The sequence below is a fragment of the Hesperophylax consimilis genome, chromosome 15, assembly GCF_061612785.1.
Source record: "Hesperophylax consimilis isolate HC1 chromosome 15, BYU_Hcon_1.0, whole genome shotgun sequence".
Taxonomy (NCBI): Eukaryota; Metazoa; Arthropoda; class Insecta; order Trichoptera; family Limnephilidae; genus Hesperophylax; species Hesperophylax consimilis.
Genome location: NC_142850.1, coordinates 5,133,929 through 5,422,286, shown reverse-complemented (window position 1 = coordinate 5,422,286; position 288,358 = coordinate 5,133,929). Strand labels below are relative to the sequence as shown.

The 288,358-nt window shown below is 34.7% G+C and overlaps 13 protein-coding genes and 2 long non-coding RNA genes across 20 annotated transcripts; 8 read left to right on the top strand and 7 right to left on the bottom strand.

Annotated features, from left to right (window-relative positions):
* Positions 1 to 47,766: 47,766 nt before the first annotated feature.
* On the bottom strand, positions 47,767 to 76,247 carry KLHL18 (Kelch like family member 18). Of its 2 annotated transcripts, none has more exons than XM_089640169.1 (13): positions 76,107 to 76,247; positions 72,191 to 72,360; positions 66,937 to 67,067; positions 65,707 to 65,847; positions 62,311 to 62,499; positions 60,748 to 60,918; positions 59,100 to 59,236; positions 58,299 to 58,521; positions 56,998 to 57,077; positions 56,126 to 56,324; positions 53,527 to 53,717; positions 50,600 to 52,513; positions 47,767 to 49,464 (listed from the first exon to the last, which is right to left on the bottom strand). In XM_089640169.1, exons 2-12 carry the CDS (start codon positions 72,332 to 72,334, stop codon positions 52,386 to 52,388), a joined length of 1,734 nt encoding a protein of 577 aa, XP_089496295.1. In that variant the 5' UTR covers positions 72,335 to 72,360; positions 76,107 to 76,247; the 3' UTR covers positions 47,767 to 49,464; positions 50,600 to 52,385. The 2 variants fall into 2 exon arrangements, with proteins under 2 accessions (XP_089496295.1, XP_089496294.1); XM_089640168.1 differs by lacking the exon at positions 76,107 to 76,247 and adding an exon at positions 72,933 to 73,006.
* Positions 76,248 to 80,297: 4,050 nt separating this feature from the next.
* On the bottom strand, positions 80,298 to 85,605 carry LOC149417220 (uncharacterized). Its single transcript, XR_016303241.1, has 3 exons — positions 85,429 to 85,605; positions 83,391 to 83,564; positions 80,298 to 80,474 (listed from the first exon to the last, which is right to left on the bottom strand). It is a non-coding gene; the product is annotated as an uncharacterized LOC149417220 (long non-coding RNA).
* Positions 85,606 to 87,827: 2,222 nt separating this feature from the next.
* Positions 87,828 to 100,185, bottom strand: LOC149417219 (protein phosphatase methylesterase 1). Of its 2 annotated transcripts, XM_089639958.1 has the most exons (10): positions 100,023 to 100,185; positions 99,797 to 99,855; positions 99,352 to 99,553; positions 98,175 to 98,284; positions 97,109 to 97,263; positions 96,459 to 96,549; positions 96,176 to 96,241; positions 91,684 to 91,884; positions 89,740 to 89,897; positions 87,828 to 88,482 (listed from the first exon to the last, which is right to left on the bottom strand). In XM_089639958.1, the coding sequence occupies exons 2-10, from the start codon at positions 99,847 to 99,849 to the stop codon at positions 88,325 to 88,327; spliced, it is 1,194 nt and encodes a 397-aa protein (XP_089496084.1). In that variant the 5' UTR covers positions 99,850 to 99,855; positions 100,023 to 100,185; the 3' UTR covers positions 87,828 to 88,324. The 2 variants fall into 2 exon arrangements, with proteins under 2 accessions (XP_089496084.1, XP_089496083.1); XM_089639957.1 differs by having other exon boundaries at positions 99,797 to 100,185.
* Positions 100,186 to 102,056: 1,871 nt separating this feature from the next.
* On the top strand, positions 102,057 to 119,607 carry Noc3 (Nucleolar complex protein 3). Its single transcript, XM_089639956.1, has 12 exons — positions 102,057 to 102,242; positions 102,455 to 102,735; positions 103,281 to 103,441; positions 103,850 to 104,082; positions 104,418 to 104,583; positions 104,666 to 105,000; positions 105,419 to 105,607; positions 106,800 to 106,981; positions 116,545 to 116,753; positions 116,876 to 117,057; positions 118,221 to 118,450; positions 119,372 to 119,607. The coding sequence occupies exons 1-12, from the start codon at positions 102,237 to 102,239 to the stop codon at positions 119,586 to 119,588; spliced, it is 2,391 nt and encodes a 796-aa protein (XP_089496082.1). The 5' UTR covers positions 102,057 to 102,236; the 3' UTR covers positions 119,589 to 119,607.
* Positions 119,608 to 121,782: 2,175 nt separating this feature from the next.
* LOC149417217 (uncharacterized) lies at positions 121,783 to 123,426 on the bottom strand. Its single transcript, XM_089640147.1, has 4 exons — positions 123,328 to 123,426; positions 122,876 to 123,078; positions 122,599 to 122,797; positions 121,783 to 121,916 (listed from the first exon to the last, which is right to left on the bottom strand). Exons 1-4 carry the CDS (start codon positions 123,341 to 123,343, stop codon positions 121,798 to 121,800), a joined length of 537 nt encoding a protein of 178 aa, XP_089496273.1. The 5' UTR covers positions 123,344 to 123,426; the 3' UTR covers positions 121,783 to 121,797.
* Positions 123,427 to 132,563: 9,137 nt separating this feature from the next.
* On the top strand, positions 132,564 to 144,555 carry Taf7 (TATA-box binding protein associated factor 7). The gene is made up of 8 exons (XM_089639955.1): positions 132,564 to 132,765; positions 136,440 to 136,652; positions 137,280 to 137,480; positions 139,247 to 139,490; positions 140,980 to 141,110; positions 142,232 to 142,430; positions 142,953 to 143,122; positions 144,493 to 144,555. The coding sequence occupies exons 1-8, from the start codon at positions 132,685 to 132,687 to the stop codon at positions 144,529 to 144,531; spliced, it is 1,278 nt and encodes a 425-aa protein (XP_089496081.1). The 5' UTR covers positions 132,564 to 132,684; the 3' UTR covers positions 144,532 to 144,555.
* Positions 144,556 to 145,764: 1,209 nt separating this feature from the next.
* Positions 145,765 to 148,564, bottom strand: Tim9b (Translocase of inner membrane 9b). The gene is made up of 3 exons (XM_089639954.1): positions 148,454 to 148,564; positions 148,270 to 148,365; positions 145,765 to 147,042 (listed from the first exon to the last, which is right to left on the bottom strand). The coding sequence occupies exons 1-3, from the start codon at positions 148,475 to 148,477 to the stop codon at positions 146,866 to 146,868; spliced, it is 297 nt and encodes a 98-aa protein (XP_089496080.1). The 5' UTR covers positions 148,478 to 148,564; the 3' UTR covers positions 145,765 to 146,865.
* A 230-nt stretch (positions 148,565 to 148,794) lies between these two features.
* Positions 148,795 to 150,702, top strand: Dph3 (Diphthamide biosynthesis 3). Its single transcript, XM_089639953.1, has 3 exons — positions 148,795 to 149,017; positions 149,140 to 149,214; positions 150,563 to 150,702. Exons 1-3 carry the CDS (start codon positions 148,910 to 148,912, stop codon positions 150,632 to 150,634), a joined length of 255 nt encoding a protein of 84 aa, XP_089496079.1. The 5' UTR covers positions 148,795 to 148,909; the 3' UTR covers positions 150,635 to 150,702.
* Polr3G (RNA polymerase III subunit G) lies at positions 150,684 to 154,688 on the top strand. Its single transcript, XM_089639952.1, has 4 exons — positions 150,684 to 150,842; positions 151,445 to 151,573; positions 151,789 to 151,934; positions 154,240 to 154,688. Exons 1-4 carry the CDS (start codon positions 150,684 to 150,686, stop codon positions 154,472 to 154,474), a joined length of 669 nt encoding a protein of 222 aa, XP_089496078.1. The 3' UTR covers positions 154,475 to 154,688.
* A 6,354-nt stretch (positions 154,689 to 161,042) lies between these two features.
* On the bottom strand, positions 161,043 to 176,484 carry Arfip (ADP ribosylation factor interacting protein arfaptin). The gene is made up of 7 exons (XM_089639951.1): positions 176,287 to 176,484; positions 175,821 to 176,001; positions 175,256 to 175,414; positions 173,249 to 173,358; positions 169,734 to 169,945; positions 167,461 to 167,641; positions 161,043 to 164,373 (listed from the first exon to the last, which is right to left on the bottom strand). Exons 2-7 carry the CDS (start codon positions 175,975 to 175,977, stop codon positions 164,218 to 164,220), a joined length of 975 nt encoding a protein of 324 aa, XP_089496077.1. The 5' UTR covers positions 175,978 to 176,001; positions 176,287 to 176,484; the 3' UTR covers positions 161,043 to 164,217.
* A 9,589-nt stretch (positions 176,485 to 186,073) lies between these two features.
* Lsm10 (U7 small nuclear RNA associated Lsm10) lies at positions 186,074 to 189,310 on the top strand. Its single transcript, XM_089639950.1, has 3 exons — positions 186,074 to 186,291; positions 186,366 to 186,483; positions 188,805 to 189,310. Exons 1-3 carry the CDS (start codon positions 186,137 to 186,139, stop codon positions 188,973 to 188,975), a joined length of 444 nt encoding a protein of 147 aa, XP_089496076.1. The 5' UTR covers positions 186,074 to 186,136; the 3' UTR covers positions 188,976 to 189,310.
* Positions 186,545 to 188,942, top strand: Nt5a (5' nucleotidase A). Its single transcript, XM_089639949.1, has 2 exons — positions 186,545 to 188,158; positions 188,805 to 188,942. The coding sequence occupies exon 1, from the start codon at positions 186,697 to 186,699 to the stop codon at positions 188,155 to 188,157; it is 1,461 nt and encodes a 486-aa protein (XP_089496075.1). The 5' UTR covers positions 186,545 to 186,696; the 3' UTR covers position 188,158; positions 188,805 to 188,942.
* A 3,174-nt stretch (positions 189,311 to 192,484) lies between the features above and the next one.
* On the top strand, positions 192,485 to 197,199 carry LOC149417209 (zinc finger Y-chromosomal protein 1-like). Of its 4 annotated transcripts, XM_089639946.1 has the most exons (6): positions 192,485 to 192,514; positions 192,611 to 193,467; positions 193,577 to 193,659; positions 194,962 to 195,157; positions 195,848 to 196,090; positions 196,918 to 197,199. In XM_089639946.1, exons 2-6 carry the CDS (start codon positions 192,700 to 192,702, stop codon positions 197,080 to 197,082), a joined length of 1,455 nt encoding a protein of 484 aa, XP_089496072.1. In that variant the 5' UTR covers positions 192,485 to 192,514; positions 192,611 to 192,699; the 3' UTR covers positions 197,083 to 197,199. The 4 variants fall into 4 exon arrangements, with proteins under 4 accessions (XP_089496072.1, XP_089496073.1, XP_089496071.1 ...); XM_089639947.1 differs by lacking the exon at positions 192,611 to 193,467; XM_089639945.1 differs by having other exon boundaries at positions 192,491 to 193,467.
* A 5,483-nt stretch (positions 197,200 to 202,682) lies between these two features.
* Positions 202,683 to 204,758, bottom strand: Trs20 (trafficking protein particle complex subunit 2). Its single transcript, XM_089639944.1, has 2 exons — positions 204,511 to 204,758; positions 202,683 to 203,579 (listed from the first exon to the last, which is right to left on the bottom strand). Exons 1-2 carry the CDS (start codon positions 204,598 to 204,600, stop codon positions 203,250 to 203,252), a joined length of 420 nt encoding a protein of 139 aa, XP_089496070.1. The 5' UTR covers positions 204,601 to 204,758; the 3' UTR covers positions 202,683 to 203,249.
* Positions 204,759 to 235,134: 30,376 nt separating this feature from the next.
* Positions 235,135 to 242,960, top strand: LOC149417207 (uncharacterized). Its single transcript, XR_016303237.1, has 2 exons — positions 235,135 to 235,526; positions 239,826 to 242,960. It is a non-coding gene; the product is annotated as an uncharacterized LOC149417207 (long non-coding RNA).
* Positions 242,961 to 288,358: the final 45,398 nt, after the last annotated feature.

The following is a 288,358-nucleotide window of genomic DNA, read 5'->3' as shown; positions in this document are numbered from 1 at the left end:
TATCCATGACGAAAAAAACTTGTTTTCGAAGCAAGATATGCCGCATAAATAGAGTTGAGGATGACGAAACAAACTCAGGATTTTGAATATTGGTATATAATAATGAGAATAACGTTGTTGAAATTTTCCTGTAAATAATGAAATGCGCTTACGTTTTTATTATTTTTATTAAAATAAATGCATCGCCTCTTTCGGCTTTCGTGTCACTACACCTAACGCATTTTTTTATGTCGAGACTGCACAAAAGCCCTAATTATTCTCAACCGCCGTGAGATTATTGCATTAAAAATTGGGGTATGTTGTGATGCTGAAAGTGGTGAGTAAGGGAACGAGATGGGGATGATGAAGGTGCGGTATAACCTGGATTTTCAGATCTAGTCACTAAACACCACTACAACCATTTCGAGCTATTTTATAATTTTTAATTTTGGTCTTTCACCAGAGGCGATACTGAGAGTATCTTCCACTTTGTAAATTATGTACATTCAAAATTATGTCCTTGCCAAAAAATTACTTTGATTCAACACTATGCCTATTTATTATAATTATCAGGAAGGGTTTTTACAATGGTAACTTACAAAAACATGTTTTGGATGCAAAATCACTATTTTGATTAATCTTTATAACAAATTGGTTTACATTATGAATACCAAAAATATGATTTAGATAAATTGAAGGTTTTCCTATCGTTTCGCTTGAGTAGAATACAAATAAAAAAATAAATTACTCAGTAAAAATATAAATGTAAACTACTAAAAAAATTTTTTTTTCATTAGAAATGTATGAACGCGTAAAGTAAACAACTTTAAAAAAATAAAGTATTATAGCTAAGATTATCTGTGATAGTTTTACTTGACCAACTTTTTTATAAAATTATTTACAAAATAAGTAAAAACTAGTTTTGTACTTGAAATCGAACGTTTCTAGACTCAGTTTGTCAAAGCGATTTTAATGCTTATTACCTACAATATAAGGTATACCAAGAAAATACATATTTTCGGCTTGTAGCTTCCTCTCAAGAAACATTCTAATTTTAAAGAGTTTTTTTATTAAAAAAATTGTATATCAATTATAAAAAAATAAGTTACAAAGTTCTTAAAAAAAGCAGTAGCTAAAAATCTACTGACATAAGAGGGAACAAAAACACATTCCAGACATAGATTATAACACATAAACATTGAATTTGTCACTAACGTGTTATTTTATTATTTTAAAAAATGAACCTCAGTACCAATTTGGGAGGCGGGTATGAGTAGTGCCGCTACATGAGCCATTTATTGAATAACCAACACCTCTGCCATAGATCGCCTCAAGTGGCTTAGAGGGGGGTTCTTAGGTGAGGTTTGCTTAGCTCTTGGCGGCGTATGCATCTTCCCACTTACGGCATCTCGGGCCGGATCAAGCGAGACCATTTGACCTCTCCAGCAGGACTCAGATTCTTACCCACGCCTTTTTTCCTTTCAAGAACCTTTTCTTCTTCTATTCGTAAAAAATACCCTAGATACAGCTTCTTCCAAAGAAAATACAGACCTCGAGGGAAATTATTTTGTTCATTGCCTCTTGTGTAGAGAATGTTTTAAAAATATCACTGGTATTTTCTGTACTGAAGTCGAATCATCATCATCATCACTTTTGGCTCTACAACTCCTGGTGGGTCTTGGCCTCCTCAAGAGTCTTCCTCCACTCATCTCGGTCCCGCGCCAGCTCTCTCCAGTTTCGAAGCTCCAAGGCAGACAAATCTTTGAGGACGTTGTCGCTCCATCTTAACCTTGGCCTTCCCAGGCTCCTTCTCCCTATCGGTCTTGAGCTCAGCAGGGACTTTGGTTCTTGATGCTCGGTCATTCTCTACACAGTCCAGTCAGTGGGGAGTTTTACCTTGCAAAAGGTTAGGTAGTAGCGATTTTGATATATGTTGTTAAGATTGGGACTGTAAGGAAAAAAAAAAGTTTTCGACCTTGGGAGGGTCGAGCTCGACCCGCCATCTTGGATTGAAGGTGCCAAAATTTGTTTTTTTCAAAATAATTGTGAAGTGGTCGTTTTTACAACCAAATTGTTGAGGGCAAACTTAAAGACAACTAAATTACCTACATTTTTTGTAGCAAGTTTTTTTTTGTAAGTCTAATAGGTAACGAATTACAGTGGCGGAAATGTGAATATTTTTCTAAAAAATGATGAAATTCCCAACTTTGTAATTTTTTCGGGATATTCATTACAAAATTATAATAATTTTGTTAACTCATTTCCACACCACCATGAGGTAGAGAACATGGCGCATTTTTTTATTGTGGTATCTTCAGTAGGTCTACTCCACAGATATACCAGCGATGGTAGATTTCGAAATTATGTTACATTACTATGAATTATGTTACTATAAATTATGTTACTTAATAACAGTCTTCGTCATCAATGTCATCATCTAACTCATTGCCTGTGATACTGAGATTCTGGGATTCCATTGACAAAATCTCTTCTTCTTCGTCCTCGACATCGATGTGAACCTCTGGCGAATTTCGGCATGTTTGACCATTACAGCACCCACATACAATAGAACACTTCAATCCAGCTTTCGTGCAGCTACATGCAACGCCGCATCCTTTTTACAATTGCATGAAATAAATTTTAATAAAGTCTCGGGTGCTGGTTTCTTTGCCATTCTTACTGGAACAAGCCCGTTGGTGTCACGTTTCCAGCCCCAGTTTTCTGGATATTTTTGGATTCCATACCATTTTTGGACTTGATGGTACGTTCTAAATGCATGGTACCGTGCAGCGTCGTTCGTTGGTGGCAAAGAGGCAAGATTGAATTTGCTTTTTGTTGTCGACTTTGCGAAACGTTTGTAGCGGATTTCTTCCAAGGTTTCCTTATCCATGTCACCCCCGTACAAACAACAAGAAAACGTGTTCCTGCAACTGCTATGTCTTCTGGTGTTGCATCATATTGTTTGAAGATTCCTATCATGGCATTGAGTCTTGTGTCGTTTTGCACAAGCGAACAAAATTTTGTTTTTCCTTGGTTGAAGAAGGACGATGTTGTATCGCAGCCGATAAAGGCATGAAGAAACAGAATATTCTCAGTCGCCTCTTTGTATTTCACACTAGTCGCGGAAAACAGTCTTTCAAAAGTTTTGCCTCTCCCGGGTTTGCGAAGAGATATACTACTTTTGGGTGGTGCTAATGCTGTCAGCAGAACTAGGAGATCAACGTCTTCGCCAATAATGAAAACAGCGTCATATGATGAACACAAGGAAATCGCAGTATTGACAAGCAACTCATCAGCATCTTCTTCAGCCTGCTTAACTGTAAAATCATCCTGTATAAATTGCTTTGTAAGCATCGAAATCAGACGGACTTTGTTATTTTCATTGGCTAAAAATCGTTCTTGTTAAACTTGAACTGGCATTGTTTCATCGAAAAGAACATCTGCAGACATGTGTTTCTTCGATCGGCGAAGTCTTTCTGCGGTTTTCGTATTTTTTCACCATCATCAAGCGGATATCCATCGAAAACAATGACTGCATGTGATCCATAGTGATTTCTTACATAGTGAACTTATTTCTCGCAAATTGACCCAAAATAATCATTCCGATTCCATACAACTTTATGTAAAAGATATCCTCCATCCAAAACATTAATTTAGTTACCTTCAAGTTGCACGCCTTCTGGAAGTTGTTCGAAAACACCATAAAATGATGATTTCGTACCTTTGCGCATTCCTTCTTCAGTGAAAAGCGACAAAGGAAATGGGGCGAGTTCGAATTTAAGGAAGCTTTAGACTAAGATCCCACTATAACAAATCAACGTCATCGAGCACTCTGATGATTCTATATAAGAATATTGTAACGTAGAAATACGTTAAAATGATATTGTGTAATATGTTCGTACAAAATTTATCAAGAAAACTGGAGTTTTACAATTTTTTGTCAAAATTTTCTTCTTTCAACCGCTGTAACTCATTACCTATTTGACTTACAAAAAAAAGATTTCTGCACAAATGTAGGTAATTTAGTTGTCTTTAAGTTTGCTTTCAACAATTTGGTTGTAAAATCAACCACTTTATAATTATTTTGAAAAAACCAAATTTTGGCACCTTCAATCCAAGATGGCGGGTCGAGCTCGACCCCCCCAAGGTCGAAAACTTTTTTTTTTCTTTAGAGTCCCAATCTTAACAACATATGTGAAAATCGCTACTACCTAACCTTTTGCAAGGTGGAGCCCTTTTTTATCCCCCACTGACTGGACTATGACCTAGCCACCGAAGTCTTCCCAGTTTTATGAACTTTGTGACGTTTAGCTCCTTAAACAGAGTATAGAGCTCATTGTTATAACGTATGCGCTAAAATCCATTTTCTAGAACCGGTCCGAAGATGCGCCTCAAAATTTTCCTTTCAAAAACGTCCAGTGCTCGCTCATTCTTCTTAGTTAGAACTCACGTCTCAGCTGCGTACGTAAGCACTGGTCTAATTGGTGTTTTGTACACTAATACCTTGGTGGAAGTCGAATAACAATTAATATGATGTACGCTAGCACTGCATGTATGTGAATACTGTGTTCGACCCAACTTTGCATATAAATGTTCAAAATCTTATTTAGTAATGCACTATTTTGCTGTACGCCTAAAATGAATTTTGCTGATTTATTAAAATCCGATTAAAAACGGAATTGCAGGCCGTTTCTTAATAAAATTTCATTACATGGATTTAATTTCAGTAACACGTTTTCATGCACCTGCGTTTGCCTCAATAATGATGTCTATGAATTTATATGACCATTATATTTCTTAAAGACGCTGTCAGAGGGTCAGAGAATTGGAGTAAATTTCCGTTTTGCAATTAAATCCAAATAAATGGAATATTTCTGAACGTATCTGAAAACTAAAAAACTGTTTTTGAAAGATGATCAAGTAAGCTAAAAATACTAAAAATAGGCAGAAATAAACATTTAATTTTTAAACATTAAAATTTTGAATGCAAACATGAAAAAGTTTTAAAATGACTCACCTTACATTTTTCGTCTATACACTGAACTCAAAACATTTATTTCAATAGACAAATGTATTATAAATATTATTTCCACCTCACGTTGCTGTCGTTTCATATTGAAATATATTTTTTAAATTTAAACCTTTAAAAATTCAAAAAATTCTTTTTTTTTCAAATTTCGGTTGGAACCTTCGATTTCATAGAGATGCTCATTTTAATAATCCTGCAGTTAATTTTATATTTGAATATAAAGTGTAGTGTTCTCTCTTTCTGACACCGTTTAGATCCTATTTCTCACTATGACAGTAAGGGAGATACAACGATTTCTGTGAGACCACATGAGCTGTTCTGAAAAGCAAACAAATTAACTCTACAAACAAGTTACGTGCTCAATCAATATTAAACTCCAGTAAAAAATACATCCATCAAAAATATCCCAAATACATTAATTTTTATTCGAATGAGAAAGGGTTATAATAATTTATGAATTCTATCATAGAATACCTTTAATCAGGTCAGTACTAACCACCTTTTTAATTAGCAAATTGCAACTGGAAGTGCACATTTCACGTAATAACATTTTATGATTTATTGACTTGATTGAAATTCTCTGTAAAATCACGAATAAAATACCAATTTAAAAGTTGTGCTTAAATATAAAAAAAAATTACCTTAGTTCTCATATTTACAATTTCAAACCATTCATAATCCTGAGTTACGCCGGGTACGCGTCAGCTATTAAATATAATTTCTGTAGATTTGTACATATCACCATTATATACTTTTAACCACTGTTGAATATGGCAGCCACCTCTGGTCTGGAGCCCCAGCACACTTGGAAAAAAAACACTTGACTCATCGCATAAACGGGTGGTCCGTTTGATAGATTCTTTTGTATTAAAATACCGATTGCATTCTTCAGAGCACAGCCGTCATGTAGGAATGCTGTCCTCGTTCTACCGGCATTTCAATTTTAGGTACTAGTATCATATATCCCTTCAGCACCGGTATATGCACAAGGGAAGCATGACAAACGCGGGCTCAACATTTATAATTTATCTCACGAAAATGAGTCGTTCTCGAGTTCAACAGTTCGGCTGTAGAAAGATTTTCGTGTTTCCTCCCTCCTCCAACATGGGTCTCTTCAACTCTCTTCCATTTTCCCAACCTCGTCTTCTCAAAAAGATCATCACTGCGTCCCCAAAGATGACACAAGCCTTGAGTAGTAAATTTGGCTTTTATCATCACTGCGTCCCCAAAGATGACACAAGCCTTGAGTATCTTATTTTCCTCGAGGCCTCCTGTGTGGATGTTAAAATTTGGCTTTTTCGGTATAATTTTATGGTGTTATAAATAAATTGTATTATTTCATTTAGCTGTGATGAAAAGAGTTATTTCGTTTTGGAAGGGGAAGAAAATGGGGAGGAGGAAAATTGGGAAGTACCTGGTCACCAAATAAGCCTAAAGCCATTTCAAGAAACGCTTCGATATCGAATAGTCGTCTTTCACGACTTTCACCAAGGCGATGCTGAGTATTTTTCACCATGTGTGACTCTTTGTATAAATACAATTATTTTCAACACTTTCCCTGTCATATCCCTCTCATGATAGTTTTAAATGAGACTTTCAATTTGAATATCTTCAGAGGCAATTTGTACAATATGTTAATAAGTCGATTCCTCATCATCAATGTATAAGTAACACTGCAATTATTCGTGAGATTTTTACCTTTTACTCAGAAAATTAGTTTTGATATTATAATAATATTAAAACTATTATAAATTGTTATTTTTTTGGTAAACTAATGTTTAAGACAAGATTTTTTATGCATAGCACAAAGGGTAACAATTATTTTTACAAGCAATAATTATTTGCCTGAAACACTCATCCACATTGAAAAATATCCTGATAAAAGATACATGACGCCAACGGGACATGAACCCGTGTCCTTTCGATTTCCGGTCGACAGCTCTGACCACTGAACTATGGCGGCTTATCTCTTATCCGTGAAATAATTCAATATATACTAGTGTTTCATTCAACAATTACCGCTTGTTACATTTTTTCACCTGAAAACAACCCGTTGGCGTCATGTATCTTTTATCAGGAGATTTTTCAATGTGGGTGAGTGTTTCGGGCAAATAATTATTGCTTATAAAAATAATTGTTACCCTTTGTGCTATGCATAAAAAATCTTGTCTTAAACATTAGTTTACCAAAAAAATAATAATTAATATTTGACAAGTTCTAGTATCTTCACCCAAAAATGTAGACAATTTGTCTCGACGCCATCTAGTGAGAGAGTTAGCACTTACAATGCCTTTCTCATTTAAAATAAAGTTGGCTGTTTTCAGGTGAAAAAATGTAACAAGCAGTAATTGTTGAATGAAACACTAGTATATATTGAATTATTAGATAAGAGATAAGCCGCCATAGCTCAGTGGTCAGAGCTGTCAACCGGAAATCGAAAGGACACGGGTTCAAGTCCCGTTGGCGTCATGTATCTTTTATCAGGAGATTTTTCAATGTGGATGAGTGTTTCAGGCTAATAATTATTGCTTATAAAAATAAAACTATTATTGTAAAATTACCAACGCATTATAAATAAATCAATTCAAATCCATTCTGCCACTTGTATTTCAGTAAATTCAAATCTCCCAGTGGAAAATGGGCTTCTATCTACGTCACGATTTTCTAGCCAATCACCGCTCTACGCCCTCGATGAGCTAACCTTGTTAAATATGTTTTCTACGAACCTTGCCCATGGACAGGAATTTAAAAGATCGAACGTTTATTTAGATTTCTATATTTTTATTTACAAAGTTGTAACTTATTTTTTAATACAAAATCATTATTCATCGCTATTTTTTAAGAATAAGGATAAATAAATATATAATATTACAATGTTTTGTTGTAGGACTTAGGACTTAAAAAATAAAAACAAATAAAATGTTTACAGAAGTTGACATAATAAATCACAAATAAGTGCACGCACTTGAAATAAAATGACACTAAACTGCGCTTTATAAATGCCATGTTATTATTATTATATCATAAACAAAACGTACAGGGTGTCCGGGGTAAAGTGGATTAACTTTGGGAGACGATTCTAGATGATAGCACAAGTAAAAAATTACTTTATCCTAAATTAAAAAGTCAAATTGCTCGAACGGAAAAAATCATCTAATGACAAAATATTTTTGTACGCCTTTTAATATATATCCGATACTTTAAAAAATATATAAATATGCTGTGTCTATTATTTGAATCATTAAAAGTAAATAAATTTAAAAAACTTATTATTAAAATTACTTGAGCACGCCGGGATTTTAACCCGCGACCGCCAGATTCGTAGTCAAAGAACTCAACCACGTAGACCGTTAAAATTTTGAGTGTTTTGCCATTTTCTTATTCGATTTCATTGATCTTCTTCTAAACCGCTTGTAATATTACCCCTGAATATGGATTACGACATATTCAATATGCTACTGTGGTTGGTATCTACTCTCGCAAACTTATACAAATTTACTGTAGATACGTTTTCAGGACATGGGAAGATTCGCTCCTGATAGCCGCGTTTATGAAATTATGAAATCAAATACACAATAAAACAAGCAATAAACTATCATGGTAAATTATCTCGTGGGGCAAAAATAATCATAGAGGATATAGCTCCGCAAACATAATAATTATTCGCGCTTCCTCCGCGTATCAACAATAATTATAATAACGAAACATAATTTATATAGCGCGTTTTAGTGATATTTCCACCAAATCTCTTAACCTATCAATATATATAAAGTGTGCGGGGCTAAAGTGCACTTACTTCGGAAGGTGATTCTACATCATGGTAGAAAAACAAACAAGATAAATAACTTACATTCTAAATATTTTTCCATAGAAGAATATTTATTTTCCAATACAAACAATCTAACTTAATTCCTAAAACTACCTCAAAAGGTTGGAATTTCGAACAAAAGTTAATTATCTTTTCTACTTCTAAAATCAAAATTATTGTTTCTTTGTTTATCCCCTATCTCAAAAACTTCTGGAGTGTGGTGTACAGTTGTGAACGATAGATAAAGTCGGAGACGCCTAAGAAAGGCTTAACGCTATATATCTGCATTGTAATGAGATACAGAGTCGAATAAAAGCTTACATAATGTAGTTATTTTATAATTGTGGTGGTGGAAGTCGAGGACGCCCGAGGATGACATGGCACGATCAAGTAAAACAAAAATTTATAAAAAGTTAGTATTTAAATTATTTAGAATAGTTTTATTTCCACCTTAAAAATCGACCCAGTTTTCAGGTACACTCCACGCCGGGTACGCATCAGCTAGTATTCTATAAATAATACTTTCTGTACATATAATTTGATATTCTGTTTGGGCTTTTTTCTCTTAAAATTACGTAGCATTACTAACCTAATGTACCTTTGTGACTAAGCAATAACGTTGATTTAATTTTGATGATAATACTGGTATATACACTATAATATTGACTAAGATTGCTGACTTTGGGTTGCGAATCTTTTAAACCTTCCACTGCCTCATCTCCTTCACCTGACGTTCACGGATTCAAAATAATTTAATTTATTTTACGAACATTCCAGGATTACGAATAACCTTCTTTTATATAATGGAAAAACTTCTTTTAACATTAGTACAGTAAATAAATAAATTAAAATTACATAAGATCCTCTTGGAAGGCCCTGAGGAAAATAATTATCCTCGGACATATATCATCTTTGGGAATGCTGTGTAGAGGGTTATTTAATTAAATGAAGGAGAGGAGGTTCTGGGATGGAAAAGTTACGGGTGGTGGGTAGATATCTAAGGGTTAGTGTGTCCAGGAGTGACAGACATATTAATGCATTCCTCCCACTGTGGTGCAAGAGGATGGATCGAGAGACGCCAGCTGGAGAGGTGAAAGGGCCTCCCTCAACAGGCCTCTTCCAATCCAGCTTGACACAAACAATACCCAACCGAACAAACCTAACCCCACGAACCCGGGCACCCCTGCTAAGTCGCCAAACGTAGCGAACTACTTGGAGTAACGTGTGGCAGAGGTATTGGTTATCCAATAAATGGTTTCCGGGGCGGCGGTACCTTAAACCACTACTTTACTTTATTTGTATTAGTATAAAAGTAGAACCTGAATTATATCAACAATACGTGAGTATCCTTAAACATACATAAATATGTATTTACCTTTTCCTTGTCGTTTGTATAAATTCCACCTTTCCTTCGGTATATTCTATTGTTTATTGCAAAGGGATGCTCGTAACTCCACATCTAAGTCAAAGAAAGTTTAAGGCTATTTAATATATGAGCTGAGATATATTTTAGTACACCTATAAATTATAAAGATGAAATGGATATTATGATGAAGGGTTGAGCTGTTGCAAGCAACGTGTTATTTTTTCATAAATCTGTATGGACGTAAAATTATTTCGTTAACTAATAAATTCTTTCATGAAACAGAAGTTTTCTAATCAAGAAAGCAATGACATCGTATATAATGCTATTATAATATATCGCTTTTTACCCCTAACGCTAGAGCTGGGGAAATCGATCTTTTTAACGCTAATTAAATAGATCTGGGTAAATCGATAGTTTTACACTACCGGGTCGCTCACGACTGTCGTGAGTGGGTCGCGAAAACCCGGTCTTTGAGCTCATCTTTGTAGACCGTGCGTCACATGTGACTGAAGTTTTATTCTCGCAACACAGAAATAGAGATGATTAATTTGAAACCGAAATGAATTATCACTGAGGTTTTCCATTTTCAGTTGCACATAAATTATTATGATTACTATTACTCTCTCCATGGCTATAAATGTATTTTTTGTAAATTTTTCGTTTTATTCAATCTTTTGTTTTGTATAAATTTTTTAATTCATATTCCTTTCTCATAAATTTAATTTACTTATTCCATATTATGCTGTCTCAGTAGAGGTAAAGTCACAAGGAGAAAATCCATAATTGGTTTTATTTTCGCCATACAATACTTTTGTACAAACTGATTAAATGTTAACTGTCGATTTCCCGAAAATTAATAAATAAATTATTTTTGATCCTGGGATGTACAAAATAAATAATGTTTGAATTACTTTCATTTTATTTTACGTCATCATTTTGACTCTTGGTTTACATAACATTTTATGAAGGTACATTTATTTTTGATTGCGTGTCAGTGAAAACATCTTAATCTTATTAAAGAGTGGATCGCGAGAGTAGGTTGCTTTTATTTTTCAACATGTTACAATATTACACAGTTCATAAAAACCACTTCATAGTAGTTTGTCACTAGGTGTTTTTTCGTTAAAAAGAAGAAGAAAAAAACGTATTTTACAGAGATATCAAAATTAAAACATTTTAATAACCCGTTCGCTTATTGTTGGCTCGTGAGCGGGTTTCAAAGAGTGGGTCATTCACCATCGACCCAGGACTACCGGTAACTGGTCCAAACCGTCCGAAGACAGATGTACTGCGGATTCATGGAATCCTCTATTTGGATATGTTGTGACATTGAAAGAAAATGGGAAGGTAATGGGAAGGGTTCTGGGAAGGTTGAGAAGTATCTTGCAATTTAGATCTGATAATCCAAATAATAATTAATATAAGCTATTAAGAGGATGGTGAAATACCCCTGAGTATAATAATTTGTTTTCCCTATTATTTTCGATGATTTTATGATGTTTACCCCCAGCTAACTCGACTATGGCTTCAATGGAGCCCCCGTACCTGAACTCACTTAGAGTTACACTAGGCATATCAATGGAAGGCATGTTGGGAAGATTGCTTCCGTCGAAGGAGACTAGATTTTAATTTCAATCCCTTTTTATTTATTTATTTAATATCAACGGTATAAATATACCATAAACAATGATAACATATCACAGTTAAAATCGTTTTGACGTAATCAGATATGATTGGGTCTTTGAAACATTAAAATCGATGATGCTTTAGTTTTAATCTCGATATTATACGGGATACCAAAATGTGACCTTTCATTTCAGCACAAAAATTTTAAAAAATTATTAAAAACTCGATTAATATTTAATATAGTATTTAGAAGATTTCAATTCCCTTTAAGTTTGGTCGGACCCATGTTTGTCTTCGATAAGTGAGAAGCGTTTTTTACACAAATCTCGCGATAAGGTATTATTTATTAGAAACGTTTTACGGAATGGTTGGTGGCATTGCCGAATGAATATTTCAAATTCCAATCCATCGAGCGATTACTGTTTTTTCAGCAACAAACATTTTTAACTTAGAAGCGTTCCTTTTACGTCAAAATACTTACCTAAGTTTTAGCTCATGATACACGGCAATACCGTCATGTCGTTTTACCTGAAAAATAATACCTTGAAATTACTTTATTTATTTATCTGAAAATTGAACTTTTTTGTAAAAAATAATACTATTGGTTTGTATGATTTGATATAGGATTCAATCAATTCAATCCCTCCGAAAGTATCCGGGAATTGAAGGGACCTTCACTAACATCAAGCTAGTATACAATCAAGACATCCACAACCACAAAACTTAAAATAACAATAAAATCCGCATTCCTCTAAAAAAATGTGGGATGAAATCTCTGAACTGTATTTATTTATTTATTATTCATTAACGCCCTATCGGGCTTTTACAGGGTAAATTGACAGTTTATGTGTGTAAGTGTAACATGGATAGTAGCATAACTAAATACAAAAAAGATAAAAATCAAATGCTAATACTATTAACATAAAATCCAAATAAAATAATATTGTAAATAAAGAAAATTTTCAAGTATAAAGTAATTATGTACATTTTACATTCATATGCATTTAATTATTCATGTTGCAAAACCAGTAAGACTGAAAACAGTAAAATAAATTACTCGTCGGGTAAGTAGAAAATAAATATATGTAATTTACAGTTATGTATTATAAAACAAATATTTTAAAAAAGAAGAAAAATAATGTCTGTTGTATCTATAGAAAAAAAAACTTATAAGTAATGGCAAAATACCAACGCCGTGATTAATGTCGAAATTAAATAATAGTACTTGAAATGGTAAAGTAAATCAAAGTATAATATACATATCAAGTATGACCGTACATGTATACAGTCATTAATATGCGTCAAAAAAAAATAATAAAAAATAAAAATTTGTCTATATGTACTTATTTGTCTATCTATTTTTAAATTCGATAATTTTCATTATCCTGACGAAGAAGCCATTGGCTTTGAAACATGTAGATTATTATTGATTAAAAGTGGTGTAAACAAAGTTTTTTAATTATAAATAATCAAAATGACGCCACAAAGTTATTTTACAGTATTGAAAAAGTAAAAAATACATTTCAAGAATAACAGTTACATCGGGTAAGTTTTTAGATTCTCACGGCCAAAAGCATTTTTGTTGTTTGTTTTTGGGGTGTTATGCCGTGTTGCGCTAACTCCTTCTTTATCCGACGTTTCAGACAGCGTTGCAGTGTCCATCATCAGGGCAGATCCGGCAGATCCGAAGATGTGTAAATTAAGCTTACTGATCAGATCTGTTGAATCCTTAATCGTGGAAAAACCGAATCGTGGATTAAGGATTCAACAGATCTGATCAGTAAGCTTAAGCAGGTTAAGACTGAGGAAGGAGATATTTTGGTCAGCTTTGACGTCGTGTCTCTTTTCACAAATGTGCCTCTAGAAGACTCAATGACAATGCTCAGTGAGATATATGAGGAAGACATCTGCAAACTTTTTGAACACTGCCTCAAAACGGGATACTTTGCGTTTCAGGGTGAACTTTTTGAGCAAGTGGAGGGAGTTGCAATGGGCAGTCCGTTATCGCCAGTAATAGCCAACTTCTTTATGGAGAAGTTTGAGGAAGCGGCACTTGATACAGCTTCAGCTGTCCCTAAAGTATGGTGGCGCTACGTCGACGATGTCTTCGCCATTTGGCCTCATGGAACGGAGAAACTTAACGAATTCCTGGACCATCTTAATTCTCTCCACAGCAAAATTAAGTTCACAATGGAGCTGGAAAACCAAGATAAAATCCTGCCTTTTCTAGATGTGGAGGTGATGCGAAAACACGATGGTAGCCTAGGACATACCGTATATAAGAAACCAACTCATACGAATCGATACTTACACGCTGATTCGCACCACCACCCAGCGCAGAAGAGAGGACTTATCCATACGTTGGTGACCCGAGCGACCAGAATATGTGAAGAAACAAAACTTGGAGCAGAACTTATAAAACTGACCGATGCACTGGAGCGCAACGGTTACCCGGCAAGTCAGACTAGGCAAATTTTAAGAGCCAAATCTACAACAAACGAAGACAGAGCTGAACAAGACTCAAAAAGCTGTGCTTTCCTGCCTTTCGTTCACAATGTGACAGACAGAATTGCCAGGCTGTTGAGAAAAGAAAACATCAAAACTGTCTTCGGAAAAACCACCAAAATCCAAGACCTACTGAGGTCTGCAAAGACTAAGTTTCCTCTGGAAGCAGATGGAGTGTACAAACTCAGCTGCTCTGGTTGTGACAAGGTTTATATAGGCCAGACAGAGCGGACGATTTCCAAAAGGATAGCAGAACATTTTCGTGCTTGTAAACTTGGCCACCCTGATAAATCGGCAATCGCCGAACATTTAATTGAAACCGGCCATTACTTTGGATTTGCTCCCGAGGTCCTGGGAAGACCCAAAACTTATAGATCACGCTTGATTATGGAGGCAATTGAAATCTACAAAAATCCATTTAATATCAATAGAGACGACGGAGCTAAGCTCAACAGCTCTTGGTATCCGGTAATTGACGGCTACACCAAAGCTAAACGCAAATAACATGTCTAAGTATACTCCAATACCATATAATAATACAATATAAAACCATTGCATTTATACCTTGATACTGGGTACATCTACTCTAACTGCTGTCAATCGGTTTTCTAATTCTAGAATTCGCCACAAGATGGCGCCACTTCCGTTGGCATTTCGCACTTGGATGGGCCCCAGGCTAACATAAATACTGTGCTTTCAGAATTCGCCACAAGATGTCGCCACTTCCGTTGGCATTTCGCACTTGGACGGGCCCAGGCCACAAATAAATAAGCACAAACTCGACAACCAAAATTTACACATCTTCGGATCTACCGGATCTGCCCTGATGATGGACACTGCAACGCTGTCCGAAACGTCGGCTAAAGAAGGAGTTAGCGCAACACGGCATAACACCCCAAAAACAAACAACAAAAAAAACAGTTACATCGGTTTACAAAATACAAGGTGGTTTTGGTGACTTTTGTATACAAATCATAGATTTTTTCTTACATATATAGCACATATCCAACGAAAAGTGCCAAGACTTGTGGCTTTCTTTACAGCTTTTGGTAGGTTATTATAAAGTTTTTGACCTTTATAAAACACGTTGTTTTGTGGCATTTAGGGCATGTTTCTCGAAGGTGCTGCGATGCTTGGGTCTGGACTCTGTCGGTATTTCACGATAAGGACATTTTAGGAGTTGCTTGTCCTCTCCATTAAACCTGGTACTTGCCCTTCCGTGAACATGTTGGAAGCACTGCAGTATCTGGGAAGGCCAAACATCATGCGGTAGGCGTTGTTATACTGCACGTGTAGCCTTTCATGATGCTCTTCTTTAAGTTGGCCCAGGGTATCGATTTTCCAATCCAGACCGCTCTCAATCGCCGTCGAAAGTATATTCATTGGTCGACATTCTTATTCTTGAGTTGAATGACTTCGTCGAGAATTGAGGTCCAGAGCTTGCACGTGTAAAAAGACGTACGAAATGTTGAAAATAGCATCCTTTTTATATTCCAATAAGAGGTGTTATTTTGATATTCAATCGTAAAAGATCAATGGTTTCGTTGCTTGTGTGGCACGTAGTGCCGTCTTGTTGAAAGTAAACATTTTCCAGATCAATAGCATCTAATTCCGGCCATAAAAAATCATTAATCATCTCTCGATAGCGCAATCCATTCACCGTAACTGTTGCTCCAACCTCATTTTCGAAAAAGTAAAGTCCAATGACTCCGCCGGACCATAAACCGCACCAAACAGTCCCACGTTGAGGATAAAGAGGCTTTAATTATATAATATAGAGGCAACAATAATTCTTGGGTTTTCCGAGCCTCAGATGCAACAATTTCGCTTGTTGACGAAGCCACCAAGGTGGAAATGGGCCTCATCACTCAAGATGATTTGCATTTGATTCACTCAATTGAATTTTAATAATTTCAATGGGTTGTTGAAGCGTGTATCGTTCCATTTTTATCAATGGCGTAGTTTTTACTTGTCAAATGTTAAAAATGACAGCTTTAAAAGTGACATCTACCGAAATAGCGGGCTATTCAAAATAACACCTCTTATTGGAAAACCCTGTACGTGGGCTGCAAAGCCGGAACTTTCTACTGAGTATATTCGACTTTTTGCTGAGCGCTTGTCTTTGCCGGTCGATGTCATCTTCGTCCGTCAGCTTACTATTGATGATGTGGCCTAGATACTTTGTTTCCTCCACCGCTTTTAGAGGCTTGCCGTTCAGGAAAGCTGGTGGAATGCTTTTCGGACCCTGTCCGTATCTGATGACCAACAGTGCTGTTTTTATATAATTGTACAATAAGTTGGTTTTTAGTGCAAACTCTTCACAGATTTTTAATCGTATTCGTAATCGTGTCCCCTTATCGTTGACGTCATAAACACCATCAAACGAAATTCAAACTTAAACAAGACTGTTTAAAAGTATAATTTTTTTGGTTCCTAGGAAATGATTTTCGTAGTTGGTAAGATGAATTAATGATATTAATGACATGGCTTACATTATAATTATATCCAGCAACGTATAACACAATTATTTCTATCCTGTAACCTACCCCGGGCGAAATATTAAATTTAGATTCGTACCTAATTAATATTTTCTCTGACCTTATTTATATATTGTCGTGAAGATTAGCCCTCATGTTTTCCTTGTGAGGTATGTTCTTTAAAAGTTGCGCCGCTTTTTGCCATTAAAAAATAGCGGTTTTCTTACTGACCTGGGATAAGGTCAAGGGTGAATTCACCGGTAGCAGGAGTTTTGAACGCCCCATTGGTCGAATGTTTAAGATCTTTAATTATAAATCTAGAGGTCACGGCTTCATATCCCGGCGTTCGCAAGTTTAAAAAAAATTATGTGAATACCGCACAAGAGTCCCAATTGCTTCCAACCGTCTGTAACCAGTAAGACTGTAGCTTCTCCGATCGGGGCATGTAGTGGGAGATTTAGATCTGGTCAAGTCAAATTAATCAAATAAAATTTACTTTAAAATAACACAATTCAGAATAGAAACGTTGCTTGAAATGTCTTTAGCCGTGTTTGGTGACCACTTTCCTCTCTCCCATCTCCTTCCCCTCACCGCTGCCTTCAGCTTCACAACATACCAGAAATGAGGATGCCTCAGTCCCACTAGCTACATATGAATGGGAGCACTTGGGACTCCTGTGCAGTATTAACAGAAAAAATATTTCACTTACATACCATAGTGAAAAGCCAAATGATTCATAATAATCAATGAAAAACAAAAATTATTAAATATCTTACCGCTGTCACGGAAATTGTCTTGGTTTATTCATTACGGATTTAGATCAATTAGGTGATGAATAATATAGGTAAAATATGTCATTTTTAAAATTGGTGAAAATCGGTTGATCGGAAAATTTTGATTGATTGCTTTGAGAGAGGAATTGGATTTATGTATTTAAATAACGTATATAAATTAGCCACCGTTGAAAGATCAATCATTTAGTGCTCTTAATAGTAATATCTGGTTCTCGTTATAAGCACATTAATTCAGCATTCAGCCAATGGATAGCTCCAGAATGGGGTTGTTGATGTTTTTTCGGCAGCAATATCATAAAAATATGTCATACTGGAGGTCAAGCACGGTTTTTTTTACATTAACTCCATGTCATCTTTAGGGATGCTGTATCACACATTAACACATCACAGAAGCTGAGCGTAGTGTATAGGGCTCTAAGATACTACAGCCAGTACACTGTACAAATTGCAAGTACGCCCCACTTTTGAATTACAGCCATCTCTGGTCTGGAGCCCCAAAATACCTGGAAAAAACCATTGACTCTGAGCAGAAACGAGCTGCCCATTTGATAAATTATTCTATCTTAACCAATGGATTGCAATCAATGGGAACCTTGTTTTATCGGTATTTCAATGGAAGATGCTCCTAGGAAGTGGCGTCATTGATTCCTTCGGCGTCGGTGCACATTCCGAAAACACGCACCCTAAATTTGTACACAGTTGACATTTGTGACATGAGAACGGGCAATTTCTGTACTCATTATTGAGTTCAACAGCTCGGATGTGAAACGATTTGCCGGTATCTGTGTTTTCTACCTCCTACAATATGGAGATCCTCAAGACTTTGAAGACTTTCATAAAAAAAACCTCCCACAGCCTCCCCAAACATGACAGGTGCTGAGGGAAATTATTTTCCTCGGGATCTACTTCGTGGAGTAAAAAAAGGTATTTTAATGTATGTGATGTATGGTAAAAAGTTGGGTATTCAAGCGATAGATGACACCAGGCAGAAAGCTTACTCCAGAGTCCGACAGATGTCGCTAGAGTGTAGCAATTGCCTGTGGGGTATCATTGTCAGACTTAAAGCTTCTAGAAACAGAGAATTACCAACCCTCGGGTAATGAACAGTGTAGCTAAATTCAGACTTATTTATTGTAACGTAAATACACGAAATTATAGAAAAGAACCTTTACTTCTTCACAAAAGTTCCCAACACAGAAATCTGCTAGTAAGCAGATATATAAGAATATATATCTCCATGTATTCGATATTATGCAGATGAGTGCGTTTCACGTGTTCGAAATAAGGATTATATAGATGGCTTTGAAAATCCAATTAATATAACAGTATCTACCTGGAGTTAAAATGTGAATCTAGGTATGTTTACCCCGATTAAATTAAATTAAATGTCTTAATCAGGGTAAACATACGTATACATTTGCTAACCTAAACGCGAACCGTAACACGAATTGCGGGAAAGGGACGAATCAACTGCAAGCGGCGTTTCGTGCCATTTGCGGTTGCTTCGATTCTTTCCCATAAGTTGAGGTTCAGTTCAACAGTTCGGTTGGCGGGTGTATACGTAGCATAATATGCTCTTCGTGTACATGTATCACCCATAATTTTAGGTACCAACCTACGAATTACATACGTATAATTCTCAAATAAAAAATACATATTAACATCTCGGTATATTTATTCATATTAATAATAAAGTCACGTATTTTACTTCGTCAATGTAGAGCGAGAAAAATATATTATAATATTATAAAAGCTCATGTATTAGTTTCATCTTTCTGTCTCACATCCTAGCTCACATCTAGTAAACACATATATTTGATGGAGTGATGCAGCCTTATCTCTCAGATTGAGGAAGATTGATCAGCATACAATTTATCGCCACAAAGTTATCACCAGCATAATTTCGAAATTTTCGTTGTTGCTGCTTAATAAAAAAAATCCGGGAGTTTTTAAATTTAGAAAACGTTAAAATAAAATAAAAAAATCTTCCGACCGGTGATATTTTCAATGTACATTTTTCCCAATTAACTTTTCCATTAAAAACCGTTTATTTAAATCTCCCTCTAACAGATCCGATACGATAACTTTTTCCTTTGCCCGCTATCCCATTTTGCTATCCCATTTTTCACGATCGAAATCACAGTAATGAAATTTCTTTGCGGGTAGCTGGAAAACAGGAGGCTAGCAAGGTGGGAAGCAGTGGCGCAACTCACCAACCAACCACTTCAGGGCCCGAGGTTAGTAGAAGTAGTTGTAGTACTACAAATAACTCATTCCATTCTTAACTCTTTTAAACAATGTAACGACCGACTTAGGTATATGAAAGAGACAGCATGAGAGAGCAAGAGAAAGGGGCTATAAAAGTGAGTGAACGGTTGTCTTATGTCTCTACTTCATCGCCTGTTACGCGAGATAATACCTGTTTGCCTATTATTCCACCATCCATGTATAAATATAATTAATGTAGTACAACGTCGTGTCTTTGCTGATTGGGTCCTTGAAATGCGTGAAAATGATCCGGAATTCCATCGAAAAATCATCTTGAGTGATGAGGCCCATTTCCACCTCGGTGGCTTCGTCAACAAGCAAAATTGTCGCATCTGGGGCTCGGAAAACCCGAGAGTTATTGTTGAAAAGCCTCTCTTTCCTCAACGTGTGACTGTTTGGTGCGGTTTATGGTCCGGCGGAGTCATTGGACCTTACTTTTCGAAAATGAGGCTGGAGCAACAGTTACGGTGAATAGATTGCACTATCGAGAGATGATTAATATTTTTTTATGGCCGGAATTGGATGGTATTGATATGGACAACGTTTACTTTCAACAAGACGGCGCTACGTGCCACACAAGCAACGAAACCATTGATCTTTTACGATTGAATATCAAAATAACACCTCTTATTGGAAAACCCTGTAGTATTTTTTAAATGTTCTAAAACAAAATTAAGACCCGTCACCTTCAATACCTTCTAAAAATAATGGAATTGGTTCTATTCTTAAGTTTATTTGAATAAATTGCATGACTAGTCCAATCTAGAAATAATGGAATATGTTCTATGTTTTAATGATTCCCAACAAAAGCAGGACTGGTAGGTAGGTACCATTTACAGATTTATTTAATAATTTAATGAGTTTATGTAAAGAAGAACCCAAAACATGTAAATTTTAGATATATTGAAATGTGTTAAACCAAAATTAAAGGAGGTGGTTTGACTGGTGGATTTGAAGGGAACACAGAGTTATGAATAGGAAAAGGGTGTGTGAACAGTTGGGAAAGAAAATAGTTTGAAAACAGATGATTGAAAAAAGTGTTAAATTTTTCACAACATAATAGTTGAGAGGTATTTAAATGTTTTTTTAATCCAATTATATTTTTACACGGTGGCCATTCGCCACGTGAAAACTCGTTCTGGTTTTCAACGGCTCAAGTTTTTCTTCCTCCCTACTATAGCTTAAGACCCAGATTCACTAAGTTCATTCCTCAATAACAGCCCTCACAAGCATCTTCAAAGATGACATGAGATCTGAGTGAAAGGCTTATTTTTTTATCTGAAGAGACAGATTTATCTTCAAAATATTTTCAACTTTGGAATCAATTTTCATACTCCAACACTAATAACCCCGAGACTAAAGATTTCTTAGCATTTTACCCCAAAATCTCTAAAATTATCTTAGAAATTCAAAAACGATAAAAAGAGCAACTACTGTTTTTTTAAGCCCAATTTCATATTTGTATTTGTTCCTTTGGTTGGGAGGGGGGAGGGGGGAGCGAGTTACCCGCCAGCCCAGTTGCCCAGAATACGCTACGCTACTGGTGAGAAGTTTAGCGGGTGCAATCCTTCCCTCAAATCCCCCTGTCTCCCGGAGTTTACAGTTTGAATGTAATTATAAATCTCTTTTGAAGCATCTCCGAGGTATTAAATACAATCAATTGCAATTACTGCATAGAAACTTTGTCTGAAATTCGATTTAATCCGGTTGGTACCGGTGTTTATTTCTGCATAAACCAAAAATCAATCGGTTGTTTTTATTACCTATATTATTTCGATAAGACCAAAAATGTCTGTCTTACTGTAAGAAAAATGAAACTTAAACTCAAAGCTAGAGCCAAACCTCATCGATAAAGTCAACGCACACTGTAATATGAAATGGCGCCAAGCGTGCGTCGGTCGCTTGCGGTTATATTTAGGCAAATAAATTAAGAGTGCTACTACACGTGTGTACGAGGACCATCGGACCACCTCGTCAGAGCTACGTCGTCGGTCGAACGACGGTACGCGTGACATTATTTCTAGCGTATTATGAAGCTCTTGTATACCTTGCCTGTGTGTAAACGTGTGATAACAGTGTCAGCTTTTTTTAATTGGCAATCGAGAAGTAGGTGTATATCACGAAAAATATAATGTATCTTATAAACTTGCGTTTACTCTATAATCTCCACAAAAAACTTCATTTTCAAAATTGGAATTGATGTGTCAAGAATAAGTCAGAGGTAATTTGATAACTTTCATAACTTTTGGGAGGCGGTTATGGGAACCGCCTCCCCGGGAACCATTTATTGGATAACCGTCGCCTCTGCCAAGTGGTTCTCTACGTTTGGTGACTTAGCAGGAGTGCCCGGGTTAATGAGGTGAGGTTTATCCGGGTATGGCAGCGGATGCGTCTGTCCACCAACTGCATGGCAGGCCGTATCGGGAGAGACTGGTTAGGAGAGACCTTTTGACTTCTCCAACAGGACTCTCTCGGAACGTTGCCTTGTAACGCAGTGGGAGGGATGGATTGATACGTCCGTCACACCTGAACTTACGGTCCTTGTTCTTCAAATAAACTTTCCAGTTTCTCAAATCCTACAATTATAATATCCCGTGATTTTCACGGGTCTGCTCTTATAGTAAAAAAAAACTTCAAAAATAATTGTAAAACCAAAAACTTTTCTTTTCATATCAATTAAAATAAGATTCCTTTGCATCCGATTTGTCTGGCCCTGTCTAATTAATTCGTTTATTTTAAATGATTCCTTCTCTGTAAACAGAATGTAGTGATTTTTTATCAAATCCTCCCTGTTTCCACTGAATGCCGAATTTTGGAGTTTAATTACATTTCCACAAAAATGCATTGAGAGCGTTTCTTTTATCCCTGCAAAGCGATGTCCAGCATGTCCAACGTCCGCCGTTCTCCCTATATTGCATTACCGGTTAAACCCATCCCTCCACGATTCTACACTCGTAATTACTGTATACATTTATACACGTATACCGGAAAGCAATTTGTGACAAATGCGAGTCGTCTGCCAAAGATAAAGCCAATAATGATTGCCCATGTATTGAAGTTGGTTGATAAGTTAAGCTGCAATCGCTCTCAAGAGCTTAATGGATCATTTCCCGCAAACTGGAGTGCTTAAATGGACGAATCTGATGAAATATTGAAACAAGGGAGAGCTTTGACACGGCCTGTGTTGTATGCCTACGTTATCTGCGAACAAGATAAAGATGGTTTTAATTCTAATTAACATCATTTTCAGAAACACCATAAAACTAGGGGGCTCAACTAATTCTTGTAATTATATCTAGGTATACACAACACCTGTATTTGAAGGGCAATCAATATCAATAATATTTAAAGAACATGAAACGGAAGAAGACATACAAATTTTAAAAATATTAATTAGATCGAGTCACGAATTCTGGCCCTTCACTCTATCCGAAATTTCGTGCATGGGACATTTTTGTATCAAAGTCGTGAGGTGGTGAGAGATTTTGGTGTACTGGCACTACATTAATACAATTTGAGCATAGGGCATTTTTGTATTAGAACCGTGAGGTGGTGAGGTGGTTGGTGTGTTGGAACTACATCACTCCATTTCGTGCAAGGAACATTTTTGTACCAGAGCCGTGAGATGGTGAGGTGGTTAGTTTGTTGGCAATAGATCACAAAATTTCGTGCATGGGACATTTTTGTACAAGAGCCGTGAGGTGGCCAGGTGGTTGGTGTGTTGGCAATTCATCACTAAATTTCGTGCATGGGACATTTATGTACAAGAGCCGTGAGATGGCCAGGTGGTTTGTGCGTGTTGGCACTATATCACTAAATTTCGTGCATGTGACATTTTTGTACAAGAGCCGTGAGGTGGCTAGGTTGTTTGAGTGTGTTGGCACTACATCACTAAATTTCGTGCATGGGACATGTTTGTACCAGAGCCGTGAGGTGGCGAGGTTGTTGATGTATTGGCACTACATTAATACAATTCGAGCATGGGGCATTTTTGTATTAAAGCCGTGACGTGTGAGGTGTCGAGGTGTTTGTGTATTGGTATTGTGTCATTTCATTTCATTGTCATTGTCATTGAGCCGTAAGGTGGTGAGGTGACCCGTACCGCATGGGACATTTGTAGTGCATCTTGAATGAAGAATGAGGGACCTCAACCTCAAACACCTCGTACAAATGTATAAAGGTGGAAACACATTATTAAAACCCGACGCGACCCGATGAAACGCGATGCGTGTTGAGTCGAATCAAATGTATTGTTTTCTATAGACCAGAATACTGTTGTAGTCCTAAACAACACAAATCCACAGTGGATTAGCTATACGCACAATGCAGAAAAATACTAGCGCCTAATATAGTCACGGCTTTCTAAAGGTTTCAACTTTACATTATTTTTATCATTGTATTCTGTTTTGTATTCAATTCATCTGTTTTTTTTGTTGTTGTTATAATTGTTCTATTTTTTTTTCATCATATTTTTTTATCTCTATATGGAATGTGTGGGACTGCACTAAACTCCCCACATACCGGAATAAACACTTATTATTATTATTATTTAGCTATACCAAAAACATGGGGGTACCCTCCTTGGGGAGTTGAGAAATAGTGAAAGCGGGGGGGGGAGAAGTGGGAGGGGGAGGGTTTTTTTATTTTTTATTATTTCAATACCGCACAAGAGTCCCAACTGCTCCCAAGGTGGGGTGGGTTGAAATGGGGTTAGAGGATACATCACAGTTTTATTTTTTATTATACGAATTGAACACCGTACAAAAGTCCCATCTGCTCCCAAGGGGGTGGGTTTGGGTTGATAGAGAGTTGTAGATAGAAGTAGGAGTTATAAAGAGGCGATGATGGCGACGTCCCATCTCCGGGTGTCAAGTTATTAGTTAAGTTAGAGAGCTCTCACTAGCGGGGACTATTTATGTAAATTTAAAATAAGCTTCTAGTTTTCCACCCTTTAGAAAATGTTCATGTTAATCTGGAACGTGCAAGAAGCAATTATCTGTGCTTTATTCATAGATGTATATTATATTACAATAAAAAATAACCCAATATTTATTAATGTCAATGCCTTCTCTCGGCTGTACTTTACCTATATCATTTATATACTCAAATTATTTTATGTAAACAATACAAATCCGAAATATTCATAATAACACAATAAAATGGATATTAGGCCGTGAGTATTTTGCATATATTTTTAATATTACAAAAAATTCTCATTTTTCAGCACTACTCATACTGCGTATTCCTATGACGTCATGGTATATTATCACTTGCATTTTCTTCATGATAACAATAATAATTCATAATAACCTATAAGCTATACCCTTTGTACTCTGTATTTTTATGCAATAAAAAATTTTTTGAATTTAAATTTAATATATTCATTAAATTTAAATTAAATTTAAAATATTCGGATTTTCATGAACACGATTATATTTTCGTAATTTATTTTAATTTGTCAGTATACCTGTTGATTAATTCGTTTAGGCCTGCAATTCCGATTTTAACCTCTAAGGGAGTGAGTTTCTGAGAGCAAAAAGTGTTCAGTAGAGTGAGTTTTTTTTACCTTCAAAATTTGATTTTTTTATAAATTATATTCATAGCATGTGTTATAAAAATCAAACTTTGCTAAAGAAATACATATAGAAATATCAAAATAACCGAATTAATCCGATAACAAAAAATATGTGATTCATGTTTTGTCAACCATCGGTTCACGTAAAATGTACAACCTAGAACATAAATTTACTTACCAATTTTTATTTCAGTTTTATTTTGTACTTCCATATTTCCTCATCCGAATGTTGTTTTCACTATAGAACTTGTTTTATTTACACTAAAAAAAAAGTTTTATTTACACAATTTTTTTTAAATTTTTATGGGATAAACTTTTTACACCTTACTTTTTTACACAAAAGAAACTAAAAAATGTCATCTAAAACTATTTTTCACATTTTCATTTTACACTGAAGAACTACAATCTAATACTGTTTTTTTGTGTGATATATCTCAAAACAGGGAAATAAGCACAAAGCCACATTACATTGAATACACATGTATCTTGTTTCTGTTCTTTTCCTTGGCTGAACGGCTGTGTGACTACAAACATGGCACTTCCTTCGTGTTTTCCTTCCCTGAGTCTCTGTTTGTGGAAGCGGGTTGATAAAATGTCGTTCAGTTAGACGAGTAGGACAATCTGTTACTCGTCTTCCTCCAGATGCTGGTGGCCTTTCGGTGTGATATTTTTCTACCAACTGACCTACAAGATTCTCACGAAATTCACTAAAACTTAGTTTTTTGTTTGTTCTCTGACGATGTAGAAAGAAGGCGTTTAGGGCATTTATGTCTAAAAGGCGAAAGAAAATTTTCTTATACCACTTGAAAGACTTGCGAGAACTGTCAACAAAACCAAGAATTCGATCAACCTTATCTACAGCCCCCATGTTTTTCGAATAATCTACCACAGCTTCTGGTTTTATTTTGTTTTCCCTGGTAGAATAGTCAATTTTATCGGTGATCGTCATTTTATTTTCATGTATGTTTGTCAACATAATAATTTCTCGTTTATCACGCCACTTTACTGCCAAGAGATCATTTGAATGAAATGCTTTTACATCTCCTCTTTGCATTTTAGCATTTCCGAACTTAGGCATTTCCTTTCGGTTTGCTCTTGCAGTTCCACAAGCGTTTGTTTTGTTTTCAAATAAAACATCAAACAATTTTGGGCTTGTATACCAATTGTCTACAAAGAGTCTGTGGCCTTTTCCAAGATAGTCCTTCATCATAGTTGTTACAACTGACCCAGACACTCCAATATTTGGATCCATGATGATGTCTGAATCTGATCCAGTGTAAACTATGATATCTAAGACGTAACCTGTTTCTACATCACAACAGACAAATAATTTTATTCCAAGACGGTGTCGTTTGGACGGTATATATATTTTGAAGGAAAGTCTTCCCTTCCACAATAAGAGGCTTTCATCTATACATATGTTCTGAAATGGGTAAAAGGTCTGTTTGTAGATTTTCTTCAAAGGATCCAAAAGATTCCTTATTTTATATAATCTATCATTTGTCCGAACATTGTTATCGGCAAAATGCAGAGCCCGCAGTAAAAGTAGAAATCTATCCTGTGAAAATAACACTCTGAAGAATGGCGTTTCTATTATTGGGTTATTTGACCAATATTTCTTCAATGAGTTTTTACCAACAAGACCCATAAGCAAAAGTGTCGCCAAGAATATCTTTATTTCGGACACAGTAGTGTCAACCCATTTATTCATTTTTGATTTTAGACTTACGTTGAGAGCCAGTATTGAAGCGTATTTATTTGTTTCCGTTACAATTGACTGAACTATGGTATTAGTAAAGAACAATTCAAAGAAGTCGAGTTCGCTTGCGTTCTCATCCAAATTTATATTGCCTCTTATACCTGAATGCCTGCTGTCAAAATCATGCAAGGTTGGTACAAAATCAGATTGAACCCATTTTCGACTATCCAATTTTTGCTTTTTCGAAGATGGTGGTTCATCTTCTTCATCATCAGAAATATTTGAGTCATCGGAAGAGCTATCAGAATGAACTGGTAAATCTTGGATATCATTGAAAAAGTCTTCATCATCACTTTCGGCTAATACGGCCGTAATTTCGTCTTCATCCAAAGGTGTTGACATATTCAATGTGAAAAGTTTGAAAAGTATATAAACACACAAAATTATCCAACACTAAAAAAGTCTGTTATAGAATATCACACGAAAAAAAATGTGTCGTCAATGCACGAAAATAGGACCCACAAAACACACAACCTTTCAATGTGAAAAGTATAATATATAAAAACACTCAAAATTATCCAAAACTAAAACAGAATGTTAGAGAATATCTCACGGAAAAGAAACTTGTCGTCAATACACGAAAATAGGACCCACAATACACAAAACCAACTAAAAAATCCACAATTCACAGTAATGTCACAAACGCACAAAATTATTTGTTAATTTCGCGATATAATACGCATATTTAACACGTAATAACAACACAGAAACATTCAAGTGTTTGTGTCACGAAAACAATGCAAATACCTCTAACAAAATCGGTAAAAATGTCGTTTACGCTCGCGAACTGTCAATAAAATGTTTACAATCAACGCAACTGACGCGCCATTACCACGTGTATTTTCAAAACGCTGTAGATCCGTTAAAAATAGACGGAATCTACATATTTCTTCGGCATATTTATGGAATTCGTCAAGAGATGTCACTAGCATGTCCTTTTTATGAATAAATTCGATAGAATGATTTCTACAAGCACCGACACACCATGGGCGTCCATACTCCTTTGAGCAGATTTTATTTCGGACGCCAACGGTGAGGCCATACTCTCTTAGAGGTTAATCGGATTACTTATAATTTGAAAAAAATTTTAATAAATTAGCAATCTAATTTTTCCCCATGTAAGCTCGCGATTCAATTCGATAATGTTATTTTTATGGTTTTTATTTCATTTAAAAAAAAACATTTTATTTGGTATTTTGCCATTACTTATTAGTTTTTTTTCTATAGATAGGTACAACAACATTATTTTTGTTATTTTTTTAAACATCTGTTTTACAATACATATCAGTATATTATTTATAATTTTTTTATATACCTTACGAGTAAATTATTTTCCTGTTTTCAGTCTTACTGGTTTGCAACAAACATGAATAATTGTATGCATATACGAATGTACAATGTAGATACTTACTTTATCCTTGAAACTTTGCTTTATTTACAATATCAGGTGTTATTATTTGTATTTGAAGTTAATCTTAGTATTAGCATTTGATTTTTATTTTTTGTATATATTTATGCTATTATCGATGTATTATGTTACACTTACATACATAAATTGTCAATTTCCTCTGTAAAAGACCGATAGGGCGTTAATGAATAATATATAAATAAATGATTACCAAAAGCGTCGTAGTATCGTCAGATTAAAACGAATATGCCTATAATCAGATGATAATAATAACGTTAGATTATTAACACGAATTTTATTTGTAATACTCACTAAGAAAATAAGCGCCATCTACGTAAATCCCTTATCGGGAATCACTCTCATCACCAATCCGATAATGAAATCGCACTAGAAAGGCGCCATGTGATAGCCCAGTATAGGGTGACCCTCGCAAATTGGCATACCTCCCACCATAATGTTATGGCGTATGTAGGTACCTAGTACCTACATACCTCCAGAATGTTGATTTAATTTCCCGATTCACGTTATGCATAATAAGGTAGGTATCTGCGCCAGTAACGGGCATCGGTCATCATGAATTAGGTACATTTCAAATTGTTCCATGATAACTCATCTTAATGACAATTCAACACGCACCGGTCGTGTGTCGGTGGCCGAGTTGACATAGCGTTTGGATTCCACCCAGGCGTAGTGTATCCAATTCCTCGGCTGGCTAAGTCCTCCATCACAACACAAGCAACATTTTCCGCTTACTGTGGTGGTAGTAGGAGATTTTCAAATATTGTCAGGTTATTCGTAACCCGGGAATGTTTGTCTTTCTTTTTAAAAAAAAAAAAAAAATTAAAAGCGAAAAAAGTTTTTTAAAAAATAGCATATAAACATAACCTATTTAATTTTTTGTTTTTGTTTCATCACTTTTCATGACTTTAAATCACTTTTTAAGGAATGTTGAATTTTAATTTTGATGACTTATCCGGTCACTATTTTAAATAGTAAAAAGATACAAAATCTGTCTGAAGAAGCAAGCAAGGAAACATCAAAAGCTGAACTTATATGATGATTATCATGATTTATTTTTGGGTTATTATTTCATTGGAAAAATTCAATAACATTCCTAGAAAATGTAATATCTCTTTCAGTAATGTAAATTTTGTACATTAACTCGACACGGGATGCTCTGAGGAAAATATTTCATATTTGGGGATGCTGTGAGGAGAGTCTTTTTAAGAAAAGCATGGAGAGGAAGCTCTGGGAAGGAAAAAAGCATGAGGGATTGGTTGGAATCTGGAAGGGGTCGGTGTGGCCAGCGCGTTAATGAAAATGAATCACGCGAGAAAAATTTTGGCGCCCCTTGTCAAAACCAATAGACGCCGAGGTAGATGAATACTGTAATCAATGATGTTTGGATGATTTTTATTTTTGTGTAGCACCATTTTAATGAAAATGGCGCAACACAAAATTGAATTTATGTATAATTGAGTATCTAATTGTACGAATACATTTACGAACCGAAATGCTAACCACGAATTACGGGAAAGACACGAAACAACTGCAAGTGGCGTTTCGCGCCATTTGCAATTGCTGCATTCCTTTCCCATAAGTTGAGTTTCAGCTCGGCAGTTCGGCTCGCGTATGTATACGTAGCATCTGCTCGTTAAAGTCGATCAAGAATAATATTGTTTAGTGATAAACCAATGACAAGGTTTTTATGCATGACACAAGGGATAACAAATTATTATAAGCAATAATTACTCGCCTGAAATATCCATACAAATTGAAAATGTCTCCCGAGTAAAAATAAATGCCGCTGACGGGAATTGAACCCGCACCTTCTGATGTCCGGTCAGATGCTCTGGACCACTGAGCTACGTCGGCATATTCCCAACCCGCCAAATAATTCAATATGTACAAGTACTTCAATCGACAATTACTGCTTGGTCCTGAGCACCTGACCATCACCATAAGAAGGTGCGGGTTCAATTCCTGTCGGCGGCAATTATTTTTACTCTGGAGATATTTTCAATTTGTATGGATATTTCAGGCGAGTAATTAATGCTTATAATAATTTGTTATAAATTTTCTTTATATTATTACACTCATTACGGATACATCCACCCTTTACTACAGAACAAACACTTATTTGCAAAAGCTCACTTAAACCACGAGCTTTTGTGGAGCTTTGGATAATGCACTTGAAAATGCATTATGCACTTTTAGCTTTATTACCCTATATCCCATCTCTAAGGAAACGGTGATAAGCCATTGGGAGGGTTTGTATTACATAATGGATTTCACAAAACAATAATGTTATTTTTATGGGATTGGTTATCTTACAGATTACTAATAATTACGGAAAGGTGGGTACTCGTGACATTATTTTTCACTTAATATTTATTTTTTACTGTAGAATTGGATGGTGATGAAAGTGGTCGGCAAACTGTTGGGCAAAGAGCCAAATAAGTACGTTACAACCATTAAAAAAAATTCTTTCAGCCAAATCTGTTTTTTTAATTTAGTAAACCTTTATTATAATTTTAGACCCTCAATAAATTACGGGTACACCGAATGAAACTTGATTTCACACTAAATAAAGATTTATTCGTTGGTAAACAATAATATGAAAGTAAGTACACAGATATATATATTAAGTATCCATAAATTAAAATATGATAATGACTGACAAACACTTGAAGCGAACAATGTCCTTGCATCTCCTTATAAAGATTCAAATTAGGTTTGTATGTTGTTGTTTTAAATTTTAGGAATGTTTCCAGGTTCTCATCAATAAAACGACTTCTCAGTTTACTCTTTATAAAGTTCATGCTCGAAAAAGATTGTTCGAATGAATATGTAGAACCAAAAAGGGAAAGAACAGCAAACGCGAGTTTTTTCAGCTGATCGTAAGAGTCAGGAATACATTGAACATGATCATGTCTTCCTTCTCCAGGTCTTTCAAAGCAGACCACTTGTGTTGTGAACTAAGATCACATTTGTTCTTCTCTAATATTTCCAAATCAATACAAAGACGTTGAAATTTATAGCTCAATGTTAACTCAATTCAACTTAGTTATCGTATTATTAAGAGGATTTTGACGAATGCTAAGGTCGCTCTCCTGTTTTTAAACTCCTGTGGATATTTGTGCCAGGGCCGCACTTAAGGAGCCAAAGAGCCGTATGCGGCTCCGGAGCCGCACTTTTCCGACCACTGACCTAGACCATCGAATACGGTTTGGTAAAACCTTTTGTTGCGGCGTGAATGGACTGTAATTGTGATATTTTGTGAATTTGTTTGATTTGACTTACCAATATCTCCAAGCTGGTCGGCACCTTCCACTTTGCTCTGCGGTAATTACCGGTAGGGTAATTGTTAGTATTGGAAGAGAGTTCAGGAAAGGGAATGGTGATATTGGGTTTGCGAAATGGTCAATGCGTTAGAGATTGCTATTTTTATGCACTTCGTCACGGCGATCTTTTGCGGTATAACATTTGCTGTTTTTAGTGCGGCGCGGTGGTTTAACACAACTGACTGATGTAGGTAAAAGGCGCGGGACGTGGGCGGGAAAACAACCGAACCAAATACTATATGCAACAATTATAACTGGCCCGAGCACCTTTCATGCCACAAAATGAACCAACTTTACTAACTAGCCATCGTGTACCCGCGGTGTTCGGAGACTTTTCTATAATGTGTGATGCATGTATTATAAATATTAACCTTCCGGAAGAAATTGTCTAAATAATAGTGAAAACCCTATCAGAATCCGTTGAGTAGTTTAGAAGAACGAGGCCCACAAACAGACAGACGCGGATAGCGACTTTATTTTATACTAGCTGACGTATGGCTTTTCTCTACTTTCTATAATGTATAATAAATGTATTATTTATATATATATATATATATATATATATATATATATAAACCTTCCGGAAGAAATTCTCTACCTGATAGTGAAAACTCCATCATTTGAGTGATTTGGAGTAAATTTTCGAGGTTGTGATTCTAAGAAAAATATCGACTCTTCTATACTTTCTATTAATATAATATGCATTTATATATATATAAACCTTAAGGAAGAAATTCTCTAAATTATATTGAAAACCCTATCAAAATCCTTTGTGTAGTTTAGAAGTACTAAGCGGAAATACAATGATACTAGGTCGAGGTTCTTGACACATCAGTTCCAATTTTGAAAATCACACTAAATATTGAGTATTTTCGTATTTATTTGCATCAATGTGATCTAAAGTGGCGGCGAGTGGAAGTCCCAAAAAACTCCCTCTATTCCCTTCCCCCATGCCCCTGGTTGGAACCTCCTCCATGAATGCTATAACTACGCCACCGGACGCATCTCTAATTTTAATACGGAATACTCACACTGGCTCTCATCCACACAATGTCAGAGTTGTAACTTGGGCGGATGTAGCGGCTGTTAACGGTGTCGAAGGTGCGGTCCTCGAACTGGCTGCGGTTGAAGAGCAAGTTGGCCTTTAGGCTGGCATAGTCCTAGATCTCAGGGTGGACGAACTCCAAAGCAGATCCCTTCTCGCCAAGCTGGACAAAATATCACTTATAAACATGAAACCAAACCAAAACCGCTTGCGAAAGCTCGTTTGGTGCGCAGTGTACACAGCGACCTACATACTATGGTAATTTGTTGACAACTTTGCCATTGTTGTTGTTTTTTTTTATTTTACATTAGCTCCACATGGTAGTCTTCATCAAGGCGACACTGAAAGTATATTATTTTGTTACATTAGTTCCACGTTTTTCGGTAGGTATCTGGGGGTCAGTGTGTTCAGAAGCAACGGACGTATAATTCCATCCCTCTCACTGCGGTGCAAAGCGATGGGTTCAGAATAGCCAGCTGGAGATGTCAAAGGATCTCCCGCAACCATCTCCCGATCTAACTCGCTACACAGTAAGATGGCAGACATATCCGCCGCTAAGACCTGTACAAATCTCACCCGATGACCCGGGCACCTCTGATAAGTCAAAACATAGTTTTCCACTTGGCGTGACCTACGGCGAGGTGTTGATTATCCAATAAACAGTTCGCGGTGCGGTGGTACCCCCATACCCGCCTCCGTAATATATAATCCGTATGAATGTGCATAAATGTCACAAATAAAAATCAGTAGGACGATAGGTGAGTGGTTTATTTATAGCCGATGGGTTAAACCGCAGTAAGCAGCTTCATGTTTCCCAACTAATATTTTGAGGAAGGACATGAATTAAATAATTAACCATTCGCTCGAGTGGTTATGTTATCTTGGAATATATTTCGTATTCAGTATTTTTAAAGATGTCTTCAAGTTTTAGATTTGTTATATCTTGGGAAATATTGCTGATAGGAACCTAATCTATATTATTGGAGTAATATAAGTGTGGAGTTTTTTGTCGTTGTTTTTTTACTAACACAATAATATAATAATTATAAATTGGACGTAAATTCGTTAGTAAATAAACAAATAAGTAATTAATATTAAGTAAATATTAATTAAGTACATATGACGTAGGCCTAGACGAAAATCTCAAAGTCTCCTAAGGAGAAGTAATTTAACTAACTAATGCCATTACTCTGCAGCGATAGGAACAGGACGTACTGCCTTAATCCTCAATTTGGGAGGTGGGTACGAGTAAGCATTTATTGGACAACCAACACCCCAACTGGAAAACTACGTTTGGTGACTTAGCAGGGGTGCCCGAGTTCATGGTGTGGGGTTTGTGCAGGACTTGGTGAGGGTGGTCTCGGTGAGCTGTGTGGCAGTGGAAGATCGGAAAAGGCCGGTTGAGGAACACCATTTGACTTCTCCAGCCGGACTCTCTCGACCCATCGCAGTGGTAGAAATGAATCCCTACGTCCGTCACTCATGGACACACTGACTCCTAGATTCCTACCCACCCCTCACACCGCTTTCCTTCCCATAAGTTCCATCTCTATTAAAAAGACCCTCCACATCTCCAAAGATGATGTAATTAAATTGTTATTTTTTTTTAAATCTTTGCTTCAATTAGATTTTTCATTACTCTTTATGTACATGACCCGACTCAAACAATTGATCATTACCATTGACTAAATACATCAATGAGTATAACACAACAATAATCATTACACATTCTATAAATGACCCGACTCAAGCATTTAATGATTACACATTCTGTACATGACCCGACTCAAGCATTTGATCATTACACATTCTGTACATGACCCGACCCAAGCAATTGATCATTACACATTCTGTACATGACCCGACTCAAGCATTTGATTATTACACATTCTGTACATGACCCGACTCAAGCATTTGATTATTACACATTCTGTACATGACCCGACCCAAGCAATTGATCATTACACATTCTGTACATGACCCGACTCAAGCATTTGATTATTACACATTCTGTACATGACCCGACCCAAGCAATTGATCATTACACATTCTGTACATGATCCGACTCAAGCATTTGATTATTACACATTCTGTACATGACCCGACTCAAGCATTTGATTATTACACATTCTGTACATGACCCGACCCAAGCAATTGATCATTACACATTCTGTACATGACCCGACTCAAGCATTTGATTATTACACATTCTGTACATGACCCGACCCAAGCAATTGATCATTACACATTCTGTACATGACCCGACTCAAGCATTTGATTATTACACATTCTGTACATGACCCGACCCAAGCAATTGATCATTACACATTATGTACATGACCCGACTCAATCAATTGATCATTACACATTCTGTACATGACCCGACCCAAGCAATTGATCATTACACATTATGTACATGACCCGACTCAATCAATTGATCATTACACATTCTGTACATGACCCGACCCAAGCAATTGATCATTACACATTATGCACATGACCCGGCTCAATCGATTGATCATTACACATTCTGTACATGACCCGACTCAAGCAATTGATCACTACTCATTCTATACATGACCTGACTCAAGCATTTTATTATTACACATTCTGTACATGACCCGACCCAAGCAATTGATCATTACACATTATGTACATGACCCGACTCAATCAATTGATCATTACACATTATGCACATGACCCGACTCAATCGATTGATCATTACACATTCTGTACATGACCCGACTCAAGCAATTGATCACTACTCATTCTATACATGACCTGACTCAAGCATTTTATTATTACACATTCTGTACATGACCCGACTCAAGCATTTGATCGTGATATTGTTTTTTTCAATTTACTTTCCCGTCATATATTCTTTCAACACTCCTTTTTTTCACCCATCCGCTCTTCATGTCCAAACCAACAAGTTTCCCCTTCTTAATCTAGTTAATTATTATTTTTTAATATCCTTATTCACAATACTGTTGTAGATGTCACAAAAAACAATAACTACTTCAAAATACATCTGTTTTATTTAATTTATATTTTTGTCTTTTAGTAACATAAGACATAAGACCATTAAAAAAAATTTACGATTATTTTTCATTTTTTTTAAATAAACATCGATGTTTTACTCTTTTTCAACCTCATTCTGAATTTCGGTTAAAACGTTTGTAGCAGTAACAACAACGTCCAGATGTTCAAAAACTGTCTTAAAACTATCAATGACAGATTGCGAGACGTCTTTCGTCAATATGGAAATTATTGACTTTTTTACCGTTTCTGTATTACTGCGAATTGTGGATAATGTTGAAATAGACTTAATTAAGTCGTCGTCTGATTTTTTCAGCTTATCTTTGCATTCCAATACATTGTTGACGGGATTTTCCGCTACTTTTGTATTTCCTCCCATCACGGCTTCTTCGTAGAGATGAATTATTTGTTTCGAAGCTTGCTTGATGGCTGATTCCAACGCTTGCTTATTAAAACCTTTAGAATCTTCCTTCCTCGGTGGTGACTTGTCGATTTTATCCAGTTCTTTAAACGACCAGAAGTGTTGTCCGTCTGGGTTTATGTCAGTTACAGACATTATGATATTTCCGCTTCGACGATCCACAGCTAATGCGGTAACGTTGTGACCTAACCCGGTGATTTCAGATAGGGGAGTCATGCCTCCGACTTCGTTCATAGCATCTCTTACGTCGTAGACGTAGACTTTTCCTAAGATCGGCACGTTTAATTTAGCCAGCGGAAAGACGAGGAAAAATAACCGATTTTCTTCAGAATCCACAGCGAGAATGTGAGCGTGATAGTCTACTTTTGTATGTAGACGAACGGTTTTGTCTCTGCTTCCACGAGCAAGTAGGATTTTTCCGTCTTTTATAAACACATCTTCTCCTGAAGGATAGATGTACGACTTCTTCGTCTTCATTGGGACGTGGAATTTTAATTTTTCTTCTTTAGAATTCTTTACAGAGTAGCTATCATTAACGGTGTTATAAAGAATTTCTCCTTCGCTGGTCATAATGGCTTGTGGCGCATCAACGATCTTATCACTAACAAACAGGCTCTTCAAGAGATAAGGTTCCCCCTTTATTTTGATGAGCTGCGGAGTTTGGCAAGTGTCCGCAAAGGCTGTGGCCGTGAGGCAGATGAAGAGAAAAGTGTAGCGAATTGCCCCCATTTTTGAAATCTGGAAAAAAAATAGAAAACTTTTGCTAAAGGCATACCACTTAGAGCTTCATTATAACCTCTCTTTTTGTTAAATGAATTATGATTTATGAGAAAAGGTTTCAATTTGTAAATATTGGCAAAATCTATTATATTTATTTTATTAATAAAACTTTTGTATTTAACATAATAATTAGGTTTTACAATGCATTATTATGTATCTTACAAATTATACTGCTCTTCCATTAAAATCGTTTGCTTGGGGATAAAAGAGGAGTGTATATTTGGAAAAAACATCAGTTTATTGATAAAATATAAAAATAAATAGTATGCATAAAGAATGTATGTGGTTTTGTTTTGTCGTATAGCTAGAACTTCTGATAGTAGCTTATGAACAGCTTAACGCCCGGGCAATGCAGGGAACTTCTGCTAGTAGCTTATAATGAATAGCTTAAAGCTCGTGCAATGTCGGGAACTTCTGCTATTAGTTATAGTGAACAGCTTAAAACCCGGGCAATACCGGGAACTTCTGCTAGTAGTTTACAATGAATAGCTTAAACCCGTGCAATGTCTGGAACTTCTCCTTTTAGTTATAGTGAACAGCTTAACACCCAGCAATGTCGGGAATTTCTGCTAGTAGTTTATAATGAATAGCTTAAAGCCCGGACAATAACGGGAACTTCTGCTAGTAGCTTATAATGAATAGCTTAAAGCCCGGGCAATGTCGGGAACTTTTGCTAGTAGTTTATAATGAATAGCTTAAAGCCCGGACAATGACGGGAACTTCTGCCAGTAGCTTATAATGAATAGCTTAAAGCCCGGGAAATGTCGGGAACTTTTGCTAGTAGCTTATAATGAACAGCTTTACGCCCGGGCAATGTCGGGAACTTCTGTTAGTAGTTTATAATGAACAGCTTATTTCCCGGTTTAACAAAACTCAAATCCACATGCAAATTTTAATACATAGTTTCATTAATTCGAATAAGATGCCTATGTAGATTTGAGTTTAGTTATAGGTTAGAAATCCTAACATGCAACATATGTAATTTGAGTATCATAAATAGGTTAAAAAAAATTAACCTGTAAAAAAAATTTAATATAATACATCTATTTTCAATTTCCAACCAATTTTGCACCATCTCTTGGGCCGGCTAATAGCCAATTTCAAAGAAAAAAACATTTGTTTTGGTTTAACTGAGGAGTGAATCTTCCTTTTTCTTCTTGCTGTAACGTCATCAAATTTCAGAGAAATGCTTATATGTCCGTGTGTGTACGCGTGATTGCCCATTGTCGATGACAATGCATGATAGAATGCATTGTCATCGACAACAAGTCTATCTGCTGAGTTTCCAAACTCGATCGGATGTCGGGAAATGGGTTAATTTTCACTTCCAAGATTTGCATTAATTCATTCACAAAAACAAAATCGAAATTAAAATAGATGTATTTAATGATGGAAAGTGTGCTTTTATTTATTCAGCATAAAAATATGGTACTCACAATATTCCAAAATTTGTTAAAATTCTTCACACCCGTGTCACTAGTTCAATATTATTATGGGAATGATCTTACACAAGCATTTGATATCTTTATTAATCACAAATTATGTCAAAGTTCATACATCTCGTCTCTCTTATCTGCTTTGGGAAAAAACATTTGTCATAAACAGGAAAAAATTAAACAAAAAATCCCACCGTCTGTCTGTCTGTTTGTGAACTTAGTTCTTCTAAACTACGCAACGGACGTTTTCACTAAGTTGAGAAAAGTCGATATTAACATGAAGTCGTAAAAAAATATTTTCGGGCGCTTCCATTGCTAACCCTGGCTAAATCGTAGGTATGTATCTAAAATATATTATAAATTGTATATCTTAAAAAGAACTCACAACCTCAAACTTTACCTCAAACTTTACCTCAAACCAGTTATAAGTCCCCGAGCAAAGCTGGTTACACGTCAGCTAGTTTGATAATAATTAATGAAGTAGGGGAAGGGAGGGTAAGATGGAAGGAGCGGGCAAGATGGAAACTATCAACCTATCGCAAACCGCGCAACAAAGTGACCGTGTCTCTACGCACACAGATATAAGCGCCTATGTTGTATTTATGTCCGGGGACTCGGTTCGGCTCGCGCCACCAAGCGACTTACACGCGTGTTTTGTATTTTCGCGACGAATTATTACAAAATCAGTTGACTTTAAAAGTGTGATTACTCATACAAAGTAAGTAATACTACCATTTTGTTTTTATAAACACTAACTATAAGGGATAGATTGTATGAATTGATATTTAAAGAGGAAAAAAATTAAAGGATTTTCTAAGATATTGATATTATGATTGGCAGTTAGCTTATGGGCAAGATGGAAAATTGCATTTTAGGGCAAGATGGAATAGTTTCCATTTTGCCCGCATACAATTATTTTGATTACTGTTTTAATTTTTTTCAACTAATTGAGAATGATTCTCTTTATAGATGGTGTTCAAGTATATTAGAAAGAGCAACATAGGATCTTGGATCTCGACTTGGCAGATAGCGATGGACGAAGCTGTAACTACTACAATACGCGCAGCTTCATAGAAATATGGAATTGCGATCGGAACTTACACCGCTATATCAAAAAAGGTATCGCGTCCAAAAACCTACGTAGATTTCAAACTGTTTTTTCGAAAGAACTTGGTAGAAAAATTTGTGACCTTGCCATTGAACGGGACACCCTTTTTTACGGCTTAACAAAAGAAAGTCTACAGCAATTTGCTTATGAGGTGGCGGTACAAAACAAATACCGCATCCATTTACATGTGAGAAGGCTGGGGGATCATGGCTTAACGAATTTATGAAAAGGCATCACCAACTAACTTACAGGACACCGGAACCCACAGCTTTAGATCGTTGTTCTGCTTTTAATCGCACGCAGGTGACATCTATAATATGGATGAGACTGGTTTTAAGACTAGTGCCTCTAAACCTCCTCGAGTAATTTCTACAGAAGGGAAAACACAAGTAGGCGTTGTAGCAACAGCAGAAAAAGGGCTACTTACCACAATGAATTGTGCTTTCAGTTCCATTAGTCGCTTCATTCCACCTTTCTTTATATTTGGACACAAGAAGAGAATGAATAAACGTCTTTTGGATGGAGCTCTCAATGGCTCTCAAGCTTGGTGTTCTGATTCGGGCTGGATAACTAATGACACCTTTAACAACTGGCTTCAAATATTTATTGAGAAAACAAGACCAACAGCAGATAGACCTGTTTAATTAATTTCAGATAATCATGTTACTCATCAAAACCAAGAAACTTTAAATTTTGCTCGAGAAAAACATATAATCATGGTCAGTATTCCCCCCCACACAAGCCACAAGCTGCAACCATTGGACGTCTCGGTTTACCGTTCATTCAAAGTGGCTTTTGAACAAGCCCTGACACTTTTCAAAATAATCATCCTGGAAGAAGAGTAAATCAGTTTGATATAGCTAGGCTAGTATGCATCGCCTATGAAAAAAGTGCTACTGTGCAAAATGCCACTAGTGGGTTCAGAAAGGCTGGCATCTTCCCATATAATAGACATTTGTTTACAGATTTAGACTTCGCACCGGCCACTGTTTATGAAAACGCTCCAGTAATTGAAGGCGAACAAAATTCCATTGTGACTGATGAGGGAAACAAAAATACCGACACAAATGATTCAGCAATTGAAAGCCAATCTCACGTCAACGTCAATATTGCAGACAATATTACCAATGAAACATCTACTTTCCATGATGGTTATGAAAAAATACAGGATGAAGAAGTGCAACTTAATTTTGATAATACACAGAATACGATGTCAGAAGAAACGAGTTCAGGTGTTATTGATAAGAGTTTGGAACAACCATCCACCTCGTACTTAGTTTCTCCAATTAAAATACTTCTATCACCAAAAGTTACTCCTACAATAAAGAAACGAAAATTGAGATGTCAAAAATCAGAAATCCTAACTAGTTCTCCATTCAAAGAAACTATTAAAAAAAATACGGAGCTGAAAGCCAAACCAAAATTAGTCCTTAATCCGGTCATCAATGGCAAGAAAAACAAAGGAAAGGGCAAAGGAAAGGGTAAAAGAAAGGAGAAAAGGACAGGGAAAGATGAGAACATACTACAACATCCGGAGCAGTCAACACAAGACGATGTGTTGTGTGTATTATGTGGAGAAGCATATGTGGAACCGCCCACAGAGGACTGGGTACAGTGTCCAGAGTGTTGTGGTTAGGCACATGAACTATGTTCAGACATAGAAAACGGTTGTCTTTTATGTGTCAATTGTAAAATGCAAGGATATCCTATTCATTCCATCTTGCCCTTATAAGCTTTCCATCCTGCCCTCAGGGTTAGGGCAAGATGGAATTATTCCTGTTTTTCTTTTATGAGTCTTAACAGATTTTATAATCAGTTTTAATTATTTTTAATAACGCAATTTTATAAGCATGTAAGATCTCTATGAAGACTTATTAAAATAAAGGATTAATATTATGTTGTTCTAATTTTTTTTACATTTTAAAGTTAAGCCTTCCATCCTGCCCTCCCTTCCCCTAATACATCGTTAACTTTGAAGCATCTGAGGACACCGGGTGACATTGATTTTTATACAAAACGACAGTTTTATTCCGAGATTAATGAAATTTTTCACACTTTACCTTCAAAACAAGATCCGAGGGTCAAGTATAAGGGTCACTGGCTAAATCTGATTTCGAAAAACTCTCCGTAAAGTCCGGCCAACGCTCTAAGTATAAACATAAAGTACACACCACTTTCAAAACATGAGTAACCTCACTCTTCAATTTTCTGCATCTGAGAAAATCGTCTAAAAATTTGTAGTTGTGTTGTACGCCGCCAATCTGAAATTAAACAACAAAACGTATTTCTTATATTATTTTGTTAAAAGTGTGTATAGAACGTTGATAGAAAAAAAATCTCTAAATAGTATAAATCAAAGTCGCAATCCGCGTGTCTGTTTGTACGTTCAGTTCTTCGCAACAGATTTTGATAGAGTTTTCACTATCATTTAGATCAGAGGTTCCCAAAGTGGTCTATATGGACCCCCAGGGTCGAAATCGGCTTGCTGGGGGTCTATGTCAGCGAGAAAAAAATTTGGGGGTCCACGAGATTCAAATGGGGGTACATACGAGCGTACCCCCATTTACCTCAAGTCAATATTTAGGAGTTCCGTAAATGACACAATAGACCTAACACAAATATAATAGACTGAGAAATTACTTATTTGATATTTGTATTTATATATTTCGTAAAGTTGTTTCGTAAATTGAGGTATATAAATAGAGTGTACGTTCCTTTTCTCGTCAGAATTAATATATTTAAGCAAAATATTGCACATTGGAAGCCGCGAATTTTCCTAGTTCCCCAACTTATTTTGAAAAACGTCCAGGGTAATACTTATTACACCAAATTATTATTAACTATTATCCTCCCAGTCTTAAAACTTAAATAAATAAATAATGACGTTCAACATTTAAATGCACTTCACACAGACTTCAAAACTAAGTTTGAGGACATTTTGACTATGGAAATGCAATGTTGAAGAATTAGATATCATTTTACAAGAAGAACTGACCGGAATAAGCACTGACAAAGAACTTAAGGGGCAGTTCTACAGGGCCAGCTACAGAAAGAAATTCCCGTTGCTTATCCTGCTTCATTTTCATTTGGTGTAATACCTCACAAGGGTGCCCCTGTCTGTACAATGTAAAGACAGAGGAACTATATCGCCACCAGGTTGTTGGACAGGCAAGGGAAGGGAATCTGTTTACGAAAAAAAAAAATGATTATCACATGGGAAGTTAATAGTTTTAGGAAAATTCAATATTCGGCAGGCAGGGGGTCTACTGAAAAAAAAATATTTGGAAAGTGGTCTACGGGGCCAAAAAGTTTGGGAACCTCTGATTTAGATAATTTCTTCCGATATTCCGATCCGTTTATATATAATACAATATATATGTAACTTAACCGTAAAATGTATAATATACCTCATATGCATATATGTCAGCAACATGTCATTGGTACCAATTATTGTACTAACTTTTATAATTTTGTAACTATTGTCATCTATGTAATTATGTACTGTTTGTTTCTGCAATAAACAAAATAAATAAATAAATAAAAATAAATAAATAAATAAATACACACATATTTTATATTTAGAAAGTAGAAAAAAGTCGATGTTTTGTAATCAAGTAGTAAAAATATATTTTCGGACACTACATTGCAACGCTGGCTAAACCTTATGAGATACATCAAAATAATTTACTACGGAATAGTATATTTTAAAAAGAAGTACAGAAAAATTCGCGATGGTACATGTTTTATTTGTATTCCACTCAAGCGAAACGATAGGAAAACCTTCAATTTATCGCATATTTTTGATATTCATAATGTACACCAATTCGTTATTAGATTAATCAAAATAGTGTTTTAGCATTAAGCTTCGCCTTAACCTTCCAGCGGGCGCGCTGTCGTAAAATTTACGACAGACGCGCCTTATCGCTTCCCCCACTCTTTCCACTTAGTTGTAAGCATCGAGCTTCGAGCTATGCTAGAGTCAAATCAAATGTCAAACATTTACCGCAAGATATAAATGTTTTTCTCAAAGTGAGTTACGGTAGGGCAATTGAACCGATGACAGAAGAAGAAAACATAAGCTTTCCAAAACTTGGTGTTTGTCGGTTATGTGCACTGGATAAGAAAAGATCCTCAGCATCAATGAAGTGTTGCCGTTGCCAGTCCTTTTACATGCAAGCACCATTCTTCAGTTGAGGTGGTTTGTAACAATTGTAAGGATGGGAATATTTATTCTGACTAAATAGGTCGATAACAAATTTTGTTTTGAAATATTAAAATGTTTATAGTGTTGCTTCATTTTTTTAAGAAATTCAAATTTTTTTTTTTTAAGTACTGCCTATTATCATTCTTTATATCCTTAAAAAAATTCCCTAAAATTTGTATAAAGAAAACACCACTTACATGGAGAAAACTTGATGACGTAAAATTTACGACAAGCGCCCGCTCAAGGGAAATTTCTCAACGCGCCCGCTGGAAGGTTAAGGATAACGCCCAGCTTCGTCGGGTACAGGTCAGCCAGTCTGAAATAAGTTGAGGTTATAAATAACTCGATTCTTCCTTTTTTCATATGACTTTTGAATTTCTGGTTTTCAAATCAATTTTTAACTCCTTGACACTACAACTACCATATTTTAAAAAAAGTCTTTAAAACTTTAAAAATAATATCTTTTAATTGATCGTAAACAAAATTATCATTTTCAAATAAAACGGTATAAAATTGTTTACAAAATTATTGTATACAAAATGATTGTAAAAAAGATTAAATACAAAATTATTGTGTACAAAATTTTTGTATACAAAATTTTTGTATAAAAAATTATTGTGTGCAAAATTACTGTATACAAAATTATTGTGTACAAAATTATTGCATACTAAATGATTGTATATAAAATGATCGTAATCAAATGATCGTAATCAAATGATCGTAATCAAGTGATCGTAATCAAATGATCGTAAACAAATGATCCTAATCAAGTGATCGTAAACAAATTATCGTAATCAAATTATCGTAATCAAATGATCGTCATCAAATGATTGTAATCAAATGATTGTAATCATATGATCGTAATCTAATGGTCGTAATCAAATGATTGTAATTGAATGATCGTAATCAAATTATCTTACTGGCTTAGCAGAAATTCCCTCACGCTTAATGTCAATAAAACAAAATATCTGACATTTTCTATAACAGTCAGAGGATGAATTCATTCTCAAATTACATACATGCCAAAGAATCCTCGGTGCCAAATCCAGTCGAAGGTCTTGGAAATGTAGGGTGCTACCGTTGGTCTCACGTCTTGCCGTAGCATTTTAGCCTCCGCCCCCAAAAACATGTAAGCGAGACGATTACCTTACAAGTGGTTCCGCCGGAATCCTTATTGATATTTAATTGAGACATTGAAAAAATGTAAACCAAAACTAACTACATTTAAATATATTTAAATGCAATTAGTTTTGGTTTACGTCTTTACGGTTTACGTGACGGCTTCATCTCTCCCTCACATTCAATAAATGCTGGTGTCCCACAGGGATCGATTCTGTCCCTTTGGTTTTGCTGCTCATCAATAACCTTTCGTCATGTGCACAAATTCATTGTTACGTAGATGACAGTAGAGTTCATGATAGCTTTTTGTTTGACAAGACCCAAAGGACATACAACGGCTCGGAGGGCTTTGAAGCAGAGAATGGACTGTCATTTTGAGTGAGTTTGCTCTTAGGATAAGAATAAACTTGTTGAATTTATCGTTTCAAAGAGTCAATCATGTCGTTGAATTTGACAGCAGCCTTTGTTAGAGCCACAAAATACCTGAAAAAACCCCCGACTATATAAAAATGGGCGTTCTGTTTCTATCTTTTATGTAGGATTGTATGTAGGATTGCCGTCCTTGTTCTCCAAGGAATTATCGTCACTGATCGCTTTGGCACCGGTGCACAGTCGGAAGACACGCCAAACGCATACCCAACATTTGTATACTGTAGACAGTAAACCTGTCGCATGAGAATGGGTTGCTTATAAAATCCTGATCCTGTTCTTACAAGATGAGTCTATTAAAGACCAAGATTAACCCCTTCCATTCCCCAAAAGGACCCTCCACACAGCAACCCCAGAGTAAAATTCATAGGAAAATGACGACTGAAAAGAGTTTCTAAAACATTTTATTTAGTAAATAACTTATAACACAAAATTTCATTTTCACAAAGATTCTTTATTGTGTAATAAAATTACCAGCTGTCAAAAACATTTATTTGGTTTTGGTATACGGAAAAACGAAGTTAGACAAAAGCAGACAAACAAAACTGTCACAATGGAATAATGTACAAAGAACTGCTATAATTAATTATTATCAACTTCACAGTGTACTCATGATTATTATTGAGAATGACATTCATAATCAAATTTACATGTACATATACTTGTAGCTTTATTAGATTCATTAAATTTACATAAATTAAGTACTAGTATAAAAAGATATTGAAGACTTTAAGTTCAAATATCCTCTCATGGTTATGAAAATTATGAATTGACTATTGAATAAAATAAATTGTAATAAAAAGTTGTACAAGTGGCTTGACTATTTTCAATTTGCATTTAACACAATTTTTACCAAAAACTCTTAATAATAAAAAATAAAATTATATTTGTTCGACAAAAGCATTTTGTTTTCAGAATATTTGGTTTAAAAAATATATATATAATCGATTAATTAAACAGCCCGACAAAAATAATATTTAAAACCGCATCTTGTATTAAAAAACTAGAAGAAAACATTCGCATTTCAACTTACTTAATTTATATTATCACAGTGTAAAAATAATTAAGAAAGATATCAATATAATTTAAGCTGGTTAATATTATAATAATATATATTGTTGAAATAAATAATGTCTTTTCATTTTTCAATACATATAATCCTTGAAATTAATTACTTATTAAGATACAAGCTGACGTGGGTTATCCTTAGGGGATAGACATACACCATCGCAAACTTTTCTAAAAGCCTTTTTAAGATATACAATTCCATTATACAATATTTTGTTGTCTCTCAAAAGGTTTACCTAGCGTTAGCAATGTAAACGCCTGAAAATATTTTTTTTACGACTTGAAAACAAAACATCGACTTTTCTCTACTTTCTATAAACATAATGTTCAAGAAAATTCTATATGATAAAGAAAACCCTATCAAAATCGATTGCGTAGTTTAGAAGAACAAAGCGCACAAACAGACAGACGCGGATAGCGACTTTGTTTAATACTTTTTTGTTGTTTGTTTTTGGGGTGTTATGCCGTGTTGCGCTAACTCCTTCTTTAGCCGACGTTTCGGACAGCGTTGCAGTGTCCATCATCAGGGCAGATCCGGTAGATCCGAAGATGTGTAATTGTTGGTTGTCGAGTTTGTGCTTATTTACTTGGAAGCGATACCGTGCCGCCAGCTTCAATCCACTACGAGCCTGTAGGTAATACAGTACAAGGGAACTGCAATTTAAGTGAAAGCACAGTAAACTCGACAACCAACAATTACACATCTTCGGATCTACCGGATCTGCCCTGATGATGGACACTGCAACGCTGTCCGAAACGTCGGCTAAAGAAGGAGTTAGCGCAACACAGCATAACACCCCAAAAACAAACAACAAAAATGCTTTTGGCCGTGAAAATCTAAAAACTTACCTTGTTTTATACTATTGAGAGATTTTATATATCGCTTAAAACAATGGTAAATACCAGTGGCGTAGCCGGGGACTCACAGCGAGCGATTAATCAGAATCAAATGCTTAGAAATTTAAAAACTCCACTGCGTACACAACTGATAATTCTCCTTACTGGGATAACTCTCCGATCCTTAACACAATTTTTTTTTTTTTTGCCGGTTGACTGAGCAAATAGACTTGCTCTGGGGCTACGAATTTAATGCTAAGCCACTGTGTTACGCCATCGCAGGTTTACTAAACAAATCAATTTTAAATTACTGTCACAACAGCAAAATGCCTAATAAAAATTTACATCAATATTCAAGATGACAAACAAATTATAGCACCTTAGGACATAAAAATATATTTTTTTTAATACAGCACAAAGCAACCAAGCTGAATATTAAGTTTTTTTAAATCTGTGGGGGTGACTTTTGAAACAATTATTGAAGAAGAAGATAATACTAATAAATCTCAGCGAAACATGAAACAGAACAAGACACAGAAAAATATAAAGGTAATGGGAATCGAACCCAGGATATCTGTCTTACTGGGACAACGCCTTTAACCACCCGGTCATTGGGACCTAAATATTTTATTTTAAAGGTTATCATTTTGCAACAAATTTTTCCCATAATTTTGGCAGCTATCTTCTTGAATGATTACAAAGTTCTAAAAAATTGGTTTATAACCTAGATAGTGTCTCGGATAAACATTTCCAATTTTTTTTTTTTTTTAAATTAATATTCATTCTTACAGTTATGTACAGGACTGGACAAAGGTGCTTAAAAATAAACCAACGCTCAAGATTTCTTGAAATTGACCACAAAATAATAAATTATTTTTACCTTCATTAATTCCAAACGAATTCATTGATCGATTCAATTTTATATTTGGCAACATACAGAGTATTAAAATTTATCACAACAGAAAACCTATCTACATATCTAAAAATAAAATCTACTGTCAATAAATGCTATACACGTACACAGAATGTATTTGTGTTTATCAAAAACATCAAAAACTATAAAAACTAAAGCTGTGTTTCATCTTTGATGGTCCAACACTTCTTAAAAATATGATTAGAGGTCAACTCAATTGACTAGTGAAACATAACATAAAATTAACACATTATAATTAACAATGGTGTAAACATTCACATTTACAATATATTTTATGTGAAAGGAATCGCCTTCAGAATCGAAGGAAACTGTAGAACAGTTACGACGGGTTATTTCAAGAAAATTCAAATGTAACATTATCCTCAATTAGCCATTCAGCGCCATTTTGTTTTTATTTACAGTTGAAAAGATCTCCATTGCTCCCACATTCCATATTTCTACCGTTTTATAACATATTTCTCTTGGAGACTTTTAACTTCCTAAAAATATATATGTTATTTTTAAAGGTAATATCTATACATTTGTAGAGTTGAATCAGTAATTATATGAAATCATCAATCAAATTATCCCTCCATAGAAAAAAGATCACAAAATACGCTCTGAAAATTATTAAAAACAAATTTTGTTCTCTTATTTAATGTTTTAAGTATGAAAAATTCATAGTATATCTTTAAATGCAAGTGAGGCATTCGTCTGTTTTATTAAATATTTTCACAATTCGCTCAATTCTTATCGTTTTTTAATAAAGTGCGCTCCCTCTAACATTCGTATTTACATTTCTCCCTTTGAAACTATCTCCTTCTTCTTTATGAACACTTACTACGGAGCCTTAAATGCCGAATCTATGTCGGTTTCACCTTTTGAACAAATCTTGATCAACAGAAGAGGACAACTATCATGCTGTAAGCTTGTCAGCTCATTACAATTTGATAGAATGTTGAAATGCACCTAGAATCGGCATATAACGGGAACCTTTCAAATGTCAAAAAAACAAAATGGCAAAGAATGGCCACATGATGACTTTGTCAAACGTGAATTTCTGTGAAACAACTGGGCCTTACAGTTTGGCAATAATATGTAGAAATTTATTCTATAACTAAAACTACCTTTGCAATGGCCAATGGAGAGGAGAGTTGCCCAGAAACAGTCACACGGAGATAGGAATAAGACTGAGGGCAATTAGTCCGACGGCTGGGATGAAGCAGGACGGCAAACAAGCCGAATACTTCTTCGGACAGCTGTTTAAAGTGACGTACCCCACAAGGGAGGAATGGGACACGGTCCCAGGTCCAAACTCCAAACAGGAACTAATCTGGTTCACAGACGGGTCCAAGATGGAGGAAGGAACAGGGGCCGGGGTCTGTCTACAGGGATCTAAGAGGGAACTCAGTATACCTCTAGGAATGCACTGCACTGTGTTTCAAGCTGAGATGAAAGCCATCTTAGTCTGCGCACAGGAGAATATGAGTATCGGGTACAGAAATAAGAACATAAACATATGTTCTGATAGCCAGGCGGCCTTAATGGCACTGGAAAGTAACCGATGCGACTCCAGACTGGTGATGGAATGCAGGACTATCCTAATAGAACTGGCGACCATCAATAAAGTAACCCTGCTCTGGGTACCAGGACATAAAGGTATTGAGGGCAACGAGCGGGCTGACGAACTAGCAAGGAAAGGGGCGAAAGCACCACTTGTGGGATCTGAGCCGGCCGTAGGAGTAGCAGCTTGCCACACCAAACTACATATCAAGAGGTGGGTCAAATCCCAACACTGGAAGGAATGGAAGAAGGCACCCGGAATGAGGCAATCTAAAGTACTCATAAACGGACCGGACCCTAACCGAACCAGGCAACTACTCGATATGGACAGAAACTCACTGAGGGAACTGGTAGGACTATTAACGGGACACTGCCATCTCAGGAGACACATGCAACTGTTGGGAGTGGAAAACACCAACATCTGTAGGAAATGTGAAGAGGAGGAAGAGACTCCAATTCACCTATGGTGCCAATGCCCCGCTCTGCTGGGAATAAGGCTCAGATACCTGGGAAGACACAGTGTGGAACCAGAAGACATCGCCACATATCCAATGACAGCCCTGGTGAACTTCATAAAAGGGACCGGGTTACTGGCAAGGGAATGAGGTAAAATGGGAGATAGTACAATGGGCCTATGGCCTAAGTGCTCGCGGGGAACGTAAGTAAACCGCCTCCGACTATTAAAAAAAAAAAAACTACCTTTACTTTGGCAACACCAAGCTACTCACTTTGTCTTTGACATTTATTCTTCACATTCAAATCAAGTTTGACATTTACCAAGCTACTCACTTTGTCTTTGACATTTATTCTTCACATTCAAATCAAGTTTGACATTTACCAAGCTACTCACTTTGTCTTTGACATTTATTCTTCACATTCAATTCGAGTTTGACATTTACCAAGCTACTCACTTTGTCTTTCGACATTTATTCTTCTCATTCAATTCGAGTTTGACATTTACCAAGCTACTCACTTTGTCTTTCGACATTTATTCTTCACATTCAATTCGAGTTTGACATTTACCAAGCTTCTCACTTTGTCTTTCGACATTTATTCTTCACATTCAATTCGAGTTTGACATTTACCAAGCTACTCACTTTGTCTTTCGACATTTATTCTTCACATTCAATTCGAGTTTGACATTTACCAAGCTACTCACTTTGTCTTTCGACATTTATTCTTCACATTCAATTCGAGTTTGACATTTACCAAGCTACTCACTTTGTCTTTCGACATTTATTCTTCACATTCAATTCGAGTTTGACATTTACCAAGCTACTCACTTTGTCTTTCGACATTTATTCTTCACATTTAATTCGAGTTTGATATTTACCAAGCTACACACTTTGTCTTTGACATTTATTCTTCACATTCAATTCGAGTTTGACATTTCCTTATAAACAAACATCTGATTCACTTTATTTTGATTTAACATCTAATAAATTACCATTTTGATACATAAATTTCAGAAATACAAAACCATCACCTTTCCATGTAATAAATTATCTTCCTTACAAAGGGCAAAATAAAATAAAAAATAATCTTAGAATATTATGTGTAATCACCTCATTTCAGAAAGTACCACTAATTTCAATAACACCTAGGACCATTGCGCTTTCATTTTCCTATGAGCTATCTTGGTGTTGCCATTTAAAACATTTTAAACAACAGCAGCGCCATCGATTTGTCTACTATTAAATATCAGACTGTACATGCGGCACTAAATCCAGTCTGCCTACTGCCGATACTGCTACGGAGATACTGGGCTTATTGTATAATGCTTCTGATAGAATGTAAAGAAAAAATATTTCAGTGAGGTTAGGTTAGACATACACTGTTAGGTTAGGTGATATTGTTCTAGAATAATAAAGATTAAATCAAGATAGATCGGGTTATGCGAGCTCAACAGAAATGAGACACAATTAAAAACACATATATCATCGAGTTCACGAGTGTTAGGTTAGGTTAGCTTAGGTTAGATTAGGTTAGGTAAGGTTAGATAATGTTAAGTTGGGTTAGATTAATTTACTATGATAGTCAGGTAAGTGTGTATAGAAGCTGTAGATAATAGGAACAAAGGGAGATATGGCATAGAAGCGTGCCGAATGTCGCTGAGCTACTACCAACCAATGAAAGTTATGCATAAGTGAAAATTTTATTTGCGGTAGTATTTGCGCAGTTTTATACTAATATTGATTCATGGCCCATCTCCCTTGTTTCTATTGTCTATGGATGTGTTAGAATGGGTTAGTTTAGGTTAGTTTAGGTTAGTTAAGGTTAGGTTATGTTAGTTTAAATCAATTTACTAAAAATACAGTCAGGTAGTGTGTAAATGCGGTCTCTATATGCAAAGGCAATTCGTATATCCCCGAGGACAGGAGGGTTAGGTTTTATCTAAGATTAGATTAGGTAAGGTTAAGTTGGTTAGATTAATTTGCTATAAATAGTGTCAAGTAAGTGTGCGTGGCCCTAGTAGTCCCTAGTGCTATATGGTGGGCAGCACTCCCACCCCCACTCCCCCCTCGTGGGCCACCATGGAGGACACGAAGGACCAGCTGTCTGCTTGCGGGTCGTACATCTCCACAGTGCTGAGATTTGTCTCCCCGTTGTAACCTGGACAGAAGATTAAAAAATTAAATTAAGGGGTTTGATAGAAAAAAATGCAAATTATAATATTGTGGTCACACTAGGCAACAGCCCGTAGCATGCACGACAGACCTCTATAATCAATAAAAACCTCAAAGGCCGTCATAGGTTCCCACTTCCAAATTCACTGTGTCATGATTATTGAGTGGCAGATTACTGAGAGAGCAAAGATTACAAGCAGAAACATTGGAATGTTTTAAGGGATGTTAGATAATGCGTTTCCACGGGCTCGAACCGTGTGCTATAAATCAAATATACCATATTCACGACCACCAGGCTAGCTCAAGAGGGTTTCCTGTCTTCAGTTCGTTTGAATAAAGAGAGAACAGCCGCCTCCTATAGGTTGATAGAACAAGGAATTTCTTGGAAATAAAATAATCTAGGTATGGTGCTACAAAAATGCCTTCAAGAAGACCTATATTACAGCACTTGAATCTACGTATAGGAAAAGCTTTAAATCTCTGTGTGGACAGTTAAAAGAATGGAAAATGATGTTAAATTTATCGGAAGAAAGCAGATACACGAACAAACAGAATAAAATTGGAACGATACCATAGAGCGAGGCTATTGAGGACGTCCAGGGTGGCAACAGTGGGACCCGGCTGGCGATAGCGGCAAATACTGACTTGAAATATACTAGTACCTAATTTTTTGGTGGCAAACACTTTCAAAACTGAAAGTGGAGAAGCAAAACAACGACCTGTCCTGTCGAAAGCTGGGAACCGAATGAGCTCTGCCTTCCTTCGCCCCTGGGGACCGACGGCCTAGCCCCGCCTCTCCCGGTAATGTAACCATCTACTTTGAACGCAGCCACAGGGTTGCCATATTTAAATATACAAATAACTTAATTTCAAAAAAATATTATGGGGTTGAATGTTTTAATTTTGAGAAAGTTCATTTCATAACAGGTACTATTAATATTTTGGTCTAAAACCACAGATGTATGTGTATTCTATTCAACAAACAATGAAATAACTAACCTCCAATAGCCCACAGCTTCCCCATGTTGGCCACGAGCGCCACCCGAGACCTCATGAGGTTCATGGGCGCCAGGTAGCGCCATTGGTTGTTGACGGGGTCGTACTCCTCCACGGTCTGCAGGAAGGTGGAGCCGTCGTAACCTCCGCAGACGTAAAGCTTGCCGTTCAGGGTCGCAACACCCAGCCGACACCTGGAAGAGAACAGTTTGCTTCAAAAGATGACTCGATGACGATGTTTGTTGAAGTGAGCTTCATTAGCTTCGTCCAGATAGTCTACACAACCCACGACACATTCCCAAACGGCAAATAAATAACTAAGCTGTCAAAAGGGCTAAATGAAATGTATGAAATCATTTGTGACTTTAATAATATATTTGGACATTTTCATTAGTGTTCAAATATTGCCTTATACTTGTTCTCACTGCGTCGCTCGCCTCTCGAGGTCTGGACGAAGCTAATGATGTGTAATAATGTATGTTTGCATATGTTTTGTAAGGTTATAGTGACATTCCTATGGTATGGTTCCAGGCGCATTACAGTCTCACTAAACATGGCTATATAAATACCCATTTCAAGCAACGTTTCGATTCTGAAGATTCACAAGGAAGGTACTGAAAGTTTCTACCATTTTAGAAATATAATGATTTAGTCATGATTAATCCTGTAAGAAGATACAATTAATAAGTAAGTTGGGTTAAATAAGACAATACACCTTTTACAGAGGTGATCTAGAGAGTAACCCACCACAAAAGCAGGATATTAACAACAGAAATTCAGATTTAATTAATCAACCCGTAAAAAACAAAGTGTTTTTACTATAACCTATTTTTGAACTGAAACTTCTTTACGCGCGTCATGCATTTTCGAGGACCGGAGTAAAACCGACTCATGACCGTCATGAAAAACCGTGATCATTTCGCTATAGGAGCCTAGCTAATATTATATACCTAGTTTAGGTCACTCTCCAAACTCAGCATCGCGGTCTAGAGGCAGAGCGCCCGACTGTCGTTGTGAAGAACCGAGGTTCGATCCCCGCTTTAACAAAAAAATTTTTTCTTTTTGTGATTTTTTTAATACGAGGAAAAGTGATAAAATTCTCTCGTGCTGCGATTTTGTCAGGCATACATATAAGAAGATATCTACATGATTTGTAATAATGTAGTAAAAAAATATATAAATTTGGTAATTTTAACCGAGAGTCTCCCGAAATGTCTAAATCCATTTAGTGAGACTCTAGACCGGCAGGTGTTCACTCGAGTAATTGGCTAGAAGTAACGGTCGGTACATATATGATATTTTGGTCGAAATATAGCTTACAAATCGAGCCGGTAGAGTCGCTTGGTATTTTGATTAATTATTTTTATTTTGAATCATTAAAATTACTAATCAAGGCCGATAACGCGACTAATTACCCTCGCAGACGTGCGTGACAAGTTTTTTTAGTAAAAAACACAGCTTTAAGTGAGTTTTTCAAAATTTAGAAATGTTTTTCAAATTCAGATTCCATACGGGTATGAGACTGTTAAAACATGATAGATCTTTTCCAAAACAGACAAATATACGGAAATATGTTGAAAAACGACAGATATGACTTCACACTGCCGATATATCTTCGATTCGACCCTATATAAATCGTTAACGAGACGTTATGTGATATTATTCATTTGCCGTGTTTGAAAACGAAAATTTGCGCGGGACAAGTCAATTGAGGAGTACACGTTGTGTACGCGGTTCTCGTCGCGCGAGATACCTCTCCTCGCGGTCTAGAGGCAGAGCGTTCGACACTCGTTATGCAGGACCCGGGTTCGAATCCCATATTTTTATAACTTTTAATTTTTTTTTATCATCTGCTACTTATAAATATGTCAATAGACAGAAAAAAAGAGAGAATGAAATGAAAAAAGAGAGAGAAGAATACTAAAAGTTTCACTTCCGTCGTGCGTAGGCTTGCCACACACTGTATTTTATTAGTAATAGTTTTTTTATAATTTGGGTTTGACTGAGGATTGAACCTTCCTCTCCATGGACCGGAGTCACCTGCGCTAATAACTGAGCAAAATCCCTATTGGGTAGAACCGACATCTATTTAGTATATTAAGTGATGTAATGTCATCAATTTTGACAAATACGTATATGTCTGCATGTGTATGCATGAATGCCACCGAAAGTATATAGAATGCATTGTTACCGACAACGAGTCTAGCTGCCTGGTTTCAGCTCGATCGAACGTCGGGAAATGGGTTAATTTTCACGTCCAAGACAATGGACCAGAGACCAATTTACATTCATTCAGTGACGAAAACAAAATTGAAATTCAAATAGATGTATTTAAAAATCAACATACACACAGCCAATCATAATAAATTGTATGCGGTAACTGTAAAAAAAATAGAAGTGACAAAAAGACCATGATAATAAAAGAATTTAGGTTAGGTTGGGTTAGGTTAGGTTATGTTAACCGGATATATAAAACAGGACAATGACAAAATAGAACACAGTAAAAATTTAATTTAGTTCGGGTTAGGTTTGCCGTTTTATTTTTGTACATTTTCTTCAACGTTCGATTTTGTTGTGGAACCGCTGTACACAGTACACATACCTCCTTGTGAGCATAGCCTTCTGCTTGACCCAAAAGGGGGCGCGGGGGTCGCAGCGCTCCACCGAGTCGAAGATGGAGAGCCCATCGTGGCCCCCGAGCGCCCACACGCAGCCGTTGAGGGCCGCCACACCCCCCGCCGATCTGAACCGATTCATGGGGGCTGCCACTTCCCACATGTCTGTCGATGGGGAGTAGCGCTCTGCAAACAAAAGATTGATTGATATTTTAACATCTCATACACAGTGAATAAAACGCTCCCAACTGAGAATTTGTCCTATTTAAAGTTTTTTGTTTTATATAACTCCACGCACTTCGGGGGTGCTGTTTAGAGGGGCTCTTTGAAAAAGTGAACATGTTGTAGGAGGGAGATAACACAGAGACCAGCAAATCATTCCAGATCCGAGCTGTTGAACACAAGAATGGGTCATAGAAGAGATCTGTTCACAATTCGTTAACGTTTGACAAATTTCAACCATACATTTGACCGGTCGGTGGCTGAGTTGACATCGCGTTTGGGTCCCACCCAGGCGTAGTGTGTTCAATTACTCGGCTGACTAAGTCCTCCATCACAACACAAGCAAATTTTCCGCTTGCTGTGGTGGTAGTAGTAGGAGATTTTCAAATATTGCCAGGTTATTCATAACCCAGTAATGTTTGTCTTTCTTTAAAAAGAAAGGTAGAACAAGGAAAGCATTCCCACCTGACGCCAATGCTCGAAAGATTGCAATCTGTATGTTAAGATGGGGGAATTTATCAAATGGACGATCCATTTCTGCAGAGTCGAGGCTTTTTTCAGGTATTTCCAGACCAGAGTTGTTGAAGAGTGCTGAAATATGACAGTTAAGTATGTATTGGGAGAATGGTAGACTTACCAACAGTATTTAAGGAAGTGCAGCCATCATATCCGCCGCAAACATACACATGGTTTCCAAGCGAGCAAGCACCCACAGCACTGAAAATACAGTAACACTGTTAACCCCTTGAGTATATTTGTGTCACTGTACTTCGACAGCAATAGAGTATTTTTGTATACTTTACAGCACAAACTGAAATGGAATTCCTTCATTTTGTATTGATGTGCGATATATGATTTAAGCAGTGTTAGACAGTGGCAACACCAAGCTTAGTATAAGCTTAGTAGCTTATAATATACATGTACAAGCTGTTATATATTTTAAAATGGGTATTCCAGCAATTATGTTGAACTACAACACTCTGTTAAATTATATGAATATGCTCAAATTGTCAGACAGAAGAATTTTCACTGTCTTGGTATTTCTATATAAAATTCTAAATGATTTAGTTGATAGTCCGGTATTGATAGAATTGATAAGCTTTCGGATTCCACAACGTAATCCTAGAAGTCAGGATTTATTTCAGTGCAGAAATTCTGGGACTAACTACCATATGTATTCCTCTTTGCCCAGAATACAATGGAGGGAAACAATCAAACCAAGAAAAGGGGCGTTAATAAATAAATAAAGTAATATTAAAATCTAAAAGAGTCTTTCATTTGCTTTCAAAAATACTATTTCATTTTGGGATACATTCAACAAAAGCGAATCTATTGGAAAATTAATGTCAACTGGGACTTCTAAATAAATCAAAAATCTGACAGATTATTTATTTAAAGTAACAGGACAAAATTCCAGAATACCCCAGGGGTTGACTAATATATTTTTTTAAATAATTAATTGTAATAAATATGTAAATAACGGTATATAATAATTTGGTACCAATACCAATTTAAGGCAAATATAATAAAATTAAACATGAATTCCACAATACTTTGTAAAAAAAAGCAAGAAAAGTGAAAATATAAGTATAAAATAATTCATTGATAAGTAATAACTAAAAGTGAGAATTGTCTGTAATAAGAATAAGTGATAAGTATAATATACTATTGCATAGTAGTCCCAGAGAGAGGTTGTACGTGAAGTCATCGTTCTAGTATCTTCTGTCTTTTTCATTTTCATACAAGACATGTGAAAAGGAAGATTTTTGTCGATGACGTACATACGACCTATCTCTGGGACTACCATAAGTCAGAATGGTAACCGGATAAAACAGAACATGATAAAAGATTCGATTATGTCAGGTTTGTTGTTTGTTTGTACTTTTTCTTCAATTTTCTCCAGTGTTCTGTTTTGCCATGGAACCAGTCAGAACATACCTCCTCTTACAGCTCATGGGCGCCACCCTTGCCCACTTGGCCGTCACCGGGTCGTAGGCCTCCACGGTGGACAGGCGCTCGGCCCCGTTGTACCCCCCGAGGGCAAACAGGCGCCCCCGCAGCGAGGCCACGCCCACACGGGACCGCAGCGTGCTCATTGGCTCTGCCGGGTTCCAACGCCCAACCGAGGGGCAGTAGGCCTCCACTGTGGAGAGGGAGTCACCTGGAAGACTTGGACAGTTAAAATGCATAGTGAATATAGTCAATTCTGTTTTTACACCATTTTTAAATAACGCGATCAACAAAGTGTGACGGTAATTAATATCTGTCTAAATCACTTGCATACACTACCCAATAAAAGTGTAGGAATAAAAATATATTTGTTTTTTTTGTTGACATCCTGGACACCTATTCACATTATTTGCAAAACTTAATGATTACAAATGGTACGTGTTAGAATATGGCAATATAAATGCAATTATTTTAGGTTGGCTATAAGGTATCTGTAAACATTTTTTTTGTTGGCAATACTGTCTAACCTTGTCCTATTGTCTATTACTAAGAAGAGACCTATCAATGTGTACATTTGTGAGAAGAAGAATAAAGTTATTACTGCATAAAACTGAACCGTTTTATTGAAATAATCACAGTACGTACTCGTACATACCTCTAACTTCAAAAATAAAAACATTTTTCTCTATAATATCCTACCCACGTTACTTTTTCATAACTCCTTAATCGGTTCTGCCGCACCGTGTATTTGCTCTTTGGTTGGGAATTGAATTAAAAGTATAATTTTACCATTTTTGGTAAGCCCTCCGACTGCATAGATGACTCCCGTGACGCAAGCGCTAGAGCGAGGCTTGGCTCGGTTCCCTTGGATCAGGAACTGTCTCTCGGGCATCAGGTGATAGTCTCTAGCTTCATCCAACAAGTCCCTGGAAATAAAAATAAATAATGTAACACGCTATTTTCCATACTAGGGTAAATACTCTCACCACCATAGACATATGAATATTAGTAGACCTGCCCTAAGTGATTAAAAGCGTATTACTCCCCACTCCCCATACCGGTTCCATTGGAGCCGGCTGTGCTCGCGTATGGCCTCAAGTGAATTTAGAAAACGTGACGTCATCATTCTTGTGCGAACTATGGTCGAGGCATCATCGGTTCATTTTACGAAATAACACGGCAAAATGGTGACTTGTACTATGAAAACTTGTAAAAATAGATGTGAAAAAGAGAATAAACCCAATTGTCGTATTACATTCCATATATAAGCATTATTTTACTTTATTTTAAGCATATTCACATCGTATAATATGGATCAGTAGTAGAAACATATACTATCACATCGAAATACGTCTGGACGTGAAACACAAAGCTGGTTGGTTGCTGGGAAGTAAATTATGAACATTTATAAAAGTGTCTTAACTAAATACATAAACGAAATATTCGACTCTGAAAATAGAAGAAATTTATTTTGCCGAATTTGGACTTCGCAAATTTGTTCATAACGTGGCGAGTAATTTGCGCTCCCATGTAAAAATGTCTATTCATTCAAAAGCAGATTTTACTTTTAAGAACTAAATGGTGATATTATAAGGCGAGATGCCTATATACTATCAGATTGATTTATTGACGAATCACAGTCAGCTTTACCCTCTTCGTTCTTCAACAGTTGATTTTACCCCTCATCCTTAATTTCTAGTCTATTAATATTCATATGTCTGTGCTCACCACCGATATAAATAATGTGTTATGCATTCTCAAAAATGACTAAATTTTGCAATGTAACGTTGAAACGACAAAGTGTAAATAACGCATATTTTAAGATCTGACACACAAAATTGCTGGGATTGGCGATTAGCGAATATGTTCATAAATGCGTGTAGATTTTGTCTGTCTGTACAATGCAATTCGCTTAACACGTCAACGGCCGCTCATTTCAATTACTTTAACACTTTGTCAGCCATCCACCTCACCCGTGACGGCTTTTTCCTAGAAGACGCTGATCATGGGTACCATTCGTGATCAAGTATAGTATTATGAATGTTTAGACTACACACACATAAGGCAATTCATAAACGAGAAGTATGCAAGTGCGAAGGGACGAAGTTTTTTTTTTCAATTAATGTAATTTTTTTGCAGTTTGATTTTTAAATAAGAAATAAACATATTTTTTTATTATTATTATCCTCAAAATATATTAGATCTCTTTAAAATGTTAAATTTGAAGCTCATTTAAGAATTTGTGAAGCATGGAAACTTCTTAAGTTGAATTTCACTGTATTTTACTGTCATATAACCCTCTAATGCAGTGGTTCCCAAAGTGTGGCATTGCAGCGTCTTGGGGAGCTGCGGCTTCTTCTCAGGGGCGCCGTGTCTAATTTTATAATGATGTTTAATTTAAACAAACAAACAAATAAATATATTATATGAGTTTTACCTGCATTGATGCGAAGTTCTCACCAGGTCCTCTGTGGCCACCCTGTCGGCCAAATAGTGCGGGGTCATGAGGGGGAGACGTACCCTGGTCAGCAGCTTGGAGAGGTGGACAGATCTGGTATCGGAATCGTGGCGCACCCATCTCACTACCGCCTCAAACACAGCTTCCTCACTGGAACCAGAAATCAATAACACACTTGAAAATAAAGAAATAAATCACTGAATTATGTAGACACTACTAATTTTGTAACCACCGCACTACTTTCTATGTCGGGCACAATAATTTAGATGTAAGACACTTGTCAGTATGTAGGTACTATGTTGCCAGCTAAGTCACTAGGTATAAATCTTAGTTGTAAGTCACTGGTCTATATAAATAAAAATGTAATTGTTCATACACAAGCAAATGCTTTCAATGGAAGAGTAGTAAAAAAAACCCAAGATGTAAAATGAATTATGTACCATGTAAACTTATTATTAAAAATAAAAAATAATTCCAAAAAAAAAAAAAAAAAAAAATTTGTTCAAAATCTTAAATCTCCGAAAGTTCTTTATCGATTGCTTTGAAATTTTAACACAACGTCGCATTCGAATATGCGTGTTTTTATATACCTATATTCTATAGATGTCACCTGTGACGCTGTGTGCGCTTAATGGCTATTTGATGACTTTGTCACGTGTAAATTTCTGCAAAACAACTGAGCCAAAGTGATAATTTATAGTTTAAATAAAGTTGTAAAGCGTTCTTGAGGTGATTTTCCTACGAAAACGGCGCCACATATACAAATAATCCAATCATCATTATTATTTTATACAGTAGTACCTCGATAATTCGAAATCCTCGGGACATCAAAAATTAAATTTCGAATTAACAAATTCCCACGTAATTCGAAATTTTATTTAAAAAAAAAGACACCGAAAATCGAGTTCCTCGGCCGCCTCTTGAAATTCAGGTAGTATATTTGGAGTAAATTCGTATTAAAACGAATTATTCCCGTGTAAATCAAATTTTCGCAGCCGATTATCGCCGCGGCCGGTCCTTCAAGTTCAGTTATTCTAAGTGAATTCGTAAAAATACCACACAATTCCACGTAAATCAAATTTTTACTGCCGATTACCGTCGCGGCCGGCCCTTTAAATTCGGATATTAGAAATAAATTCGTAAAAATGCGATATATTTACGCGTAAATCGAAATTACGTGGCTAATTTCCATCACGGCCGACCCTTTAAATTCAAATACTTGCTTTAAATTCATAAAAATTATATATTTCCGCGTAAATCTAATTTTCTCGGCAGATTTTAACTATCAAATGAGTGAATTGTTCAGGAAAGCCAATTATTGTTTGTCAGTTTCTTTACATAAAAATGTGGAACATTAATGTCAGCAGTTTTAAAAATTTACATCAACAGTCGAAGGTTAAAAAAGATCCAACATACTAAAAACACGGAGGTTTTTTTTTTATTGATTTACTGGGACAATTTTTGACCTAAGACTATTGATATTGTATATTAAATAAACAATAAAGAAAGACAGAAGGTTTATAATAATATGTACGTACATACCTCGGTACATGAAGTTCGTCTCTTTGTACAATGTCCATCAATTCTTCAAGGTTGATGTTCAGATACTCGTCAGATACGGATATTTCCGCAAAGTTACAGTCAATGAACTTGTCGCACGCCTCCACCAGCGCGGTGCAGCCCAGAGTGTCCGCAAACTGGCGGATGCCAATCACTATATGCGGGTGGAACCTGGCATAAATAAGTGCGTGCAATATTGTCAACCATAATATAGAAATAAGGAAAAGGGAACTTAAACAAAAATATAAAAAAGGAGGAGAAACAATTATGTAGGTTTACTAAGAACGGGTTGTTTCGGAGAATTTGAACAATTCTTCAAATTTCAAACTTGACTTTCAAGTTCTGTGAAAGATTTTTTAAAGTTCTGTTAATATTTCAGTTCTGTCAAGCAACTAGCCTATAATGATATAATAACAGAACTTGAATAGAACTTTCACAGAACCCGAAAATGAATGTTGAAATTTGATGAATTGTTCACATTCTCCGAAACAACCTGTCCTAAGTATATTACCAAAGAGAACTTATTGATGCCGTCAAAATAAAACTAGATAAGTAACCATCACGCCGGTTCTCTGCAGGAATATGCAGAGTGGATGGCCTGCCACACAACTCTGACTTGGCACACACTTCTTGCTTCAATCACATTCAAACATCATCTCATACTTCTGCTATTATGATTCTTGACATGACCCATGATTCACTTGATCGTACCATGTCTTTCTCGGACATCTCCAACTTATTCTACCGTTCACGTTCGCGTCATATATTCCCTTTACAATCATTTCTTCATTCATTCACTTTACATCTCCAAATCATCCGGATGTCGGCGGCGACAGTTTACACGTAGTTCCCATAAGCACTTAGGCCATAGGCCCATTGTGCTATCTCCCATTTTACCTCAATCCTTTAACGACAACTTTAAAATCCCATTTCCTTTAATAAAGTTCACCAGGGTTGTCATTGGGTACGTGGCTATGTCTTCTGGTTCTACTGTATGTCTCTCCAGGTATCTGAGCCTAGTTCCCACCAGGGCAGGACATTGGTACCATAGGTGAATTGGAGTCTCTTCATCCTCTTCACATTTCCTGCATCTATTGGTGTTTTCCACTCCCAATGTCTGAATATGTCTCCTGAGATGGCAGTGTCCCGTTAGTAGTCCTACCAGTTCCCTCAGCGAGTTTCTGTCCATATCGAGTACCTTTCTTAATCTTATTCATTATGCTAACATCAGCCTCGCATTCTTTGCATGATGATTATAATAATATTTGTATGACAAATAAACTTTAAACTAAAACTATCAATCCAAATCCATATCCGTTTTGCTAGGGCCGGGGTCGGTAGACTCTTAAGTGAGAAGAGCTAAATTGCCAAGGAAATAGGAACAAATATATCAGAGAGCCTTGTAATGGGGGGAAAACCTGTTCCTCAGAATATTCCTGGGACGGGGAGGAAATACTAGAGAATTTCTGTGATAAAAATTCATTTTGGCACCCAGCCGAGGCCACTTTACGAGTTACTTTAATTTTGCGAGTCCTGTGTCCTCAGTATGTACCATTTTGGCACCTAGCCAGAGCCCCCTGAAAAGTGGAGGCCCTAGAAATTTTTTTGAAATATTTCTTTCCAAGTCTTCTGTGTCTTCAATTTGTACCATATTGGAACATACCTGGGGCCCCCTCCGAACAGGGTAGGAAATGTGCCGAAATATACTCGACGTTGGGGCCCTAAGACCGTGCCTCACGAGCCTCTAGATAAGATGATGTATTGAAATAATTTTAAACTTTTTTCCAAAATTTTACTATTACCAACTGGTAACGGTAAAAACACAAAAAAAAAATTATTATTTTAATATATCGTAATAATTGAATTCCACAACGAATAATTCGTTGGATGTTAGTTAGTCAGTATCAAATATAGAAATCTTGGGAAAATCATGATTGAAAAATGACTGCAGAACATGTTTGGGTAGCGATGGATTATGACCAGAGGCTCTAAGGATCCAGTCGTGGTAGGTCATTTGAAAAAAATGTGTGACTAATCTTTATTTGATATTGTGAAAAATATCTATATCAATTTGTTATAGTATTTAGAGTCCGTGACTCTAAATACATATTATGTTAATATAGTAAATTGGAAATAAATACACAATCCATGTACTTACGCAAATTATTTTTAAGATATTAAGTTTTAATGTAGTTGTGCACAACATAAAAGTAAATAAAATAAAATTTTGATTCTATTTGACAATGATCTTTTATGTTTTTTGTTTTGTTTCATTCTTCAGCTTCATTCTAAATCGATAACAAAAAAAATAATTATTCCAAACCTTTCCCGAACTATCCAATTGAAAAACAACCATTGCTCCACACTACAAGCGTGTAAAATGAAAAACCGACACTTGTTTATGTCACCATCTCTGTAAAACATATAATATTCATCGTGCTCTCCCCCACGGTCATGACCTAAGTGTCCCTAAGCTTTCTTCGGTACCTAATTTTTACTTCGACGAAAAACATAGTGCCATCTCGTTTTTTCTATGGCGCGCATAGGGACAGATGATGCCAAAGTGGACATTCTTTAAATTGACCCAGCGAATCGTATGGACTTGTGAATGAAAGCTTCTATTAGAGACAACAGATGTCACTGCTCGTTACTCACCGCCGACGTTGTTTCGCGTTACATTTTAAATAAATTAAGAATAAGACCAGTTTTTTTGATGCACATAATTGATTATTATTGTTGTCTTATAATTTTGGGGGGTCAAACACCAATTGACCTAAGGGAAGAACCGCCACTGGTTATGACTAATTTTATTAAGAGCGGTAGCCACGGTACCGGCTTAATATTTTCGTACGACTCAAAGAGTCAACTCAATTGAACGGGAGCCGTGAGCTCAGAGCATATGAGCAATGAGAATATTGCGCTCCCCAGATACGGTTCCCCCGATAAGCGTATGAATGATTATACGACTCTTAGTGCCGGTACGGCACCTCATACTACGAGAAAAATAAGATGCTAGATAGTTAGTAGGTGTAGGTACATTTGAACGAGCCCAGATGTCGGACTGTCAGATACCGTTCACGTTATGAATACGTAATTAAAATTAATACTTGGATAGTTTTAATGGCACTATAATCTCCTGATAAAAAAGAGTAACTGTTTAATTTAGCCGTGGTACAGTTTACGGGAGTCATACGAATACGGCTCATCAAAAAGAGCTAGCTCAATTGTATGGCTCGTTCGTGAACGACTCATCGCTAGATTGGAGGATGAAGTAAATGTTGGGTGAAGAATAAAGAATAAATAAAATAAAGTATGTGAATGTAGAAAATGAACAATATGCATAAATAAAAAAAATATTTATTTTTGGATAATGCTTACCGATGTTTCAAGAAGTCAGCGCATGCATCTCTCACTTGGTTGAGTTGAAGGTAGGCAGATCCCACCATAAGAGACTGCACATTAGAGAAGTTTATTTTAATGCGTCCAGTGTAGGCAAAGTTTATCAGATTTTCAAGTGCCCTGAAAAATACACACCTCTCTGTCATTTTATGTCCATGTAGTTAAACATCTGTCCAAAACATGTTTCTTAAATGAATTTCGTAATACCAGGAAGATAAGAGACAATTTTATTACACAGCAGCTACTAAAATAGGTAATTTACATTCAGAAAAAACAAAAACAGAGAATACTGAATACCGGCAATGATGAAACAACAATGAACATCAAACACTATTTACAGCATCTGTTCTCCGAGAAGAGTAAATATGGTGTTACTACTGTCTGCATCTTGAATATGGATGCCTCTAGCAGTCCAATGTACATATATTATATGTTACTAAGATAAAGGGCTCGCGGCCCACGAGTCTTTTAAATAAAATATTTAAAATATTCTATGGTTTCTGTAGCAGAAAACTTTAGGACCAATTGTTTCACAAAATTTGAACAATTCATTAAATTTCAGAGTTAGTATCCAGTTCCGTTAAAGTTCTATTCATGTTCCGTTATTATTTCATCACGGGCCGGTCGTTTCACAGTACTTCGATAATAAGTTAACTTGAAAAGGACTTTCACAGAATTTGAATATTAACATATGATGAATTGTGGAAGTTGTACGAAACAACCCGTCCTAAGTCTTTCATCAAAGTAAGTGTAAGTGTGTGGCAACGTTTGGTCTATAATACCCTAGTATTTAAATACAAGTTAAAAATAAAATGTTAAAAAGTGTTAGTTTTAAATGGTACAGTCCATAGCTATCCCGCCAACAAATTGAAAATGGTTAAATAGGTCATCTGTTTAAAAAGGTTGATCATCCCTGCTTTAGTAGACTTTTTTATACTAATAATTGTCTTAATAATTGTTATAACTGTCTATCTATATAATATATAATACAGATAGACAGTTAAAATAATATTTTAAGAAATAACAAAGAATAATTACCAACCGTCCAATATATGCATACAAAAACAATATATTTTTTTTAAAAGAAAGACAAACATTCCCGGGTTACGGATAACCTGACAATATTTGAAAATCTCTGAAAAGTAATGCGTCATCTTTATAAATATTCTACAATAATTATGAAGTATTAAATAGATGAATGCTACTTACGACGGATCAATGTCCTTCATCCTTATCTCCTTCATGGTACTCTCAACCATGTCATTGGTGAACATCCCGTGGAAGTATGGGACAGTGGAAGCCAGAACTATTCTATGCGCCGAGATGCTGATATCTGCAACCTTTAAAAGAAAACAACACTTACCATGGGGTCACTTAGCGCTTTGTTTGTCACAAAATATAAAAACACCAGTACATCACACAACTTCATAAAAGTCATTTTCTATTTTGGTAATTACGGTGAGAAATATGATATGTGAAATATGATTATAAAGAGATAACACAAAAAATTTAATGTTTTACCATAGACATTCCCGAAAGTTTTAAATAAATAAAAACCCATCAAACTTTTCAACCGGTCAAGGTATGGCAATTTTATATATAATCGCTAAATTCAAATGTGACCGTAAATAGGTGCATTTCTAGTTAAGTACGTACCATGATTAACCTGTGTTAAAGAACAAAAAAATAATGATATAAAAGAATTGATATGATCTTACTTTCAATATCATCAATAAGTTTATCTTTATTTTTATTTCTTATATGGTTTCTATTATAATATGTATTTTTTAAATTTTTGATTTATCATAACATTTCCTTTTCCCTTGTTTTATTATTTGTTCAACAAAATATAATTTTGTTATTCTTACGTAAATCACGTAAGACTACCATAATACAGGCATGAGCCTAGTATAGGAGTTGAGAAAATCACCAAAATTGTAATCTTTTAAAATTTATAAAATAATATTTTTTTTAAGTATATTTTATTTAGTTATAAAATTTAAATTTTATATCTAGTGTACATCTATATTAAAACTACTATAAAAATATTCTATTACCTACGTACTAATATTTGTACTTCACAACATTGAGACATAACCGACGAAAAATTGATAACATAAAGGGAGTTCATCAAACATTTTGAAACCTTTATAATAAATATTGTTTTGTGTTGCCAATAAATTTGTCTTAGGAAGCCTAAAATCGTTGCAGCTTCTTGTAGGATAGCCATGGACTGTACTATTAATACTAAGACTTTTTAACGTATTATGTGGTAACATTTTATTTTTTTAAATGTATATAAATAGATAGAGAAACAATGAGTGTTGCTTTTACTTCCAACAGATGGCGCAGTTTTTCGAAAAAAGCATGTTTCATACTAATAATGGTTCATGGCCCATCTTCCTTGTTTCTATTATCAGTTAATTCAGGTGTTATGTTTCCTCACATCGTATGCTTACAACCTATAACACTTTCATTACCTTATCAATTTTCCAACACAATGGGCAATGTGGTGTCACAAGCGCTTGAATATCATGTTGCATGTTTTAAAGGCGATAGCATTGGTTTGAACTTTGAGAGAATGCGTCAATGTCACATAACACATGCACATATATAATGTCGTGTGAAAGGGCTGTCCAAAGCTGGGTCCGCGCCCCTATGACCTTCAGAAACCACGTAACAAAAAATGCAGTGCGCACATTAAAATCCATTGCATCTTGCAGTTGTTCTCATTTCCTCTTGAACTATGAAAAATATGCTTGTTAAAATTTAGCCAAGTGTTGAATTTTTGAAAATAAGAAATTTCTAAACTATTGATTATGTTTTTCAATGTTATGTCCCAGATTAAAAATTTTAGTATTTTTTAATCTTAATGGCTGATCAAACAACCCAAATTCAAAATTGGCCAAACACTGACGGGTCGAGAATGGTGAACCATATTTGAAAAACATACTTTAATTGTGCTATGTTCCATTAAATGTAGGTACAGATAAGTTATTCAATAATTAAGATTAAAAGAAAAATGAGAAATTTACTAATTACCAAAAAAGAATAGGTTATAATCAGTGGTGGCTCGTGACTTTTGGGTGTAATAGAGTGCCAATATTAAATAAAATGGCATTATTGATGTTGTTACAGCCTGAAACATTTGGGTTTTTTTTTTTCGCTAATTCAATTTTAAAAAAGTTTCAAAGCAATTGATGAAGAAATTTCGGAGATTTAAGATTTTGAACAAACGAACATTTACATTTTTATTTATATTCAGAATCGGTGTTTTTTGATCTACATGAATATATTTTTTTAAAGTCTAAATATTTTTTACTCAAATTCCTTTACCCTTTTTGAAGTGCCTGGATTTAATTTTAATGGGTTATCTCAAGTTATGACTGCCCTGTCATGCATTAACCGATAGCTATAAAACTGATTTGTCCGATTGCATTATGCAAATAACAGATAGACATTTGTATTGTGGGTATTTCCTTATCAAGCAAGTGCCAATATTTTTTGTCAATGCACCAAGAATTGAAATTTTGTTTTATTTCTAGTTACAAAAATTTCAGTTGAAAATCAGAAATAGAAGAGGTACCTACGTAATGCATGTTCATGTACATGACTGACTGTTATTTGATTTATAAAGTCCAAGGATATTTGATAAAGCGTAAGAAGGTTATTTGATAATCTCCTTGTTCATTATTCATTGGAAAATAATTACATACAAGGAAGGCCAAAATATTAACTAACTAATTAACTAACCATCAGGCCGTTTCAGAGTAGACAGAGAGGACGGATTCCCAAACAACTCGGTCTTAGCACACAATCCATGCCTCATTCACATTCATACATAGTCTCATACGTACTCTTCTATTATTCTGTCGCTGGACATGGCCCGATTCAAGTATCTGATTCACTTGACCATGCCATGTCTTCATCTGGTATCCCCGACTTCTTCTATCATTCACGCTTGCGTTGTATATTCTCCTTACACTCCTTTCTTGGTTCATCCGCTCTACATGTCCAAACCATCTGAGCTTCCCTTTGTTAATCTTACTAATTCAGCTTAGATCAGCCTTACATTCTTTGCAGATCTCCGCATTTATCACATTCTGAAATTTTTTATTTTTTTTTATAGTGAATACCTCACAAGAGTCCCAACTGCTCCCGTCTGGAGCCAGTGAGACTATGGCATCCCCAATTGGGGGATGTTGTGAGGCTGAAGGTAAGTGGGGAAGGGAAAGAGGAAGGTGGGGAAGTACCTGGCTATTCAGATCTAGTCACTAAACACGGCTAAAGCCATTTGGAGCAACGTTTCAATTCTGAATGGTGGTCTTACACCAGGGCGATACTGGTAGTATCTTCCACTCTGGAACGTGCCGCAAATATACTATATATTATTTTAATTAATTAATTGTGAAATAACACAAATCAATCAAATAAAATTTATTTGCGCACGCCGGGTTCGAACATGCGACCTTCGGAATGGCAGTCCAATGCGTTACCACTGGACTATGCCGGCCGTCGAAATGGTTCCAACTGGCTACAACATCATTATGACATAGAAACTGCCACTGGCTGGTAAGACGGCTGTCACCAACGTCACCCGGCGTGACGTCAACGTCAACTTACATCAGCCTTACATTCTTTGCAGATCTCCACATTTCTCTCATGATCATACATAGTTTTACCACATATACACCTCAGGGATCTTGTTTCTACAACATTTAGTCTATATATTATGGTGACCGGATAACTCATTGAAATGAAAATTCAACACACCTTTAAAAAGTGATAATAGTCATGAAAAGTGATGAAAATAAAACTAGATTATATAGATTACGTAGGTTAGATTCATATGTTGATTTTTTTTCATCGTTTTAATGACTTTGTATCACTTTTTAAGGGTGTGTTGAATTGTCACTGTGTTAAGTTATCATGGAAATGGAACCAATGCATGGACTGACAAAGCGACAGAGTAAACTAAAGTTATGCGTTTGGTGTGTAGGTAGAAAAAAGGCGGACGCCGCTGTGTATTAATGTAATTTACAATAGTTATAATTGGCCACACTTTTGAGAGCTCAGTTTCATACTAATAATGGTTCACAGACCGTTTCCCTTTGTTTCTATTATCTACATATTGGATTAATTACCAATAATGTTGTAATCCTTCAATATAATTTTGAATAGACGTGATAACAATTAAGAATTCACTGGGCGGACCCTGAATTTTTATGAGGAAATTATTTTATCTCTTGGTAATGTGCGCCCTATAATATCAGAGACAGCAATAAGCAGAATATAATTTTACATATAAGATAAGTTGTTGACAGAAATACGAAAATTAACATGAAATCTGTTTTGTGATGACCTATCTATGTATGCTATTGGTTCACAATGGGTTTTATTTGTTCTGCACCAATGACAGAGTTAGGATTTGAAATGTTATGTTCAAATCAGAGTGTTTTAGAAGAACGCAGTCGGTTGAGTGGACCCTTTGCTCTGTAACGACCTTGCTTGGTTGTTCAGCTTTATAACTGTCAGTTGTCAATTACCTCTAGCCCAGTGAGTTGTCGTTACTTTTTTGAGGTTGTTCAGTCCAACGTTAATCGCTGTGGATTTCATAGTCATCTCAAGTAGTGTCTTTTGCCTGAAGATGATTAATGTTCAGAAGTGCATGTGGTCTTCTAACAACCGTGTGATGAGTGCAAGTAAACTATCCTAATGTGGGCCCCACTAAACAGCCGGAAGACTTTCTGCCGTAAATACGCTCTATTGTGTAATACTCTCTTTGGGGGGCACAACATCGGAATCGAGGTATTCTAATGGCAGAGAGGAGAACCAAAATCTTTTGTCTGACCAGTTGGGGTGTCGCAAAAGGGGCCGTTCAAGTATTATGTAAGCACTATAGGGGGGCAGGGGGGTCTTTGCTTTGCTTATTTTTGATGACATGGGGGGGTGGGGGGGTCGAGATAGTGATTACGTCAGCACTGCTCAGCAGTAGTTATATTTTTTTTACACATTGGCAACCCACACATTGTCTATGTTTGAAAACCGAATACATATTCGGGGATTCCCACAAATAATTAATACGTTTAGGTACTCACTTAGAAGCGAATGGGGGAATTACCGCGCGCTACTCACTTGTCAAAATTTCTTCCATCAATCTAATGTTTCGTTTCAGTACGATTGACGATTTGACGTGTTGTAAGCAAATCAAAGTAAGTTAATATTTGTGTTACCGTTGATCCTCTTTCGCCAAAGTTGAATTGTTTATAAAACGGAATACATTAACAGAAAAATGCATATAGGTACCAATTTTTACGTAAGCATGGGAGGGGGGGGGGGGGGGGGTAAGAGCTTTGCTTACTTTTGCTGACAAGGGGGAAGAGGGGGTAAATAATTGTAATAAATCTGCTTACGTAATACTTGAACGGCCCCAAACAACTATATCATCTCACAAAATCAGTACCTTCAAGATGACATCGCACAGCTTCCCTTGCTTCCTGATCTCGTCCATGACGGGAAAGCTGCTGGTAAACAGATCCGACTGCTGGAATACGACAATCTCATCCGCTTCGTGGTCCATGTTGAAAGATAAGTTTTTCTCTCCCATTGGATGGTAGTTTCCTAGCTCATATTCTGGAAAATAAAAATATTATATTAGAATTATGAGCTAAATACTAATCATCAAACCTCTATCTACTACTCTTCATAGAAACGTCGGAATCGAGGTGACTTGTCTATATAATATAGGTATATAAAAACATACACGTATTCGAATGCAACGTTGTGTCAAAATTTCAAAAACAATTACGTTTTTATTTATATAGATTCATTTGTCAACATAAAAAAATTTTAAAATACCATCATTATCGTAATGTTTTCGAGATTTAAAAAAAAACATCAAAAATACCCTATTGACAGATTGGCGAAGTACGGTGAATAATGTTATTTAGCAAAACAGTAATAATTATTACCGGTTTGTCTACATTAATTCAAAAACTAAATGTTAACCACCGAATTTTCCAAATGTATTTATTTTATTATGTATTTTTAATGTCTAACCAAGTACACATATTAAATACTTATTGGTATAAACCACCTTGTAAACATAATAATTTTAATTTGGTTTAAAATTCAGATTGCGTACATTACAAGAGCAATAATTAACGTTGAGAACTGAATATAATCTGTAATAATGGACGCTTTACCTGAATCACACATGACAGAATAATATTCATGATAATTTGACATTTTTTAAATGCGTGTAATGTTACGAACTGGTTTAAAGACTCTAAGACAATAAAATGAAAATATTCCAATCGTTTTTTAATCAGTTTATCAAAGATAAAATTGTTTATTGACGGTAAATCCCCTAACTTTAAAACAATTTTTTTGAAAGATTTTATCAGTACTTTGGTTATCACATTTAATGATTTCAAATCTATTACATAAAAGGTAATGTTTGTGCCGTACAGACTCAAAACTACTCGACCAATTTTGCTGAAAATTTCAAAGTATGTTTTTTATTAGCACCAGGAGTGTTTTAAAAGTGTGCTGGGTCCGTTAGTTTTGAATTAAAATGACAACCATCGAAGTTACAAGATTTGCTCACAAAGAAAAAATGCAATATTTATTGTAAATAATTACAGTATTATTGTCAAATAAAAATACATCAAAAATAAAATAAATACGAAATACCGTGAGATGTGTAAAAATATTTACCGAAAATAAAGCCACAGAATTTGCTGCAAAAATGTGTAGGAACCATAGTCTTCATAAATTATGTTCAAATATTTCACTTGTAATAATTTAAGTTTAGAGAAATCATTAGCACATTTTTATCACAAGCTGCTAAAAATGTAGTTTTGCTCTTTGCACAACGAATGTCTAACACTGAATGGTATTTGCAAATTGTAATGTAATTATAATTCTGCTGAAATTAAAATCAGAGGTAAGAAATTAATTGCCAATAATATTATTATAAGGTAGAATGTTTACAGAATATGAAGGTGAACTTTATATGGTTCTTGGAACAATAAACTAGAGTATTAAAAAGGCTGCTTCCTATACTATTAAATGTTCATATAGAATATTTACCAATGAAAATACTTTAACCCTTTAGGTTAATTCTTTCCCTTTTGGGAACAACTCACAGAAAGCGTTGCGTCTTCCTCAATGTTGTGGTGAGAAATATGATCTAAACAATATTAGAAAGAAAAAACACTACGCTTTATAAATGTAAAAGTTAAACAGAGAAGTATTAAATGGTGCACCTTTATGAAACCAAAAAGTTCTGAACGCAATTTGAAAAAAAAACTTTGGGATTGTTTTATTAATTATTTTAATGTAAATGACAAAAAATTGATGGGACATTAAGGTTTGTTATACATTTGTCTAATAAAATAAATATGTTTTCATAATTTTTTTCATTACCAGTAATTTTAGTTACTATAAACATAAAGTGGGCCATTTTATATTTTTTTCATGTTTGCATTAAAAATTTTAATATTTCAAAAAATATATGATTATTTCTAATAATAAAATTTGAAAGCGTATTTCATCACCTTTCAAAAACAGTTTTCAGTTTTCGGATATGTTCAGAAATAGTCCTTTAATTTGCTCTTACCTTCTGACAGAATATACCTTATGTCTGAGGAGTTAAAGGTACATACAATAAGGTAAGAACCTAAACAAAATTGTTGTGTTATAATAGAAAAAAGTGTGCTTAGGAAATTTTCAGTCCCATAATAATAATCAACACAGATAATATTGAGTGAAGAGAAGATAACTATGTAGTTTTGTTGACAATAAAAAATATATTTAATAATTATTACACTACTGTATTTTAATGCGCCTGTTTATGAGCAGGCTTGTTATTTTGTCCTATATCTCTGTGATATGTGCAGCTGATAATAAATTCTAAAAATAAACTAAATTGCATTGATAGTATAAACTAACCTAACGTTCTAGTGTTATTAGAGCACAACCAATAAACAAGAAAACTGTCAATAAGATGTATTCTGTCTTATTTACAGTTCTTTTGTTTTTTCCAACACATTTAAAAAAATATATGGAATAAAATCGATTTGAAAATAATTTACACACTAAAACAAACTTCCAGCTTCAGATGTATGAGAGCCATCAAGAAATGGAGATAATTAAAGAAGTTTGGTAGTTCTTGTAAACAAAGGATATAAACCAATGAAGTTACAACACATCTAGACTTGCTATTGTCACACAAACTCAAGATAAAATGTGGTAAGTAAGAAACACCATTATGTTTTCAGTAAATTCTTAATTCAAACGTTGTTCATGTATATATGGCTATTAGGTTATCACTCTTTCTCATATAGCGCTAAAAATAATTTGTGTGTATTTACAAATGAAATCTTATTTCTTAGCTTTTACACGTGTTTTCCGAGTAATGAAAACATTATCTCGTCACACACGAGGGCATTTTTTTTGCAATTTACCTAGAGGTAACACACAACCTTACGCGACGCCTGGCAGTTTAGTATTAAAACTAAGAAATCGAAAGCAATACAATTGTCTTGCTTTTGGCTTGCCACTTTTAAGATTTCTACAGCACAACTATATATATTGTAACCCCATTGGTCAATAAGATGTATTGTGTCATATTTGTAGTTTTTTGTTTATTTTCCAACACATTTAAAAAAAATTATGAAATAAACAATCACGGAAAATAATTTACAAACTCCATAGCAAATATAAATTAAATGTTTCACACTTGGAAAAGAAACAGAGGACGCTCACAAATGAATTGGGCTGAGGACCTAAAAAGAACTTCCGTCTTCATGTGGGTGAGAGACGTCAAAAAATTGAGAAGAAAAATTTAATGTAAATCATTTTTTGTAGTTTTTTAAGAAAATTACGATTTATACAATATAGGTTAGCAGCACATAGGTAAAAGTAATAACATAATTACCATCCCATGAGATATTTCAAAACGCAACATAATGAATTAAGAAATCACTTCACAAACTCAACATTTGATTCGTCGCTTCCAAAAGAACATAGCACTTGGGCTATTGTAGAGAAACTGAAGCCACCCATTCTTAATTCGAAACAGGTAAACATGCGTTTGTTACACCACAAATTATTAACAAGGTAATTGTAACTATGTTCGTGAAATAATTGCACAAAGTAAAAGTAAGACACAATCGTTTTCAATGTTTTAATTTAATTCTCAAGGTGACCCGATTCTTCGTTATAATTTTGGTTAAGAAATCTTGCAACCTGACACCGGTCGGAGCCGAAATATTGAATCACAAAAATTATGTTAACCGCCTCAAGGTTTGCACAAAAATATGTTTCCCACCAAAGAACTTCAATTTTATGAAATATCGTAACATGACACTTACATCGAGTTAGTTGCAATGGAATATGCGTGAATTCACTCACTTAAACAAAGGAAACTAAGCGAAATATTCTGAATTAGCAATCAGGCGCAATAATAATTTCAATATTATTCGTTCTTCGCTCCTTCGCTGTCAACTGTCATCCGATTCCAAAATACGGAACTTGCGGGAACGTGTAAATAAAACCAGCAAGCCCAGCTGTTTGGTGTTTCTATTTATAAAAAAACGTACCTACCGTATCGTATTTATAAGCTAGGACGCCGACCATAATGTTCTGTTTATACAGATTTGGTTTGCGCCATGGATGACAACCTCGCGAAAATTAATTATAGATGTCGCTGCATTATATAAACATGACAGTAGTTCTACAGATCCTGCACATCTAGGGAAATTTCCCTGTATCAAGGGGAGAACTAAAAATTAGGGATAGGGCAAATCATCACAATATCTAGGGAAATTTTGACCTTTTTTTTTTTACACATCTGCCCTGATGATGAACACTGTAATGCTGTCCGAAACGTTGGCTAAAGAAGGAGGTACCGCAACATGGCATAATACCCCAAAATCACTTTAATTCTTTTGGCCGTGAAAATCTCAAATATGTTAACGGTATATGAAAGGCAAAAAAAAAGTGATTTGATGGAAAACAGCTATCAAACCTGTCTAAAACTATCTTTCGTATGCTATTACAGACTTGAAGTTGTTTATTACCAAAAATTGGAATATTGTTTTTCACTTTCGACCATACGACCGTAATAAATAAAACGCTGATACACAATAAAACCCACATTTACAATATAAATATATTGTTTAAAGCGTTAAATAATGATTTTAGACAATATTTTTTCATTTAAAATGTGTATATAATACACATTCGTGGAACTGCCATCTAATTTTACACTCATGAACTACCAATATTGTTTATAAATAATTATTCATTTGGCATCAAATATTAACACATATCACGGTTTTTTATCTTTCCGAGTGAGAAGCCGTGGAGAAGCCCTCGGTGCTAAAATAATGAAATGGCTGTTTGCCACAATATGTTTACTAAAATTGGTGAGAACTTACCACCAAAATTAAAAACACGTGCATGGCTCCCAATGCATACATTTGCAAAACCGAATTATGGGAAAGGAACCAAGTAACTACAAACGGCGCAAAACGCCACTTAGATTTGCTTCATTCCTTTTCCATATATATTCCGGGTCAACACGCCGAACAGCGAACTGAAAAAACCTAATATCAGCCTTATTTTATTTTTTTTTTTAATATAAACTAATGTTTATAAGACAAGATTTTATGCAAAAGCACAAAGGATAACAAATTATTATAAGTAATAATTAGTCGCCTGAAATATCTATACAAATTGAAAATATCTACAGAGTAAAATTGTATTTTGTATTATTATATTTTAGTAAACATATTGAAAATATCTCCAGAGTAAAATTGTATTTTGTATTATTGTATTTTCAATTTGTATTGATATTTCAGGCGACTAATTATTGCTTATAATAATTTGTTACCCTTTGTGCTATGCATAAATGCTTGTCTTATAAACATTAATTTATCATTAAAAAAAATTATAATATGTATTTGACAAGTCAAAATATTTCACCAACAAATGTAGATATAATATGTCTCAACGCCATCTAGTGGGAAATTCAGCACTAACAAAGCCTTTCCTACAAAAAATAAAGTTGGTTGTTCACTAACTAACTAACCATCACGCCTTTTCACTGCAGGGGTAGGCAGAGAGGACGGACCGCCAAACAACTCGGTCCTGGCACACACTCTTTGCCTCATTCACATTCATACATCGTCTCATACATACTCTTCTATTGTTCTGACTCTTGACATGGCCCGACTCGAGTATCTGATTCACTTGGTCGTGCCATATCTTCCTCGGGCGTCCCCGACTTCTGCTATCATTCACATTTGCATTGTATATTCTCCTTACACTACTTTCTTCGCTCATTCGCTCTACATGCCCAAACCATCTAAGCGTCCCTTTCTTGATCTTACTCATTACGCTTACATCAGCCTTGCACTCTTTGCGGATATCCACATTCCTCACACGATCATACATGGTTTTACCACCCATACGCCTCAGGGATCTCATTTCAACAGCATTCAAACTACTTTCATCCTTTCTTTGCCAGTTCCACGCCTCACTTCCATACATCAGGGTAGGTACCAGCACTCCATTGTGGACTGCTAACTTTGCTTCTTTGGACAATTTTTTGTTAGCGCCAACTGCGTTCAGTCCTCCATTAATGGAGTTACCTGCATTTACCCTTCTTTCAATATCTCTGTCAGCCTTCCCATCTCTCGTAAACATGCTTCCTAAATACACAAATTCATCCACCTGCTCCAAGTATTCCTCATTCACAGCTATATTGCACACTGTTTTCGTAATTTCTCTTTCAAACACCATTACTTTAGACTTACTTACATTCATCATTAACTCATTCTTCACGCATACTTCGTTCATCCTAGACACGAGAGACTGCAGATCATCCATACTATTAGCAATCAGCACCGCATCATCAGCATACAACAGACAACATACTTTCAGATTACTCAAATTCGCACCCAATCCCACCTCTTTCAATTCTTGCATACAATTATCCATGTATAGATTGAATAACCACGGTGACATTACGCAGCCTTGTTTAACACCTTTTGTGATATCAAACCACCCCGTATAACCACCGAATTGACAGGGACATAACAAACAACAAGAAACACCCTTGTCAAACCGATTTTGAACCTGATCCACATTATTCTCGGACTTACGCATTCATACTGCAACATACATTCAATCATTCTGGGAGACAGTAGCGCTGCAACACCCTGACACGCCCTCTCCGTATCTGGTCTCCCAGACCAAATGACGACCCTATCATTATGCTGCATTGTACCGCTCCCTTTTTTCATACTCTCTGTTACACAAAGTATGTCCAAACATTTGCTTACCATTGTGTCACACAATTCATTCATCTTTCTTTCCATACCTCCTCTAATATTCCACGTACCAATTCGACATTGTTCGAGTTCCTTCCTCCTCTTTGCGCCACCGAAGGGTTGGCGATGTGATGGATAGCGAGCCTCATCGACACCTGTGTCGGCCATTCCCTTCTACGAACTGCTTATCTAGTCTAACATACTGATACTTAGGTATAAATCACTAACATACAAAATTAATATAATATTTTACTTAATCCTAACGCCATCAAAACTGTTCCAGATGTCCAAATGAAAAAACTAAATTCTAAAACAAAAAGTATCGTATCACTATAACAATAAACTATTCACTGCATAATTGTTTGTAATAGTTCATATTGGCAGAAGACAAAAGAGGTTGTTCACAGGTGGAAAAAAATATAATAAGCAGTAATTGTTTAACAGTGGTCCAGAGCATCTGACCGGACATCAGAATGTGAAGTTTCAATTCCCGTCAGCGGCATTTATTTTTACTCGGTAGATATTTTCAATTTGTATTGATATTTCAGGCGACTAATTATTGCTTCTAATAATTTGCTAATATCAGCTGTTCAAATCAGATGTGATTTTAGAATGGCAAGCAAATGATGAAACATTTTTAAAAAAGATCATACTAAATACTATATCAAAATCGGTAAACCCTCGTACCGCCATCTATTGATGTAATAATAAAGACATTATGATGGTTAGGGAAATCTTCTGTTCCTTATTCCCTTAATGTTATGAAACATAAACCGTTTATTTTGCCATCACTTTATTTCAAGTCCAACTTGAGTGTGTGATCTGTGACCAAATGTATAACACTTTCACCAGGGTATTTTTATTTAGTTATTGCATACTTACACCCACAAGTCTTCACCCATGTTTCCATGGATAAAGTTAAAGTTATTAAATATTTAGGTGTTTATTGATACAAAACCAAACTGGAAATCGCAAATAAATAAAACCGTCTCAAAATCAAGATAATTTACTTACCCATTTTAAAGACTTAAGGAAGTATTCAATATGGACAAATTGAAAATTATCTTTTTTTCTGTTGTGAAATCTTCAATCATTTACGGTATTATAGGATGGGGTGGTGCGCTTGACGAATTTACTTTACAAATAACTCAAAAGCACAATATTAAAGTTATATATATATATTACTTAATAATTAAGCAGTCAAAAGGGCAAAACAAAATGTATGAAATCAATTGTGACTATAATATTTATTTATTAACTTTGCTAGTTGAGAGTGGCTCAAATGCGTTGTGCTGTCCGTCCATACAAAGCTAGTGATAAGTTTATTTTTATTGTCCTTAACGTTGCTTCATAGTAATTGAAAAGTAACTTCCTTATCACTAGGGTATGAGTTTCTGGATGGATCTGAAAACCAATTGAGTTTTAAATCATTTTTGTCATAGACTTGCTTAACCTTCCAGCAGGCGCGCTGTCGTAAAATTTACGACAGACGCGCCTTATCGCTTCCCCCACTCTTACCACTTATTCGTCAGCATCGAGCTTCGAACTATGCTAGAGTCAAATCAAATGTCAAACATTTACTGCAAGATAAAAATGTTTTTCTCAAAGTGAATTACGGTCGGGCAGTTTAACCGATAACAGAAGAAGAAAACAGAAGCTTTCCAAAACGCGGTGTTTGTCGGTTATGTGCACTGGATAAGAAAAGATCCTCAGCATCAATGAAGTGTTGCCGTTGCCAGTCCTTTACATGCAAGAACCATTCTTCAGTTGAGGTGGTTTGTAACAATTAAAGGATGAGAATATTGATTCTGACTAAATAGGTCGATAAAATATTTTGTTTTGAAATATTAACATGTTTAGAGTGTTGCTTCGTTTTTTTTTTATTTTAAGAAAGTCAAATAATCACTGCCTATTATCATTTTACATATCCTTAAAAAAAATCCCTAACATTTGTGTAAGAAAACAACACTTACATGGAGAAAACTCGATGACGTAAAATTTACGACAAGCGCCCGCTCAAGGTAAATTTCTCAACGCGCCCGCTGGAAGGTTAAGATAGAGTTCCGAGCACAGTGACAGCAGCATTAGTGATGCTGCGTCAGTATCGCCGCAACTAAATGACAGAATTATGAACTACACAAATATATGAGAGCATATTCAATGCATGATACAGCGTCAGTAACGCAGCATCACTAACACGCAGTGGTTGCATCATAAGCCGCTTTTGTGCACAATGCAGTGGTCGATTTATTGTGAATTTTTTTTTTTTTTAAATAGAAGATTTTGACTATACTAAACTATAGTGGTCAAAAACAAATTTATGTGTTTTTATTGTAGAAGATTTGGAAGTTTTTTCCAAGGAAGATGATGAGCTTCATATAATTTTAGTGCTATAACATTCATTACAAAAAGAATTCTGACTGGTCACCCAGGTGGAAAGAGAAAAGTGGGAAGACCCAGACTGAGGTGGGAAGATGAGGTAAGAGGGGATGCAGCACAGCTTCTCCAGGTGACAAACTGGAAGTCAGCCGCTGAGGACAGGAGGAGTTGGAGGCGACTGTTGCAGGAGGCCAAAGCTCGATATGGGCTGTAGCGCCATCGAAGAGAAGAGAATAACATTCATTATTGTTTGACTTAAGTGCAAAAGAATACAAAAACACCAAAGAAAAGAGTTGGAGTGAAATTGCAAATCTTTCGCAAGAGATTGATTCATACCATATTATATCATTGAAGAAGAAGATGATACTAAAAAATCTAAATGAAACATGAAACAGAACAAGACACAGAAAATAAAAAGATAAGTCATAAATAGGAATTGAACCCAGGATCTCATTTTGACGACTCTGTATCTCATCGATAAGTATGACGATTAATAACTAGGCCCCAATGGCAGAGTGGTTAAGACGCTGTCCCAAGACAAGACAAGAGATACTGGGTTCGATTCCTAGTTGTTATCTTTTTATTTTCTGTGTCTTTTTCTGTTTCAAGTTTTGTTTAGATTTGTTAGTATTTTCTTCTTCTTCAATTATATATTACATTGATGGATATAACCTTTTAAAGTTAAAGAAAAGTTGTTGGAATAAAAACTAAACAACTTGTTATTATATATCTATGGTTTAACTAGATAATATTTATGGAAGCAAGACAAGTAGATCGGTGATCATGTAATGATTGAAGTCCGTAGGCGATAGTGTAGCGACCCTCCAAAGTGATTAGCGCTTCAGTGACAACGCGTCAGAGATGTGGCGACCATAATGCAGTGTCACTAACGCTATTGTCGCTGTGCTCAGAACTCAACCTTTATATATAGAATTCTCATTGAACAATTAATACTAGGATTTATTTTTTATTTTATTTGGTACATTATTTTTTATGATTTATGTTTTCCAGTAATGTAGGCCTCACTGGGTGGCTTGCCCGTGCTGAGGCCTTCATTTTATAATAAGAAAATATAATCTACATATTATTTAAAGAGAAAATAATACATTTAAAAAGAAAATAATACATTTAAAATAATACATTTAAAATTAAAAATACGAAATACATAATAATACATTTAAAATTAAAAAATAATACAATGAAAATAATCTTGTGTGTTTGTGAGTGATGTGTGTTTATATTGGTTTTGTGTGTTACGTGTAGGTTTTATTTTTATTTTATGCTATGACATTTTGGTAATATTGTCTTTTTTGTTCGTTAATCCATTTTGTAATTTTGCGTGTGAATTTATTTTTATTTTCCTCAATTTTAATTTCAAGTTTTACACTGTTGAAAGCTTTTATAGCATGGTATTGGTAGTGTCTTTGTCCAAAGCTTGAATTTACTGTCGGAGTTTTTATGTTTTCTTTGTACGCTTGTCTAACTGGTCTGTTAGTGTTATTTTGTGTATGTTGAAATTTATTTTTTTTTGTCAAAAATGTAGTTTAGTAGTGTTTTAATGTATAATTGGCGTATATCTAGTACGTCTCAGCTGTTGAATATTTGGTCTGTATCAGTCAGTCTATGTTTTTTTAGTATTATCTTTAAGATCGTTTTCTGTGCGGTTTCTATGTAATTGATAGCCGAGTTTGTTGCTCCTCCCCAAGCAATAATTCCATATTCTATTATTGATTGGCAAAGTGCAAAATATATTGTTTTCAATTGTTTTATTTTATATATGTTTCTATGTTTAAGAAAATGTGTATTGTTTTGAGAAGTTTATTTGTGATTTGTTTGATGTGAGGTATCCATCTAAGGTTATGGTCAATTACGATTCCAATTTATAAAAACATAGTGTGGAAAAGAAAAGCTGGAAAGTGTGGTGTCCACCTTACCACTTACCACATTGGTCCGTTCTTATGCAAACTCCATTTTTTATGGAGAATCCTGGCTTGCAGAAACAACCCTGCTGACAAATTGCATGGCATAACCTAAATTTTACATTGCAAATGGGCTCACATCCACCGCAAGTTTTATATTCTTCATTTAGTCCAGGGCACGTCTTTCCATTTTTGGCTAAAATTCAATAATATGAAGTCAACAAAATGAATACTGAGATATTATTTAATAAAAGTAAAATATTTGGGAAATTTGTAACTTAGTGATAGAACATTATTAAGGTTAAACGTGACCTTCGTTATAATCCACGTGTTCACGGATGGCGTTAATTTAATAATTTTACTTTAATACACGTTTTACATGTTATGCTAAATATTAAGACAAATTATTTGTTTGCGCCCATCCAAAAGCAATATGAATATGAATAAATAGTTTTGTCCATATAAATTATTCATATTGCTTATGGATGGGCGCAAACAAATAATTCATCTTAATATTTTAAAGCAAAACTTGAAAAATGTGTATTTAAGTGAAATAATCACATGTAGACCGAATGAGCGAAGAAAGGAGTGTAAGGAGAATATACGATGCAAATGTGTATGGTAGCAAAAGTCGGGGACGCCCGAGGAAGACATGGAACGACCAAGTGAATCAGATACTTGAGTCGGGCCATGTCAAGAGTCAGAATAATAGAAGAGTATGTATGAGACGATGTATGAATGTGAATGAGCCAAGGAGTGTGTGCCAAGACCTAGTTGTTTGGCGGTCCGTGCTCTCTGCCTATCCCTTGGGGGAAACAGCGTGATGGTTAGTTAGTTAGTTAGTTAATCAAAATAGCGTCATCTATGAAAGAGCAGATTGTGAATTATTTTAAGTTTACTCTTAAATGAAACATTATAACTTTTTTTAACAACTAGTTTTGGATGACGGTAGCTTTATCTGGTGCCTGAAAACTTCAGTCACGACTTGTTCAAGATACCGCGGCAACACGGCAGAACAGATATTCTAGCACAGCATAGCATGATAAGAGGAATGGTGCTATTGAATGAAATTTCTAAATCAGTAGTTATATTTAATGATTATAGATAAATTCTTCAAAAATCAGTTCTTTGACATCAATTGTTCGAAGGACATATTTCTCGAAAGGCAGTTATTATTATTATTATTATTCGAAGTCTCAATTCTTAGAACAGCAATTTTTCCGCATAAACATTCGGTGATATCCCCAGACATATAAACATGAACAAAATTATTATTTTTTAATGATAAAGTAATGTTTATAAGACAAGGGTTTTATGCATAGCACAAAGGATAACAAATTATTATAAGCATTAATTACTCGCCTGAAATATTCATACAAATCGAAAATATCTCCTTAGTAAAAATAAATGCTGCCGACGGGAATCGAACCCGCACCTTCTGATGTCCGGTCAGGTGCTATGGACCACTGAGCTATGTCGGCTTATTCCCAACCCGCCAAATAATTCAATATGTAGAAGTACTTCAATATGACGTAGCTCAGTGGTCCAAAGCACCGGACCGGAGATCAGAAGGTGCGGGTTCAATTCCCGTCGGCAGCATTAATTTTTACTCAGATATTTTCAATTCGTATGGATATTTCAGGCGAGTAATTAACGCTCATAATAATTTATGAACAAAATTCGAATAATTACATGGTCGAAGAATCAGTAGTTTCGAAGAATTGATTTTCGAAAACATATTTTGTAGGAAACCTTGGATACCATATTTAATTACCCTGTAAATAAACTAAAAACTATTTTGTAAGCCCAATAGGTAAACAAAATATGTAATTTATTTTTAAACAACAAATCTTTTAGGCTGTAAAGGCATAGTTGTGCTTGAAACTTTGTGGCCTGTTATAAAAAATAAGTACGCACAAAGTTAGTTTTTCATTTAAAAGAAAAAAAAATTACCTTCAATAATCATTTTTTTCAAATGCATTTTTTCATGCCCTGAGTACTCATAAATAATAATAAATAGATTAAAATTCTTTTTATTAAACCATGTTTTTTAAACTTACGTAACGAGAAGTCAAAATCTGCAAGACAGGTGCTCCAACAAATCAATAAAAATACAAATGAATTTTTAATCATTTTCAAAAAAAATCTCTTAAAAATTTAAATCCCCCGTTCTGAGGACAGTTGCAAATCACAACATCAGTTGTGTGTTTGAAGTTGCTATGAAATTTATTCAGTAATATTATGTTAATTCAACGCAAGCATAAAAGATAACCCATAGCAATCATTAATTGATAAGTTCAACCTGTGAACTCGGCCTCGTCCCATCACGTTTAAAATATTTGTACAAATATTTATTTTGAGTTAGATACAAAACAAAAGGTCATAAGGAAAGATTAGTTTAACCCCTCAGCTCATATGGTCTCATAGAAATCATTATGTCTCCCTTACTGTCATGATCTAAACTGTATTAGAAAGAGAAAACACCACGCTTTATACTCAGATGTAAAAAAATAAAATGTACACCTCTTTGAAACCAAAGGTTCCGACCGCAATTTGAGAAAAAATTATGCAACTTTGTGAATTTTTTATTAATAATTTTTATATTACTATTATTATTATTTTTTTATTACTCTACTGCAACTCATTCCCTTCAATATCCCCTTCGCACAGACTCAGAAATAATGAACTGCTCTTCCTCAACCATCATTCGACAAATTATGGATATTATTCACCATTTTCCAGAATGTGTAGACTGGTCAACTCAAGTCAAAACCTTAACTTTTTTGGGATAAGTCTGAATGATTTTCGCCGGTCGCTAAACAAGTGACGGAATATTATAAGTGTCCCGTGGTCCTGACCCACGGCGTAGTCTTGACTTGATTCGACTTGTCACTTTATTTTCTTATATTATATCTGCATTATGTCTTTGCTTTCATGTACCTTTGTCTAATCCTGTATTTTTCATTTTACTGTATTCGTGTTATTATTTTGTAATTTGGACGATGTCCGTTAATAAATAAATATTAAATAAAAAAAAATTGAGGTGAAATAATGCTTATTTTTTTTTTTTTTTATAGTGAATACCTCACAAGAGTCCCAACTGCTCCCGTCTGGAGCCAGTGAGACTATGGCATCCCCAATTGGGGGATGTTGTGAGGCTGAAGGTAAGTGGGGAAGGGAAAGAGGAAGGTGGGGAAGTACCTGGCTATTCAGATCTAGTCACTAAACACGGCTAAAGCCATTTGGAGCAACGTTTCAATTCTGAATGGTGGTCTTACACCAGGGCGATACTGGTAGTATCTTCCACTCTGGAACGTGCCGCAAATATACTATATATTATTTTAATTAATTAATTGTGAAATAACACAAATTAATAAAATAAAATTTATTTGTGCACGCCGGGTTCGAACCCGCGACCTTCGGAATGGCAGTCCAATGCGTTACCACTGGACTATGCCGGCCGTCAAAATATATAATACATTTTTCTAATAAAATTTGTGTTTTTAGTTAACAGTAATTTTAGTTCAGTGTTTAGATTCAGAATTAATATGCATTTTAAAAATCATATCTTTATTTGTAATTTTTTTTATTTCATCACTTTTTAAAAACAATTTTTCGTTTTCGGATAAGTTCAGAATTATTTAATTCATTTGGACTTTATTGCAAAATGGAAATATCCGACCTCCTAATAATACGCCAGAGGCTAGAGGGTTAAATAATATTATGATATAATCAATGTTTATGTAAATGAGGAGAAAAAAAACGTTTTTTAGAAGACAAACAAAATGTATATATTTTTCAAATTAATTATCTTACAAACTTGATTTATAAATGTAAATAATAGTGCGTACAAAAATAAATAGAATGAAGATTGTTCAACACTAAATGTATTATTGAACTAAATGAAACTTATAGGAAACGGCCTGCAATATTTGCGAAATGATACTGTGTCAGTAATTGTTATAACAAAACTCCTGCCTAAGTAATACTTTTTTGATCACAAGAATATATTTCATTTTTCTAATTAGTATGCAGTGGTTTTATCATAAAATAACTTGACGAATGACTGATTATTTAACCATTAAAATAATGTTACATTTACTTAGATTTTATGAACTTATAAACTAACAAACAAGTCTCGAATGATTGTATAGAAGCTAAAGCAATTACTGCAATATAATATTTTACTGGATAAATGTGGCGGGCTGCCTCTAGACATTTGTGGCAGGCTGCCTCTACACATTTGTGGCAGGCTGCCTCTAGACATTTGTGGCGGGCTGCCTCTACACATTTGTGGCAGGCTGCCTCTAGACATTTGTGGCGGGCTGCCTCTAGACATATGTGATCATTAATTCGATGATTGTGTCAAGATTCATAAACGAATGTTATACGCAAGGGAAGACATGATGCGTAGAAACTGCCAGGACAAAGGTTTGTGGCTTTGTATGTTTTCTGCCTACCAATAAGAGGACAAGCATTATGGTGAACTAAGTAGTTTACTATAAAAATAACAAGTTTTCCAAAAGAGTCAGCTTTAGTAAAATCAAATATTAGGTGTCGCTATCAACTGAATGGGAAATGTTATATTTTTCCTTTGTGCAGAAACACTCCAATGCCAAAAAACCTATTACCCTATATATATATAAAAAGCCAAAAGATGTGAAATATATCTGAAACATTTACGAGTAAGTAAACATTAAGAATTAAGCGATGTATTGATTATAACAATTTGTACTGTGGGGGTTAAAGACACAATGACAATAATTATTAAAGGGGATTGACAATTCTTATTCTCAAAGTCCATCCGATTCTCAGACATTCAAATCGAGTTTCTTAAACAAACCAATTCTCGGGACAAATTACATTAGTAGATTAATTCATTTGAAAAAGAGAATTCTCGAGAAAATCCATGGACAAACATTCACGACCGCAATCTGTAAATACGTGGTAATTAGTTCAGCAGGCCGGCATAACCCGGAAGCTGGGGTCCAGGGAGGCCGTCTCCGTAAAGTGATGGCGCAGCATGAAGGAGGAGATAACCTGTGCCACCTCTTCTGGGCAGTCCTCGTGCACCGCGTGGCCGCAGCGCGTCAACACTTGCATCTGGAACTTTCCTGGAATGTCCAAATTTGTACACACATTTTAACATCAATTTACAATTTTTAAATGCATATTACGAGGGCAAAATTAAAGCGTGTATGAAGCACTTTGAAGAAAATCATTTTCGAGTTCCGAAACATATTATTAATTAAATACATGCTGTAAGACTCCAATGCGAAACCAATTAGTTTCATAAGTAAGTAATTATATGCTCTCCCAGTTAACTCTTTGGTTACCATGCGCATATATACGTGATTGATGATTCCGAGTCGACGATGCTGCTCGCAATCATAGACAATTTCAATTTCGTCTTACCATATCTCTTCATAAATCTTTGATGGGCGGACATAAAAGTATAACTGCATTTTTGACCATTTAACGATTTATATGAGAAAATGTGTCTTGTGTATGCCGGCATCAATGGTATTAACAGTATAGTTACACCAGTACTCAAAACATAAATAAACAACTTTGTGCCTATTAAACTAACTTAAAATACTTGAGATAATTGGGTTCATAATAATGTTTTTTTACTCTCCTGAAAAGTTACACTTTTGCAGTTATACTCTTATGTCCGCCCATCAAAGAAATATGATGCAAAATTAAAGCTTAAAAATTAATTTGAACCTTTATATAGCAACATCTCTAAACAGATGTAACAAATGATTCTGTTTATGTTATGAAAGACCTCTTCAAAGTGATTACTACCATAATTCACAGCTACTATAATTGTTACCATAGTTCGAAAATTCCGTGCCGTGTTAGTGAACAATTTTACTAAAGTTTGACTCACAACCAAATATACAGATGTCATTTTTAAATCCTGTCATTCTTTGTTGAATGATTTGTTCCTAGATTGATCTGAAGCACACGCATTGTTACAAATGTCTGACACGAGTGACGCCATGTTGAAAGTCTCCACGATGTGAGTAGCAACATCCTCGCCCAGCTGGTCGTGAGAGACTGGAGTCACCGAGGAGTTTACAAATTGTCAACAATGTGTGCCTGTGTACAAATCTCCGCGCAGATGTGTGGCGGTAGTAGCCAAGATACTTGAATCGTCGAGTATCGGATACTTGCATAGCCCAACGGAGAAGGACCTTAGTGTTAAAGAACAACAACAAGTTTGTATATTGAATTTACTTCAAATATGATGTAGTATCATCCTCTTTCAGGTATTACCACTAATTTCAGACCACCGTTCGATGTTGATGTTAAAAATATTAACTTTGACCAAAAAACAATTTCTACTTTATTTTGACAACCTGTACCTTGCATCTGTCCCACTGTCAGTTCCCTGTCCAGACCACTGATGCTGGCCAGGAGCAACATCTTGGGCGGCTCGCAGGCTAGGAAGGCGGCCGACAGTCCGCTGAACCAGCCCGACCAGTGTTTCTCCGTCTTGGACAGATCGATTCGCCATTCGTAGCTGAAAGAAACCACTCAAATATATTATTTATTTAACTTTTATTTAAATTTAAATATTATAATTTTGTCATAGGAAAGTAATACTAAATCATATATAAGTCAAAAAATAAATTTTGCCGTTCATAAACCCACAGAATCCTGAGACAGAGCAAAATATTTTTAATTAATTATTAATTAATTCCTCAGCCATATTCTGTCAGAAGGTCGGATTAATTCCGCTTTACAATTAAATCCAAATTAATGTAATATTTCTGAATGTATCTGAAAACTGTTTTTGAAGGGAGATAAAAAACACTTTCAAATTTTATTATTAGAAATAAACACACATATATTTTTTGAAACAATAAAATGTTTAATTCAAACATAAAAAATAAGGCTCACTATACTTTAAAAAAAAAATACTGATAATGAAAAAACACTTATTTCATAACAAAACTGTATAAAAAAACGTTAATATGAACTCTTTTTGTCATTTCATATTAAAATAATTAATAAAGATTCATAAGTTTTTTCAAATTAACAAATTAGCCTGAGGGGTTTGTTGCGTGTCGTATCTTGTGATTGTCCTGTTTTATTTAACTTCAGTCAAGCCTAAACTCTTTCACTTTTTTCATATTATAATCTCGATGTGTAAAGCCTTTTACATTATCTTTTTCTGTCTGTGCCACCTTTTATGTTAAATATTTTTGTCTATGGCATGTCATAGTGTAATATTGTCATAATTTCGCGTCTATAATTTCTTGTGTCTGTAGTCACGTCAAATCTATGTTTGTTTATAAATAGCTTGTTGTGATCCAGATACGATTCAATTCTACATTAGCATTCAATTCTACATAACCATTATCAACCAACTCTCGCTTTTCTTTCTAAGTTTTAATGTCTACCCTCTTCTTTGTGACATATTAAACGTATCAACAAAAAACACAAGTGTTTTAATGAGAAGCGAATCTCTCAATCTATCTCAACGGCACAACCTGACTGGAGGCTTCTGGAGTCAACACGAGGACGCTGCTCAGGGTTAACCAAAAGAAAATCAATTTGTGTGTGAATTTTCTAGGTTGTCTATTTTCAGCCCAAATTGTAATTCATCATGAGCTAAGGAGCTTTAAAATATCTATTTAACTGTCAATAAATAAGACAAACGTCATATTTGTCAATTGTTCAATAACAAAAAAGAGTGCTGAAACTCAGGGGAAGCCATGTGGTAACTAGTTACGTATGAAAGGTATGTCTGTAGGTAGGTGCAGTAGTATTGGTTCCTCAGGATAAAATGAAAAAACCATTGATGTATTCAATCGAGTCATTTCATCGGAAGCAAGTAATGATGATAGTAAAGTCGTCTTGGCCAGATCAAATTTTTTTTAATGTAAAACTGCACCAGAGTCCCAACCGGCTGGAGCCAGTGAGACTACGGCATTCCCAATTGGGGTATGTTGTGAGGTTGAAGGTAGTGGGGAGAGGAAGGAGATGGGAAAGAGGAAGGTGGGGAAGTACCTGGTCAACAAACATGACCAACGCCATTTCGCCAACAACCTTTCAATTCTGAATGGTGGTCTTGCACCAAGGCGATTCCGAGAGTATCTTCCGTTCCTGAACATGCCGCAAATATACTAATATATATTATTTTAAATGAGTAAATTGTGAATTAACATAAAATTAAATTTGCTTGCGCATGCTAGGATTTGAACCTGCTACCTCCGGCTTGCAAGTCAAGAGCCTTACCCTCGACCAAGGAGGCCGTCTTACAGGATAATATAATAATTAGGTTAATATAATTATTAGGTTACTTCTTGCCCTCCTCCTTGACGTCCATGGGCACCGGCATCTTGAAGGTGTCGTCCGCCATGTCAGTCTCCTCGCCCTCGCTGATGGAGTCACACAACACCACCCCGGCCAGGCGCTTAGCCGGCGGGCCCAGAGAGTGGGGGTCGTCAGAGTCATCAGAATAATTCTCCAGCTCCGAGGATGCGATCGTGCCATTCTTTACACTGCAACGAGGAAATATTTATACTTACATGCTAGTCATGCCTTTCATATACCAATGAGTCTTAGATACTTGTTTGTACCTAGATTGCATGCAGTAGGTAAGAGGTGTGTTCTTGTAGTTACAAGAAGGCTATAATATATCTCTTCAAATATAAATATGAATGTAAAAATAAATATTATCACTCATTCTTACTGTTTCTATGTGATAACCATTGACTCCTGTACCACTATACATAATTTGTTTCCAGATAAAATATGTAAAAGCTGATTAGGGTGTATATTATATTAAATAAGGTATTGTGGATACTTGTGCTGATACTTCCACCATCCAGAAGACCAGAGATGGGGCAAGATGCATTGCGGAGTGACACTTCGTGATGAGCCTTGTACCAGCAACATTAACTCATTATGTGTCGTTGTTTACTCGGTTGATTGTTTTGGAATCAATAAACGCAAGTGAGTACAAAGGATATATATTTCTTTCCAACAGAACCCTACCTTTTCGGGCAAATTGAAGTTTTAGATAATGGAAGTTGGAAATAACTCCCCAAATTGCATTTATTGTAGTTACAAGAAAGCTATAATATATCTCTTCAATGAATATGAACGTCAAAATTAACATTATCACCCATTTACTGTTGTGTGATTTAATCATTTACTCCTGTATCACTATACATAATCAGTATTACTTATAAAGATTCCCTAATATGCCACTGCAGCGTTGGTATAGCTATACGGTGAATTGGGCTGTATACTGGTCGGGTTAAAAATCTTTACTCATAACAATATTCATGCAAGATTTTTTTAGACAGGCACCACTTTCTTCCAATCCTCAAAAACACGGTCAATGTTGCATTTCGTGTTTAGTTGTTAACTTCACATTTCTTCAGATGACATTAGACCCCGTTTATTTTGAATTGCTTCAAAATTTGATTGTGCGTCCTGTATTTGCTTTGGTAAATCGGTATTTCGATTTAAAATATTTCTCTGGTTGTACTGCAAATGGGTTTTAATGTTTTTTTACATTTTCATTGCACGACCGATCTATATTTATCAATTAAGTCCGCGAGCTCCGTTGTAATGTGTGGATTAACTGCACATCCCTACTGATGCTATCCCAACTCTAGCCGGAGTTTGCCGGAGTTTGCCGAAGGCTCCCGAATGTCCAAGCACAATTATAGAAAATATTTTGGTACGAGCTAATCAGGCTCATTCAAGAAGGTTCTTTGTAAGGGGCCCGCCCGGGCTTCATCCCGCGAACGATCTGTTTGAGGCACGAGGACTTCGCTATTTCACACCCCCGGTGCTCGGCTTGACAATGCGAATTTTGGAAATGACGCAGCAAGCTGTGGATGGATTCCTTAACTACAAGAACTGGACCGTTTAGACTCACACAAGAAGAACCTGAGGATTAATTTCGGAGACAACCTGAAGCCAACAGAACGCGATTCAAATTTACCATCACAGTGTCTCCTCCATAAATCGCATACGTTAACATAAATTCATCTGAAATGATTTGCAATCTCTCTCTTGCCTATATTGTAGTGACAAATATTTTAGTTACATTCTTGTACTCCAATCAAATTTAATTTACACATACTTAACATAAGCAAATGCCAAATAATGAGGTTTCATCGAATAAAGAATCCAATATTTTTTGATTAACCTTTCCGGGAGTATGGACGCAAATGAACGACGGTACACACTTTCGCCAAAGGAGTATGGACGTCTATGGACGACAGGGGTCGCATATGCATATTCGATGCATATTCTGTAAATATGCATCGTATTGCCGTCTATGGGCATATTCCTGTGACTTTACACCAATTTTAAACATTTTACATCATTATCGACAGAGATATCGGCTGTTATTTATTTTGCATACTATCATAAAATTTAATCAAAAAATATATATCTTTATTTATGTAAAAAAAACTCACTCCCCAGAGCACAGCCAGAATTACGTAACATACTCCCGGAAAGGTTAATCCATTAACAATATGTCGTTAGTATCTGTCTCGGAAATTAATGACTTAGGCATTTGGTTTGACAGGAAACTTAACTTTATCAAGCATATTGAAATAATAACCAATAAAGCTTTGAAAATGTTGGGATTTATTTTAAGGGTATCTAGTGATTTCAAAAATGTAAATACTGTAAAAACATTATACATGTCACTAGTAAGGAGTCATGTAGAATACAATTCCACGGTTTGGTCCCCAAATTATGAAGTTTATTCACATGCGATTGAAAGAATCCAAAATAAATTTTTAAGATATGTAAATTTTAAAATGGGCATTCCTAGAGAAAACCTAAATTAGGATAACGTACTTTGTTCATTAAATTTAATAAAATTATCTGATCGCAGAATTACTTCCGATTTAACCTGTTTGTATAAAATTATTAATTCAATGTTTGATACCCCTGATTTATTATATGTAATCTCTTTTCATACTCCAAGCAGGTCGGTTATAAGACAGTACCTACTATATTATTGTAGCAATTCTATTTCAACGTCCCAATATCACACTCCTATGCGACGGATTCAACAGCTAGGAAACAAATACTACGATGTTGTTGATATATTTAGTACATCAATTTCAATATATAAGCATACCCTATTGAAGTTATTTCCATCAAGTAGTGGAATATTTTAATAAAGGTATTTAATTTGATTTGACTCATAATAATTTTGTAAACTGAAACAGAAAAAATACTTGGATTTTTTATGTTTTGTGCCTGCATGCTGTGTAGATCAAGTTCAGTGATATTTGGACTTTATAGTTATTTTTCTGCAATTGTTTTAAATAGTCGCCTGCACTATTTTCATGCATAAAATCGTTAATATTTTTTTATATATATGTATGTAAAAGCCTTAACCTTTTGAATGCCAGTAGGTAGAAGTGTAGCTGTGCACAGCAGGCCGTGAATTTTTAATCAAAATAAATCATTTTTAAATCTAATTTTTATAAATTAAAAACATTACACCTTGAAAGGATATTTAAATGACTTACCAAATTTATTCAATATTCGACGTTTTTGCTTCCCTTCACTTAGATAAACATATTTTTTAAAAAAGGGACATTTTTATGATACAGATTTGCAAAGAGCGAGTAAACTCGCTATTTTTCTATGGCTGGCCGCAGGCCCAGCTGGGCACGGACAAGAATGCAAGACATCTCACTCTTGGCACAGAAGCGGTTAATAGGCGTGAAATAAATAAATAAATATTGAATTTTTTTAGAACAAGTAAGTTTTTTTATTTATGAATTCACACCCCACAATCCCTTTGAACAAGATTATCATGCTCTACACCTCACACACCATAAGTTCAAGTGACACCGTCTTAATACTATCGTAATACGTCCCTAGTCTTGGGGGTCGGGCAGTTTAAAAATCTGTCAGCCACTAATACTGCCGTATTACGACCGGTATACACAGTACGCACATGCTTGATTATGAGTAACTTTTTCTACTAAGCCGTTCTTATCCCTCCGTATTATCTATTATGAGTAAGACGGAATTTGTTTCCCAATAAAATATGTAAAAGCCCATTAGGGTGTATATTATAATTAGAGATGGCAAAATTTAGCATTAATTTTCAGATTTTTTAGCATTAACAATTGGAAATTTAGCGTTTTATAGCATTTTGAGGCATAATTTAGCGTTTTGTAGCAAAATAGAAAAAAATGTATTTCAATGTTTTTAGCGCATATCTTAAGTATTTTTGGTAAAATATATGTTTAACCTTCATTTGCAAGTATTTCCATGTGAAAGATTATAAATAATTAATTTTAATATTAAATTAATAAGGAAGGAAACTCTAAGTACGGGTCGAACACAAACACAACAAATGCAGATTGCGATTAACATCAATAGGCGTAATTTATTTCGCACAATTTGTGTAATGTCAAAAAGCAATTTTAGCCTACAGTACAAAAATATTAAATAGTAACAAAATTATAAAAAATCGTAATGTAAATATCTATTTTTTTAAATTCTCACATATTATTTTAATACCCGATATTTTCGGGAAATTCGCGCCTATTTTGCTAAATAGAATAATTTAGCTGAAATACGTCCAAAATCACGTTTTTCGCGTTAATTCGCGAAATAGAAATCACTGGAAACACTTTCAAATGCCTTGAAACGCAAAGAAAACTTATAAATGTTCTATTTTCGAAACATAAATATTTTTTCGCGTTTTTAGTTAAAACGAAATTTTGCCATCTCTAATTATAATGAATAAGGTATTTAACATTATTTACCCCAAAATTAGAGAAAAATACTTACTTCACAATTTGACCCGGCATGGAAACTTTAGCTGATTCAATATTTCTAGTTTGTCCGCTGCGAACACTGCAAAGAAAATCAATAACAATTACAGCTACATATCATAATATGGGAGTGTGCCCTGGTTTGGTGGTTGAACGAATTTTGGATACATTTTTTGAAATTTACAATAAATAATTTATAAGATAATTAAAGAAATTTGGTGTACTTGTCAAAATGGTGGCATCGGCCTTCAATAAATCATTGGAATCAAAGGTCAAAATAATTATTTTAAAATACATACCACCATTCGATGGCGTGCTCGATACTTTTAAAATGATGTGGTCTTCCTCTCAGAAAACTCTGCATACTCGATAATGAATCCATTGCAGTTCCTACAATAATCACAACAATTACATATACATAATACAGATTTTGTTGTAAATCTCTAGGAAACAGATAATGCGCCCATTTAAAAAAGAAAAGACAAGCAAAATAAAATATAATGAACTACACATTTTAATTAACTTTTTGGCTGTAATAAAATCTAAATAAATATGGAAAAGTTCTCTAAATTTTAGCACTCCCTGTTTTCGACGAATTGTAATTAATCACGATTCGTCAAAAACGAATATGATGTTTACACGGTGATTTATTTTAAACAGGATAGTGATTATGAGGCTCTATCAACCAAAAGAGTCCACGAAGAGTCATGAATCATTAAAAAATCTAATAGTGTGAACTAGAATCATTTTCACCCTGCTACAGATATTGAAAGTTATGATACATGGAACAGTTTGATATGCAACAAAAAATCTCACAAAGGCAAAGCCTGTGCGTGTCATTTTTTCAGATTAATCAAACCATGAGGTGTATCTTTATTTGTGGTTTATCTGACTGACTCCTAAAAGGAAAGGGAAGAAGGTTCGTTTATTTTATGATAAAATGTGTAACCTTCAACAACATCGATAACAGCCAGCCCGAGGATATTTAAGTGGGTGTCGCTGCTTGCCACTCTTACTCCGATTGCTCCACCCATTGAGTGGCCAATCAGGACTATCGGAGGCGGATTCTCTGGATACAGAAGGTGCAGGACCTTGGAAATATCACTGCAAATAAATATGTAACAAGCAATCATTAATAAAGAAACTTAATAATTAGCTACCCCGTCCTTTCATTCGAGGAACAGGCAAAACCTCAATAAAACTTCTCTTTTAAAAAGTTGAGGCGTGTAAATAAAGGAAGCGGATCGAAGCCCTCAAAATGTGATGCTGGAGAATAATGCCCTGGATTGCACGGATAGTCAGGAGTATTAATATATCCATTCTGGAAGAGCTAGGCATCCACAATAGGCTGTCAACTGTCTGGCTACAATGTATCCCAAGATCTTTTGGACATGTTGCTCGCCTAACTGAGAACTGAAATCTGGAGAAACTCGTAGTCACTGGCAAAGTGTTTGGTAGGAGAAGCAGAGGAAGATCACTGGTACGTCCATGTCTGCGGCTATCAACGCAGCGCAGGACCATAAGGAGTGGACATTATAGTCACCCTGGCATCCGAAAAATATTCACCAACAACCAAAATGTTAATCTCCGCGGGCACTACCAAAAAAATGAACAAAATACCTTTTGCATTTAATCCTAGGCAACACTTCCTTGCAAGTAGTGGAAGCAACATAAACTTCCACAACATGTCATCGATGCTACTTAATTAAACCAATTTAAAGCTCTATTGGATTCTTATTTGGAGAGAAGAAAGGATTAACTTATTTTTAAATTAAAACAACTCAATGATTACTGTTAAACTTTTTGTAAAATCAGATATGAGCGCATCAGCAGAATTCTGCCTGCTCATTAAATAATAATAATATTAAATATAGTTTTATTTTAATTCTGTATGCGAGTACTTACAAAGTTTGTTACAGTTTATTTCTCCACCCCGGGTTTTATTCACTACTCAGTAACCAGAATTTCAGTTAAAATAGTGTCAAACATTCATGGACCATATTACTGTATCTTACCCTGAAAGAGTCTCTGCACTTAGGTCTTCATTATTGATGGTTTTAGTATCCCCATGACCACGGAAATCAATTGCAACCACTTGACAGTGTATCATACTCGTTACTTCTACCTGGAATATAAAGGTTTCATTGACACTATAAATTTATATATGAATATCAGTGCATCGAGTTTTATAAATAACATGAGAAAGCTTCCCATAGATATATATGTTTTATTATATTCATTTCCTTATCCCCGATAGATAAAAATCGTTATAAATTTGGAGCTACTTCGAAATGAAAACGCCAGAATTAGATAGAATATAGCCGATAGAATTTAAAAAGTTATTAAGAATGCCATAGACAAAAGATACATGGGTGAAGTTTACTTTTGAGTGGCATCTGGTGACCACTTTTCGGACACAATGTTTAAAAATATGCGGAAAAGGCCAACATGAAAGCTTATTTGAGAATGCTTCTCTCGATAAACATTTTAAATGGCATAGGTACATAATATAAGTTTTATTGGTGGTAAAACTATCTTATTACGGATATGGAGACAGCGTCCCAGGCTAAAGGCAGGTAATCTGGAAAGCTAGAAGCAGATAGAGCTAGTGAAGTCAGCTGTCATTTGCATGACAAGACAGGTATGTGAGCCTTGAACCCATCAAGGCGGGACATTTGCACCATACATTAATCAGTTTTTCTCCATTCTCTTGACAATTTCTACAACTAATGGTGCTTTTCACCCCGAGAATCTGCATATTTATTTGCGCCCTGATTTTTAAGTCTCCAATTAACGATAAACTTATAATTATATTTGATAATTCTGTTGCATGAAAAGGCTCTTTAACAAAACAACACTTGATTTCAAATTAAATATATAATGGACACAATTATTTAAGTTGGGGGTTTAATTAAACATGCACAAAATACGTTTTTACGGTATTGTGTTATTTTAATAATTTATGTGTTTTTCCCAACCTTCAAACGTAACTTTGATTGAGAAAAAATGGAATGTTTATGCATCTTTTACCATCTCCCACAACATAAATATTTAATTCTTGTAGTAATTGAGCTAAAACCATGTGCTATTTATAATTTTTTTGCATATAAAGCATGCAGCGGAATTTGACAAGTTTATCCTATTAACAAATAATATTTGAGTAAATATTAATTACTAGAAATATTGACTTACAGAAAATAGGGCCCAGCTCAGGGCGGAGTACCCTCCCCCGTGGAGCACAACCAGCCGGGGCCTGTCCGGGATGTCCGGAGGGGCAGAGAGGTACACCCTGAAGGTCTCATCATCCACGGCTATGTCACGGTATTCGTGGAAGTATTCCTTCCAAGACACGGGAGAATAATCCTTCTTCCTGGACGTTGTGGATTGAGAATGCCTGCAGAAAATATCAATTGAATCAATGCATTGTGCATTGTGGTTAAGATAAATTGGACTATCAAAATCGGATTTAAAAGTTTTCTTAAACCAAGAGAAAACATTACAATCGTGAGTTTATCAACTGTTATTCTAGATATGTATATGGAGATTTAGTTAAAGAAGTGATGTATGCTTCAATATTTTAATCTTAAACTATTCTGACTCTGCTGTAACCAATGTAAAGGGCATTATCAGTACTTACTTTAAGGTGGCGATAGGTTTAGGCGGTCGTGGAGGGAGTTTTGATTTAATCATCGTTCTCTGTAGGGCGGACATCGTTCAAAAATAAATTGTCATATATCAAAAATAAGGTATTCCAATTTAAGAATAAAGTATTCGTAAAATGTAGTTAAGTAACTAGATTGTCAAAGATATATTCCGAATACGTTTCCTTTACGATAAACATGTTAAATTACAAAAGAACAAACATTTTTCGCCGCAGTCTCCTTTTACCGTTATTTTTCTTCGGGGACCTACTCGAACGTAAATAAACTAAAAATTTATTTCACTTCAGCGAATTGAGAAATGTCAAATTCACGCGACCATAGAAAATATGAAAACATTCCCGGCATAAATATACCACTCTCATTCCCGGCTGGCAGGTCAGTGTTGCCAACTCAGCTCTTTTAGAACCATAAATCAACTATCTTTTAGAACTAGACCGCTCAAAAAAATGGTTGAGCATTTTGCGCTTTTATTTTTTAGCTTTATACAGAACTCACTCACATTAAATTGTAATAAAACATATATTTAAAAATAATATTCTTAATTTCCCCGAGGGAGTGACTTTTATCGTGTTGAAATCCCCCCCCTCCTTTTCGAAACGAAATATTTTGAGGAACCGGTTCCTTTTTTGTGAATTTCCCTTCCCTCCTCCCATCTTTCACTTTTCAGAGTGGCTTCAAATTGTTGTCGTATAGCTTATAGTTCCGTCCAATGACCAAATAAAATACTTAAGAAAATAAAATGCCAAATTAATACCTGTTTATTCCTTATTCAATGCTCCGTCCAAGGTGAGCAAAATATGTTGTGTATTGTCTAAAATCCTTGGGTTCCTTCCAGTCTGACTCCGTCGACGAGGATAGAGGAAACTCAAGGCCCTTTTAAAATAAACTCGACCTCGACATTATATTTTTCATTCATTCGCCACTAACCAAACAAAATATTTAAAAAAATTAAATCTTTCAAATGTCAAAAAGGCTCGTTCTGACAAAATGCTTTGAAAATGAGCTTTATAAATCAACTTTTTTTACAGCTCCTTTTTAAGTTTTTAGGTTCATGGACCAAAACGTGAACCTAAAAAGCCCTAGACGGAGCTATTCGAGAACAATTTGAGGTCGCGGGGTGAAAGGGAAGACGTTAGAAAAATGTCAAAACCCACTTTAATTGGCAGTACCTACCTATCGATCCTCACAGCGAGTGATTTATTTATGCTCACATCGATCAGCTTCCACAATGTTTTTCTCAAATATAAAGTTTTACGCGTAAATAATATTACTTTGCACTATTTTCCACAATCTTATGCAAATAATCGCATAGTATTGTCATTAAGTCGAATCAAAAGTAAAAGTTTACCCACTTAATGGTACCGGTGGCTGGAAAAAGTAAATACGGGCCCAATGACGTCACAAGCCAAAACCGCGTGAAATAAAAAAAATCGGTTGTAATAATAATAATAATAATAATAATATTTGGATGATTTTTATAGCGCTTTTTTGTGCAAAATCCCCTCAAGGGCGCTGTATAAGAATATTTAATGTACTGTAATTTGAAATGTGAAAATTCAAAAGGTTGTTGAAAGGCTATTCCTGGAGTGAACACATTTTTTTATATTCCAGTTTGCATGTTTTGTCTATGATGCCTATGTCATATTTGGGGATGCTGTGTGGAGGGTCTTTTTAGTGAAAGGAAAGAGAGAAAGTTCTCGGAAGGAAAAAGGTACGAGGATGGGTAGGAATCCGGGGGCCAATGTGTCCAGGAGTGACGGACGTATGAATCCATTGGTCAAGAAGGAGTCCGGCTGGAGAGGTCAAAATTTCTCCCTCAACCAGACTCTCCCGATCCGATCCGCCACGCAGTAGGTGGACAAACGCATCCGCCACCAAGACCTAGACAAACCTCACCCCACGATCCCGCGCAAACCACTCGGAGTGACCTATGGCAGGAGTGTGGGTTATCCAATAAATAGTTTTTGGGGCAGCGGTACACATATTCACCTCCCAAATTGAAAATCTTTAATTTTAGGTTAGGTTAGGCTTAAAAAAATCGTGATTGTACCCTATTCTCCCCCACTCTTCATGTTTCGGTCTCAAATTGTTGGCCAATAAATAAACCCATCACTTATGCTTATGGGCTATACAAGGTTTTAGCTCTTTTTTAGCTCCTTTTCGGGTAGCGTCTGGCTTTATTTTAAAAAATCGAGTTGGCAACACTGGCTGCGGCTGTCAAAATACACATGTAGCCTGAACTGCGCAGCACAGCGAGCGCCGAGCACAGTTTTGGACAGTTTTGGAATGGCTTTGAATATATGGAAGTTTCTGTCATAACCTAACTTTTAACCATCGTATTTTGTTAGGTTTTTTACACGTGTCTCTAGATAATTACACTCAAATATACCGGATTTCCAATAAAAGTGTATCAAAATGGTGGTAAGTAATTCTTTTACACATTTTACCACTTGAGTTATGTTTCTGGACTTAAAACTGTGGCTACTTTCAATCTTGGTCTTGCAATGTTTTTATTTGAGTTTTATCCGGTTTTCTTCCTTCGTATTCGCAGATATAAGTATTCTATAGTTACACTTATTCGTCATAATATTATTGTTTTATATTTATGTTGACGATTTTGTCATCTATTTCAGAAAAAGGCTAAAATGAAGGTAAGCAAGCTGAAGCACAGCAACCATGTCATCACAAAACTGAAGAAGCAAGGGAAGATCAAGACACAGAGGCACAGGAAGAAGAAGATCGTCAACCGCCAGCCAGTCAAGGCTGCGGGAGGTAACTCCCAGGAATACAGCGATGATGAGTCTCTTCAGGGATCTGATATGATGGACATGATGGAAGATGATGACTTGGATTATCTCATGAAGACAGGAGACACTACATCTAAAAACTTTGGCAAACCTACTGATTCCAAAAGGTTTTTTTTATATAATATACCAAAGATATTTATTTTTTCTTGCTATACCTACCTACCATTTCATAGCACAAGAGTTTTCGGTAAATATCCAGAGGCGCACCTCATCCAATACACACAATTTTAATTAGCCTGTTAGTGATTCATCGCTTTCCGTGTTCAATAAATGTTTTTAATATTTCCGAGTGATAATAATGAATAAAAGCATGTAGAAATCCATGTTTTATTTCAAAGTAACTTTTTTTTAAAATTCAGTTTCTTAATTATGTATCTCAGATATTAGGTAGGTATATTATGCAAGCAATGAAAGAATTGAAGTCATGTTTTGTTTAATGTTTTAGAGTGAGTCACTTTGTGTGTTAAGAACATAATTGTTAAAATTCAGTTTCTTAATTATGTATCTCAGATATTAGGTAGGTATATTATATTCTGTGCAAGCAATGAAAGAATTGAAGTCATGTTTTGTTGAATGTTTTAGAGTGTTCACTTTGTCTGTTAAGAACATAATTGAAATACAAAAAAATATAATTAATTTTATTAAATTTTAGGAGGAAGTCTGGGCAGAAAAGGAAAGCAGGTGATGCGGAGGATCTAGAAGTGGATTATGAGTTGACCGACAGACCCGTTGTGTTAAATATCAAAAAGAAGAAACAGTTGCTTCCCATTAAAACCAAACATGGTTTCCAAAGTCGGGAGATTGATGCAGAAGGTGAATATTATATTTGTTTATTGTTTTCACTGTTTTGTGTCCATTTTTGAATGAATGATTGCAAATCTGAAGCGGAAATTAACCCACTTCCAACCGACATCCAATCGAGCTGAAACTCGACAGATAGACTCGTTGTCGATGACGATGCATTCTAACGATTTTTGGTGGCAATCGTGGGCATACACGCATTTCTTTGAAATTGGATGACATTATGGCCGTTAACTTACGAAATAAATGAAGTTGCTGCCCGATCAGCATTTGGCAAGGTTATTTGTGCGGTTGACTCCAGTCCTAAAGTCCTAGTTTAAAATAAATGTACTATAGTAAAAGATCCCATTAAAAGCACTTTGTTTTGCATTGAAGTAATGAATTATCTGATGATGAACAAATGATGTGTTTATTTTGCAGAAAGACAGTATGTTCCCCAGGAGTTCCCCGAAGAAGAAGAGATGGTAGAGTTGACTGAAGAAAAAGTTGATTCTGACGAAGAAGTAATGACAAAGAAAGAAGTCCCACTGATAAACACCTCGAAACCACTTTCCACGTCCGAGATATTTATTGCCCGCCATGAAGAACTTCAGAATAAGAAATTCAAGATTGGAGTTCTCTGCTCTGGTATTTTAGAAAACCCAGAAAATAAGGTATAATATTGGCACCTTTGAAAGAACAAACATTCGTCAATTATTTTGGTAATGACTTAACATCTTCACCTCGGCACTACATCCCAATCTTGCCATTCTCTCCGGGCCTTCCTATCCTGCTCCAGTCTTCTTCCAAGCAGCAAGTTACCACTTTCTACATCTAGGATATTGCTACTGGTTTATTGTGTCCAAGCAGCAAGTTACCACTTTCTACATCTAGGATATTGCTACTGGTTTATTGTGTCCAAGCAGCAAGTTACCACTTTCTACATCTAGGATATTGCTACTGGTTTATTGTGTCTACTTAGTTAATTAACATTTCTTTTAATTTGTAGATGGACAACTTTTTTGGGCTTCTCAATTTCTTAGATGAAAAAACCAAAGGTGGCAATGAAAATCTTTTGACTGTAAGGAAGCTGGCAGCCATATCTTTGCTGGAGGTCTTCAAAGATATTTTACCAGACTATCAGATCAGTCAACAAGATTTCGGAGAAACAAAATGTGAGTGATACAAAGTTTAAGCTAATAAAAATATTTTTTCGTTTAATTACAAGAAAAAAACGAATATGTGTCTGTTTTTCAGTGAAGAAAGAAACCTTTATGCTCCATAAATACGAGGAAGCTTTACTGGCGCAGTACAAACGATATTTGACTAGGCTTGAAAAAATGGCTTCCATCCTTGTGACGAAAAAAGGCGATGCTAGAAAAATTGATGCTGGTAGAATAAAACTGGGACACATTGCCATAACGTGCCTGTGTGATCTGCTTGTGTCTCATTCATACTTCAATTATTCTTCCAATATCGGCCACATGCTGGTCCCCTACCTGAACAACAAACATCCTTCCGTCAGGCTGATCGTGAATGAGTGCTTCAAAACTATATTCAAGGGAGATAAGAAAGGACTTATATCCTTGATGGTAATATTTCTTGTGTCCTATAACACTAATACTAAAATAATTTACATCTACACATTATGATTATAATATATTGACGACTAGCTGTACCCCGTCACGCTTTGCTGTGGTTCAGGCTTTCTGTGCTGATAGAGAAACAATGGCGCATGTTGCTTGTACGTCCAACAGATGGCGCTATTAAAAAAGAAACATGTTTTTACCCATCACAAGTGACATCTATATAATATGTACATAAAAACACTCGCGTATTCGAATGCAACGTTGTGTCAAAATTTCAAAGCAATCGGTAAAGAACTTTTGGAGATTTTAGATTTTTAACAAACGAACATTTAATTTTTTATTTATATAGATAGATAATGAGAGATATTCAACATTTTATAATATGTACGTCAAGGTTTTTAATTTTTATGTGTTTTTTCAGCTTGTTCGAAAAATTAATCAGTTGGTCAAAAATCAATCAAATGATGTCCACTGTGAAGTGTTAAATTGCCTCCTGTCTTTGAGGATAAAGGATATCAATCTGGACGATGAAAAAAAGCTAGAAATGAAGCAAAAGAAGCAACTTTCACATAAGCAAAGACTCATTAGCATGTCTAAAAAAGAGAGAAAAGTAAGATGATAAATAATATTTATAAACACTAATTCTTGTTAGTCGGAATCTCACCTGAACTATTTCATAGAATCTATGAATAATAATATAATATCTTTATTGTGACAAATTTTCAAACAATAACTATAGAAATACATGAAAGACTGTTTTGTGTACATTGGTTTATAAATTAGATGAGTATATAATTTTATCAACGGAAAGTAATTTATAAACAGTAGGTAAAATAAATGTAAATAATATTAATGTTAATGTAGTTATATGTTAAGGTTTATCATAGCCCGCCTCACTAGGCTTAGCCTGTGTTGAGGCAGCTATCTACCAAGTTTATTTATAGTATGTACTATAACGTACCTACAATTATATAAAAATACTAACACTCAATAGTTAGGTAGCATCAATACATACAATACATCATTTACCAAGTTCGTTTATAGTCCCAATAATATACCTAACAATATATATGAAAATACATACAATAATTAGGTTGCATCAATAACTGCGAATTTGGATGAGTGCACCGGTAAAGACCTTATCATTACTTTTGATCCAAATTCTGACGCTATCTTTGAAATTTTTTTGTGAATGACATGTTTTTATTTTATCAGGAAGAATGTTGTAAAGTCTTGTCGCAAGATATCTAAAGTTTCGTTGACCAAAAGTAGTGTGCGTTACAGGAATTTGAAGTAAGTCTTTGTTATTGCTTCGAGTACAGCGAATATTAGATCTTTTTTCGTAGTATGTATGTATATTTGTGTATAGGTGAGTGAGTATTGTTTTTGCGTATCTGCGAGAACAGGCTTTTCTTTGGAACAGAAACCCAAAGTTGAATGGACTTTCTTTCTATAAATTGACCATAGAGACTCTTAAGATTTTTAAATTAACCCCACACAGGAAGACCTGAGGAAAATAATTTCCCTCCAGGACCTATATCCTCTTTGGGAATGCTGTGTGAAGGGTTTTTTATTAGGAGAGGAAGTTCTGGGAAGGAAAAAGGTATGAGGGAATATGTAGGAATCAGTGTGTTCAGAGGTGACGGACGTATGATCTATCCTTCCCGCTGCAGCGCAAGGCGATGGCTCAAGAGAGATCAGTTTGAGAGGTCAAAGGGTATATATTATAGAAGATTAAATACCTATGGCATTAACAGCTTTCAAATTGAAGATGTGCTTAGTAAACATGCTTTTTGTTACAGAGAAATAAGAAATTGAATGAATTAGAAAAAGAAATGCTGGAAACAAAAGCTGAAGAAAACAAACAAACCAAACAAACGAATTTAACGGAGATTGTCAAAGTAGTTTTCACAATATATTTCCGTATATTAAAACGGTCTCCAAATTCCAGACTGCTTGGTGCTGTTTTAGAAGGACTTTCCAAGTAAGTACTAGTAACCCTTACATAACAAAATAAGTTAAATACCCTCTGTTATCCTCTTTGTAAGCGTATATTAAAAGTATAGCCTTTAATTTCCAACATAATTTCAACATTGAACCATTGCTGCAACCAAATACATCATTTAAATCTGTGCTACCTTCGATTACACCTTTCCCAAATGGTTTTCTGAATTTCCAGTTAATTTATTTTTATTTTTGTAGTTTTTATTCTAGAACAAAGTATTTATATTTTCTAGAAATAACTAATACATTACACAGAAATACATTGCATCACAATATTATTCACTTTCAGTGTTTTGTTGATTGAGCATAAAAGTGAAAAAAAAATTAAATGCACCTATCCTTTTTTCATTTTTAATTTTGTCTGGAAGGCAATTATATATGTTGCCACCTCGTAACCAATTGATTGCTTGCCATAATGAGTATGTATGGTGTTTAAATGTATGTTTAAAGTGTGTGTATACTTGGGACTAGAAGTGTGTCGTTCCGCTCATTTTTCGGACTCGAATCAGAGTCCGGACTCATTCTAAGGGACTTGATTCATTGGATTCGCTCCGACTCCTTCGAATCAAGGCGATCAAACCGCTCCGCCGGACTCATACTACAAAACGAATCAAGCGAGTCCGGCGGAACGGTTTGAGTCGGAACGTTTGAAATGAGTCCGGCGGAACGGCTTGAGTCGGAACGTTTGAAATGAGTCCGGCGGACTCAAACTAGAAACCGTTCCGCCGGACTCATCTTGAATCGATTGAGGTTCAAGTCCTGTGGACTTGAATTTGAATCAGCTGGATTCGCAGAACCCGGTGGAACGTCACAATGAGTGTCACGAAATAATAATTTTGTGTATCCTGTTATCTGTAAGGCTAGCTTTAGACTTGTAAGTTTTTTCGTAAATTTACGACTTCTAGCCAATGGGCATATTGGATTTTCAAAATGCAATATTTTGAAAATCCAATATGCCCATTGGCTAGAAGTCGTAAATTTACGAAAAAACTTACAAGTCTAAAGCTAGCCTTATACCTAGAGATGGCAAAATTTCGTTTTAACTAAAAACGCGAAAAAATATTTATGGTTCGAAAATAGGGCATTTATAAGTTTTCTTTGCGTTTCAAGGCATCTGAAAGTGTTTCCAGTGATTTCTATTTCGCGAATTAACGCGAAAAACGTGATTTTGGCCGTATTTCAGCTAAATTATTCTATTTAGCGAAATAGGCGCGAATTTTCCGAAAATACCGGGTATTAAAATAATATGTAACAATTTCAAAAAATCGATATTTATAGCGGAAATAAGTGATTAAAAATCATCTCTAACTTCAGCTCGCGCTCCCCCGACTGTGTGCGTAAACGCTTTCCGAAAATATTGCGTATTTCAGAAGTCGAAGAACCATACAAATTGGAGAAGCTGATACAGTAATATTTAGTCCAGTACAACTAAAGAAGAATTGAGAAAAATGCATAAGGAAGGTAGTTTCATGTGAATGTGCAGGGAAAAGTATTATGCCTACTTTATTTCAATTTTGGAAGCCTTTCCTACGATTTTTTATAATTTTGTTACTATTTTATGTGTAAATATTTAATATTTCTGTACTGTAGGCTAAAATTGCTTTTTGACATTACACAAATTGTGCGAAATAAATTACGCCTATTAATGTTAATCGCAATCTGCATTTGTTGTGTTTGTGTTCGACCCGTACTTAGAGTTTCCTTCCTTATTAATTTAATATTAAAATTAATTATTTATAATCTTTCACATGGAAATACTTGCAAATTAAGGTTAAACATATATTTTACCAAAAATACTAAAATAAGCGCTAAAAACATTCAGGAAATACATTTTTTCTATTTTGCTACAAAACGCTAAATTATGCCTCAAAATGCTATAAAACGCTAAATTTCCAATTATTAATGCTAAAAAATCTGAAAATTAATGCTAAATTTTGCCATCTCTACTTATACCTACTTCGCAACTCGCCCTTTTCGAAAGGTAAAGGATTAGTTACACCTATTATTATTAACTACAGGAAGGATACTTAAAAATACAAAATTTGCAAGATTAAAAAAAAGTCGAATTTAAAAAAAAACAAAATTTTCAAAAAAAGTCAAAATTTTCAAAAAATCAAATTTTTCAAAAAAAAAATCAAATTTTCTAAAAAATTCGAATTACCCAAAAAAGGCAAATTTTCAAAAAAAATCTAATTTTCAAAAGTTTAAAAAAATTACCAATTTTTTAAAAATCAATAAGTAGGTTTATTTAATAATTTGTTTATTTGCTTCACTCAATTCGTGAGGTACCCACCTTTCAAGCTTTTTCACATTCCCAATTTGCTTCAAGTGGATTAAAACAGTTTTATCACTAACACCGCAACCTGCAGCTTACTCGGACAGTTACAATATATATAATCTACAAATTTAATTAAGGAATATTAAAACATCGTACGTTGGAAGTGGAACCACCACCATTGAAACTTTTTATTACGTCCTTTCATTTTTTTATGATGATACAAAAGGTCCATTTACCCAACAAAAAACCTAACCTACACAAAATTCATATTACTGCTTATGAACATCATCTGAGATACCTTTTCAGGATTCAGCCTGCTTCTTCTGTCACTAATTATCATTCCGGTTTTGGAGAACAACCTCTCACATGGGACTGAAGTCGGTAGTATACATAGTCTGGTCTTCATAATTTTATAAAGACGGGGATATACCCGCCTTCTCTCTTCCCACCACTTCAAAGGATCTTCCTTTCTGTTCATGATGGGCTCCTCAATGTATTTTTTTACTTCGAGCAATGCAGCTGCTTTGAAGTTAGAAACAGTCGGAGCCATCACAGTCCTGACTGTTTTGTCGTATGTTTTCCATAAAGAAGATTCAGCTGTGCTGCTGTCGTAACTAAAAACATAGTAATTACCAAAATTATCAAATGTGACCACCACCACAACAATCATCACAACAACCACCACAACAATTAAATAAGTAATAGTGTATTTGTGGCACGTTAGTATATTCAGTTTTCGAGATTGAAACGTTGCTTGAAATGATTTTATCCGTGTTTGGTGACTAGATCTGAAGAGCCAGGTACTTCCAAAATGTATCTACTACTTCATCTACTTCCCTTCCCCATTTATTTCGCCCCACAACATACCCCAACCAGGATGCCATAGTAGTTGGGACTTAGGACTATTTTTCACATTTAATTGCTTTTTTACTTACTTACAGGCACTACACATATACTCGAACACTTAGAAAACGAAAACGCCATTAATAAGTAAAAACAGGAAATCTCATATTTTCAATAGATATCATTATAATAATTAGAATAACATCACTTAGTTACATATTATTATACTTTACAAACTTTTTATGGATAATATAGGAGCCTGGAGCCAGTGAGACTATGGTATCGCCAATTGGGGTATGTTGTGAGGCTGAAGGTAGTGGGGAGGGAAAGGAGATGGGGAAGAGGAATGTGGGAAAGTACCTGACTTTTCAGACCTAATCACCAAACACGGCTAAAGCCATTTCAAGCAAAGTTTCAATTCTGAAAGGTGGTCCTAGACCAGAGCGATACTAAAGTATCTTCTACTCTGGAACGAGCTGCAAATATAAATATACCTTATATTATTTTTATATGATTGAATTGGGAAATGACACAATTCTATCAATTAAACTTACTTGCGCTCACCAGGATTTTAACCGCTCGATCAAGGAAGCCGTCAAAATAGTTTGATCATGCCTGCAGAAGGCGAAACAGCTTTCATGCGTAATAATAATTACACATCAGATATTGTCGATAAATAAACTGCTTTTAAAAATTGAATAAAAATATTATTGATTATTTAAAATAAAATAAAATAAGTATTTACTTACCACGGCAGTACCGATGATGGAGAAGAATCGCTTGTACTCGTCGTCGCCGTTAGTTCTTCTTCGACATTACATGTAATTGATGTCATATACGATGCCCTCATTTCAATTTCATTTCTTGTAATTTTAAACTGGTTTTCAGTCATCCCTCCGTATTGCTTGAATCTTGGGTCCAAAAAGATAATTTCATTGATTATTTTGTCTTTATGGACCTTCGAAAACCTCCTTATAATTTCTTCATTTAAGAAGTACGCCATTTCACATACTTCAACTGGAAAATTACTTCCATTCGCACAGTATGAATTTAAGTGGTCATGCATTGCCTGAATATAAATGATCACTTTGGAAAATGCTACATTATTTTCACTGCTGACGTCATTGGTGACGTCAAGAAATATTTTTAAAATTAAAATGGAGTGTTCTATGATAATCCATTCGTTTTGAGTCATGGAGAGCAATAATGGTTGTTCCACGGCCAACGTTGAAACAACAGCATCCCTCAGCAGCCAAATCCTCGACAGCATATTGTATGTTGAATTCCATCTCGTGACGACGTCTTGTATCAATTTTAAGGGCGGCAAGTTTAACTCGTTTTGTCTTGCTGTTAATTTAGCCAAAGCATGGGAGCTGCGTTTGAAATATTCTACCATTGCTTTGACTTTAATTAAAGTTGGTTTAATTTTTTCCAGCCCAGACTGAACAATTAAATTTATGGTGTGGGCAAAGCACCCAAAATGGGGCCAACCACACAGACGAACTCCACTTACAACATTAGCTGCGTTGTCTGATATAACGGCTGATATTTTTAGATTCAAACTCCATTCCTTCACAAGGGATTTTAAAAATATTGAAATATTTTCTGCGGTATGCCTTTCGTCAAACGAAATACACCCCAGCAAAACAGAAGTCAGTTGCGTTTGATTGTTTATAAAATGGCATGTCAGAGCATAATAGCTTTGATTGGTGCGAGAGGTCCACCCATCCGTCGTCAAGGAAACGGCTTCTGCTTCTTTCAAAACCATTATTACCTTTTCTTTAGTTAAATTGTACATTTTAGGCAATAGGCTTTTGCTGATGGTTTTTCTAGATGGAAGGCTGTAGCTTGGACATAATAAGGCTATTAATTTTTTAAACTCAGGATCTTCTACGAGGCTAAAAGGATGATATTCCTTGACTATCATCAACAGTAATTGGTTATCAATCTCTCTTGATTTATGCACAGAAATAGGTTTTTTTACGGTGACGTAGTCCGCGATACAAGTTTGCGCACCACTGATAATACGAACATTTCTCGTAGCTGGTTCTGATGAAGTGGAAGGCTCGCTTTCGGGTATTGCTGGTGGCTGTCCTGGTGGCGATACTGATGAGGAAGTAATGACACTGGTACTGGCACTAGCACTAGCACTATTATACATTGTAGGTTTACAAGCTGGCACAATTAATCTGTTTGCCCCGGACCTACTGGAATACATTATATTTTTTACAACGGGCACTGTTGAATGTTTGCGTTTCATGTGACGTGATAAATTACTTGTTGACCCACTAAAATTAATAATATCAGAACAATATTCACATTTCGCATTCTTTGTATTTGTAGGTAACACCGAAAAATGCTTCCAGATTTCACTTCTCTTATTTATTGCAGACATTACGGAACAAATTGCTTTAAGTTTTTGCGTACGTTCGCCTTCACCCGACTACGAGTACGAAAACTGCTACTTTTACTTTACTTTAAAAAAAATTATCTCTAATACTAATACAATGAGTAATTAATGCACAACAATAAAAAAGTATCACCTTTGTTATTTATTGTTATAATAATAAAAACAATAATGACCTATTGAGTTTGCAAATTTGTGAGGTGCCTTACTTAACGCCCTGAACCCTTGAGACCTTGTTCCGAAACTTCTTGCAGGTGCTCTGGGATGAAGCTGATGTTTTAAAGAAAAATCCCACATATTACACTATTGAATAGGGTTGATTTTCGTTTATGACTAATATTCATGACGTATATTCAAAAGCCTCGTCGTTCCTTTATACAGTACAGATGGTTAGATTCCCCACCAAAATAAACATATGATCACAAACCTTTCACTCAAACGCAATGTTGTAACTTGATTATTTAACAGCCAATAGAAGACTTGAGATGACGCGCCACAAGAAATTTAATGCTTTTTATCAAATGTTAGTTTTCTTAATACGCTGCTTCCAATTTATCGGGGACGTCCGGCGTATATATTTTTTGAGGTATTCATACAGCTGATTAAATTGTTAATAATAAAGTCAGCGCCGTCAGCGGTGACCCCCAGCTAAAATACTAATAACTGCTTTAATGTTGTGTTTGAAAAATGATCTTCACAAAGCTAAATAATTAGACTAGATAAGACCTAAGTAACGTTGGCGCGAGTTTACTGGAACGCAAATTTGCCCTATGCAGACCAACAAAAGGAAAAAGTAATGCTTGTTGCTATCTTTTGACTAAGACTTACTAAACTTTCTTTTTGAAAAATATTTTCGTCAACCAGTGCAGATCAACAATCCAAACACAGTTCGGTTCGAGGTGCGAGTTACGAGCGAGAGGCGAGAGCGAGAGGTGAGAGTTGAGAGCGAGAGGTGAGAGTGAGTCCGGACTCGATCCATTTTATTTTGCGGACTCGGATCGATTCAAACGCCTTCGGACTCGGACTCATTTGATTCGCTCCGGCCGGAACGACACACTTCTACTTGGGACGTTGTAATGAGTTCTCTATTTGTATGTGTTTATTATTGATTTTGTATATAAGGAGACATGTATTATATTCATATAATTTTTTGTGGATTTTCTAGGTTTGAAGTGAAATAGCTTTTTGATTACTTTGTTTTGTGTTACCTGTAGTTCATTTATATATGTTTCATATACGTTTCCCCAGATTTCAGTCAAGTAGTTTAAATGTGAATGTACGAGACTATAACATAGACCTTTTTAAATTTTATTTGGTAACAGATATGAAAACCGGCTAAATACGCTAATTAAGGGGATTTTATCTTTAATATCTTGAATATGCTGTTTAAGGCGATCCAATACCAAGTAATGCAAAATCGGATGTTTTTGGTTTGAAAATTTGATTGCTTAGAAATACTACAGATGCTTTAATTAAATACTGCAAGTAGAACACATCTTGGGCTTGTCAGCAGTCGATCATTTTTTCGATAAGACCTTTTATAAGCCTAGAAAAAAATAAAGTATCAGGCCTAAAAAAAACTGTCTAGTGCAAAATATCCCATTTACAAACCCATTTTCGGATATTTTTTTTATTGTATAATGTGGGAAATTCATTTTTTTATTTGATAATCGAAGGAAATTTTCATATATGTACCAGAACTTCACAAAATAAAACAAAATATGCATTTTCGCGTTGTTCATTTTTACACGAATATTGATCGATTTTCGGGGAGGTAACCATTGAATTTGCCATTGTGAAATAAACTCTATGCCGTCTACGTAAGGGTTACACGCTTTTGTATTTAGTTACCGCCCGGCGCTGACGGGGTAAAGACGTTCTTTATCTTAGTGCCGCTCTGTTCTGTGAAATTATTTCAACTAAAATCAGTTTACGTGTAATCGTTTTTTTTTAAATTCCTAGTTTTATACAATGGGGAGGAAAGATAATAAAAAACTGGGTACGCTCAGTGGCCTAAAACAAAATACAAAAATATGCTTGAATATTTGGGGTTAGTTCAAATAATTTTTTTCATAATTAGGTACCTAAAAACAATAACGCAAGAAATATTTGTTTATTTTATGTTATTATGTTTAGAAATGAAACAAATAGATATATATAATGAATAATAACAAATATACATTGCAAAATGAACGCACATTAAAATAAATTACAATCATTATTTAAATATACAAAAAAATTATTATAAATAAGTCATCATCGATTATAATTATTGAACACGATTAGACTATTAGGTAAGATATACTCATGGAGTAGGAATTAATTTTTAATTTTCGATGCATGCAATGTCTTTTGTAATATACTTATCTAAATGTTTTTTACAGGCCTCTACGCAATCTTTCCTTAAAAAAGATTAAAAAATACTGCTGTTTCAATAATTCCTAAATATAATTAGGTATTGTAATTTATTTAATTTAGTCGATTTATATGATAATACTATTTAAAAAACAACCATACAATAATTTATTATTACTTCTTTCTGCCAAAAATATGTAAATAACGCACCTGAACAAAACAAAAAGTAAAGAGTGTAGAGTGTAAAACCAATTTCAAATTTCGCGCGCTTCTGCGTACCGAAGCGACGCACAGTGGTAAAATTTAAAGAAATTTGGGACGTATTTAGTCTTAAAAGGTTCCAAGGGTTAAGTTTATTACTAGGATTTTTATAAAGTGGTCAATTATTGTCAGTTCACGCATTACAGATTGCTTGTGTTTTATGTTTTATTCTAAATGGTCAATGCAGGTTTTGAAATTGTTCATTTTTCGAGTGAGTTCATTTATAAGGCTTAAAAAAGACCATGAGAGTCCTTAGATACTTTTTTAGGGATCACAATTATCCAGAATAATGATGTAAATCTCCAATAAGACAAACTTTTGATCGATAGATTGATACCATAGTTGATTGCTTTCCAAATAAAATTTTGAGACAATTGGCATTTATTATTGTGATTTACTTCACATCGGCTTTTATTTCATTTTTATGTTTATAATTTGTCTTTGCTTAGCATTTGGTTTATTTTAAATTAAATTTGAGTAAGTATTTCATCCAACAAATTTCCAGGCTTGGAGATTTTTAGTTTATTCCATACGTAGTAATGCAAAATCATGTGTTTTTTGTTTGAAAATTTGGTCGCCTGGAAATGTTTCAGATGCTTTAATTAAATACTGCGAGTAGAATACATCTTGAATTTTAAAATAATCGAGTATTTTTTAGATCAATCTTTTTATAAGCCCAGAAAAAAATAATGTATGAGGCCTATGAAAACTGCTTTAAAGATCAAAATCTCCTACTTACGAACTTATTTTTGTACATGATTTTATTGTATAATGTGGCAAATGAAGTTATTTATAAAATGATTAAAAAAAATCAAATATTTATGCCTGAACTCCACAAAATAAAATAAAAGGCACTTTTTGGCCATGTTTTTTTCTTGCATAAATCAAAACAGGCGGATGGTGTTAAGCGGGAATTTAAACCTTATTGCCATCTAAGTAAGGGTTGTTATTGGTAGCGGCTCAATTGAAAATATGACACGACGTAGTGCATCTCCTTATATGATAAATGGAAGAGTTATGCATTATGCCGATATTATATTATACCGGATTTTTGACAAATTTCACCAGTGTGCGTTTATGGGCGTAATTGGTTAAATATAAGTCTGGGGTTCGGCTTTCTTTTATTGGTTCTCAAGTTTTTTATAACCCATGCCAATAGGCCGCGCCCCTTCCGAATTCGAAGGACATCTGGAATATGAGATCGTCTTAAATGTTAAGTGTTCAATGTGTGTCAATGCAAAGCCCAAGATATTTTTCCTGTATCAGGATTTGCAGGTTGTTACATATATTCAATTTACATGAGGAGGAATGATTTTATGGGTTGAGCTTAAAATCATGTATCCTGTTTTTCATTCACTTATCTTAAAATAATTTTGCTAAAACTATTTATTATTTTCAGGTTTGCTCATGTAATGAACTTGGAATACTTCTCCGATTTAGTAAATTTACTAGATAAACTATTAGAAGATGAGGATTTGGGCTATAGGGAACAGTTGCACTGTGTGGAAACTGTATTCACAATATTATCTGGCCAAGGAGACATCCTGAACATTGATCCTTCCAGATTCTATTCCCACCTTTATAGAAATATGTTGACGATAGATGCAGGTAAATCATATCCTATTTTATACTAACTTTGACAAAGTTTTTATATCGGAAGAAATGAATGTGAAAGATTCGTTATGCATTATTATTAATTTATAATATAGTAAGATTTTCATTGGTTTTAGGTAAAAATCATGTGGACCTTATGATTATTTTGAGGGCCATGACCAGTGTGTTGATCAAAAGGAGGAAGAAGGTTTCCCTGCAAATATTACTGGCTTTCCTCAAGCGTGTGGCCATGCTCAGCACACAAGTCCTGCACAATGGTGCCCTTGGCTGCTTGGGAATCATCAAAACAGTCATGCAGGTAAAAATCGCAATACATATTGATACTTTACATATTAAATTTTTTAGAAATAATACATACCGTATTTAAAAAATAAATGTCCCGGCCGGTGATCGATAAATTAATCAATGTCGGGAAAAAAAACTTGCGATGGCAACACTTAAGCATTTAATCAATTATGTAGGCATCAGAATTAAATGGATTTATTTTACGAAACTGATTTTATCAATTATTTTAGTCATTTGCTGATTATTTTTTTTTACCATTTTACCAGTTGGCCATTACCTGTGATATCATGAGAAACTGTTGAAACTTCGCTTCCCCATATTAAAATCTGTCGGCATTGAGCAAAAAGCCATCTGTTTGACCCTTACCTTATAAAGTCTTTTCATCTCGCTTGCCTCTCTCACGCAGGAGCCGAGTTCAGTCATTTCTAGGTTCATTGCGAACAAGCATCTCTAGTGACATCTCTAGAAATATGTTAAAAAAATATATTTGTTTGTCTAGGATAAGAATTTAAAGCGACCGAGGCAGGTTTTGCCCTTACCCTATGTGTGTTTCTTTTTTCGTGCTTGAGAATTTATGCATGGGATCGCAATGTGTTTTATTTTAAAAATATGTTTGTAAAGGGTAAAATATGATTGTTATTCTTAAAGTTATTGTAAGGTTGCAAACCGTATAGATAAGTTCATAAACAAATCCTTATTTTTTTAAATAAGGATTTCGGTGCATGTATCAAATAATGAGATTTAAAAATTCAACATATGTACCACTTGGTATGGCCCAGCCGTTGTCGATATTCAATAATGGTTTATCTGCTCGGTAATATTTAATTTTGTTTATATGAACATCACCCCAAAACAATTATTTTGAGTTATTTATAATTGGTTAAGACGCGTTATTTGAGCAAGGTTTAGAAATCTGTTTTTTTTACAGTTTTAAGTGTTATTGGTCAGCAAGACGAGATGAAAAAATGTGCCACTTGGAGGTGTAATCACATGATCATATGATTTCTGCCACCATGTTTTTTGACACATCGATAAACCGAACTCAGGAAAGAATGGGCTTGGTTTATAAATATAGATGTTAAAGATAAAAGTCACATTAGGACTCTCGGTAATAAGTTTCATAGAGAAGTTTCCATTTGAAATAAGTAAGCTAATGATTATTATTATCTTCCGTAGCAAACAAAACCGGCTGAAATACTCCTGGAGCTGGACCAAGAGCTGGGTTCCGGCACCTACGACCCCATGCTGATGGAACCGGAGTACTGCAACGCAGCTGGCACCGCCCTCTACGAACTGTCAGTGCTGCGGAGACACTTCCATCCCACCGTGAGGCAGCTCTCCTTGCATATCATGAACGGCATACCCACAACGGGGGAGGGGAGTCTTCCCATTGAGATCAGCAAATTGTAAGTTAGCTCGGCATTTTCCTGTCATCTGAAGACATTTCTCAGCCAGTAGGATAAATTATTGGTCCAGATTCGCCATTACAAAATATAATAACTGGTTAGTAGCTGAGTGGACAAATGCTAAGTGTCCATAAACTGGCTACAAAACTGGGTTCAATTCCTCTCCAAGTCCTCCATCATTACACAACCAACATCTTCCACTTTAAAAAGATGGTATGTACATAATAGGAGTGTGATATAAAGTGATCTCTGGTGTCATAGAATTTTATTAGTAAAGGGGCAAGTGTTCTGGAACCATTATACAGGCTGGAGCAAAAGTAATCACCCTATTGGAAAACGCTATAACTTTTGCAAATGGCGCCAAATGTCAATTCGGTTTTGACATTTGTGAAGTAAACAAACGCAGAATACAAATCAACAAGACATTAATCAGTTTACTCCGCAAGATTGCGGAATAACAAGCAGAACCGAAGTTTATCATAAAAAAAAATTATAGCAAAAGAATATCGGGTGATTACTTTTGCCCCACCGTGTAGGTAATCTACCCTAATCATTCATGACCCTAATATACTTACTGATTTAACTCATTACATAATGGTAGGCCACAAAACTATGATGTACAGCTTGCCACACTTAACTTTGCATGCGGCCAAAAGAGGAAAGAATTTATTTTTTGTATCCGAAATATCTACAGTAGCAACACATCAAAGTTAATTTTGTCAATCTGTATGCTGTTTGTTTGATGAGCAAGGCTGCTCCCCCACTGGTCAGTACAAAATCAACATCTCTCCCGTGCCGCACTGACCCGTGTATGTTTGCCAATTCGCCAACACACATTCTTACTGCACCTGGTTTTTGCTGATTCCTTACTGACCCGTGAGTGGCCTAGTACCGAGTAACACTGTAACTTTTTACCACCAGATCCGGCGAGCAACTGTTCACCAACTACGATGGTTCGCAGATGGGTTTCAAGCCGTCCATTCCAATTCCCAAGAAGACTGTGTCCAAGTCGCGGCCAAACCGACACAACTTCACCCACCCCAACTTTGAGGAATACTGCAAGGTGACTGCCAACGCTCAGATCAGAGGCTCCTTCAACTTTAGAAAGAAATTTGTTTACGAAGGAAAGGAAGTGTGAATTGTTGCAAATCTTATCAATTGGAGAAATAAAACTTTTATCTATTGATTGGAATTCTTTTAATTTTATTATATATATTATTACAGACAATCCAACGAAATTGATTATCAGATCAAGAAAAAAATTCACCGGAAGTAAGGAAAAATTGAGCTTACATCTGGCACATAGACACGCCTATGACGCACTTCTACCGGTTTAAATATTCAGTGGATATTATATTTTTATGATACTTTTTTTCTCATGAAAAATAATTGATAAAAAAATCTATTTTTTATTTCAAAACAACATCAAAACAGCTCATAATAGAAAAGCTGTGCAAATTTTATAATGCTGGAGTGAGTGTCTTTTCTGTTTTAGAAAGCAGATTTCTGCTGGGATAATATGCAGAATGTTATCTCATATAATATTTCACGAAGTTTGTAATGTTGTTTGTTTGTTTCATTATCTCAACACTGGAGAGTCGATATAATGTAGTTTTTAGCAATGACAATTTGATATACATACTTCATTACATATACTATATGAAGTGAATGGTAGTAAAAGTCAGGGACGCCCGAGGAAGACATGAATAGTGGTTAGAAGAGGCTTATGTGAAAGGTAGAAGAAATCGACGACGCCTGAGAAACACATGGCATGATCAAGTACTGAAACAAATACTTAAAAAAAATTAAACTTTTCAATTCTTAACAATAATATTATTTCTGCTAAAACTACATTTTTTTACACAACTATTAACGCAACCTCAAACTTTGCTCCAAACCATTCATAACCCCAAGCAACGCCCGGTGCATATCAGCTAGTAAATAAGTCTTGATTTTTTTTTATAGAATCCTAATCTATAAACGTTATTCTGATACTTTTCCCAATACCTACAAATCAAATAATAATAATAATAATCAAAATAAATAATAATAATAATTAAACATAATCAGGTAGAAATGCTAAGAACTTTTTTCCATAGGAAAGCTCATAGCTCAGAAATGCACAAAATAATTTGCAAGGCAGATAGAAATATTACACCTTTAAATTTATACGATGAGAATGCCAACATTTTTATAAATCCCAACCAGGAATTATTAGATTCCTGGTCAAATAAAATTTTACACGCAAAACACTTCAATTATCTCAACCAAACGTATGTTGACAAAATTTCGTCAAACAAATGGTTGAGTATTGGAGAGTTGAGCGCAGAAATAGAAGGATTTATGCTTGCCATTCAGGATAGAGTCATTAATACTAAAAATTATAGAAAGCATATAATCAAAGATACAAATCAAATTGATGATTTGTGTAGAAAATGTTTGGCTTTTCCGGAAACTATAGAACATATTATATCTGGATGTTCTATATTAGCACCGTCCGAGTATACATTTAGGCACAATCAAGTTTTAAAAATAATTCACCAAAATTTGGTAATTAAACATAACTTGATTGACTGCCGTAATATAGTACCATACTATGAATACGAACCAAATTCATTTTTAGAAAACGAATTTTATAAAATATATTATGATAAAACTATACTAACAGACCGAGCGATTAGTCATAATAGACCCGATATAGTTTTACATGACAAAATTAAAAAAATAACTTATATCATTGATGTCGCTATTCCAAATTCCTGTAACATTCAAAAATCTGTTAATGAAAAAATTAGAAAATACACAGATTTAGGAAACGAAATAAAAAGAATTTGGCATTCTCAGACTATAAAAATATTACCATTCGTTATTTCGGCTACTGGCATTATACCTAGCTCTCTCATTAAAAATTTAGGCGTATTAGATCTATCAAAAAATTTATATATAAAGATGCAAAAGTCGGTCATTTTGAATACATGTAGGATAACGAAAGATTTTTTAAATATTTATGTTGAGGGATCAGTAGGATTTATAGGCCCTGTTAGAAGTACTACCGAGCCGAACCCTCTGATATGAAAATATCTGGAGACGGTGAATTTTTTTTTCCCATTTGATCTCTGATGAGTTGACGTGTTGTTGTTCTTGTATTGTTTTGTATTTATTTTGCTTATATAATGCACTTACATAATGTTGATTGACTAGATGATCATTTGTGGAAAAGTGAGTGGAAGGGTTAAGTTTTTCCTTTGGGGAAGATTTAACCCGGACAACTAAATCGGAAGTTTAAAAAAAAAAAAAAAAATAATAATAATAATACTAATAATCAAACATTACTGTATTTAAATATTTTATTGTAGAAATGGGCCAAGGTTCTTCTCAACTTGGTCAACAAAATATGGAAAGTCAGGATCCAGGATGCAAATCTTCAAGAACTCATCAAACTTAAAGTTCTGCGGGAACAGGGTTCCTATAAAAATGCAAACATAAATGTTTTTAGTCACAAAGAAAACCCTTCATTCACAATTTTTTATATAAATAAAATGTTTGCTAATAATTGGTCTCTCTCTATCGGTGATTGTAACAACACTTGTCTAGGAAATGCTGAACATGTATGATTGTTGTAATTTACTTCAAAACCAAGTTAAGTAGGGTTTGATAATTAACGAAATTCATGCATTCATGAAACTTTGGTCATACATTCTTGGCAGTAGAAATGAGCCCAAATAAAACAGGTGTAACTCGGGGAGAGGTAGGGGGCTACTTTTAAAAAATAAATATCTACAAACTAACTCAAGTGAGGTATCGTTTACTATATTTTCATTCGTTCTGAATTGAATGAGACCAATCTCAAGTCTATATTTTTAATAGTTGGTGAGATGAGACAGTTTTTAGTGAAGAAACATCATGTAATACAATTTTTTAAAGCATAAAATATTTTATTACATGGAAATGAGAGTAGTTTATTTATGATAATTATGTCCTCACAATTTAAATAATATCTGTTCTCTTATGACTACGGCGTATTACAAAATAAATGACAAAATTTGCTCATACGTTCCCCGGCAGTAGAAATGAAGATCTACAGAGTCCGCTCAAAATAAAGTGATGGAATGAGAATAGTAGTGTATATATGATTGAACAAAACTTACCAATGGTAATGTTGCTCTTTTGCCTTTCCATCTCAGTTTTAAACTTATCTTGGAATGTTTCATAAACCTGTGATGCTTCAGCAGTGTTGTTAGGATCCAAAACGTCTTCTATCGGACAGTGAAGTTGCAGCAAACTTATTAAATTCTTAACTTCCTCAACAGAACAAGATAACAGCATTTTTACTCTTCTCACTGAGCCCTACAGAGTAAAAAAAGTTAGTGGCTATAAATACTATGTTTTCATAAAAAAATACAAACAAATAAAAGTGTAAATTACCTCATGCTCGTGAACAATTATTAATGTTTTATGTTTCAGATATCCTTTCTTTAAATGCTTCAAGTTAAAATTGTCTAGAATAATGTTATCAGACAGTATAAATATTTGGTCGAAATGAATCATTACATGTATGTTTGGTTTTTGTTCCTTAGTCCAAACTTTTAACATTCTGGCATACTTTTCTATTTTCCACGAAAATGATGCTGTAAATAAGCAAAGAGTTATACAATTTTCTCGCTATTGCATACATAATATCTCATCAAAACGGGTTCCACTAGGAAGACCGGTGCGCGGGGACTGGGTTCAGCAGATTCCGTTGTTAGCTGATCTTTCGCCGTTTATCATACTTCAATGTAAATAAGTAATAAATCATTTACTAATTATTATAATAATATTAGTATCATACAGATGTTTTTTTGTCTATGTAAAATATCATTATACTATTTACTTACCAGATCCTGCTGTCATTTTTCTTAGCTCCAATTCAATTTTAGCTTGTGGTTGCTTTCATAAATAAACCACTCTCGTTGATTTGATTTCCCACTGTTTCCCACCAAGCTTGAAAACTTTTGCTTTGAAGCCAAAAGCTTAGAAAATGTTACCATACTGTTGAAAGCACATTTTAAAATAACAACAAAAAATCTCTCTGGTTCTTACTTTAACAAATGCCATTTATAATTTTTGAAGTGAAACTTCTTTAGGCGCGTAATTCGGGGACGGAGTAAAACCGAGTCAGGATCGACACGAAAATGCGGGTACCCCCACCACCGCTCACCGTTCACTGTCCCTCTCTCACCATATGCGCTTGTTGAGGTGGGGGAGCCGCTCACGAACGTTCTCTCTCTTCTCTTCTTTCCTCTCTCTCAGACACCAGCGAACTGCGCCACGCCAAGCATCAGCTGCTTGGTTAGTATACTGCGTCGTGAGTGTAATACGAGTGAAATACGTAATTGATTGTGGTTCATACGGTTTAACAAAAGAAGTTTCACTTCTGTCTTGCGTAGGCTTGACACACCCACTTTTTTTCACTTTACAATACATTACGTAATAATATATTTATTTATTAACAGGCCCTATTTGAAAGCCTTAAACCTACAGAAAACAACAAACCACATTTTTTCTATAATTTTATTGAAGGGGTTCGTGCAAGATAGTGCTATACCACCTAATCGTGATTTCGAGATGTGAGCATTTAAAAATTTGAATAAATTTAAAATACCGCTAAGTATTATCATTTTGAATTGAGTACTTATTACACAATTTATGTATGAAAATATACTTATTACATAAATTAAACGGAAAAAATAATCTTCTAAAATAATGTGTAGAAAGATACAAAAAGAATACCGAACATTAGTCCAAATTCCCCAATAACCTCGGTGCCTGTGAACTATGGTATCCCCAAGTGACGAGATCGAAGGGAATGGAAAATTAGTCATTACTATCACAAAGACACGGAAAAGCGTCGAAAGGATCTTTCTCCATAGTATCACTATCGGTGGTGGTGTGGGTATAAGGAGTGAAATATGAATTATCACATTTACAATTTCATGGAAAAGCGGCGCCAGTTATAAACGTCTTTTTTGTTAATTTTTTTAATCCTCAATTTTTCTAGGGGGATGGGAACCCCCACCCCTGCCCCCTGCCAACGCCCAAGTGTTGATATATTGTCAAAAATGAAAGTGTTCCATAATGTTTGTATATGTGGATCATAATTGACATTTGACAACATGACATTTCGACTACCATAATACGGACATGTGTCTAGTGTGGTAGTCGAAAAGCATGTAAAAAACCTGTATCCAAATATATTTTTATGAAAAAAGAAAAAAAAAATTATGATAGAATTCTGTTATATTATTAAGATTAAGAGAACCGTTAAACTACGTTAACTCGGGGTGTTAAGTATTATCCTGCTACACCCTACTCATAAATAAACCACTCACCTCCTACTTGAGTCAATATTTCAGACAGTTTTGCAATGTCCGTACAACCGACAATTTTTTTTTACTTGTGGACTCAACAAAAAAGTGGGCGTGTTTTTTCGGTACCTTTCCATCAGGCCATGGCTAGTTATGGACACGGTCAAGCGGCTTGATCGCAAGCACGTAGTTTATTGTCTATGGCACTTTGTGTCAAGCATTTTGACCGTGTACCGAAGCTGGCTTGCAAGCATTGCGCAATTCTACGTGCTTGCTGCGAGGCTTGATGCGAATTTATATTTTTGTGGGAATAGACAAACGACAATAGACAAATAAATATCACGTATCATAAACAATGATATAAATTGAATAAAATTATTATAAAATAGGTACTTAGTTATTATTATTGTAGAAAGCAATCACTTTGTGGTTTGACATATTTAATAAAATAAAATACTTTTTTGTTTTAAAAAAACTAGAGATTAAAAAAGCTGTAAAAACCAAAAGTCAGATACTTAATAATCAATTAGACATATCAAGTAGTCCAATATTAGGTCTGTTTCCAATAAACCCATAAAAAATTCCCAGTTCTCCTTACCTCCTTACCACCATGCCAGTTGATGCTTTGTTTCTCCCGATTTGTTGGTATAACCCATTAGTCTACATAATTGTCTGGCGGTTTTTTCATTACTTGTGCACTTATGTTAATGTATTTTATGACCGTCTTTGTGTTGCTTATATTTGTATCATGTTGTCTCCCTCTATAATATATTTGTATCATGTTGTCTCCCTCTATATTTTGTTATATATATGCACACATTATATACTTCTTGTTTAGTATTAATTTGTACCCTGATGATGCTGTAAAGCGAAACCGGTCGGATCTTAAATTAATAAATATCGTGGTTTTAAAACAAAAAAGTATTTTATTTTATTATTACTTAGTTATTGTTCGCTATGTCGATGTCAGACAACAGTGATTTAAATATTGAAGAACAACAGGACAGAGAATTTTTATTGCTTTTAATAGCATTGTTCCGTGATGCACCAGAGCTCTGGAAAGTGAAGTCACCATTTTACTATGACAAAAATAAAAAATCAATTTCGTTAACCCGAATAACAAATGCTTTAAAAGTGTTAAAGCCAAACTTTACAGAAGATGGACTGAAAAAAAAAATTAATGTAATTAGAACAAACTTCAATCGAGAATTGAATAAAAAGAAATTATCGATGAGGTCGGGTGCCGGTTCGGACGAAGTATATATTACAAAACTGTGGTATTTTGATGAAATGACATTCCTCGCGGATTCAATGGACATTGCGGATACTGAAAATTCGATGAATTCCCAGGTAAGTTATATTTCATATGGTATGTAATTTACGATTCTCTGATATCAGACATTGCCAATTTTTTTGCACCTTCTATTTTTTGATAAAGTAATATTTTTATAAACTACCTATAAGTTTTAAATTATTTTTTTCGCAAGCAAAATACAGTTTATTTTAAATCTTCATTTTTTTTGTCTAAGTTTAATACTAAACAAAACGCAATAGAAGTACCTATCTGGAGTGTGCTTTGTCTGTTTTATAACAAAATTATAATGATACTAAATAATTAATTTTGTGTTCTCCTACATAACATTATGATAAAGACATAATATATATATATTATGTCTTCTTCTTCCTTGCTCTGTCCCAACTCATTGCCTAGGTAGGCTGTTGGGGTCGGCTCTTCTCGTTCTCAGGTTATAGTATCTTCGGTGCTGAGTATCGCCTTCATCCAGGTCGTTTCTCTGTAGAATTTTGGAGCATTGAGTCATTCAGGAGTTCTTTGGTCTACCTCTAGATGACTGTCGATGAAACTCCATAGACATTGCCTGCTTCACTGTGTGGTCTGGTGGTCTCCGTCTTATGTGGCCATACCATCTCAACTGTCGTTCCTCCAGCTTACTATTTATATATTTTATGTATTAACAGTGAATTTTTGGGATGTTTTGCCGCGGTACGCTACCTCCTTCTTTAGCCAACGTTACAGTGTCCATCATCAGGGCAGATGATGGACACTGTAACGTTGTCCGAAACGTTGGCTAAAGAAAGAGGTAGCGTAACACGGCATAATATTCCAAAAATAATTTTTGCCGTGAAAATGTTAAATCAATTAACAGTGAAATTGATGAAAAGACTCCATAATATTTAAAAAAATATATTAATTTCCATTTTTTAACGATATGCAGAAATTGAACCAAACAAATATACTTTGCATTTGAATGTTACTTTGTTTTCAGTATTATTTAGAATACCATTAACAATAATATTCATTTGTGAGAAAAAAACATAATAATATCGTCTGCAAAATCGTTGAACCACGTTGGACCATTACACAACGGAATTTTGTCCGTTGTGTAACGGGGAGTTCAAAAAATATAATTTAGTGCTCATTATTAACAGAGAAAAAAAATCGGTAAAACAATATGTAATAATTTTATATTTATTCTCATAGTGACAAAGAATCATTAAGTATTTTAATAAGTACACAGAAAATATGAAACTTTTTTTAAATGTGATTAGTGGGAAAAATAATTAAAACAACTAGTCACACAATTATATCTATTTATTTATTGTTTTTTTACATGCTAGGTATTATTGTTGGCAATCCAATTTTTTAACCTCACGAGGACAAGCCTGTGTTGAGGTTGACAATTCTACAAAGTAACAAAAATAACACAAAATCATAAAGGCAAAACAAAATAATACTTGAAAGAACAATATTGTTACATTAACATTTCTTAAAGATAATGGGTGACGCACTAATGTACTAAGCTAAAGGCGCCTGGTACATTATAATGTAAACATGTGGGGTGACCATAGGATTGATATTATTTGAAATAAAAATATGCTATTAATTTTAAAAGGACTAAGATGAAGGAATAAATATGGGTATTTAATATATTATGCTATTATTTTGGTAGGACAAAGATGAATGAATAATTTAGACAATATGATATATTATTAATTTATAAAGGACAAAGATGAAAAAATGAACTGGCAATCCTCGGCTAACACAAATAATTTAACATTCTTTTTTAAAGTTCACAAGGAATTAGAATACTTAAATTCTGGAAGGCTATTAAATATGAGTGGATCCTGATAAAAATAATTTCTTTGACCAAAAGAAGATTTTATTTGAATTGCCACAAAGACCAGAGCAAATTCTCGTAGTACAAATTTGCTGTGTTCTTTATGCAATATTAATATTATTAAAAATCTACAAAGCGTTTGTGTAATATATAATTGTTTTACATTAATGACATTATATTCCTTATAAAGTAAATGAGTTCGATATCAAAACAAATTATTATTTATTTTGATAAACTAATGTTTAAGACAAGATTTTTTATGCATAGCACAAAGAGTAACAATTATTTACAAGTAATAATTATCATCCTGAAACACTAATTTACATTGAAAAAATCTCCCGAGAAAAGGTACATATCGCAGACGGGACTCAAACCCGTGACCTTTCGATTGCCGGTCGAGGACTCTATATAAAATAAATTTGGTTATTTTCAGGTGGAAAAATGTAATAAGCAGTAATTTTTAAAATGAAACACTAGTATACAGGGTGTATCGGCACTAACCCGACAAACTTTAACCAGCTATTCCTTAGCACATTTGGAGTAAAAAATGTTATGGGCACTTTGCTGTCCGGTAGCATTTTTTTTTCAATTAAAAACAAAAAAAAATAAAATTTCCACACTACATCACTGTCATTGGCATTGCGTTTCGTGTTAAACAGCTGTTATAAGCAAGTGTGTCAAAAAGCGTCTTCGCTCTTTCGCACACACTAAATAATAATAGTTAAAAATGAGACGAATGGTGCCGTGCTATTTCGTTGTGACTGTAAACGTGCGCCAATATAGGTACACACGTGCATTATTCAACGGAATTCGAATAAAATATTTGCCAGATGGGTTTTCAAACTTTATCAAAGGATAAAACAGTGGTGACATGTGGTGAAAATATGAATAATAAATTTTTTATTAAAAAAAAACGTTACCGGACAGCAAAGTGCACATAAGATTTTTTACTCCAAATATGCTAAGGAATAGCTGGTTAAAGTTTGTCGGGTACGTGCCGATACACCCTGTATATTGAATCATTTGGCGGGTAAGAGAAATCGAAAGGTCACGGGTTCCCGTCTGCGGTATGTACCTTTTCTCGGGAGATTTTTTCAATGTAAATGAGTGTTTCAGGATGATAATTATTGCTTATAAATAATTATCAAAAAAAAATCTTGAACATAACTTAAAGAATCAGCTTTTGGGCAATATTAAGTGGTTCTACACAAGTCTTTGGGCAGGATCCCCAGCATACTATATTATAAGAAAGCAGAGACTGGATTATAGCAAAATAAACAGTTTAAAATTTTTCTTTGTCTAGTATACGCTAATGTAAACATCGATCTTGCCATGATACTGCACCGTCCGTATTAAAATATCCACAAAAATCATCTCTGACTTGCTTTGCCTCTCCGGCCATATTGCCTCTCAAACCTTGTAAATGCAAAAGTTGTCCTTCTTGTCTCCACAAACCTGGAGTGATTGTGCTAGTTACAGTGTCTTCAAAATCAACGTCGGCACGTTGAATGTAGCCTTTGTGTTTTGATAAATAATTGTGCAAGTAGCAACAAGCTATAACCATTTTACGAACTTTGTTTGGAGGCATAGGAATGGCTTTTTTAAATATCTTAAACCGAGACGATAGTATGCCGAAAGCATTTTCCACGATTCGGCGTGCTCTTGATAGCCTATAATTGTAGATTCTTCGTTCTTCTGTCAAAAGAGCTTTATTATACGGCTTCATAAAATTTGGTGTCAATTGAAAAGCTTCATCCCCAATAAATACAAAAGGTATTTTTTTGTTTGTCGACGTTGATGGTAACTCCGTTGGTTCAGGAATATTGAGTTGGTTGTTAGAAAGTAAGTGCCAAAACTGGGTATTTTTAAGGACTCCACCGTCAGATATTCGGCCATTAGCGCCGACATCAATCATCATAAACTCATAATCAGCATTTACCATTGCCATTAGAACAATGCTGTGTGTGCCTTTATAATTGTAGTAATAGGATCCAGAATTTCCAGGTTTTTGTATTTTAACGTGCTTACATTTGCACCAATTCGGTCTTCCAGTCCCTATCAGTCCCATAGTCATGGTCCATCACCACCACCCCGCCAATCTCTGCACCCGGCAACTTCTCTGTATTGTGAATCCCCTGATCTGGAGCTCATTTCTGAAACAAATGGTTCTATCCAGCCATCTGACTTGGATTCGCTTGTCGATGAAGACCAAGAGAATATTACTACCACCGATTATTTGAAGAATTATTCTTATTTTTAACTGCGAATTATTTAAATATTTCACTTTCTAACTAATTACAAAATTCAAAGCAACAATAATATTTTTACACAATATAAAAAAAAAAAAAAACATTATATCTTATCCTAAAAATTATTCCACATTAAACTACATTATAATTTTGTTCATTAGCTTAAGTTTGAATTTTTTTATTTATTCGATTCTCCGTTTTCAGGCTATGGGAAGGAGATTATAAATGTCTGGCGTATGCTTCTTTTACCATGTTCAGTTTTTACTGTATTAGATCCTTACTAATAAGTATGTTTTAAACATTAAACAACTGATAAATTACTACTTTGATATGGTAAACAGTTGTTAGTCAGTTGCGTAAATTTTAAAAACTTTTAATTAGTAGGATCCTTGTGTATAACTTATTATGCTGACTTGTATAGTGTTTGTGTAGTTGTCACGTTTATATAAATGTGTTCGTATGTGTAAGTCTACTTTGTATTATGTCAATAAAGCTATGTTGAAATTGGCCAAGCCAAAAAACGCTGGCGCTTTTAACGTGACTAGTATAAAACGAATGTGTCATATTTCCTAGTAATATATATTGATGTTGATGATTGTTTCAAATGAATAAATACTTTATTACCTTAATATGGTCTTTTAAAACAGTTATGATTGCGTCACACGTTTCCATTACTATTTTTCCGAGAGTGCGAGGATGAATAGCGCACGTATATTTTAGCTCCTGAAAATCCATCCCACTGGCTAAAAACCTCAACGTTACAGATAATCTTTCATTCACTGAGATAGCTTGTCTCATGTTAGTATCTGTTTTTTTAATAAGAGGTCCAACCATCTGTAATAATGATTCGTAAATATGGTCATCCATTCGGAGAAAATGTTTGAAATCATTTGGTGCTGTAGCCTGTAATACACTTTGCAAATGCTCATGGGTAAAGCGGTACCTTAACTTGTACCATTCTTGACACCAAATTCGTTTCTTTTTATTATTTTTATTCAAACATAAAGCTAACGTAAGAGCCAAGAACGCTTTGTCTTTGACAGATTCCATTTTGCACAAAATTGACTTTTGACAGTCGCGAGCATAAATATACCACTCTCTAGATCGATATCTTCGGGCTTTTTGTATACAACAGAATTATACAGTACTTAACCACAGATATACAAGCAGTACCTACCGTGCGGAAAAGAGCAGTAGACAAGATAGAAAAAACTCAAGGTCATCTAAAAGTAAGATGCAACCATAGACAATATAATTGCTCTCGGCCTACTCCATTCATTCACTAGCCCAAAAAAAATATTTTAAAAATAAAAATGTCCTTGAAGCAGAAAAATGTCGAAATGTTTTCCAAGGGCCTGACTAAGAAAATAAACTTTTACAGTGCATTTCCTTGAGATGAAACTTGTAAATCTGAGAAGAAGAAACCCAAAATGACAAGAAATTTGCAAAAACACTGAAGAAAATTTCCAAAACATGATTGTCCGACAGTATGACGAAGAATTCCGACATTTTTCAGCCTCATGAACTCATGGTTACATATGTTAAAAAATCTTTAATTTCACCAAAACAATAAGATAATACAGGATAACACTAATCAATAACATGAATAAGTTTATCGATATAATAAATAACATTTATACGTTGTGGAGGAAGACATAATGTCAAGTATGAAGCATTGTTCAAAAAACCGAACGAATAACCTAAAACTGTTAATTCACTTTAAACTTGAACTTACGTAGGTAGGTTGAATATAATATGTTTGTAACTCGCTAACACTATACTGGCTTATATTGTATTTTTATCACGAACAACATTAACACGCAATATTTTCGACGGAAATGATAGTATTTCGGCAGAAAATGACAACCCGCGTGTATAAATAAACCACTGTCATTTTGTTTGAATGATTTGAAACTGTCAAAATTCCGTCATCTCTTTCTGTTACACGAGTCATTATGGTAGAGAGCGAGAGATCAAACCAATCCTTCTGTTCTCACCAATGAGATCTGAGCTTTTAGCCATATTATTCGTTTTCTATAAGAATTTTGAGGTGGGCGTGGCGGTTTCAAATGAGTTTCGAGGCCAAAGCTTAGTTAAATGCCCCTGGTGGCGAGTCGCGAAATGACAGGAAGGCATAGAAGTACATATACATAGACCACCACGAAATCACAGGAAGGCGTGGCCATGCTTGACGGAGAGGCTTGATGCGGGCTGTCAAGCCGCTAAGCATAGACAATAATAGACAACAATAGACAACAATAGACAAAAAAACTACGTGCTTGCGATCAAGCCGCTTGACCGTGTCCACGTCCCTGGTTTTTCCAGGTTTGTTTATGGTCGGTTGTCGTTTATCTATGGTTTTTTGTTGTTTTCGCTTTGACATTTTGACGTGTGGTGATCGTAATTTCTGTCGATGTAAACTTTATCATTTTTTCCTTATATTAATATGTTAACAGATATATCGTTGAATTAATTTGAGAAGCGTAATTCAATTAACTAAAATGAGTCGTAACCACGATTCGAAACGAGAACCAGACGGGCCGGCGGAGCTCGAATCTCAATTTATTTTACGAATGCCGGAGGTTTGTTTAGTAAAACTATTTTGGTAACATTTTACATACTACTAGCACACATAATGCGCCCATTTAACAAAAACAATCTTTCTTATTAAGAAACTAAAACTAAGAACCTAAACACCTACTTAACAAAATAAGTTCTTATGTTCTTAGTTTGGGTTTAATTAAAAAAGATAAAAGAGATAGCTTAACAACCTATTTTAGTATTAATTATAGGTTATAGTTTTTTTTTTTTATTATGTGCATCTATATAAAAATGTTTACATATTTTTTTTTTACTTTGCCTGTCTTACTAGGAAATCCTGTGTACAGACTAGTTGTATCAACATGACAGTTGGCTCCCATGCAAAAGGTGCAAATTTTTATTTGAACAAAGTAGCTATTAAATTGCACTATTTTCCACCTTGGACAAGTGAAATAGTTTTTGTTTCTTCTTGTAATTAAGTGGAATCGATATGTGTATTAAGAGCGTTGTTTTCGCGGACGAAATTTCGACTCCCGCAAAAATAATTATTGTCCTGTGTCCCTCTCTAACGGAGCGTGCAGCGGGGAACGGAGAGGGAGTACCTGGCTTTTAGTACGGCTGACATTGCAAGCGATCAAAAAAAGTTAGATAATATGAGATTAAATAAAAAAGAAATTAAGTTCAATGCTTGAATATTTGCACGAAGTCGGTGAAATGTCCCTTTCGTTTAGTTCATTCCATTAGCAGACACAGACATACAAGGGCTTCTGACCTATTCTTTAATAGTATTGGTATATGCGCATGTACACGTTAGGCACCACCATTGACAATATCACTCATTGAAGGCCAGTAAAAGAGAAATGCTTTTTTTCTTTTGTGCGTGAATATATTTGCATCAAAACGGGGAATCACCCTTTTGTTTAGTTCATTTAAATTAGCAGATACGTGTATTATTGTAGGAGATACGAAAATTGTACACGTGCATTGTACATGTGGCCACAGACGAAATTATAATAATAGTAATAATAGGTGTATAAGTTTATAAATTAGATAAGTACATAGAATTAACAGCAGTAAATAATATATGAACAGTAAGTAATATAATTGTAGAGAATAGAAATATACACTTACTTAAAATTTGTGTGAGTGCACCGGTAAAGGCCTTACTGTTACTGTTGACATAATCTTTTATTTTTTAATTTTTACATTACCTTTGAAATTTTTTTGTGAATCACATTTTTTTTTATTTTATCTGGAAGAAAGTTATAAAGTCGTGTCCCTGTGTATATAATTCCGAACACGCACTGACTTTATCACTGGGATTTTGGTCGAGATTATTTTTAAGTGTTGTGTAAGAAGAATATTATGTGAACAACAAAATTAAGTAATACAACTATAAATAAAAATAACCATAAATATAGCAGCACAATAATAAAACAATAACAGCAAGAATAATAGCAACAAGCATATTTTATTAAAAATGTTCAATGAATCGGTATAATTATTTCCGTCCATTCTAGGCAGTGAGGAATACATTTATGGTAGTTAGTCCCAGATTTTTTATACTGAAAAAAATCCTATTTTATAATCTACACAATACATGTGCACAAGGTGAAAAATAAAAAAAAAGTCGGACAGGTAGTAGTTGTATAGTAACAACAGACTCCAATATAAATAAGCAAATAAATAATTACATAAATAAAATTTAATTAAAAATTTAATTTCATAAAATTTGTCAGTCAACCACAAAATTTTCCAAATTTTCTAACTAAAGGCATTACTTATATGTTATATAATGTCGGGTGATACGTCTGACATTTTCTGCGACGATATTTCGGGTTCAATCACATCGGTACTAAAAGAAAAAAAATCAGGCATCAAACCGTGAAAACAAAAGACCGCATATTATACTGTCAAGGTATGATCAATATGTGTAGTGATTATACTTACAAATTCGACAAAATAGTACAAGCAATTATAGGCAAATATGGAGGACGGTTTTTATTCTTAAATTTAATCACTTTTAATTAAAGATCGTCGGTGTAATATTGAATTGTACCAATGTGTAAAAACACTGTCATCAAAACTAAAAGCTGAATGGCAATAAAATGAAACTCTCACTACTAACCAAAAGATGGTATCTTGATGTTATTGTGTACATTCTCGAGAGTTTGTTCTTGTGAAAATAAAATTATTTGCTTACCGTTTGCTCAAAATCCCACAATTCACATCGATGTTAGCATCGAAAAAATCCTTGTTGGCAAATTTAGCCTGACAATCTTTAACATCATTTACGGAACTGAAAACAACAAAAAAACATTACATTTTTACAGTAAAAAATAAATACTTATAATAAATATTGATTTAAATATTGCATTTAATTTTCACCTGTTCCGAGTTCTTTCTGTCTTTTTGACATTGCACTTCCTCTTTTTCCGGTGCATACTGGGTGGCTTACCACGTATCCACTTTCGACCTAAAACACAAATAACATTTTATAAAAATCAATAACGTAAGTACCCTAATTCATAACCTAATTATCATTGTTAAAAATGCTCAAATAATGATTACTTACCCATGTTGAATGAAATAAATTATTTGAGGATGCTTCGGTTAAAAACTGTGGAGTTTAAAAATAATATTATTCGTAAACAAAGTAACAAATTCGTCAATTATATGTCCGCGCGGGCTGACTGCGAATGTCACATATACATACACTAGCAATAATAATAAAAAATGAAGGACGATTGACGTAGGTATGTATGCATGTATTTGTTAGGCAGGCGATCTCTCCGGGGCCCCTGCCCCCCGGCCCGTGCTTCACCTACTCTAGCCAGCCCGACTCAAGAAAGTGCGAATGAGACAATAACAAAAAAGCTAGTTAAATATACGTTGAATTTGTGGCCACCAAATTCGGCTTTTGAAGCAAATAAAACTTTTTTCAGTGAAGATTCAAATTTTATTGTATAGTTCATTATATGCCTGAGACGAGATATGTGAGATTTTTTCAAAAAGTATCTTTCATTTGGTCACAAAAAATTGCCAAAGATGCCTCGTAAAATCATGTAAAATCGTCATCTTCTGGGGCCTATATTCTATAATTTAAGGTAAAAATCGAAAATCTGATCCATATGCGTACTTTATATTATATACCATGTCTTTTAACTGAAAAAAAAAAAACAGTTTACTCTAGTATTTTAGCCGTAAATCCAAATTAAAATTTTGTATGAAACAGGCACCGCAGCCGTTCCTCTTAAGAATGGTAGTTAAAAACAGTTTATTTTTAAACAAGTTATCATTATCAAACTGTCCAGTTAGACTAGACAGTTTGATAATGCCTTTAGAGGGCGAAACAGCTGTCACGCGTAATAATAATTACACAGCAGAACTTGTTTAAAAATAAACTGTTTTTATAAACCCAATAATAATATTATTGTATATATAAAAAAATAAAATCTAGTTCTACAAATTAAACTTAATAACAATAAATAAAGAATGGTAGTCATAAAAAATTTTAACCAATATAAATTACCCAAACTAATAACCTACTTTTTGCAGTTTTTTCCATCTCCCTCGATGTAAATAGTTGTTTCTTATTCTTATTAAGTTGAAATGAAGTGTTACTTCAATAATTTGGACGTATTTAGCAGTAAGTGAAGTATGAGAATTTGACCAATGAAGTTATTTCAAACTGACGATTCGTTGTGTCTTTCAGGAGCCTGCCAAAGTTCTTAGAGAGCTACTTCAATCGGGAGCCAATCTAAAAGACCGCTGTGCCATACGGTTGGAGAATGATATGAGATATGGAGAGGTAAGGATGGACCACTGGCTTATGCATGCCAAGGTGGTTGATCTCCCAACTGTGGTAGAATCGATGAAGACCATTGATAACAAGAGTTTCTACAAAACAGCAGACATTTGCCAAATGGTAAGAACATTATTATATACATTATTGTATCCGTCATACTATTTTTCTAGTGTTCGTACATGACGCGACTGACAGTTGCACGCTACTGACAGTCGCACACAACTGACAATGCTGGTAGCACACTATGCGAGTTGCATTCGGGGTCAACAGGTATCGCTGTCTCAGCTCTGTGCTTTTTGTATTTTCGAAATATTTAAAATGGATTTTCATTGCTTGCATTGACATAAAACTTAGTGGAAGAATTCTTAAACCTATATCGAGATTCCAAATGTTTGTGGAAAATAACTTTGAAAGATTACTCCAGTAAAAATAAAAGATATGAGGCTTATGTTTCAGGTATTATTTCATAAAGGGCTTCCTTTGAAATTATTACAGCATATTGAAGGTCTATGTAAGTTCTTCCAGTTGCTAGGTGATGCAACATTACAGATAATCTTTCCTATGGGTGCTATTTCGCGCCACTGTTTCTTTCGCATTGTAGACTTGCTGCGGCTCGAACTGTTTGGCATACACTAAACGTCGAGTAAAAGCATATGTGTGGACACCGCCTCGAGCCTTCGTTCTTACTCGATCGAGTAAGAATTAATGTGCATACTGGGCATCATAATTGAACTGCTTATTTTGCAGATGATTTGCAAGGAGGAGGCAGACGCACCATCAGCTGACGAAGAATCTCCAAATAAAAATAAGAAAAAGGATCCCTTTAAGGTAGAAAAGAAGTTCCTGTGGCCGCATGGTATCACCCCACCAGCCAAGAACATTAGAAAGCGGCGATTCAGAAAAACGCTGAAGAAGAAATATGTTGAAGCACCTGAAATAGAAAAGGAAGTAAGTTAGAAAATATGATATGTATATAAAATTGTATACGCAGTACTCTGTCAGTAATTCTCCACTCGATTATCTGACAACTACTTGTACACCGACGGGTTGAGTTATCTTATGCCGTTAACAGAATGCTGGCTGGCCCAGATACTAACTGAAGCCACCGCGTCGATAGTCAAGCTTATTGTTCGAACTCTTCCCACTGTTGTGACATGATTGCATCGCATTATATTTGCCCTGGTATTCCAGAAATCTTCATCACCACCACAAATGTAAAACTCAAAATAATGAACAAAACCCAGGAAACATTTCCTTGCAAATAGAGTAGTGAAAGCATGGAACAAACTACCACAGCATGTTTTTCATGGTACAAATATACCTAAATAGCTAAATTGAATTCTCATTTGAAGAGAAGAAAGGATTGACTTATTCTTAAATTTAAATCAACTCAACTACTGTTAAACTTATTGTGTAATTAGATATGAGCGCATCAGCAGAATGCTGCCTGCTCATTAAATAATAACAGTAATAATAAATGTTTTCTAAAAAATATACTTAGATAAACTATTCTTACACACTCAGTACTATATCGCCATCCATCATTTTACCAGTTAATTAATTGTTGTTTGAGAACATTTCGGTTACTCCTCTGTGTATTCTAGCAACTGTCTCATGTGCTTCGGTTTCTTTCATTCTTTCACGTTTCTTGTTTAAATAAGTTTTATTATCTTATGAGAAGAAATTTTACCATAGCGCTGTTTGTTTGTTGTTGTTGTTGTTGTTTTTTTTTTTTTTTTTTTTTTTTTTTTTTTTATTGAATAAATAGTTAATACATATCAACAAACAAGTCCTGCTAAGCCAATTGAATTGGCTTGTCAACAGGTGCTTAAAGTTTAGTTTCATATACATTTTTATAAGTTATAATTTACATCTTATATCTACAGAATCAACAATTTTTTCATACAATTTTTCATACATATTAAAGTAAATATTTTTTTTCCGATAGCCAATTTTTCACCATATATTTAACCTTATTCATAGATTTACATTGCTTTATAGTGTCAGGTAATAAATTAAAAATCTTCGGTATGTTGTATTCAAACGTTCTCTGTCCGTATTTATTATTAAATTTCGGAACTATTAACCCGTCATTGCTCGTGAATCTAGTACTGTATTTATGTTCTAATTTTTCTTTATGCTGCGGGGTAAATATATATTGAATTATGATTTTTTGCCTTAATAGGTAAAATTTTGGCACTCTGAAACAGCAACGGTGTATTATGTCTCTGTTTAAAAATATTAGGGATGATTTAAAATACCTGTTTTAATTTTGAACATATTTTATACGTATGCACTATAATCTGCCACATTCACTAATTGGACAGATGCCTGGTTTTTGGGATGACGGATTAGTGATATGTACAAGTACCATATATGTATATCAAAGAGGATCTTTTTGATATAATAATAATAAGTAGGTAAATATGATGCCATGCAGCCAAAACCGATTTACTAAATATGTACATAATAGCAAATTATACAGGATGACAATGTAAAGATTTTGCTTATCTTTGTTAATCTTATTGTCTAATTAATCATGTTTTAATATAGGATTATTACTTTGTGTATTATATTTTTTACAGTTATTTAATTTTGTTTAAATGGCACTGATATGGATATTGCTTGGTCATTGTGATGTTGAATGTTAAATTTTAAAGAACATAAATTGTCTTACATCTGTTGTATTAATTTACATTAAAATTAATTTTCAGTTAAAACGATTGCTGAGATTTGACAACGACGCTGTGAACGTAAAGTGGGAAGTGCTGAGCGAAGAAGAAGAATCGGGAATCAAGACGGAACCGTCAGACGGGCAAACGAGAGGGGCTCACGAGAAGGGGGAGGGCACCGTCAAGAAGGAGAAGACGGGAAGGGTGAAGCAAGAAGCAAGAGCTATCAAGAGCGAGAGAGAACAGAACACTGTCAACAGTGAACTTTCCACTAATGTAGATGTTGGTATGTTGTAAAATTTTTTTCTTATATTTGTGGAGATCAATGTATCACGTCCCAAACACACGATTAGAGGAATCAACGATCAGTACTATATTTATTGCTCACACCAGACTTCTGCTGACGCAAGCTTCTTAGTAAACTGCCTTCAATTCTGAAAAAACCGGCATCCATTATCCTACACACAGTTTTCAAGCAAAAAATATTTTTATTTCCATCCCATTGTCAATAAACTGGGAGGCAAGGCTCGTTTAAATCATTGCAGTTGTCTTTTGTCTCGCTTCCACATAGCATGAATCATATTACTTTTCACCTGAATTAATTCAGGAGTGGTCTTTTCTGCAGGTAAAGTTTGCCAGAGTTGTGGGTGTGGGAATTTTGCCCAAGTATACTCGGACGTAGTCCTTATGTGGTTAAATACGGCTGTCTTAGTTAGAACATTGCATTTTCAATTCTGCTGTTTTATAAAAGTGCAATGTTAATACAATGACTTTATTTTGAAAATGGAAAATTCATGTGTATAAATGCCCTTGACAAACCCTTGACTCTGTGCAAAAACGGGCGGTCCGTTTGATAGATTCCCCAATCTTAACAAACAGACTGCAATCTTTAGAGCACAGGCGTCAGGTAGGTATGCTGTCCTTGTTCTATCGGTATTACAATGGAAGATGCTCTGAGGAACTAGCGTCATTGATCCCTTCGGCACCGGTGCGTAGTCGGGATACACGCCAAACGAGCGCCCAACATTTGTACACAGTTGACATTTGTCACATGAGAACGGGTCGCTTTTACGATTCGTTCTTAAGTTCAACAGCTCGGCTGTGGAACGAACTGCCGGCCTCTGTGTTTCCTCCCTCCTTCAACATGGGACTCTTCAAGACCCATGTTCACTCCTTCCTCTCCACAAAAAGACCCTCCACACAGCATCCCCAAAGATGACATAGGCCCTGAGGGAAATTATTTTCTTCAGGGCCTCCTGTGTGGAGTTAATATAAAAAAAAAATATATTTATTGCTCACACCAGACTTCTGCTGATGCAAGCTTCTTATTAAACTGCCTTTAATCCTGAAAAAAACGGCATCCATTATCCTACACACAGTTTTCAAGCTAAAAATATTTTTATTTCCGTCCCATTGTCAATAAACTGGGAGGCAAGGCTCGTTTAAATCATTGCAGTTGTCTTTTGTCTCGCTTCCACATAGCATGAATCATATTACTTTTCACCTGAATTAATTCAGGAGTGGTCTTTTCTGCAGGTAAAGTTTGCCAGAGTTGTGGGTGTGGGAATTTTGCCCAAGTATACTCGGACGTAGTCCTTATGTGGTTAAATACGGCTGTCTTAGTTAAAACATTGCATTTTCAATTCTGCTGTTTTATAAAAGTGCATTGTTAATACAATGACTTTATTTTGAAAATGGAAAATTCATGTGTATAAATATATTTATTTTTAGCAGATCTTTTGACTCAAATTTATCCATTGCAAATTGTTTTCCAGAACATGATATATTTGGTGGAGCGGTCAGTGACTCCGATGAAGAGATGGGTTCTCATGTCAACGTGGATATGGATGAGAATAGTCGACTCTCGGAATACGACAGTCGACTGACTGATTCCAATTCTTTCCAGGTAAGAAGTTGACAAAGGGTATATTGATTTAAATAAAAGTCTGATCACATCCTAATGTGGCATTGATAAGATAGATTATTTCCATCCCATTATTCAACCCTCAAATTACATATCATCGCTGGGTACTCTATGTACCTCCAATGTCAAAATATTGTTATTTTCCTTTAGAATGAAGAAACCAATTTTTAAGCAGGAAAATGAAAGGAGACTCTTATTTCTTTTTATTTACTGATCTTTACTTCATTTTTTTATTAACGACTACAATACATAATCTTGAAAGAATCTGAAAAAGCCCAGCTACACTACTCGCTTCGACGCTTCGACGAAGTCCTCGACGAAGTTAGCCGAAGTTCGAAGTGCGTGCCCACACACTCGTGCAACTTCGCGAGTAACTCAGTCCAACCAGTCAGTGATTGGTTTATTTATGCCGTGACGCTTCGAGTCCTTTGACTCGGGCGCATTTACCGACAACAATCGGAAGTCGGGCGAAGCAAAGCGAAGTTGCCCGAAGCGAAGCGAAGTTCGTGCCCACACTATCGTATTCAGTCAACTTCGCGAGTAGTGTAGCTAGGCTATAAAGAAATTATGTGTTTGTGACACACACGGCTGAGAAAATAAAGGTATGGTTTTGTGTGTAACTTGAAAAAACTGGTTTCGGAGTTACCTAGTTAACCAGCAAGATATTTATAACATTACAGTTGATTTACAGTTCTGCCAGGTATATAATTTTATTTTTATACTAGCTGTACCCCGCCACGCATTGCTGTGGTTCAGCCTGTCTGTGTCAAAGATAATGGTTGGTCTGTGCAGATAAAGAAATGCGCGTGTTGCTTTTACGTCCAACAGATGGCACTGTTTTAAAAAAAAATACATGTTTTACCTCTCACAGATGACATTTACATGCAACATTGTGTCAACATTTCAAAGCAATCGGTGAAGAACTTTTGGAGATTTAACATTTTGAACAAACGAACATTTTTATTTATATAGATAAGATAAATCATATTTGATTTGAACGACAACAATAATTTATATTTTTTTATTTATATTAATTTTAAAAAATAATACCAATTTGTATAATGTGACATTGAACCAATCGCAATTGTTTTTAAATTTCACAGGGCCAGTCGGATATGAAAGACAATTTCCCGACACAGTTTGCCTCCGACATGTTTTCCCCTGTGCGCAAGTGGGGCTCCTCCGGGCGCTCGGGCACCCCTATGGCCTCCACCCCCCATGCCCCCGCGCAGGGCTCTTCCCGTCTTGCGGGGGCCTCCTCCCCTTCCATGGATGACTATCAGGATCAGACTCTGAGCAAGGGTGAGTGTGTTGTGCTGTCCACTTCTATCTCTAGTTATTTTTCCCTTCAACATATCCTTTGCCTCCCCACTACCTTCAGCCACACATAGGCGGGGAAATACCTGGCTATTCAGATCTGGTCGCCAAACAAGGCTATGCCATTTAAGGATAGCCCACATTTGTTCAAATGCTTAGGTACCTTCATTTGACGTAAAACGAGTATTGTAAATGAGGTTCAGTCTATTTATGTATATATAGCTATTCATATGTTGAAATATAATTTTATACCACAGAATTGATTTATATACATCATAGTTTGCTCATCACTGATGTACATCACTGATATACATCATAGCTTGCTCATCATCACTAATATATGTAAATCGTAGTTTGCTTATCTATGATATACATCACAGTTTACAAATGACGGACATACATCACAGTTTACTCATCACTGATATACATCATAGTTTGCTCATCAATTTGATGTAATAAAAACAAAAAGATGGTGTAAAATACAATTTTTTTGTTTATTAATTTTAGAAAACATCCAACTCCGCATGGAGCAGATCAGCATAGAGTTGGAGTCCATGAGGAACCAGCGGGTGCGCAAGGAGCAGGAGGTAGCCGGCATGGAGAACCAGGCTCTGAGGCAGCGCTTCCAGGACATCCTGCAGAACCTCATCCAGGATATCGAATTCAAAGAGATGGAGGTAATACACTATTCTATTAATTTTATCTAAGACAATCTATCGAGTCATGTTTATTTTTCTTTCTTTTTTACGAAAATATATAAAATCGCATGATGCTGATTTTGTAAGAACTATTTTTTTAAATTTCATCATTTAAAAAATATATATGTGATTATGCACAAGCTTTGCAACTATTCAAAACCATCTGGAGGCAGTGAGATGTTGGCATCCCGAATCAGAGTATGTTGTGAGGCTGAAAGTAGTGGAGAGGGGAAGGAGATGGGAAAAAGAAAGGTGGGGAAGTAATTACTATTCAGATCTGGTCACCAAACACGACTAAAGCCTTTTCAAACAACGTTTTATTTCTGAATGGTGGAGATACTGAGAGTAACTTTCACTCCAGAACATATTATTGTAAATATACAACAGTAAAACCCCGTTAATTTGAGCCCTGATAATTCAAAAAAACAAGTATCCAGGGTATCTATTCCAGAGTCTCTACCACGAATTACTCGCTATTCGCCATCTACGAACGAAAATCTCTACGACTTTTGTCATAAGTTCTATATTTATACATTCTTGAGTGTCGCACGGTTGAAGAGATGACTGTGTTGGCAACCCTGTGAATATTGTTTATGTTTCTGATGTGTTTGAGGTTTCTATGGAGTTAATTTGAAATGTCAAAAACAAACCGTTGCCGCGTCGTTCTGTCAACGTTTTTATTTGCTACCGCACTTTTTCTGAAATGAATGGCGGTGGTGGATACATATCGAAATGCCAGTAAAATGGTTAAAACAACTTTGCAGAACTAAACGAATCCGATACCAACTTCGAAAAGCGCGCGGGAAATATTTTTTTTTTTTTTTTTTTTGTATAAGGCAATTCACCAGGATGCAATGAGATTTTGACAGTTTTGCCGATCTCTACTGCTTCGACCCACTCGTTGTTGAAGTCGAATGAATTTTGACGTATGGCGTGTAGTATGTACTTTCGGTGAGACTCAAGAATAACAAACTCTACCAGTGTATGTACTTTCGGCGGAAATTGCGAGCGATCGAGACTGGGGAATAGATACCCTGCTATTCAGATCTGGTAACTTAACACGGCTAAAGCCATTTCAAACAATGTTTCAATTTTGAATTTCCAATCTTTCACCATGGCGGTACTGGGGGTTTCCTACATTCTGGAACTTACCGAAAATATATTACATTTATATATTATTTTTAATGAATTAATTCAACAATCAACTCCATTTTGATTCGACATTTGAAGTTAAATGTTGATTCTTGTACCATTTTAGTTTTAGAACAAATTGTGATCATCTGTCAAATCTTCTTCATCTTGTATTGTGTTAGTTTAATCAGTTAACATGTTTTTATCTTTATTTACAGTATCAAGATTTACAAGTTCTGCAGCAGCAAGCAGACTGAATTTATCGCAAAAAATTATTATTGTAGGAATATATTTTAAGTAAATATTAAATGTTATAAATAAAATAAAACAAATTTTGGACAAAATGTTTTTTTAAGTACCTACTCCTAGTTAAGATAAAAAAAAATACTTTCAATTAAACATAAAAAACAGTATTTTTATTAAAAATCTTTTCTTATTTTTTTGACTGCGGATTGAACCTTTCTCCCTAGGGACTGACTAAAATAAGTGAACATCTCTATAACTTATCAAATCCTAATTGGATGGTACCGACATTTATTTTGTATATTAACTACGTTAAATTTTTATAATATCCAATTACAGAGAAAAGTTTGTGTGCGTGAATGGGTTCCATGATAACTCAACACACTGTTAAAAAGTGATATAAAGTCATTAGAAACGATGAAAATTTTGTTTTTTTTAACCTAACCTACTTAACCCAGTTAATAAAGTTTTTGTTTCATCACTTTCCATGACTTTATATAACTTTTTATAGATGTGATGATTTATCCGGTCACCGCGTGATTGCCACCTAAAGTTGATAGAATGCATTGTCATCGACAACGAGTCTATCTGCTGAAATCTGAATCTATCAAGAAAACAAAATCAAAATTCAAAAAGACACATTTTAAAAAAAAGGATAAATTGTAAGATGAAAAAAGATAACATGTCTTTCTATGGCCAGAAGACTGTTAGATATCTGGTCAGTTGTGTATGAATTTATCTCTACTTCCGAATCGGGTCGAAGACCCATCGCCTCGACACGGTACCACACCTGTACATCTCTGTCCAGCACAACTTTAACGTCCTCCGTCCATAGATGGTCCATCCTCTGGATTTGCTTTTACCAACTTTGCCCCGTGGAAGTCTTCTCTCTGGAATCGCACTCAGAACTTTTAGTGAATTCTTAATATATGACCAAGCCACCTCAGTAGTCACTTTAAATGAAGGGTTTAGCTCATCTCGGATCATCGAGCTTCTTATTCGATCCCACTTTGCAACTTCTGCCACTTCGGCCCGAACCCTGGATGAATCTCTAAATAGTATAAAATAAAATCGCAATCCAAGTCTGTCTTTTTGTGCGCTTAGTTATTCTAAACTACGCAACGGATTTTCACTATCATTTAGAGAATTTCTTCCGGAAAGTTTATATATATAATACGTGTATATTATACTAAGAGATAAGTCGCTAATTATTTAATAAAATAAAAATGCATTACTTTATAGATCCTACTTTATTATACAGTGCTCGCTCTCTAATCCGCCATCCCAAAAATCGAGCAATTGTCTATTTAGTGAAAGCAAATATGTTAATAATTAAAACAGATATTTTGTAAAAACTGTGTTTTACTATGAATTTTTTTAGTACATATTTTCAACTTAGTGTTATTTTTATACTCAAAATAACATTTCGCCCATGTAATGCAAAAGAAACGAATGTTTTGTTTTGCGAAAATTGTGTCTGAAGATTGTTGAATGAATTTTCAAAAATTTTTGTCAAAAATCAAACAACTGCAATGTACACTGTGTCCGGGGGCAACGTGCACAAACTTCGGGAGGTGATTCTGCATGATGGTAGAAGTAAAAAAGATAAATAACTTTTTTTGAAATTCCATCGTTTTGTTTGTACAAATCAACTTATTTGCCTGAAAACTACCTTAAAATGTTGGAATTTCGAAATAAAATTCTATGTTTTTTACTTGTATAATCACATAGAATCACCTCCCGAAGATAGTGCACTTTACTTGTATACAGATGTGTTTTTTTCTGTAATTAGTATAATTTTAATAAAAAATATATTACATTTAATCAACTTATAACAATTGCAAAGATATATTTAGAACAATAACAGTGAAAATATATAAATTGGAGATGTCAACTTTTTACACAACCAAGTTGAATTTACAGGTATTTCTGCATTTTTAATTCAATATCGCGATTTTCACGCAACACGTGGTTCTTTAGCATTACACAAGTGATATTAAACTATGTTTATTAACTAAAACAGTATCAATATTACAATTTTCCCTTGAGTTTACTTCACTAACTTGGAAATCGTTTTTTTGATAAATTTTCTCATAAAAGAACTGCTTTTTGATAAAAAATGTCACCAGTAAGCTAACGTAAAAACCATGTAGAACGCTTGAGTCTGGGCACGCGGTGACTACTGAATTTGACATACGAATATTAGCGTATTATAGAGCTTGATTTTGTGTGTTCAACTATTAAAAATAATGGCGGATTATAGTAGCTGTCTGATGATCGAGCGACGGATTACTGAGAGAGTACTATACAGTTAAATTAACAATAATAAATAACATGTATATTTAATCCTAATGGCTTGGTGGCGGGACGGCGACCTCAGCAGGCGTCTGAGAGGACTGGGCGGCTTCCAACTGGGCCTCCGCTATCCGTTTGGTCATTATGTCTTGCTGTGCGTCCAGATAGCAACTCATTACCTTGTTGAAGAAGTTGATATGCTTTCCTGCACACGATTCTGTACAGCGCAACTGGAAAATACATTTTTTATTGTAGTGTATCAAGTTTTTTAGTGTTCGAACCCCCCCTCCCACCTTTTCAGCATAGATGGGCTCAAACTAAATGCAGATGATACAATCAGATATTAGACAGCTTATGTAAGGTGGGATGTAGGGACGCCTATTTATGGAAATCAGGTATGTACAACAAATATATACTAAGAATATACTATTGAAACTATTCAAAAATACTGAATCCTCTACAATTATTATATATTCACCACGCTAGGTCAAATCAAAATGAAATAAAAATTACTTTGCGATAAAACTCTATACCATCCTTCCCCCAGATATAAAGCGAATAGTACATAAATTTAAATGATTAAAAATCAAGAATAAAAATTTGGCTGAAAGAGATTAATGAAAAACTAATAAAACAGAAAAGAATAACTTAGTCTGCCTCGGCACAGGTCACTCTAGTGAGGAGGACTAAGAAATACAATATACTATACATATATTCACTATCATATTCTGTATGTACAATGTTTAAATAGTAGCTATAATACAAAAAAAAGTAAGGTGGTAGGTAGCAACGCCAGGTAAGTAACTGGAGAAGGAAGAATGAAATTAGACTGTAGAAATGAGATTCCTGAGGCGTATGTGTGTAAAACTGTGTATGACTGTGTTAAAAATGTGGAGATCCAGAAAGAATGCAACGGAGATGTAAGCGTAAATAATAAGATTAACCTGTTGAAGGCCAGAGCATAAAACAGAAAAATATTAGTGGAACCTAAAGTTTTATTAGCCCAAACAATGCTGATTATGTTTTTTATACATTTTTCAAAGCATTAAGATCGAAATCGCATCGCGAATTATTCTAATAAGGATCGTATTAAAATGCTTGCATGTTCTCCAGAGACCCATCGGCGTTCCACTGGTTAAGAAAGTTACGCTGAGATAGTTTAGACACATGGACGGAGTGATAAATGACACGAAAGTGAATAGTATAAAAAGTTGGGGACGCCTGAGGAAGACATTGTACGATCAAGTTATTTGAATACTTAAGTCAAGTGATTTCAAGAGTATAACGAGAATCTAGCTGCTTAGGTCTCACTTTTCTGAAAGAGGATTAAATCAGGAACCAATGGGAACCACACATTTGACTTATTCAGTCATAAGCACATCGATGTAAGTGTATTATAAAAGTAACGCGTCTCTAGTAACCAAAAATAATGATATTGCGAATAATTTCTAACTTACCTCATCACTGTCAAGTTGCCGGGAATTGAAGTTATTTACACACTTTGTAAAACATTTTTCTGTGGTTTCATTATACAGCATCATAAAATCTTTAAACTGCAAAAAAGGAAACATTTTTTTATTTATAATGGGTCAGATATAAAAAAATAATATTAAATAAATATAAACAGTTTTTGAAACATACATTGCGAAGGTTAATGGTATCCATTTTGTATAGGAGTTTTGTGTCTTTAGAAAATTATATTCATGCAAATTCAATGTACATTCGCGGAACCCAGGTCCACAACGACCACAACCACCAAAAGAAAGTGAAAACTGTCAACAATTTTAGGTTAGATTAGAACATATTTTGACATTTTAACCTCAGTGTTGCAATAACAGAAAAACATTACCCATTTTTGTATTCCATTGCAAACTAACTTGACTTAACTGTAAGTAAATAAAGTACGTATGGTAATTGATGATAAAGAATATTATTGTATACTTACTTTCTTATAAAAGTTCAAAACTGAACGTGATATAGCGGGATATGCTGTCACTTTGCGATTCTGCCATGTGCCGGTTTGAATGAAGTAAAAGAGTTTTGAAAAATATTTTTGCTTTTTGCGTATTACTATTTCTAGATGTTTTTCAGTCAAAGATGACATCTTTTCATGACGAAGTCGAAATAGAAGATTTCGAATACGACGAGGAAGAAGAGGTGTATTACTACCCGTGTCCGTGCGGCGACAGATTTCAGATTTCAAAGGTATTATTATGATTTAAAATTCTTCCCATCTTAACAGAAAAGCACTTATGTTCCTTATTTAGTGCATTATTTACTACCTTGCAATATATCTGATCTGATATCGTAATTATATGTGATTTTAGGATGAATTAATCGCTGGCGAAGAAGTTGCCACCTGCCCGAGTTGTTCCCTCATCATTAAAGTTATTTACGATCAGGTAAGTCGTAACCTTGAATTACGTCTTGTCGACGTAAATAGTGTTATAGAAAATAAATTTTCATAAATATTAGTAATGTAATTACCTACTTTCATTCTCAATTTACATTTCGCAATATCGTACACCTGTCGAAAACTTTACCTAAAACTATGTTCCGATTCATTATTTGAAAGAATTCCTCGCAAATTGATTAGTTTTCAGTTACCTATACAAATATAACATGCGGTATTATCTTTTGTAAATATTTCATTAAACTGCCGAACTTTTAATAGGCACATCTTTTGTAAATTACACTTTGTTTCAATTTAATTTCTACAAGAAACAACGATTTAGATCGTGATAGATGGCAAAAGATGTGTTATAATTACATTTTTATTTTATCAAAGTTCAAAATTCACCTAATAAAACGATCCCTTTGGTGCCATTTTGGATTTTCTCTTCTTTGGACACTTGCATAGGTTTCCCTTGGAAAAAAAATTAAATACCTCAGAATTACCCTTGACAGTAAATTAACTTGGGAAAAAAATATCACTGAAACATTAAACTCGGCCAATAAAACCCTTGCAGCCCTTTACCCCCTGATATGCAAAAGAAATAAGAAATTATCTTCAAGAAATAAACTCTTAATATACAAATCCACGATAAGACCAAAATTAACCAACGCAAACCTAATCTGGGCCCACGCTTCAAAAACCCAAATAAAAAGACTACAAACATTTCAAAATAAAGCCATTCCCACAGTCCTGGGAGCCCCCAAGTGGATGAGGGTTTCCCAGCTCCACCGGGGCTCGGAAGTCCTCTCCTCAAAGACCACATCTTAAGTCTCACGGGATCTTTTTATTCGGGCATTCCAACCCATGAAAACGCGTCCATCAATTGTCTCGCCCAGTACGATGTAAATATCAAAACTAAATATAAAAAACTGAAACAAATACTACGTAAATTTTAAATATTCCCCTAACTGCAGCCATGTACCCATTGCAAAAAGATTTCACAAAAACTAAATCAAATATTTTCCAACAACCACAATTTAAACTCATGATGAAAGAGAAAGGGGCCTTTTTGGCCCAGAGCTCTGAATGCCACTATATAAAAAAGTCACTTGCATAGGTTTCGTTTCAATCTAAGTATGCATTTTTAATTAATTGACATAATCTAAGAACCTAATAACCTATTTTGTGCATGTAACTAGTTGTTTCTTTAAGTAATTGTTAAAACAAAGTGTAATTTCCATCATCTATGCCTAAAAGTGCGGTGGTTAGAGAAATAAGTACCTTATTTTTAAATCATGAATTAAATTAACAAAACGTTTTCACAGCAATATTCTAATATGTTGGTAATCTTTCAGGAAAAGTTCCAAGCCGAGGCTGAAGAAGTGTCAACAGATGAAGACAAGAAGAAGGAGCTAGTGAAGGCGTAGTTTTATAATTACATATTTTGTGTGAAAAGAGTAATAAGGAAAACTAAAGATGGCGGGAAGAGGTCGCGGCAGGGGGAATAATTCCTTCCTGACTTTTGAGCAGATGCAGTCCATGGGCATTGGCAGAGGAGAAGGCGTTCCCGGGCCCAACCTCCTGGGGCCACCGCCATTGTTCCCAAAATTGGAAAACAAACCATTGCCTTTACAGGTTAATATTATTTTTAGAAAACATATAGATAGGAAGGTAGCAGATTTACAAGTAATCTTCCATTTGATCAATAAGGAAAAGGTTTTAAAATGTGTGTTGAATCCAGCACAAATTCTGGTAGTAACTGCTACTCATAGACATCCAATTTGATAGTCTTACCCAACATAACATAAAATCTGGGTATCATTTCGACGAGCTTGAGGCAAATCCCGTGATCATGTTTTTGACACCACGAGGGTTCGAGAATGCTTTGAATAAACTACGACATCAATTGTACATTGACCACCTAAGAGTGCACATTGAAATAATTAGACTACACAGAAAAGTAAAGTTCGGTAAAGTAAGACAACTAAAATTTACCGTAATTTTTATGCACATTTTTATTTTCGAGCACTAAATAGTCTTATCACTATGCGAGTTGCCTGTATACTGTCAGATTAATTTATTGACAAATCAGAGAAAGGGAGACAGTCACGCCGCCTCCCCACTCTGCGCGCTTGATTTCTTCCCCTTTCCCTGACAGGCTGGTCAATCAATTTGAAAAAAGTAAATGCTGCTACTAGTACAATGTAATTACTCACATCATTTTTTTAATGTTTCAGATGGACGCTGCAATGGATTACATGCTGATCTTAAAAAGACAGTATATTGATTTTCTTCATGACTCTCCATCTTTTGTACTGCCCATAGCTGTGAAGACAGATATAGAAAGATACTCTGATAAGTATAAGGTATAAACAAACCTCTCCTTTCTGATAAATTACAAATCTATCTTCTATGTAGCTATCTATATAAATAAAAATGTAAATGTTCGTTTGTTTAAACGCGTGGCGGGATACCGCTAGTGAAATAATAATAGAGGTTGCAAAGAAGTTTTCAGCTGCAGGATCATAAAAAAAGAATTCATATGGATGTTCAACTTTTGCCTTTTATTTGAATTATTTAGGTTTTATCAAATGAGGGTAAAAGTCTCAAGGAGTCCACCTACTTATGGGCGAACATGCCCACTGAACTGCGCCCACATCAAATGCGCAAAGGCAACAAGGAGTCTAGGAAGAGAAAATTACCCAAAGCTGTTGATATTGAGACCAGGTAAGGGTTAAGAATAGTATTTCATAATAACCCTTGGTAAAATGTCAATCGCCGGGCGACACTATTTTCGTAATAATTTACTTGTTTTTTGTGAATTGTACTGTCTCCACTGATGTACATAGGACTGAAAATTTACATTTGATTTACAGATACGATTCTTTAACTTCTTGATGGCTGATGCTAAATTTACATTTGATTTACAGATAAGATTCTTTAACTTCTTGATGGCTGATGCTAAATTTACATTTGATTTACAGATAAGATTCTTTAACTTCTTGATGGCTGATGCTAAATTTACATTTGATTTACAGATAAGATTCTTTAACTTCTTGATGGCTGATGCTAAATTTACGTTTGATTTACAGAAAAGATTCTTTAACATCTTGATGGCTGATGCTAAATTTACATTTGATTTACAGAAAAAAACTCTCTTCTTGATGGCTGATGCTAAATTTACATTTGATTTACAGAAAAAATTCTTTCTTCTTGATGGCTGATGCTAAATTTACATTTGATTTACAGATAAGATTCTTTAGCTTCTTGACGGCTGATGCTAAATTTACATTTGATTTACAGATAAGATTCTTTAACTTCTTGATGGCTGATGCCATATTTTCGCTGCGCGACATCTGATTTTAGTTTTGTAATAACTTAGGTGCTTGTTTTTTGCAAAATTATATTTTTGTAAATATATTTATAAAAATAGTATATAACCTACCATAAGTAGTTTCCCCAGAATAGTTAGTTATATTCAGAAAAATGATTTTTTAAATGTTTCCTTAAGGATACGCTGACGTTCAAGAGGTTAACACACTTCCAGGGGAAAGGGTAGTTCTATATTTTATGCTGGTCCTACTTGAATGGCTGTAATCCGATAATTCTCTATGAATATTGTATACCAATCTTTTTGTAAGGGTCCCAACTATAAATATGTATACATACAATGTGACATAAGTTTCCCATTTTCTTATTGTCTTGGTCTTTTGTGTAGAAGAATATTTAATCAAAAGGAAACTATACTAAACCTGTAGTATGGGTAATAAATCCTCAAACTTATGGCACTGGAGATGTGGAAATCATTATTTGTGCCAAATTGAAAACCAATTTTTTTGTAATGTAATAAAGATTCATTATTTCCTTGCCAAGAGAATTGAACAAAATATATTATTCTAGGAGCATTTTTTAAGGTTTAAAATCCCATAACATCGAGGCAAGTGCGGAACAGTGGTGGAACACTGGTGAAGGGGGGGGATTTAAAAAAAATACATGTTTAATAACTAGGTCGAGTGAGGTAACCTTTATTATGTGTTCATTCATGCTGAATCGAATAACTCTTAACTCGATAGTATCTATATTTGGTGTGATAAGACAGGTTGAGGGGTGGTATATCACTTTATTTTAGGGGGACTCTGCAGATCTTCATTTTTACTGCCTAAAACAGGGGTTCCCAACCTTTTTGTACTCTAGAGCACATTCTAAAATATCGGTAGGGTGGCGGGCACCACCTATTTTTAATAGACAAACTCGGGGCAGCAATCGCAATCAAAATGACAACAACGCGGTTCCAGGTGGGTAATGCTATTTGCACATCACTCCTTGTACACGCCGAAAACCCGAAGTGAGCCGATGATCGCCGAACCGATCGGGACGGTACGAGCACGTGACTGCTGTCAGTTTGGCTGTCGGGGCCATGCTTATTGCTTTCACTGACAGACAGAGCTGGCAGAGCCATGTGCCATGTGTTTTGGCGCCTTCGGCGTTCATCGGCTTAGTTTGTGGCGTTCATTCACTTCGGGTTTTCTGCATGAACAAGGAGTGATGTGCAAATAGAACTCTCCGTTCCAGGCTAGCGTGAAGAGTGCAGTCTGGCTCGCCGCTAGACAGGTTGCGACAAGTACTGTCAGCAAAAGAACCACTCATACATACAATATCGCAAACATACGAACGTATTTAATAAACCTAGGCACTCAAAAATTAAAACTCTAACAAATAAATAAAAATAATTCACATTTTTAATTAATGTTGCGGGCACATACGAATTGTTGGCATGGGGTTGGGAACCCCTGGCCTAGAAGAATGTATGAGCAAAGTTAGATGAATGCACAAATTTTTTCATTTATCAAACCCCATTTTACCCGTACTTAATAACTATTTGTATCTTTTTAATCTTTACAACCCTGGCCTTTTCAATGATCCCATCCACTTCAAGTTTTGTCACTTCATGGATCAGATATGTGACAGCCGCATAGATAAGATTAAAGTACCGTTCGTGGCCCCTTTGTTAATTTTGTTTGTTTTATTTTAGACTGAAGAAATTAGAGCAGAAAGAGTTGAATGAGAAGGACATTGTGAAGCAGGAGGGAACCACCAATGCAACGGAGAAGAATGCCGATGAAAACGACCAGGACTCGGAGAAGGAGGAAGGAGAGGATCCTGATGAGGAGATGGATGATGGAACCGACTATGTGGATAACTATTTTGATAATGGAGAAGGTTTCGAAGATGAAGATGAAAATCTTGATGATGGTCCAGTGTATTAAAAATATTCAAGTATATTTGTGTACATATATATTGCTATTAAAATATTCATGTAAATTTATTTGTATAAAATTGAGTTTTATGTAAATATTTTGTGATGTTTTTAAATCCTAGTCCCCTTACTTATAAATGCAGTGTAAATATTGTGCGGTGCGTAAGGTTGAAATAGTGAAAAACTTGACTTATTTCTACAGCACACATACAGTTAAACCAGGCTTGAGGATGGCTTAACTATACCGACACTGAACCGGTGCGTAAGAATCTAACAAGTAAAACGGTAACTGTCCCGATTACTTTTCCATTTCTAAATGATTCACAATTCCCACAGCCAGGTTACAAATTTCATCTAAGGGACAGGCGCTTTCAAATAGGTGCTTCGCATATATATACGTAATTAATATAAAATAATATACAGTATATTTGTGGGACTTTTTAGAATGGTAGATACTAGCATTATTGCCCTGGTGATGACTCTTGTGCGTTATTCACATTAAAAGAGAAGTTTTATTTTATATTTATTACTTTACATTATTTTTATATAGTTTGATTTAACCACTATGTTTATATTTTTAATGTTTCTTAGATACTAGATTAATAGATTCAGTTTTTTAACCAGGGCGTTAGGTAGTTTTCTTTACTCGCCTCACTAGTGTCAGTGCTGGCAACCTGGGCGATGGATAGTTTTATTTAGTCGCCTCACTAGAGAAAGTCTGCTCTGATTTTTTTTATTCATTTTCATACATTCATATAACAATTATGTATATTGTTTTTTACATTTTATCATTCTATATTTTTGTAAAAAAATATATTATTAGCGGAAACTTCACTTGTTGATACAGCAAATGAGTAAGCAATCCAATATGTATGCAACTGTATGTTTTCACAAATAAAATGGTTATTAGTAGTAACTATCCCGCATATGTTGGGATTCATTTCCCTGACGAGTGTCACCATAATAATAATATCTGGTGTTCCGGTGTGGTAAAGCATTACGAAGTTCAGTGAAATAATAACACAAAATTATTACAATAAATTTATTGTGAAGAAAGCATGTCACAAAAAATGTGCTAAAAGCGTTGACAAATGTTCGGACATCAGCAAACACAAGTTATCTGCAAAACTATTTAAGTAAAGAACGACAATGATAATTATTATTGTTACTGGACATATCCATTTCGGCTTAGATACTTAATCAAATTTTTTTATAAGTTTTAATATTTTCAAAAGATATACATACATACCTTCTTACAACGCACATGTTATATTCTCCCCAAATAAAATATTTCTTATAAATATATACATAGAATGTAACTATAGTAAATTGATATTTTTACTACGTAAAAATTCTGATTTGGAAAATAATTGCATGTAAAAATAAATGCTAATACAGGAGTAATTTAAGATGGGTAAAATAAAGTTTTTATTTTTATACAACATTCACAGTGAGAGTTGCTGACAACAACGAAGACAGATTGTCAACTGAGAGTTGCTGACAACAACGGAGACAGATTGTCAACTGAGAGTTGCTGGCAACAACAGAGACAAATTGTCAACTAAGAGTTGCTGACAACAAAGGAGACAGATTGTCAACTGAGAGTTGCTGGCAACAACAGAGACAAATTGTCAACTGAGAGTTGCTGACAACAAAGGAGACAGATTGTCAACTGAGAGTTGCTGACAACAACGGGGACAGATTGTCAACTGAGAGTTGCTGGCAACAACAGAGACAAATTGTCAACTGAGAGTTGCTGACAACAAAGGAGACAGATTGTCAACTGAGAGTTGCTGACAACAAAGGAGACAGATTGTCAACTGAGAGTTGCTGACAACAACGGGGACAGATTGTCAACTGAGAGTTGCTGGCAACAACAGAGACAGATTGTCAACTGAGAGTTGCTGGCAACAACGGAGACAGATTGTCAACTGTAATATCTTAATTTTATTCAACTTCTTATGCTTGCCAGACAGATTGTCAACTGAGAGTTGCTGGCAACAACGGAGACAGATTGTCAACTGTAATATCTTAATTGTATTCAACTTCTTATGCTTGACTAGATAGAAGGACTAAACATAAATAAATTATTTAAATGCAATTTTAATATTCAAAAGCGAGGCTTTTACCTGAAAAATGATTTTCTATCATCCACTAAACAAATATTTAGCCTAATCTAAATAATAAACACATTTTCATATTATAAACTGCTAAAACCTAAGTATAAAAAATATATCATTACAAATTAGTGAAACATAAAATAATATTAAACATAATATTATTAGTTAGACATATATACTGATTGTTTCTTTGAATTTTGAGAAGCAAATTAATATGTAATTGGAGATCAAAAATTATTATTAAAAAAATAGGAATCATACTAGGAATGAAAATAAATATGACATTGAATTAATTTTTTTGGAAAACTAGATAAATATTATTGCCACAACAAGAAGTTCATATTCAAAAAACGCTGGGGTTTTGTAAGAATGATAAATTTCACACCAAATTAATATTTTAAATTTTATATACACAGGAATGAGGGAACAATGTATTTTACTACTTTAGTGGAAAAATATTTCCTCAATTTTGATTATCATCTAAAAAATATAAATAAATGTGCATCTTGGATCACAAATGATGCAAGTAAAATATCAAATTCATCAAATCAAAGTTGTAGTACATATTTATAACGTTGTCGTATTTACTAACTACATCTTCTTGCAGTGAAATATGAAGGGCTAAGACATGGATTATTCATACCTACATTATTATTGAAAAATATAAACACCAATTTTTTTTCATTTGTAATAAAACCGGTTTGCTTTGACATGTTATTAAATTGCCTTCAAACTTTAAATTCAAATCATATTCTCTATTGTCAGAACTGTGCTCTTTATAATTTACGAAATAATATAATGCAAAAACTACCATTTATTGGTCCATGATGTCAAATTTTCTAAAATATCTGTTTCATTTTTCAGGAAACAAAACATTATCTTAAAAATAATGTTGGATACTTTTTAAAAAGAAATCCCTCATAAGATATTATAGTACAGTAAATTTAAAGATTCTCCTTGCGTTAAATGGGGTAGTTATGATTTTTTGCTGTGTTGTACATGACGGAGGAGAACTGAAAAATACAAGTTTTTGACCTCGGCAGACTTCCTGATCCTTGACAAATATGTATCTTAAAAAGTGCAAAATTTTTTTCGGTTTTTGCCGATTTTGATCCTGAAGGACTAACATTTCAGGAAAGGCTTATTCTAACTTCTTTAACCCCTAGGATACGACCAACTACAATAGCAGTTCAATGAAATCATGACTACCTTCAGGTGCACTGCAATGTGTAATGTATAGAGCTAGGTTTTACAAGTTTTTAACACATTTCAATAGTGTCCATGAAAATTCCTAAGTAAAACATTGACATTGTAGATGCCTGTCAATTATTTCAAATATAATTTTCAATATTATATTTGTCTTTGAGATATTTACAAAATATTAGCTGTCTTCTAAGGGTTAAAAGATGACTAAATTAGTTACAATTTGAGATTAGAACAGTTTCTGTGAACCCAATAGTGTTTGAAGTACAACTATTAAAAAAAAAAAATTTTAGCGGCTTTTGTCTTGGACAGCTGTGAAATTCCTACCAGGGGGTTCAAAAAATTCAATAAACCCGAGCCCAGGCCTCAAAAGGGGTAGAGGTACCAAATGCTACCCCCAGTATTATTTTTACCTGGTGGTATATTTACAGGGATTTGAATCGTGCTGCATCTTGAAATTTTTAGAAATTTTGAACACTATCAGGTCCGCAGAGACCATTTTGGTTTAATTGTAACAAATTTAGCCTAAAATATAGATAGCCCTTGTGATCTACCGTGCCTACCGTGATCTCTACTTGTATATATTTAAATATAGAGACCCCTTTGCCGTGTGATCTCTACTTGATATATTTAAATATTGTTAATTCTGTGTTTTTACGTATTGTAGGCATCCTACATAACGCTTGATAACCCGTATGCAGGGACATTGAAGGTATAGATTTGTTTGAAAAAATAAATGTAAAGTCCTTTGTGAGAGCTTTGAAGGAGTAAACATCTGTTACTTATACCAGAGCGGGTACATGGTGGACAGTGGCGGCCAGCTAATATGTGCTCCCGAGCGCCGAACAACCAACAAGATTTCCGACATGGCTAATCACAATACGAAACTCGGTTCGGTTATAATATCTCATACAAAAGGTACCTACTTATTAAGCGCGCTTAACCGGTCAGCAACGTAAGCAGATATACACGATAAAATAACGATAGCAGTCAAGTACAATAAGCGTGTTTACACATCAACGCGTGTGTTTCCACAAAAATCGTCATAACTCCGTTATTCTTCTAGTGACATCCCTAAAACATAAAGTAGAATATTCGTATTGAATGAAGCTTCACATCTCTATTCAAAGTTATCCATAGAAACCCGTAAAAAGACCTACTCAGTGGAAGCAAATTTTACCAGCCAAATCGTAAAACGACGCCAAGAAAGCCGTTTGACGTGCCGACCCGCCTCGCAAGTTTAATTGTTTTTTTAAAAATATATTTTGTATGAAATGGTCAAAAAGTGAAGTGACAGAATTGTTTATTGTACATTTGTACGATGAAATAAGTGTTTTTTTTTTACATTATCCGTGATTTTAGTATCGTTTTTACATAAAACATTACAGGTGAGTCATTTTTACAATTTTTTCATGTTTCCATTCTAAATTTAAATATTTACAAATGTTAATATTTATTTATGATACAACAATTTGAAAGCCTATTTTGTAACCTTTCTAAAACAGTTTTTACTATTCGGCTCCGTTCAGTAATGTTTCATTTATAGAGCTTTGATTGTGAGGCGGTAATAACACAACGTTTTCGTGAAATTGACATTTCGATAAAGACATCTTAGCTTCAAGTTCGCGAAAAGTCGGAGGGGTTAACTTGCAGACCGACTTTGACTTGTGCCTATGTTCGTAGCAGTTCGTTTTCGATTGCGATCCAAAATTTAACTGCTTTGTCGCATATTCTGTGGAACAGTCGAAAGGGTGGGTACATACCAGTTCATACTATTCCTTGCAAATAATACCTTATCAAGGACGGCGTTCGGGGTTTTACCACCACATCAGAAGGAACGGTTTATTCAGTAGAAAGTTAAACTAAAATGCGTATGTTTGATATTATTGTCGATATCGTGGTTTCAATTTACCATCTGCTATTTTTCAGCGAATGTTCCGCTTCTTCGATACAAGCATACAGGATAAAACATGTCATTAAGAGATGAGTGATGGTCAGATTACTTATTATCAGTTTAGTCAGTACTCGCCGTTGCCGGGCATTGTCTGTTGAATTTAAAACTTTTCTTACTCTGCGAAAGTTTTGAAGTTTAATTGCAGGTTATATCGATCTTGTATATCAATTATTAATAAGGCATATCAATTGCAGGTTGTACTAATTTATGATTACTTTTGTGTTTACTCAACGTATAAATTAAGAATGAGTTTGAATGTGGAATACATTAAGAACAATAGGTCGAGTTTTGAAAACAAAGTGATAATAAAAAATGCCGGTCCACCTAAAACCTGAACTGATAATAAAACAAGAGTGCAAATCTGGATCGAAGAAGTTTACTCGATCATAAAACAATGTATAACAAAGCTTCGTAGCTCTGTGCATGTGATCAATTGAATAGTTTATTTTATTTTCCGTGTTTAATTTACGATATTGATTCAGTTTGGACAATTGGCGGTGTTACTGATGTAACTCACCTTTCTGAAAAAATCAAAAAACATAATTCTTGTCATTTACATTTACAAAAAGTTTTGAGCTTAAAGGTTTTAGAAAAAGTTGACATAAGAATACAATTGGATTCAGGCTACCGTGCCTAAGTTAAACACCATAATGAGCTATTTAATAAAAATCGATACAGGTCAAATTTCCCAGAACATGATTTCAATGTGACGCTTAAAACGTATGACTTCCTAAATAAAGTTCAGTAAAAGGTGAACTCTGTGCAATTTACACCCGCGACGATTTTTCAAAAGCTAACGGCGCTTTATCAATTTTACAACTTTTTTATAGTACTTGTTTATTAGAAGACTTACCGAGACTGTGAAATTACTAAAACTTTTGTGCACCATTCATGACCTTTGGAATGACCTCAGTTGAAAGCTTAAGATGTTTCTCAACGTTAAAAAGAATAAAATCTTTTTTAAACACGTTGAGCCAAGACAGACTGAACTCACTATCAGTGTTTAGCATTGATAGAGGTCTTCGCTAAACAAAAGGAGCAGAGAATAGAACTTCTTTATAAATAGGTATGTACATTTATTTAATTTATTTTATGACTTAATGTTGTAATCCGTGAACCCCCACATATTTTGACCACCGGCCGCCACTGATGGTGGATGACCTCCAGCCTTTTACCGACAAGTTAGTCCTTCGGGGTAAAAATTAACGAAAACCGAACAAAGGTCGAAAATATTGGTGTTTTTTTTTTGATTTGGAGGTCTGACAAGATCGAAAATTTGGTTTCATCACTAGGCTCTTCACAATAATATACAACAAATATAAAAATCATAACTACCAAATTTTATGCAAGATCCCCTTGCGGCGATTTTACTGTAATTGATAACTAGCTGAAAAATGTTAATTTAACCACAGGAAACAAGAAAAATGATTGCTTGTATTAATTACCTCCACGGCTGAGGTGTAAGCTCCTTGGCTTCAGACCCAGACGTTGCGGATGTAAATATGAGCATCGGCAAACAAAATTTTATTTAATTTATATTATGAATATGTGTACATATTTGTTGCGGACTTGATTTTACTCTTTGTAATGTTTATAAGACTCCTTTTGCTTAATTTAAAACAGTATATTTTTCTTGTCAAAGAATATTTATCAAAATAATGTTAAACCCTTTTCTCTCAATGAGTTCATAAAGTCGATACATTAAATTAAAGACTAAAACATCTTAAGTCATCAAGTTATGTATGTACTAATGGTTACATAGAAAATGTATACCTACGTAAAAAGGTTTTTATATTCACGGGGAATATTATTTCTAAAGATTATAATCATGCATTATGTGTCAAATTCATATCTCAGGGTGGATATTGTGTTTATCACAGTCAAATTCATGATTAATGTACATGCATTCAAACTAAAATACTTTATTTTAATGGCCATATTGCACACTTTTACAAAACACTGTGTTAATGAAAATAAAAAGCTACATATGTACTTTCTTTGGTAATACAGTAAAACTCGCATATAAGGTTACCCACATAGGAAGTTTTGTTTTTACGGTCCCTTGAAAATAGAAAATAAATTATTTAATTTGGAACGCACCAAAGAAGTTAACCCCTTGGGTTAATTTCTTCAGTTTTGGGAACAGCTTAAATGGTCTCATAGAAATCGTTGTCTCCCTTACTGTCATGGTCAGAAATATGATCTAAACAGTGTTAGAAAGAGAAAACACCAAGCTTTATATTCAAATCTAGAAGTTAACTACAGATCAATTAAAATGTACACCTCTATATGAAACAAAAGCTTCGGACTGCAATTTATGAAACTTTGTGAATTTTTTATCAATTATTTTTATATGAAATGAAAAAAAAAATTAGGTGACAATAACTTTCATACTACATTTTTCTAATAAAACGTTTAGTTAGGTGCAGGGGGGTATAACTAAAGATCAAATATTGGAACCGAAATATTGTGACGTCATATGATTGCCTAATTATATCCGCCAATGAAAAACTCTGAAAGTCTATGGAATAAACTTTCAGAGCTTTTCATTGGTGTATAGTATAATAAGTAGGCTCCGAATGAGAATTTCACTGTCTATATATTGGCATATCCATGGTTTTTTAGGACCAATTTGTTTCATATAAAAAGCCCAAAGATATCGATCTAGTGAGGGGTTTATTTATGGTTCTGTGTTTAGACGAAAAGACATAAGGTGAGCCATTTTTAAACTGTTTTAAATTTTCACATAATAATAAAATATGAAAGCGTATTTCATCACCATTCAAAAACAGTTTTATGTTTGTGTATCCATTCAGAAATATTCAATTTATTTGGATTTTATTGCAAAGCAGAAATACTCCAACCTTCTGACAGGATATGCCAGAGGCGTGAGGGATTAAAAACCTTATAAGAGAGTTTTATTGTACGACATACACATTTGAAAACACAAAGTTTTTAACTCGTGTTTTTATAATCTTCCAACAATTTAGCTTAACAATAATTGAGGATGGGTTGTTTCATGGAATTTGAACAATTCATCAAATTTCAACATTCATTTGCGAGTTCTGTGAATGTCTTATTCAAATTCTGTTATTACATCATTATAGGCAAGTTACTTGTCAGAACTGAAATAATAACAGAACTGGAAAATTGAAGAATTGTTCAAATTCTCTGAAACAACCCGTCCTAATACTGAATAATCCATTCCAAATTATAAATATTATGGTCTTGATATGCCTTTTTTTATAGTTCGGTAGGAAACAAAGAAAAACTAATCACACACCAAGCTAATTGCCACATAATAAAACAGGAATGATTTCTTCTTTGAATTAGGCAAATTATAATCTACATTATGTAAGCAATCAGTCAGGGAATAACATATTATTTTACGCATATCATAACGTAAAGTTAATACAAGCATGATGATAATACTAATACAATAATAAAAATATCTTTATACATAGTCGGTTAAGAGCGACAAGAGGCATCATGAAGCCTTTTAAATAATAAAAGGATATTGTGAAGAACACTTGGTTATTAAAAACTCAAAGATGTTGGTTATCCACTTATAGCACTTAACCGATGATATACGTAATGCCATTTTGTTTTTGAAAAACAAATTGAGGACGCTTTACAATTCAATAAGAAAGAAAATCTTAAATATATTATTCTCGTCTTGACAAGTTGGAGCCAAACATGAGGCTTGGGTTGGAGTAATGTCGTGGTAACTTATGTAATGGCGGTTTTGTGTCAAATTTATGTATTTGTTGAAGAATACGCAACTTGCCATTCGAAAATCGATTTGCACGTCATTTTATTACGGCATAACCTTGCGTACTGTAAATTAAAATGATTTATTGGTAACTGCCACAACGGAGATAAGGTTTGATCACCCCACATTCAGTGAGAGCATACAAAAAAATTGAACTACAAAGGTGGTAAGCCATATTCCATCATATTGCGAATGTGTCAGTAATTTTTTTTACACAGAAGTAATGCCAGATATTTGAATGTTAGTTAGTACACATTTTAATTGTGCTGTTTGCTAGCGGATTTGCAAACAGCTGCCCAGGAAACAAACATCTATAATATGAATACACAAATTGAAAGTAAAATAATTTTTAAGTACGTACTCAGTTGAACCATGATTTGTCAACTCGTCGAAAAACAATAAAAAAAAAAAAATTAAATAATTTAACAAAAATACATTCAAGCCACTTTATATGTAAAAATGAACTGTTTCTATAAAATAAAACTTCAATGTCGGATAGCTAGCTTTTAGATTTCCAATAAAAATACTATCTAGTGTAAAAAAATTCACTAAAACTAATAATGCAAAGAGTTTCCGATTACAAATTCGGGTAAGCTCGGGTTTTCATATAAGTTATCGGTGGCCGTATTAAAAAATTCCAATAAAAAAACACTAGCTACTCTTCAAGCACTTTGTCCATTCCCCCCAATGGCCACCGCCTAGCACTAGGGCTGCTCGAGCCAGGAGCCCTGGATGGTGTTGGGGGCCTTCACCTTGATGTTGAACTGTTTGAGGGTGGCTTCGAGGGCCGCCCCGTTCCCGCTGAAGTAGGCCGACACCGCATTGTGGAATAGCAGCAACTGTTTGTGCATCACCTTTATCTAGAAATATAAATAATAATACAGAGATATTAATAAGATAACTTTGATATGCTCCATGTCTATTATCTTTCTTTCTAAGGCGATTCACCACGTCGTGTTCCATTCGGAATTGGGCTGCTTACAATAACACTGCTTATGTAGATGTCGATAAGGTTTAAAATCCTGCTGCCTGTTTTGATTTATGCAAGAAAAACATTGCCAAAAAGTATGTTTTATTTTTGGAAGTTCAGGCACAAATATTTAAATGTTTTCTAAAGAACTTAATTTGTCACCCTATACAATAAAACCATACCCGAAAAGGGATTTGTAAGTAGGAAATTTGGAACTGTAAAGCAGATTTTAGAGGCCTGAGGCTGTGGTTTGGTTCCAACGCACAACAAATATTATTTGTGACAAGAAATGAGGTGCCAACATATTTTACAAATATGCTTTTCTCTTTTAATCTGGTGCTTTAATTTATTTTTTAATTTTACTATTTAAAATTTTACATGAAAGATGGTAATTTTAGAGATTTTGACTACCCACTTTGTTAACGGGAAAGTTAATATACGTATATATATTTGTGAAGAAAACTGTGTTTCTAATAAACTAAAATACAATAATTCCGAGTGATGGACACTCTCAGTATCGCCCCGGTGAAAGACTAACATTCAGAATCAAAAGTACCAAGTAAGTGACCAGCTATTACTCTAACGGCCTTGGTCGTCGAGTGCTTAAGATCCTGACGTATTTTATTTAATTACTTTGTTATTAATTAATTAATTTAAAATCATACGATGACATGTATAGCTTATTTGTAGCACATTCCAGAGTGGTAGACACTTTCAGTATCGCCCTGGTAAAAGACCACTATTCAGAATCGAAACAATGCTTAAAATGTTTGGTCACCAGATCTGAATAGCCAAATTCTTCCCCACTCTCATCTTCCCCATCCCCATTACCTTCAGCCCAACAATATACCCCAATTGGGTATTTCATAATCCCACTGGCTTCAGACGGCTGGAAGCAGTTAGGACTCTTGAGCGGTATAATTATAAAAAATAAAATAAAAATAGGAATATTCTTTAACAAATTTGAAGACAAGAAATTCCTATGCTTTTTAAATATATTTTACACATTGTAGATTTTAATTCTACACCTATTATTATTTTAATTCTATGCCTATTAGAACATACTTCCTTTTATGGTGCTATTATCAATGTGTACTTCAGACTGTACTTCAAACAAATGATGTAATAACAGTTGACCTTTTAATTAACCCCATTAGTACAAATGCTATTCTGTTCTAACATAAATATATCAATGCTCTTCAGTCCTCATTGATAGTAAAACATTACGCAGTGCACACATGCTAACACAATCATAAGCTGGATTCTGAGTAGATAAAATGAACAATTTTCATTGTATGTATGTCAAATAGATATTATATACACAGCTTTGGCTGAGTTCTAACACTCTATTATTGATATATTGTCTGACAGTTAACTCATACCACTCCTTTGTCGAGTGTGGCTCGACATTATATTTCTTACACCAACTCCTATGTCGAGTCATACTCGACATTATAGTAACGCAATAATAAAAATAATTTAAATTATAAAAATAATTTAAATTATCGAAAAATAATTTAAATTATCAAATGTATTTTTTTTTCTTTTAAACACTTTATATCTCATTCTGAATATTCCGAATACGCAAAATACATATATCTCGTCAAGTTTCGCCTTTTAGATAATTTTTAAAATCGTATTATTTTTAACCTTGTAAATGCACTGCGCAGTTATTTGGTTGCGACGCATGTAAGTAGGTAGGTACTTGCCTGTCTACCTGCGTAACGATAGGAAGCGCTGTGGGATTTCTCCCAACACATAACAAAGGATTCTTATACCTATTCACTTGTTATCACATAATATTTTGTTCTGTTTGTGTATTTACATTTGTTTTTACTGTTTTTAGTAGAAAATATTTCGTTAGTAGTGAATAAGGGCATATTAAGTTGTTAATTTTATATATTTCTATGTTTTTTGTACTCTATGTAAAGAAAGAGTAATAAAAATTACATATTTTAAAAATTTTTGTTTAACTTTTTATTGAGGCCACTTTTTATCCCTTTTTTGTAAATTAATTAAGGAGTTGGTAGTAGGTAATTAAAAAAAAAATTAGGAGTGCAAAGGGTTAATGGATACAGCTGCGTAACTTATAACTAAAATGATGCTGCAAGCTGAAAATAGTTGCATTGCCTTAGAAAATCGAGAAAGAAAAAGCTGTTTAAATTTCATGATGCCAGAGTTCATCGTTTGAGTTAGTTACTGACTGTATTCATGTATGATTGTGTTACAAATGTATAGATCCAGAAATAATGCAAGGCAATGGTGTGATGGTTAGTAACTTATTTAGTTCTTTTTTTTTAATGACAAGGTTTTTTATGCATAGCACAAAGGATAACAAATTATTATAAGAAATAATTAGTCACCTGAAATATCCATACAAAATGAAAATATCTCATGAGTAAAAATAAAAATGCCGCCGACGGGAATTGAACCCGCACCTTCTGATGTCCGGTCAGGTGCTCTGGACCACTGAGCTACGTCGGCTTATTCCAAACACGCCAAAGAATTCAATATGTACTAGTACTTCAATCAATAATTACTGCTTATTATATTTTTTCACCTGAAAACAACCATCTTTACTTTTGTATGAAAGGCTTTGTTAGTGCTGAATTTCCTATTATAGTTAGTTCTGTAAGTGAGTTGTTCCAGGTTGCAACCTGCGGGGTGAACAACCTGTGATAAGACAGGGCACCAGAAGACGAAAGATAAATACACTTAATTCTGTTTTTACACGGTGGATACGTTCCACAGAATGCCGTTTTAAAAATACAGTGCGTTTTGTATGAGAAAATGGGTGATAGTTTCATTTGGATAATGTATGAATGGAAATTCTATCTCAATCGTATCTCGATTCGATTCTATTCTATCTCAATTCTAAGTCCGGATACATATTACCATTACGCTTTGTGGATTGTATTTCAAAAATGTGTAAAAAAAAAAGGATAGTAAAACAGAATTGACTTTGCAATCTACTGACCCGATTTTCGTCTAAGAATTTCAGCTTGACAGAGACGTCCTGTTTCAACTTCTCGTAGTTCTGACGGTGAGTCTCGTACTGCTTCTTGATCTCCTCCACGTTCTCCGTGCTGGGGGCGGTGGTGGCCGGGCCGCTCAGGCTTGCTGACTCCAGGTCACTGCGGTACGCATCGTACTCGATCCTGCAACCAGATTAAAGGAAGTTTATACCCACCGTTACCTGACGACGCAGATATTAATTCCAAAGGATCACTTATTGGTCTCACAATGATGTGAGCTAACTTAAATTAAAAAAAATAAATAAAAATATTGACTTGTCTACTGTATAACCCTTTGAGTTCAGCATTTTTTTTTAATAAATTAATGGATTACAAAAAGTTACCCTGATAAACTTTTTTGGTTTACAATGTTTTCTATGTAATCATTTTTATTCATATTATGTAATAATATGATACGAGAGGTGTCTGATGGTAAATGAACCTAGGGTAGTAAGAGTCAACCAATTCCAGTACAATAATTAAAAAAAATATATTCCTCAATCCCTCAGACTTATTTGATTGCTTTTGTGAACAACTCATATGAAATCGTTGTGTCTTCCTTAATGTTATAGTGAGAAATATGATCTAAACCAGAGGTTCCCAAAGTGGTCTATATGGACCCCCAGGGGTCGATATCGGCTTGCTGGGGGTCTATGTCAGCGAGAATAAAATTCGGGGGTCCATGAGATTCCAATGGGGGTACATACGAGTGGACCCCCATTTACCTCAAGTCAACAATTAGGAGTTCCGTAAATGACACAATAGACCTAACACAAATATAATAGACTGAGAAATTACTTATTTGATATTTGTATTTTTATATTTTGTAAAGTTGTTAATTGAGGAATATAAATAGAGTCTATGTTCCTTTTCTCGTCAGAATTAATATATTCAAGCGAAACATTGCACATTGGAAGCCGCGAATTTTTCTAGTTCCCCAACTTGTTTTTGAAAAATGTCTAGGGTAATAATGACATTCAACATTTAAATGCACTTCACACAGACTTCAAAACTAAGTTTGAGGACATTTTGACTATGGAAATGCAACGTTGAAGAATAGGATATCATGTGACAAGAAGAACTGACCGGAATAAGCACTGACAAAAACTTAAGGGGCAGTTCTGTAGGGCTAGCTACAGAAAGAAATTCCCGTTGCTTATCCTGCTTCATTTTCATTTGGTGTAATACCTCACAAGGGTGCCCCTTTCTGCACAATGTAAAGACAGAGCAACTATACCGCCACCCGGTTGTTGGGCAGGCAAGGGAATATTTTTACTAAAAAAATAAATGGTTATCACATGGGACATTAATAGTTTTAGGAAAATTCAACATTCGGCAGGAGGGGGTCTACGGAAAAAAAAAATTTGACAAGTGGTCTACGGGGCAAAAAAGTTTGGGAACCTCTTATCTAATAACATACAATTATTTTGTGATACACAAAATAATTGTATGTTATTTTTTAAGTTTAAAACTACTATTATGTAATGATATTATTTTTCTTACTTTTGTACTAAATAATTGTATGTTATTTTTTAAGTTTAAAACTACTATTATGTAATGATATTATTTTTCTTACTTTTGTACTCTATTATATGTTTACTTATAAAAGGCAGTATAGCCGTTTATGTATTTAAAATAAAAATAAAAATAAATCTAAACAGTTAGAAAGAGAAAATATCACAGAAAGTTTTATATATTTTCAACATGAAATGTATTAATTAACTCTATTCAGTCAGTTAAAAACAACTTTCGAAACATGTATACATTTTTAATTAATTATTTAGATTAAAAGGAAGTGTGTTTTTATCATGTTTCTCTATCTCTAAATTCAATTACAATGTCTGATTCCGTAATTAATTTTAGGTATGTAATATTAATTATATGGTGTCTTAAACAGCTTACAAAATATATTTTTGGAAAATATACAGTTTTTACGAAAATTTGGACCAACATTGAAAAAAATCACATTTAACATTTCTGGTATGGAATCCGTTAGTTCCATTCTGTGACCATATTTATTTGTTTATTTTTTAACACCCTTTTTAGCGGCTTTTATGTAGGAATATTACAACTAAACGGTTTTTTTATACATAACTGAATGGAAAGCATAAAAATGATAAAAAAACATGTAAATTTTGGCGAAAATGCCCGTAGACGACATACAGTAAACAATGTTTCCTTTTTTAATTACAAAGTAAATTTATGGTAATTAAATGTAATAATTAACATTGTATACCTTGCAGCTTCGTACTGACGGATCGTCAACAGGGTGTCCTCTATCGTCTTGTGGCACAAGGTGTTCACAGATGACGTAAAGAAGTTGAGTGCCCCTAAAAGTGTTTCCCCGTTTCTGGTGAGGTTCCTCTGAGTTTCAGAGTTGTAGAGGAATTCCTCTTGCAGCTCGGGGGACTTCTGAGCCAGATCTGAGAAGGCCTCGCCCAGTGCGTGCTGCAATTGTAAATACAAATTATTAAAATTATTATTACTAAATTAAAAAACATTGTTATTTATCTGAAAAAAACAAAATTATTGTCTATATTACGTGCTTAGAGAATTAACAAGCTTAGAAATATTGCTGAGTAAATAAATAATCCATAATATACAAATGCACCTTGCACATTAAACCGTACCAGGCGGTACCAAGCGCGGTCTAGACCAATAAGTCGGAGCAGGCAACAAGATATCACTTCTCGTTTGCGCGAGGGGATTGCACATGAACAACGGGACATAAGCCGTGGCCTACGAAACGGCAGGCAGATAGATTTCAGATACGGGATTGAATAAAGAATTGACCATAATCTGGGGAGCGCTCCACGTGTCCCAAGGAGTTAGATTCTAAAAGCGGAAAAAAAAGGGCAGCGTGCTTCCAACGTTATGGAGGGATGTAAAATAACCAACGGAGAATGTTCCTAATTCTCTCTGAGTGGCCCAGACTACGTCAAGGGCGTACGGTTAAGGTTTAGGCTCCTTCACATGATCCAATGGAAGTCTGGAGGCATTGGAGGCAGCAAGAGGACCAGGAGATTTCTCTCAGGGCCTATGTCATCTTATGGGGATGCTTGATGTTGTATAGAGAACATAGGGATCACTGATAATGAACTGATATTCTTTAAAAGCTACATGGGAAATAGAAAGCAGACTGTGAAACTTAACAACATAACTAGTGAGTGTATTGATGTCAAATTTGGGGTGCCTCAAGGAAGTATGTATTCTGTTCCTAATTTACATTAATGACCTATGCCACATAAAATGTGACGGAGAAATCATCAGTTTTGCGGATGATATTGTTCTCGGATGATCTGTCCTTATGTTAGAATACGGTATTATAGGATGGGGCAGTGCAAATAAAAATATACTAAATCCACTAATTAAAACTCAAAAAGCCATAATGAAAATTATACTGAAAGTTCCTGTAAGAACTAGCGCTGACGAAATCTTCACCAATCTTAACATAATGTCAATTAAACAACTATATTCTAAAACTATACTCATTTACATTCATAAGTACAAAACCCAAGAAATAACAACAAACACGTACAATAGAAACACTAGATCTCATGGTCAAAAACTTATCCAACAAATAACTACTAATACAACTTTTGGGCAAAAAAGCTTCTTATATCATAGTATTAAACTCTACAATAAAATACCACTCTCACTCAAAAACCTCAACATTATAACATTTAAATCTCAAATAAAAAGCTGGATACTTAATATAGGGAGATCTGAAATAGAAAATATACTGATATCAAACACAGACTAAAACCGAATCTACTAAACTGAACTATACAAAAAAACACTATCTTACTTATTTTAAAATTATTTAAAAAAATATATATTATACTACATGATATGTATATGTTTATAATTAAATTCATATGTTACTTTGTTGTAATATTAATTTCTTATAATTAAATTATAATATGTAAATGAAATCCTCAGCACGGGAGATCCCAGTGAGGATATCATTATCTTCATATGTTACTAAGAAAAGAAGACAATAAATCATTATTATTATTATTATTATGTGTGGATGGTCTTTTTGAGGATAAGAAGGAGTGAACGTGGGTCTTGAAGAGACCGATGTTGTAGGAGGGATGAGGCCGGTAAATCAATCCAGTCAAGCTGTTGAACTCAGATCGAATCATAGAAACGACCCATTCTCATGTTACAAAATTAGGGCGCGCATATGGCATGTTTCCCAACTATATACCGGTACCGAAGGGATCAATGACGCTAATTCCTAAGAGCATCTTCCATTGAACTACCGGTAGAACAAGGACAGCATTCCCATGTGACACCTGTGCTCTAAAGATTGCAATCTGTTAAGACAGGGTAATCTATCAAACGGACTGACTGTTTCTCAACAAGGGTTTTTTAAAAATATTTTAGGTGTCCAGAGCAGAGATGGCTACAAAATTCAACAGTTCAATCCTACTACAATAATTATAAATGGAAAGTTAGCAATGATACAAGGACTTAGCTAGGCAGATGTTTGAACCCACAAATGCCCTGCTTTCTCCCCCTAGGACTGCCTGGGAGCGGGTGACGACACCCCCCACCACAAAATGAGGTGCACATTTCACCATTTTCTTTTGTCTCATAATTTTTCATTTTTGCAGGTGGCTGTAAATTATTATTTTTACCTGTTATTATTGATACCTTGTACAAATAACCTGTTAAACTAACCAAATAGAGTAGATATTACTAACAAGTTACTAATACGCAGCACTTGCATACTGCGAATAACATTGTATGCATGGACATTTTGGAGGTCTTGTTTTGAAATTTTTAATGTAGACTCGTTATATCAAAAAAAATTGCTTCCTTGCAGTACCTAAAACAGGGCGGGGAAGTGGTGGGCCTTCTCCAGAACCCACAAATGTTGCCTGGGTAGCTATACGATGCTTTGGACCGATCGACCATCTAACAGACTAAAGACATCAATCGCATGTAGGATGTTTCATGCCAAAGTAACTGACCATAAGCAATCTTTAAGAACCAAACTTTGTTTATCTTAACTTACGTTTACAGATTATGTATTTTAAGAACTCTATATGTATTTTAAGTTACAGCAATTTTGAACACATTCGTACATCATATTATTTAAACCTTAGCAAAGATTCCATAATTAAAGAACATTTTATGAGAAAAAAACCTAATTTACCAAAATGATTTTCCAAAATTGTTATTAATTTTATCAAGCCACACATAGGCTAATGTCAGCATCGAAAAGATATTTTGCTAAAATGTACCCAGATCTAAAGGCCAATTTCTGACATTTACGATGGTGATTTAAAAACAATTTGTTTTAGAGAATACGGCACATAGGAAAAATAGAGTTTGCAACATTTAGTGATATGTTGTTTTAAAAATAATTTTATTTAGAGAATACGCCACATAGAAGTAGTTAGTCTAAGCGCCCTTAATGGGATTTTTTTTTCAATCATACACATTTATTATTATTAACTAGCTGTACCCCGCCATAAATTGTTGTGGCTCAGACTGTCTCTTCAGATAGAGAAACAATAGCGCATGTTGCCTTTACGTCCAACAGATGGCGTTGTTTCAAAAAAACAATCATATTTGTCCAACCTGTCACAGGTGACATTTATATAATATAGGTATATGAAAACACACGCGTATTTGAATGCAACGTTGTTTCGAACTTTCAAAGCAATCGGTGAATAACTTTTGAACAAACAAACATTTACATTTTTATTTATTTAGATAGATAATGAAGAAAGTTACCTGTGTCGTCACAACATGGTAGAAGTGACTCGTTAGCGCTCGGGATAATCTGAGAATATTGGCGTATTTCCGCTGCGTGTCTCTCAAGTGCTCGATTTGTGCTTCCAAATCTAGAATAAACAAAAAATTAGAATTAAAGACTTTATCATGTTACTGAAACTTATATGTCCGTCATGTACAGGGTTTTCCAATAAGAGGTGTTATTTTGATATTCAATCGAAAAAGATCAATGGTTTCGTTGCTTGTGTGGCACGTAGCGCCGTCTCGTTGAAAGTAAACGTTGTCCAGATCAATACCATCCAATTCCGGCCATAAAAAATCATTAATCATCTCTCGATAGCGATCCATTCACCGTAACTGTTGCTCCAGCCTCATTTTCGAAAAAGTAAGGTTCAATGACTCCGCCGGACCATAAACCGCACCAAACAGTCACACGTTGAGGAAAGAGAGGCTTTTCAACAATAACTCTTGGGTTTTCCGAGCCCCAGATGCGACAATGTTGCTTGTTGACGAAGCCACCGAGGTGGAAATGGGCCTCATCACTCAAGATGATTTGCATTTGATTCACTCAAGTGTATTTTAATAATTTAAATGCGTTGTTGAAGCGTGTATCGTTCCATTTATATTAATGGTGTAGTTTCTACTTGTCAAATGTCAAAAAATGACAGCTTCAAAAGTAACATCTACCAAAATAGCGGGGTATTCAAAATAACACCTCTTATTGGAAAACCCTGTATTAACTATACATTTTATTTATTGTGTCTTCATATGTATAAAACTTATTGTTTTACAATCCAACTTTAACCTTACAATGACTAACCCTATTTATTGTTTCTTTACATTGTATATTCTTTTACGTTAGAATTTTTAACCTCACTAGGACAAGCCTGTGTTGAGGTTAATAATTTTACAAAATAATAACAATAAAAAAATAGCATACAGATTATATATTAAGAGAACATTATTGTTACATTAACGTTTCTACGAATTGGGTACCTATTAATCTAATTCCAGCCAATTCATTACAGTATAATGTAGTAAACATGTAGGGTGACCATGATATACATTGAAATTTAATTGCAAGAAAAAATAAAATTAACTATTATTTTAAAAAGGAGAGAAGAAAAAAAGGGAAAAATTACATTATAAAAGGAAAAGGATGAAAAAATGTACATTTACAAATATTTAAAAGGACAAAGATGAGAGAATATGTTGGAAATCCTCGGATACATATTTTATTGAAGTTATTTAAATATCAACATTGAAATAGAGTTGTTATTAACAGTAGAATACAAAGATGAAGTTGATAAATAAACTTAGGTTGGGATGTTTAAAACACTAATCACATTTGATTACCACCGAATCATTAAACGGCACCACGGCCTGCGTGGTTGAGGGCTAAGGGTCTCGACTAGCAAGCTGGAGGTCGCGGGTTCAAATCCCGGCGTGCACAAGTAAATTTTAATTGATTAATTTGTCCTATTTCACAAATTACTTATTTAAAATAACATATAGGTAGTAGATTTGTGGCACCACCATTCAGAATTGAAACGTGCTTGAAATGGCTTTGGCCTTGTTTGATGACCATCTCCTTCCCCTCCCCATTACCTTCGGCCTCACAAAATACCCTGATTGGGGATGCCATAGTCGCACTGGCTCCAAACGGTTGGGAGCAGTTGGGACTCTTGTGCGGTTTCACATTAAAAAATTTGCTGTCTTCGTTAAACCTAAATTTTCAGTGTTTGAATAAATTGTAATCAGCTGACAACCATTAGAACATAAGCGTTATGCTTGAAAGCTGTTCACAAGTTAAAACGGATCGAATATCAGTGTTTAACAGGGACCGTTCAATGCTAAAAATTCAAAATGGCGCTGATCGACGATTTTATGGTCATCAAATGTGACGAGAGTTTGAAACAACCCAACTTTAATAATAATAGATTATTCAAAAATTTGGATGAAATACAAGAAGTAAAATAAATCATATTTTTAAATTTGTTAATTTACCAGCATCAATAGTTCTGGATGACTTTCCGAGCTTCTCATACATTAGCTGTTTGGTGCATTTATAGGTTGAGATACTCCAATTCTTTAGAGAGTCCATTCGAGAGGCACCGCTCTTTAGTAGTCCACCCGCACCTCCATTTTGTGTGGGAGTTGTGCATCCTGTAAACATATTATCATTTATTCAGTGGACTATTACATTCACAGTGCAGATAAAAAATACAAAATCATTGCAATTAAAATATGCACTTTGTGAGAAAGTGATAAAGATCAATATTAATAGAAGACGAAAATAATGCAAAAGTATAGAACAAGATAGATAAAACATGATAAATGGGTGTCAAGAGTAAATAGTATTATGAGGATTAGGGTGTTACGAGGATTACAGAATCGAAATAGAACCCTCTGTTGACAGATTTTATAACATTAAGCTTTGGTTTGAATTAGGTGATTGTTAGGTGTATGGTCAGTGGTAATAGGTTTGATGCTGGCTCGCTGTCGGCTGGTAATATAAATATTACACCAAATGCAATCATATGTTAGGAAAAATAACATTTGTTGTACTAACCGCTGGGCGCTGGAAATGGCATGCTCTGGGAGTGTGTAAGATATTTGGCTTCAGTCCCCGAAGTAACCGAGCCACTAGATTCATTTAGGGCTGGTGTATCCTTTAACATCTCGTGAATACTTCTCTCTGAAGTGCTAGTGACGATCGTCTGCGCCATTGCTACGTCTGACGATATCTAAAACTATCAAAAGAGACGTGTGTTTAGAGAACCATAATAAATACCTACGCCACTGTCTGGCGGCGAAATGTTCCACTAATCATTAATTATGAGACATTGAAACTGTGCGGAGAGTACACCGCGGCAAAACCTTGTACACTGGATGAAGCGTTTCATCGAGATTTACGACGTTAATTAATAAAATTAAAAACTACGAAAACTGACGTCATTATAACATAAAAATTATTTTGACAGATGTACTTGACATTTAAGACACTTCACTCAAATCTAAATAAGTCAGACATTTACCTGCAAATAAAGTTATTTCAATATATATTGCAGTATATTAGGACTAGATATACACTTGAAATGATTAATAAATAAGAAAATGAGTTTTCAGTTTTCACATAAGAATAATTTTCCGATACAAAGCAGCATAAACAACAGAACGCACAGAAGTGCACAGAATTCTGTAATAGTTGTAGTAGTCTATGGTTTTTTCGTTGCTTTTGACTTTGAGTCATAAATAAACCTAAATAAACCATGGACCGAGCAGTAGGATAGAGCAGCGTTTCCCAAAAGGTGTTCTGCGGAACCCTGGGGTTCCGTAGAAGCATCACAAGGGTTCCGCGTTCCGTCCGGATTTAACGTATGTATTTAACAAAAAAATTAACGGGAGCTAGATCCAGCGCGCTTGACCGCCGTCGCCTCCTTCCGTCACCCGCGACCCGTATCGCCCGCCGCAAGCTCAGTCGAGTCATGGTCGAGTCTATGACTGTGACATGAGAGAAGGTGTGTGTTCTCATTCTTTGTTAATTCGTGTGAACTTACAAAGGTGACATTCCAGTGATATTGTTATTCCTGTTCTTATAATCTTGTACTTACGATATCCGTTTTAGGTAAGTATTTTTTTATTTGTTACCAATTGCAGACAGTGCCAAAACAAATAAAAACGATTTATTCATATTCATGTTATTTTTTTACTACAGCCTTTATTAAAAAAATGGATAACTGGCTCAAAACAGGGCGCTTACAAAGTGGCATAAGTACTTCATCAAGTTCATCGTCAGCAAATAATGAAAGTATTTCAGAAGAAGCTGTTGATTTATCCGTAAGTAAATTATACTAACCTAGCAATAGTAATCATTTAGGCCCAGTTCATGAACATATTTTGATTGGTGACAACCCTGAGAAATTACTTTAATGTAGTATTAACAGACGCATGGGTGTTCGACTCTAGCCTTTTAAACAGCAAATGCCATCTAATTTTGATATAAATGAATCACGCCCGAAAAAGGGGTCAAATTCCAGACTGTGCCAAAGGAAGGAAGGAATTTGGGGTGGGACTGTTCTTTTTAGCCAACACCAAACTGCATCTTGCCGTCACATTACTAATGTTTTTCATTTCATTCCAGGATATCGTAAATACTGAAGGATATTGTCCTGAGCAGGATAGACAAAATACACCAACGACTAAAAGGGCTGGGCAATCTCAGGACAACACTACTTACTACCTTTTTGACGGCCGGCATAGTTTAGTGGTAACGCATTGGACTGCCATTCCGAAGGTCGCGAGTTCGAACCCGGCGTGCGCAAATAAATTTCATTAATTTGTGTTATTTCACAATTAATTAATTAAAATAATATATAGTATATTTGCGGCACGTTCCAGAGTGGAAGATACTACCAGTATCGCCCTGGTGTAAGACCACCATTCAGAATTGAAACGTTGCTCCAAATGGCTTTAGCCGTGTTTAGTGACTAGATCTGAATAGCCAGGTACTTCCCCACCTTCCCCTTTCCCTTCCCCACTTACCTTCAGCCTCACAACATCCCACAATTGGGGATGCCATAGTCTCACTGGCTCCAGACGGGAGCAGTTGGGACTCTTGTGAGGTATTCACTATAAAAAAATAAAAAATAAAACTTCAAAAAAGAGAAAATATGACGAATCTTACTTGTCCTTTGGATTTATTTCTGTAGGAATGCTTGAGAATCCGAATGGTCAATGCGTTATCTGCAACAAAATCATATGTAATAGCTCTCTGGCACCTGCAAAGCTTAAACGACATCTTAATACCAACCACCCGCAATTAAAAGACAAAAGCTTAGACTTTTTTAAAAGATACAAAGATGCACATAAAACCAGTGTGGCTGCTTTACATAAATATGTTAAAACTGATAACGAGAATGCCACCGAAGCATCATTCCTGTTAAGTTACAGGATTGCTCGTGCTGGCAAACCACACACAATTGCAGAGACTTTAATAAAACCCTGTATGACAGAAATTGTCAAGTGTGTACTTGGCGAAGACGCAGCGAAGAAAGTTGCAGCAGTTCAGAGTTCCAATAATGTTATATCTGATCGAATCCATAAAATATCTGACCACATTGAAGATGAAATGATTTGTAGATTGAAAAGTAGTGAAATGTTTGCAATGTAACTCGACGAAAGTACAGATGTCGCTGGACTATCAATACTGCTTGTTTTCGTAAGATACCCCTTCGCGGGATCTATTGAAGAGGATTTGTTTATTTGTGCTCCTTTGGAGACCAACACCACTGGAGAAGAAATTTTCAAAGTTATTGATAATTATATGAATGTACATAACATTCATTGGAAAAAATGTGTCGATGTATGTAGCGATGGAGCTGCCGCTTTGACAGGCAAAATAAACGGTACTGTAACAAGAATTAAGAATGTTGCACCTAAATGCTGCAGCAGTCATTGCGTTTTACATCGACATGCCCTTGTCGTAAAAAAAATACCCCACAAGGTAAAGAAAGTTCTCGATCAAGCCGTACAAATTGTGAATTACGTTAAATCACGTCCGCTCCAATTGAGACTTTTTAAAAAAGTGTGTAAAGATATAGGAAGTCAGCATCAATCACTTCTTCTTCACACGGAAGTAAGATGGCTTTCCAAAGGAAAAGTATTATCAAGATTGTTTGAATTGCGCAACGAACTAGTGGTATTTTTTTCCAAAAAATTGCTTTCTTCATCTTTGAGTGGTCTTGTTCAACTATTGCACGACGAGCAATGGCTAATGAAACTGGCGTATTTGGCAGACATATTTGATAAACTGAATGTAATTTGCAAGTCATTGCAAGGAAGAAACACAAATACTTTTACAGTAAACGACAAAATCTCTTCTCTTAGAAAGAAACTTGTCTTCTGGATAGAATGTGTTGAACAGAAACAGTACCAATGTTTTAATCTTTTAAACGAGTTTCTGGAAAAAAATGAGTTGCAAGTAACTTCAGATGTTGAAAAATGCATTTACGAACATTTGATGGCCCTCAACAAATCTCTGGAAGAGTATTTTTCTGAAAAAAACCTGCAGGACATTGACTGGGTACAGAATCCAATCCTAGTTCACAGGAAACCGTCGACTCTTACAGCAACAGAGAACGAGGCTTTGATTGATATCATGTTTTCTTCTTCCTTACAACAAAAGTTTAATTCAGAAAAAACTAATCTGGATGAGTTTTGAATTGGACTTAAAAACGATAGATATCCAGAAGTCGTCGAGAAGGCTATCACAGTTTTGTTACCGTTTGTGACCACTTACCGATGTGAAACTGGTTTTTCGGCTTACGCTTACACAAAAAAACAAATACAGAAACAGACTAGGTAGATGCAGTTGTAGATCTTCGTATTCAGCTGTCTGACATAAAGCCTGATTTCAATGCTATTTTAACAAAAAATGTAAAAAGATATCACTTGTAATGTTTTCCCGTCTCCCCTTATTCTCGTTACTAACGGATTAATATTTTGCTCGTTTGATTTGGCTCTTCTCGCGGTTTATCAACCCTTCAATCTTAACGAATTAATATGTCACGTTGTGTCAATTTTTTGTTTCGACAGGGATTAATTCATTGAAGGATCCTTTTAATTGGTTGTGGTAACTTTGGTTCTTTTTAGATGAGGCGTGTTACATTCTGTATGGTTTGAAAATAAGACAATGACCGACTACCCTGATTTTAACTACCTTTTCCTACCTTGTTTGCTCGCCCAAACGTTTCCGGTTGCTGCAGTTGATAATGTGCTAATATAATGAGACAATTAATTACAAGTACATGAAATTCGCTATAGACAATTCAATTCAAGATGCACAAAATTCTAAGTTAATGATTTGACTATGGATTGTTAGTTTTGTGAGTTATTTCTATGAGTAGGTATTTTCGGGAATAGCTAGAGACAAAACATGTGTTGCTTTCGATTGGTCTCCGTCCAAATCCCATCCATCAACGTGACCAGCTCGAGAGCAGCCAAGTTGATGGTCCAATCCCAACACCTCCAGAAATGAATTGAATATCGCTCAGCGACAGATGAGATAATGACATGTTTTGCCTCCTGCCGGAGGGTGATGAAGGTGGAATGTGGGTCCTTGGTGGTAGCTGTTGATGTTGATGTTGATGATGAATGATGAAGATTCATCTTATACCGTTAGGTACAAGGAGCTGCTCCGGTCCGATGGCATGATAGCCTGGTGTCAGGAACCATTTGGGCCACGTGGGTAGCGCGAGGTTTAGGTCGCGTCAACCTCCCCCAAATCGATGATGAGTTGAGCTTCGCCAGCATGCCGAAAATTAGGAGTCCACTCTACTAACCTCAAACATAAACATATACTGAAGTGGTTTGCATCAGCAACGTCAGGAGTTCGGGAGTCCCGTGAACACCCCTCTGGTTTACGCTCGTAAGGATAATGATGAATTCAGCTTCAGTTTGTTCGACTTCGCCTCTGCAGTCACGCTACTCCAAATAGCTCCTGGCTCCAGTCTATACAGCTTCTCGTTCCAGTAGAGGTAATGACACATATTTATCATATGTACAATACAGAACATACTTCAAGTCTTTCGTCCACACTCAAAATAGTCATGTCAATATTTAATTTGGATGAGGGCGTCCATCCGACATAACGAATGTTTCCTAGACGGGAGATTTTACCCCACTTCAAAGTCATGGTCATTCGCTCTATCGTTTGTTACCCTCCGTTCGCTTCAAATATCAAAGAATGGTAGAAATCGATATCTTCGACTTCCGGCGCTAAGGATCAGGGATACTGGAATCATCAGGTCGTGAATCTGAAATCATCCGATCTCCGTCAGCTCAAACGGTTTCAGTCGGAGTCAATTTCCAACCTAATTCTGGATGACTTCTCCTCCTATAGTGGGGTAAGTACTTATTGAATTTGACAGGAAGGACGTCAGAAAGCGCCGAAACAACTTCATATTCGTCACGATCCCTTCGTTCTGTCAGCGAGAAAATCCTCTCCATACGCCAGACAAGAATAGCATAGCCCTTATCCGCTTTGTTCCTTCGTCTACCAGCTAACTCAAGTAGGAAAGCCCATTAGCAATTTTCGTTCCCTTCGATTTGAACTCAGTGAAAGCGTCCTCTCACCAGCTGAAAATACTCGAAACAGGGGTCTATTCCGGGTGACTATCTAAGGCTGGTCCGCCAACACCTTCGACAGAAACCGGTGCTTTTTACGGGAATAACTCAACCACACCAATAGCAGGGGAAAAAGCCGGCGCTGCTATACTAAAATAGACGTTATATCGGTATCCAGGGTTATCGACTTTGCTAACACAAAAGTCCCTATTAGGCAAGCCAAATTACAAATTTCGTTCCCTTCGCTTTTGTCGCTTTGGTAAGATAGGACAGCCTACGGAAAATTCGTATACTTCGTCCCCGTCAAACCTATGAAAAATTAAAATCTCGCTTGATAGAATAGGAATGCCAGACAGATGCACTCTCTCGGCGACTAGCCTCGATCCGCTGCGTTATTCCGATTCAAAAATGAATTAAAAGAGCGATGTTTGAATAAATTATATTTAATTAAATATATTTTATGAATTCCGTATAGAATAAGTTGAATTCCCAAGGAGGATACGACAACTCATTTTCAAATAACAGGCATTGAAGATTTAATTTACCGTTCTATCCGTTACTATAAAAACACTGCATAAATACAAGGGTTTGTGTTCTATAAATTTTGGCGCTAAATATAACTACTAGAGAATTATTAAATCATTTTAAACTCATAAACAATGTCTATTGTTGGATGATCTAAAGCGGTTTCGGGGTAACCGTTCTTCGTCCCTTTTTTAATGGCCAGGTCTCGTAATTTATGACCTCCTTCGCTAACGGGTACCTATAGTGCTCAAGTTGAATACCCTTACTTCAAAATACAATTGGATTATTTGGTTTACATTAAGGAAATAAGTGTTAATAATTAGATTATAATAGACTTACCGATACATCTTAGTGTCAACAATCCAAATAATTATAAAAAAACAAACACAGTCACATGCAGAAAACTCATGCTGTTAGAAAACCGCACCTTCTACACTAAATGATTTTAGCCGTGTTCGCGTCCCGACGATTAATTCTTGTTGACGCGCTTCCTAGTTTTTTACTAACTCGACTATCTTAAAACGCTGACCGATCCTGATTATTCCTGACCGTCTCCCAGACCTTGAAACTCTGACCCCCTTGACTTTATTTCCCGCCTCCCAACGTTTTCAAAACCTGACTCTCTTGAACCGCTTTTTTCACCCTCGACTATCGACTTTCTTCTTCCGTTCTTCAACGCTAACTGTCTTGAACCGCTTTTTCTAACCACGACTATCGGCTTCCTCCTTCCGATCTTCAACGCTAACTGTCTATCCGCCCGGGCTCATTAACCACGACTATCGACTTCCTCCTTCCGATCTTCAACGCTAACTGTCCCGACCGTCTCCCCGCGCTTTCAAATCCAGACTATCAAAACTGACTACCCGCCCGCGCTCCTTAACCACGACTATCGACTTGCTTCTTCCGACCTTCAACGCTGACTGTCTCGACCGTCTCCCCGCGCTTTCAAATCCAGACTCCCCCTTCTCAAACCAACCCCCCAAATCACCATATGCGATTTCTAATTTATGTTCTTTTGAATTCTGAATGCTTTTTGTTTTCAAAAGACAGAAATGCACTAAAGGAACACATCAATTATGGCCCTAGAACCTGTCACATTAATTTTAAATCGTTTCAAAACCAATAAATTGTTACTTCTCCAGTAAAATGTCTAATTCTTCGTTCAAAGGATGAAACTTGACTACCCCCAGTCCAGTGGCGTGTTGGCCCACCAGCATTTTAGCTCGGCTTACTATTATCAACCACCATCACGGAGGTCTCTGCCGATACAGTGCATGTTCCTATTTTTTTTTCTCTACCCTAATAAATCTAAACACTTGTTTTAAAATCAGTTGTCCAACATCTGGTAATCTCCTATGTCGTGAGACCAACTGAAAATTTCTTTCCCACCATAATAAATCAACAATAAAAAAAATTTATCCCAGGGCGAGTCCATCACACACTCTCCACATTAAATTAAGTTTTACACAAAACTTTTGATCTTTTTTTCATGGTAAACACGAAAGTATTCAAACTACAAGTTTATCTTTTTCTTATAAAAATAGGGTTCCGCCTAGAAAAGTATGATCGATAAGGGTTCCGGGGCGAAAAAAAATTGGGAAACGCTGGGATAGAGTATTGGTGCGATTTTGTCTGAACGGCAAAAGCCAAATCTAATGGACCTAAGAAGCATTAGTGCGATTTTGTCTGAACGGCATTAAAGCCATATCTAATGGACCTAAGAAGCATGAGTGCGATTTTGTCTGAACGGCATTAAAGCCATATCTAATGGACCTAAGAAGCATTAGTGCGATTTTGTATGAATGGAGTTGAAGCCAAATCTAGGGTGAGGGGAAATTGCCTGGCAGCCCTCTTGTACGACTAACTTTTGAACTAATATGTATGCAAAGTGGTGCGTAATGAACTATTATTATTTTATTTTTGTGTTGTTAATGCAGTCATAACGGCTTATGATTTTTGGGGTATTTGATGAGACAAGGAATGGGATTCGTCATTAAAAATTGAAGTAGGTTACGGAATTTTTTATACATGAGGGTAAGCCCTCACCCCGCGGCTTCAAATTGTTCTCGAATTGTTCCATTCAGTGTTTTTTAGGTCAAACCCATGAGCGTTGCGGCTGTTGCGAGCTGTTAAGTCGGAGAAACCAATATTAATAATAATAAGTGTTTTATGATCTACTTTTTTGTATAATGATATCCCTACTGGGATTTCCTATACTGAGGATTTAAATTATATTTTATCAACATATTGTTGTATGGATAGTATAAAGGACCGGTCGGTGGCCGAGTTGACATCGCGTTTGGGTCCCACCCAGGCGTAGTGTGTTCAATTCCTCGGCTGGCTAAGTCCTCCATCACAACACAAGCAACATTTTCAGCTTACTGTGGTGGTAGTAGGAGATTTTCAAATATTGTCGGGTTAATCGTAACCCGGGAATGTTTGTCTTTCTTTTAAAAAATTAAAAAAAAAATTAAGTTCTGAAATAATTACAAAAAATATATTACATTGTGTTATTTGTTCAGTTGAGTGGTTTAATTTTCAGTCTGCATTTGGTGTCAGTATATTATATTTATACGAAGTCTGTTAAGTTTGTAGGGTCTCGCTTGTTTGTCAGCATTTTTTTTCAGTCACAGTAAACTCTTCCGATGGAGATGTCGTACCGCGCTCCCACCACCTCCCGTCCGTGCGAGCTCCGTATGATTTTTTTAATCGTTTTGCACAGATGGGAGAAGCTTTTTTTGACTCTATCGTGACGGTGGATGAAACATGGGTATGGAACTACACCTCAGAATCCAAAAGACAATCAATTCGGTGGGGTCATTCATCTCCCCCATCCACCAAAAAGTTCAAGACAACCCATTCAGCCGGAAAAGTCATGGCATTTGTTATTTGGGACCGTAAGGGGATCTTTTTGGTGGATGTTATGCCATAAGTGGCTACCATTAATACAGATGCTTACTGAAATACGCTAAAAATAGCTGTTGAGAACCGCAGAAGAGGAACGCTGACCCGGGGAGTCAGCCTCCTGCATGACAACGCCAGGCCTCACAACGCGCGAGTTTCATAGAAGCTGCTGACATCGTTTGGATGGGATATTGTCACCCCCCTATTCACACGACTTGGCGCCTTCGTACTATTACCTTTTCACTAAACTAAAGGCGTTTTTTGGTGGGAAACATTTTTCCAATGATCAGAAGGTCGAACAAGCTGAGAAGAAGTGGCTGAAAGACCTGGCGGCGGAGGGCTATGAAACTGGCATACAAAATCTGGTGCCGCGGCTACTGTTATTTTTCGATCTTGACGGTGATTACGTTGAAAAATAGTTTAATATATTTGTGAAGTATTCTGTAAATTTTTATTTAAATTCAAGCGTATTTCGATCCTCCATAAATGTTTAATCTTACTTTCTGGATGACTCTTGTATATAGCGTTCTAATAAATATCGCAAAAAATAATAAACGCGTAAAATACATTAATGTCTTATTAGATGCAGTGTTGCCAACGGATCTTGGCCTAATGTAGCCGTTTTTCAAACATTTAGAAGCCTAATGTAGCCGAATTTCAGTTGCAGTAATTTTGCCCACATATTCCCCACAAATATTCAACGTGAGCTTGATTCCCCCTTAATAAGTACTCCCCACAAAATATTTGATATCCATGGGGGGGGGGTAGTTAGTGAATTTCTGTAAAACATAATTCCCCACAAAATAAGTACTCCCCACAAAATATTTGAAATCCATGGGGGGGGGGGGTTGTTACAGAACTTGGCTGAAATAAAATTCCGCACAGCCAAAAACATTATGTAATTCCCCACAGCAATTTTGAAATCCATGGGGGGGGGTGGCTACGGAGTTTCGTTTCGAAAAATTCCTCACATTTTTCCATTGAAATCAAAAAATCTGAGGTAACCTAATCGGCGACCAGTCGCCTTTTACATTTTTACGTCGCCGATTCTCGTTCTGAGTAGCCTAAATGGCGATAAATCGCCTTCGTTGGCAACACTGATTCGATGTTGCCATAAATCAACTTGATGTTGCTGTTAAGATGAAAATTACCGATGAAAAGTTTACCCCAGCGGTTCAGTCGTTTCGATTCGGAAAAATCCATGTTTTCTCACCATATTGTTGGCTGTACTGTGAGTCGTTTATTTATGGCTGCCCTGAAGTCGATTAAACCGCGCGAACTTCATATTCGTTGATTCGTTCATATTACAAAATAAATCTGAATTGAATAGCGATGACTTCGATGGCTTTTCACGATTCTTCTGCGAGAGAAAGATTCTTTTTCTATAATAATTTAACATGTCTCGTCAAATGCCTAGAAGGAAAACACACTACAATAGATCTACGGAATGATTCTTTCGTTAACGGACTCGTGTCTAGCGTGGACGGGTAAGATTCAACTCGAAAGTTTCGGAAGAATCATAAAAAGAACTAATTATTTACTATTTTAAACGCTATTGCAGGTACATGAATGTAACTATGGACGACGCTTTATTCACCGACCCGAGAGGAAATGAATATTATTTTGAATCACTTTTTGTTCAGGCCCGGAAAATAAGATATGTTCATATCCCAGAAACGGTAAGCTACTTTTGAAAATCACACATATACCGCCAAATCTCTAGCATTCTCAGCTGTTTTGACATTATTGTTGACGGGTAGGATTAGGTATTGTAAAATTCCTTGTTTGTTCATCTGACAGTATTTAGGTGTAATCTCGCGTACTGTCGTTATCTTGTGCCATTTGTGCTAATTCAGGAATGAGTCTTACACGAGCTTAAATTATTTTATAAAATGCACGCCTTCGGTAAAGTAGTTTTTCGATTTACGTTTTGTGAAATCAACTTATTTTCTCAAAAAATTTTGCCCCGCAATACTCAGTTATCTCCTAAAATAACTTATCAGCAGAAGAAAATGTACTCTCGCTTCTCAGCTTCCACACTCCAAACTGGGAGCGATATATTCAATTTCAATAATTACGACTGTATTGGTTTTGATTTGGACAACACAATATGCAACTACAAGCTCTTGAACATGGTTACGATGGAATACGACATCTTGAGTAAATTTCTAGTTGAGAGGAAGGGCTATGACCCCGAGTACATCCTGCGACCTTTTCATGATAATATTGACTTTTTGCAAAGAGGTTTGATAATGGACTTTGGCAGAGGGAATATTCTCAGAGTTGGATCAGATGGCTACATAGAGAAAGCGGCTCATGGAACTAAGTTATTATCCGAAAAGGAGATATCACAGTGCTACGGATTCCTAAGGGAATGGAATTTGACAACTCAGTATGTAAACGACTTACTAGTTGCTTGGAACGGTCCCCTGGAAAAAGAACTGCGGACTTGTTTAGATTACTTCGATATGCCGTCAGCTCTCTGTTTCGCAAATTGCGTAGACTCACTTGATAAAAATGGAAAATTTCCAGAGCAGTACAATATTTGGCCCGACATCTTAGAAGGATTAACAGAAATGTTTGGACGTGAGAATTTCTCACCTGGAAAAGGAGGGTTTTTCCCGAACCTAAAGGCCAATCCCGAGAAGTTCATAAACAAATGCAGCGATTCGGTATTGTCTTGGTTGAAAGAAGCCAAAAAACACAAAAAAACATTTCTTATAACGGGTTCTCACGTAGACTTTGCAAACTTTACGGCTAGAAATTGTATGGGAGAGGACTGGAAAGATTACTTTGATGTTGTGGTGTTTTATGCCAGGAAGCCTGGTTTCTTCACAGCCAATAGGCCATTTTTATCCATCAATGGAGATAATGAGGGTCCTGAAGTCCAAATTGTTCATGACTCGGGAAGTCACTTGTACAGCCAGGGAAGTTGGAGGGAACTGGTTGGATTGCTAGGTCACTTGAGTGGCAAGGAGGTTCCCAAGGTTGTTTACGTCGGAGACAACCTAGTGCAAGATGTTTACACTCCATCCAAATTCATGCATTGTGACACTGTGGCCTTGGTGGAGGAGATGTACGGAGAGGGGATCAAGGGGACCAACGAGAGACATCCCGACTATTATGTCCTCAGCTCCAAGATGTGGGGTTCTTACTTCAGCACAAAGGATTACTACGGGCAGCCGATGCCGTCGCTGTGGAGTGATATTATTCACCGGCATTCCAAGATCTGCATTCCGTCCCTGAAGGCCATAGCTTCCAATCCCCTGAATCATGATTACACAACATTCTCTGAAAATGACTTTTCCACAACTGGTTTTTATCCTGGGGAACCACAGGGCGCTGCCCATTAAGGTATAAATTACTTGTCTAATCCTGAGCTGGTTCCGACAACGTTGTCCTTTCATTTTATAACTTTACTACCCGGTTTCGTCCAAATTTCGACACTCTTTTCTTAGTGACTAATTTAAAGCTTTGTAACTCATGTTGGAAATGATAACTCATGATGGAAATGATATTGCATTGACTTAAAAATTACAAACAGAAGAGATTCCAAAGAGCGGAACACCCGGTCACAGTTGATGTTGGCTTTATGAGAACAGGTCTTTTTTGTGTAAGTTGGCTTGCATGTGGAGTGAGCTACTGTTATCTGTTTTTCCTCCTTCATATAATCCGGGCCTCTTTGAGGCCCGCATTAATAAATCCCTTCCTACACCCCTACCTTAACCCGCCTCACAATGCTGCCCAACCGGGTGGTGATGTAGATCCCCTGTCTTTAAACTATACAGACAAGGGTCGCCCTTGTGAGTTGTGGGTTTTTGCCACTTCAGATAGAAACATTTTTTGCTTAGCTTAGCTTAACTTGTTCTCAGCAATTGTAAAACAATTATTATTTTTTAGCAGTGAAAAAACTATTCATCATTAATTTTTAAAATATTTTTGAGACGTGATACAGGAGAGTGGCAAATATTCTGGTATTTTATATAATTTTTTTTTTCAGATGCCTATCGTAAGCACAATCAAGAAGCAATTTGCTCCACGCGAACCTAAACCCAAAGCAGACAGCAAGAGCAAGACCTTTAAGGTGAAAAGGGCACTGCAGAAACATTTGGACACTGTCGCATCCTTGGGAGAGTGCAGTAGTCGGCAGGATGATGTTCATGATGAATAAACTTCAGTTTTCTCTAGATAACACAGAAAAAACCGCAACCTAATAAGGAACTCCAGTGAAAAATATTGTGACTTGAAAATATATATTCATATAGATAGATCAATATTCGCTGATTCTGAATATATAAGTTTTATTATATGTAGGATTTGTAAATCGTCATTTTAAAAATAAATAAAACACTGTCACAACATTTCTTTCGTAGTAATGCAGGATTTTAAACACCGGTAAATTGTTTATAATGGATGTATTTTTGCACTTCGGTTCGATACAATAACATTAGTGTTGAGATGCTAATATTTTACCCAGTGTTATTCAATGTTCAAAGTGGTTGAAAAGACGGTTGAAAAAAAAACAGCTTTTTGAGACAGGTGACTGTTGACGTCCATAGATACGGTGCGATTTTGGGAGAACTGAAATATTAAAATTATTATTAAAACTAACTATAACAATAAAAAAATATATACTGGTATTTAAGTTTGAAAGGTCGTTGTTGATAAATTTTTTTTTTTAAAAAAGGGACTAGATTTCCCTATTATCATAGATAAAGCTAAGAGTGTTAGAAGCATTAAAATTCCTTCAAGATATTAATATTCAAAGGCACAAAACTTAAAATATATTAATTTGTTCGTTGAGTAGACAATATTTTGATTCTTCTTATGTTTTCGCCTTGTTCGTAGTTATTTCTGTAAAGAACGCTTTCTTAACCTTTGCAATGCTGGACTTGTCAACCTAATCTATCCCAACACGATACTCTTTTTGTCGATGTATCTGTTTTAGTGAAAATTCATGGATCACTTATGTGATATTCGCATACGTACAATAATCTTAAGATTACAATATTTAGTGGATGTAGTTATCAAATTCAAGCGCTGCAAGTGGCTGCGGATATATTTTAGTTCAGTAGCTGCTGAGGATAAAAATATCAATAGTTTATATGTGGCTGTTACCTAAATGTTTGTCGCTGATAAAATATATATTAAGCATTGACAGGTTGCAAAGAAAATTAAAATGCCATTAGAAAATAGTCATTAGTGTTCTTAGGCACAACAATTTCATCAACAGACTTCCACACTAGCGATAAAATTTTTGTCAAAGTATTTTCGCAAACTAAGAGATCTCGAAAAAAAATCGAAATATTAGCTTTGCTGTACTAATTTATATTGTCTATATTCCTTAAAATTAATATTTTAAACAATCGATTAGAATTTAAAACTTGGATAAAAAAAAATAATTGTATTTATGGCACGTTCCAGTGTGGTATATATTCTCAGAACTGGGACTTCACATTAAAAGATATTTAAATGATTATGTTGTGATACATAACAATTGTGTAGGTCTGCACAATACTTTTACAATAATTTAATTGCTAATGTGGCGGGCTGTTATAAAGTTAACCAGTTATTGAATAAAGGGTTGTGCTGTAAATTGCGTTTTAATCTCTAGTTATTATGAACATTTTAATGCTTTACCAACCAAATATATATTTTTTAATTATATTGGTTGATTATATTCATGGTCGAAATTATTACCTCAATTTTGTTCTTACGATTCACCAACTAATGTGTTTATGAAATTATTCTAGAAGTGATTTGCAATTCTGTTTGCTGTGTAACCCACTTCAGTTTTTGCAAAAAAAAACACATTTTTGTTTACTGTTGTGTTTAATGTTTTTTTGTTAAATTTTTGTATTTGTGTATTATACTTGTGATGTTATTTTAAGAAGTGTTAAATGTTATGATTTTTAATAATAAATATTTCAGCATTCATCGTAAATAAGATTTTAATCCCCTCCAACCTTTAGCTAAGTCAACCAGCAATCGATACTTTATAGAATATGTAACGATATCCTTATTTATATGGTGTTTAAGTGGACGATTATGAAATACTTCACTTTTCCGAGTTCAGATACGATCACTGAAAAGTCTGAACATGGCTAAAGTCATCTATAAAAAAAATCGATTTTCGTGCCAAAAGTATTATCGCTATTTATTTTGGTTTATTGTGCCGTGTTGTAGTTCCTCCTTCTTTAGCCAACGTTTCGGAGAGCATTAGTGTCCATCATCAAGGCAGATGTATAGATGGAGATGACTCACGTGTATGTGTTTATGTATTAAACTGTTTTGCGCCCTCCAATCCAAGGCCGGAATTTCAGTATAATTCGTTAGATTATTTTGGTTTTTTGGCGTTTAGTTTTCCAATATTCCTCCCCTGGATTATCATTTAGTAAATTTTGTAGATAGGTTTCTCAAATTCAAGCACACAAGCCAGTCCATTTTTAAGAATTTATGAATTCCTCCGAGTCAGTTTGGTAAATTTGGTTTCTGCTTCAATAAACTCCAGATTTCAGATTTGCTTTGAATTCAAGTGTAATATTCCACATTGGAACTGATTGTAATAAATCGATGCAGTACCTACCTGTAACATATTATTTTTTTACCAGATTTACTTTCCATAAATTTCTTTAGTTCTTAAAGTAGTCAAGTAAAAATCCCTTTTTTTGGGCCACCTGACTGTATATAACCCCTTAAGATAACATTAATATGGGGAAAACAGACTTAAAAATACACTCACAGAATATGAAATCTATTGTCACAATTATTTCATCAGTAAATCGGTTTAACCGGTAATAAATCATTTTAAATTGGGAGGGGGTACAATTGAATCATATAAATAAGTCGTCTAAACGTAGCTAGAACCACAGTTAGAAAATGGCCTTAAAAGCCGAAACAGCTGTAACAATAAAAAAAAAATCAAAAAATACTTGCAGAACTTAAATATTTTATTATTAAATTATGATTTTAATCAAATTAAAAAAGGATAAATCCATCTACGCAGATTTTTTTTTACTGTATAAAGTTATTTTTAAACAGTTTCTAGTAACCGTTTATTTTCGGAAACCGGAACGCTTTCGGTTTTTTGAAAAAGAAACCGAAACGCCCACCTTCAGTTTCGAGTAAAGTTTTAAGTTGTGAATTCTAGTGTTACTGAAAACTGGGTGTGAAAATAGCATTATTGTTGAGAGAGAGAGAGTGAGAAAAAGATTATTTTTTGGAGTATTTGTTTCACTTGATGGCGCGGTCTTTTTCGGGCGTCCCCGGATTTTTTACCATTCACCATTGTACCTATACAATATGGTTACCTACTGCAAAAAACTATATTTTATCGACTCGTATGTACTAACATAAGTGTGAGGCAATTAACATTTATACATAGTGAAAAATGAAAGAGATCGTTCGTTTCGGACTTTAACTGGACTTGTCACGAGCATACGAGCGGCCCGATTAGGTTTTCTCTGAAAAGCGCTTGTATGAAGATGTATGTATCATCCTCATACAAGACATCCCCCGATATTTTACAGATGGGTTCATCTGTAAAATATCGGGGGATGCAGTGACCGCAAAGTCACCGAGACAAGGTAACCGGGACAGGAAAATCAGGAACATCGACTAATCGACCATCTCTAGTAGCTGTCAAAATCTGACGTATGTTTTCGCTTTGGAAGATGTTTGGATGTTTGATAATAAATGCTAGTGATTAACGTTGGTATTTTTTTTGTTTATCGTGCTATTAAATCTAGATATCTTATTATCTTGTGCCTTTGGGGTCAAAAATATCCTTCCGCCCTCCTTTTCTAGTCAATGGTGGCAAATCGCCGGGCCGCATCTCCCGTATTCCGTAAAAAAATCAGAATGGCAATAATTGCAATGCACTAAATACTTTAATTATGAACGGAGCAAATCTTGACAAAATGAATGATGTCTTAAGAAATAGTTTTCTAAAGATCGAACTTCAAGAAAGTCTGCAGGTGTCAGATTTTCCGAATGTTTGTAGAGTCTGTCTATCACCATCCCATCTGCATTCCATATTCAAATTCAAAGACGAGTTACACCGAACTCCGCAAGACCTTTCTAGCAAAATGCGCAAGTGTTCCAAAATCAAAGTCAAGTGTGGAGATGGCCTACCAGACAAAATATGCGAGGGTTGTATAAGCATTCTCAAGTTGGCGCTTCACTTCAGAACATTGAGTGAGAACACAAACAAAAGGTTGAGAGAAGCTCTAAAACGGGAGAAAAACCTATCAAAAAATGAGGGAAGTACGTTAGAAATAGATTTACCTCTTGTCGAGAAAAAACAAAGAAAATTAGAATTATCAAAAGAAACTCCGCTTATTGAGAAAAGCGATGATACTTCAGATATAGATGATATAAAAAGAGAAATTAAGTCGGAATGTGAGACAGATCCCTTCAATGTGAAATGTGAGGAAAGACACTCACTTTCCAATGAAGTAGCTGAGGAGTATAAATTAGGTGAAGATGAACGTGGAGGGGACATTTTTGACTTGGAAGATGGCGACCCAGAAGTGGATTTGACCTACTATGGCTGTCTGGTGTGTGGCGGGGAGAGACGCTTCCCTTCAAGAGATAGTCTGGTTGCACACATGGCGCTACAGCACGGCAAACATATAGATTATCGCTGCCACGGGTGCGACCAGGTCCTTAATATAATATCTAATTAAATTGAGCAGTAGTGAAGAATAACTCAATTGATTTATCATTAAACATTTATTTTATTGTCACTAATAACAATGTAATTTCCAAAAGGTATTTGACACTAGGAGATTACGGCTACAACATGAGAAGAAAAATTGCCCCAAGATGCCACCAGGCTCCTATTACATGTGCAGGTAAAACCATTCCATGAAAAAACCTTATGATAAAGTTCACTATACTAATCCCAGGTAGAGATCGTATCCTAGTGATCGACGATAAAAAAGGCCATTATAAAAATCTTCCTTCTCACATGTTTCGCATGAAAACGAAAAAGACAGAAGATACTAGAATTTCGAATGTATTTAATTATATTGTTGAGGTAGAAATTTAACATTAATTAAATACTTATTCCTTAATAATTTTACTAATAATGTCCTCGGCGACTTTATAACGCAAATACCATATTTCTAGACTTTCTAGATTCGTAACACTTTGAAATCAAATATCAACCTAATAAGGACGGTAAGGCGACCGGCCAATTTTGAATATTGGAATTTTTAGAACACTTGAAAAACAATTTATAAATATCTATTGTTTTCTTTTGTGAAAATATTATTTAATTTTGTTTATTATTCATAAAAAGTAACTAATACATTTTTCTTTTGTTGCAATTTTATGTTTCTGTATATTTTCTACTGAACAAGTAAATATGTGCATATACAATATACATAAATAAAATTCTTCAATTCCACATATTTATTAATGTATGAACCAATAAAATATTATGTATTTGAATCATGGATGCAGGTACTTATTGATACTACGTTATTAATATAAACATATTATATTGAAAACATCCTGTCAATTATAGAAGAATGGTCACTGTCACACATCAATATTATATATAGCAAGTTACGTTTCTTTCGAATGCTCCACGATAACGTGGATACGAGCTCTGCCTGGGAATACTCAATCTAATGTAATAATAATAATATATGTAGAACTATAATGGTGACCCCTCTTCAACAATAATTGGCACATTCCACCACATCGGGGCAGCTGCTAAAACAATATTGTGTATTATATCAATTATTCTTTGTTTCTCCGCTGTTCAACTTAGGACATAGAACTCCCTCAAAAGACTCCAGTTTTGCTGATTCTCGGTAGCTTTCGCTCATCCAAAGTCACTAGTTCTTTTTAGGTTATCGGCTCGTCTCCAACGTAGACCAATACTAACTAACCAACCCTTATGTATGGCAGTGGAGTATGAAACTGACAGAGGAAGGATTGGTATCTGGAAAGACTGCTAGCTTCGCTTCTTTGGACAATTTTTTGATAACGCCAGCTGCATTCGGCCCTCCATTAATATTATTATAACATTCCTATCAACCTTTCCAACACTCATAAGAGCAGTACTGTTTTAAAAAAAAGGTTACAGCGGTTTTACGAGGAGCCTGTGAACAGAATATACAGCACATTATTACTGTTTGGTTCAGGAAGTGCCCGGCTGAGTTGAGGACTCGCCCCGCCCTGGAGGTGCACCTGGCGCAGCATGAGGGCGGAGCGCCCAGCACCGTGGAATTAGGAGCGCTGCACGCGTGCCCCGTCTGTCGTAAGACACTCAGCAATAAGGGCTCGCTATGCACGCATATTCGCCTGGTTCACATGCAGACGCCAGCCATTCCTTGCCCGGTAATAAAAAAAAACTTTTATTATTTTTATTTTAAGCCATTGAGCCATAAGTGAAGATTCAAAGTCTAAGATACTCTCAGTATCGCCCAGGTGTAAGACCACCGTTCAGAATTGCTTGAAATGACCGGTCGGTGGCTCGTTTGGGTCCCACTCAGGCGTAGTGTGTTCAATTCCTCGGCTGACTAAGTCCTCCATCACAACACAAGCAACATTTTCCGCTTACTGTAGTGGTACATTTTAGGAGATTTTCAAATATTGTCAGGTTATTCGTAACCCTGGAATGTTTGTCTTTCTTTAAAAAAAATAAAATATGGCTTGAGCTGTATTTGGTGACCAGATCTGAATGGCCAGGTATCCCCCCACCTTTCTCTTCCCGATCTCCTTCCCTTCTCCACTACTTTCAGCCTCACAACATACGGGGGATGCCATAGTCTCGCTGGCTCCAGACGTTTGGGAGCAATTGCGACTCTTGTGCGGTTCACATATGTTGTAGGAGGGAGGAAATACAGAGGCCGGTAAATCATTGCAAAGCCGAGCCGTTGAACACAAGAATGGGTCACTTCTACCCCTATATAATTTCATATTACTGATGATGGTCTGTGATAACATACCGAAATGTAAATGAAACTTGGAGCCTTGGGAACATAATAGGTAATTAACAAGACGTCTTGTGCAATCCTTTTTCCACAGATATGCAACAAGACAATGAAGAGCGAGTACTCACTGCACTCTCACATGCGTACGCACGCAGAGCCCCTGCACGCGTGTGACCAGTGCGCCTACCGCACCAACCTACGCCAGTCGCTGGTCCTGCACATGCGGCGACACAGTGGTGAGCGGCCATACGCATGCGAATGGTGCGCGCATCGCTCTGTGAACATCAGCAATCTAAACAAGCACCATCTTATACACACGGGGGTCAGGAAACATGAGGTAATGATTTTTTATATATTTTAGCCTTTACAATCTTGACCTTTACCAAGCAATCTATCCCACACGGCATGCCGGCAATATTCAACAGCCGTATACGGGAATAGCCGTCGAGATGCGACATGCGACAATCACATAGATAAGGTTTATTCGATCTATGACTGTTCAGTTATATTATCACAGAGGAATATACACAGGCCCCGTTAACACAAGTCTGACTTATGTGTTCATTTCCCCTTTATCAAATGCAAAACATATGTGTATATTTTTTTTACATTAGCTCCGCACCATTCTCTGGCCATGAGAAAAAAAAATCCTTCTGAGCCTATTTCATCTGTGGAGGGTCTTATTATGGAAAGGAAATTCTGGGAAATTAAAAGGTATGAGAGGTGGGTAGGAATCGGGGGGTCAAAGTGTCCGAGAGATCAAAAGGTCTCCCTCAACCAGTATCCTGATTTGGCCCGCCACGCAGTAGGTGGGCAAACGCATCAGCCGCTAAGACCTAGGCAAATCGCACCCCAATGACGTTATTTATATTTTAGCTTTATTAGTCTCAAAATGAAGCTATTAACAAGGTTTTAGACCGTTTTTAGCGCCCGTGGTGTTCAATTTACATTCAAATATTCACTCTAAAACACATTTTGTGACTAATATGTATGTTCCCCTATAGATAGAAAATGTACTAGAGAAAAATTCCAACATTATTTGAAATACATTTTTTTGCCTTATTGGCATGGATTAATGAAATGATTTTAAAGGGGCAAGATGACCCATGTGTAGATTTATGAATGTTCACTAATAATATTAAGAACTTTGTTCTTATATTGCAGTGTGCGGAGTGTGGAAAGAAATACAAGGCAAAGAAGACCCTGGTCTCTCACATCAGCAGTTTCCACCGCGGCCTGCGTCCATTCTGCTGTGACAAGTGCGGTAATAAGTATGCACGCCACAAGACCATGCGTGCGCATCAAAAGAAGGCACATCCCGATGATTGACAGTGACCGAATTGCTCCTGAAACGTATAAATATATAATCATAGAGTTGAATATTTTAATGTAAATATAATTTAATAATATAGTGGTTTTATTGTGACTGTTCCCGTACTTAGGTTATGTTAACCTGATTTACGCAACTGTCGCAAATATGATCCGTTGGTGGCCATTCCCTAATGCGGATGTGACATTTGTGATGATGTGAAGTTTCACTAGAACATATACAGTGTCAAAGTGTTGCATGTTGAGATAAATTGCATTGAAACGGACAGTGTTGTAAAACAAAAAAAACTCTCAATTATCCTGGATTACAATAACCGAGTTGTGGGTTCATTGGGGCAGTTAAAAAAAGGATTTTTATAGTTAAAGGCTTGTCAGCTTACAAGTAAATAAATATCTACAAAAACAACTAGAAAAACTGAATAAAAAGAATAGTTCATGTTTTTCAGAGTTTGAGATTTTTCATAGAATCTGGAGTTTTTAATAATAAATAGTCTCCTTTATTTTTACGTTGTGTTTTATTTTTACATTGACATCAGTTCATTAAGTTGACGTGAATTGTGGCAGCTTACTTGGTTCTTTAAAGAGACTCCAAAATTAATGATTTGTAAGAATGTATGTTGTTGGCTCATGCAAAAATTATACACTACAAGGGGCAGCTCTCTGAATCCTTCCTTTGTCACTCAACATATCCACCATAACAGAATAATGAATTTAATAATGAAAATTATGTTTTTTAACACCACAAAATATAGGGTTTTCCAGTAAAAGGTGTTATGTGTATTTAATTCCGGCCATAAAATGATTTTTTTATGGCCGGAATTGATCTGGACAACGTTTACTTTCAACAAGATGGCACTGCATGCTACACAAGCAACGAAACCATTGATCTTTTACGGGAAAAGTTTCCGGACCGTATTATCTCTTGAAAAGGTGATCACAATTTGCCACCGAGATCTTGTGATTTAACACCTTGCGACTTCTTCCTTTGGGGCCACGTGAAAGAGAAGGTCTACGCCAACAGCCCAGCGACGATTCAAGACCTCAAAGATGGAATTTGTAAGGCTATCGAGGACATAAGACAGCCACTTTGCGATTTGGTTAAGGAAAATTTCATGAAAAGGATATGGTCCTGTAGGCATGGTCATGGTGGTCATTTGACTGATGTTATTTTTCACTATTAACGGCATACCTTCTACTTTATAATGAAATAAACATTCAATCATTTATATTAAAAGATGGCATTTTTCTTTGAATATCAAAATAACACCTCTTATTGGAAAACCCTGTATAATAATATAGGTCAATAAAAAATTGCATTTCTTTTAAGGCGAAGGGAGGAATGAAAAAATGTTTAATATTACAATGGAAGACCCCAAGGCAAGAAGTTGTTAACTTACATTGAAGGCATTCTGAGATATTTAGACTTTTGCGTTTTGCCTTATAATTTTTTATTTGAATGTCATATACAATGTACTGATCCTTCATGGTGTAGTAAACAAACCAAATTTACATTACATCTAGTAATATTAAGTAGTTTTGCAGTCTAAAAGTTAAAATAAACATGTTTTCTACAAAAAAATGTAGTTAACATGTTCATGCCATCTTCAGGGATAGGTGAGGAAGATACAGAATTGAAAGGCAAGAACATGTTAAATTCTTGTTGTTTTATTTAATCAAACAAATTAAACATTTTTTTTATATAAAGTAACTAAATAATAATTATTATTGAAAAGAAAAGGTAGCAGAGCATGTGTCAATTTTTTTTTGAGACTTAAGTCTATCAATCCACGAAAAACCTCATCCAGGTATGGTAACAATTTTTGGATATCATTCCATTTGGCCGCATCGATTTCTTTGTTATCTCTCACTTTTGATGACAGCATTGGCGGGGAAGATAATGTTTCACACCTTTTTTTAAGATCCACTTCTTTCCAAGGCTCTTCTTCGGAGAGTGATTCGCGATATTTATAAATCCCGAATTCCTCCACTCTTATCCAGCGAATTCCTTTTTGAAAGTTAACCTTTTTTCCGATAGTGTTTTTTGTATTGTGTATAAAGTTCAATTGCTGCCCTAATTCTTTAATATTAACAAACTTATCAGCCATCATTGTCACGATGGGTATATTTTTTGTGTTAGCCGACATCATTAAATTTACATATTGGTCCACTGATTGAATGGACTGGCATCTATTAATTTTTTTTCTACCAATGCAAAATCTCTATCAGAGTCCATATATGAGTGACCAACCTCAGGAAATTTATGGTCAATTATTTTGAATTTTTTTGCTAGAATTAAATATTTCCAAAACATAATAAATTATATTTTGACCGGCACAAGAGTCACTCCTCGCAATAAGGTGAGACTTGTTGCTCTGAAGTTGCATGGTGTTGACAAAGGCCATTAAACAACTGGCAATTTCCTCGCTCCCTCTGCCCCCTTCGTTTTCACTCCAAACATGGAAATATGACCTATTTAACTCCTTTGTCACACAATGTAATCCCAAATTATAGAGCCACAGTTTTCTTAAATAGAAAGCCACTTTGTGGATATCTTTGGGAGAGGTAGCGTCTTTTCCAAATCAAATGTGATGAAACAAGTTTCATCACATTCAGATGCCTTTTTCTTATCATGTTTTTGCATTTCAAATGCAGCTTTGTACATATTTACATGAATTTGGTCAGATTTTTTGCTAACGCAAGTCCCACAAGTGTCTGTCTTAGGCACACCAAACGACAAGTTGAAATCCTCTGTAAAGATTCTAGTGTAACGATTCAACGAAAGAGGGGCATACTCTTTTTCTCCACAAAACATATTATAGAGCTCATACAGTTTTGGGATTGACAAATCGGATGCGAGGTACAATTTACTCAATACTTTAAATCAAACTCACCAGTTTGATTTAAAGTATTGAGTATCTCATCTTGTTGTACGTATTCCAAAATTATATCTCCTGTACCAGTGGTAGTAGCGATATACTCTAGACTACTCTGATTATCTTCTGAAAATACAAAGTACAATAAAATAATCATTTTTAGTTCAATGTTCAAAAGAATTTAGTGTCACAATAAAGTATGTTTAAGTTTACCTACCATTAACATGACATCATATTGAGATATTCCTAATAATATCCCAAACTCAACACCAGTCAAAGAGTCTTGAACACTTTCTGAAACGAAATATTGTAAAGCATTAATGAAGGAATTTAAAACATAAGAAAACATAAAAGAATATTCAGAGTCACAGAGTAAAACATTTTTTTTGCATTTACCATCCATTAAAATTACATTATTTTGGGGTATTTCTAAATGCTTCTCAGGTTGTACTAAATTAGTGGACTCTTGAACACTTCCTGAAACAAATTAATAAGCATTACAATAAAAAAATTGTTGACTTTTAGACAGAAAAACACCAAAACAAAAATGATTCACCCATTTTAAAACTACTTTAAGGATAAATTAAGATGAACAATAATGTTTTATACAGCTTACCTGATTCCCTGATCATCTTTTGACACATCTTCACCATTTTTTCACCTCTGGAACTCATTTTCGATGATTTTTAAATAAAAAAACACCCACTGCAAAACTTTTTAAAACCACCAAAGTAAACGTTAAAGTGAGTGAATAACATGTTAACCATAGAAATCTAAACCAATGTAAATGGGAAGAAGTTGTTAATTACAGAATTACGGCAAGAACTTGCTAACTTAGTAGTTAACAAGTTCTTGCCCTGATTTTATTAACTTAATGTCACAGAAACACGTAGTTAACATGTTCATCACATTGATTTAAGCATGTTCTTGACGTTTTTAAGCTCTGGCATGGTGTTCATTGGAAAGAGCGTATGCGAATTAGTTTAGAGAGCATTCTAACTCATTTTTTACGAAAATGTAAGTTAACAACTTCTTGCCTTGGGGTCTTCAATGATACTTTATATTTAGATAGATATTATAGGCGATATTTGATTATGGAATGATATTTACAGTGGCGTTATGATTATTAATCAAATAGACAGCAGAATGTTAAGGTTACAAATCAAATTACTCTTAGCTACATTCGATTGTATTGTGTTCACATATATACAAGTGGTTGGTATCTGTCAGTGGCTCGTCTAATGCTAATTAGCCAAAAGTACGCTCTATGTAGTTTTAAAGTTCAATGTGCAGTGAATATGGGCATAAACGTTCCCTATTCAATAGTAAATATAGGGCTGCCCCTGAGCCAAACGGCACCTGGTGCTAGTGAAAATCTCACGGGTGCAGTGTTAGGTATTATCAGTGCCTTGGCAAGTCTACGTCCGGAGCGGACTGATCCAATTGCGTCTGCAGTGGACCGGCCTTGTGTAAATAATATGATTTTTTATATAACATTATTTTTATTGTTTGTTTTTCTTAGGGTAGGGCACTGCTTTTCAGCTTTTATGGCCTGCACGCCAGTGATATCTCTATATTCAAGTTTTGCTCGAGAGACCTCATTGTATATTTTTATGGTTTTTGGACTTTACTGGAAACACTTTTGTCGTATTTCAACTTTTTTATTTCGTATCACAAAACATGCTTTTTATAATATCAACGTTGACAATAACAATTTATTGATAACGGGCCCGACCCTTGTACAGATAAACACTGTTTTTTGTAATAAATTTCTGAAGGAAAGAACACCTTTTCACTGGGAACAATCCCTTTATAGGTTAAAAATACTAATCCATTAACACTTGTTGACAGATTCGGACATACACAATGAAACAAAAGGCAACTGCTTATCGACATATTAGAGCTCTAGACCAGTGGTTCTTAACCTTTTTGGGGGTACCGAACCCCACCAGTTACATATGCACATTCACCGAACCCCTCCTAATTTGAAAAATTAGGAGTAAATGTCTATGGTCCGTATATAATGACTATGGTCATTTTCGGGCGGCCATCTTGACCAGTAATCGCAAGCTCTACCGCTGCGTGATCACCTTTAGCCAATGATGGACAAGCGGGGCATGTCACCACGAATCATATAAGTCGGGGGTCTTGACCTCCACCGAACCCCCGAGACTGACTCACCGAACCCCTGGGGTTCGATCGAACCCAGGTTAAGAACCACTGCTCTAGACTGTTAGCACAGATTCACACCATTTCTGATAATCAACTATTCAAACAATCCATAGATGGCGACTGTATCCAGAATTATTAAGAACTTATGATTACAAAATTAAACACTCATTGAAAATCCCAAAGAGATGAGTCACAGCACGCATCCTGTCACTCGGTGTTTCTGCTGAACTATCAAACGCATACATTATAATGATGGGAAAATTGCGGGAATTCATTTTTGGGGAGTATGATTCCCGAAATGAGTAATAAATAAATGGGGAAATCTCTTCAGACAGAACTTTTTAGAATTTTTGAAAAATACTTGAAGATATAAGCAGCCAAAATGTTGATATTTGTGGCTACCTGATAAGCGTGTGATGTCCATTACATACAATGACTGGCGCAGCAGTACTGCCATTCAAATAATGAATTTATTGTACCGATTTGATTTAATTGATGTCACTTGAGACAATTGCACAATGTTTTACCCAAGTTCACTTTGAAAGTGCATAAAAAGGTGATATCGAAAAACTAATTTTACTGTCATTATTAACTCATTCAATATGATACATTTTCATAAAAATAAAAGAAAAATATGAGACAACCCGCTTTTAGAATAACTTTCGTGATACAACAAAAAAATAATTCCCGACTTTGAGGGAATTTATAATAGGTCGGGTATATTCCTGGATGCACATCACTACTTACATATTATTATGTACAAGTTTGGCATTCAAGAATTATCTATTAAACACATTGACCAAATGTTGAATTAAGATTCAAGAATTAGCTATAAAACACATTGACCAAATGTTGAATCAAGATTCAAGAATTAGATAGTAAACACATTGACCAAACGTTGAATCAAGATTCAAGAATTAGCTATTAAACACATTGACCAAATGTTGAATCAAGATATTTATGTGAAGACAATGAATAAAATGTAGCATAATATTGTGCTAAGTTCAGCTTATTTTAGTGTTGATTTCAATAGCTGATTTTCTGATAGCAGTTTAATGAAAATTAATTCAAAACATAATACAATTTGTTTCCTTGATATCCTGCTAACCTCAATGCTCTGAATTATGTCAAATACTTCTTTCCGAACATCTGTGACTTCTTGTCGAACGTGGCGGACTTAATCAGTGAATTCTCCTTGTAGAAGGGGTTCAGCGAATACTTGATGTAGGCCTCGTACATGTCGTTGAAGAAGTTCTTAATGCCGTCCTCGTTCTTCATATCGTGCACCATGATGAAGCGCATGTGACTGGCGGTCACGAAGGCCGAGACGAACCACTGGTTGAACTTGTCCACAGACTTCAGGTACATGGTGTTGACTTTCCACATGTGTTCGTCAACTAGATCTAGAGCTGCGTGCGCTACGAATTGGTTTAGATGTCTGTGATCCTCTTTCTGAAATATTTGAGTAAAGAGTAAGTAAATAAAATTAAAAAGATATCAGCCATTTATTTGTATTTTTGGTAAATATACAGATAAGTGGGACACGATTAATAGGCACTTTTAATTTAAAAAAAAACTATTGTATCAGTTAGATAATAATGAGAAGTTTTTATTTCAGTTTTCGAAAATGGAAAATAATGACTTTAATAGTTTACTTCGTTAAAATTAAAATCGATTGTTCACTTGGCGGCCATTGTCATTGATGTGAATGTTTCAAAGCTAGTTTTTTTCTTCTCTTATTTAGCCCAAAATATGAATCTATGATCCTAAAATAGGTTCTTATTTTGGGTTTAATTAGAAAAGACGTTGAATCGTCCTTTGTCTAATGAAATATTCACAAAAATGCATGATCTTCAATTTCCTGAAACTGAACTACCCACCTTTTATTGTTAACTAACTGAAACAAAGTGTTTTTAAAATAAAATGTGCCTATTAGCCATGTCCCACCAGTCTGTATATTTACTTTTTTTAAAATAAAATAAGTATAAGATCATAGAAAGGTCGTCGATGAGGTGGCTTGGACACACTGAGTATTTCAGAAGACCGACTTCTGCATAAAATACTGGAGGCGCTTCCATTAGGAAGAAGTCTAGCGGGTCGACACAGGCAAAGTTGGAAAACTAATCCAGAGGTAGGGCTGTAATGGACCGAGGGACTGTAATGCCACAGTAGGCCAAGACAAGGACGCCTGGAGGAAGACCCGAACATGATGAGGCGAACAAAATGACTATTAAGGATGTGGATGCATAAATTTGTTCCATTCGTTTCTGAAGTAATCAATAGCCAATTAGGTTAACGCGATGTGAAAAATTTAATGCTGAATGACAGTGCATGTTAGTGAAAATATATGTTAAATATTAACGATACTACATAAATATCGAACCTTCACTTCTTTATTGGCAGGGGGAAATTCCATTTCGAAGATGGGATTGTCGAGGTGGCCGACAATCACAAAATAATATGTACCAGCCATCTTTTGTGTTTTAAGACGACATTAAAATATTCCAATCGTAGTTATCTTTATTTGTGTAGATTTCTTCCTATCCCTTCTGACTTTACCTACCCACAAGTATGACAAAAATTCAATCAAAATTGAAATTGACAACTGTTATTGACATTATTTTGACAGCGAAGAATTGTGTTCTATTTTGTCTATGGCGTTTTACGGTTCGGGTGGTACACATTCACTGAATCTTAGTACACTCTTTTTATAAAATATTAAGAAAACGAGCTAACGAAAATAAATTAGGAATTTTTTTACAAAAATTATTATACAGTTTAGTTTTCGTAAAAAATAAATACTGACAGTTGTAAATGTTCCGGTAAACGAGCAAGTTTTTACGGCAAGGTAATGCGGGCAAGATTTTAATGTATTCAGTGGCGAAACTATAGGGTGGCATAACTGGCAAAATGCCACGGGCCCCGCGGGGGCCGGGGCCCCGGCCGCCGCGGGGCTGCGACCTCCGAAGTCAGAATTTAGCCTTTCGTGGCCACAAAGAAAAGGCAGATTGCAATGATCCCAAAAAAATACTTTCCAAAGTTCCCGAGGAAACTTTTTGAGTGTTGTTGAGTTATTAGCAAAATACGATCCGATTTTACAAGAGTTGTTAAGTAAGTGCCAAATAAAATACTTATGTTCAAAAATACAAAATGAGCTCATTTCTGGTCTGGTTCTAAAAATAGAAAATGCACTCATAAATTAACCGTTTGGGTGTTAATCGTCGATTTTCGTCGATTCGTGTTTTAACGAAGATTGCCGATCGTCGATTTCCGTCGATTGCGTCAGTCGTGTTCTGATTCGCGCGTACGTTTGTACGTAAAATTCTCATTTTTTCGAAACGCCTGGACTTCGGGATCCTCCTCCGCGTGATTCTAAACCAATATTCTTTAATAAAACACCGAAAAAATCATCGAAATCCTTGAAAATTCAAAGAATTTATGGGGTTTTAAAAAAATATATAGTTTAATAAAAAATAATGTTTTTTTGGTGGCATTTTACAAGCAACTGTATGAATTTTTTTGGCACTCAAACGGTTAAATAAATGCCGCAACCTTTTATTCTATCATATTCGATACAACTCAAGATATTTTTAAACAGATCAAATGTGTGAACTTTACTGTTATTATATGATCGAGAAAAATGAAAATGGAATCCCAAAGGCGCTTGTCATTAAAGAGTCATTTTTAGGATTTCATGAAGTTAGAGACCAAACTGCCCTAGCAATGTCCAACCAAATTATTAAATCCATAAATCACAAAAATATACCTCTAAATAAGTGTCGAAGATAAGGATATGATGGTGCAAACACAATAAAAAGCACTTATGATGGAGTTCAAAAACTCAAAAAATATCGAGGCAAATGCGGTATATGTTCACTGTGCTTCTCATAACTTAAATCTAGTACTTAATGATGCAGTAATAGAGGTTATTGATATGCAACTTTTTTTTAAACAGTTCAACAAATTTATATTTTTTTTGGCATAGTATCAAAAGATGAAATATCTTATCAAGTTTTATATCTGATGAAGAAGGGGAATCTTAAACTTCGATTTTATTTTATTTTTTTATTATTTATACCCGTTAAACTGCCAAAGCAGTTTGTCAGCAGGTCAGTTTAACAATATTAATATATTACTAAAGCACACAAACAACGAGAAATCACAATATTTAAAACAGATACAGAAGAATTTAAATAAGAACTTAAATAACTACAAAACAGAGCCATATATAAAAAAAAAAACAATTTTCAACTTACTACAATACAAAATAATGAAATAGAAATGTTATTTACGTGTTTTAAATAATTTTCGGAGCTTATTTTGCGATTTTTTTATGTCGAGGTAATTTTAAATAATTAACCTTTCGGGATAACAAATGTATAAAAAGTATCTTAAAAAGTAACATATATATTTTTTAGAACTTACAAACTTAAAGAGTTAAAAAGAAACTTGTTTTAAATCGGTAGAAATTGCAAATGCGGGGGCTTAAGAGGAATCCCGGTAATTCAGAAACTTATTTAATAGGTATTTAGCCCAATTATTGCTATTTCGCTCTGTGCAGTTGTGTGTGCAGTCATTCTCGGTCAGTCATCGTGCTGTAGATGTGTGAGTGTGCGAAGAAAAACTCCGCCGAGAAAGCCCGCCAAATAATTATTCCTTTGGCGCTTCGCTTTGTGGTATCATATTACATCGATGTTTGCCGGCAGGCGCGGCTGGTCGCAAGTCGCTACAGGATTATCTGCATGTGTGTGGAGTGGAGACAAGAATAATGGAGGAAACACATTATTAAAACGCGACGCGACGCCACGTCTCGACACCCGATGTGCACCGTGCACATTACCAACACGCGACGCCACGACATACTAGCAATTTCTGAATACAGTTAGCTAACAGCAGTGGAAGTGAATGGTTTTGTACTATGGATTTAATAAATAACGAGTCAGATGAAGACTTTGAAGAAGATTTGATGCAAATTATGGGTACATATATGATACTTTAACGACTCAAGAAAAAGAGAATAACTAGGCGTTACTGGGTTCATGAAATAAATCAAAAGAGGAGTATGTGTGGTGAATATCATACTCTGTATCCAGACTTACTTTAAGATATTGAAAGATTTCATATGTATTTTCGGGTTACTAAAACACAATTTGAAGAAATACACGAATTTATTCAAAGTGATATACACAAGATTATTTGTCACAGTATGATCCCTGTATATAGCTAAACTCATGTCATATAGAACAGGATATTCTCACAGTATGATCCCTGTACATAGCTAAACTCATGTCATATAGAACAGGATATCGTTTTACCAACTCAATTAATTGTTCGTCGGTCATTTCGCTAAATAAATGCAAAAATAATATTAAATTGGCCAAAATTCCTTATATGCTCGTTGACAGTTCTCGAACGACTGACGCGTGGCGTCGGGTGTTGTCTAGAAACATACTGCGCAGGCCGCGTCGGGTGGCGTGTTTACCCCCACCATGGGCAACACGCCGACCTGGCACGTCTAGATCGGGTGGCGTGTGCGCGCATGGCGTCGCGTCGGATGTTCATAGTGTGATTCTGGTCATAAGAAAACAATACATTTGATTCGACTCAACACGCATCGCGTTTCATCGGGTCGCGTCGGGTTTTAATAATGTGTTCCCGCCTTAAACAATCAATTTCTTGTGACGGGACGTTCCATCCTTAGCCACCTAAATAAGCTCTTATATACATATTGTCTAAGGAACTAAATAGGTACATTTTCGTAATAAAATAGGAGGCCTAGGTACATTATTTCATAATTTATTGTATTGCTCTTACTTACTTGACCGGTCAGTGGCTGAGTGGGCATCGCGTTTGGGTCCCACCCGGGCGTCCCATGTTCGATTCCTCGGCTGGCTAAGTTCTCCATCACAACACAAGCAATATCTTCCGCTTAGTGTGGTGGTAGTTGGAGTTTTTCAAATGTTAGGTTTTTCGTAACCCGGGAATGTTTGTCTTTCTTTTAAAAATTAAAAAAATCTTACTACCCATATAGGTACACCTACTAAAATATGTAGGTGCGTACATTTGAACTGCCTCCGTGGTTGAAGGGTAAGGCTCTTGGCTACGAATCCGCAGGTCGCGGCGTGCGCAAGTAAATTTTATTAAATTAATTTGTGTCGTTTTGCTAAATTAATCAATTAAAAATAAAATAAAATACTTGTTTGGACAGATAGTTATCTTTTTTGTTTATCAAAACTTAACTAAACCATTCAAGTTGTTTGAGACAGGGAAAAGTAGTAAAATAAAATATTTGTTTTTTATTTTAGTAAAATTCCTGAAATCAACAGATTTTAATTCCCTTGCGATGTTTATTCGGCCAAAATGACCAATTTTTACCACATAAACATCGCAAGTGACCAATTTTCTATATAATATTGCAATTTTTTGTTCACTATTTTGTTTTACGAATCTTATTATTGTGTTTTGTTAATAGAGCCAACGCCAATGCCATTCGTTGAAATTTTGAAAATGACATGAAAGCCATAACACCCTTGCCAATCACCACACTGCAAATCGGATGGTGTGGAGGAAACCTCCATTTTTTTCCACTCTACCTCCAGACATGTCGGGGTTCTGAAAATCGGATCATGAGTAAAAATGAACTAGTATTTAAATATTTATGTAACTCGAAAATAATAGAAAATGTCATGACTAAACGGCGCAACTTTTCTTACTGTGTTTTGTTATAACAGATCACCACGCAAATGGCTTCTTTTTAAAAATATATATTTAAAAAAAAATTAGTAGCGAACCACTTGGGGTGACCTATGACAGAAGTTATCCAATAAATGGTTCCCGGGGCGGCGGTACCCATAACCACCTCCCAAATTGAAAATTATTATAGTACTTGACGTATACAGGGTGTATCGGCACTAACCCGACAAACTTTAACCAGCTATTCCTTAGCACATTTGGAGTAAAAAATGTTATGTGCACTTTGCTGTCCGGTAACGTTTTTTTTTAATAAAAAATTAATTAAACATATTTTCACCACATGTCACCACTGTTTTATCCTTTGTCAAAATTTGAAAGCAACATCGCAACTCTCGCGTGTTGCTGCGAACGAAGCCCGTATTACATAATCCAGTACCAGAAAAGAAATATTTTATTTAACAATAATGATTATTCACATTTTTCGTATGCGAATCACTGATTGTCTTCTTGTATTGTACACATCAGTTTTATTTTTGTATCTAAATTGTTTCACCTCTGGAATGCTTTGGTTTCACCTCTTACGCGTTTCACGTATTAAATAGTCTAATTTTGAAACTAAGAAACTAATTAGTAGATTTCCTGAATTTATAATCGAAGTCCAATAATTCTGAGCACTTTTAAAAACAATTTTCCTCACTTAGGTACTTATCAATAATAATAATTATATTATTTGAACAGCGCCGTTGTTTTTTAAATCACCGTAAGTGCTCTGTCAAAATGTTACTTGCTAGGCTATCCTACAACGTATATTTTTTAATAAATTTAGTTATTTACAACTTCGCGGAATGTGATTTATGAATATTATTGCTTATGTTAAAAGCCTTCCAGAATTACCGGAATATAACGAGCAGCTTGACACACTTAAGTTTATTTCCACTAATTTGAAGGTACAAAGAATGTATAGTTTTAAAAACAATCCCGATGAATCAAAAAACGGTTCATATAAAACTGCTGCGCAACACACTGAGACAAAGGAAAGCACTCACACAAACGTCATGACTGCATTGGATTGACCACCTGCAAATGAATGCTGCCAGATTGCTAATTTATTTAAACAATAATTATTAAATTTTATTTAAAATATCGCAATTTTTTTAAAAAATCGACAATAAATTACAACTATAATTTAAAAAAAATATTCTTAACCCCACGCTTTTTCGTAATTGATTAATTAATTCAGAATTTAAACGTTGCTTGAAATGACTAGCCGTATTTGGTGACCAGATCTGAATATCCAGGTTCAGAATTTAAACGTTGCTTGAAATGACTAGCCGTATTTGGTGACCAGATCTGAATATCCAGGTTTAGAATTTAAACGTTGCTTGAAATGACTAGCCGTATTTGGTGACCAGATCTGAATATCCAGGTTCAGAATTTAAACGTTGCTTGAAATGACTAGCCGTATTTGGTGACCAGATCTGAATATCCAGGTTTAGAATTTAAACGTTGCTTGAAATGACTAGCCGTATTTGGTGACCAGATCTGAATATCCAGGTTCAGAATTTAAACGTTGCTTGAAATGACTAGCCGTATTTGGTGACCAGATCTGAATATCCAGGTTTAGAATTTAAACGTTACTTGAAATGACTAGCCGTATTTGGTGACCAGATCTGAATATCCAGGTTCAGAATTTAAACGTTGCTTGAAATGACTAGCCGTATTTGGTGACCAGATCTGAATATCCAGGTTTAGAATTTAAACGTTGCTTGAAATGACTAGCCGTATTTGGTGACCAGATCTGAATATCCAGGTACTTCCTCACCTTCCACTCCTTCCCTTAGCCATAAAACTTACCCCAATTCAACATAAAAATTGTTTAAATTATCGGATGTAATGAAATGCATAATAATTAGACCCCAAAATACTTAATTATTCAGGGAAATAAACCCCTGAGTCATCAGTTGGAAATACCAACGACATTAAGTGAAATTAACAATGCAATAATCCTATTATTGCATTGTTTAAAATTTCACTTAATTATTAGCATTAGCAAATAATATTGGGATTAGCAAATAATAATTTACGACAATTTACTCGGAAATCAATAAAGCCAGAATAATAAAAAAAGAAAGTTATCACTTACGTCGTCTGTAAGTGGCTTTACCAAAGTTTGATAATGCCGTCAGAAGGTGAAACAGCTGTCACGCGTAATAATAATTACAACTAGCAGAACTTGTTTATAAACACACTGTTTTTATAAATTTTTTAATAAGACTGTTAAAATAAAAAAAATCTCTAAATTGAAATGGAGTTCTACAAACTAAACTTAAAATCAAATAAATTTATTGCGAAGGTTCAAAGTACTGTACTGTAATATTATATTAAATAATTTTTACGTGTTTAATTATTGTTTAAAGTCAGATTAAAGCGATTAAAAAACCCACCTGGCAATTCTTATTCGAGTTTCGTTGTTTTTACGTATTGGCGCGCTTACAAGCATCAGTCGTCTCATTTTTAACCATTAATATTTAGTGTGTAGGAAAGAGAGAAGACGCTTTTCGACACACTTGTCGAAAAACTTGTTGAATGCCGACGGGCATACTCTTCTACAGATTTTATTAAATATTGATATGTAGGTAATATTGATGTGTAAATGAATGACATTGTGAGAATTTTACCAATAAATAATAAATGAAAATGCGGACATGTAGTTTATGTTAATTTTTTTATTGGAGCATTTGTTCGAAGTGACTACCATTATTTTCGATGCAAGCGTGTAGTCTTGTTATATTTTGATTATTTAAGTTTGCAGGATTTGCTTTAATTTCTGCAGCGGCTTCCATCACTCGTTCGAGCAGTTGCTCTCTTGAGGCTATTGGCTTAGCATACACTTTTTCCTTGAGAGCCCCCCACAGGTAGTAATCCAGGGGGGTCAGGTCGGGTGATCTTGGTGGCCAAGCAATGGCCGGACTTCCACGGCCTATCCAACGACCAGGAAACTCGACATCCAAGTAGTTCCGCACGGCAATCGAATAGTGTGGTGGGGCTCCATCGTGCTGGAACCACATTCTCCGTAGTAATTCGAGGTTCACATCTTCCAGAATCTCGCCCAGTTGCACTTGTAAGAACTCCAAATACATCGGTCCATTTAGTCTGGGAGGCAACTCGATTGGACCGAGTATTTGATTTCCCAGGATTCCTGCCCACATGTTGATGGAAAATCTGTCCTGGCTCGACGACTCCCGAACAAGCTTGGGGTTTTGTTCAGCCCAATGGTGCAAGTTGTGCACATTTAGCACTCCTGTTTTAGTGAACTGTGCTTCGTCGGTAAACAATATGTTTTTCATGAAGTCTGCATCTCTTATGACATTATGCAGCATTCTTCTGCAGTACACGACTCTGGAAAAGTGGTCATTCTCCATGAGGCCTTGGCAGCGCCTATAGTGAAAAGGTTTGAGCCCGTGCTTCTTCAGAACTCTCCATACCGCCATGTGTTCCCTGTGTCCTATCATCAGAGCGACCCGACGCACGGACAGCGTGGGGTCTTCGGTAATTAAGTTCAGGATTCTCTCCTCAACTGCCACAGGAACGATGTTGTGTCCTCCGCCGGCGCCTTCAATCCGTCCGATGCCACAGTCACGCAATTGTTGATACATCTGAAACAAAACAACAAATAACAACTGCTTTTATTATTCAGCTCAGTAATAATGTCAAATAAACAATCGCGGGCTTTTTCACTCATTTTATTTTTAAAGAACACTTATTTTAGGCACATATCAGAAAACTTACGTTTTCTCTTCATTTATTTCATTTTTTTATAGTAAAATGTATAACAAAGTGTTTTAAATTATAATTTTCTTAACTAGGTACGGTTGATATCTTGGATTCACAGGGGTGAAATTGAATTCAAGTAATTTAAATAATCCCATGGTGAGAAAGGGAGTGAATTCAATTGCAGTGAATGATGCATTTATTAGAGATTAAAATTAATTAACTTTTTAAAACGCCGTTTAGTGACCACTGAACACAAATCACCTAAAGTACAATTTACATTTTTAAAGTTGGTGGCCCCTTGTTATGTTTTTAATGTTCCCAGTTTAAATTTCAAAAGCGCTTTTTGGCATTATCAATGAATGTAAATAGTTTCAATAAACAATTGATAGGGTACAAACCTGGACAAAGGTAGCATGGTGTGGGACGCGTCTTCCAGGAAACCTCATGCGATACTCCCTTACGGCTGCTCGTGAATTTCCATTGCAAAATCCATAAACAAAAACAATATCTGCTTGCTCGGCAGGTGGATAATTGAGGGGCATATTTCAACAGTAAAAACTTAGATAACAAAACAAAAACGAAACTAGAAACTTGATGACATGCGAACTCCCAAAACAGCACTGACCACTGATACGAGACGGGGTGGCGGGAACCACACGGGACTTGAGACAGAATATGTGTGAAAGAGATGACAGTAGCGCGGCGTTGCCAATTATTTTACCCCTATACTGTGGGCAGTAGCGGAGTGTGGAAATTTTATTTATTTTTTGTTTTTAAAAGAAAAAAAATGTTACCGGACAGCAAAGTGTACATAACATTTTTTACTCCAAATGTGCTAAGGAATAGCTGGTTAAAGTTTGTCGGGTTAGTGCCGATACACCCTGTATAAATTGAATTTGGTCCAATTTTAGTAAGATCGGCAAGTATGGTATACTCGAAATAAGTCACTAAACCAAAAAAACTAATAAAATATATCAATAACTCGGGAAAAGACAACACTAGTGCACCGACACAATTCGATATACTAGGCTACATCACTTTGTTGTATATTTATTTGTCGAAATAGAAGTTAAATAAATAAAATAACAATATACATTATAGGTTATTGAAGAATTATAATATTATGCTAGTTACCCAAATGTTATTTAAAAAAATATTATCCATTTGAGTGTTTTGTATCCATATTGGCAATACGGAACGAAATCACCTCGGAGTCGGTCTGGCCGTAACGGATGTTTTTTTTACAGATATTATTTTACGTAAACATATGAAATTAAAGTAAGAATATCGGAATACTTCACCAAACAAACACAAAAGTGAACAAACGGAAAAAAATAATAAAAAAACATCGATTACTCGGGACAACACAACACTAGAATATCGAATATCGATTTATGACTACGTGACATCACTTCGCACAAATACATACGTATTTATCTAAGCCTTGTCCCCCCGACACTTACTAGAATACATCTTGGCCTTGGAAATAATCGAGTATTTTTTAGATAAGTCTTTTTATAAGCCCAGAAAAAAATAGTGTAAAGGCTTATGAAAACTGCTTTAAAGTTCAAAATTTCCTACTTACGAACCCATTTTCGGTTATGATTTTATTGTATAATATGGAAAATTAAGTTATTTATAAAATGATCGAAAAAAAAAATATGCCTGAACATTCACAAAATAAAATAAAAGGCACTTTTTGGCCATGTTTTTTTCTTTCATAAATCAAAACAGGCGGATGGTGTTAAGCGGAAATTTAAACCGTATCGCCATTTACGTAAGGGTTGTTATTGATAGCGGCTCAATTTAAAATATTACACGACGTAGTGCATCGCCTTAAGGTAATATAAAAAGAATTATTGCATTCACAAAGGCATGGAAAAAGTACCGCAGGCTAAAATTTATAAGTTGGATAGAAAACCAATGAATCCTTTTGATTTTTTATCGGAAGTCGGTAACCCTACAATATTTAGACGGAAATGCTTTAGTATTTTCTTATATTGAAATCTTTGAGTAGGTATTGTTTAAAAATGAAATAAAAATCGGTCCCCGGCTGCACACCCCCAAGGTTGGGGCCCTATACAGGGGCCCCTCGGACCTAGGTAGAAATCCGTCCACAATCGACACGATGCGTTACCTTTGTATCTGGGACGAAGCTTTTCACATTTATTTCATACATAAACGTAACGTACAATCGGACGCGGCAACAATAATATTGTGATGGCGTGTTATGTTTAGTAAGTGCCTAATGATAAGTAAGGACCTTAATAATAATTTGACGATTTTTTAAGCGCCGTTTTCATAACAAAATCATCCCTGTACAAATCGCAAGTGCGCCCTACTGTCGAATTTGGCAGCCATCTCTGGTCCGGAGCTCCAAAATACCTAAAAAAACCCTTGACTCTGTGCAGAAACAGGCGGTCCGTTTGATAGATTCCCCAATCTTAACAAACGGACTGCAATCTTTAGAGCACAGGCGTCAGGTAGGTATGCTGTCTTTGTTCTATCGGTATTACAATGGAAGATGCTCTGAGGAACTAGCGTCAATGATCCCTTCGGCACCGGTGCGTAGTCGGGATACACGCCAAACGCGCGCCCAATATTTGTACACGGTTGACATTTGTCACATGAGAACGGGTCGCTTCTACGATTCGTTCTTAAGTTCAACAGCTTGGCTGTGGAACTAGCTGCCGGCCTCTGTGTTTCCTCCCTCCTACAACATGGGACTCTTCAAGACCCGTGTTCACTCCTTCCTCTCCACAAAAAACCCTCCACACAGCATCCCCAAAGATGACATAGGCCCTGAGGGAAATTATTTTCTTCAGGGCCCCCTGTGTGGAGTTAATATAAAAAAAAATCTTGGGCATCAAGGGCGCTTGATTAATATAAATATTTACTAAGCATTACGTTTGTTCGGGCTCCGGACTGCCCGGGCTGGGTCCCTTACGTGCCTGGTGAGTCGTACCCCTTGAACTTCCTTCCCGGCGGCTATGTCTATGGGCACGAGTTCCGGGGCCCCCTCAGGCGTGCCCTTAAGGTAAATACGGAACTGGATATTATGAAAATATTCGCCGCGCCACACTTTTTTTGAAATGCGAATGAAGAACTCCAGTCCATTTAAAAATATCAATAATGACCTAACTTAAATATGATTATCTTTTATTGTTAATTTTGAAGTCCCGCTAAAACGCCCAAAATCTACGAGGTGTTAGGTGTGTGACGTCGCAGCGAGCTTACTTTTTATTTCGACAGGGTCAACTCCGTAGACACGGGCAGATTTATTCACAGCAATGAATCAATTCAATCTAATTCCCCCGGTCTTGTGAATTGAATCTTTTTATTTATTCATTTAATTCTCCCAAAAATGTGGATTTTACAACATTTATATTAGGTTATCACAGCTGCCTTTAAGACTTTTTGCGTTGTATAGCTAAGGTCTACGATTAAATCTTAAATACTTTGGTTTCCCACGTCATTTTTTACAAAATTTAATTGATTTATTAAACTTAAAATAGTTTAACTTCATGTAATAAGAACGTGACGAAATTAATGTGACAAAATCACACTTCTCATCATATAACTATTTATCTATGTACTTATCTCCACAGTAAATAATGGTTAAAATAACGCGAGAAAATAACAACTGATTGAATGTTGGAAAATAAGCGAAAACATAATAAAATGAACAAAAAATAACATATTATATACTACTCGAGATCTACATCTAAAAGTTGGGTGTGATGTATGGTAAAAAGTTGGGTATTCAAGCGATAGATGGCACCAGTCATAAAGCTTACTCCAGAGTCCGACAGATGTCGCTAGAGTGTAGCAAATGCCTGTGGGGTATACTTGTTAGATTTCAAGCTTCTAGAAACAGAGAATTACCAACCCTCGGGTAATGAACAGTGTAGCTAAATCCAGATTTCCAGACAAGGGTAAGGAATGAAGAAACAATTTCGTTTAAAATTGAGAATCAGTTCTAGTGTGTCACAAGATTGAATAATTAATCTAATTCATTCATTCGATTTTGCCCACGTCTACAACTCAGTACTGTGCAATATGCTATGTTTAGTATAACAGAATTGAGACCATTCTTAAATTTAACTGCTTTTAATTGAATAACACACTTTAAAATGTGTAGAAATACACAATTTCGGCATTCTAGTTATTAGAGCTCCAGAAATCTTATGAAATATTATAATATTGAAATTTTAAAGTGGAAACAATAAAAATGGAACTGAAACATCGTAAACCGTTTATTACAACATAAATTTTCTATTTTCGCCTATAACAGCCCAGAACCCATTACATTATTTCCGTATAATTTGACACAAAAGTATCAATAAATTAAAATGGCGAAGAAGTGCGACAATGACGCAAAGTACCTACCCTCTCTTTACGTCATCCGATAATTAGAAAACTAGTACAAACAGAAATTTAATTTCGATTCCTGGAATTTCATCACTCTGATGAATAAATGAGGAAATTACTATTGTCAAAACGAAAATTAATTTCACGAGTTTGACACCACCTGTCTCGGCAGATAAAGGTGTTTCTTTTCAACGCAAATCGTTGTTTATTTGTGAAGAGGGATATTGTTTTACTGAAATGATAATAATTCCCGCTCGTTTGCCAAATTTACCGCTCAAAATATAATATCAGTTGGACAGGTTTTACATAAATACAGGGTGTTTCAGTCGCAATGGGCGGGGATTATTGGTACAGGGCGATACGGAAGATTATAAAATTAATCATAAATAAGAAAATTGGTTTACTAATAACGTTTCCTTTTCCACCATATTCAAGCTGACTAAAGCGTTATTCTAATTTAATTGGCAGTGGAAGCCATTTTCGTAGCACGCGATTCTAGAATGAATAATTAAAACCGCAAACCGCTAAATGATAATATTTACCTACAAATAATAATTGAATACTTAATCACAGCTCTATTATTGGCGTTACCCATTGTTGATTTACCGGCTGACGCAGTTTACGTGTTGGTATTGTAAATATTATTAACGTGTGTTTGAAATAAATGAACCTTTGATTTATGATAGAAATAAATCAAGTTGTAGAAGTTTTAACCGCTGTATACAAAATATAACAAAAAAAACCCTTTTGCAGGGAAAGTAGCAGTGATGATATGTCGAAAAAAATAAATCTACCCTGTTTTTTCGCAAAATGGATTTTATAAAAACTCCCCAGATTTGAAAACTTCGGTACTTCAACCTTGAAAAAAAAATAAATGCTAGTTTCTTCACATCAGTCTTTAACAAATCGCTCACAGATGGTCACTAAACAAAATGCACGATTACACAAAATCCACTTCCTCAAAATTCCCCAGATTTCTTATATATTTCAGTAAGCCTCCCTTTCTCCCTTTGAAAATCAAAATCCCCCAGATCTGGGAACTTCTCCCCTGACATACCATCACTGGCAGGTAGGTTCCTACCCATCAACGTTTCAGCCTAGTTAGCCTATAAAAAATAAATCAGAAACCCACGCAAGAAAAGGTTGAATAATAAGGCGAGTCAACGATACTCTTGCCAACCAGCTGCACACATTACTTGACTTATTAAAAAAAATAAGACGGGGTCGGTAGTTACTTATTATAAGAAGTGGTGATGTTTGGCTCAGCGGAAAAGTGTTCGGAACTAGCAGTGCGTTTGCCATGTAAATTTTACCAGATATTGGGTAACCTGGCCTCGAGCTGTCGGGAATTATGCTGATTGAAACATTTGCATATTCCACCGAGGGAAGTTTAGGCGGGGGCAGTTAGCAGGGTAGGATGTAGTGTACACGGGAGGGAATGAGACTAGAAAGGGGAGACGTGGGTGAATTTCGGCGAAGATACGTCGAACTCTCGCGGAGCAGAACCAGACATTTTGTGTTTGATTAACTACTGCCGAATTCAAACGTTTTCTAGCATTTAATTTCCTCAAATTTGAAGGTAAATAAATCATCAACACATTGAAAGGGTGAGTATCTACATACTGCCTAACAGGAAAGCATTAATGGCAGAGAAATTTACCTAAAAGAGGCTTTCCAGAGATGAACATTTTTCTGACGAAGAAAAATCTGAGTACTGCTGATTTATTCGTAATCCGGTTAAAAACGGGATTCCTGATGTACTTATAGTGAATTCCTAATATATCGGAACACGTGTTCATGCACCTGCATTTGCCTTGATAATATAAAGTGACGAAATGCGAAAATATTATGATTTTTATGAACACGCGTTCCGACATCGTGATATTACATTCCTCTTTTACTAAAATTTTAACAGGAAACCTATTAATTTATTCGTTAAGGGCCTGGAATTCCGTTTTTTATCGGATTACGAATAATTTTAAGAGATTCTTAATAAATTGGCAATCTAAATAACATTTGTCAAAAACTCAAACATTGACATTTTTTCTGATATTTCAAATTCAAACGTGGCATCATGTCAATAATATAAACTGTTCAATGTGCATACATACAGACACGCACACACACAAATACTGACACATATATTACACACACACACACCTATATAGGTACTACATCTATTCAATACATCTGGTAATTAAGGAATAAACATACCACTTGGCAGAAATTACAAGGAAACATATCATAGGTTCTCAACATGAAGTAACTAATTCCTGTATATTGTTTAATCTCTGTAAATCATGTATTGTTTGTTTCTATAGTATAAAATAAAATAGTAAAAAAATTATACAATCTAAAAATAAGTTTGTATTGTATAGTTAGAGCACACAACGACGCGACGCGACGTGATTCATTAAAAATTCTAATAAAAAAATGTTGGTTATATCATGCAGTCTAGGCACAAGCGAATTTAAATATTTTTAAAAATTATTTTTTTGGTAAATTATTTTTTTTCTCCTCACGAGAGCGCTTATGTCTGTACGGTCAGGGGAACTATATTACAAGGTCTGTACAATACCTCCGTTCTGATATTAAGGTTGAAATTAGATAAATTGCCAGGGGACGCTACGGTCAGAGTTACTGACAGTAACTAAAAGGGTTGAATAAAATGTTAAAATAAACATAAAAAAAACGTTTTTAAAATAAAATGGCACACATTTTTTTAATTAAATTTTTAATTATTAAAGAGAAAGTTACTATTATAAAATGTTAAAGTTCTGGTCAAATTCTTCATATTATTTAACTATGGGGATGTAGGAACACGTGTTGGGTAGGAATTTAGAGATCAGTGTGTCCAGGAGTGATGGACTAATGAATCTATTCCATAACCAAACGAAGCGAACCTCTTGGAGTGACATATAGCAGAGGTGTTGGTTTTCCAATAAATGGCTACCGGGGCTGCAGTACCAAAAACCGCCTCCCAAATTATAATGTTAATCATACTGATAGGTTGTTAGGAAATTGCGTGCGATCACGTTTTTGACAGGATTTAAAAAAATCAGCAATACTAATTTTTCTCCGTGTGCTCAATTGACATTGTTTTAATATGACTTTTGTAAATTTGACAAGCGCTCTGTCCTATTTGCGATCTCAAATAATACAAGTCTAAAAGAAAATCGGCTTGCCGAACGATCTCTCACGAGAAGCAATAGGCAGCGTCAGTTCCAGACCTATTATTTCGATAACCTATTATTTCGGTTCCATGATAAATCAACACATCGACAATTCAACACACCTTTAAAAAGTGATATAAAGTCATTAGAAACGATGATTTTTTTTAAACATTGGTTGGAGTAGTTGGATTATAATCCATATTCGTGGATGAAGTTTAACCTAGTCAGCAAATCAGCTTCTTTACGTATAATATTAGAACCAGTATGAAATTTTAAACTTTCAGTTTCTGAACAAAATTATTTAGCGTCAAATTTTTTAGAGCAGTTGCAAATTTTTAGACTAGAGACTAGACTTTAAGACAAAAATATATTATAGTAGTTCTGGAAGCAGTTAAAACCCAAATTCGTATGATGTTTGGGGACAAATTAGGTCGCCTAATAATTAAAGGGTTCAATCACGTGCAAAAATATAATAGTAGTTCTGTGAACAGTTAGAACTCACATGCAAAAATATAATAATAGTTCTGTAAACAGTCTAGGACCTAGATGTGACCGTATCCTTTTCTGATTTTTCTGTTTCAGATTTTCGTTTAGAAATCGCTAATATTGTCTTCAATAATGAAATATTACAATTTGAGGTTTTACTCAATAAAGTTATTCCGAAAAATAAATATTAATAATATTTGCTTAATAACTGTTACATCTATTAAAGACCTTGGTGTCTCTCTTGATAGCAAGCTTTCTTTTCGGGATCACATAACTGCAATCGTTAATAAATCACTCAAACTACTTGGTTTCATCACTAGAATCACTTCGGACTTCAAAAACGTTAATACCCTTTACCCAACTCTTTACTGCTCCTTGGTTCGCCCCCTTCTTGAATATGCTTGTGTTGAACTAACTCTAAACCTCTCTTCTTTGGAAGTCCGTCGGGAAAGAAATGACCTCATTTGCTTCTTCAAAATTATAAATGGTATTATTGATTCACCTACTCTACTGCAACTCATTCCCTTCAATATCCCCTCGCAAAGACTCAGAAATAATGAACTGCTCTTCCTCAACCATCATTCGACAAATTATGGATATTATTCACCATTGTCCAGAATGTGTAGACTCAACTCAACTCAAGTCAAAACCTTAAATTTTTTGGGATAAGTCTGAATGATTTTTGCCAGTCGCTAAACAAGTGACGGAATATTATGTGTCCTGTGGTCCTGACCCACGGCGTAGACTTGACTTGATTCGACTTTATTTTCTTATATTATATCTGCCTTATATCTTTGCTTTCATGTACCTTTGTCTACTCCTGTATTTTTCATTTTACTGTATTCGTGTTATTATGTTGTAATTTGGACGATGTCCGTTAATAAATAAATGAATAAATGTCGAAATGTTACAATATTAGAATTTTTATGAGCACGTGTTCCAACGTCCTAATAACGTATTCGTGTTTTACCGACAGTTTGTTACTACACCTGTCAATTCATTCGTTGGCCTGCAGTCCCGTTTTTAATAGGAATACGAATAATTTGACCAGATTTTTATATCAGTCAGTTTTCTCCGTATAGGTAACTGGAGTTTGCGTTGTATATTCCCACATACATCAATTCATTCGTTATGGGCCTGCAGTCCCGTTTTTAACAGGATTAAGAATTATTTGAAGAGACATTTGAAGGTTTTTAAATACCTCTACTCATTTAAATATTAGCCATGTATTTTATGCTCAAATTAGCATTTTAAATAATCCTTATAATAATATAACCTTTTTAAAATTTCAAGTAAGGAATTACATAAGAAAAAAGTCAATTAACCTAAAACTAACCTAACCTAACCAAATGCCTTGTCACTGTAAGTTATTATAGTATGTATTGTGCTTAAACTTGCTGTATTTGTATTTTCTATACCTATGTAAACAATAATGTAACCTAAAATAATGGATCGCTGTATGGGAACCCATATTAAACATTTATAAGCAAACCATAGACAAAATGGAGAAATAATTAACTAAAAATTCTGCCTCAATACAGGTTCGCCTAGTAAAGCAGGTTATGCACATTGCACAACCTAAAATATAGTATATTATGCCATTTCTATATAACACTCTTACATTCATATCTACTTTTTTCTTATATTAGAAACTGCTGTATTATTGTAACATTATTCTTTCAACAATTTCATTGTTTCTAACTGAAATATAATTATACAACTTACTAATGATATATTATATATTATATAATTTTTCGATGAAATAAATAAATTTAAATTTAAATTATTGGAATTTTATTGGAACAACTTTTTTTAAACTTTTGATGTATATATTCATCATTGAAGGAGGTAATACTAACAAATTTAAACGAAACATGTAACAGAACAAGACACAGAACATAAAACGATAACGATCCAAATGGTCGAGTGGATAAAGACGTTGTCCCGGTAAGACAGAGATTCTGGGTTCGATTCCTAGTTGGGACCGTTATCTTTTTATTTTCCGTGTCTTGTTCTGTTTCATATTTCGTTAAGAGTTGTTAGTATTATCTCCTTCTTCTTCAATGAAAAAATATGTTTATATAAATCATTTCTTGAATTGCTGTTGATATTATTAATCAACCGTGAAGTAATATGAATTTAATGTTTTTGAAGAACCATATTTACATGCGTATTTTTAATATATCAGAGTTCCAAGAAGCACTGTGACAAAATAAGTTTTTTAGCAACCTGACAAAAGTGTGCGCACGGGAGGACAGAAATGCCATGTGCAGACTGTTGTCAGATTGCATACAAATTATGTTTTTACATAAAAATCAACCTCATTAGGACTAAGCCTGTATCATTGAATTGTTTGTTACATGCATTGAGGATTTTTCGACCGCCATGCTAGGCACATCCCCGTGTTATGGTGATCGATTTTTTAAACATTAACATAAAGAATGTGAGAGAATATAAAATAATATAAAATAGCATATTTTTAAAGAATATTTAAGAACATAAAATAATGTAAATTACTATATAGTAATATAAGGAAGTATGGAAGAATACATTAGAATATAAAAATAGTATGAAAGTATAGAACATAAATAACGTGAAAATAGTATGAAAGTATAACATAAATAATGTAAATTACTATATAGTAATATTAGGAAGTATAGAAGAATACAGTAGAATATAAAAATATTATGAAAGTATAGAAAATAAATAACGTTTGTTATAATAGCATAATATTTTTTAGTTGTTGTAAGTAAAGTGTTTAAATTTTTAGATACATAATACAATAGTATATTGAGGTAATCTGTAATTGGTTTCTCAGTTAGGTAAATTACACATGTATTAATGAACCACATTGTAAACTGTTGATTTCCCTAAAGTAAAATAGATACATAAAAAATAATATAAAAAGTATGTAGTTACAAAATATATAAAATCAAACATAGTTCTATAGAGTAAGCAAATAAGAAAGGATTATTTTTACTATGGAAATCTACATGTGCGTGATTACATTGGTAGGTACATTATTTTGCAGCAATTTTGTACAAATACATCAAAGTTAGAATTCATGCTTCAAGTCCGGCGAATTACACTGAACACTGGAGTCAATTATTATTGTTATGGTGGTTTACTCAGCTGGTAGCTAAAAATACGACATTATTGATAAGGACGATATTTGACATGTTCCTTAAACAGATCAACAGACAATAATAATCTCCTCGCTACTTACTACCTAGAGCAGTAGTGATGTGATATACTTGACGACAATAGTGATGTGACATACACAAGAAGTTGATTTGAGAAGAAATTTAAGATTTGTGATTTTACGTGATGAAATTTATTATTTATAATATAAATACCTATAATACGCCGTTTCCCCGCAGGGGTAGCAGAGAAGATGGATAGCCAAACCATTCGGTCTTGACAAGCATTTCTTGCTTTATTCACATTCATACATCGTCTCATAATACCTTCAATTATGCTGACTCTTGAAGAATTTGGTTCACTCAATTGTACCATGTCTTCTTCGGGCGTCCCCTACTTCTTCTTCCATTAAAATTTGCTTCAAATATAATCCTTATGCTCCTATTTCGATCATTCGCTTAACATGCTCAAACAATCCAAACATTCCCCTCTTGAACGTATTTATTACGCTTACGTCAGACTTGTATTCTTTGCGAATCTTCACATTTCTCAATCGATAATACATGGTTTTACCACACGTACACCTCAGGGATCTCATTTCTACGGCATTCAGTATACTTTCGTGCTTCATCTGCCAGTCTTATTCTCACTGCCATACATCAGAGTAGATACCAGCACTTCATTGTGGACTGCTAGCTTCACATCTTTGGGCAATTTTTTGATAGCGCTAACTGCGTTCAGTTTTCCATTTGCAGTTTCTTGCATTAACCCTTCTTTCAATATCCCCCATCAGCCGAAAATTTATGCTACAAATCGGAAATGTAGTTTTCCTATCATAACAGAAATACATTTTTTAAGATTTTCGCAATCTATTTTCTAATTTATATTAGCAAAATACCTCATTATATTTTCGGTAAAGCATTATCCAAGGTTTTTGTGAAAATTTTCATAATATTCAGTCAAGTCAACTACCATAAGGAGAAATAATTAATTTTCAGGCAAAGCAAATATAATAAACGCCTACTTGAACATTATTTTGATATTTAAACTAGGCAAACGAACCAACAACTTGTATAGTTGTTGGTTTGTTTGCATATTTTTGCGCAGGCGGAAATACTGTTAATAATTATAATTTGTAACTTACAGTTACGGTAGCAAATTAACAAATCTATATTTAACGACTTCCCAACAAAGCAGTTCAATTATTTATCAATCGGTTTATTCAAAACCTTATTTAACCTCCTTGTTCCAAACTCATGAAAAACGAGGTGTGCCTGCCCAGAGTTCAGTGTTTATATTGTTTAAAGGGGGTGACAGATTACGCTACAAGTTCAACTCCATATGGCTCGCCATACAATCCCATACAGACCTCTCACACCTAAAAAGATGATGTGTTATAAGTGTGCGCGTGGGGCCGATATGCGCTATGATCTGCTAGCCAGGCTACATTTGAGAATTATTCAAATCCCTCTCCTACTTACGGCAGGAGAAGGGGTCAGAACAATTTACAGAGCACCGTAATTACGCGGCTGTCATCTGTCCAAGTGGCAGATCCCATACAGAGAAATGATGTTCCGCGGCAGTTCCCCAATTGATCTGACCCCCTATCTTGAGTAAGATTATAGCGTGGTATGGCACCCCAACATATAATACGTATATGCGAGCCTAATTTAGGATAATGTGTCTAAGGCTTTAGCCCTATAGGACTGGTAAAATTTAGTATTATATTTAGTAAATATCTCAAAAGCAAATAAAATATCGAATATTATGCTTGAAATAATAGATACACTTCTACAATATCAACTTTTTAACTCTGGATTTTTCAGTAACAGTATAGAAATGTATTCAAAACTTCCAAAACCTAGCTCAACATACTGCAAATGCAGAGCACCTCAATGTAGTAATTAATTCACTGGACTGCGAACGTAGGGAACAGTACTATAGGGGTTAAACCAAGTTTTGACTCAACAGGAAAATATCGGGTTTCCGAATTATAGGTCGCGCAATTAGAGTTAACTCAAACAACACAACAACTTAGGTTTGTGGGTACTGGTGCGTATAATAAATTATACATTATTCAACAAAACAAACTTTGTTAAATTGTCATAAAATTCCCAAAAAAATGAAATTATTTAAAAACACAAACTTAGGTTTGTGGGTACTGGTGCGTATAATAAATTATACACTTCCGACAGTCCTTGCCAAACGTCACTCAGTAACATAAGTTTGCCTTACTTGGATTTACGTCTTGTTATTAGCAAAAATGAGACAACAAGTGGAGGTAAGTTTACGATCATAGATTTTGAATACTTATTTGAAAAGTTTTTAAAGATTTTCGATTTTTTTTTAATAAAAATGAACTTTTTTCATTTTCAAAGAATTTTTTGATTTCTGAAGTCAAGTACGAAGTTTGAGACATGATGTATGCAATCAATGTATCTAGTTTGCGATAATTTTTCATACGAATAAACGTTCAAAAGAAAATAAAAGAAAAAAAGGGCGGTTAAAGGTTCGACAAACTTTCTAGGTTCAGATTTGCCTTCAGTAAATAAAAAATCAACCGTGAAAAAAAAATTAAATGAATTTTATTTTAAATTATTTGAATCATTAAACCATTAAATTTTCGAAAATCTCGTTCATTAACTTCTGAACAAAATTTCAGAAACTCTTTCTAATGAAGGTGAACATGAAATAAATCTAAAGGTCATAGGTAGTTAAACATACGTTAGAGTTATTAAAAGGTCACGAAAACAATATATTTCGTTAGGTACCTACCAGTATGGCCATAGTCATGTTTTCATTTCATATTTTGAGTTTGGAAAGAACCAAAGTTTTAAATTTTTTTTTTTGTAAAAAGTATTAACTTTGTGGCTCGTCATAATTTTTTTATTCACTATACGAGTGAAAAAATACTTCTCCAAAAATAAAACCACATTTGAAATCGTTTAGCAAATCAGCCAGCCAAGCTTAAAGTATAAACAAACTTTAGCTGTGAGTTCTTTTGGATTTTCTTAATCAACTCAATTATTGTGTTTAACACGCAATATTATAACATCTACGTGATGTACAACTTACATACGAAGAAAAATGAGTATTGCTAATTTATTAAGAATCTCTTAAAATTATTCGAAATCCAGTTAAAAACGGGGTTGCAGGCCTTTAAGGAAAGAATTAACAGGTTTCCTGATAAACTTTTTGTGAAATACGAAAGTATTTTAACGATGTCGGAACACTAACTAACTAATTAACTAACCATCACGCCGTTTCCCCGCAGGGGTAGGCAGAGAGGACGGACCGCCAAACAACTTGGTCTTGGCACACACTTCTTGCCTCATTCACATTCATACATCGTCTCATACATACTCTTCTATTGTTCTGACTCAAGACATGGCCCGACACAAGTATCTGATTCACTTGGTCGTGCCATGTATTCCTCGGGCGTCCCCGACTTCTGCTACCATTCACATTTGCATCGTATATTCTCCTTACACTCCTTTCTTCGCTCATTCGCTCTACATGCCCAAACCATCAAAGCGTCCCTTTCTTGATCTTACTCATTACGCTTACATCAGCCTTGCACTCTTTGCGGATATCCACATTCCTCACACGATCATACATGGTTTTACCACACATACGCCTCAGGGATCTCATTTCAACAGCATTCAATCTACTTTCATCCTTTCTTTGCCAGTTCCATGCCTCACTTCCATACATCAGGGTAGGTACCAGCACTCCATTGTGGACTGCTAACGGAACGAATGTCGGAACACGTGTTCATAAAAATCCTAAGATTTTCGCATTTCGTCATTACATATTATCATGGCATATGTAGATGCATGAACACGTGTTCTTATAATATTTGGTTCTATGGCAACTCAGGAGTATGGCAATACAACACACTTTTGAAAAGTTATTAAAAGCGACGAAAAAAGGCCTATAACCTAATCTAATGTAACATATTTGGCAGTCATCACTTTCATGACATGACATTTGTATAACTTTTCAAGAGTGTGTTTAATTGCCACTGTCCTGAGTTGCCCGGTTACCATATATTTAAGTTATCTTCCAAACATTTTTTTTTCGCATAAGAAGTGCTGTAAAAATTATCTAATATTAGTGTGAATCCTATTCATTATACTTACCGAAAAAAATATCTTTTTACTAGAAAGAAACTCTCAGTATCGTTCCGGTGTAAGACCACTATTCAGAATTGAAACGTTTCTTGACATGGCTTTGGCCATGTTTGGTTACCTGATTTGAATAGCCAGGTTCTTCCCAACGTTCATCTTACCCATATCCTTCTCTTCCCCACTACCTGCAGCCTCACAACATACCCCAAATGGGGAAATCATAGTCGCACTGGCTCCAGAGGGCTGGGAGTAGTTGGGACTATTTTGCGGTTACTCATAAAATAAAATTTATGGACATCTAATCGACGTCTCTAAAGTAATGTAATATCATTAGTCTGTGAGCACACCCATAGATAGCACTAGATTAGTCCATTAGGTTAACCATAAATAGCGTTAGCTGTCGAGAATAATAGAAAAATAAATAAGGTGAGAATCTCAAGGTCGGGGTCCAGATTATTTCAACCGCTTGCTAATTAAGACGTCGGAGCTATTGTCAATCTATCACAATAATAGTACAAGTGTTTTGTTGAAGCCGGAGTTTTATTGATTAAGAGAGTTTGTAAGAAAGCCCAGGGGCTCTATTCCTGAATCGAGGGCGCTCGTAATCGCCGTCGAAAGTACGCACGTTGGTCGTCGTTGCTATTCCCGAAATTGGTCGAAGGTACATACTTCGACGCCAAACGTCAAAAGTCATTCCACACGACAACTACTGGGTATAACCAGTAGAAACAGGGCAGCGAGTGGTAGGTTGTTGGCGTTTCTATGGAATTGGCTGTCAAAATCTAGTCTAGCTGTCAATTTTTGTTTTACCGCGCGGATTCCGCAAATGTAAAAGTGGGTGAAAATTTCCCACTTACTAAGTCTTTATCGGAGCTTACAAGCTCAATTAAGAGTTGCTTTTGGCAATTTGTAATACGTCCCGCAGCCATTTCTATTTTGAATAGCGAATAACTGTTGTCTGTTTGACAGTCACACCATAGAAATCCCAAAAACATCCGAAACATAGACAATATTCACAGGGGTGCCAATATAATCATCTCTTCTACCAACTTCGACCGTTCGACGCTCAAGAATACGTAAAATTGAAACATTCGAAAAAGTTAGTCGCGACGACTAGTAGTTTTTCACTCGAAGACGGCGCATACGAAAACGATTGATCGTTTAACTCCAGAATCGCAGGCCAGGAGATACATCAAGTCGTATGAAAAGTTTATATTGACACAGTAAAATAATATTAAAGAGTGTGTGACCTATCCCAAATGTGAAAAGTTTATATTGACACAGTAAAATCATATTAAAGAGTGTGTGAACTATCCCACATGCGAAAAGTTTATATTGACACAGTAAAATAATATTATAGAGTGTGTAACCTATCCCACATGCGAAAAGTTTATATTGACACAGTCAAATAATATTAAAGAGTGTGTGACCTATCCCACATGCGAAAAGTTTATATTGACACAATAAAATAATATTAAAGAGTGTGTGACCTATCCCACATGCGAAATGTTTATATTGACACAATAAAATAATATTAAAGAGTGTGTGACCTATCCCACATGCGAAAAGTTTATATTGACACAGTAAAATAATATTAAAGAGTGTGTGACCTATCCCACATGCGAAATTTTTATATTGATAAGATGAAATAATATTAAAGAGTGTGTGACCTATCCCACATGCGTAATATTTATATTGATACGATAAAATAATATTAAAGAGTGTGTGACCTATCCCACATGCGAAAAGTTTATATTGACACAGAAAAATAATATTAAAGAGTGTGTGACCTATCCCACATGCGAAAAGTTTATATTGACACAGAAAAATAATATTAAATAGTGTGTGACCTATCCCACATGCGAAAACTTTATATTGACACAATGAAATATAGAAGCCAAGTTATGTTTCGCTTTAATTTATCAATATTTCTATATAACGAAGTTATTTATTTAATCTCTGTCTTTTCTCATTCGCTTTAAGATTCGAAAAGAATAATTATTTATTAGTCTCCTCTAAACGCTCTACGCAAGGCTCTTGCCGAATTCGGTCAACCGCCGCGCTAAGGGCGTGCACAGATAATCAGAAATGGCGTTATCGGTAAATCCAAAAAATAATACCGATTTTATTTTGAAGACATTGAAGTAAGCAATAAAAAGGGAGAAAAAGATATAACAATATACTCGTAATTAGTATTTTTTATTGTAAATTCTCTTTGTATTTCTGATAATCACGAAGAGTTATTGGAATATCAATCGATGAGACGAGTAATCATGTCAAATTTTTTGTTTCAAATTCATACTCGTTGGAAATAGAGAATTATTGCCGAAGCGTGACTTTTGATACTATTTTGATGGCCTCCATTGTCGAAAGGTAAAGCTCTCGATTAGCAATTAGGTCGCCAGTAAATTTTGTTTGATTAATTTGTGTTATTTCACAAATTATTAATTTAAAAATAATATAAAGTATATTTGCGGCATGTTCAACTATATACTCTCAGTATTGTCCTGGTGTAAGATGACCATTCGAAATTAAAACGTTGCTCGAAATGGCTTCAGCCGTATTTGGTGACTAGATCTAAATAGACAAGTGTTTCTCTACCTTCGTCTTCCTCATCTGTTTCCTATCCTCACTACCTCCAACCTCACAACATACCCCTATTGAGGATGCCATAGTCTCACTGGCTCCAGATGGTTGGAAGTAGTTGGGAATCTTCTGATCGACTCTCGACTCTTGGACTCTTGGAACTCTTCCAAACCTATTTTCACGGGGCAGTCCAAAAAGAGATTAAATAATCACAATCGATTTTCACCGCATTTCTGATGTGGGCATCCAGGATTACAGTTATGTCCACCATGTTTTGTGATATTCGCCACTTTCATGTCTGCTCGAAAAATAAGATTTTGTAGGCAGACGAGAAAACCACTTAATCAATACTCTTAAACCCAGCTTACAGCAAATGTTTAAGTTTAAAACATACGCATGTTATTACATAAAAACCGAATTTTAATTATTTGTAATTTATCCGATAACCGGTTTTCAGAAATATTTTTACCGGTAACGGAATTTAGCAAAATCTACCGGTAAACCGGTTAACGGAAAACCGGTATTGTACACCCTGAGTTTGCTCTGGTCGTCCTTAACCCACATTCCACTCCCGCCCTATCTCCGCATTTCCACTGCATCAAATCTGGCTCCGTCTTCTCCGCCATTGAAGATAAATGCTTTTTAAGATTTATCTTATAAAGTCACGGTCGGGAGATTAATAAATAATTCGATGTTACTTATTCAAGCTGAATTTAAATTGTACAAACGTTGCGGTCAACTGTGCCCCAGGAGAAAATTAAATTTTCTTGTGTTGGGCATTTTTAAATTTCTAAGTAAATAAGTATGGCATCTTGGGATTTTGAGTTTCATAATCGTAATCGGAAGTCACTAGAAAGAGTCGCAAGGCATAAAACTATAGTCCAACACATGCCACCATGAATAATAATAATAATAATAAAAGTTACATCAATAGCGCTCTGTGACGAGTTTTGGAGTATGCTTCCATAATATGGAATGCTCAATATAAGGTATACATAGATTTAGTAGAAAGTATACAGAATAAATTTTCGAAACATTTACTCAAGAAATACAAAAAAACTACAAATAATTTGTTAACTTTACAAAAAAGACGCACATTGTCAGACCTGTTGTTTTTACATAATCTGCTAAATAATAAAATCGATAGTCTCGAATTGCTATCCGTTATTGGTTTAAATGTTCCAACGTGGCGTACCAGGCACACTAAAGTTTTTTATAATTACTAACAAAGCAAACAACTCAGTAATTACACCCACTACGAAAAATTACTACATTTAGACATCTTTCACGATTCCTTTCTAAAATACAAAACTAACTTATTAAATTTCTTAGCATGACATATTTCAAAAAAACTTTCGCTTAATTTTTCAAAACTTCTATGTATCGACAGTCAATTACAATTCGTGAGCATATTATAATTCTTGATTTCAATTCATTTCACACACTTTCTTCCTTGTATAACAATCGCAGGCGAAATTACGTAATGATATTTTATGGACATACGTAATAGGTACTACAACTATGTAATAACGAAAAATATCCTTAACTGTATCTCATTAGACTGTGTATGTCTTAATAAATAAACACGTAAACAAATATTTTTTCGTAAACTTAAAGTAAAACGCGCTACCTGAAGATGTCATCGCAGGTCAATAAATTCTTTTGTTTTTTCTCTTATGGTGTAGGGTCAATGATGAAACATATAGGGATTTTTAAAATCTAAAAATAAAGTAAAAAAATCTCTACGGCCTATTATACCAAAACCTCCTAGATCACAAGGCCGGGACACTGAATCAAATCAGCCTCCTAACTTGTATGGGAACATCCAAAAAATGAATTTAATTTTAAAAAAATTAACTAACTTGATTAATTTTAAGATGTTTTAATAAATAATAATAAATTGAAAAAAAAATTAAAACGAAAATTTTTGTAAAATACCATACAAGTTAGGAGGCTGCTTTGAATGAGTGTCTCGGCCTTGTGATCTAGGATGTTTTTACTAAACACAACTATATTATTGCTCCACGTTTACTGCTGATTGCCTTCATCGATATAGAACAAAATAAGTTGTAAATTCTCCGAAATAGAACAGTGAGAATATTACTTAGGTGAAATAGATTTTATAAAGTACCTAACTATTTTTTTTAAAAATGCGTATTAAAAACGGTAGTCGTAGGTAAATATTTACCTGTAAATAAATACCTGTTGTCAAAATACTTTTTGAACAAATGATATGCAATCAAGGCATCCGCAGACATAACACGAAGCCGTGTAATGAAATCAGACTACCTAAAAAGGACAAAGCCAATATAAAGGGGCGAAATATTATAAAGCGCTGCCGAAAACGTTAAAAACTATACAAATTATTTAATTAAAAGTAGATTGTAAGAACAACATTAGGCAATGTAATTGTGTGGAAGTTATAATTAGTAATTTGCAAACTCAAATGTATGAATAACAAAAATAAAATATGATAAATAGTCTATCAACTCTCTGCCTACCTACAATGTAATATGGATGCTTTAAATATGTTGCTCGTCAAACTGAGAATTGGAACCTGGAAAAACTCCGGTAAACCGGTAAACTGGATGTAGGATAGATGTTTCGCCTGGCCCATGCAATATGCGCAGCAAATTTTTGTGTTGTCAGGTGGCACGTTAATCATTTTGTGAGGAGAAGAAAATTTTTCAAACTTGCATAAGCCAAACTTCAAACAACACTAGTTGACAATAGACACTGAAAAAGCACAATGACAAGTAGTTCTGTTTTTGAAGTATAGCCTAAAACCATTTGTCATGCTTAAGTACTTACCAGATAGTGCACATTATAAATTCACAAAGGCGTGAACACAATCTTTGAGGTACTTAATTAAATATCAGGAAATTATAAACAGGATGCGTTGAACTGACAAAGCAGTACAGGCTCTATTATTACTTTCGTGTCGCCCAAAAATTCACATCCTCTAAAACGAAATGACGTAGATTCATGACTGCACAATTCTCCAGCCAGGAGATTTCTCGTGTCACGTAATGTGAAAAGCAACGATTTTATCTAAGTTTCACATTTTGACCATCTATTCCATGGGTAGGTATATAACGTTTGGCTTTCCCGGGTCACATGCAGTAAAGAGAAAACGTACTTTTAATATCCTTTTATCTGGTTCGATAAAAGTGGGTGTAGATAATTCTCAGTGAGTTCTTAAAGTGATCGTATTATTTCAAAGATAATTTTACTATCGTGTGCTTCTCCCTTGAAAATCGTTATTCACAATTGTTTTTTATAAAACATGTTTATTCCAAAAACTAGTACCCACGTACATGAAAGTTGCATGGTAATGAAGAAAGGGATCTTCCTCTTTGGAAAAACAGGGAACGTGCACAACATATAAGGTGTATCAGAACGTACCGTGCACTTCGTTTCGTTTCAGCCACACGTGATTCGTTGTGTAATGAATATTTTGTTGTTGTTTTTAACTGGAAAAAATCAGATAGTAAAATATTCACACATTGAAAAATTCTGTTCACATCTTTCGTTAGAAGTATTCTAGAATATAGCTCCATAATTAGTTAACCTGTCTTTAATAATTACATTAACATCATTGAAAAAGTTCAACGCAAGTTTTTCAGGTGTATTAATTATAGACTTGGAATTGATTTAGAATCAATAGATTATGATTTTTATAACATTCATTATAATTATTGATATTGAAACACAGAAGAATAAAATTTGATGTTACATTTTTTATATAAAATCGTAAATTATCAGTTGGAAAGCCCTAATTAATAGTGATTCACGTTCCTAGCATTAGATTTAGGTTCCCTTGTATGAATTATTTTTATTAAGTGTGTTTGTGGCTACAATTGTGTTATAAATAGATTACATTCGACTGCTAACACTTATGCTATGTCAGCTGATGTTTTTAAAATGCATCTATCGAAGTATAAAGCTAATAATTTATCAAGTTTTTTAAAATTTTAGTTAATTTTTCTTCTTCACTTATTTCGGTAAATTTGTACTAATGTATCTTCCCTTTCTTTTGTCTTGTTCACTTATATAAACTTACTTTTTTTTTTCATTTTCTTTCTTCTTTTGATGTTATACTACTACTGTAAACAACTATCATGTACGTAAAGGACACTCAGAAATCGATGGTTAGATGATTTTCTGGACCGCATTGCTAACTTTCCCGAGCCGCAGGTTGAATCAAAACCTCCTAGATCATAAGGCCGGGACACTGAATCAAATCAGCGTCCTAACTTGTACGAGAACCTCTAAGAAACGTATTAAAACAAATTATTACGAAATTATTTGTAGAATCCCATACAAATTAGGAAGCTGCTTTGAATGAGTCTACCGGCCTTATGATCTAAGAGGTTTTGGTTGAGCACGCCTAATCTATTCCTTTACCCTACTTTGAGCATAAAAAAATAAATTATCCGTCTTGGTAAATATACTTTGCATGAAAAATTCTAAGCAGAGTTTATCTCTAGGTCAAGCGATAGGGAATGCCGATGACTGTTTCATTGACACGCCATATTATAACGATGCGTGATCAGCGAAGTTATTTAGTAAAATACCACAGTATAATAAACAAAAAACAAACGAGAAAAAGCCTCAGTTGCATCTTGGAGAGCCAGCTTTATAGATACAATACATTGTTTTCATGTTATGGACTTCGTTAAAACCCAGCGAATTATCACGTAATAATTGATATCTGTACTTCCCCGAATTATATTAATAAAAACACTTTGTGGTTTTCCAGTCCTTAAAGCTATAAAATAACAATGTGATCGGTGGATTTATCAGTCGTACAGTTCAAGGCGCGCAGACTGCAGGTTGAAGCGTAAGCCGAAGTGAGCGTCAGTCCAAGTGGTTCTTCAGTTCGTAGCTTAAGCTTTAAAACCTTCAAGTGTGAAAAATGAAGATTACGTTCCTTCTTTTGTTCTTTTCATTTCTGCTGGTTCAGTTCACGAGTCTGGCATCTCCTGTTCACAAGCATCACATGGCGTTGAACGAAATGCAGAACGATGAACCGTCTGATTTAGGTGAGTGTCTACTTCACACTTTATTTAAAGCTCCTTTAAATAATGTAAGTGTAGAAATAAGAAAGCGTAGTGTATGTAAAATTACTATAATACTCATATTTTTAACTTTTTTTGATTTAATTAGAGAGAAGTACATTAAAATTATATAGTTATATTAATTTGTTAAATTTGCGTGGCAATAAAATGTCCACTCGTACGATACTAATGATAAAGACGCCCTTCATGGCAGACCTGCACCTAAATAAAGAGGCCAAGGATTCAAATTCTGGCAAATGGTCAGTCATTTTTATACCTCCACCATAGAATAAAGAATAACACAAGAAAAGCCTTGTGGCTTGTTTCGTGATCCAAATAATGCCGAATCAAGGCTTAAATTTCCGATACAAAACTGTGTTTCACCAAGGTTACATAATTAAAATGGGATGGCTTCATACAATGTCAGTAAGAGAGACAGACCGCGTGCTAAATGGTCTAGAACCAAAAGGTACTAAGTCATTGGTGAAATTAGTTTCCATTCGAAATTCTCATGAAAGGCACAAATATTCTTCTTTATTCTGTGACCACCACCATTGAGAATCGAAATGTTTAGTGGCGAGATACGAATAGACAGGTTTCACTCATTTCTCTTTACCTTCTCGCACTTCCCTCAGCCTCAAAACATTTCTTAACTTTTTAATTTTTAAAATGTATTTATAAACCCATTATTATTTATTCATGGATACAAATACTTTTTTGTATAAATATCTCACTAGGTTAAGGCTGAAATTTTAATATCTTAAAGAAAATGAGATGAAAAAACGAATAGATGGAATTGAAGAAATAAAAAGAAAATATGAAATATCCTAAAAGAAATGGGAAGAAAAGATCAAATATTGTCATTTGCTTCGGATTATTTGAAATACCCAATAGAAATATGTAATTCTTTAAGCAATTTATAAATATTTTTGTCCATAATTTTACGAATAATATCCTATACCATATTCTTGGATGAATAAGTTAATTATTGTTCTACTTTTCAAATATAGTGATATAATTTGATAAAGTGTTATGTTGAGCTTTGACGAATGCTCTCTTAAGTAGGTCGATTCAACTCAAATGATTGCGTCATTAATTTCCTAAAGTGAAAATTGGGATCGAAATAATTTTATCTACCACAGAAATGGTGACCACAATTTATTGTATGAGGCCACCTGCCCAGTTGCGGTGGGCTTTATCAGTTTTGTTTTGGATATTGACGGTAAAAAGGAAGTTAAAATCACGTAGAAAATAATTAAAATAAATTAAAATTAATAGTCATTAATTTATTTGTCAATACCATTGTTTTTATAAATATAATATAAACAAGGTTATTTGAGTACAGCCAACCAATTAGATTTGAAAACATTCGAATTCTTTTCAAGGAATTATAACAACTGAAACATTACGAACATTGATGTATTATACTAGATTAGCCCTGTCTAGTTAAATTCATTTTAAAAATAACGCCACGTAGCGTACATCACAAATGTGGAGATGAACTTAACAACCTAACTCTGTTTAAACTCCTTGTACAAGCGTTCAAACTCGTAAGCGAAACCACGGATAATTTGTTGTCAGAGGTGTTGTAATATGGACATAATTCAAATTTAAATATTTGGAACTAGGTTATTTTTGTGATTGAAAAAATGAACTTGCCCAGCATAGCTGAGAAGCAAAATAGTTTACTCTTGACCAACAAAAGGTAAAACGCAATGCACAGTGCCCATTTCGCATTGCGTCACAATGCGTGGGCCTTTTCATAAATGTGCACGTGAACCAAACCAAAATTGTGTTGGGGTTATTTTTAAATGAATATGCCGTGTCTAGTCTAATTTAGTCTATGATTACGAATATATATATTTTTAAAAACAAGTAAAACTTTGAAATTTTCGAAAAAGATATTCTTTGTAGAAATATAAGATTTCAGCAAAAATTGCAATTAATTGTTTGAAGTATTCAAAAGGTTTTAGTTTTGTTAGGATGTTTTCAAGAGTTTTTCTTTTATATATTCAATAATATTATTATTCAATTTATATAAAAAAAAAAACAGTTTGATTTGTCTTCAGAAGGAGAAACAGCCGTCAAGCATTATAATAATTACACGGCAGAATTTTTTAATAAATGAATTAAAAATATTATTGAACATATAAAATAAAAACTAAAAATTTAAATGGAGTTCTACAAATTAAACATGAAAAAAATGTATTTATAAAAAAGTCCTACAAGTAATTCTGCCGGTATTTACAATACATGAAATATTTTTTTAAATAGTCCAATAGTAAATTATTAATTTATTAATCTTTTAATATATATTGAGTTGGTTCTATACTGCATCTAAATGGTGACTGAAACCAACATTTGTCCATTGTTAAAATAAAAATAAATAAAATGTTTGACTTGTGTTGATAATGCATCCATGCAGCGATCAATACACAATATATTATCTACTGTAATCTCCGCATATACCCGACTAAACAGGATGTCAAATCCGTCCTGTGGTATACCTTCGTGACCTACATAACATCAGCACGGAGGAATTAATTCCACAACTGTAGCCGAGGCAATAATTATTCGACCAATAATTTGTAAATTGAATGAAACACTAGTATATATTGAATCATTTTGCGGGTAAGAGATAAGCCGCCATAGCTCAGTGGTCAGAGCTGTCGACCGGAAATCGAAGGGACACGGGTTCGAGTCCCGTTGGCGTCATGTATCTTTTGTCAGGAGATTTTTCAATGTGGATGAGTGTTTCAGGCGAATAATTATTGCTTGTAAAATAATTGTTACCCTTTGTGCTATGCATAAAAAAACCTTGTCTTAAAACATTAGTTTACCAAAAAAAAAAATAATTAAAAAAATATATTAATCAGTATTTGCAATGAATGCCAGGAGTAACTACAACCATATATTTTAAACGTGTTTAATAAACCACTAATTCCATTCATTCATCGTGATTTCGAATAACTTACAGTGCCCACTAGCACTTGTGTTCTTTCTTCCATCAAACACCACAGTTTTGAAATTATTCACTAACCTCCAAAACACACACACACACACACACACACATAAACACACACACCTATCTCTATTCACGTAACATGGTAATTAAGAAATGTATATACCACAAACAAGACATTACAGGGAGACATATCATAGGTACCGAAACATTTGCCATGTATGACAAACAAAAACATAATTTTTTTCACAACTATCATTTTATGTCTCATAAATTATCAAGCATATGAAAAAGGATAGGAAACAATTAAAGTAATCGCGGTTAATAACGGCTTTGAGGTAAATAACATTGACCAAATTATAATTAACAAAAGTGTTAAATAAAGTCAATCTATCCGGTAAATAATGATAAACTGGATACATTTAAAAGTTTTTAGTTCAATTTAAAAAGTGGTCAAAATACAGCCATTAAAATTAATAATAATAAAGGAAGAAGCCTGAAGAACTCCAAAAGTAAAATAATGTAACCATAAAAAAAATCAAAGAAAATTGATTCATTTTTCGCTCTTTAGTATTTTCAAGAAACCCAAACAATCTGTCAATTCAGGCATATACCAAACAATCTGTCAATTCAGGCATATACCAAACAATTTGTCAATTCAGGCATATACCAAACAATCTGTCAATTCAGGCATATACCAAACAATTTGTCAATTCAGGGATATACCAAACACCTATAGATTAATTTTCATAACCGGGTAATAATAAAAAATGACAATTTACTTAAATGTGCGGGTAAATATACTAACGTACATAAATAGCTTCAATGTGGCATAACCATAGTTTGATAATGACCCCAAAAGCCGAACAACTATAACGATTTTTGACATATTATGTCAACCGTTACTTTTAAACGAAGTTAAATGGATTTCTTCCAATTAAACACAATAACCATTAAAAATACATTGTACTTGCTCTTTAGAAAGAAGTTGACTTTAAGTAAACGCCTCCACTCCTTCCTATCTTCCTACAGTTCCGCGAAAGCCTTCCAACATTTCTACATCTTGCAGGCCTATTATAGAGAAGCCTATTTATTGGCCATCTATCTTCCACGTCGTGCTCAGCGTAGCCGTACCAGTTTTATAAATCTTTGATTTGACGGCCTTTCAAACAATTATTGGCATGTTTCTTAATTATTTATTGCATGTTTAATTTGTATTGCTACAATTCTTTACAGCGAGGCATAAATACCTTGAATAGGTGACACAACAATAATAAATCTTCCATTACATAATCTAATGTTGTTATGTTTTTATTTTTCAGAAGACGGAGAGGTATCGGTACGCTGTACAAGAACTACGTGTCCGTGGAGACTTGAGGAATGTGTGAGACACTGCATGGCCCTAGGATTCTTCACAGGGTCGTCCAGTGACAGAGACTGCACGTGCTTTAGATATTAGTCTGCAGTCACTCCACACCTAAACAAGTGTACCTACACGCGAAGACCTCGATGGGGATACAAGGCGTATTTCGAAACCGATTGACGTAGAGACCATGGCTAGCATAGTTATCAAATTAGATAAATCAAATCTGAGGTGGAACACAGATGAATTACACCACAAGTAAAAACAAGTGAAGTATAAAGTGGAAATCATAAATAACCACGAGTTACACATGACCATCCGACTAGTTTTAATAATAATATTTATTATGTTTCATTATTGTATTGAATATTTATAAAATAAGGAGCCATCCATGTGGTGTTGTGTGAAATTTAAAGAAAGTTTACCTGGATATTAAATCGCTTCAAAGATCATGATGGATATGATTTTGAATTCTTAAGAAAATAACCATCAACCTAAAAACCACATTGTGTGGGATTTTAAAGGCTTATTATTATTATATTCCAATAAATTAAAAGCATAAATTTCACTTTCTGACTGGACTCGTACTAACAGGCAGATTAAATACTACACCAAATCAATAGCAACCTATGTAAAATAAAGGCTATCTTACGTTATTCACGGACAAATGAATTGTACTAGTACTTTAAAAGACGCTAAAAACTATACATTATAGACCTCAGTAAACATAATCTTACAACTCAACTCAATATTTATGTATCGTCATGTATTTATTTCGTCAAATCAATTACCCTTCGTCAAGAAAACATTATTTCTTCATTAGTACTTCAAAGAAATTCCGATTTGTAATTTTATTAACTACTATCTTTGTTTTAGCGACCTCAATTAAATCTTAAAGCTCAATACTATCGACCTCGATAAGTTTACAACTCATTATTATCATCATTCCGCGGCTTTGTTATCAGACAATTCAGACGTCATTTCCACATTCCCGATAGTAAACCAAGCCGCACTGCGATCCCAACCGCACGACTACGGTTCGACAACCGTTGCAAGGCACCTACTCCTGGTATCACAATATGCCCATGCCACCACCGACCGATCACGATGAACTGCCTTGATATGTCCCAGACAAAGCATGTTAGCATTGTATAGTTCGGTTTAACCATAAGCGAAATTAATGATGTTTGATTGAAAATGATCAGTTGTATACGAGAAAAAAGGGGAGATACTTTTTTAGATTTTTGGAATAGTTGTATCTCGTCTACGGGCCCCCTTTTTAGCATTCTTCAATAAAATAGTTTTATTTGACCCAAAGACGTACTTATATAATATTTTTTAGAATTAACGACACAAGTGCTATTTACATACATGATAGTTATTTACAGTCATAGTACGATATAGAAAGAAAATAAACATTTATAAGATTATATAAGTAAGCAAGACAAAAGAAAAAAAAACATGAATTCAGAGTTAATGAAGAAGATACAAAAACCCTGTTATGCAGTGACCTCGTCAAAATATGCAATGCTAAAATGTTTAATTAGTACAGCGTTATACTTCAATAGAGGCAAATTAAAAACATCAACTAACACAGAATAAGATTTACCAATGGTGTGTAATCTATTATAATAGAATAGTAGCCTGAAACCGTAGTATAATTGTCACAATAATACATACTAGGGAACCTTGATATATCAGGGCTTTCCAACTGATAATTTACAATGAATAAAATTAAAATATCAAAAAAAAAATTCTGCCAGTTAACGTCAACAATTTTGGGTGACCATATCGTATATTTTTCCAATTTTGGGTGACTATATCGTATATTCTTCCTAATTTGGGTGACAAAACGTATATTCTTCCTACTTTGGGTGACTTTATCGTATATTCTTCCTATTTTTTACTGAAATCAAGAGCTCGAATGTAACATTATGTATAAAATATCTTTGTTTGGTAGAAGACCTATCCAGAATAATTTTGAATTGGTTTGATGATTTTTTTGGTTTCATTAATTTTTCAAAGTAAAAATTTTGATTGCGGATCAAAATCCAACTTTTCAAAATGATTTCGGATAAATACGAAAGCAGTTACTTCTGTTTCACTTATTTATTTGGGACCGGACCGGCTTGACTGTGCCACGGGGTTTTCATTATTTATAAAAGAGTTATACAAATTAAAGCAAATGTTGGAAATGGTCCAATCCGAAGTCAAATCGATAAGGTGACCAAAGATTTTTAAAATATAAAAAAATAAGTCCATATTAAATTGAGAGATTTACTAGCTATTATATAGGAAGGTCAAAAACCTTTTAATATATTTGAAAACGAATATCCATACACGGAGAAAAATAATCCTGTTAAAAAGGTGAATGCCGATTTCCTGATAAAGTATTAGTCATTCGGAATATATTGAAGACACGTGTTCAGGTCCTAATAAATATCATGACGGAATGCGACAATATCTGTTTGTCAATATCAATATAAATATTTGCATGAAAACATAAAACATTTGCTTTAACTGATACTTTGTTATGAGCTCTGTCATTTCATTTGTTGAAGGCCTCCAGTCCCGTTTTTAACAGGAAAACGTATAATTTCATAAGATTAATAAATTAACAGTATTTTACATCAGTAAGTTTTCTCCGTGTACTTTTCAGATATATTTTTTGGATACTGTGTGATGTTGTTAGAGGTGACATTATTCTGCCACGGTAAGTTAAAACACTGTGTGTTCTTGAGAGCTTCAATGGAGACACTGTGTTTTTACTTACTGCGGCTTACTTACTTACATAACTTACTACTGTTTAATTTTACTCATCCCACTAAAATTAAATTAAATTTGAAACACCACGTAAACCTTGTAACTTTAAAAGCATTATAGTTAAATAATTATTTATTGTAATTTTAATTAAATAATTTATTAGTTTTGTGTATTTTGTTAAAAAATCATGATGCGGCAGTATTAAGTGAAGAATGTATTTATTGTAAGAATATTCATTTTATTTAATAATTAATTTCATGGTTTTTAAATGATACCTTGTAAAACGTAATAGTGTAAGGTAATTAAAAATATATTTCTATTAATAAATGATTTATAAAAGAAAAGTGTTTAATATAAGTGTAAATCCGAAAGTAGCGGGTTCAAATCCCGGCGTGCGCAAGTAAATGTTATTTGATGAATTTGTGTTATTTTACGATTTATTAATAAAACAATAATTCAAGGTGTTCGGGGGTCAGGCTTTAAAAAAATAAATTGTTTTTATGGGAAAATAAATATTTTTCTATGATAAACATTGGAATTTAGAAAAAAGTTATTTAGTATATAGTATACTTGCGGCACGTTCCAGAGTGGAAGATGCTTTCAGTATCGCCCTGGTGTAAGACCACCATTCATAAATGAAAAGTTGCTTGAAATGGTTTTAGCCGTGTTTAGTGACCAGATCTGAGTAGCAAGGTACTTACTATTCCTTACTATTACCGCACCTTACTATTCCCCGCCCAACTACCTTCAGCCTCACAACATACCCCAATGATGCCATAGTCTCACTGGCTCCAGACGGTTGGAAGAAGATGGGATGGGAAAAGTCTTCTTATTATCTATCCAAGAGCTATTTCGAACCATTCGAAATTCCATTCATGTAAACATATTTTTATCAACTTATCAGAAATATCTACCAAAAGAGCTTTTAAAACACCTTGAAACCTTATTAAAAACCTTAAAACCATGCATCCATTTTAAATTATAATAATTAATTTTAATTTTTATTTATTTTTATTTTTATAGTGAATACCTCACAAGAGTCCCAACTGCTCCCGTCTGGAGCCAGTGAGACTATGGCATCCCCAATTGGGGGATGTTGTGAGGCTGAAGGTAAGTGGGGAAGGGAAAAAGGAAGGTGGAGAAGTACCTGGCTATTCAGATCTAGTCACTAAACACGGCTAAAGCCATTTGGAGCAACGTTTCAATTCTGAATGGTGGTCTTACACCAGGGCGATACTGAGAGTATCTTCCACTCTGGAACGTGCCGCAAATATACTATATATTATTTTAATTAATTAATTGTGAAATAACACAAATTATTCAAATAAAATTTATTTGCGCACGCCGGGTTCAATCCCGCGACCTTCGGAATGGCAGTCCAATGCGTTACCACTGGACTATGCCGGCCGTCAAATACATTCATAAATACAAAACACAAGAAATAACACACTCATTAGAAACACTAGATATCAGGGTCAAAAACATGGCCAACAAGCAACTACAAATACAATATTTGGGCAAAAAAGCTTGGTATATTATGATACTAAACTTTAAAATAAAATCCCACCCTCATTCGAAACTTACCGCAATATTCAAGATCAAAAATATTAATATGCTGACACCAAATACAAACTGAAACTGAAACCTCTCAACTGAACAAAAAAAAAAGTGTGAAATGGTTATAATTATTTCAGAAAAAACTCCTAAATTTTAATAATATGTAAATGAAATCCTCAGCACTGGAAATCCCAGTGAGGATATCATTATATATACTTATTACAAAAAATAAGATAGTAAAACACTCATAATTTACACTAAAAATACTATAAAGTGAAGGGGCAAAACTGTACAGCGAAAAGGCTCTAGAAAAGCTGACACGAGAGCGCAGCGCTACGAAAGCGACATCGCACTTAGAAGGGTAACGTGATACTTGGATAGGTAATTTGGTAGGTAGCCAAATAAAGAACAAACCACCCACTTCCACTATATTTAACGGTGTGATGAATAAAACAGAGCCCTCAACCCTTTCAGACTTTTATTTAATATGGCAGCGATACAACAATTATTATTGATATTGATACCTGATAACAAAATACGAATATTATTAGTAAAGTTATTTGATTTTTTTTTCAAAATTTGACTAGTTATTGCCAAGTACTTTTATTTGAAAATAAAACAGAAAATATAATTTTACTGTTTCAAGACGACTGTTGTGTAGTAAGTTCGGAAGGATAATTTTTGTCTTCGGTTAATAATGAGAATAATTATAAAAAAGTAATTTCATGAAATAACTGAAAGATCACTCGTGTTTCAGTTTCAGCGATGGGACAAATTGCCGCTTCAGTCATCGATGGTGGGAATTATTTGTGCTTTTATTGTGTCTTGAAATATACAAATATATACAGAAGAAGAAAAAACATGGATATTCTTTAATTATTATATGTATTTTTTATAATTAAAACTAACAAGATTTATGTGTGGCAAGGTGTAAAGCAATTTTTGCAAATACGTGGCTTCACCCTAAAATATGCGAAAAAATATGGAAAATTATAAAACGAACTTAAAATTGTGTCCTGCATTATGAGACTAACGGGAAAAAGTGTCCCAGTGATTATTGTGTATATATTTTGGTACTATAACAATGTAATAATGTCGATTATTTATTCGAAAACAGATTTGAAAACAAATACTACATGAAATGAACATAGGTATGTTTTATTTTCTCGATTTTATGAGTAGCTAAAACAATCAAAAGTTACACATTCAGTGATTTAATTCCGCGAAAATGAAAATCGGTAGATTTGAGTAAAAAAAATCGGGGATTTCGGAGAGATATAATTCCCCACAATATTTAGGTAGATTTTTCAAAATGTCTTTAGATTTTCAAGAATTTCATGAATTTCAAGTTTAGCCGCTTTGTTTCAGCTTAATAATTATTGCTTTGAAATAATACGATAACCTAACTCAGCCTAAACTCACCTAAGCTGATTTGAACTGACCGAAACATTTAATTTTATTTCTGTTCTGCGTTCTGTTCATCGTTTTGTTTTTTTCCAGTTACCCTCATAACAGGTGTGAGTATAACCGGATTTTTCATGGAGTGAGGTTGGTCTAGGTTTTGGCAGCGGATGTGTCTACCTACTGCGTGGAATGCCGAATCGGGTCGAGGGAGACCCTTTGACTTCTCCAACAGGACTCTATTAACCCATCGCCCTGCACCGCAGTGGGATAAATGGATTCATATGTCCGTAACTTCTGGACACACTGACCCCCAGTTTCCTACACATCCCTCATACCTGTTCCCTTCCCAGAACTCAAAAAACTTTTAAAACTTGCACACAACACCCCCTAAGATGACATAGGCCACGAGAGAGATTATTTTCCACCTGTATGGAGTTAAGGAAAAAACTAATTATTTGATCAGAAGATTGAACCCCCAAATAAGCAATTATTTATGTACTAATCTAAGGTTAAAGAAACATGACAGAATATTATAATAAATAATTTGTAATAAATTGCATGTCAAGGCTTTATCAACGTTTTTGGTAATTAATAAATCTATTAATTAAATGTCACATTTTGACACAGGACGCTGGAACTATCCATGGAACCACGCATTATTGTCATAATAAATTATTGAAATGTCACACGGCAATATTAAACAAAAATAAAATGAAGTGACTAACAAAACGATAAATTTCCATTCCGAAAGTTAGCAACTTGCTCCCCGGGAAAAACGTTAAAACCCCCAGAGTAGAATGTGGACTTTAAAACTTTTGAAAAAGTTTCAGTAACTATGTATGTAGTTAAGTTCTTACGAAGTTTTAAAATTTTTTAAAGATAAAAGTGTTGAAAATACTCGCTAAAAGCCTCGGTTTTCACTGGTAAGGCACCATATTGTTTTCATAAATATATTATAAGTGTTTATGTTTTATAGTTTTGGCTACAAAGTGTTAAATTTCAATCAATTTACTTTTAAAGATGTTCTTATACCATTTATATACAGAGTATCCAGGAGTAAAGTGCTTCAAGGGGTGATTCTACATAAAAAGTACAAGTAAAAAAGATAAATAACCACTAAGTTTTAAGGGAGTTTTTCGATAAAAAAAGTTGAGTTGTTTGTATGAGAAAATAAATATTTTTCTATGGGAAAATAAACATCGTAATTAAAAAAAAGTTAATTGTCTTTTTTATTTCTACCATAATTTAGAATCACCTCCTGAAGTTAGCGCACTTTACCCCCGGATACCCTGCTTATTACATACAAGGTGTTGTATTGTGAAGAATAGCATTATAACCATGTTAGTTAAATCCAGGCGTTGCCGGTGCCTTAAATGTTTGGTGGTTCACCGAGCAAAAACTTAATATTTTTAATTTATATGGTGTGTGGGTATCTTACCTATTTATAGAGAAAATCAATTCTTCGACCCATAAATCCTGAATGAATCCACCCATATTTCAGCAGTTTTTCACAATTTGTAGGTTTTTTAATTGAGCTGCTTCCGAAAATTTAAAAATAAATTCGAAAAAATCATATACCTAAAATATGAGTAGCTGACGTTCGACCGGTTATAAAAAATATTAAACGATAATAATTACATAACAAATAATAATAAATAAAAACCATGACATACAAAAGTAATATGCAAGCAGACAAAAATGAGTCAAACAAACCTAATAAACGAACAAAATATTTATAAAAACAGATTTTTTTAAAGAAAAAAATAAATGTGTTTAATTTAATATTGTTGAAACTAATTAAGTGATGTAATAAACATAAGCAGAAACTAAATGGCTTTGTAAAATATAAAATAAACTTTGAAACTAAATTATAAAATTAAATATAAAAATCAAAAAATTAAAAAAAAAACTTTTGTTCAATATAGAGTGGTAAACTCGCACATTTCAGCAAAGTATTTATGAAGGTTTCGTTTTATTACTAATACGTCTACAAGATTTCCAAATCTCTTAGCGCAATTATGCAGTCGATTTATAGCCTGACTAGCTATCGTGTACCCGGCGTTACTGGGGGTTATCCTTAGGAAATAAACCGTCATGGACTTTTCTGTAGGGGGTTTTAAGATGTACAATTCTTTATTTATATAGATAAGCCTTCCGGAAAAAAAATCTCTAAATGCTAGTGAACACCATATCATAATCCGTTGTGTAGTTAAGAAGAACTAAGTGCACAAACAGACAGATATTGATAGCAAATTTGTTTTATACTATTTCGACATACATTATAATTTTACTCCGGCGAGAATTTCAGGGCTGTCATACCACAATTCATAATTTTATTCAATGGAACAATTTAGTTAGCGATGAACCGCCTATCTGACAGCGTAATCAAATTTAGTTGATGCATCAGCCGGATGTAATTAATATTTTGGGTGGGAATATTTAGTTTAAAATTAATAAACCTTTGAAATTTGTGCTGTACCCTTTCTAATTGTTGGAATGTACTTTATAAAATGGGGACCAAATGAGCGATTTATGTATCATTATTATTTTATATTCAATATTAGTTAGCATTATTATGAAAGTCTTATACTTCATATTTGAGGTGGTAGATGTGGCTGTAACCGTGTTTGGTGACGAGATATGAAGAGAAAAGAAATTTCCAACCTTCCCCTAATCCATATACTTAACTTCCTTCAGAAATCTCCTTTCATCGTATTATCACTGTTTTCATATTCTATCGCATGTTTCACCACTAATTTCATCACACGTTTCATCACTGTTTCCATTATATGGAAACTTCATAACTGATTTTGTCACAAGATTCATCACAGATTTTATTTCCGGTTTCATTAGTGACATGTTTCATTGCCATAGTTTCATAGCATCAGCGATTTAATCGCTAAATTCATGAGTAAATCATCACTGGATTAAACACATTACCTATTTAGATAATAAAATTTTAAAAAACTAAGTTATTTTTTCAAAACTATCAGTAATGTGCTCATCAAAAAAGACTTAATCAAACATTAAATGGCTCTCTACCAATCACTGTTAGAATACGGTATTATCGGATGGGGCAGTGCAAATTACTGCAAATAAAAATAAACTAAATCCACTAATTAAAACTCAAAAAGCCATAATGAAAATTATACTGAAAGTTCCTGTAAAAACTAGCACTGACGAAATCTTCGCCAATCTTAACATCATGTCAATTAAACAACTATATTCTAAAGTTTTCATTCATTTCATTTCACTCATTTACATTCATAAGTACAAAATGGTCAAAAACTTATCCAACAAATAACTACTAATACAACTTTTGGGCAAAAAAGCTTCTTATATCATAGTATTAAACTCTACAATAAAATACCACTCTCACTCAAAAACCTCGACACTATAACATTTAAATCTCAAATAAAAAGCTGGATACTTAATATAGGGAGATCTGAAATAGAAAATATTATGATATCAAACACAGACCCAAAAAAAATCTACTAAACTGAACTATACAAAAAAACACTGTTTTACTTATTTTAAAATTATTTTAAAAAAAAATATACTTCATGCTATATGTTAATAATTAAATTCATATGTTACTTTGCTGTAATATTAATTTCTTATAGTTTAATAATAATCTATATTATTATTATTATTATTATTCGACGGCCGGCATAGTCCAGTGGTAACGCATTGGACTGCCATTCCGAAGGTCGCTGGTTCGAACCCGGCGTGCGCAAATAAATTTTATTTGATTAATTTGTGTTATTTCACAATTAATTAATTAAAATAATATATAGTATATTTGCGGCACGTTCCAGAGTGGAAGATACTACCAGTATCGCCCTGGTGTAAGACCACCATTCAGAATTGAAACGTTGCTCCAAATGGCTTTAGCCGTGTTTAGTGACTAGATCTGAATAGCCAGGTACTTCCCCACCTTCCTCTTTCCCTTCCCCACTTACCTTCAGCCTCACAACATCCCCCAATTGGGAATGCCATAGTCTCACTGGCTCCAGACGGGAGCAGTTGGGACTCTTGTGAGGTATTCACTATAAAAAAAATATATATATATAAATGTAATCCTCAGCGCGGGAGATCCCAGTGAGGATATCATTATCTCTATATGTTACTAAGAAAAGAAGACAATAAATCATTATTATTATTATTATTTTTTTTTTATGCTTCCGATTTTGTCGTCCGGGTTAAATCTTCCCCATAGGAAAAACTAAACCCTTCCACTCACTTTTCCACAAAAATGATCAGCTAGTCAATCAACACTATGTAAGTGCATTATATAAGTAAAATAAATACAAAACAATACAAGAACAACAATACGTCAACTCACCAGATATCAAATGGGAAAAAAATTCACCGTCTCCAGATATTTTCATATCAGAGGGTTCGGCTCGGTAGAACTTCTAACAGGGCCTATAAATCCTACTGATCCATCAACATAAATATTTAAAAAATCTTTTGTTATCCTACATGTATTCAAAATGACCGACTTTTGCATCTTTATATATAAATTTTTTGATAGATCTAATACGCCTAAATTTTTAATTAGAGAGCTAAGTATAATGCCAGTAGCCAAAATAACCAATGGTAATATTTTTATAGTCTGAGAATGCCAAATTCTTTTTATTTCATTTCCTAAATCTGTGTATTTTCTTATTTTTTCGCTAACAGATTTTTGAATATTACAGGAATTTGGTATAGCGACATCAATGATATAAGTTTTTTTTTTTTAATTTTGTCATGTAAAACTATATCGGGTCTATTATGACTAATCGCTCGGTCTGTTAGTACAGTTTTATCATAATATATTTTATAAAATTCGTTTTCTAAAAATGAATTTGGTTCGTATTCATAATATGGTACTATATTACGGCAGTCAATCAAGTTATGTTTAATTACCAAATTTTGGTGAATTATTTTTAAAACTTGATTGTGCCTAAATGTATACTCGGACGGTGCTAATATAGAACATCCCGATATAATATGTTCTATAGTTTCCGGAAAAGCCAAACATTTTCCACACAAATCATCAATTTGATTTGTATCTTTGATTATATGCTTTCTATAATTTTTAGTATTAATGACTCTATCCTGAATGGCAAGCATAAATCCTTCTATTTCTGCGCTAAACTCTCCAATACTCAACCATTTGTTTGACGAAAATTTGTCAAAATACGTTTGGTTGAGATAATTGAAGTGTTTTGCGTGTAAAATTTTATTTGACCAGGAATCTAATAATTCCTGGTTGGGATTTATAAAAATGTTGGCATTCTCATCGTATAAATTTAAAGGTGTAATATTTCTATCTGCCTTGCAAATTATTTTGTGCATTTCTGAGCTATGAGCTTTCCTATGGAAAAAAGTTCTTAGCATTTCTACCTGATTATGTTTCAAATAAGTTATTTTGACTATACCTCTACCTCCTAAATTTCTAGGTAAATTAACTCGTTCTATAGCTGAATTTGGATGATGGCAATTAAAATTTGCTAGCGTAGTTCTAATTAATCTTTCTAAGTTTTCTAAATCTGTATTAGACCATTTAATTATGCCAAATGAGTACGTTAATAGAGGTATTGCCCAAGTATTTATTGCTTCTACTAAATTTTTAGCAGATAGATTGCATTTTAGAATTTTCCTGATCCTAGTTTGAAATTTAATCCTAATATCATTTTTAATACTAGTATGGTCTAATCTATTTGATTGTGGGTATCCTAAATACTTAAAAACCTCATCCCTTTTCATACTAGTAATTTGGAAATTTCTAAATATACTCTCGTCCCCATCTACAATTTTACCTTTCTCTATATGGATCGTTCTACATTTATCTAAACCAAAAGTCATTTTGATATCATCTGAAAAGTTTTTAACTACCTCGATCATTTTCTCTAAATTTTGTTCAGAATTCGAAAATAATTTTATGTCATCCATATATAATAAATGCGAAATTGTACTACTCTCTCTCTCTTGTATTACCCTTAACTTTTATTCCAAACTTGCTTTTAATTAACATTTTAGAGAGAGGATTCAATGCCAAGCAAAACCAAAGAGGACTCCTATGAGTCTCCTTGAAAAATTCCTCTTTTAATTGAAATGCCCGGTATTACTATTTTCTTACCTTTTAAATTGATAAGTAAATTGGTATTCCAAAAGGACATAATATTTTCCAAAAAGCTAATAATAATGGGGTTAATTTTATATATATTTAATACTTTGATCAGCCACGAGTGCGGGACACTATCGAAAGCCTTTTGGTAGTCTATATAGCAAGTATGTAAATTACGTTTTCGAGTTTGAATCTGTTTTAGAATTACAGAATCAATAACTAATTGTTCTTTACATCCCATATGTTTTCTGCGACAACCTTTTTGTTGTTCAGATAAAATATTTTTTTCATCTAAATGAGTATATATTAAATCTGTCAAGCAAGATGTTAAAATTTTGTATATTGTCGGTAAACATGTAATGGGTCTGTACTGAGAGGGATTATTAATATTTTCGCTTTTGGGCAACATATAAGTAATGCCTTTAGTTAGAAAATTTGGAAAATTTTGTGGTTGACTGACAAATTTTTAAAGATTTTTTGCCAAAAGAGGATGTAAAGTAGTTAGACGTTTGTACCAAAAATTATGTATCCAATCGCAACCCGTGGCTTTCCAATTATGAGTATTTTTAATAATTTTGGTTAACAATTCAACCGATATATTAGAAAAACTCATTTGTTCAATGCCTGAAAAATTGAGTTCTTCATTTTCTATCCAGGGACTTGATTCGTTATGTTTTATATCTTTACTCCAAATTTTAGTCCAAAAATCGCGCATATCTGATTCAGATAGCAACGGAATATTATTATTCGAAATAATATTTTGTTTATCGTCAAGTTTGGAATAAAATATTTTTTTATTTTTCTGTATAATCTGTTATTATTTTTTTTATTATACGTATAATTTTATCTTTTTAATCTACTAGCTTTTAGGCCTAATTTTTGTTTTAATAAATCCAATAAATCATTGATTATATTTTCATTATTATGACTATCTATTTTAAAACCAAACTTTCTCCCAATTTCATCTACATGTCTCAAAATTTTCCTACTTCTATTCCCATTTTTATTTTCTATTACTCTAGCTATGTTACTTCTTAAAAATACTACATCATTTTCTAATCTGATCTGCCATTCTGGTTTACTATGACTATATGATCTATCATCAGAGGATGATAATTTGATTCCTAACTTATTACAAACAGTAACAGCACTAGCATATACTATTGTATGAAGATCTAAAAAACTAATTTCGTCAAAAATGATTTTTGGTAAAATTATGTTATTTAAATTATTTTTTTTTATTATGTTATTAAAAAATTAATTTAGATAATTTCTTTGACGTATGCAATTTTGGTAATTTTGGTCTAACTGTTGGTTCTACATCTATATATCTGTTTATATTATTATGAAGTAAGTTAGCTAATTCTATTACATTATCATCAACAAAGTTTAAATTTGCAATGTTGATTTCCCTAAGATTATAAATAACGTCTAAGTTATTTGAATCTACTGTAATATCATTGGACATTTCGACTAGAATATTATCCAAACTATCTACATTCAACGTATCTGATATGACATTACTTGTGTTAATTTGTTCTAAATTATTTCCCATTTGCAATCTATCTGCTACTTCTCTTTTAATCTGTTCTAATGTGACTACAGAAATTAAATTATTTTTGAAAATTGCTCGCTTTTGGTCTGCTCATCTTTGTTCGTTTACTTGGGCAATCGGATAATTTTGTGAGAAAAGTGAATGTAATTTTTTCCTATATAACAACATATCTGTTTCTAGTTTGGTTACATAAAAATATGAACGAACAATGAACATATTGACATCGTTCGTCCATTTCACACGCTGTCTAGGAATACCTGCTTTTGTTTTTTGGGGTCTTAGACTATCCATGTTCATCTGTATAGAAAACATAATAATCCCCTGTTCATCTACGTTGGTTGCAAATGACATTGTTGTCATTTTGCAAAACAACTAGGAGATGATTGTATCGTTACTGCTACATTCCAGTAACCAAATCAACAAATAATTTTCAATATGACCAAATTAAATATTCTAATTAAACTACCTTTCGACATAATAAATCTATAATTTCCAATTCAACTACCTTTCAACATTACAAATCTATGATATATTATGTTCCAGAAAAACGTCAACATAAAAATATACCTTTAAAATGTATTTTTTTCAAATGAATGTCAAATATTGTTGTTTACCTTGGTTACTGGGGTCCACAAATAATTTTTTTTAAATCCTATTTATTTACCTAAATATACTATGGCTTACTGGCAGTTTATTTATTGCGTTATCTGATATACTCTTCTTTAAATATTTTTATGTTTTGGGATCAAAGCTAATTCTTTTTTATATGATATTACAAAAATTAATCAGAGAGCAAATGCAAAGCATATGCCTTAACTAGCGTTGCTAAGCAACGATTATTATCATTATCATTATTATCTTCATCGCTTGATTCATCAGTGATTACATCGCATATTTTATCACTGATTTCATCGCATGTTTCAAAATTGTTTTCATTAGATGTTTCATCACTGATTTCGTCACAGGATTCACCAAAGATTTATCGACAATGGAAGTTATCCACCGCTTACCCGCCCTGGTATAAATAACATGTGATTACTCCTTCTGGGCTCTCACAAGGACTTTTTTTGGTTAAACGACTCTACATTTATTGTAAAAATAATCGAGACCTAATGTCCCTGCATAGTGGTTAAGCTGCAGGATGCCTACAATAAACACAAAAACTCAATTAACAGTATTAAAATATGTACAGGTATAGTTAGAATAAAGTAAGCCTAAAAATAATAAAGGTCGAAATAACTGCTTAAAGACTAGACCATCTGTAGAGAAAGAAACAAAATTACATATTCAAATTAATAAATTACATACATTCATGTTTATGGAGAGGAGGAGGGGTGATTCTCTACACGCACCATTCACTAAATGCTACAACTATCGAAAAACATTGCAGTCATAATTCTTTCTTAGGAATTAATATCCGTAATAGAAATTTTAAACCGTAAAATATTTATGTTATATACAGAAAGCCTACCTCAAACATTAACGAATTCTTAATGTATCTTGAATCTATTTTAAATAACTGTAGAAATGATACCCTTATCTTTGGTGATTTCAACATTGACATTCTTCAAAAAAATAATACATCTCTTAAGTACATCAACACTCTAGACTCATACAACTGTTTCATATGTAACACATCCTATCCTACACGAGTAACAGATACCTCTACTTCTCTAATAGACCATATCATCTCAAACAGACAAAATATTTCCTCAACTACTGCAAATATAGATGCCTACCTAAGTGATCATAACATTTTGATATTAGATTACCAAAACAGCTTGAAAAATCACACTAATAATAGAATACATTCTTTTTCAAACAACACCAAAACCGATAAAAACATGTTAAAAACATATGTAGAATCCCACAACTTTCCACACGAAAACACCAGTAATGCCAATGAATACATCAAAACAGCAATAAAATCATCCCAACATAAATCTGAGTTACGCATAGGAGACCAACGGAGGGGTAATACTCCATGGTTTGATGCAAAATTAAATGCACTTATCAAACAGCGCAACAATGCGTTTAAAATCTGGAAAAAAATCAGCAAAGTGATATATTCACAGCACTGAGAAATAAAACAAGAAATCAAATTACCAACTATAGAAGATATGCTAAACCCAAATACTACACGACTATATTTAAAGAAAACCTGCGTAATCCGCGACAGACATGGAAAATAATAAATGCAATTCTAACAAATAGCTCGACACCCCAGAAAGATGAAATTGAATGTCTTCTCATTAAGAATGAAGAAATAACATGCCCAACACAGATAGCTTCAACTTTTAACAACTTCTTTATATCAGTTGGGGAAAACTTAGCAGCTACAATTGCATCATATCCAGATGATTCTATCACTATAAACACGGATCAAAAAGCAATCCAGTCCTTATGCATGGCCAAAACAAATAAAACAGAAGTTCTCAGTATCATCTCTCAACTAAAGTCTAATGCATCTCCAGGTTTAGATGGAATTACACCAGTGTACCTGAACTTTTGCAAAGATATATTAGCTGACCACCTTGTTTTTCTTATTAATCAATCCCTGGATAGTGGAATCTTCCCAGATCAACTAAAGATAGCAAAAATAATTCCGATTTACAAAGATGATTGCAAAAAAAATCCTTCTAATTACCGTTCTATATCCATCCTCTCTGTCGTCTCTAAAGTTTTTGAAAAGGTTATTAAGCTTAGGCTCACTAAATATATCCTATCTAACAATTTACTCGCATCCCAACAGTATGGATTCAGAAACCAATCTAACACAAAATGTGCTGCCTTCGATTTTGTATACGCCCTCCAAAAGCATATAGACCAGGGTAAGCATGCTGCAGGCTTATTTATAGATTTAAAAAAGGCTTTCGATACGGTTGACCATGGGATACTTCTAAAGAAGCTAGAACAACTAGGCATAATAGGCACTCCCCTGAAGTTACTGTGTAGCTACCTCTCTAACCGACACTGTCAGACCTTTGTTGGAAAAGGGACAAGCAGCATGGGAACGATAAAATGTGGCGTGCCTCAGGGCTCCTTACTTGGACCATTACTATTTTTAATATATATAAATGATATTGCTAAATGGGAACTTAAGGGTACAATACAACTCTATGCAGTGATTATTTATCACAAAAATGATTTAAACGAACTTGAAAAGGAAATGAAAAGGGATGTAGCTTGCCTGGCAAACTGGCTGCGATTAAACAAACTTAGCCTAAACATAAAAAAAACACATTACATACTGTTTGCAAATAAAAAAAATGTAAGTCTTAATATAAGTCTTGATAATAACCGCCTTGAAAGGGCTGATGTTACAAAATATCTTGATTATTCCTTTTCATTGATTCACAACTCACATGGAATCACCAATTTAAACATGTTCTATCCAAAATTACTCCTATAACTGGTGTTTTATATAGACTTCGCGGGTTACTTCCTCCCTCTCTATTAAAATCGATTTACCATGCTATGATTCACTCACACCTAATATATCTCGCCGGAATCTGGGGATTTGCTACAAAAAAAAATGATTTCAGAAGTCCAAGTCGTCTAATATAGAGCCCTGTGAAATATTTTCAGTTTACCTTGGGTGTGTCAAAGACATCTACAGAAACACCCAAATACTTCCTTTTAATACCATTCCCACTTTTGAAATAACGAAAACTATATTGCAAGTAATTCAACACTCGGCACATTCCAACACTACACTCTATTACAATTACGACGTACACCAACACAACACAAGAAATCACAACAAACTACATATACCAAAAATCAAATCAACAAAATATGGACTAAGATCCCTAGAATACATAGCTCACACAAAATATAATCAACTACCCAACGAGATCAAATGTGCAAGTCAATATAAAAAGACCCAAACTAAACTAACATGCTCAAACTTCATCTTATTAATGACTATCTGAAATAATAATGTTGTGTATGTCCCATCATATGTCCATTTAATACATACAGCTATATGTTTCATGTAATGCGTATCATTCCCGCAATGAGTTTATTAACTCCTGGGAGTACAATGCTTTATATAATATACTATATTCTGTATTGTATACTTTTAATAAAAAAAAGAAAAATAAATATTGTACGAATCTACATTTAAACATATATACATATTACCGGAGAGTATTAAACCGGTCCACTGGCAGTCCCATCGAGAATGTGCATTGCGATCGGTCTGTCCGTACACAAAGAACGACTACCGCGCCCCTCCGGTCCGGTGTGGGAGGCGTCTGATTAGGCAGGGACGAGGTCTATTCCACACCCAAAACGGGTTGTAGACGGTACAGGACGATTAAAGTTCAGTTCCGGCTTACTGTACATGCTCCTCAGAATATGTAAAGCAACTATATAAAATAAATTAAAAACTCAAATTTAATTAATTAAATTAATTAAATTCATTATGACGGATTGTGCGATGGTTTATTTATTAATCTTAAGTTAGCTCACATCTTCGTGTAAGCTAATAGTTTTACAAACATATAAACATGTACATTGTTTGGCAAACATAATCTTTCTTTAAATATTTCAATAAAGTCACAAAAAAGAAACATTAATAATTGAGATAGACATATTTTCTTAATTCATTTTTGAACTTATTAATATTTTCTATCACAGCAATTTCCTTCGGGATTTTGTTATAGAGTTGAACGGCCTGGTACATCAGAGATTTTTGGGTGCTTGTTTTTTTTCTTGTTGGCAATCTAATTTGCTTAGAATTTCTCGTCCCGTGTCCGTGTATCTCGTTATTGTAATTTATTTTTCTTTTCAGTTCCTTAGACATCATCCCTATGTTAATTTTATGTATAAAAATAAGTACATTCAAATACACAGTTTGCTTCACCGTCAAAATATTCAGCTCCTTTAACATGTCTCTTATCCGTGTGTATATGTTGCGCTTAAGTATTATTCGCATTGCTTTATTTTGCAGTATTTGCATTTTTTTTCATTTTCTCTTTATTGCAGAGAAAAAGAATACTTGAACAGTAATTAAAATGTGGTGATATAATTGTATTGTATATTATCTGGCATGTTTCTTTATTTACTTTGTTTCTGATTCTACCAAGAAATGATATTTTTTTTGCATTTTTTTTAATTGTATAGTCTGCATTTTTTGAGAAGTTCAATTTTGAGTCTATAATAACACCTAGATATTTAATTTCTTCCACTTTTTTATGATTTCTCCATTTATAGAAACCTTTGGTTCCCCATGCGTATTTGTTCTGCCTATATGCATGTATTTTGTCTTATTTACATTTAGTTTTAATTTATTTAGTTTGAGCCATTTTGACAATGTTTCTAAGTCACTATTTATATTTTTGATTGCTTTCTCATAATTATCTTCTGCAATATAAATTAGTACGTCGTCTGCAAACAGTCTTATTTTGTAATGTTTTAATATTTTTACAATATCATTTATGTAGAGTATAAACAATATCGGACCCAATACAGATCCTTGCGGTACACCCAGCTTATTTTCAATCGGATTTGATATATTGTTTCTTATCTTTGTTGTTTGTTGTCTGTTGCTTAAGTAGTTTTTAAACCATTCCAGTTCTTTCCCTTTTATTCCATATTTTTTAAATTTTTTAATAACTCTTTTTCTATCTATTGTTTCTATGGTGTCATCACTACCATGGCTTAAGGGGTAAGTCTCGCATAGAATCCTGCTAAAATAGAAACAATAATAACAAAAGAAATAATCAACATAAAAACAGATACCAAGGAAAGAAGAAAAACATTAGCAGACAAAATTAAAAAGAAAACAACAACAAAAAAATCTAATAAATAATGCATAGGTGATTGCGAACCTTAATATAAAATTAAAATAAAAAACAGACATCATAGCGAAGGCAATATGAGACACACATGGCACCTGAAACTCTGAATGATTTTAATCTAATCAGCGACTCTAAGATCAGGCCATCTCTCTACCCAAACCCTTGTAAACTTCCTCAGGTACTCAAAGTTCACCTTGTTTGAAACGAGATCGGCATTCCATACCGGTCTTGTGATGACGTCTAGACCATCCAACATTTCCTTTCTTGAATCCGTCAAAATCGCACAATTCCACATAATGTGCTCGGCAGTCTGGTCAGTATTGCCACATACGCAATTTAGATGGAGGGGCAGGGCGAGACTGTGAAGTCTCCCTCTGAATTCCCCATGCCCGGAGAGAAGTTGGTTCACATGGTGATCCAGGTTTAAATATGCCCCTTCCATTCTTAGTTTCACAGACGGGAAGAATGAGTAAGTCCATTTTACCGAATTTGACCTGTCCAATCGCGCTTGCCATTCACTCAGCGTTATTTCTTGCATCTCTCTAAGAAGACTAGGGAGAGACATAGCTCCACCTGGTATTAAGTTAACACCTAGGTGAGTAGCAGGTCTTCAACCGGGGTTCCGTAGTCCCAACAGGTTGCGCAGTAACGACTCAGCAGTTGCGACTCGTTGTGCGGTATTAATGTGGAAATATATTTTCACGTCCAAAATAAATTCACATTATATATTATAATTTTTGTATAAAAATGTTGGAGAATGTTATGTGGAGGGTCTTCGTGCACTCGTCCACCCCTGCTAAGTCACCGAACGTAGCGAACCACTTGGGGTGACCCATGCATGGGTGTTTTTGGCTGTCAGCTTGGTTCGTAAAGAGCCAAAAGAGCCTACATAACGGTTAGAGTGAAATGATAATGGGATTCAATTCAAATGGGTAATTATAAATCTAATGTTAGGTTCATACTAAAGCTAAACATGCATAACAAAATTGCCTTGGCACATATTGCCTTCAACACTGTCATCACCAAAAACTGAGGAGAGTGTTTGTTTTGACATTATTGATGCGTGGTATAAAAGTTTATTACAAACCTTTTAAGTATTTAAAGTTTATGCAAAAAAAATAGGAAAAGGCATTTGTGGCTTCACATCATAATTTGCGGACCTGGTAAGGAGACAGTAAAAGATAATAGTTGTTGTGTCACAGCGTTTATTCTGAGTCAGTAGAATTGCGCAGTTGGGAGATGACTATGGAACGATGAGGATGACACTAGGTGTAGACGGCAATGACGGCGGTGGAGTGGTCGAGCGGTAGTCAGTGAGTCAAAACCGCGTTGGTGGAGTCCGGACTTGTGGATGTGTTCGGCAATGGTAAAGACGTGGAGTCTTTCGGGTACTCCAGTGTGAACAAGGTAGCCGGAGGGGAGATATATGGGGGATGCAGGCCGGCGACGATGACGCGGGGCCAAAGCGCAGACTGGCGAAGATGTCGCAGGGTCTAGGCGCGTGAGGAGCGCTGGCCAGGAATGATAGCCGGGGCCAGGGCGCTGATGTGATCCAGAGGAGTCCATAATAATTTGTAGTCCGTACAGAGCCGGGTGTAGGTGAATAAGTCCTGTAGCGGCGTGGTGAAGCGGCCGCTTCAGTATGCAGCAAGCAGTCGCGGTGCTCGCATATTGGTCACTCGTAAAACTGCTAATTAATGACTGACTGAGTACATCTCGACGCGCCTTATAGTCCAGTCAAGTTAAACATGAAAAGGGGGTTGTGCTTGCAAAAGGTCCAGTCATTCTGAATTTTTTATATGTTGTTAGGACCTGAACCAGTATTAAAAAAAAAAAATTTGCCACTTCGAAAGTGCTGTGCGGGCGGCGGTGGACCTAAAAAACCAGGAAATTTTCGGATTTTTTTCAGTTTTTGCTCAATATCTCAGTAAAGGAAGGGTCTGACCGGTGTAGTCGGATTACATACTTTTAAAGTAGACTAAATTTGCTATAATTTGAGACCAAAGAAAGCTATATAAAGCAATTGGTTTTCAAGATACAGTTCTTCAAAAATACGCAATTTTTTCCAAAAAGTGAAATTTTTTCGAAATGGTCACTTATTTTGTAAAATAATTTCTAAAATACGCATCTCACGTCAAATATTGTAAAAAATAAAGTTGTTGTAAATTTAATTAGCTTTCATTTGAAACTAGATTAAAATCTGTAGACTTTTCGGTATTAAACGGTTCTCTCAAAAATGGCAGATAACCAAAAACAGTCATAAGTGGATTTTGGGTGAAATGCAAATAGACTGTTCTCACGTCTTATTATGGTTTTATTTATCAAACAGTTAACATATTTTTAATGAAAAAAAGAAAAGATATTACATCTATCGGGAATTACGCCATCTTCAAACATTGTTTTATATACCTACATACCAAAATGCTTGTACAAACATCATGGTACCTACTATAAGGACAAATTACATGTACACAAAAAAATAAAACTAATATAAATCATGTAGGTATTGGGTCTTGGTTGCCAAATCATGTCTTTCTTTTTATCTTAGCTGGGAGAGGCGCCCAGTCTGTAGTCGAGTCATCAACATCGTCCGAGCATTTCAGCTCCACATCCGGGACGTTAATGCAAAATTTGCCACCGCATGACTGACAGAGGACTGAGCAGTGAAGCCCAGCCTTTCTACACGAGCAGCTCCCAGAGCATCCTTTATTGCATTTACACGAAATTTTTCGCAAAAGGGCAGGAGGTGCGGGATCCATCGTGGTGGGGATGGGGCTGAGTCCTTGAGAAGACAGCTTCCACCCCCATTCAGTGGGATTCAAGTTGACTCCCCGCCGCTTCTGCACTTGGAGGCATGGTGGCCTGCAGCATCTTCCGTCGGTGGCAAACAGGCGAGGTTTATGTTTGTTGAAGTGACAAACGTCTTATACCTCAGGAAATCCAAAGTATCCCTCGCGATGTCACCCCCATATAGAGCCACGAAGCACTTGATGCCTGCTTCACTCACGGCTTGTGGGGTAGAGTCTGGCCGAAGGAAGACCTCCACTTGCTCAGATTCACTCTTGCTCAGAAGTGTGCTGATTTTGGTCTTTCCTTGGCCAAACGGTGCTGAGGTGGTATCGCACCCGGCAAACGCGTGGGTAAATAGTACCGTTCCTGGTAATTGTCGGGAGTCCTGGTTGTTGTAGGAGGTCGTAGAGTAGTGACAGCAACCGGCTTCACTCTTCGTGCTCTTCTGAAGATAGACGTTTGTCTCTTCAGCGCCTAAACCATTGAGAAGAACGAGCAGGTCGACATCTTCTCCCACTATGACGACCCGATCGGCATCTGCTCTTTTTGATAACGCCATCATGACGATCTCTCGATCAGCATCTTCTTCGGCAACAGCCACTTCTACTCCCTACTTCTGAAAGGCGTCACAGAGAAGAGTTATAAGGCGTCTCTTATTGTTTTCATTGTCCAAAACATGCTCTTGAGCAATTTGAATTACTGTGGATTCATCGAAAGTCAATTCGTAGCTGGAATGAGCTGCGTAGCGCCGGAGTTGTTCCGCTGTTTTGGTGTTTTTTTTTGGTAGCATCTTCGGGGTAGCCGTCAAAAACGATGGAGACGTTCTTCCTAAAGTGGTTTCGGACGTAGGTGGTATAACGCGCCAAAAGTGCTCGAACCGTGCTTTTCCGCTGCCACACGACCTTGTGCAAGAGGTAGCCAACATCCAAAATGACGTAAGTGCTGGCATCTATCGGCGTGTGGCTGGAAAGAGGAGTGAAAGCAGAGTACAGAGTAGATTTTGTGCCCTTGCGCATCCCTTGTTCATTGAACAGAGACATCGGGAACGGGGCCAACTCATACTTGAAGTCATCCTGTAAATACTGTTCAGATTTCTTTGCAATACACACTCGCTGAAAACTTGTGAGCGGATCCACAGCCACTCTTCTGTTTTTGTCCGGCAGTTTAACGGTTGAGGTGATCGATGCCAGCGTGGTAACTTTATTTTTCCGTTTTTTTTTTTTTTTATAGTGGATACCTCACAAGAGTCCCAACTGCTCCCGTCTGGAGCCAGTGAGACTATGGCATCCCCAATTGGGGGATGTTGTGAGGCTGAAGGTAAGTGGGGAAGGGAAAGAGGAAGGTGGGGAAGTACCTGGCTATTCAGATCTAGTCACTAAACACGGCTAAAGCCATTTGGAGCAACGTTTCAATTCTGAATGGTGGTCTTACACCAGGGCGATACTGGTAGTATCTTCCACTCTTATTACTACCTTGTCGTACATTTTCCCCACAATTTTCATTACTCCTTCCGTTCCAACTCTCTGGGCTGTGTGGCAATTAATTTCAGGACCTGCCAGTAAACCACTACTGATAGAAATTAAACTGTCAGTTTTGGGAAATGGAGGGTGGAGAGCAAACCAGTTTTTTAGTTTTTCCACATCACTATTATCTCGGATGATTCGAGAAGGTCTCATGTCTACATGCTGCTCTCCAGTATGACATGATAAGCTGCAAAAACTTTCCAGTTCTTCACAAATGTTCAACATAAACACCATTCCTGTTGTCCACCTTGCCAGAACACTTTCGGAGATTCCTCTTCCTTGGGTCAACCCACCGTAGGTTTTCATGGATCGCATCAGCTTCTGCTTAATTGTTAGGTCTGACCACAACCCAGACCAAAACTTGTCAGACCGGCAAATGGTGAAGGATCCTTTTTTGATTCATGTGATACATGTGATACATGTCGTATTCACTTTTATCCATCCGATCTTATAGAGCCATCATATCCTGAAGATAGAGGTGCGCGCTCTTAGCATACAAAAAATGTCCAGCTGCGTGGAAAAAAGGGAGCATCTTGTGGATAGTGTACAAATGAAGGTTCCAATCACCAGCACGCTCTGCCTGGATGAATAGTTTTATCAAAGTGGTCATACGAAAGTATTGGACCCACAACTGTGATGTTGGACCATTCGCTTTAATTTTCTCCAAGGCACTTTTAAATTTTGCCTTCAGTATTTGGTAGGTATCAATTTCTTCTGCTGATATAGTGAGAGACCTTTCAGTGTCTCGCAGCAATTTTTCAGTCTTGTCTCGCTCCTCAGGAGTTATGTCAACCTCATAAAAAACAATGCTGGCCAGTGTGAGGTTTGCCAAAATGTGGGCTCGAACAGCTCGTGAATATGCGTACCCATTCATATGGGTACCCATGGGTAGGGTTGCCATCCGTCCCGATATATCGGAACTGTCACCTTTATTGAGCTATCTGTCCCGACGTCCCGACAAAAGCCTTAAATGTCCCAATTGAAATAACGCAATGCAAATGTCCCAATTGAGAGTGCGTCCCATAGCCCGTACGTGCCCTGAAGTGCCGAGGGTGGCAGGTAGGGGGGAGAGAGAGAGACGAGAGAGAGGAAATCTGCCAAATTTATTGGCATGCAAACCAAAATCCAAATGAACAAACTTAAAAATGAGAATCCAACTCCTGAAACAACAGTTTTGATTTCAAGATTTGAAGAGGAAGCTATAGCATTTTATAATACAGCTTCCGAGTATCTGAAAAAGTGGTCTGTTTCGTTTGATAAATATAAAGTGTTCGATTGGATGACACTATCTGAAATCCCAGAATGGGGAAAAATCGAAAACACTATTTTATACCTGAATAGTAATGGTGTGAAGATTTTCAGCGATAATCTCTTTGAGCAACATAATTATCTTAAGAGCTTTCTAGAGGCTAAGCTTGGTTCGGAAGAATGGAATTCAGTTGCAGAGAAGTGGCTTTACTTTTTCAAAAAAATTAAAATCCGGAAAGAAAATGCCTTCTTATGAAATTATGCGAGTATTTATTTTCTATTCATGCTCACAACGCCACAGTAGAAAGAGTTTTTTCATTAATGTCGGCCCAGTGGACTCGTGAACGAAATCGCCTGCTCCCAGAGACTGTGGAGTCGATTTTACAGTGTCAAGTCAATTATAACATGACTTGTACAGAGTTCTACAATTATGTTAAAAGGTACCCAGAATTGTTGAGAAAAGCGAAATCTTCTGAAAAGTATGGCCAGCCAAGTACTTCTGCTAGTATCAATTAAAGTAACCTATAAATCAAACATATTTACTTATTATAAAATAAAGAAATTGTTTAAGTATTACAAAATTTTTATTTGCTCCATCCTGAAACGTTCCGACGAGACCCTGGCCGAATATGGCAACCCTACCCATGGGTATAGGTACTAATGGGTACTTGAAATTAGAAATAATCGTAATTATATTATAACCCTGAACCCCTGATGAACCCACGATGATTAATGGATTTACTTCACAGCACAATAAAATCATAAAAAGACGCGAGAACAGTTTATTTGCATTTCACCCAAAACCCACTTATGACTGTTTTTGGTTATCTGACATTTTTGAGAGAACCGTTTAGTCTACAGATATCAATCTAGTCTCAAATAAAAGCTTATTAAATTTACAACAACTTTCTTTCATACAATATTTGACGTATTGCGTATTTTAGAAATTATTTTACAAAATAAGTGATCATTTCGAAAATTTTTCACTTTTTGGAAAAAATCTTGAAAACTGTATCTTGAAAACCAATGGCTTTATATAGCTTTCTTTAGTCTCAAATTATAGAAAATTTAGTTTACTTTAAAAATATGTATTTTAAATACACCGGTCAGACCCTTCCTTTACTGAGATATTGAGCAAAAACTGAAAAAAATCCGAAAATTTCCCGATTTTTTAGGTCCACCGCCGCTCGCACAGCACTTTCGAAGTTGCAAATTTTTTTTTTAATACTGGTTTAGGTCCTAACAACATATAAAAAAATCAGAATGACTGGACCTTTTGCAAGCACGGATGTACATCTTGACTGGACTATTATTATATAACCGCACGGGTGCATTGAGAACATTTCAGACCTGTAGGTAGAAACGACTAATGCTCGCATTGCGTCTAGAGAGTTCCAGCTACAACGCGTTTTCCATTGGCGATCGTTCCAAAATATTCCAGTAGCATCGCTACAGTAATATGATTAAAATTACATCATTAACCACTTTTATCGTTTAATTCAATTGATGTTATTTTATTATTTTTCTTCATTTCACGCAATTGTTATATTGCACCACCCACCCCTGCTGGGATAAAATATTTATTAATTAAATTTATAATTTAAGTGAAATTTATGACGTTCTCATAAACGCATATATTTGAAAGGAAAGAGTGAATATGGGTCTTGAAAATAATCATTTTTTACGATGGATGAAACACAGAAGCCGGCAAATCGTTCCACAACAGAATTGATGAACTAAAAAACGAGTAGATAGGCGTTTTATTGTACAGGCTCATTTGGCTCTTTGCCACTCTTGATAATAGTATCAATATTGCGGTGATAAATCAATAACATTCAATTTATTTCGTTGTGTTTTTATTATAATAACCATGTTTATCAGTTAATATTAGCGAATAATAAAGAACGAGTATTGAAATTATATTTTCGTAGAAAGTAATCACTTCGTGGTTTGCCATTATATTTGAAATAACACAATCACTTTGTATGGACCACTAATTTATTAGCGGCATAAATTAACGGTTCACACAAAGTGATTGTTTTCATTATAGGCATTGAAAGTATTTACTTAAAAGCGGTTTAGTGGTAACTTAAGGAACAGAAAGATTGTAAGAATACTGTTAATTTTTATAATCGATTATTATACTTAATTTTAAATGTTTAGTGAATATTTTCTTGCTATGTATGAGAAATAAAACAATTTACATGAAGATGATTATGATATGATCGATGTTTCAACTCTTTGTGAACCTATCTGATAACTGTGTTTTTAAATTTTATTTCCTGTATTTTTATTTCATGTTCGTATTTTTCATCTATTGTAATTTTATCTTTGTCATTTTTTCCCCATGTTCAAAATTATTTGTCATGCTAAAGTTATACTACCTATATTTACGGAAAAGCCTACCGGGCGGTAAATAAATAAATATTTTAAAAAAGATCACTGATTTCATCACAGGATTAAACGCAGATTTCATCGCTAGTTTCATCGCATACTTTACCGCTGATTTCATCATGTAATATTACAGATTACATCTCATGTTTCATTATTAATTTCATCGCATGTTTCATTAATGATTTCATCGCTGTTTTCATCGCATGTTTCATTGCTGTATTAATCGCAGATTTTATCGCTAATTTCATCAGTTATCACATTGCATGTTTCATCACTAGTTTCATCGCATACTTCACTTCTGAATCACCTATTACATCACTGGATTTATCACAGATTTCATCTTTCCTTTCATCTCAGATTACATCGCATGTTTCATTATTAAATTCATCGCATGTTTCATTAAAAAGTCTGAATTCATCACTGAACTTAACACAGCTTCATCGCATGTTTCATCGCTATATTAATCGCAGATTTTATCGCTAGTTTCATCACTAGTTTCGACGCATTTTTCATCGCATACTTCACCGCTGGTTTCGTCGCCTAGTATATAAATGGATTTATCACATATTTCATCGCTACTTTAATTATAGATTACATCGCATTTTTGATTAATAATTTCATCGTATGTTTTATTAAAGATTTCATCGCTAATTTCTTGACTGAATTCATCGCTGAACTCAACACAGCTTTATCGCATGTTTTATCTCTGTTTTCATTGTTTCAAAAATTTCACTGATTTCATCACAGGATTTAACGCAGATTTCATCGCTAGTTTCATCAGTGATTACATCGTATGTTTCATCACTAATGTCATCAATTAATAGCGGTTGAAATGTGTATTTTGACATACTTTTAGCCCGTTTTAACGTAATCGAACACGATTATCCACAAAACAAACCAAAGCTGTCGACAAAACATGTCAAACCGTGATCCTGTACTCACGAACATATGAGTATAGAGATGGAAGTAGAATAAATTAAATAATGTTAGGTTTTTTGTGATCTAAGTAAGTGCACAAATTAGTGGAAAGGTCTTAGACAGCAGTGTGAAATTAAAAACGCCGGCATTTCTACAATGGTTAACAATTTGTACTTCTGTTAGTGAAACTTGCTCTAGATTCTAATGTTGGCTTTTGATCATGCATAAAAAGGGCTAATCGTATTATGTACATCATATGTGTTAAATTCGATTGTAATTACACAACGAAAAACATTGCAACATTATTAATTTATTGCGTCAGTATATTTGCGATTTATTCAAGAGCGGAAAACACACTAACCCTCTTACTAGTTAAATTCTAATAACGTTGGCGTTTAGACCGCACGCAGAAATATTACTGATAAAAAATATTGCTTTTTTTATTAGGAATCTCTTAAAATTATTCTAAATCCGGTTAAAACGGGATTAAAGGCTGAATAACGAACGAATAAAATGGATAGGTTTCCTAATAAACTTTTGATAAAATACGAACGTATTATCACGATATAGGAATACATAAACATCATAATATTTCCGCATTTCGTAATGGTATATTATCAAGGCAAATGCAGGTGTATGAACACGTATTCCGATATGTTAGAAATTGATTGAAATTTTATCGGGAATTTTACCTGCTTACCAATAATTTAACAAAAAATAAGATTTTTAATAAATTAGTACTTGTCATTTTTCTCCGTGCGTTTTAACCAAACAAACGCCATGGTAATGAGTCAAGTTTTTCACTGTTCTGACCTTACGCGCCGTGTAATATTTACACAACGTTTTTTAGAGGCCAAAAGGCCAAGTATCCTCGTAGTGGAGAAAACCACGGTTTAATAATCGAAATGAACATTACAATGGATTTAGTTCAAACTATGAATAGTCAGGTCCATTCAACCTTCCCTTTCCCTTTTCTCGCCTTTGTAACCTGATTCTCCACACAAAATCACCCATATAATACATTTGTGGAAACATCTTCTATAAACTTTAATACTGAATTGGTACCCAATTCTGACTTTGAGTTTACTGTTTTGTTATTTTTTATATGTCTGCGAACGGTGAATCTGTGAAAAGTGTTAAAAAAGAAATAATAAAGAACAAGATGATAATTTTGGTAGTTCTTATTCGAAGTATGATATATTTAAATATGATTGAAGGTGATATGGTTCCATTAGCTCAGTTGGTAGAGCGGCGCCCTAGCAAGGAGAGGGTCCTGTATTAGTCTTGGATGTAACCATTCATTTTTTTGATTTTTCTGTTTAATATTTTCGTTTAAGGATCGCTGACAGGTACATGTTTATAACCCAGGAGTGAACTATCAATTTCCTTTCATCTGTGGATTGAATTGATTCATCATAAGTAGTGTTTAGTGCCGACGATTGGTACTTGAAATGGTCTGTTTTTGACGAGAAGAAAAGTTCAAGCGATCGTATAGAGTATAGAGATGTAGTTATATAGTTTATTTATCACCAGGAGTGAAGAAACCTGTTGATGATTTTTTTTAAATTTTTTTTTTTTATTAATAATTTTTTTGTTACATACATATAGATATATAAATTTTATATTAAATAAAAAAGAAAGAACTACAAAAAAAATATATATATATACAATTAAACAGAAAATATAGTACAGTAGTATGCATATATGTATGTATAGTAACAAAAAATGCGGTTAAGATTATAAATTATAACATTAACTAACTAACTAACTAACCATCACGCCGTTTCCCCGCAGGGGTAGGCAGAGAGGACGGACCGCCAAACAACTCGGTTTTGGCACACACTTCTTGCCTCATTCACATTCATACATCGTCTCATACATACTCTTCTATTATTCTGACTCTTGACATGGCCCGACTCGAGTATCTGATTCACTTGATCGTGCCATGTCTTCCTCGGGCGTCCCCAACTTCTGCTACCATTCGCATTTGCATCATATATCCTCCTTACACTTCTATCTTCGCTCATTCTCACTACATGCCCAAACCATCTAAGCGTCCCTTTCTTAATCTTACTCATTACGCTTACATCAGCCTTGCACTCTTTGCGGATCTCCACATTCCTCACACGATCAAACATGGTTTTACCACACATACGCCTCAGGGATCTCATTTCAACAGCATTTAATCTACTTTCATCCTTTCTTTGTCAGTTCCATGCCTCACTTCCATACATCAAGGTAGGTACCAGCACTCCGTTGTGGACTGCTAACTTCGCTTCTTTGGACAATTTTTTGTTAGCGCCAACTGCGTTCAGTCCTCCATTGACGGAATTACCTGCATTTACCCTTCTTTCAATATCTCTGTCAGCCTTCCCATCTCTCGTAAAAATACTTCCTAAATATACAATCTCATCCACCTGCTCCAAGTATTCCTCATTCACAATTATATTGCGCACTGTTTTCGTACTCTCTCTTTCAAACTCAGTAAAGTTAGTAAAAATGCTTAAACCAAAAGGACAAAATAATCTTACAAATTATATAATTGAAACAAGTGGAAAACTTAGGAAATATCTCATATCTAAAGAGAAAATTAAAATTGGATACCACAGAGTGCGGGTGGAGGATGCTAATCCAATAATGCAATGCTTCCATTGCCTGAGATTTGGTCACTCAGCCGTCAACTGCTTTAATAAGGACAAGAATGCTTTGTGCCTGCACTGCGCCATGGATCATCCTTGGAAAGACTGTCCCAATAAAAACAAAGAAGAAAAATGCAAAAATTGTGATTTCCAAAACAACACTTTTAAGTCAACAAACGATACAACAAACATTCTTAATAACTAACTTTAAAATTCTTAACAATACTAAAAACTCAATACCAAAATTTATTTTTTTGTTTCAAATACGCTTGTTTTCTGACGTTTCAAACAATTTAGCTATAAATATTAAAACTTTAAAACAATTGAGAAACATTTTAATATTATTAATCTGCCATCGAAGAGCTAACGATTTATCGGAAATATCCAACACATATTAAATTATCTATTTCTGTAAAATTTTAAGACAAAAACAAAGCATTAAAATATTAGCCTACTCTCAAAGTGTTAATGTTTATAAAATATTATTTATACAAAACAAAATTAATATACTACATAGTATGTATGTACGATCTGCATTTTTCTTTTAATTTTAACTTACCGTTGTATATCATGTTAATAATACTATAACGTTGTATATCTTTCATGTACATATCTATCTATAATGCTACTAATAGACATTGTCTATATTTCAAGAATGCCTACTAACAATAATCCTGATACCGTCGATACGGTCTCTACTTTATTTTATTCATATACTTACAAGCTATAAGCAAGCTGTTCATATTATTTCCTCTATTTATAACCATATTTTAAGATCATTCGCACGATCTGCATTTTTCTTTTAATTTTAACTTACCATTGAATAATGTTATTATTTTTATTTTTATTTTTATCTCTATTTTTATGTTTATTTTTATTCTTATTCTTATTTTTATTTCCCATTTCGTTTATACCTAGTTATCTTATAAATTTTGCTAAAATAGTCTGTTCTGTTTTCAATATTAATTTTTGTATATTTACAATAAGGAATGTATATACTACCCAATATAGAAGATACACTCCTACACTCTCCTTACCCATCTTTATCTCGCTATCCCCCCTCCTCCTGTACTTGATGCTCACTTTTGTACATTATTCTATCAATTTAATATCGTACATGTCATTCATAATACACTACTCTTCAGTTATACTCATATATTATAACCAAATTGTACCCAACTATTACTCAACTAAATTAAAATGTTAAATATTATATACCAAAACTGTAGAGGACTACGTACTAAAACTGAGATTTTTCACAATAATATTCTTTTGAATGACGATTGCTTCATTTTCGGTATATCTGAGTCTTGGCTTATTGATTCTATTTTAGATCCGGAACTGGCACCAACTGAATTTTACAGTATTTTTAGACGGGATAGGACAAATAACATTACAATTAATAGCATTAATACCCAATCAGATTCTCGTCGAGGCGGTGGAGTCATGATCATAACTCATAACAATCTTAACGCATACCCTCGCGAAGACTTGGTCTGTAATGCTGAATGCATTTGGGTAACTATTCCCCCGTCTAACTATACTTCAAAACGTACCATTCATGTTTCTTGTATATACTTACCACAGGGACATGGATATGAAAATGCTCTCAGTTCATTCCTTTGTTTGCTTGCTAACGTCAAAGATCAAAACCCAGATGATATTATTTTCGTAATTGGAGACTTTAATATGCCCACCATAACATGGAAACCACAAGATAATAATTCACACTTAACACCTGAAAATTTAAATTCAATTACTTCCTTACTTACTGACACAATCCATTACTCTGAACTGAACCAATACAATTCCATCAAAAATGCCAATAAACGTATACTAGATTTAGTTATCTGTAATGAGGAATGCCTTGTATCTCAAGCATACAACCCTCTTGTCAAAGAGGATTTACACCATCCATCGCTCAAAATCATACTACAATTAGACACACTTCCAACTATCAATGCTCCACCAAAAGAAATTTGTCGGTATGATAAAGCTGATTATGATTTAATAAACCAACACCTGTCTAAAACAGACTGGTCTTTTACTCACGATAATGCTGACGTTGACGAAGCAATTTATACTTTTTATGACATTTTAAATAACACCATTAACCAGTTTGTCCCCAAACGTTTCATCAAAAAGAAAAAATTTCCCAACTGGTACTCACCTCCCCTAATCAAAATCATAAATGAGAAACATAGACTACACAAAAAATGGAAATCAAATAATAATCCAGTTGATTACATAGAGTTCTCTATCAAACGAATACAACAAAAACACTTACAGAAACATTGTTACACCCAATATATAAATTCAGTTGAGTCTAGTATTCCAACTAACAATAAAAGTCTCTGGAATTACGCTAAGAACAAAAATAGGACAAATGGCATACCACAAATCATGAACCTAAAAGACGAGTCAGGCACCGGTGCTCATCAAGTGTGCCAACTGTTCTGTAAACACTTCCAATCTACTTACGTAAGCGATGAGGGCACGGATGATCCCAGTAATATAGATAATTCTACCTGCGTTAATAATAATAACCCGATCGGGGACGTACAAATAAGCAACTCATTGGTCAATAAATACTTGAATGAATTGGATGTTACAAAGGGTGCGGGTAGTGATGGTATCTCGCCATTTTTTATCTCAAAATGTGCCAAAAATCTTGCATTTCCTTTAACTAACTTATTTAACATGTCTTTAAAAAAAAGGAATATTTCCTACAAAATTCAAAGAAGCCATTATAATCCCCATCCATAAAACTGGTTCAAAAAGTAACATTGCAAACTATCGCCCAATCTCAATACTCACAGTATTTAGTAAACTCTTTGAGCGTATTGTGTACGATCAAATTTATATAACTATTGTCCGCAGCATACAAAATCAACAACATGGTTTTTTACAAAAAAGGTCAGTAATAACAAACTTAGTCAACTTTACTGAATACTTAACAAGCAATATGGATAATGGACACCAAGTAGATGTTATCTACACAGATTATTCGAAAGCTTTCGATAAAGTTAACCACTCTATCCTCATTAAAAAATTACACCAATTAGGAATCCATGGCGACTTACTTAGATGGCTAACTTCATATCTGCAGAAAAGACTACAGTGCGTATCAGTTGAGGGAACTAAGTCTAGTTTCTTAACTGTGCCCTCTGGCGTACCGCAGGGTTCCCATCTGGGACCATTACTGTTTAATGTATATATATTTGATATTTATAAATGTTTTTTACATGCTAACTACCTTGCATATGCAGATGACAAAAAATATACTTAGTAATCAAATCTATCAATGACTGCATAAAACTTCAAGAAGACCTAAATCGTCTTTTTGCATACTGTAAATTAAACAAATTAATCATAAACATTTCTAAGTGCAACAAATTATCTTTTACGCGCAACAAAAATAAAATTTATTTTAATTATAACTTTCATGATACACATATCAATGAAATAGAATCAATCCGTGACCTTGGGGTAGTACTGGATGTAAAACTAAATTTTATCAAACACATTAACGAAGTAATCAACAAAGCCAATAAAATGTTGGGATTTATAATTCGTATATCTAAACCTTTTCGCAATATTAAAACCATGTATTCCCTTTACACCACGTATATCCGCCCCCACTTAGAATACTGCACACTAATTTGGGCACCGTTCTACCAATGCCATATTGACAGAATCGAAAGTGTGCAAAACAAATTTTTTAAACACATAAATTATAAATTTAATTTACTCTTTGCAAATAACACCGAATCCTTAAAATTTCACAACTTTACTCCACTTCAAACACGTAGATTAATATCTGATCAAATATTTTTATACAAAATTCTGAATAACGGCCTGGACTCTCCTGAACTCGTAAATTATTTAAGAATTCACATACCTACAAGGCCAACCAGACAAAACCATTTTTTTCATTTGCCCGCGTGCAGAACCAACCTTAGAAAAAATTCTCCAATCCCCCGTATATGCGCGCAATATAACACGCAATTTAATAATATCGATATTCTTAATAATACTCTTGTGAAATACCGAAACGAAGTCAAGCGCACGACCACAAATATTAATTAAATCAATGTACAGTTATAGAAAAGGTACAACATGAGCGTCTCCTGTCCCCATCCCATCTCCCTCTGCCTCTTGCCCTTTCCTATTCCTTCTTCCTTCTAATATATTTAAATGATTTTTATTTTTTTTATTTTTTTTTGTTAATTTCATTTTCATTTTCAGTTAATGGTTATAACCAATTACAATCTTGTATTATATCACATTAACCAACATTAGCATAAGAAACTATTTTGGCTTACCTCATATGTAACCTCTTGTATAACTAATCCTGTAAAAAAATGCTGTTTGTTTCTTACAATAAATAAATAAATAAATAAATAAATCTTTATAATATTATCACTAGTAATATAATGCTAAGTTGTTCAATATTGTCACCAAAACTATTTCAAGTCAACCTTGATATTATCCGTGTACATATGCTGCTAATTTATAGTTTGTCATCAAAATCAAATTCAATTTTGACAATTAGTTATAACAATAGCTTGTACCGACATGAGATACAAATACTTGTGAAAAATTTTTTTTTAGTTATTAAGTACTTTCTTCACAAACATTATGTCTTTTAGTTACATAGTTGATGAAAATGATATTAATTTTTGTAAGGTAAATAACCTGCATGAATGGTTTCAAAAACAAGATAAAATAAAATGTAAAACGAGTAAACTTAATTTTGTGGAACTAAACATTAGATCAATATGTAAGTATTGGGACCTATTTCATGTTTATTTTAAAGACTGTTTCAATCAAATTGATATACTCATGCTTTGCGAAATTGCAATTCGTTCGGAACTTGTTAATCTGTATGATATTCCCGGATACAATTCGTATCACTATTGTAGAAGCCATAAATCCGGTGGAGGAATTCTGTTATATGTAAAGAATAACCTCTCCTTCTCGCAAATAGTTCTGGACACAAAATATTTTGAGAATGTTTTTGGAATATTGACACTTCCAAATAACAGCACTTTAAATGTCTTAGCAATATACCGACCTCCGAATTTAAATAAGCAAGCATTCTTGTCAGAAATATCCTCTGTGTTTGATAACAATATTAAATCAAATGAAAGTGTTATATTTTTCGGCGATATAAATTTAAATTTATTAAATAAAAATGATGCTATCATTATGATGCTATCTTTTCTTTTATGACTTTTTAACTTTAATATATATGTTTTAACTTTACAAATTAATATTGTAATTTAAATAACAATTCGAATATGATTTTAAGTCCCTATAAATGCTGATTAATTTCAATCCATTTATTTTTCTAAGTAAGTAAAAAAAGAAAAAAAAAACTGTTCTCCATAATGGTATTCTGTATTATTTGTAAAACATTTATGTACTACATATATAATAACTATTTTATTTATATATGTACGTAAACTTTTCAATGTCACATAGTTAATGTAATAACACTAATAACAATGTATGTAAAAGCCCAATGGGCGTTTAAATAAATAAATAAATAAATAATAAATTATGAAAATATCCTTACTAATAACTATTTAAAAAATGTATAGATGTCGCTACTAGGGAAGTAATAGTTCTTCAGAAAATAAACCGCTCATGTATCGATCATTTTTATGTGCGTTTGTGGAAAGCTACCAGCTGGATTATCCAGTACAATATCTGCGTGCGTGTGTGACTATAACATCGCAGACCACAATACAACGGCTGTTAGTATACACTATAACTCGATAGATAATTTCAAATCTTCTGATTCTAATAACGTGAAAATTCTTTCGCAAAAACTGATAGATAAAAATAATTGTAATTATGATTGGAAATCGCTTCTAAAGGAAACCGAATGTTCTGTTATTTATTTAAAATAAAAATATTTTGATGACTTGTACAAAAACAGCACGATTGAAATTAGCAAAAAATCTAAAAGCAGACCTCATGTCATAAATGACTGGATATCTACGGATGCACTATATAAAATTAAAAAAAGAGATTATTTATATAAAATGCTCCAACAAACAAATACTATGAAAAAGAATATAAGTGTTACCGAAATGTTTTAAATAAATTGTTACTTAAATTAAAAACCACATACTATAATGATAAATTCAAAAACCTTTTTCAAGATTCAAAAAAAACATGGGACGAGTGTTATCAAATTGTAGGAAAGAAATGTAAAAATAATTGTGACCAAGTTGCCTCCAAATATTTGATGAAAGATCAGACCAAAGAAAATGTAAATAATGATTTTGTTAATTATTTCTCTGATAGTGTTTGCAATATGTTACATAAATGTAATTACAGGACAACTGGGTTTGAACCAGAGGAGATGCCTCAAAGCATGTACCTACCAAGGGCCAAAATTGCTGATATAGAAAGCATTGTAAGACAACTTAAAAACTCTTCTCCTGGAATTGATAATATCAGAATGAGCGATATTAAAAAACACATATCTACCTTAGGTCCAATTATAACCCATTTTGTTAATAGAATCATATTTGAGGCAAAAATTCCAGATGACTTAAAATGTAGTATCATCCGACCCATTTATAAAGGCGGTGATCATACTGTATTGGGTAATTATAGACCGATTAGTATTTTGCCATCACTCGAAAAAATCCTTGAAAAATACATTCAGCTGAAATTGATTAAATATTTAGAAGATTTTTCTATTATTGATACAAATCAATACGGCTTCCCGAAAAAAAGGGCACTGAAATGCTAATTCAGAAGTTTGCCAGCCTAATAAATGACGAATTAAATAGTAAAAATCATGTATTAGTCTTATTTATAGATTATTCCAAGGCATTTGACACTATTAATCATAAAAAAATATTGAAAATATTAGAAATCATAGGAATAAGAGGGAAACTTTTAAAACTCTTTGAAAATTACTTGAGCAACCGATGCATGAAAATAAAACTTTTGAACACCTTAAGTAAACAAAGGAAAATATTAGCAGGCGTTCCTCAAGGTTCCATATTAGGCCCAATTTTATATATTATTTATGTATCTTTTATTAAGTACATTTTTAAACATGTAAAACACTTTGTATATGCGGACGATACTGCATTGGTGATTTCTCGCAGTGATTTGCAATTATGTATTGAACTATTACAAAAAGATTACATTGAACTTTTGAAATGGTCTCACGACTCTGGTTTAATTATAAATGCCAAAAAAACTAAATTGATACATATTAGATCACCCAATGCTAAGGCAAATATTATTACACCTGAAATAAAGACACACACTTCAAATTGCTTACATGTTGGTATTCCTGCAATATGTACATGTGAAAATATTGAACTGGTCACAGAGTATGTATATTTAGGTATTATTATTGATTGTTTTTTCAAATGGGACTTACAAATAAATAAAGTCTTGAACGTCTGAGATCTATTGTTAATAGATTATATCAATTAAAATTCTATGTCAGTGGTAATATTCTATGTCAGTGGTAATATTCTATGTCAGTGGTAATAATATTCGTCCGGTCAGTGGTTGAGTGGGCATAGCGCTTGGGTCTCACCCGAGCGTCGCGTGTTCGATTCCTCGGCTGACTAAGTCCTCCATCACAACACAAGCAACATTTTCGGCTTTCTGTGGTAGTAGTAGGAGATTTTCAAACATTGTTGGGTTATTCGTAACCCGGGAATGTTTGTCTTTCTTTTAATAAAAAAAAAAAAAAAAAAATGTTCCAATACGTACACTTAGAATAATTTATTTATCACAAGCTGAATCGATTATAAGGTATGAAATCACAGCTTGGGGACTTTCATGTAAAACAAATATAAACCATGTTCAATCAGTTCAAAATTCACTAATTAAATTATTAGCTCATAAAAGTTTATACGAACAAAGGCATAATGTTCCATAACTTTATCGGAATCTTAAAATTTTCTCAGTAAGATCAATTCTGTGGTATAAAATTATATTTCAGCATATGAATAGCCCTATATACATAAATAGACTGGACCACACTTACAATACTCGTTTTAAGATAAATGAAGGACTAATTGTACCTAAGCATTTTAACAAATATGGACAAAGAACACTGGACTACATGATACCTAGTTGCTTAAATATGTTACCTGCTGAAATAAAAAAATGTACAAATGTAAAAACAAATATTATGTTGAAAAATTGGCTCGCTGAAAGAAATAGTTTGTATTAGAGTCTAATACAAACTATAGGTAGATACTATCACTGTTGTGTATATGTTTTTATATTTTTAAAACAAATTGTTAATTTTTATTGTTATCACTGTTGTCATTAAGTAAAATAAGTATTTTTTATTTTTTTTTGATATTTTTTATGTGAAAAGTTACCATCGACAAACTACTGAAAAGTAGTTTATTGGAACTTTTCTGTTTTTTTCTGTATATTATTTTATTTTTTACTGTAATATATATTTTTGTCTTGCTTTCTTTAAATAAAAAAAAAAAAAAAATCATTACTTTAGACTTACTTGCATTCATCATTAACTCATTCTTCATGCATACTTCGTTCATCCTAGACACGAGAGACTGTAGATCATCTATACTATTAGCAATTAGCACCGCATCATCAGCATACAACAGGCAACATACTTTCAAATTATTCAAATTCGCGCCCGATCCCACCTCTTCCAATTCTTGCATACAATTATCCATGTATAGATTGAATAACCACGGTGATATTACGCAGCCTTGTTTAACACCTTTTGTGATATCAAACCACCCCGTAATACCACCGTTTACCCTAACACATGCAACGCTTCCCTCATACAGAGACGCAATTTCCTGAGTCAGATTTGTATTAACTTCATACTTGGACAACACCTTCCATAGCTTTTTCCTGTCGACTCGGTCGTATGTTTTTTGTAGATCTACAAAGGCACAGAAAAGTTTCTGGTTTTTTGCCAGAAACTTCTCAGTGATCATACGCAATGAGAAGATCTGGTCCATGCACCCCCTTCCACTCATAAAAGCACATTGCACATCCCATATTTTATCCTTTGTTTCCTTTCTTACTCTTTCAATCAAAATTCTACCATACAGTTTGCCAACTGAACTTAGCAGGCTAATAGCCCTATGATTCCCACATTCCATACGTGACCCTTTACCTCTGTATAATGGCACGATCACAGCCCTTCTCCAATCTAAAGGCGTGTAACTTTCCTTTAAACATTGGTTAAAAAGATTGCACAACCATGTGAGAATTATACGGCTACCTCCTTTAAAATATTCAGCAGCAATATTGTCAAACCCGACAGCCTTACCATTCTTCATACATTTAATCGAACTTTCTATCTCATCCATGCTAATTTCGGTAACATTCACTTCATCGTCATTCATATCTGATTCGCCGCTGGAATCACTGTCACTCACTTCGCTTTCGAAGACTTCCTCGAAATAATTCATCCATCTCTCTTTTATTTTTTCCTCATTCGTCAAAATTTTTCCATTTTTTGATTTTATCACTTTCATGTTTCCGTTTTCTGGGCCACTCCGGGACCTTTTGACTTCTTTCCAAAACAACTTAATGTTTTCTTGGAAATGGTTTGTCATTTTCATTCCTTCTTCCTCTTGTAGGCGTTTCTTTCGTTCTTTCACTCCAACTCTTACTTTTTTCTTACATTCCTTATATACCTTTTTCGCTCGATACTTCTCTTCGCTGGAAGCACTGCCAGCCGCAATCAGACATAACCATGCTTTCTTCTTCTCTGAAACCAGTGCTTTAATCTCATCATCCCACCATGCATCACCTTTCTTCCTACCTTGCGTACTTATTCCACAAACCTCCCTAGCAAATTCACAAAGACACACTTTTATGTGGTTCCATGTTTTGTCTATGCTTAGACCATCCATTTCCTTCGCATTTAATCTTATCTCCGCACAATTCACATACTTACTTACTTATTGTTGTGAAACCTTATATTTAGGTGAGTTAAAGGTGCCGCCCTTTTATTATTACAGAATGGAATATAATATATCTCTACAAAATTATCAATGGCCTAATTGGTTGTTCGCCCCTTTTGTCTGAGATTAATTTTAGAGTCCCAAGCTTTAGAACTAGAGATAAATCACTTTTTCATCTTCAAAAATGTTCTACTAATCTCAGACAAAACGCTTTTATATTCAGAGCTTGTACCCTATACAATGAGTATTTTAATTATATTGACATATTTTCGTGTAGTTTAGGAACATTTAAAAAAGATACCTTAGCTATTATTAAATAATAATTAATAACATACTGCAAGTTATCATGTTGTTGATATGAACCCTGTCCAGTTACAAGTGATTCATTTTATAAACATCTGTTCAGTTTAGTTGTAGGTATACACATATATTGGTGATTATTGGTGTTGTGTGAGGATAAAATTGATATTTTGTAATTTACTTGTGTTCTTATATCCGATGTTATGTTTACTTTATTTAGTATTTAGTATTTTCTATAAATATTTTTTGCCCACGGGTCCTGGACCCTTAGTTTGTTATTATAATTAAATTTTTAAGTGAAAACCTATCATTAGATATTATTTGTATTTTTTATAAGTTGATTATTTAAGAATGTAAAAAATCTGTTGGTATTCCTAAATAAACAAAATAAATAAAATAAATAGTTTTTTCACAGTTCAGAGTTAGAAGGTTGTTTCATTCGGAGTTCTGTTGGTTTCTGGAAGATTCCGTGGGATGTACATCTTATAAGCACCGTTATTGTTAGAGATTTCCACAACAATAACTTATTCACAATCACCACACGACCATAATGTACTTAACTTGGGGGTTGTAATTTGCACTACGAGTATTCTCGAATAAATTCGATTCGAGAAAATTCGAATATAAAACAAAATCGGTCTTCTTTATTAAAATTTTCTTACTTCAAAGGTACTTTTAGGAACTGAACAAAAAAAGAAGGAAAAAGTAATATGAGTAGGAACTGGGATGTGGAATAATCATAAAAACTGTTTTAATATTAAGTAGTCTTGTTCTGAATTTGTCTTTGACAGGCCAACCCCAACCCCAACGGTAGAATGTACATGTAATATTATGTTCACACAGTAGTAGGTGGGAAGCACATTTCTATATAACAAATGAATCAGAGCCACTATTCCTGCAGATAATTCCACTTATGTTCGTACCTCGTGCCTCATACCTGTAGGCAAGTTCTGCCCCGAATCGTGTGAGGAATATTAAAATATCCACCAGCCAGTGGAATAGAATGGAGCTAAAGGGCCCCTACCTTCCTATCTTCCATGAGCGAAACGTTCACAAAAATGAATGTTTTGAAAACTGTCAAAGATGAATTTCAAAAATACTAGCTATTTATTTACTATACTGGATTTTTACAGATTATTCAACATTCACCCTTGAGTGAAAACAATCCAATTATTGAAAGAACTTCGTTTAAAATAATCAAATACAAAGAGATACAAAATAGTTGATTAATACAAATGAAAGAAAAAGGAACACGAAAAAATATAATATAAGCAATCAGACGGTACAATAAAATAGCACACCATAATTTTAAATAATAATATTTTTATATAAGAATATTTTTGCGATACGAATCATTGAATTTTTTTTACGCAAATATTAAAAAAGTTCTACTATTAATCAATTTAAGCTGGTAATGTTCGAAGTCCTTTCTTTTAAGGTGAAGCTTAATGCCAAATCACTATTTTGATTAATCTTTATAACGAATTGGTGTACATTATGAATACCAAAAATATGTTTTAGATAAATTGAAGGTTTTCCTATCTTTAGTAAGACACCACTTTATTTTGAATTCAGGTAAATGAAAACAATGAGCTCTTTCACTCATTATTTTCATTTACCTATATATATATGTGCCTGTATCTAATTAGCTTTAGTTGATATTTAGCCCTGATGAAGCTTGGGACAAACGAAACCCGGTTGGCTATCGTTATTGATTCAAAATAAAGTGGTTAAATTAACCCACTTCATGTCGGGAAGTGGGTTAATTTCCACTTTCAAGTGGAAATTACACTCACAAGTTTTGCATTTATTCATTCACGAAAAAAAAAGAAAATTGAAATGGATGTACCTACTTAAAAAGCATAAGACAACACATTTATAGGTGAATGACCACTCTCTATATTCTACTATTTCATTCTTTTCTATGATGGCTATGGGATCTAGACAATCCATCATGTCAGACGGTGAGGTGAGTTGCAATGAAACATTCTCCATCATCTACCGCTTCAGACGTAAAGCGTGATGATATTATATGAAAAAATAAACGATCATCATCCGAAAACGACCAATTTTAAAAAGTAGCTTCCGGTATTGCTTTATACAGAACCCTAAAATGCACATTTAAAGAAAAGTATGAATTTCGGCGATACCTGTGTAGGGTAACTTATAGGGAGTTCACATCTCCCGACAATAACAATAATATATACAGTTCCCCCACATTCAACATTACAACCTCGCGCGAGATGAAATCATTTCATTCTCTCTCCAGTGGTCTAGCCGCCGGTTTAGCCCTAAATCTCTTCTAACTTACGCGATCTATTTTGTTCACAAAATTATTGTAACGTGAGTTTTGTTAAAATAAAAACTAAATTGTAATATTCGAATTCTCATTTTTACACACCGAGAGTAATCACGCAAACTTAGATTCTGGAGATTGGAGAGCCACAGAATCATTCAACCAACAACCCATTTAAATTGGCGATAATCACAATTCCCCAAACCTGCAATCGACCAAACCTAGTCCAATTTATTTTGTATACCCAAATATTTTGTTGGTCATCAGATTTATTCCGATGATTTGAGTAATCGGTTTGACATCTGAAAAATATTTAAACAATTGAGCACCAGATTAAAACGTTACCATTGTGAGCTTAATATCCCTATACGCTGGAAGCTTAATGCTAAATGACTATTTTATATTGAACTTTACCACGAATCGCTTTACCTTTAAGAAATATTCTTTTGATAAATTAAAATTTTTCCTACAGTTTTCCATAAGTATAAAACGAAAATAAAAAAAACTTAAAAAAAACAAAGTTTTATGGCTAAGATAATCTGCGACAGTTTCCCATGAATTAACTTTTTTTATTTTTATAAAATTATTCACAAGATAAATAAAAACGACTTTGGCGCTAAAATCAACCGTTGGACTTCATCTGCCAAGCGATTTTTATGCCTATTACCTATATAAGGCACACTAAGAATACACATTTTTTTGGCTTGTGTATTCCTCTTAAGGGGCATACCTGAAAAAGTAACCAGTGATTCTAAAGCTTATTTGCCGAAAAACGTGTATCGCATTTTGGTCTCCGATTGTAAACACTGAAAATTTTATTCTTATTTTTTTATTTTCCTTACTCTTATTTAGGTATTGAATGAATGCACATCTTAGAAGCGAAAATTGTACCACTTCCTGACGTCCGATCGAGCTGATACTCGGAAGATATTCTCGATATCAATGAAAATACATTCTATAAATGGTGGTAGTGGGTGGCAATTACGTACATACACGCGGAAATATACAAATTTCTCTGACGACGGACGACATTACAGCAGTTAATATACGAAATAAATGTCGGTCCTACCCAATCAGTAGTTGAGGTTGTGGACTTCAGTTCCTGGGAAGAAAGGTTAAACACTCAGTCAAACCATTTTTTTAAATATTTAAAAGACATTTTAAAATAGACGTATTGTAGTAAAAAAAACTTTGTTTATTACGTGTTTATTATTTAAAATTCACTTATTGTTTATTTAAAAGTTTTGTGTACAATTATATATGGCCTACTTCCAAATCAGCCTTACCTTTCAATATACGTGGATTATGCCTTTGAAGGTCTTCATCTGGCAGCGGATAAATCTTGGCTGATGGAGAAAATGGCTTCTCAGATTGCCCGGGTGGCGGTTACAACACTGCCCTCGGGATAAACCTAAAAACCTGAGGGACGGACGCCAAGGTGGAAAACCGATTTGGTTATTTGACTATAAAGTCATCAATCAATATAATGTCGGCACGGAGACGTTTTTCTTACGTGAGGTGTGGTTTTCTGGGTTTTCTCATCTCCCGCACGTACCAGGGAACGCCGGGTCCATCTCTTGGGTGGATGTGTACATTTATCATGCTAATTCAGGTGTCATGTGGTACTCGGAGTAAAAAGTTGTTTTTTGAAGCCTTTTGATGGATTGATCGGGTTAAAGAAGTTATCGACCGCCTTCCCAGGATGTGAGTCAAATTATAATTACTAGGACAAAATAAATACTTCCATGGAGACATAATTTGTCACGAGTCACTTCACAAATAAGAATAATTTGAAAGAGGACCTTCGACGCCATTTTTTACAGTGAAAAAGTGAAGAGGTGCTGCGTCATTTTAAGAAATTGCTGAAACGTGTCATAAGTGAAAAATTATTCACGTTTTTCAAATTAACAGGTAACTCACGCCGCGTCTCGTTCAAAAATTAAGAAGGCTTTTTTCGTAGATTGTTAAAACATTATATATTAAATGAAAAAAAACTTTGTAATACACCACTTTTTATTTGAATTAATTATGGGCTAGTGCCCTAATGCTTCATCAGGGCTTATTATATTAACTAAAGATAATTACATACAGAGACATCAATTTATATATATATATATATGTATAAGAAAATAAAACAATGAGCGAAAGAGATACAAATAGAAAAGAACGCACCATATTGGTGACCGAAAGAGATACAAATAGGATAGATAGGAACAAGAATATTAGAGAGGATAGAACAGAGGGAGACAAAATATTATAGAAAGGGTTGGTAGGGGGTGGGAGTAAACAGTTTCAGCGGAGATAAAAACATTAGATAGACAAACATAAACAGACTATTAGTTAAGGCGAAGCATAATGCTAAATAACTATTTTGATTAATCTTTATAACGAATTGGTGTACATTTTGAATACCAAAAAATATGCTTTATATAAATTGAAGGTTTTCCTATCGTCTTGCTTGGGTAGAATACAAATAAAAAAATAAATTATACAATAAAAAATATAAAAGTTTACTATTAAAAAAAATACAGTATTATAGCTAAGATTATCTGTGACAGTTTCACCTGATTAACTTTTTTGCTTCCTTATAAAATTATTTACAAAATAATTAAATACCGGTTTTATACTTGAAATCGAACGTTTCTAGACTCCGTTTGTCAAGTGATTTTAATGCCTATTACCTACAATATAAATATAGGGTATCCAAGAATACGCAGATTTTTGGCTCTCCTCTTAAAGAAAAAACATTTCTTGACGGTTGTTTTTCTAAAGATAGACAAGTCAAAAACTTAGACAATTTATTATTTAAACATGTTTTTAAGGTTATACCCATCATTATATCATTGAAGAAGAACAGGACAAGACACAGAAAATAATATGTTTATTCGAGACGCTATCGTTCTAGGTTACAAACCAATTCATGGCAAAAATGTGAAAAAATTAGTCGCAAGATAATATTGTTAATTCTGAATTTGAAATACGAGATCGACAATTTTGAAAAAATGCGATAATGAAGGTCCGAATTAACACGACGATTTCCCATTTCACTGTCTCTGCTGAAACGTTAAAAGACAACGGAACGTACGAACAAATTTGCAAACAAACAAAATGCAAAACGGTCAAGTCAAAGATCTATCAGGTTGTAGAGAGAAACCGGTCAGGTGAAAAATAAATAAATTGAAGATGAATAATCAATTTTTATTTATTGTTTTTGTGTTTAATTCGTAGAACTCCATTAAATTTTTTTTAAAATTTAATTTTAATCAAATTTGATAATATTATTATTAAATTCTGCAAGTATTTTTTGTTTGTTTTTATTATTGTTACATATGTTATAATAATAAAAGCACTTCAAAATTCGCAGAACATCTCTCAGTGAATAATCACATCCCGTATGACCACAATGAACTTAAACCCTTACATATAGAGAGAAAGGGCCTTAGATTAAATTTACTTGAACAATTAAAAATCAACAAAAGATCCAATGACCCTAATGTTAAATTAATTAATAAAGTAGGGAAAATTGTTTATTTCCAGCTTCTAAGTATGTTCACAAAACCTTATCAATATAACACATTTAATAAAAAATAATGGCAGCCACATCATTATGAAACAATTAAAATAACATTAATGTGGAAAAACAGACTTCTAAATACCCCCACAGAAGAATATGAAATCTATTGTCACAACTATTTTACCAGTAAATCGGTTTAGCCGATAATAAAATTAAATTAAAAAATTAAAATTGGGTGGTGGTAAAATAGAATCATTTAAATAAGTCGTCTAAACGTGGTTATAACCACAGTTTGAAAATGGCCTTGAAAGCCGAAACAGCTGTAACAATAACAAAAACTCCAATGAAAAGAGAAATGCCATGTGGACGAGTTTCGTAATCCAGATATTTCTCGAATCTGGCCTTAAATTTACAATACAAAACTTCATTTCACGATGATTACGATATTCAAATGGGATGGAGATCTACGATGTTAGGTGAAGGTTAGTGAGACAGAGCCCGTGTTAAATAGTGTGGACCTAAAGGTTAGTAGCAAAATTTGTTTCCATTCAAATCTTTATGGAAGGCACTCCTAGTTTTTTTTCTTTCTTCTATGATTCTATAGCTAGAATGGATTAATCCATAATGTCCATAACTTTAAAATTTATCTTTAGTTTCCCAAATAAGTTTGCAGATTCCAATAACCATCAAGTCAAACTCACATAGATAAAAGCATAAACGTGTATATAATATTTTCGCTTAAAATGGTTTCATAAAAAAACGAGCTCAATAATGTAAGAACAAGAAACACACCGTAAAGAACAAAGTAAACCAAAAAATAATGCCATCTTTCTTGAAATTGGCTGCAGGATCGCTGCGAGAATTTTCATCTCATTTATGTCTTTTCTTTTACGACATCGTTTGATAAAAGTGCAAAATACCAGACTATACTTGATGGAAGAGTATTGTCACATTTTATGGGCGGTACTTTCCTTATTATTTCTCGATATCGATCCTAGCGAAGATGAGGCGGGTGGTTACATAGACATCTCGCTACCAGAGTAGCGAGACCAGTGGCGGTTCGTGGCCTGTCTCATTGGGAGTTAAATCTGATATTAAAAAGTTAAACAAATTCATTCAGAAATATTACCAAAAAAATCCTGTGTTGGTTTTTTTCCGTATTTATACACTTGGCGTCACAAAATCGCACATCGCATAAGTTTCCCCGAGCCAATAAATCTAACCCAAACAATACTAATAACAATTGAAAGGTCGTTGTCAGACAATAGTTAAAAAAAAATATTGCGCATATTCTCTTTACAGGTGCCACAACGTGTGTCATCTTCCTGGGCTATAAAAGGAGCAGTTTAAGGCAAATGTAGGTCAATTTATTATAATCAATAACTATTCGCCTGAAATACCCATACAAATTGAAAAAACCTCCCGAGTAAAAATAAATACCGCCGACGAGAATCGACCCTGCAACCTTCTGATTGCCGGGATTTTAATCGGTAGGTTTTTGAACTTGTATGGGTATTTCAGGCGAATAATTTCTGCTTGTAATACTTATATATGTATAGATTTTGCCTTAAATTAATTACCATATATACATATACAGATGTTTTGTGAAATTAATTATGTTACATATAAGATTTGTAACAAGGTGTGTGTGCATCACTTTACTTACATCGCATCTATGGTCTTGGTGTGTGGGACCTTTAAGTACCTACACATTGT

Coding starts and splice junctions, on each gene's coding strand:
- KLHL18 (XM_089640168.1), bottom strand. CDS start 72,975: ATGTCAAATTATCATGAATATTATTCTGTCATGTGTGATTCAG. Junction 72,361..72,932: donor TTCTGTCATGTGTGATTCAG/GTAAAGCGTCCA, acceptor TTTATTTTCCAG/AATATGAGCTAGGAAACTAC. Junction 53,718..56,125: donor AAGGCTATGCTCACAAGGAG/GTATGTGTACTG, acceptor GTTCTCTTCCAG/GTGTCGGCTGGGTGTTGCGA.
- LOC149417219 (XM_089639957.1), bottom strand. CDS start 99,870: ATGTCCGCCCTACAGAGAACGATGATTAAATCAAAACTCCCTCCACGA. Junction 98,285..99,351: donor TGAGCTGGGCCCTATTTTCT/GTAAGTCAATAT, acceptor TTTATATTCCAG/GTAGAAGTAACGAGTATGAT. Junction 97,264..98,174: donor AGTGCAGAGACTCTTTCAGG/GTAAGATACAGT, acceptor ATTTATTTGCAG/TGATATTTCCAAGGTCCTGC.
- Noc3 (XM_089639956.1), top strand. Junction 105,001..105,418: donor AAGGACTTATATCCTTGATG/GTAATATTTCTT, acceptor GTGTTTTTTCAG/CTTGTTCGAAAAATTAATCA. Junction 106,982..116,544: donor GTTTTAGAAGGACTTTCCAA/GTAAGTACTAGT, acceptor TATTATTTTCAG/GTTTGCTCATGTAATGAACT.
- LOC149417217 (XM_089640147.1), bottom strand. Junction 122,798..122,875: donor TAATTGTTCACGAGCATGAG/GTAATTTACACT, acceptor TTTACTCTGTAG/GGCTCAGTGAGAAGAGTAAA. Junction 121,917..122,598: donor AAAGAGCAACATTACCATTG/GTAAGTTTTGTT, acceptor GCATTTTTATAG/GAACCCTGTTCCCGCAGAAC.
- Taf7 (XM_089639955.1), top strand. CDS start 132,685: ATGAGTCGTAACCACGATTCGAAACGAGAACCAGACGGGCCGGCGGAG. Junction 139,491..140,979: donor TTCCACTAATGTAGATGTTG/GTATGTTGTAAA, acceptor ATTGTTTTCCAG/AACATGATATATTTGGTGGA. Junction 142,431..142,952: donor GGATCAGACTCTGAGCAAGG/GTGAGTGTGTTG, acceptor TATTAATTTTAG/AAAACATCCAACTCCGCATG.
- Tim9b (XM_089639954.1), bottom strand. CDS start 148,477: ATGGATACCATTAACCTTCGCAAT. Junction 148,366..148,453: donor ATACCATTAACCTTCGCAAT/GTATGTTTCAAA, acceptor CCTTTTTTGCAG/TTTAAAGATTTTATGATGCT. Junction 147,043..148,269: donor GGCAACTTGACAGTGATGAG/GTAAGTTAGAAA, acceptor TGTATTTTCCAG/TTGCGCTGTACAGAATCGTG.
- Dph3 (XM_089639953.1), top strand. CDS start 148,910: ATGACATCTTTTCATGACGAAGTCGAAATAGAAGATTTCGAATACGAC. Junction 149,018..149,139: donor ACAGATTTCAGATTTCAAAG/GTATTATTATGA, acceptor ATGTGATTTTAG/GATGAATTAATCGCTGGCGA. Junction 149,215..150,562: donor TTAAAGTTATTTACGATCAG/GTAAGTCGTAAC, acceptor GTAATCTTTCAG/GAAAAGTTCCAAGCCGAGGC.
- Polr3G (XM_089639952.1), top strand. CDS start 150,684: ATGGCGGGAAGAGGTCGCGGCAGGGGGAATAATTCCTTCCTGACTTTT. Junction 151,574..151,788: donor GATACTCTGATAAGTATAAG/GTATAAACAAAC, acceptor TGAATTATTTAG/GTTTTATCAAATGAGGGTAA. Junction 151,935..154,239: donor GCTGTTGATATTGAGACCAG/GTAAGGGTTAAG, acceptor GTTTTATTTTAG/ACTGAAGAAATTAGAGCAGA.
- Arfip (XM_089639951.1), bottom strand. CDS start 175,977: ATGGCGCAGACGATCGTCACTAGCACTTCAGAGAGAAGTATTCACGAG. Junction 175,415..175,820: donor GCCATTTCCAGCGCCCAGCG/GTTAGTACAACA, acceptor ATATGTTTACAG/GATGCACAACTCCCACACAA. Junction 173,359..175,255: donor ATCCAGAACTATTGATGCTG/GTAAATTAACAA, acceptor TGTTTATTCTAG/ATTTGGAAGCACAAATCGAG.
- Lsm10 (XM_089639950.1), top strand. CDS start 186,137: ATGACTTCGATGGCTTTTCACGATTCTTCTGCGAGAGAAAGATTCTTT. Junction 186,292..186,365: donor CTCGTGTCTAGCGTGGACGG/GTAAGATTCAAC, acceptor ACGCTATTGCAG/GTACATGAATGTAACTATGG. Junction 186,484..188,804: donor ATGTTCATATCCCAGAAACG/GTAAGCTACTTT, acceptor TTTTTTTTTCAG/ATGCCTATCGTAAGCACAAT.
- Nt5a (XM_089639949.1), top strand. CDS start 186,697: ATGCACGCCTTCGGTAAAGTAGTTTTTCGATTTACGTTTTGTGAAATC.
- LOC149417209 (XM_089639946.1), top strand. CDS start 192,700: ATGAACGGAGCAAATCTTGACAAAATGAATGATGTCTTAAGAAATAGT. Junction 193,468..193,576: donor GCTGCCACGGGTGCGACCAG/GTCCTTAATATA, acceptor AATTTCCAAAAG/GTATTTGACACTAGGAGATT. Junction 195,158..195,847: donor CGCCAGCCATTCCTTGCCCG/GTAATAAAAAAA, acceptor CTTTTTCCACAG/ATATGCAACAAGACAATGAA.
- Trs20 (XM_089639944.1), bottom strand. CDS start 204,600: ATGGCTGGTACATATTATTTTGTGATTGTCGGCCACCTCGACAATCCC. Junction 203,580..204,510: donor CTGCCAATAAAGAAGTGAAG/GTTCGATATTTA, acceptor CAAATATTTCAG/AAAGAGGATCACAGACATCT.